We start from the raw sequence: 288358 nt of genomic DNA, 5'->3' as shown, positions 1-288358 counted from the left end.
TCTTTTTTTTTTTTAAAGGAAGGTTTTAACTTTTACATAGTAAAATTACATATAACAAAACAATTATCAAGCAAGAATTACAGTTACAATATTAAAGAAGATATCCTATCTATCTTATATTAGTGAGTCTAAGGTTTTATATCTAACTCATCTTTTATCATAACTGAGAAAATTATAACTATCTAGCCTTCAACCACATCAAAGACCTCAGAAGGATAAAATATTACCTGAGAACTGGGAGAAGAATGCGAGCATTTTTTTGGGAGTCTTGCAGGGTAGACAGAGACAGCTGGCAGCCTGGACAGTCACCTAATGTTCCTTTGTAAAGTTGGGGCATTTGTCTTCAGCCCACAGGGCTAGAGTCTCTCGGTCACTTCTTTCAATGTCCTGTAGAATGTCTGGCAGTTTCCCCTGTGAAGCAGGAACCTGAAAGATCATTTTGCCAAGCAAAGTTCAGTGGTCACCTTTTTAAGGGTCCTGCATGTCCAGTTGATCAAGCAGTACAGGCAAGAACAGTTTCTTGCCCAAATGGCTATTTTTGCCAAGGCGAAGATAAGATATGAAGTGTCTTCAATGCCCATCCTCCTCTCTGAAGTAAATCAGTACTTCCAGGAGCAGAGATGTCTCACTGTCCAGAAAGTCTAAATTTTAAAAGTATTTTAAATGCCATATTCTGTAGGTCTTTGAAGTGTTTGAAGATTACCTATCTATCTGAAATATCTCTATGTATATCTAGAAGACTTAACTAACATGGCTACAAGTATGATTATCATAGATGACTAATCATTAATCTATTTTTAATTATCCATTTCAATTTAAAATGAGCTATACAAACATAATACCTTAAACATGATTAGAAATATACACACAATGTAACAAAATTAACTTTAAGTTTGTATCAATAGACTAAAATCTATACCAATGTAGAACATTTTAAAGTAGTTGTTGCTCTTTTAGAAGTAATTCATTAATTTACCCTTTCATCCTATCATATCTATATCATATCCCCTTTTTATCTTTAGAAAGAGATTGCATTTATAACCAACCTGTTTTAAATAAAATAGTGGTTTTTCTCTGTCCCACACCAGAGGGCTCTTCTGATTTGGGACACAAGAAGCTCTTAACCTTTTCTTTTAACAATGTGCTTAGGTTTAGAGAAAGAGCGAGCCAATTCCATCTCCAAAGCCAGTTGGGAATTTAGGCATAGATTTTCTTACTACTTCCTGCTGGAGGGGGGGCGCTGTATCTTATGGGGACACAAAGAAAATTTTAGGATTATGGAGTAGTCCATTAGGGTGAACCTCTGAGCCAGTTGCCTTGAAACCATTCTGGATGTTGGATCATCTGGGCCATTGTGTCATCGGAGACCTTTCAGGTGGTCTTGGCTCGTCAAACCTGATGTATCTTAATCTGGAACAAATCCACAGCCTCTGGTTTCTGTGGAAACAAAAACAGAGACTCTTTTCCAAAGCAACATATCCTTATATCCAAATTTTGAAGTCAAGGTAACTTTAAAATTTACATAATTGTTTAACTCAACAGCTTTTACAATCAAATCTTTCTCTGCAGTTAAAAATCCCAAAGACTACACAAACCAGATTCTCTGTGTAATATCCATCTTTGTAAGACTGAAACTCGCTGTGGCTGCTGGCTCTGCCCACCTCAGCTTTCCAACATGGCGGTGATACAGGTTACCGCCAGCTCTGGGTCTGGAGCCATGTGTACCATCAACTATCAGAAGCAGTTCTATCAAAGTAGTGCATAGCCCAGAAACCTTTTTTTTTTTTTTTTTTTTTTTTTTAACTAGCAAAGGCTAAATCCACCATGAGCAGAGTAAAATGTCGCTTGTAAACTTGTCATTCCTGCCACATTTTAGGTCAGATGCACAGCCAGGAACCTGCCATAGTAGTTTAAACTGGCAGGCTGCTGATAACTTGAGAGAGACAACTAGGAAGCTGTTTTTAGCTCTGTTTTAGAATCTTTTTTCTCAGGTTTTGGTGGAAATTCTTGGCAACATGTTGGGCGCCATTTGTAGTTAGAGTTTTCCTGCCTGGCCCATAGTCAGGACAAATCTCTCTTACCTGCCAGTACCACAGTAGCTCAGACCCAAACAAGAAAGCACACAGAAACTTATATTGCTTACAAACTGTATGGCCATGGCAGGCTACTTGTTATATACTTCTTCTATCTTAAATTAACCCATTTCTGTTAATCTATACTTTGCCACATGGCTTGTGGCTTACCAGTGTCTTTACATGTTGCTTTCCATGGTGGTGACTGGCAGTGTCTCCTCCAACCTTCTACTTCCTAGAACTCTCTTCTCTTTGTCCCGCCTATACTTCCTGCCTGACCACTGGCCAATCAGAACTTTATTTACACAGAGCAATATCCACAGCAAAGGAGAAAGTAGGAGCCAGAATTTTTGGAGATGGTAGGTGGGTTGGATTGGTTCAGGAGAGTAGGAGAGGCAGGGACGAGCATGGATGGAGGATTGGAGGACGAAGATGAGGTCAAGAGCAAAGGAGCTTAGTTAAGACTAGGACAATGAGAGGACAGGAAGAAAAGAGACAAAGGGGACATGGATGTGAGAACAGATCTGAAGCTGTGTAGATAGAATCTTGACTCAGAAAAATAAAGTGAATGGACTATAGTGTTTTGTGTACATAGATTCATTTAATATCATCAAATATTACATTATCATCTGGTCATAGATTCTTCCCAGATCCTAAAAGTGGCTATCAAGGGGCTGGACCTTGCATAGACTCTGTTAGGGGAGTTACAGGGTGGTGGTGAATAAGTGAATAAGGTAGTGGTGAGTATATATGATTAAAATACATTGTACAAACGTATGAGATTTTTCAAAGAATAAAGAAACAAAGAAATGCTTACATGAGTGACAAGTCAACAATTTTCAGCTTTTCCTCTGTGAACCCCAGTAGTACAGAAGAGATTTTTAAGGCTTTGCTGACTTCTTGGGTCTTCTGTCCCTGGTAGCCTCAGAATAAAATATGAGTTCTTCAAGTCCACACAGCACTCGAGTCTTCTAGGGTCTAGAGTATTCAAACACTAGATGCAAAATACCTCATGGAATGTTCACTGAAATTCACAGCTTAAATATCATATAGATTTGTTTGGCATAGAACTATGGAAAGCTGATACGCAAGGCTTTCTCATAGGATGATTCTTTTCTTACTCAAGTCACTAAAAATTATGACCTCAAAACGTTAGAGTTTGGTGATGTTAGGCAGTGCTTAAAATACAGATTTCAGAGAAGGATAGATTTAAACATGAATAATGGTTCCATCTCTAATTAGGTGTGTAACTATGGGGTGCCTGTTTGATAGGTTGAGTCATGCACAAGTTAAGCAGCAAGTATAATTAAGCTTTATTGTTATGGCTATGCACTACATGGATTGTGCATCATGGCTAATTTGTCAGCTCTATGAAATGGTAAATCAGGTTCTTGGACCTGTAAGATTTGATAGGAGATATGAGACCCCAAGAAACCCTTTCAGACATGAACTACTCTCTCTAAACTATACAAGGTTTCACATTGTGGAAGATTTCCAGAATATAAAAGGAAGATGGAGACAAAGTCAACAAATACTTATGATCCTACCAAGACTGAAAATTCAAAGAAACAAAGAAAGTTGCAAATAAAACAAACCAAAATGGCACTCCAACTTATCATCATTCATGAAAGAATAAGCATTTAAGTATCAATGTGTAATCAACAAAAAACCTTGGAAAAAAAGTGTCTCTTGGAATAAAGTTAGCTTTCTGAAAAGGTCATTTAATTCACCCAAGGTTTCTTGCTGGATAATCATCAGTCAAAGTACTCTTCCATTCCTTTACCAGGTTCTCATCTACCCCAGAATGGCCTGAAACTTCCTTTGTGATAAGGCTGACCTTGAACTTCTGATTCTTCTGCTTCTTTCTCACAGCACTGGGATTACAGGCACTCCCCACTTGTGATACTTTCACCACTCTGTGGTGCTAGAGATGGAACCCAGGGCTTCAGGCACCCTAAGCAAGCACTCTATCAACAGTCATGTTGCAGCATCTTTCTCTTTCCATATACAGCTGGTAATTCCTGAGCAAGATACAGATGATTGACAGGATGTTTTCAGCTGAAACCCTAGAGAAGTGAGTCTCTGTTGGAGAGAAATGGGTAATAAACCTAGTGTAGCAAAGTAGAAGCTGGCCGATGGACACATTGAGAAAACAAGAGTCAAATATTGTACCAGGAAGATGGGCCCTGCTGATTATAGCCATCTGTAGCTTGGCTCAAGCTAATGATTCTAGTTCTTTTCATCAGATTTTCTGAATTTTCAGATTTTATTCAATCATCCAGTAGCACTTTGTATTGAAATATAGTTCTGCAGGGTGCTTACTTGAAGCACTGATGTTCAGTATCCTCTGGCCAGTTTCTCTTCCTGCAAGGAGCTTCAGACATGTTTACATATTAAAACTGGTCTTTTAATGAAATAGTTCTGCTACAATTATAATTATTTGAAAGTGACAGTTATTTAAAGATACCCTACTTGTCTTCATCAGTACAATAGTTTCAACACTATTATAGAATAGATTTTATGTTGGTCCAGGAAGCTGAAACAGTCCATAAGGTGCTTCCTATATAAGCTTTAGAACTGAGTTCAATACCCCAAACATATGTAAAAAAGCCAAGGATGGTGGCATGTGCTTGCAATTCTAGTGGTGGGAGGATGGAGACAAGAGGAAATCTGGGGATCACTGGCCAGCCAGACTAGCCTAACTAGTGAGCCCCATGTTTCATTGAGAGACCCTGTGTTAAGAAAAGCAAGGTAGGCAGCTTTTAGGAGGAACAACTCTGGAGGCTGACTTCTGGTTTATACATGTTCAAGCATGCATGCATGCACACCGGCACATGTGCACACACACATACACTCATGCACACACACACATGTGCACTCACACACAAGGACATGCATACACATATACACACTAATTTTATGTTATCAAGAGGATTAGTAAATCACAATGGGTAGGGTAATCTTAATAATTCCCCTAATGAATATACTATATATATTCAATTATATATATATATATATATATATATATAAAATTGGAAGTGATCGATTCACAGTGAGGTTTGCAAAGTTCTTAAAATTCTGTGTACACATCCTTAATGCCCACACTGTGATACATTCTAAAAGTAGTTCATTTTTGGAAGAGTGCTTTATGGGGTGGATAACACCTATCCTCTTACTCTATGCACAGACTCACTTTATTGTCATATGCAAGGGGATGATGTCCATTTATTGTCCATCCCTGGTTGTGTTTGGACTAGAGGTGGGCAGAAATAGCACATAAGAGCTATGATCATTAGTCTTAAGCCCATCAGAATTTTCTAGTGTTTTCACCTGAGTGAATGGGTAAGAGACTGTGTTCATGAGCAGGTTATGGGAAGTTCCCCAGCAAAATCTACATGTAAGCAGAGAGCAGAGAAAATGTATGGGCTAAAAGGTGGGGATATGGACAAAGGCAGAGTACATGAGACAGACATGCAAAGAGAAGCCGGGGCATGGGGAGAGGAGAGAGAGACTAGAAGAGAGAAGTGGCCGGAGGCACTGATTCTCTTTTCTCAGTGCTCCAATGTCTTCTCACCTACTTGTCTTTCTGCCTAGATGTTATCCATATCACATGTCCATTTATCTTTAACGTAATCACACAGGGCTGGGAATATATCCCAAATAGCCAGTAAAGTGCCACATAAGCATGAGGGCATGAGTTCAGTCCCTAGTACTTGTTCTACATGAAGAAAGATGCATGAATCGGTTTCAGATGGTTGTATTTATTGAGTATGTAGGAAGCGAAGTGGAAGGACAAATGCTAAGTAGCAGGTAGACAGAAAAAGCCAATAGTTAGCCACATATCCTCAAATCAAGTACTCAAATATCCAGCAAGATGACTGGAGTACCTTACCAAAGAAGCAAGCTAACACAGCATCATCAATTTGGGTACTTGTAACATCTATTGGAAATGGACTGGGGATGTCCTATTGAAATGGTTATGCTGGAGTTACTGTCTGAAATATTTCCTCTTAATGGATACATTTCATCCAGGAGGGATGGGGGCAGCTCATGATTCAGGAGGCAAACAAATGTCATGTCTCCAAAAACTAAAACTTGCAAGATTCTTGAAGGCGCTTCACCAGATTTATAGAAGCAATGAAGAAGTGAGGGACAGGGGAAGACTGATGTGCAGAGTTGAGAGAAGAGAGTCTCAGTCCTGTGGATCCACCTACAAGTTGTGCAGAGAGCCCCAGAGATGCAGCTTTCATTAGGTGAGACAAGTGCATTTGAATCATTTATGCTCTGGTAAGTGATCCCTCACTTATACATCTGTTAGTAACCCAAGTAAATATTCATTACTTCACCAAGTTAGACTTTGGTGCATCCATTACTTTGATCTGTCAAGGATTCTCTATCTGTGGTGATTTAGGTGTGTGTGTGTGTGTGTGTGTGTGTGTGTGTGTGTGTGTGTGTATGTGTTTGTGTGTGTATTCCCAGAAGTAGTTTCTCACAAACTAGGTATCCCTAGGCAGAAGTGATCATGAAGAGTTTCAGTGTGTGTCTGTTTGGATGGAAGCATGAGCGTGCTGCTGTGCTGGGTTTGAAGTGTGGGAATACAAGTAGAGCTGCAGACAGGGTCTCTGAGGAGTGAGAATGCTCAGGTAACAACAATGAGATGCAGATGTTTCTGAAAGCTCTGCTCAAGGAGAGTCCAAGTCAAGATGTGTCTAAAGCTTCTATGTGGGGATATTGAACAGATGATTGGAGACAGACAGACATTCCGAGGCAAGATACCCAGATAATGAATGAATTTTAACATCGACGCACTGATTAAATCATCAGGGAAAAGAGATGTCTCAGTCTGAGTCAGGTGGACTCAGAAATGAGCGTATAAATGTAATGGCCTGTGTAGTAGGAAGGAAGTCCAGAGATGGTATAATTACAGAATTCAAGAGAAGTAAACTGTCAAGAAGAGTGGTTAAATGAGTGAAGTGATTGCTTCATTAACACTAAGACCTGAGTTCAAGCCCTGAGGCCATTGTATTAATTATCCCTCTATTACTGTGATTAAACACCATGACTAAGGCAGCTTACAGAAGGAAGGGTTTATTTTGAGATTATGCTTCTAGAGGGGTAGAGTCCATGATGGTAAAGTAGAGGCAGCAGGCAACAGGTAATGGGAGCAGCAACTGACAACTTATACCTCAGACCATAAGCAGGAAACAGAGACAACAAATTAGGGATGGTTGCTTTTGCAACCTCAAAGTCCACTGCTAATGACACTTCCTTCAGCGAGGCCATGCCTTCTAATCCTCCCCAAACAGCCATCAACTAGGGACCAAGTACTCAAATGCCTGAGACTTATGGAGGAACATCTCATTCAAATGACCACAGCCATGTGCAAATACCAGCTGTGATGGCATGCACTTGCAAAGTGAGCACTGATGAGGGTCACCGTCTATTTACCTGGTTCACTCCAGGTGGGTCAGAAAACCAGAGATCCTTTCTTTAAAGGCAAGGTGGACAGCACCCAAATACACTAAGGTTAACCTCAGGTATCCTCTCTCTCTCTCTCTCTCTCTCTCTCTCTCTCTCTCTCTCTCTCTCAAGATTTAACAGTTGTGTTATCCTAGAAACTTGGGATCAGTGGTGACTGCAGAGGCAATGCACTCTCCTTAAAACAATTGGACACAGAAGTCAAAGGAATTCAGCTTAGAGGCACTTTCTGTAAGAAATGACCATGGCTAAATATCAAAAGCTCCAGGACCAACATGTCTGGTAGGTGCAAAATCAGGATGGAAGGTTGCTGTGGATATCACTCTGAATAAATAAAATGCTGACTGTCCAGTAGCCAGTCAGGAAGTATAGGTGGGACAAGCAGAGAAGAGAATTCTGGGAAGTGGAAGGTGGAGAGAGAGACACTGCCAGCTGCCACAAGACAAGTAACATGTAAAGACACTGGTAAGCCACAAGCCATGTGGCAAAGTATAGATTAATAGAAATGGGTTAATTTAAAATAGAAGAACTAGATAACAAGAAGCCTGCCATGGCCATACAGTTTCTAAACAATGTAAGTTTCTGTGTGTTTACTTGGTTGGTTCTGAGCATCTATGGGCCTGGCAGGTGAGAGAGATTTGTCCTGACTGTGAGCCAGGCAGGAAAACTCTAACTACAAATGGTGCCCAATGTGTTGGCAAGAGTTTCCACCTAAAACCTGACAAAAAAGATTCTAAAACTGAGCTAAAAACAGCTTCCTAGTTGTCTCTCTCAAGTTAGCGGCAGCCTGCCGGTTTGAGCTACTATGGTGGGTTTCTGGCATGTGTGTCTGACCTGCAGTGTGGCGGGAATGAGGAGTCTACAAGAAGCACGTTACTCTGCTGCATGGTGGATTTAGCCTTTGCTAGTTGAAAAAAAAAAAAAAAAGGTTTCTGGGCTATGTGCTGCTTTGATAGAATTGCTTCTCATAGTTGATGGTACACATGGCTCCAGACCCAGAGCTGGTGGCAAACTGTACCACTGCCATGTTGGGAAGCTGAGGTGGGTGGAGCCAGCAGCCACAGAGGCATTTAAGACTTACAAAGATGGATATTGCACAGAGAATCTGGTTTGTGTAGTCTTTGGGATTTTTAACTACAGAAAAAGATTTGATCATAAAAGCTCTTGAATTAAATAAATACGTAAATTTTAAAGGTACCTTGACTTCAAAATTTGAATATAAGGATATGTTGCTTTGGAAAAGAGTCTCTGCTTTTGTTTCCACAGAAAGCCAGAGGGTGTGGATTTGTTCCAGATTAAGATATGTCAGGTTTGATCAGCCAAGACCACCTGAAAGGTCTCCGATGACACAATGGCCCAGATGATCCAACATCCAGAATGGTTTCAAGACAACTGGCTCAGAGGTTTACCCTCACAGACTATTCTATAATCCTAAAATTTTCTTTGTGTCCCCATAAGATACAGCACCCCCATCCAGCAGGAAGTAGTAAGAGAAACTATGCCCACATTCCCAAAATTATCAAGCTGGTTTTGGAGATGGAATTGGCTCACTCCTTCTTTAAACCCAGACATACTGCTAAAAGAAAAGGTTAAGAGACTTTTGTATCCCAAATCAGAAGAGCTCTCTGGTGTGGGACAGAGAAAAAAACAATATTTTTTATTTAAATCAGGTTGATTATAAATATGATCTCTTTCTAAAATAAAAAAGGGCATATGATATAGATATAATAGGATGAAAGGGTAGATTAATGAGCTTACTTTTAAAGAACAACAACTTGTTTAAAATATCTTACATTGGTATAGATTTTAGCCTATTGATACAAACTTAAAGTTAATTTTGTTATACTGTATATATATTTCTACTCTCGTTTGAGGTATTATGTTTATTGAACTCATTTAGATTGTAATGGATAATTAAGAAATACAGATCAATTAGTCTTCTATGATAGTTAAACTTATAGTCATGTTAAGTTTTCTAGGTATATGTAGATATATTTCAGATAGACAGGTAATCTTCAAACACTTCAAAAGTCTACAGAATATGGCATTTAAAATACTTTTAAAATTTAGACTTTCTGGACAGTGAGACATCTCTGCTCCTGGCAGTACTGATTTACTTCAGAGAGGAGGATGGGCATTGAAGACACTTCATATGGAATTTATCTTCACCTTGGCAAAAATAGCCATTTGGGCAAGAAACTGTTCTTGCCTGTACTGCTTGATCAACTGGACATGTAGGACCCATAAAAAGGTGACCACTGAACTTTGCTTGGCAAAATGATCTTTCAGGTTCCTGCTTCACAGAGGAAACTGCCAGACATTCTAAAGGACACTGAGAGAAGTGATGGAGAGACTCTATCTCTGTGGGCTGAAGACAGATGCCCCAACTTTACAAAGGAACATTAGGTGACTGTCCAGGCTGCCAGCTGTCTCTGTCTACCCTGCAAGACTCCCAAAAGTTGCTTGCATCCTTCTCCCGGTTCTCAGGTAATATTATATCCTTCTGAGGTCTTTGATGTGGTTGAAGACTAGATAGTTATAATTTTCTCAGTTATGATAAAAGATAAGTTAGATATAAAACCTTAGACTCACAAATATAAGACATATAGGATATCTTCTTTAATATTGTAACTGTAATTCTTGCTTGATAATTGTTTTGTTATCTGTAATTTTACTGTGTGAAAGTTAACCTTCCTTTTTTAACAAAAAAGAAAAGGGAAAGTGCTGTGGATATCACTCTGAATAAATAAAATGCTGACTGGCCAGTAGCCAGGCAGGAAGTTTAGGCAGGACAAGCAGAGAAGAGAATTCTGGGAAGTGGAAGGTGGAGAGAGAGACACTGCCAGCCACCGCCATGAAAAGCAACATGTAAAGACACTGGTAAACCACAAGCCATGTGGCAAAGTATAGATGAATAGAAATGGGTTAATTTAAGATAGAAGAAGTAGATAACAAGAAGCCTGCCACGGCCATACAGTTTCTAAACAATGTAAGTTTCTGTGTGTTTACTTGGTTGCTTCTGAGCATCTATGGGCCTGGCAGGTGAGAGAGATTTGTCCTGACTGTGGGCCAGGCAGGAAAACTGTAACTACAGAAGGTGATGCCTCCACAGTTTGGAGTGAGTAGATAAAGCCTTAGCTCAAATAAGGCAACAATTAAGAATTTCCTGAGAAATTTCTTGGAGCTTGGTCTCCTGTTTTTGGATGATCATTGTAGTTCATGGGTGTGAGATTTGAATATCAGATCTGGGCTAGCTCACTGTATAAACTAAGTGTCTACTATAAAATATAACTGAGAGACAGTGCAGTAGATAAAATGTTTGCTAGGCAAGCACGAGGACATGAGTTCAATGCCTAGCATCTACTTTTAGCTGGGAGTGGTCTAATCACAGCACTAGGGAGTTGGAGTCTGACAGATTCCAGGTGCTCACTGTCCAGTAAGCCTAATTGAGAGCTTTAGGTTATTCAGAGACTCTGTCTCAAAAAGCAAGGTGGGTAGCATCCTGAGGCACTTTAGCCTCCCTCCAGGCTCGATATACACACATAACTACATATAAACACACACACACACACACACACACACACACACACACAGAGAAATGTATAATACACACATGCATAAACATATACACATGAGCACACACAAATGCATATATACATGTATACACACACACAAACACAAACACACGCAGGAACACACATACACAGAAAAGACAAGAAGAAAAAGAACATTTCCAACAAAGACAGTGGACTCAGTAGGCCTCACACCCATGAACCTGGCATGGTGGTGCAATGGCACAGCATATATTACCCAGATGGCTTTGAATCTGGGAAGCATGTCTAATGTAGGCTTACCTGTAACATGTCCCCACCTTACTTGTGTCTCTACTTCGTGGTGGTAAGATGCTGTGGTACTGAAGTTATCCTGTTTCATAGAGACCACTGCTTCCTCTTTCTGAAGACTTAAAGTAACTAGCTAATTCTTCATGCAATTCAGTAATCCAAAGTTATCTCCAACAATCTCGGTTCATTCTATAAATCAACTATTCTATCAAGTCCTTGAAATGAGAAGAATTATAAATTATCCCTTTCCTGTGTGCTAACTACATGAGCCTGACTTCATCTGGTTCAACTTCTGGTAAAACTGAGGTGTTAAATTTTTCAATCTCATGTCTAGGGATACAGCTCAGTTGGTAGAGTGCTTGCCTAGCATGCATAAAGTCTTGGATTCCATCCCCAGCACTGTATAAACCAGGAGTGTGCGAGCATACCTCCAACCCCAGCACTCAGGAAGTGGAGGTTTTGGAGGATCAGACATTCAAGGCCATCTTCAGCTATATGGTGATTTTTGAGGCCAGTATAGGCTGCATGAGATTCTATCTCAAAGAAAACAACAACAACAACAACAACTGTTAAATCATAGGGGTAAAACCTCATGACCTGAGTTGGATCCCAGGAACACACATTGTAAAAGAACTGACTCCCATAAGTTGTCTTCCATGTCTCACAGCACACACACACACACACACACACACACACACACACACACACACACAGTAATAAACATTCATAAACAAAAACTTAAATATTTTTGACTTGGAAATGGGGATGGCATAATTGAGTAGAGCAGAGTGGTCTAAAACAACAGCTGGATTGCTATAAAATGGCAGGATGGATGGAGATCTGTCCATAGTGCCTGAGAGGCTAATCCTGGGAACCAAGGCACGCATGTGGAAATTAGAGGACAACTTGAGGGAATCAGTTCTCTTCTTCCATCAGGTGCACTCAGGAACTGAACTCAGGTTGACAGCAATCTCTTCAGCCTAGAAATGATACTTTCTTTAAATCATGCTTTATGACTATCATGATAGATTTTAAAATCATGTAACTAGATTCTTCGTTAGAGAAGCCTTGTTTCAAGACCAAGGCTTTAAATGCAAACAGGCAACAGAGGTTGTCATTCCTCCATCCATGCTACTAGAATATGGACACAGGCTCTCATTTCTGCATCTTCTGTCCCTTCTTAGTGCCTCACCCTAGGAGACAGTTGACATCTGAGTATTGAAATAGTGTATTCTCATAGCAGCTTCATCTACCCCTCACTAACAATTTACACATGAAACGCACCTGTCATCAAGGCACAGAAAGTCCAGTGTACCTGTTTGTCATTTGTGAGTGTCTGTGGTATGTGTCAGGCAGTAAGTACCCCTGAAATGGAGCTGTTCTCCTGCATAGTCTGTAGCTGGTGACAACTCCTAACTTGCTAGAGAATAGCAGGAGCTGTTGGAAGAGGGGCATCAGAAGACTTATCATGCCGGATCAGTAGGGGACAGTATTGAGCCCATTTTGATCTAGAAACACAAAATCACATTTTCCCCTCTAAAGTTGGAGGCAGTCTTAGAGGTCATGACATAAAGCTTTAGTCTCTCCAGAGAAGTTAGATGAAACATTCTTTAAAATGACTGCAGCAGGCAGCATGAACAAAGACATTCTTTCATTTACTGCATTAAATAAATACCCCTTCCTTCAAAGAACAGTGATGGAACACCCATTTACATATCACAGGGATGTGTGTTCCAACTCTCCCACACTCACCAGTGTTAGCTTTCAGTTCTTGCTTTCTTTATCCTTCGCCAAAATGATACCTTCAGAATATTAGCTTCAACTTCACACTGGAGAAGTCCTGACTAATTTTCAAAATGACAACTAGAACAGGGTTTGCTGGTAAGCAGTTTATGCACTAAAAGATGTTCCAGTTCAGAAACAAAATACATTTTTATATTAATATGACATATACTATAGCAAATATATAAACAGATATATATTTAGAGATTTATTATCATTTATTTATTTGTATGTGTGTTTGTGTGTGTGTGTGTGTGTGTGTGTGTGTGTGTGTGTATACATCATGTGTGCAAGTACCCATAGAGGCCAGAAGAAGGCATTTGGATCCTTGGTTCTGGAATGACAGGTGGTTATGAGATGCCTGATGAGTGTGAGTGCTGAGAACTAAATCTTCATCATATATAAGAGCGGCCAGAGCTGTTAACCACTAACTATTTCTCAGGTTCAAGGTTATATTATTACATTAATTATATCATATTATATACATAATTTCATATATAAAATTTAAAATGGAAATGGGGGATGAATGCTGATAAAGACTATGGGAAGTCCATATATGCAGAGCTAACTGTCAGGTCTGGTAGAAAGTTCTGGTCCTGGTCAATAAGGTTTGCTTGGTTGGGGAAGAAAATGCTATTTGAGGAAGTAGTAGAGAAGGATCAAAGAAACATGTAATATGAGGCTACCTTGAGGACAGCACCAATTGGAAAAAAAATCACACACACACACACACACACACACACACACACACACACACACACACACATACACTTTCTTCACATCCTCCACTGGCTGGTGGATAAGAATTTTGTGCTATTTTGGAGGAATAAAATTGGGCAAATTGTAACTTTTGTAATTGTTGGAGCAACATTTCTCCATCTTTTGAGACTTTAGCAGGGAAGAAAGATTCTGATACTCTCAAGTGAAGAACTCACATGTGGCAGAGTGGGGCACAAATACAGTACTGGTGGGGTGTCTGAAGAACTGTGATGGAGTGTGGAAATATTGTTTCATGAGGGTCAGTGAGATGGCTCAGTGGGTAAAGGCATTGATACCTGTAAATTTACAGGAGTTAGTCATCTCTTTCCACATTATGGGTATAATGTATCAAACTCAGGTCATCATGTAGTAAGCATTTGTAAATGTTTTATTTAATTATCTATTTGTGTGTGTGTGTGTGTGTGTGTGTGTGTGTGTGTGTGTGTGCACATGATAGCCAGAAGAGGTCATTCAATCACTTACAGAGAAGATTACAGGCACTTGTGAGCCACCTGAGAGGGTGCTGTGATCTGAATTCCAGTACTCTTTACTGAGCAGCAAGTACTCTCACACAAATGGCATATATACACACAGACATGCACATGCATAATAACAATAAACATAAATTTGAAGGGAACATCTAATTCTCTAAAAAAATAACAAAAAGACAATGCCTAATGTAAAAATATAGAAAGAAAAATATTATTTTTTAAAGTGGACTGAGACTCATATATACAAAGCATGTACCACTGAGCTACATCCCCAGCATCTCTAAGTGGGGATAACTTTGGCTGGGTGGTGGTGGTGCACACCTTTAATCCCAGCCCTTGGGAGGCAGAAACAGGTGGATCTCTATGAGCTCGAGGCCAGCCTGGTCTACAGACTGAGTTCCAGGACAGCCACAGCTGTTACATAGAGAAACCCTGTTTTGGAGGGAAAAAAGTGGACTGAACTACAGACTCGACAAACTGACAACTAGGATAAGGGTATGTAGTAGCTGAGTCCCAGGAAGAAAGGCAAAGAAAACAGAAAAAGAAAATGTTTGGAAATTTCAAAGTTAATGGAAGATAGAAACACATTTAGTGAGCCCTGACAAAGATAAATACAAACAAAAATATTAGGAAATTCATACATAGGCCACTAAACTCTGAACATAATGATATCCTTGAACACAGTTAGAGAAAAATAACATTGGCAATACAAGGGGCAGCTGATATTTTATTAGAAACACAAGGGGGAAATGGACAAGAGTGTGCCTCCAGAATGCTAAAGGATGCACCCTGTCCCACAGAACTCTACAGTCAGGAAGGTGAACCTTTGGGTTAAGTGAGAGACTCTACCTCAATGTATAAGATGAACAGTGATAAAAGAAGACCCCCAACATCATCCTTGGGCCTCCACATGCTTGCACATAGGACATCCACATATATATGTTGCAAGTAAATCAAAAGTAAGGACATATGCTAAAGAAATGTGTTGCCTGTAGTTCTGTTCCACAAAAAGTGTTAAAAGAAACTCTTCAAGTTGAGACCTTGAGTCCTATGGTCACGTGCATCCACAATAGTCCAGTTCCTTGGGAGGACGAGTACCTTAACAAATATCTGTCACCATGCGCAACACATAAGTCCAAGTGGATCAAAGACCTCAACATAGATCCAGTTACTCTGAACCTGATAGAAGAGAAAGCAGGAAGTAGTTTTGAATGCATTGGCACTGGAGATCACTTCCTAATTATAACACCAGTAGCACAGACATTGAGAGAACCAATTAATCAATGGGACCTCTTGAAACGGAGAATCATTTGTAGGGTGAAGGACATGTTCAATAAGACATAAACAACAGCCTACAGAATGTGAAAAGATCTTCACTAACCCCACATCTGACAGAGGGCTGATAACCAGAATATATAAAGAACTCAAGAAATTAGACATTAAAATATCCAACAGTCCAATGGAAAAAAAAAATGAGCTATAGAGCTAAACAGAGAATTCTCAACAGAAGAAGCTCAAATGGCTGAAAGATATTTACAGAATTGCTCAACATCTTTTAATCAGGGAAATGCAAATCAAAATGACTCTGAGGTAACATCTTAAACCTGTCAGAATGGCTAAGATAAAAAACACTTAAGACAGCTTATGTTGGAGAGGATGTGGAGAAAGGGGAACTCTCCTCCACTGCTGGTGGGAGTGCAAGCTTGTACAGCCACTTTGGAAATCAATACGACATTTTCTTAGAAAATTGGGAATCAACCTCCCTCAAGACCCAATGATAAAACTCTTGGGCATATGCCCAAAGAATGCTCAATCATACCACAAGAATAAATGCTCAAATGTGTTCATAGCAGCATTATTTGTAATAGTCAGAACCTGGAAACAACATAGATACCCTTCAACTGAAGAATGGATGAAGAAAATGTGGTACATATACACAATGGAGTACTACTTAGCAGAGAAAAACAATGACATGATGAGGTTTGCAGGCAAATGGATGGAACTAGAAAAATCATTCTGAATGAGGTAACCCAGACTTAGAAAGACAAACATGGTATGTATTCACCCATAAGTGGAATACTAGATGTAAAACAAAGGATAACCAGACTGCAACTCACAACTCCAGGGAGGCTACCTAATAAAGAGGACTCTGAGAAAGACAGGGATTGCCAAAGAGAAATGGATGAGATCTACATGAACAAACTAGAGGTGGTGGGGTAATGAAGGGCAAGGGTTGGAGGAAAGAGAGCTTAGGGCAGTGGGAGGTACCAGCTAGCTCAGGAGCAGAGCAAGAGAATGGGGAGGGATAACATGATGAATGAAGGCCCCAGGGTAATAGGAAGAAGCAGAGTGCTAGAGAGTTCTCCAGAATCCACAAAGATACCTCCACTTCAGACTACTGGCAATGGTTGAGAGAGTGCCTGAGCTGACCTGCTCTGGTGATCAGATGGCCGAACACCCTGGCTGTCATGATAGAACTCTCATCCAGTGTCTGATGGAAGTAGATGCAGAGATCCATGGCCAAGCCCCAGGTGGAGCTCCAGGAATCCAATCAGTGAGAGAGAGGAGGGATTCTAAGTGAGAGATATTGAGACCATGATTAGGACAAATAGCCAAACTAGTGGAAATGCATGAACTGTGAACCAATGGCTGAGGAGCCCCTGTGGAACTGGACCAGGTCCTCTGGAGAGTGGGACAGCTGATTAACTTGAACTGTTTGAAAGGCCCTCAGGCAGTGGAGCTGGGACCTGTCCTTGGTGCATGGGCTGGTTTTTTGGAGCCCGGGCCCTAGGCTGGGACATTTTGCTCAGTGTAGGAAGGAGGGGACTGAACCTGCCTTGGATGAGTCTATGAGGCTGGTATGACTTCCCAGGGGAGACTTTGCCTTGGAGGAGGTGGGAATAGGGGGTGGGTTGGGGAGAAGGGCTGGAGGATGAGGGAATCTGTGGCTGATATGTGAAATCAAGTTAATTATAAAATAAAAATATACATTGTATATATGTGCAACATTCAAGCTGGAACAGGGACCGGAGTGAGAGAACAGGGAAGAAGATACCATGATAGATGAGGACATCATGGGGATAGAAAGAGGCAGTGTGCTGTGGAGGCTTTCAGAAATCCACAAGGATGACCCCACCTTGGTCGGCTGGCAGTGGTGCAGAGGGTGTCTGGACTGGTCTACTCTAGTGACCAGTCTAGAGAATAACCTAGCTGTCATCATAGAGCCTTTGTCCAGTGACTGATGGAGGCAGATGCAGAGATCCATGGCCAGACACCAGGCTGAGCTCCAGGAATCCAATTAATGAAAGAGAGGAGAGATTCTGAAGGTGAGGGACGTGGAGATCATGATAGGAGGATGTGCAGTGATGACATCCCATGATGAAGCCCATGAACTGTGGTCTGGTGGCTGTGGAACCCTCAATGGGACTGGACTAGGCCCTCTGGATACTGAAGACAGTTGTTTGGCTCGAACTGTTTGGGGGGCACGCAGGCAGGGGGATTAGAATCTTTCCGTAGTCTATAGGCAGTCTTCTGGGAATCCAATGTCTGTGGTGTGATGCCTTTGTGCAGTGGGCAAGAGCTTGGACCTGCCTAGGCTCAGTGTATTTGGCTCTGCTGATTCCCAATGGGAGACCTCAATTTGAGGAATGTGGGGATGCAGGGTAGCTTGGGAGAAAGGGCTGGGGGGTGGGAGAAGGGAGGAGGGGGGATCTGTGGATGGTATGTGGAGTGAGTAGAAATTTTCTTAATAAAGAAAAATGAAAAATTATATCAAAATGAAAAAAGATAAAATAAAAATACATAAAAATTTTTAAAAATTAAAAAATAAAATTTTGTTTGCCAAAGTTTTAAAAAAAAATGAAAGCACCAACATCCAGCTCCTGTCTGCCCAGGAACTCCCATCTGGACCAGAGGTGAGTGCCTGGGGTTATAGTCAGAGAGGCAACTGACCCTGGGTCCCACAGGTGGACATGGGCCATCCCGGAAGGAACTGCCCAACTTGGCCCCAGTTTCCAGCCAATCAGCAGGCCCTGGGGGAAGGCTCCCCTTTTCCAAGATTGCAGGCAGACCCTGCAGTCTCCACACCCTGCCCCCACACCCATCTGACAGAGACTCCAGCCACTTCCTGAGAATCAGAGACCAGCCCCCAGCTTCCATCCTGCCCTGGAACTCCCATCTGGACCAGATACCAGAGGAAATCCCATCTGGACAAGAGGAGCTCCCATCTGGACAAAATAAGGAGACATCAGGGACTTCCCAAGACTCAGAGTCCAGCCCCCCAGCTCCTATCCAGCCAGCATTCTCATCTGGAACAGCGCTCCCATCTGACCCAGAGCTTCCATCTGGACCAGAGAGAGGCTCCCTAAATCTGTCAGCTCTCTCTGGACCAAGTAGACTGATAAGACCAAGAATGAACCCAAGAGGAGATGGGCAGACATCAAGGCAGAAGTACATACAACAAAATAAATAGCAATACAGCATCACCAGAACCTCTCCAACAGCTAGACCTGAACATCATGGAATGGAAGAAGAAGAAAACAACCTTATAAATAACATCATGAAGAGGCTAGAAGAAATCAAAAATAAAGTAGAGGAACAGACAAACAAAAAATGGGAAGAACACTATAAAAAACTAGAGGAAAGGACAATTAAAGCAGAAGAAAACAAGTAGTCCTTGAAAGAAAATCATGAAAAAGCAAGGGAGACAGTCCAAGACCTGAAGAGGGAAATAGAAAAAATGAAGAAGACACTAGCAGAAGGAATGCTGGAAATAGAAAATCTGAGTAAACAAACAGGAACTTCAAATGCAAGTATAACCAACAGAATGCAAGAGATGGAAGTGAGGATCTCTGGTGTTGAAGATACGGTAGAAGAAAGAGATTCATCAGTCAAAGAAAACACTAAAACCAACAAAGTCAAGACCCAAAATGTCCTAGAAATTTAGGACACCATGAAAAGACCAAACCTACGAATCATAGGGATAGAGGAAGGAGAAGAATACCAACTCAAAGGCACAGAAAATATATTTAACAAGATCATAGAAGAAAAATTTCCCACCTTAAAGAAGGAAATACCTATAAAGATACAAGAAGCCTATAGAACACCAAACAGACTAGACCCCCCCCAAAAATCCCCTTGTAACATAATAATTAAACAACTAAACGTACAGAATAAAGAAAGAATATTAAGAGCAGCAAAGGAAAAAGGGCAAGTGAATTATAAAGGCAAACCCATCAGAATAACACCCGATTTCTCAATGGAGACTTTGAAAGCCAGAAGGACCTGGACAGATATAATGCAGACACTAAGAGACCATGGATGCCAGCCTAGACTACTATACCCAGCAAAATTTTCAATCATCATAGATGGAGTGAACAAGACCTTCCAAGATAAAACCAGATTTAAACAATACTTATCGACAAACGCAGCACTACAGAAAGCACTAGAAGGAAAATTCCAACCTAAGGAAGGCAGATACACCCATGAAAACACAGGCAATAGATAACACCACAGCAGTAAACACCAAAGAAGAGAAGTACACACACACTACCACCAAAAAATAAAAATAAAAACAGGAATGAACAGTCACTGGTCATTAATATACCTTAATATCAATGGACTTAATTCACCTATAAAAAGACACAGACTAAGAGAATGTATATGAAAACAGGACTCATCTTCCTGGTGCATACAAGAAACACACCTCAAATTCAAAGATACAAACCTCCTAAGAATAAAAGGCTTGGAAAAGACTTTCCAATCAAATGGTCTTAAGAAGCAAGCTGGTGTAGCCATCCTAATATCCAGCAAAATAGACTTAAAACTAAAATCAATCAAAAGAGATGATGAAGGACATTATATACTCATTACAGGAAAGATCCACTAAGATGAAGTCTCAATTCTGAACATTTATGCCCCAAACACAAGGGCACCCACATATGTAAAAGAAATATTTCTAAAGCTTAAATCACATATAAAACCCCACACATTAATGGTGGGAGACGTCAACACCACACTTTCTCCTCTGGACAGATGGGCCAAATTGAAACTTAACAGAGGCATAATGGATTTAACTGATGTTATGGCTCAAATGGACTTAATCAATATCTACAGAACATTCCACCCAAACAAAAAAGAATATAGCTTCTTCTCAGCACCCCAGGGAACCTTCTCTAAAATTGACCACATACTTGGCCACAAAGCAAATCTCAACAAATACAAAACAATTGGAATAACTTTCTGTGTTCTATCAGAACACCATAGTTTAAAGTTAGATTTCAACAACAGAAAAAAACTTCAGAAATCCTACAATCTCATGGAAACTGAATAATGTTCAACAGAATCACCAATGGGTTAAGGAAAAAAATAAGAAAGAAAATAAACACTTCTAGAGATCAATGAAAATGAATACACCACATACCCAAACTTATGGGATACTGTGAAAGCAGTGCTAAGAGGGAAATTCATAGCACTGAATGCCCACATAAAGAAGATGGAGAAATCTCACGCTAATGACTTGACAGCACACCTGAAAGCCCTTGAACAGGAAGAAGCAAAGTCTCCAAGGAGGAACAGATGTTAGGAAATTATCAAAGAAAGAGCTGAAACCAATAAAATAGAAATAAAGAGACCAATACAAAGGATTAATGAAACAAAGAGTTGATTCTTTGAGAAGATCAATGATACAAGCCCTTATCCAAACTAACCAAAAGACAGAGAGAGAGCATCCTAATTAACAAAATCAGAAATGAAAAGGGGGACATAACAACAGACAATGAGGAAATCCAGAAAATCATCAGGTCATAGTTCAAAAATCTCCACTCCATAAATCTGGAAAATCTAAAAGAAATGGATAATTTTCTGGATAGGCACCACATACCTAATTTAAATCAAGAACAGATAAACCATTTAAATAGTCCTAAGGAAATAAAATCAGTCATTAAAAGTTTCCCAACCAAAAAAAGCCCCGGACCAGATGGTTTCACTGCAGAATTTTACCAGATCTTCAAAGAAAACTTAATACCAATACTCTTTAAATTGTTCCACACATTAGAAGCAGAAGGTATATTACCAAACTCCTTCTATGAGGCTACAATTACCCTGATTCCTAAACCAAACAAAGATGCAACAAAGAAAGAGAACTACAGACTGATCTCCCTCATGAACATTGATGCAAAAATACTCAATAAAATTCTGGCAAACAGACTCCAAGAACACATCAAAAGAATTATCCACCATGATCAAGTAGGCTTCATCCCAGGGATGCAAGGGTGGTTCAACATACAAAAGTCCATCAATGTAATACACCATATAAACAAACTCAAAGAAAAATGATCATCTCACTAGATGCAGAAAAGGCATTTGACAAAATCCAACACCTCTTCATGATAAAGTTCTTGGAGCGATCAGGAATACAGGGAACATACCTAAACATAATAAAGGCAATCTACAGCAAGCCAACAGCCAACATCAAATTCAATGGAGAAAAACTCAAAGCAATACCACTAAAATCAGGAACAAGGCAAGGCTTCCCCTCTCCACATACTTATTCAATATAGTACTTGAAGTTCTGGCCAGAGCTATAAGACAAATCAGAGAGATTAAGGGGATACAAATTGGAAAGGAAGAAATCAAGCTCTCCCTATTTGCAGATGACATGATAATATTCATGAGTGACCTCAGAAATTCAACCAAGGAACTGATACAGCTAATAAAATCCTTCAGCAACTTAGCACGATACAAGATCAACTCAAAAAAAAAATATATATAGCCCTCCTATATACAATAGACAAACAGGCTGAGAACGAAATCAGAGATACATCGCCCTTTACAATAGCCACAAATGATATAAAATACCCTGGGGTTACTCTAATTAAGCATGTGAAGGACCAATATGACAAGAACTTTAAGTCCCTGAAAAAAGAAATTGAAGAAGATATCAGAAAATGGAAAGATCTCTCATGCTCATGGATAGGCAGAATTAACATAGTAAAAATGGCGATCTTACCAAAAGCAATCTACAGATTCAATGCAATTCCCATCAAACTACCAACACAATTCTTCACAGATCTGGAAAGAATAATACTCAACTTCATATGGAAAAACAAAAAACTCAGGATAGCCAAAAGAATCCTGTACAATAAAACAACCTCTGGAGGCATCACAATCCCTGACCTCAAGCTCTACTATAGAGCTACCATAATAAAAACAGCTTGGTACTGGCATAAAAACCAACATGTGGACCAATGGAATTGAATTGAAGAGTCTGCCATTAACCCGCACAACTATGAACATATAAATTTAACAAAGAAGCCAAAACTGTACAATGGAAAAAGGAAAGCATCTTCAACAAATGGTGCTGGCATAACTGGATGTCAATGTGTAGAAGGCTGCAAATAGATCCATATCTGTCACCATGAACAAAACTTAAGTCCAAGTGGATCAAAGACCTCAACATAAATCCAGTTACTCTGAACCTGATAGAAGAGAAAGTAGGAAGTACTCTTGAACTCATTGGCACTGGAGATCACTTTCTAAATATAACACCAGTAGCACAGACACTGAGAGAAACAATCAATCAATGGGACCTGTTGAAACTGAGTAGCTTTTGTAGAGCAAAGGAAATGGTCAACAAGACAAAACAACAGCCTACAGAATGGGAAAATGTCTTCACCAACCCCACATCTGACAGAGGGCTGATATCCAGAATATATAAAGAACTCAAGAAATTAGACCTCAAAATGCCCAACAGTACAATTAAGAAGTGGGCTATAGATCTAAACATAGAATTCTCCACAGAGGAAGTTCAAATGGCTGAAAGATATTGAAGGAATTGCTCAGCATCCCTAATTATCTGGGAAAGGCAAATCAAAATGACTCTGTGATACCACCTTACACCTGTCAGAATGGCTAAGATCAAAAACACAGAAGACAGCTTATGCTGGAGAGGATGTGGAGCAAGGGGAACTCTCCTCCATGCTAGTGGGAATGCAAGCTTGTACAGCCACTTTGGAAATTAATATGGCGCTTCCTTAAAAAATTGGGAATCCATCTTCCCCAAGACCCAGCTGTAGCACTCTTGGGCATATACCCAAGGAATGCTCAATCATACCACAAGGGCATTTGCTCAGCTATGTTCATATCAGCATTGTTTGTAATAGCCAGAACCTGGAAACAACTTAGATGTCCTTCAACTGAAGAATGGATAAAGAAAATATGGTACATATACACAATGGAGTACTACTCAGCAGAGAAATACAATGACATCATGAGGTTTGCAGGAAAATGGATGGATCTAGAAAAAATCATCCTGAGCGAGGTAACCCAGACTCAGAAGGACAAACATGGTATGTACTCTCTCATAGTAGGATACTAGATGTAAAACAAAGATGACTAGACTGCTACACATCTCCAGGGAGGCTACCTAGAAAACCGGACCCCAGGAAAGACCCAGGGATTACCCAATGACAGAGAAATGGATGAGATCTACATGAACAACCTGAATGACAGTGGGAGTAATGAAGTGCAAGATTTGAGGGAAAGAAAGCTTAGGGGAGCAGGAGATCCCAGCTGGATCAAGAACAGAAATTGAGAACAAGGAATAACAGACCATGATTAATGAAGACCACATGAGAACAGGAACAGGCAGAGTGCTCAAGAGGTCCCCAGAAATCCACAGTGATATATCCTCTGTAGACTGCTGGCAGTGGTCAAGGGAGGGCCTGATCTTACCTAGTCTGGTGGTCAGATGACTAAACACCCTAGCAGTCATCTTGGAACTCTCATCCAATAACTGATGGAAGTTGATGCAGAGATCCTCAGCCAGGCCCCAGGTAGAGCTCCAGGTGTCCATCTGTCGAGAAGGAGGAGGGACTGCAAGAGTGTGAATTGTTGAATCCCAGATAGCAAAAAGCACAGGGACAAATAGCCAATCCAATGGAAGCACATGAATTATGAACCAAAGGCTGTGGAGCCCCCAGCTGGCTCAGGCCCTCTGGATAAGTGAGACAATTGAATAGCTTGATCTGTCTAGGAGGCTCCCAGGCTGTGGGACCAGGATATGTCCTTGGTGCGTGGCCTGGCTGTTTGGAACCTTGGGCTTACCCAGGGACACATGCTCAGCCTGGGAGGAGGGGACTGGACCTGCCTGTACTGAATCCACCAGGTTTAAATGAGTCCCCACGGGTGTCTTGGTCCTGGAGGACATAGGACTGGGGGGAGGGGCTGCGGGGAAGGTAGGAGTGGGTGAGGGAGGGGGGAGGACAGGGGAACCCATGGCGGATGTATCAAATTAAAACACATAATAATAATAAAAAAATGAAAGCAAATATATATGATCTTTGAGAGCTTCAATTTTAACAGCAGAAACTGTAACCCTACAGCATGGGGCTTATAAGGTTTTTAGGTATGGGATACAGGATATTTAAAACACAAAGAATGATGCTACTATATTAAAAGGTTTCTACAAGTTTTTCATGAAGTGGTAGGATATCAAGCCCATATAGATTGTCTTCTGTTACAATATGCTTTGTAATCAGATGAAATCACTGAAAAACAATGAGAAAGAAAAGTGCCTGTGGAATGCCCAACTAATAATATTACCATGAATAATATACAATTCATAAAATAGCATCTGCAAATCAATAAGTAACACACTGAACCTGCAATCAACCATGGATTAAGAAGCATAAAATTAATCCACCAACCAAGAAGATGAAATGGTTCCCACAAATGCAATGGGGCAATTTATGAAGGATAGGTTCTGAAAAACTTTCTGAAATTATTCAAGTTGTGTTGTTTGGAAGAGCAGTAAGAAATCACTCTGGGAAATATTTTCAAAATTTTTCTGTGAAGAGTGATGTTTGATCTTCAAATTTAATATTTTTCTTGACTTAGGCTGTAAATCCATATTTGACTATAATAAAGTTTATTATGCTCAAGAATCTTGTGTTAGTTCTGTTAGAGAAATGTAATAATTTGCAGTATTTTTTCTCCTATTTTTTCTAACTTTTCTCTAACTGCAACCACTATTCCCTTTTCTTTTAAAAGATACATGCACGTGGCTGCATGTGGGTTTGCATATCTGTAAGTGCAAGGATCTTCAGAATCTGGAAGAGGATGTTAGTTCCTCTGAAACACAACTTAGGGGCAGGTATGGGAAGCCTTACGTGGGTTCTGGGAGCATAACTAGGGTCCTCTGCAAGAGCAGTATGTGTCTTAATCACTAAGCTATCTCTCCCACTCTAAGTTTGACTATTAGACATAACTCTAGACAAGTGTTCTACTCTGTGTCCAACATAGCGCTGTGTGTTTGCTGTGTATTTTATTTTGTAATCTTGATTCACATCTATTTTAAGGATGAGAAAATATGGAGACTTTGGTAGTTCAAGATGGAACTAACTCCTGATCACACGACTGGTGAGACCAGGATGGGTGAGCTGAATTCTGCCTCTGATGTTGAGGCCAATAGGCAGTATGATGTGGCTCTGTTGAAGGAGGAAAGATAGGGATAATATATGTAAAGCAGACTCAGTGGAGAGTGGAGTAGCTTCTCAGAAGTCATGGAGCAGTTACTAGCTATTTATAAGAAAGAAAATGCCTGTGAACAGGAAGATGCTTGAATGTCTAGGCAGAGTTAAGTTTGCATTTGTTACATGGGGATTTACTATTAACAGGGATAGAATGAAGCTCAGTTGGTTGTAGTTAGAGTTTTCCTGCCTGGCCCACAGTCAGGACAAATCTCTCTCACCCGCCAGACGCTCAGACCCAACCAATTAAACACACAGAAACTTATATTGCTTACAAACTGTATGGCCGTGGCATATCGCTCTATATAAATAAAATGCTGATTGGCCAGTAGCCAGGCAGGAAGTATAGGCAGGAGAAGCAGAGAAGAGAATTCTGAGAACAGGAAGGCAGAGGCAAAGATATTGCAAGCCACCGCCATGAGAAGCGAGATATAAGGTACTGGTAAGCCACGAGCCACATGGCAACTTATAGACTAACAGAAATGGGTTAACTTAAGATATAAGAACTAGATAGCAAGAAGCCTGCAATGGCCATATAGTCTGTAAGCAATATAAGTTTCTGTGTGTTTACTTGGTTGGGTCTGAGCATCTGGCAGGTGAGAGAGATTTGTCCTGACTGTGGGCCAGGCAGGAAAACTCTAACTACAGTTGGTAGTGTCTGCTTAGCATGCAGGAAGTACTGGGTTCACTCTCCTGTACCTCATTAAACAAGCATGATGACACTCACCTGTAATCATAGCACTTGGGAGGTACAGGAAGGAAGATCAGAAGTTCAAGGGCATCCTTGGCTATATAGCTAGTTCAAGGCTAGCTTAGGTTATAGAAGATCCTGTCTAAAAAGCAAAAATAATAGTGGCTAATGAAAATTTGAAAAAACAAATTGGGATAAAAATTGAAAGTGTCTACAAATATCATAAATAAGCATATATTTCATTTACCTATATAAAAATAATGTGGATATCTAAATTTAGGTATTAATATATCTGAATAGCAAGAGTTATCTGTGTGTTTAGACAGACAGATCACATTGATCTCTATATTCTTTATACGTTTCAAGTGTTAATTTTCATCTTTTTACGTGCATTATTTTCATTAATAGAAAGTATTTCCAAAATGAGGAAGTGAAAGTACCACCATTTCAACTGCTCAAGGAAGAAATGCGAAGAAATAATCATAATTCCATCTATATTTGAGCTGTATCTTTCATGACAACTTCTCTGAGGATCTGGTATCTTCTCAGAGGGAGACTGCTCATTAAGCACATTTCAATAATGTAGCACAGAAATATGGCAAAGTTACTAAAGAGTGATGGGTCTCTCAGGTACACTTTCCACAGGGACCATAGATTCTCCTTGAATACATTCTCATTCAATTACTGTTCCTGCAGACTGGAGTCATATCATCATGCCTAGGTCTGATAATCCCCTTTTAATAGGGGTCATCCTTCTTGCCTCTAAGCTGGCTTATTTTATGACTTGGAATCTCTGAGAGGCCTTTATGTTCTTTTGAGAATTGCATACAGTTTGGGTTTTGCCAACTCAGAGGGTATGGTTTGCATGTGATGACTGTAGAGGCGTTTTAACATCTCCCCTTTTCAAGGTTTGCTGACAGTACCTGAGACTGTGTGCTTGCTGATTACAGGAATTATAGAGAGGGCTTAAATATGAGGCACATAGAAATGGTCTTGCATACCAACGGAAGCATACCAGAGTATAAATGGTCATGTCAATTACTTGACCTTTTCATCTATTACATGGTATCATTAATATCAACTATCTATCTAGTATGTATCTACTTATCATGTGTCTATTTTCTATAATCTATTATCAATAATATCAATCTATCATGTAAGTATCTATCACCTATCAATCTATCCACTACCTGTCTATCTTTGAAGCAATTACTGTTGGTGAGAATTTCAGGAAGCCATGGGTCTCAGAACTAAAGATACATTTTGTTGTTTTGTGTTGTGTTGTGGTATGATAAGGATTAATCAATTCTTATAGTTTTAGGACAAAGTACATCTTTCTTGGGGGAGAGAAGGCTTGTAAAGTAAAGTTACGGTGGCCTAACATCTTGTAGATGTTCAATAGATATTTATTCAATCTAACTTGGACAAGGGTAAGGTACACCAGGTGAACTAACTCAAATAATTAGCTACTGACTTCAAATTCTAACCACCAATTTATTTGCTGCTGGAAGAGATGTCTCCTTTCTTCCTTTACACTAGAGAAGTTCTACCCTTTGAGTAAGATTCTTCCATCTTTTATGCTTTGAATACTACTTCCCACTTCCCTTAAGTCCTTACATGCCATACTCTCTGCCTCTTGGTCTCCAAATAATATGAAATTGGAATTTGGGATGAGTTTATGAATCTTGGACGCCTGGGATTACAGCTCACATATTTGGTTCACTGCAGAGATTCAAGAAAAGTCTTTCATTTTGTTGTGTGCTGACTTCCTCACCTGCAGGAGAAGAAACTTCATTAAAGACACCTTGAGGATTGTAAGGAGCTGTTTTAATGTCCTGTGAGACATTAAATGCATGGGTGCAAACAGTAGTTCTGTGTAATTCCTAGCTCCTGTCCCCAAACTCTAATACTGTGGAAGCACAGACTATTGCTGAATTCTTATGCATGTGTGTATTTATGTGTACACATACATCAGTGTTTATGTGTGCTGCTGGGTGTGACATATCCATGTGGAGACCAGACAAGTATAGCAAGCTTTATTTTCAGATTGTCTTTGGATTGCCAGCCCACAAATAAAAACAAGATGACTTCTTAATAAATAAGGAAGCTTAGCCTTTAGCTTAGGATCGCCCCCAGCTAGCTCTTGTAACTCAAATTAACCAGCTTTTGTTAATCTGCCACATGGCTTTTCACCTTTCCTCAGTACAGTATGTCTGATTTGCTTGAGTCTGCTGGCGAAATCCTCGCTCCTAGATTCCTCCTCCTTTTCTTCTCTCTCCCTGGAAATCCCGCTTATCCTCTCTTGCCTAGCTCCTGGCTATGTAGCTCTTCATGAAACCAATCAGAAAGCAGAGACACATCTTTACAGTGTCAACAAATATTTCTCAACAGACTAGCCTAAGTGACATTTCTCAGGCACTTCCCACAATTTCTTTGGACAGAATCTCTCACTCTTACTAGCTTAGCCTGGATTAGCTGGCCAGGGAGCCCCAAGAATGGATCTCCCCCATAAGACTGGGCTGGCTGGTCAGGGAGCCCCAAGAATGGATCTCCCCCATGAGACTGGGATGGCTGGCTAGGGAGCCCCAAGGATCCCCCTATCTTTACCTCCCTTGTTCTGGAATCACAAGCAGACACTACCAAGCCAGACTTTTCAAAAGTGGCTTCTGAGAATAAAACTCTCATCCTCATGTTTCATACTCTCAGACATGTCAAACAACGACAATTACACCCTTAAGAAACCAGCATGTCAGTAGTGGACTGCGTGGCTAAGAATAAATATCGATTTCAAACATGTAGCCACAGGCAATAGCTCTCTTCTTTGGCCTCTGGTTTATGTAACTTACAGATACTTCAATGGTTCACATATCAGTGTGCTTGTATTCAGACAGTTGCTGATCTAGAAAACATGGCATTTTGAAATATCGATCTGTTAAATGCCAGAAAATAGGGGATATTAGTGCAGCTGGGATTCCATTTGTAACTGCAGGATTCGAGTTAGGGAAGTGGAAAATTGGAATAGACCAAAACTCATGTGAAATGGAAAGTCCAGTTGGCAGTGGGGCTAAAGAGGGAGAATAAGAAATAAAGGGAAGCATTATTTTAAAAGCTGCCTCATCAAGCAGAAAAGGAGCAGGCAAAGACAAGCTGTGGCTGCCTCAGCCCCTGGTACCTCCAGGTTGATTTTGAAGTCTTAAGTTCAGCACAAGAGCTGGGAAGGGAAGAACTGGGTTAATTCTGGAAAGATGGCACCCCTGTGGGCTCCTGGCTTTTCTGTGAAGCATGGAAGAGGGGAGATGAGTTCTGATGGGAGACAGCTGTGCTCAGGAAAGATTGAAAAAGGGGACAAAATCAAGAACATCCTCCGAAGGTTTGGAATTTTACCTAAAGTGGACATTATACATTTCTGATCAATATCATATGTATTAAGAGATCCATCCTTTTTATGTTCAGCTGGTGAATTGATTTTTCATTTCATTGCTTCACTCTTTGGAAAATTGTATAGTACCTTGCATAACTGCCTTCACCAGTTGCCTCAACCTTGGACAATAATCAGTTTCCATATGGGAATCCACAAAGGAGTGAGTTCCTTGCATACTAGCTGTCAGTCAAGAGGGAATCTAAAGAATTTTTTCCTATGTATTAGGGTGTGTGTTGTTCCTCAGGCACTGTGTACTTTTTCCCCTTTCTTTCTTTTTCTTTCTTTCTTTCTTTCTTTCTTTCTTTCTTTCCTTCCTTCCTTCTTTTTTCTTTCCTTCCTTCCTTCCTTCCTTCCTTCCTTCCTTCCTTCCTTCCTTCCTTCCTTCCTTCCTTCCTTCCTTCTTTCTTTCTTTCTTTCTTTCTTTCTTTCTTTCTTTCTTTCTTTCTTCTTTCTTTTTTTTTGAGACAGGGCTTCTCAGTGGCTTAGAACCTACCAAGCAGGCTGGGTTGGCTGCTCACTGAGTCCTAGGGATCTGTCAGTCCCCAGATCTTCAGGACCAGCATCACAAGTGCACAGTTCTTTATGTGGTCTTGGAGGAAATCAAATAAAGGTACCCTTGTTTCTACAATAATCACTTTCTCAACTGTCTTATCTCCCCATCCCCTGTAACTGAGTGACCGAGGAGTCATCTAGAAGAGTGTTAGGAACATTTAGTTCATAGCCTACCCATTGGACCCTTGAAGAATGTCTATCCAAGGTTTTACTCCCCATTTCCATTTGGAGCAGATTTCTAATTCACTGAAGGAAAACCTAAAACTCCAAAAGCATCATTTCTGAGAAACAGGGGATAAGCTGGGTAAGAGAGAGAGAAACCAAATTGTGTTCTTCATTTAGCCAATAAGATAGACAAGAAATACTTTACATAATGCTTGTAAAGTCAAGGGAGGTTTTCTGACTAGGGTTTTCTTCATTTTAGAATTTTTGAACAGATTGTAGTCTACCATGCCCCTGAGATCAAGCTATAGAAACCCTCTAGGAGATTCTTGGACAGATTTTCACACTCTGGTAGCTAGTGGTAGCTGGTCCACTTCCTCTCCTGTATTTCAGACATCTGCCATGTAGAGAGGGAGGACCACACAGCTTCCTCAGGGCAGTGCACCTGTGGGAGGGCCCCCATCTCTCTATCACATGGAGACCATGAAAGCTCTTTGAGGGGCTGTCCTTCTGTTTTAGTTTCATTTCTGATACTGTGACTAACATTCCAAGTACAAGGAGCTGAGAGGAGCACAGGTTTACTCAGGTTACAACTCCAGGTAAGAGCCAATAATTGCAGGACAGTCAAGGTAGACACTTCATACCTCATGCCCACAGGCAGGAGAAGGGAGCACAGAAGCATGGATCCCTGCTGCTTGATCCTGTTTGACTTTCTCATGTCTAGTACAGGCCCTCTGTCTATGGATATAGGTTTTTCCACATCAACTAACAATCAAGACAACTTCCCACAGATGTGCACACAGGCCAACCTGATCCTCAACTCCTCAACCAGGCCTTTCTTCCCACTGCATTCCAGGCTGAGGCAAATGGACGGTTTAAAACTAACAGCACACACTATTCATTCCCTTTCTCTGTTGAGTAACAGAAACTGCATGTTACAGACGCTGTCCTAATAAAATGGGGAGCTTCCCTTAGCCCAGGGCTTTGAGTATAACTGTGTTCCCTGCAGCCCCTGGGACACCAACATGGGAGAGCTATGCATGTGTGCTGAGTAACAGTAGTCCCCAAGCTGTTGCTGCTGGCAACAGAGCCAAGGCCACTCCACTGACACCCTCGCCAGGTACTGTGGCATTTCTCTTCTGTTGGTGCTTTCAACCGTTTCTTTCGTGTGTGTGTGTGTGTGTGTGTGTGTGTGTGTGTGTGTGTGTGTTTGTATATGTATGTGTGCAGGTGTTCCTCTCTCTCTCTTTTTCTTTCTCTCTCTCTCTCTCTCTGTGTAGTGTATGTGGCAATCAGTTTTCTATTTCCACTACTGAAAAGTGATGAGCCCTGGGGAATTGAATTTCAGTCTTAGAAGAAAGTGCCTTTACTCTGTGAACCAAGTGAAATGTTGTAGACCCTCAGATATAATTTTTTTAAAGATTTCTGAATACACACATTTTTGGCACATTTCTCAAGAGCAGGCTGGTAATGAAGCTTGAATATGCTGTTGTCTTCCGAAGCAGACATGCTAATTCAAAGTTATTTCTTCCTCTGACATTCCTGGCTCTTCTGGGCCTCAAATATTGGGTATCTTAGTAGACCTGGTGCTGAACAAAGTGACCACATACCTGTTTCAAGTATTTTCCTTGTACTTATTGGATATTCTCATGTTGAGTGAGGGGGAAGACAGAACACACATGCTGATTTCTAAAAGTACACAATAAATCCCTTTCTAGTTTTGAGGATGAAAACTACTGAAACAGTTATAGCAATAATGGTAGAAAGCAGAGAAGTCCCAAGTGAAAGCTTGTCTGAGTGTACACGGCCCACAGGAACCTGTGCACACAGCACAGGCAGGCTCTGTGTTCTTGTCTCCTTCACTCACTAGGACAGTCCTCTAGTTGCTGTTTTTTTTTTTTTTTCTCTTTCTCTTACGAGCTTCAAATGCAGAGTTCAGAGGAGATTAGAGGCAGTTCCTCAGGAGGCTGTGACTGTGACCCAGTACTTTGAAGAACATAGTGAAAAATGAGGATGCTGCCTGGGTTGCTGGAAGCAGCACAGAGGTCTTGGGTGTGGTGGCTCTCATGTTCTTTTATTAGAATATGTCTCTGGCATTGGGGATATAGTTATATTGGTGACATTCTTGCTGTTCAAGCTTGAGGACTAACTTTGAGGAACTCATGTAAAATAGCCACACATCCTGGTGCACTGGATGTGGAGATAAGTAGGTCCCATGGGCTTGCTGGCCAGCCAACCTAGATGAATCAATGAACTCCAGTACAACGAGACACACTGTCTTAAAAAATGAGATGGAAAGCAACTGGGGAAGATACTTGAAACTAACCTCTGGCCCCCATCTGCATACACACATATGTGTGCCCATATGCATATGTACACATATGGTGACGACCTATCTATCATGACTGGGCAGCCATATTGTTGCTTGTTCCATTTTGTACATCATCCTGACCAGTTTTTAAGTTTCTGAGTGACAAAATGTGAGAGTGTTTCCATTTTTTTTCAATTAGGATACCTGTGTTTTAGTCCTTTAGGAACCCATATGAAGCCATAAACTCATTTCCTAAGTCACTTTACCTTTGTCTATCTGCAGCATTCTTTCCCCGAAGGTTGCTGTAAAAGTAATGGAAGGTATCCCACTATGGTTGTTGGTAATTTTGTGATGCTCACTTCCCTAAGCCCTGTGTTATGAAGATGACATATCCAGCCCCATGCTGAACCTTTGCCGTCTGTGAATTAGAGACAGCCTCTTTGTAAGCACATGCAGTGGGCTGCTTATCAGCTAGATCACATAGAACTTCCTTTTTGCCTCTGAAGTCTGTAAAAGGAGACCCCTGCTTAACATCAGTGGCCTGAACTCCTTTCAGATTTCCCCCCCATATTGTCTTCCCCTGAAATTAATAACTCCCTTAATAAATAAACCTCTTACCAAAATGGACACTCTCAGTGTCCCTCTTGAGCCTGCAAATCTGAGACCTTACAGTCTCTGTTTCTCTTTCTTTAATTGTTAGCATCAGACAGCTACTCGGGCTGAGGGGTAGTAGGATGTTCCCAGGATGATGGCACACATTCTCAATGCAGACAGCCATAAGTAGGTGTTTATCCTCTCACATCTTTATCTATCCTTCTGCTGTGGCCCGAGTGTTAACTGGGTGCTGGGAACAGTGCCAACTGTGAGGATATAAAGAGCATATTCAGAGCTCTCACAGGAGAATGGATGTGTAACAGCCTGTAACATACAGGGATGATCATAACAGAGTTATAGCCAAGAAACAGTAGTTGACATCACTCTTGAGAGCTGATGTCCAAATCTACCCAGAATTTCTTGTGACAACTGTTATCTACCAGGGATTTGGCTCCACTAAAATACTGTGTTTTGGGTGTATGTGATCTTCCTGCCTAAAAATGGACTCAACATATGCTTCTAGGGGAGCTTAAATCAGTCTCTCATGCTTTAGAATAAGATTTGATGCACAGTAACTCAAAAGTGATTGTAGCATATTGTTAACAAAAAGAAAAGTATGTAAAGAGCTACAAACAGCAAGTATATGGTTGCCTGTGGTGAGCCTGTGTCAACCCAATTCTTAAACTCCATGGAGGAGGCTTCTCAAGGGGACAGATCTGGACTGGAAGTGGCCAGATCTAGAAGAAAAGCCAGTGCATGTGGGTGTGCCCTCCTCTCCAATGCTTTGTGTCCCAGAAGACAAACTTCCTCAGTTATCTTAGCTAGCTTTTCCCCACAAATTCTAGTCAGAAGATAGAGGGGTTGGTGAGCTGCTGATTCTCCTTCCGGACTGGGAAGGAACCAGGTGTGTCTCTCCAGTAGATAGTCTCCTGTCCTGAGCTCCACTCCTAAAACTACAACTTTTGTTATGTTAATGTTTATTATCCTTATGGACGTCTGGTTAGATATTTGCTTAGGTACAAAGGGGCTCCTTATAGTTGCTGACCTTAAGGAAATACCCTGTTGGTGTTCCTTGTCTTCATATCATTTGAGTGCTTGAGATATTATTCTGCTGAAATGAGGTCTGTCTTTGCTAGGTCCCCTAGAGCAGGGTGGATCACAGGTGTTGGGGTGAATTAAGATACCCCAAGAACACAGAAGCAGACCACTGGCTCAAGAAGAGGATTCTCAGCTAGCTTGTGAATCACATTGCAGAGTAGGCAGCACTGACAGCTGAGTGAGGAAAGGGCTGATGGCCAAGGTGGCTCCTGTGCTCCCCATCTACAGTGCTAAACATGCTTCACTGGAGCTGCAGGAACCACTTCTTACTGTGGAGTCAGTCAAACCAAGAAGTGAGATGAGACACAGTACTGAGGGACTGGGGAAGCAGCTCTTGTGGGATTGTGGATTAGAGTCATCAGGGTTAGTTCAAAATCACATCTGATGGCAAGACTACCACTTACAAAGCATTTAGTGTGTGTGTGTGTTCCTGTGTGTGTGCATGGGAATGGGAATGTTCATGCACATATGTGCTCATGTTTGTAGAGGCCAGAGGACAATTTGGGGACATCATTACTAGGTGCTTCCACTCTAAAAAAAAAAAAAATTAAGACATAGAGATTTTCATTGTCCTGGAATTTGTACTTATGAAGTAGATAAGAGTAGGTGTCTAGCAAGTCCAAAGGACCCATTTATATCCACCCCTGACTCCAGTGCTTGAATTACACTTGACCAAGGCAACTAGTAGAAGAAAGAGTTTATTTGGAGCTTATTTTCAGTTTTAGAGCATGAGTCCTTGACCATCCTGGTGGGGATGCTGACAGCAGACAGTCATGTATGGCCCCATAGCAGTAGCTGAGAACTTATAGCTGATCTACAAGCACAAGGAAAAGAAAGAAAGACATAGACAGAGACAAAAAGAGACAGATACAAACAGACAGGATCTTTTGAAATCCTAAAGCCTACCATAAGTGACATACTTCCTCCAATAGGGCCACACCTCCTAATCCTTTTCAAATAGTTCCACTACCTTGGGACCAAGAATTCAAATATATGAACCAGTTTGGACCATTTTCACTCAAACCACCACATCCACCATTCCTGGGGTCTAAACTCAGGTCCTCTTGGTTATAAGACAAACTCTTTACCTGCAGTACCACTACCCCAGCCTAGTTATAAAATTGTTAACTAAGCATTAGTTGTTCTGTAGCTACTGCATTTCATTTCATCACAATAACTTTTGTCTCCTTGTCTAAAGGCTGGATGTGGTAATATTCTCCTATGCATGAGACCTAAGTGTGTAGTATTCTGTGTGAATCACTACCGTGATAGGGATGTGTTGATAGATTTTGAAGTACAAAATCTCAAATCTTCAACTAGACTTCTCTTCTCTGCCACATGGCTCAAGTTTGAATTCTTATTTTTTAGGACAGTTTCAAAAGGTAGTTAACTAGTACATAGATGGCCTTGGTGCAGAGAGATCCAAATTATGGTCAAAGTCTTTCTTGGACTTTTGGGCTAACCCAAGTGGCAAAGGGGTTCATTAAAAGTCTCTTCCCTGTAAATATTTAGCAAACCCAAAGGGAATCATTTATTAGGTGTGGCAGACATTGTTAGAAATGTTCTACCTGGAGTGTCCAATCAGAGGTTCATGAACAACTATGGATTGTGGCCATAGGATAACTTTGGTTGTGGCCAAGCACAAAATCTTAAGCCTTCTTGAAATGTTATGAGAGCTACACTAATTTATAGTGGAGAGATACTAATTTAGAAAGATGCTTGATATTATGTTTATTTTGCAAAATAATAATAGTGGACTCACCCCTAGGGTCTGTGAACTCCCAAACCATAATTTATTGGACAGATTTGCAGTATCAGGCATGTGTTTCTTCCTCTGGAATGGATCTTAAATTCAATCAGAACCAGTTGGTTATTGCCATGGGCACTGATTGTCATGCTGATCATTACTGCAGTTTACCAGATTCAGTTCTGTCGAAGAGTCAATTTTGTTAAAGGGTATGCTCCAATAGATGGCTCCACATCCAGAAGTATATCAATATCACAAACTGAAATCTATGGGTCATTGAATAATAATAACAGAAAAAGAGGACACAGAGTTAGGAGGTAGAAAGTTGGGACTAGGTCTGTGGAGTTAAGAAGAGGAATTGGAGACATATATGAATAAAATAAAATGTATGACATTCTCAAAGCGTTAATAAAAATTTTTTTAAGTATGAAACTTTTCTCTGTGCATTTAAAAAATTTTATTGTACAACTCTCTTTTGTTTATTTTGTTTTGCGAGACAGGGCTTCCCTCTGTAGCTTTGGAGCCGGTCCTGGAATTCCATATATGGTCGAGGCTGGCCTCGAACTCACAGAGATCTGCCTGCCTCTGCATACCGAGTCCTGAGATTATCACACCACTCAGTTTTGATTGCATAACTCTTGAGCATGAACTTCATAAATGACAATGTCCTGTCACAATGTCAAAAGGTTTGGCATGACTATTTCTAGCCACAACAAGGCCATCAGAACCATTAACCCCTTGGTACCTTCACCAAATTTCCCTTATTGTGTTAACTAGCCAGAATTACTTTTTGTGTTACAAAGGAAGTATGACTAAAAGTCCAAGGAATCAACCCACTTATTTGAAAATTTGGTATTACGGCTTTTTTTAATTGTTTTTTATTTTCATTTTTTTTTCTTGACAATTTCATCTCTGTATATTATACATTCTTGCCATCACCATCCTTCTTCCCTTCCCTATCCCTCTAATAACCCATCAAACTTCCACTTCCTTCCACCAAGGGCCCAATCCATTTCCACATCTTTTTGTCTTGCCTTATGACCCATTAAGTTTAACCAGGGCTGCTAGAACAGACATGGCTGTGGAGCTGTCCACAGGAGCATGAGTAATTTACCAAAGGCTACCACAGAGAATATAGAGACATCCTCTTCTCCAGCAGCCTGGACTTGTCATTATCTTCCCTGGCTGAAGCCCCATAAATCTGTCTCCCATCTATGACCAAATGTTGAAGGGCTCAGTTTGTGTAGAATCTATGAGACAGCCATAGCTGCTAAGAGTTCATGAATGTCATGCCTGTGTGGTAGCATTTCACAGGCCTCATCTGCATCACCAAGAGCTTATATTCTTTGTTTGTTTGTTTTTGTTTTTGTTTTCTTGACAGGGTGTCTTTGTGCAGCTTTGGAGCCTATCCTGGAACTCATTCTGTAGACCAGGCTTGCCTTGTACACACATAAATCTACCGGCCTCTGCCTCCCAAGTGCTGGAATTAAAGGCGAGTGCCACCACTGCCAAGCAAGAGCTTACATTCTTACTACCACCTCTTATAGGATGATCCCTGGGCCTTGGAGGGGGGTCATATATGTGTCCTATTTTAGGCTGAGCACTGAACAATCAGTTGTTTTAATGCCTTGACTAGCCATGAATCTTGGCCTGGTGCTATCCTCAGCCTTGATCAAAGAAGCTTCTCTTCCCTGTGACTGATTTTGGCATTTCTCTCAAGTTTTGTTTCCTCTCAGAGAATCTATTTAAATGATATTATATACAAAATTACTTGTAGTAAAGGATTTTACTGGAAATATTCTAGCCAATGCTACTTCTATAAAGACTAAAAGGCTTATAAAATATGAATTTGTGTACCTATAATATCAGTTACAGAATCATGTACCATAAATACTAAGAATGTTAAAATGAGAATGGAAAACTCCATAGAACACCATTATTAAGAATGTAGGTCAGCATTGAAATACAGTCTATGGCAACACAAACAAGCTAAATATTTCCTCCCTGGTTCAGCCACATTTTTCCATTAGTTCTGACCAGAACTGGAATTCTGAATTCCCATCATTTGTAATTTTATGGAAATTACAATTCACCTATATGATTTTAAAACAATGACTATGTATTTTAGGTTTTTTTTTTTGTTGTTGTTGTTCCCTTAGCTGTGACAAAGCACTCTGAAAAAGGCAACTCCATGGGAAACAGACCCATGTGACTTATAGTTAAAGGAACAGTGCCCTGAGGTGAGGAAGTCAAGGTCATGGAGGTTGAAGCAGCTGGTCATATCAAATCAACCATCAAAAAGTAAAAAGTAATAAACACATGAATGCCTATATTCAATTCACTTTAATCATTTTTTATAATCCAGTATCCACACCCAGGGAATGATCCTGTCCATAGTTAAGATGGGTCTTCTCTCATTAATTAATCTAATAACATAATGCCTTATAGGCATCCCCATAGACATGATTCTCATATGATCCTAGATTCTGACAAGTTGGCAACACTGCTATCATACTATATATTTGGGTAGTAGACTAAATTATTATATAACAGAGCAGATATTTGCCTAAAATAATTATTTCAGTCAGATGACTTATTAAATTTTAGCAAGAATTTGCAATAGGTAGTGTGAAGTTAATATGAAAGTGACTGTACCCCCTTTATTATAGCCTGCTCCCTTATGACATCTGTGTTTAATCAAGATCTAAAACTGTAGAGCAGGTTGCCTCAGGATCCTTAAAACTTTAAGATAAGTCAAATAACATGTTTGTAAGATCTGTATCCTTTGCTGACATTCTGTGTGTAGGAAAGTGTTATAGGAGAGGGGGTATAAGAAGAGGGAGACAGGAGGAAGCAGACACACAACACATATATGTTGATTCGGTGACTCTCAAACTTCTCTCTCTCACATTTTCTCTTCTTCATATAGATCTAGGCTGAAAAAATATGGAAATATATATTGTATTTGTTAAATTTATAAAAAGTGAGACATGCTAGAAATGAAGGGAAAATGCAGGCATTTTTGAAAGAGAAAGCGGTACTTACTTGAATTTTCTCATCTGAGAAAGGAGAATTTTGGTACAACGAAAAAACTTGCTATCGAGACAATGCAGAGGTGATACTCTTTTTTATAAAGATATTTCAAGTATGAATGTTAAAGTAACAATGAATTTAACTTCTCTCATTCCCAAGCTGTAAATTTGTAATGTTTTTCCAATCTCTCAAACAAGATTATGAACTTGTTTTATAGTCAAGACACATGTCTAACTCCCTTGTAACCCATCACAGAAAGGGTGCTTTTCACCTTTATGACCTATGATTTTATTTTGTCAGCCTATTATGTCCAGTGATCTCATTTTCTGGAAAAAATCAATAAAAATTCCTTAAAATCCCCCATGAAGCCACCCAAATAATACAGATAGCTATTGTTAAGATGCTTAAGTCAAAATCAAAAGTCTTAAGGGTAGGAGAGATGGCTCAACACTCCACTATACTTTCTTTTCTTCCAGAGGAAATGAATTTAGCTCCCAGCACCCATATAGGGCAACTCACAACAACTTGCTATTCCAATTTCATGAGCTCTGACAGATTCTTCTAGTCTTTATAGGCCTCCATATATGTGAGCATATATACCCACACAGATGTACACCATACACAAGTAAAATAAAGAAGAATCTTGGCTTGATTGAAGGGAGGTGTCACAGATGCCTTAGACAGCATCTTGGGATGTCTCTTGATCTCCATTGTCATTGACCAAAGAACCCAATAGAAATTAATTTTGGGATTTTGAGTGATCTAACCTTATTTGCCTAAGAACTTTGTGAGCTCTGGCTTTTTAAGAATTCTTTGAGACATTGACTACAGTGAAGACAAGACCTTGTCACTTTACTGGTCGATTTAAGGACAGACTGGCTGAAGACATGGAGGTACAAAAATCAATACAAATAAGTGCTGAGGATCCTGTCACAGATACATAGGGAGAACAGAGTGCCCAGAAGGAAGGTAGGGTGACTGTGTCAACATAAAATGTGCAGCTCAGCCGGGCAGTGGTGGCGTACGCCTTTAATCCCAGCACTTGGGAGGCAGAGCCAGGTGGATCTCTGTGAGTTTGAGGACAGCCTGAGATACAGAGTGTGATCCAGGAAAGGTGCAAGGCTACACAGAGAAACCCTGTCTCAAAAAAAACAAAAAAAAATGTGCATCTCTCAAAGAGCCAAATATGGGTGATCATGGCTACAAACACAGATTGAATTTAACCTGACTATCAACATGTAACAGTTTCATGAAGGTTTCCTAGTAACCTCCATTTGTAAATATGCTATACTATTCAGTACAAAATTCTAGGCTCCTAATTCACACCTTTGGGGTTATTTTTCATTCAACTATTAAACGTAAGTTTATTATGTAATAATCCATAAGTTCTGTTGAATGCAAGACACTGAAAAGCAAATTAGAGCTTGGGAGATAGTTCAGTTTGTGAACTGCTTGCTATGCAAGCCCAAGGACCAGAGTTTGAGCTCTAGAATCTACATAAAGGCTAAGCATGGAAGCACATGTCTGTTATTGCAGGACTAGGGTTAAAGAGACAGTATGATTACTGGGGCTTGTTTTCCAGCTCATCTAGCCTAATTGTCAAGCTCCATGTTCAGTGAAAAACCCTGTCTCAAAAAGTAACATGGAGAGTGATTGAAAAATACATTTAACATTGAGCTCTGTCCTCTACACACATGAACAAAACGTACATACACAGCTTCACATACATATACATACTACAAAAATATTCATGCATTTGTGTGTGCATGTATGTACATACACACACCACCATAAATATTTTTGAGCTGTCCTTGGTTGGTAGAGGGTCTCTTGTGCATCCTCTGGGGACTTATAGTAGCCAGTATTCTCTTCTGTATTAATGTTCAATATTCTGAGCCAGACCAATCTGGTTTCTCCTGTATATCTTTCTTCAAAGTTATGCTGAGGTAGTCAGGGATCATTTTCTCAATTCATTTCATTTCAACAAACATATGGAGAGTCTAGGAGTAGGTGTTATTTTAGGCTCTGGTGCTAAGTGTTTATATAAGATTTAGTTGGAATCAGACAGAGAGGCAGGGAAAGCAACCACATAACTAGCTGCTATTCAGAACTCTCATGGGTTATGCGTGGAGCCCACAGAAATTCTGAGGAGACATACTGGACCATCTTTATTCTAAGAGAGGGAAGGACTTGGGCAGGTTTCCTGTGGAAATTGACTTCTAGGGAAGGGCTTTAACATGTAGATTTTACTAGTTATTCTTCAAGGATGATAAAGTCAACAGACCAAGCCATTTTTACAAACAAAGAGTCTATAGCACCACGTGGCCACTCAAGGAGTAAGTCAAGAAACAGAGGAAGTGAGAACAAAGTCTGGAGCTTTTATACTTGGCATGGTGGGAGACAGCTGGGAGACTGAGATAGGGTTCAGAAGTTCAGATTAGTTTATATGTTAGCAGATTTGGGGTTATGGGCTGTCCATCTTTGTCTAGTACCAGGGTGTGGGATGAGTGAGTCAGAGAGGTAGTTGCATATGAGAACCTCATAACAGAGGTTGTTCCATATGGACTCTGGGAAGTTGATTTGCATATGAAAGATGTACATGCTTATGTCACTCCTATTCTCCAGGAACTGGTTTAGCCCTGAGCAGGAGGGTCCTTAAAATTCAGTAAATCCTCAGACATCAGTCAGCACAGCTGACACATCAGAATGCACAAAGTAAAAGAGACATGGTTAATGCAGTCATCTTGGGCAATATAAAAGAATAAGTGTAGGGCCCTGCCCCTGTTGCCTTGCTGGCCGACCTTGACCTTGATGTCCTCCCTATGCTGATTCCTTGCAGGTTTCCACCCTCCTGAATGCTTAAGAGAAATTCCTTGTTTGTGTATCCTGCATATTAGGAGTTAACAGCTTAGATGCAAGATTGTAAACATCAGTAGTGAACTTCTGCTCTCCAGGGGTTCTCCCATTGTGCTGTAAGCCTGTATTTAAGGTTTCCTCCCTCTTTCAATAAACTTTCTGCTGACGCAAATGTCCCGCTGTCTTTTGTCTCTGTTTTTCTATGCACAGCCCCTCACTGCAACAAATAAGCCAATCAAATTCAAGTAGATCAAAACTTTAATAGATAATATACACTAAACAGTACAGCATAATGTAAATACATTGTCTGGGCTCAGTGGAACCAGAAAGGAAGAATGGTAGGGAATAAAATTGAAATAAAATGGAGGGGGAAGTTTGGAGGAACTAGGATGGCTTCCAGGAAGTCATGGATTCTGGAAAAATAATAATAATTGCATACAGAAAGATTTCCTTATGTTATGAGGATCAAAAACTGGTCCTGGCATACCTAGTAAATAAGGCTTGGCTCCTGCTCCTCACTTGTTCAATAGCAAGTAATGGTGGAAATCAGATTTCAATTTGGCCATATTAGAAAGAATGACAAAGGGCTTCAGTGAACCCTACATCCATCTTTAGGGAACTTACATGAGATCGAAGTTTAAAAGAGGACAAAAGGAATACACAGGAAAGCATTCCTGGCTAAGGTGTGGTCCTGTCCATCACTGACCCATCATTCAAAGCATTCCTGGCTTAGGTGTGGTCCTGTCCATCACTGACCCATCATTCAAAGCATTCCTGGCTAAGGTGTTGTCCTGTACATCACTGACACATCATCCACTCAGCTCCAGGTTGTCTGCAAGGTGTTCCAATAAATTGTGAGAAATGTGTGAAATCTCTTTCTGGATGACTGGTTCCCCTCTGGCTGGCCCTTCCTTGGCCTCTTCCTTGCCAGCATGAGATTCTGGGGAAATTTCAATTTCTCAGGGACTATGTACTAATTCAATAGTCTGACAGTTAAAGGAAGGGACACAAGTGTCTCTTGAAAACATCTTCATTTATTTCAAGATGGCTACAGAAAAGGTATGAAATAAATAGGAGACTATTGTCACCAGTGTAAGTAAGAGAAGAGGGAGGTGTTGATAGAGAAAAACAGGGGTTCATAGTGAGAGAAGGAGAAGCAGGCTGTGCTAGGAACTAACTTTTAAGGGCTGCATTCACTCTGTGTTCTGTGCCTGGTCTTCCCATGCACATGTACTCTGGTCATGTTTTAAAGTGACCCATTTCTGCATAAAAATATATTATTCCCCCAATATTTACCTAATCCTACTTTATTTATCAGAAATACTAGCCCTAAGGATTTGTGGTGAAATTTACATGTTTTTTTGAATGGCCAAATTTCCTACAATAATAGTGTTTGTTCTCTCTTCAAAGAATGAGAAGAGTCTTGGCCTATGCCCGCTGCAAGGAATCCTCATAATACATGGGCAGCATTAAACAAAGCTCCTCTCTTGCAGAATTAGAGATGATTTGCCTAGTTGACCTGCACCAGATCCAGCAGCATGAGAACTGTAGACTTCACAGTTAATTGATTGTATGGCAAGATTTCCTCTAGAAACATTGTCTTAGTTACTATTCTTCTTTAACTGGAGCCTGCTTTCTATAGTTTTAGAGGGTTATCCATGAACATCATTGCAGAATGCAACCTATAGCTGAGAGATTTGCAATCTGATCCAGAGGTAACAGAAGAGAGCAAGAGACTGAGGTTTTAAAACCTCAAAGTCCACTTCCACTGACCTCTTATACTTCTTCCAACCAGACCACACCTCCAAATCCTTCCCAAACAGTTCTACTCCATAGTGATTAATTATTCATTTATGCAAGCTATGGGGGGCATTCTCATTCAAACCAACACAAATGTCTTTTGTCAGTTTTTATTTTGCCATTTTACTTTCACCAATTGTTTAACAAAGTAAATATGCAATTGAAATATCTAATTACTGTACTAGGTCCAGATAGAAAATACTAAAACCTTACTATTGGACAAAAGTCTATAGTACCCATGTATGCCTGTCACTGGCCATGCTGTTTTTTGTTTGGTGATTGGCATTACTGGATAAGGTTAATGCCATTAGTATGGGAGAGATTGCTGACTTGATGTCTAACTTTCTGGCTGTGTGCTTTTGGCAAAAAACAAAGGCATTAGGGATGGAGGCACAACTCAGTAGTAGGGTGCTTACAGCAGGCACAAGGCCCTTAGGTCAAGCCCCAGCAGCACAAAAGGAAAAACAACAAAAAAGATGATATATTTTTGATATATAAAATGTCTTAGTGCAATTTCAGTGAAGTCTCTTCTGATATAACATAAAACATAACTATATAGGAAGAGAACATGTAGCATGTAAGGATCTTATGAAGGCTGCTTTGTTAAACTCTACAACAGCCCCCGAGGGAAAGTACTGTAGAAGGACTTGATGGAAAGGCAATTATCATGTTTTAGAGAGGGAATAAGGTGTGCCTCAAAAATAAGAAGCTGTGTGTAGTGCAGGCTTTTGTGTAGTCGAGTTGTCCATGTGTGTGTGTGCAGAAGGCAGAGGAAAGCATTCTGTGCCTTTCTGTATTTCTCTAGACCTTATTTCCTTGAGTCAGGGTCACTGACTAAACCTGGGCTCATTGGCTTGTGGCTGGACTGGTCTGCCACTAAGTCTGCATCCCACAGCACTGGGATTACAGCTGTGTGAAGCCATGTCCAATTTTGTGGGTTCAAGGGATCCAAACTCAGATCCTTATGCTCAAGTAGTAAGCACACTTACACACCAAGCCCTCTTTCCAGCCCTAAACCAAAATAGTTTCCCTCAAGTTCATGTAATTACCATAGTAGTTATTATTTTTATTACTGTCACAATCATCACATCATTTTATTAGTATTATCAAAATCACAGTTACTTATTGTTGAAAATTCTAAAGAAAGATAAAACTTGACTTTATAATTTATTATAAACATATTAGCTGATTTTCTTAGTCCTTTTTTCAAACACATTTTTCTATTTTTACATTTCTATGAATACACTGCATAAATTTCTATCATTTGGGAAGATTTTTAAATCTTTTTGCAGGATAGAGTAAAAGAAATTCAAATGATATGAGACAGGCTAAAATAGGAGGAAACATAAGCTAGACAAGTGGAAAGAGATATTAAGAATTAAGAAACTGCAAACCTAAGAGCCTGTCAATCATTCTAACTTATGTTGATCCATGTTGATTTTTTTTTGCAGTCTAAAAGGCAGTATGTCCTATCGCTGCCAGAACCTATACTTAGAAGACACCATGCAGCCAGATTCCAGAAAGTAAGTCAATTTCAATTAATTTCCCTGCCCTCTTTATGACTTGCATACAACACTCATTTAGTTATTAAGGTAGATTTTTTTCTCTTTAAATTAAGAAACAGTCACTGATGAGTGAAGTCATGTGGGCTGTCTGTAGGGGACTCTAATTAATTATGAGAGCTTGTTAAGATTGTTCAGTGATGAAACTACAGTAAAAGCAGGGGCATGGATCCTATGACCTGTTCACAGAAATTCTTTCCAGCTAGAAGTTTTTGGTGGTGATCAGGAGCCAACCAAGCCCTGGTGACTGATAAATTTGAATGAAGGTTAAATAATTATTTTCAAGGAGTTAATTGTTATAATCTAGTGCTTAGCTTCATTGTCTTAATAAGTAGATCACCTTACTGCAGCCATGCAAATTAGCATGTACTCTGGAACCCAGCCAAGGGAGGCTTTAAGACTTCCGGGAGCAAGTGAGGTGATTCATGCCTTTCCAACCAATTAACTCCTTTATGGCTGCTTTCCTGGTGCAAGGTTTGTCTGTAGAGTTACATGTTTGCTTGTATGAAGGTGCATGTGCATGTGTGAGGATATATATGTGGAATCTAGAGTAGAACTCCCAATGTCCTGACTCAGGAGCTGTTCATCTTGTAGCTCTCCAAGTAGGTTATGCTGGCTGGTGAGGGAGTTCTGGGGATCTGCCAGTCTCTGCTTCCCCAGCAGTAAGATTACAAGCTCAAATATAATGCCTGTCTTTGTTTACATGTGTGTTGTGGATTAAACTCAAGTCTTCACATTTGCAAGGCAAGTATTTGGCAGGTTGAGTCATCTCATCAGCAAGATATAAAGTGTTGTGATTGTTTAGCAATATAAGTCAATATTATGTGTGATGTGTGTGCGTGTATGTGTGTGTGTGTGTGTGCGTGTGTGTGTGTGTGTGTGTGCATATATGGTAGGTGTTATGCGTGTCTGTGTTGTGTGTGTAGTATTCAGTACTAAGGTGTGGTGGTGTGTGTGTTTGTATCTCTGTGTATGTGTGTGTATATAAGGTAGTATGTGCTTGTTTTTCTTTATGGTGTTTAAGTGGGAGGTTGGTTTAGATGAATGGTCTTATAAATAAGAAACACAGAGCCAATTGCAGAGTTAAAAGACCAAGAGTTCAGAGCAGAAGCTGAGAGCTGAGACTTAAAACCACCTTTCTTACCCTTAGCTGCCACTGTCGTCCTTCCCCTCAGAAAGAGGCCTATTTCCTGTGTGTCTGTCCTTTTATTGACTTTCTGTTCCGCCTTCTCATTGGTTGTAAACCAACCACATGACCTCCTCATCACTGCCTGTCTATACAGACCTCCAGGTCTTCTAAGGTTGGTATTGAGATTAAAGGTGTGTGTCTCCATGTTGGCTGTTTCCTTGAACACACAGAGATCCACCTAGCTCTGGGATTAAAGGTGTGTGCCACTGCCACCCAGCTTTTGCTATCACTATTAGCTCTGACCCCCAGGCAACTTTATTTATTAATATACAAATAAAATCACATTTCAGTACAAATAAAATATCACAATTATTCCCCTTTTTTATTTAATAAAAAGGAAAAATGAAAAAAGTTATAACTAATATAAGAAAAACTATATACAAAAGTACAATAACTATGCCGGGTGGTGGTGGTGCATGCCTTTGCCACATACCTTGTGGCTTACCGGTGTCTTTACACATTGCTTCTCATGGCAGCAGCTGTCAGTATCTCTCTCCCAGCCTTCCACTTCCCAGAATTCTCTTCTCTCTTGTCCCGCCTATACTTCCTGTCTGGGTACTGGCCAAACAGCATTTTATTTATACAGAGTGATATCCACAGCACTTCCCCTTTTCTTTTTTTTTTTTTTTTTATAGGAAGGTTTTAACTTTAAAATAATAAAATTACATATAACAAAACAATTATCAAGCAAGAATTATAGTTATAATATCTAGTCTATTTGTTTTGGCAAAATTAAACAAAATATTTTATTTATTTTATATTTGTGAGTCTAAGGTTTTATATCTAACATATCTTTTATCATAACTGAGGAAATTATAACTACCTATTCTTCAACCACATCAAAGACCTCAGAAGGATATATTATTACCTGAGAAACAGGAGAAGGATGCAAATAATTTTTGAGAGTCTTGCAGGGTAGATAGACACAGCTGGCAACCTGAACAGTCACCTAATGTTCCTTTGTAAAGTTGGGGCATTTGTCTTTAGCACACAGGGCTAGAGTCTCTTGGTCACTTCTCAGTGTCCTGTAGAATTTCTGGCAGTTTCCTCTGTGAAGCAGGTACCTGAAGGACCATTTTGTCAAACAAAGTTTAGTGGTTACCTTTTTATGGGTCCTGCATGTCCAGTCATCAAACAGTCCAGGCAAGAACAGTTTCTTGCCCAAATGGCTATTTTTGCCAAGGCGAAGATAAGATATGAAGTGTCTTCAATGCCCATCCTCCTATCTGAAGTAAATCGGTGTTGTCAGGAGCAGACATGTCTCATTGTCCAGAATGTCTAAATTTTAAAAATATTTTAAATGTCATATTCTGTAGGTCTTTGAAGTATTTGAAGATTACCTATTTATCTGAAATATTTCTATGTATACCTAGAAGACTTAACTAACATGACTACGAGTATGATTATCATACATGATTAATTATTAATATAATTTTAATTATCGATTACAATTTTAAATGAGCGATATAAACATAATACCTTAAACAAGAGTAGAAATACACATACAGTATAACAAAATTAACTTTTAAGTTTGTATCAATAGACTAAAATCTCTACCAATGTAAAGCGTTTTAAACAATTGCTATACTTCCTGTTTAGCCACTGGCCAAACAGCATTTTATTTATACAGAGCGATATCCACAGCAATAACTAACCAATCTTCAACTCCCTCAGAGACCCAAGAAGGAAATAATACCTACCTAAAAATAATAATAATAAAAACAGGAACTGCATGCAACCAGCTTCCAAAAAAATGTGAGTTGATAGAAACAACCAGCTGCCAGACAGTCATCTGAGGTTTCTCCAAAGTGTTGGGGCATCATCTTCAGCCGATAGGCTTAGCATATCTGACAGACTCATTTGGGAAGTAGGATGTATACAGGGTTAACAGTTCAACTCACATTTGGTGAGAGCAGTCCATGTACCAAAAGCACCTGAATTCTCTAGTGTCATGTCATGATTCAGGATTTTAAATTCTGGAAATTGTTGATTTTTTTTTTTTAATTCAGCTGTCCATTCTTCTTGGCTGTGTGTGTATGGCTTCATCTTGGCATCCCATTCTTCTCCACATCTCTCTATTAAATGCCAGTCTACCATTGAGAGGTTTGACTCTATCAGCTTAGTTACTCTTCAAGAACAAATGTTTCAGCTGCTGTTCCACTGCACATCAGAAGCCATCAGTCCACTGCCTGTTCAGCTGCCTTTGAAGAAAAGGGCATTGTATCTTTTCCGGATTGCAAAGGCTACTTCAGGGATCATGCCATATTGTTCTGGCCTCAGAAGATGCATTTTGTTAAAGCCACAACCACAGTTGTATTGTCAAGAAATGATAGTCCCTTGTTTCATGTCCTGTTTGTTAGCAGTTGATTCGAGGATATGTTGTTGTCCAGTGGCTATCTTTTGCCACAATGAAATTTAACTCCTTTTGCAGTTTCTTCAATGCCCATATTTTTTCTGAAGTACATTGGTAGTGACAGGAGCCAACATGTCTCATAGTCATAACAAAAAAGAAAAAAAAATGAAGTTATTAAAATATTTTAATATCATATTCTGAAGATCTCTGAAGGGTTTGAAAATGACCTATCTAAAATATATCTGCTCAATCTTGAAAACACAAATAATGTGACTACAAGTTCAATTGTAATATCTAACTACTAACTTTCATTTTTTTCATATCCTAATAATTGGTAATAATAACACTCAAGGATCAGCAAATTGCATTATGTTGTTAAATGAACACTATAAGTACAATATCTTGAACAAGATTAGAAATATATGTATAGCATATTCTAACAATATCTATCTATCTATCTATCTATCTATCTATATAGTTTGTATACAACATAAAATAATCCAATCCAATTTAAAGTATTTAAAACTAGTAATTGTCTTTTTTTTTTTTAAACAAGAACCTTAAATCTAATCTCCTTTGCATAGCTCTTTTCCTAACCCTTGACAATTGTAAACAACCCTCCTAAACAATGAAAATTACTCTAGACCCAAAACCCATTAAAAAGCCAAAAAACCAACAGCCCCACACCACTTCTTTGGGAATGTGGGCATCGTATTTTTAAAATTGCTTCCTGCTGAATATGGGCGAAGGTATCTTTATTCTGAAAAGAAAATTTTTGGGTTGATCGTCAAATTCTAGGAAAGGTAGCTATATCCTTTGTTAGCTAGTCTGTGCATAATGCCAAAATTCAGGGTTTATCTCAAGTCCTTATTCAAATAGTCTTTGAAACTGGATCATCTCAGTTAGCCCTCTCAAAATTGCTCTGAGCACTTTGTAGTCCAAAGCTGATCAGTAGATAAAGTTTGTCAGCTTAGTGATATTATTATTGTCCATGTGAAATTGTTGTTGTTGTGGGGCACCATCTTCTTCCTGGAGACTTCAGTTGTTGTTAGGCCTGTTTGTGATTACATGCAAAAAAACTGATAAGAGACTTGAACACAAAGAAATGTACAGACATGTAATTGAAGCCTTTTTTTCTAGTATTAGTACTCTATATGACCATTAATATCTTAACAAAGTTTAAAATGTATATATTAATCTTGTAAATTTTGATATAAAATTCATACTTTAAGAAAAGTTTAAAGAATCAGAATACTTTCTCAGTCGAGTTACAACTCTCATCCAATAACTGATACAGGTGGATGCAGAGATCCTCAGCCAGGCCCCAGGTGGAGCTCTAGGTGTCCAATAGTTGAGAAAGAGGAGAGACTGTAAGAGCGTGAATTGTTGAGCCCAAGACTGGAAAAAGTACAGGGACAAATAGCCAAACGAATGGAAGCACATGAATTATGAACCAAAGGCTGTGGAGCCCACAGCTGGAGCAGGCCCTCTGGATAAGTGAGACAATTGAATAGCTTGAACTGTTTGGGAGGCATCCAGGCTGTGGGACTGGGACCTGTCCTTAGTGCATGAGCTGGCTGTTTGGAACCTTGGGCTTACACAGGGACACTTTGCTCAGCTTGGAAGGAGGGGACTGGACCTGCCTGTTCTGAATCCACCAGGTTTAAATGAATCCCCAGGGGAGTCTTGGCCCTGGAGGAGATGGGAATGGAGGGGATGGGATGGGGGAAAGATGGGGGGGGGGGCGGGAGGGGGGAGGACAGGGGAATCCATGGCTGATGTGTAAAAAATAAAAAAAAAATGGAAAAAAAGAATCAGAATATAATCAAAGAATTAAGGTTAGTAATAGAATAGTCCCTTAATTAATTTGGTATTCCTCCTACCTCATGTCAGAAGATGCCTCTTTCTTCTGGCATGATACAGGGAGTTTGTATTTTTCTTTTAACAACATGCTTGAGTTTACAGAAGGAGAGAGCCATTATCCAACTCCAAAGTCAGCTTTAAATTTTAATTGAACTGGGACTACAAGAAGACCAATAGTGTTAAATTTCTTTAGAGAAGAGCAGAAATAAATATTTAGGAAGAATTATGAAATTTTATAGATATACCAATAGGCCATTTTACTCTTTTTCCTTGGACAGATAATTTGTCCTATTTCTTCAGTTGTCTCATTTTTCCAGCATTCTTCAGATTCCTTAGCCTTCATTCTCCTAAAAGACAAAAAACAAAAACCTTTCACCAAGACAAATTTTGAGGAGGTACCCTTTCAGCAAGTTATTATCTGATTAAATGAAAAGGCATGTGTTACTGGTATAAATTAGTTTAAACTGGATGGCCATGCTGGTTGATGAACGATCACCTCTTCTAATTAAAAGGTTTCTCTTGTTCATATCGAACCTTTATCTAATTTGATTCTTATCCTTTCCTGTAGAAACAAAAGCAAAAGCTCATCTCAAACATAAAACATATTCTGGTTTCCATTGTCAGCACATCCTTAAAGTATATAGGCTAATTTAATTCTGTAGTTTTTTTCTATTATCCAATGTCTCTCTGCAGCTGTTTTTCCTTTCTCATTAGCACTGAGAAAATTCAAAGTTAATAGAGCATTAGGCAGTCTCTTTCTGGGGTTTTTTGTTGCCCCTTTCTGTTTATGTAGCATATCCTTTAGAGTCCTGTTTGATCTTTGTATAACTGCTTGGCCTATAGGATTATGTGGTGTACCTGTAATATGCTTTATATTGTAATAAGCAAAAAACTGTTTCATTTTAACAGAGACATATGCTGGAGTGTTGTCAGTTTTAATTTGTGCAGGTATACCCATGATGGCCATAGCTTCTATCAAATGAGTGATTACAGAATCAGCTTTTTCAGAACTCAAAGCAGTCACCCATTAAAATCCTGAATAAATATCAATAGTATGGTGTAAATATTTCAATTTTCCAAATTCTCTTTACTGCCGAAGTCAGTCTTTGGGCATTCATGGCAAATGCCTTTAATCTCAGCACTCAGGAGGCAGAGACAGGTGGATCTCTGTGAGTTTGAGACCAGCCTGGGCTACAGAGTGAGTTCCAGGAAAGGTGCAAAGCTACACAGAGAAAGCTTGTCTTGAAAAACCAAAAACAAAAAAAAAAAGAAATCTGTGAAAGATTCTTTTGGACCCTGTATAACCTGTGCAAATGACTCATTTTTCTTTCCTGGTTCCTCAACTCTGTCCCATGCATTCAAGGCTGCCATTCAACATAGAATTAGGGTTTGGATATCATATAAACATTGTTTTTGTATTGCAGCATATTGGCCTTCTCCAACAAGCTGATCCTGGAAGATTTGTATACTTTTATTTGTATACCATTGTTTTTCTATGGTTTTAACTTCCTCTTTACACCACATTTGCCACTGCAGCTGTGCTCTGGGTTCCAGAACAGCACATACCAGCTCTTGCCAATCCTGTGGTATAATCTTATTATAAGTTGACCAAGAGTTTAACATTTGCTTTTCATGTGTTGAATGCATGCTATAAGATACTATTACCTCCTTAAACCTTTGTAAATCTAACATTGCAACTGGAGTCCAAATATTTTATATTCACTTGACCAGGTAGCTGCTGTTTGGTTACCAGATAAATTAAGTGTCATTGTGTGAAAACAGGCTTTCTCTCTATAACCTTACAATCCAATCCTGAAACAATTTCACTGTTAATTTCTTCTGTCTGAATCTGAATTTCTCTATAATTCATTTTAACAGGTTTTTTCTAAAACTTTTATCCTGACAATAAATTGACTATCTTTTTAAATAGTAAAATAAGGATAAGAAAAGTAATAATGTGCACAATCCCATCAACGTTAATCTTCTCATATAGTTGTTCCATTTTCAGACTGCCTAAATGTTATCAAACAAAGCCCAATTTTCTTCCAATGTATACATAAAACCCATTTTTTTTAATGTGGAAAAAAATCTCTTTTAAATAGTTTTTTCCTTTAAAATATCTTAATTGACTTATCAAGTCTGCATAGAACAGGAGAAATCCAAGGGGATTTCAAAACAGCTAACTAGCCTCCAAATCCAGAGAGAGAGAGAGAGAGACAGACAGAGAGACAGAGAGACAGAGAAAGAGAAAGCAAGAAAGAGTAGCCACAAGTTCTGGCTAAAAGCTTAAACACAGTCATGTGTTCCTGCTTGAGCCAAGTTGAGCCTGGGCTCAGGCTTCCTTAAGCTCTGACCACATGTTGGTGTTTTGGCCAAAGGCAGCTGTATCGAATGTAGCTGACATGTTTATGACATGTGTGTGCATGTGTTAGGTAATATGTAAGGGTGCATGTGTTCTATAGGTGGTGCATGTGATATGCATGTTCATATACTGCATATTGCAAGTGAATGGTTATATTAGAAATGATTAGATTTGGTCATGACAACATCATAATTGTAGAAAAGCAGACATGAGAATGAGACTGGTGCACATGGCTAACTATTAATCTAAAGAGTAAATTAGCTCTTCTGTAAAACTTAATTCACCCCTCTCTGGTGTTCTTTAGGCAGTCAATGGTTGCTGGAGAAGAAAGAGACACTTTCTTAAGTTTGCAGCCACTGGTAAATTGTTCACAGTCCTGTACATACCTCTCATACACACACGGAAAGAGAGCTAGTTAGAAAGAGGAAGAAGTCTGCAGAAGTGGGAAGAAGACAAGACGTGAGAAGGCCATAGAAGTAATAGGGAATGGATGTGATAAAAGTGCATCATGTAATTCTGAAAAAGAAATGATGAAACATTATTATTCAGAACTAATGTGTGCCAGCGGAAACCTCTGAAAGCCACTCGCTTCTCCAGACTTTCTTGCAATCCATCATTTTCCCCACTACATAGGCTCGGAGTTGGGGGTAGGCAAGACCTGGCTCATTGCTTGCACAGTGTGCCTCTGTCCTGCTAACACTGCTCTCCTCACTGCCATGCTATCCCTACTACATGGAAGGTGGCCAAGAACACCTGATAACCTCTAGGTCATCTAAGTCACCACTATTACTCTCTTCACATAAGATGAATCTGGGAAAGCCTAAAAATGCTGTGGAAAATGAAGAATATGGTGTGTGTGTGTGTGTGTGTGTGTGTGTGTGTGTGTGTGTGTGAAGGAAAGTTATTTTTCAGTTTGAGAGGATACAGCTGTCTTGGTGGGGCAGGTATAGCAGCAGGAGAGGGAGACAGCTGACCACATTGAGTCTGCAGCCAGGAAATGGGAATGAACAGGAGTTGCAGCTGAGCTAATTCAAGGCCTTCCTCCAATGACACATTTTCTCCAGTGATGTTCTGCCTCCTGAAAAATTTCAATAACCTTCTGAAACAGTGTCAGCATCCAGAGATCATGTGTTCAAACAGGAGACAGTTCCAATTCAAACTACCACAGCTTTTAGTGGAAGTTTGAGATCCAAAGAATATGTATTTCACAGAAGCTTCAGGAGACCTGACAGCGGCCCACACATCTGTTTCCCCTTTAGGTAACAGAGTCCAGTTTTTTAAGCTGGGCATGTGGACTAAGTAGCAGGTGGACTGTGTCAGTGTGACTGGCTTCTGACAGAGCTAAGTGCATCTTTTTCAGTGACAAGGATACAGCAGAGGGGCGGGCACTTAGCCAGTAACCTGGGATGGCAAGACAAAAGGCATCTTCTCAAGTGACTGAAAAGTAGAGATACGTGCTCTTCAAGAGGGCATCAAGCTTCTCTGTTTGGGGTTCCACCACATGGAGAGAGGAAAGGGAACAATCAGGGCTCAACCTCACTTGTCATCATTACCTTGTCTTCTGATACAGACTAACCCAAGCCAACAAGTCCAGGCATCCTTAACATGTTCTACAACAGACACTCGGATATTTCTCTTGCAAATGTAAGATATTTTGGCATCTTTTTTTGGGGGGGGGTTCAAGACAAAATTTCTCTGTGTGGTCCTGGCTGTCTTGGAACTTGCTCTGTAGACCAGGCTGGCCTTGAACTAAAAGATCTGTGCCTCTGCGTTCCAAATGCTGGGATTAAAGGTATGCACCACCACAGCTTGGTTATTTTTCAAGGACTTTGCTTGGGTGACATAGAATAAAGGCATTATTTATTATTCATTATTTATGTAATCAAGTTTTATAATACAAACAGTTTTTCAAAGTTTTATTGTCTTGTACACACACACACACACACATTTTGTTTTCTTTTTTAATGATAGTAAAATATTTTTTTAAAATTAGGCATATGGACTTGAACAATAAGCCATTTTAAATCTTGAGTCATTTGAAAGAGCAAAATGGAAGAAAAATCTGTACTCTATGTTATTTAATTTACTTATTAATTAATAAAAATACAATACAGAGGTGAATGATAATTGAAATGGTACTGAAATTCTTCTTCCTATTATGAATCCCCAGACTGCGGAATCCCTCCTCTCTTATTCCCAGAGCTCAACCTGGTGCCTGGCTCTGGATCTCTGCATCTGCCTCCATCAGTCACTGGACAAAGGCTCTATGATGGTGCCTAGGGTATTCATTAGATAGGTCACCAGAACAGACCAGTCAGGCAACCTCTAGATCATGCCAGCACTCTCAGGTGGGACATCCTTGTGGATTCCTGAGAGCCTTGCTGGCATCCTGCCTCTTCCTATTCTCATAATGTCCTCATGTATCATGGTATCTTCCTCCTTCCCCTCCCACTCTGTCCCTGTTCCAGCTTGACACTCCCATTTCCCTATGTTCTCATCCTCCACTCCTCGCCCTCCACCACCCCTCCCCCACTCCCAGTCCATTCATGTAGATCTCATCCAATTCTCCTTTGCTGGGCCATCCATGTGTCCCTCCTAGGGTCTTTCCCTGTTAGCTAGCTTCTCTGGAGCTGAGGGTTGCAGTCTCTTCATCCCTTCCCTTACATCTAGTATCCACTTATGAGCACATACTATGTTTGTCCATCTGAGTCTGGGTTACCTCACTCAGTATGATATTTTCTAGTTCCATCCATTTGCCTGCAAATTTCATGATATCATTGTGTTTTCCTGCTGAGTAGTACTCTATTGATACACACACATTTTGAAGACCCAGAATCATTTCAAATGTTTGATCAACAATGTGAGGCATGAGGAATTAAATCAGCAGTTAAGAGCAATCACTGCTCTTGCTGAGAACCTGAGTTTGGTACTAGCACTCATGTCAGACAACTGCATGTAACTCCTGGAGGATGTAATGCCTGTGACTTCCATGGGCACTGCACCACATGTGTGTGTATACACACACACACACACACACACACACACACACACACACACACATCCGCACCCCCTCACACACACAGCTAAAAATAAAACAAAATCTTTAAGAAGAATGATTAAAATGGATATGTAGAATTCTGCAAGATGGCTCAGTGGTAAAAGCATTTGCTGATCACTGTGAGGACCTGGTTTCATCACTGGAACTTATGTGGTAGAAGGAAAAACTGACTTCCTAAACTTGTCCTATGACCAAGTTTATGCAATGGCACATGCATGTCCTACATTCACACAATATAAGTGAATAACATTTAAAAATACTGGAAAATATATGTCATATTTACCACTTAAATATGTGATTAAAATTTTTGATCATGTGTTTAGTGTTGCCAATAAGTCTCTAGTTTAGATACAAATTCCCTTTGAAGACCATACTCCATTTGTCTCTGGTTAGTTAATGTAATGATAAGTTAATGAATGCACTGTGTCTGCTGGAGTTAGACATCCAGTGCTTTGAGGGTCATGTATTACTTAAAATAATGTTCAGGACTGGAGAGAGAGCTCAGTGGTCATATTTGCCTTGCAGATGTGATGGCAAGAGGGAACTTGTAATCCCAGCAGAGACAGAAGGGTCCCTGGAGCTCATTATAGTCCAGCTAACCTACATGGTGAGCTCCAGTGAAAGACCTTGTCAAGAAAACAACAAACATCAAACCAAGGATGCTCAACCCTTAAGATCACTTACTGTTTTCACAGAGGACTTGAGTTCAGTTCCCAAGAGCCAAGAGAGGTGGCCCATGTGTGTCAAAGACCCCTGCTCTGTGGGATCCAATATTCTCTTCTAGCCTCTACAGGCATTTGTATACATAGACAAGTTCTCTGTCTTTCTGTCTCTGTCTCTCTCTGTCTCTGTCTCTCTCTGTCTCTGTCTCTGTCTCTCTCTGTCTCTCTCTCTCTCTGTCTCTCTCTCTCCCTTTCTCTCTCACACACACACACACACACACACTTATCTCACTAGACATTTCCTTAAAGCTCTAGCCCTTGCCTCTCTATTCCTGCAAGCAGCAAAAATATGGGACAAAAGGTGGAACCCATTTCTTAGAGTCACCATGCATGTTTGCAGAGATGAGTTAAAGATGAACCTTTTCACCCCACTGCAGCTTTTGACATTTGCCCCTTATTGATGCTGATGTCTTAGCACAGTAAATATGACATTTCTTTGTGCATGTATGTATATCTGTGAGGGTGTATTTGATATAGGTTTGTAGCATATGTGTGGTTTCTGTACACATGTACAGGCAGGAACATGCCTCTATGTGGCATGGGCAGAGGTTGGAGGTTTGAGGGAGGGTAATGTGAGATATCCTAGTCTATCACTCTCCAACTTAGTTCCTTGAGAGAAAGCCTCATTGACCCTATAGCTAGGTTGGCAGCCAGCAAAGCTCAGTCACCTTCTTGCTCCCCTCAATACTATAGAGATGTGTGTGTGTGTGTGTGTGTGTGTGTGTGTGTGTGTGTGTGTGTGTGTGTGTATGGCTTTTATGTTGGTTCTGGAGACTCAAAGTCTTGCTCAGAAAGCAGTCTGATCCACTTATTCATTTCTTCTGTCCACAATACAGTGTTTCTTTGGAGAATAACATTGATTTTCCTTAGAACTTTTCTATTTTCTTTCTTAAAAGCAGCAGTTTTGCAAAGCATGTTACTGTGTGACATAGAAATGTTCCCCCTGTCATTGATTAAGTGGATTAAGGTGTTGGCATCATTGAGATTTGAGGTAGACTTATTTGATGTGGAATCAGACTTTGATCATTGTGTTATAATGAAGCCAGAGATGAGCAATCCAGCCATGACTAAGCTTCAGCATTAATAAAGGGAAATACCAGGGGGAGAAGAGATGCTTGCAATAATTAGCTCCTTTCCCCTCATCCAGGTGTTGAACTCTGTTCTTTGAGCTTCCTCTCTGCAGGAGTGGAAAGCTTGCTATCAATAGAGGCAGAAAGAGGTCTTATCCCACTGAGAGACACTTGTACCACTTAGAGATGAGAAGCTGTGCTAATGAAGGTGGGCATTTTTGCTGTGTGTATGTTTGTATGTGGCTAAATATATCCCACATCTGCACCAGCCCTAGAGAATCTCCCAGCATGCCTCTGTCACAGTCTTTGTAAGACTTTCTCATGAGAGTTGTGTCTTCATCTTGACACAAAGGTGAAAGTGTGGGTTGAAGATAGTTTACAAAAAAGGAAGTACTTTTATTTATGTCATTTAATTATTTATTTATTTTTACATTTGTATAAAAGCAGTAAATCCATTTTTGGAGATTTTGAAATTCTAGTTAGGAAATGTTGACATAGTTTCATAAACTCCACAGAGTGATTTTTGGATTTTAGATAGACAATGTTGACCAAGAGGGGTAGGCTAAGTGGATGAACTAGGGTAAGCAAGCTCAATAATGAAAATACTTTCTGTACAAACTTTGGGGCTTGAATCAGATCCACAGAGTCATGTAAATCCAGTTGTGGAATTGTGCATCTGCTACCCTAGCACTCCTCCAGTAAGATGGGAAATAAAAATGCAGAGGTAAACAAGAAACTCTGTCTTGAGCAAGGTGTACAGTGAAGACTGATACTTAAGGCTGTCCTCTGACTTTCATATGTGTATTGTAGCACATGTGTACCTGCACTTACATCTGAATATATACAAACATTCATTCACTGCTGTGGGATGTTCTCTATGCTGTGGATATGTTGCTCTGATTGGTTAATAAAGTGCTGATTGGCCAGTAGCCATTCAGGAACTATAGGTGGGACAAAGAGGGAGGAGAATTCTGGGAGGAAGAAGGCTGAGAGAGGAGACGCTGGCAGCCGCTGCCATGAGTAACAACTTGTAAAATACTGGTAAGCCATGAGCCATATGGCAAGGTATAAATTTATAGAAATGGGTTAAGATAGAAGAACTAGATCACAGGAAGCCTGCCATGGTGATACAGTTTGTAAGCAATATAAATCTCTGTGTGCTTACTTGGTTGGGTCTGAGCAGCTGTGGGACTGGTGGGTGAGAGAGATTTGTTATGACTGTGGGTCAGGCAGGACTGGAGAAAACTTCAGCTACAATTCACACTCATACATGCAGACACACACACACACACACACACACACACACACACACACACACACACACACACACCAATGTAAAAAGAAAGAAAGAAAGATAGGAAGGAAGGGAGGGAGAAAGGAAGGAAGGAAGAAAGAAAGGTTGATAGCACCCAAGAAATGACATCTAAAGCTCTCCATATGCATATACACAAGCACTCATATAACTGCACACATTTGTGTCCCCCCAAATGAAAATGCACATTGGCATGCATACACAAATATAAATACATACATACATACATACATACATACATACATACATAATACTTACATACTACAGAATACTGAATAATCATAGTCATTTTAAGCAAAGGGCTGTTCTAAGTCCTCAGGGCTCGACAAAGAACAGAAAACATTAAGTCTAAAGACATAGTAATCTACAGCATAAGAAGACTAGGAATCAAGACAACAGTGTGATAAGCATCATTAACCAGGCCATCAGTGCATGAGACACCTGATTCCTACCTTGAAGGGTGCGGAGAATGGAAGGATGCATGGTTTAAAGAGAAGTATAGCAGTTAGTGAAGCCTACCTCCAGCGTCCAGTGGAAGAGGTTAAAAGAGGTTGGAAACTACTGACTAGACATAGAGTCAGCTTCAGGTATTGTGAAGTGAGGAAGAGAGAGAAAGGATGCCCAGAAAGCTGGAAACACCTACTTCTGTATTTATCTATGAGAGTGTTGCTAGAAATGATCAGCATTTGAGTAAGCAGACTGAGTAAAGGTCGACTGTCAGCAGTTGAGTATGTGACTGAGAATCATCCAACCAACCGAGGGTGCATCCGCCTATTCAGAGACAAGAAAAGGGAAATTTTCTATCCCAGATGCCCATCTTCTTCTGCTGTAGGATATATGAATTGCTCATTCTTGTTTTATTGCTAAGATTTTTATTGGCTGAATTGTGTTTATTTTTAAATATTTTTTATTTAATTATTAGAGAACCTTTTTTTTTATTTGCAGTGGACATTGGTTACTTCAGAGACTCATACTCATAGAAACGCTGAGGATTCGTGTGTGGGGAATGTTCAAATCATCCAAGGTTCAGGAAACATCACAGAAGACAGGGAAGAGATAATACAGGAGCTGGGGAAATGTGTAGAGTGTTGTGGAATACTATCTTCTAGGTATAATGTGCACAGTGTGCCTTTGGATTCACAGCAAGGTGATTACTTGTATAAGACTGTATTGTTTACACTCCATCATGGAGGATGGGGCTTGAGAGACCATTCACCCATTGAGAAACTACACATAGTTAATAGCTGCTTAAAAAAGACATTTTCTTTATCTGTGTAATAACTGATAATTTGCCTATGTGCCTATAAATAACCCCTTACATATGCTCCTACATGTAACCCCAATTAAACTATTTGGTTCACACACAAAAATAAAATATATGAAAGTAGATGAGACTAGTTGAGAAAGGGAGGATATCAGCAGGTGTGGGAGGGGGACAAGAGGTTGGTGGAGGTTTGATGTCATCAAAATATACTATAAACCTATTATTATATAACATTAATATGTGTGTTATATTACTGACAAGTTAAGGAAGATATACTCACTAATACAAGATTGGTATGACTATCATAGGTATGAACAACCACTTTCTGGTTAGATTTCTTCATTCTGACATAAGAGAGTGTTCCTGGATCTTCAGCGTTTGGGTTCTGCCACTGGTAACAACACCTATAGACAAATTTCAGCCTTTGGATTCAGGCTATGTTATGCTACAAACTTTCTTTGTTCTCAAGCTTGCAAGTATCATTTCATAAGAGTTCTTGGCCTTCACAAATCATAGACACCAATTCCCATGATAAATACCCTCTTATTTGTTGTGAGCATTCTGGTGATTCTGTCCCTAGAAAATTATGGCTGATAGAAGCCCTGGCTTCACATCAACATTCTTGAGCCTTAACGTCATTATCTTAAGTTTTTATGGCATTTAACTTCTAAAGTTTTAAGTATGAAGAAGAATGATACATGAAAAAAAAATTTATTCACTAAGTTTGGGAACCAATTTCTGTTTGACTTGAAGTTGCTTCTTGAAGTGTTTACAGGAGAAAGACAGGCACCCTATAAACAGCTGTCAGCCCTACACATCACCACAGCAGTTCCTTGAAAGAGTGTGGAGTCTCAAACCTATCTCTAAATGCCAGAACACTGGAGTGCCTACTCATCTAGCTTCTCTCTGAGGCAGCATCAGGTAATGAGTTTTCAACACCTGCTGTGCATAGACTTGGAAACTTCAGGAACTCCCATCCAAACGAGAGGCAAAGCATCACTGGATGAGCATCTGGAGGAGCAGCAGGATGGGGTGGGCATTTCTAATCTGAGAAGAAACACTTTGGGGTGCCTGACACTGTGGCAGCCTAATTCAATATTAATTAGAATTTAATGATTTTCTAAGAGCATCCAAAAGTTTCAGCTGCCTATACTCCCGAAGTGCTCATTCAATGGACATATTTGTCTCTAGAATTTGCCTTTTAGTTTTTTCTTTCCCCAAGACTCTCTTCAATGTCTAACATGATCCTTTACCCCATCATGTCAATATCAGTCTTTAAGTAGGTATATCCAAATTTCTAAATGGTCCTATTAAATAAAAACCCAAGAGGCAGGTATTGGAGTAAATTCAGAAAGATCAGAGAAGCAGAATAAGCCACAGCCAACCTCACTTCACCAACTTCTCAGCAGATTCTGTTTCCTCAAACTGGAAGCCTCTGAGTCCTCATCCAAATGGATCTCAGCTGAACTACTGCTAAAAGCCTAAAAGCTAAAAAGCCCCTAGATCCTGGTTCTCACACCTTATATACCTTTCTGCTTCCTGCCATCACCTCCTGGAATTAAAGGCATGTGTCTTTCCCAAGCAAGACATGAAATCTTAAGTGCTGGGATTAAAAGTGTATGTCACCTTGCCTCTCTATTTCCAGTGTGGCCTTGAACTCACAGAGATCCAGATGGATCGCTGCCTCTGGAAGGCTAGGATTAAAGGCGTGTGCTACCACTGCCTCACCTCTATGTTTACTACAGTGGCTGTTCTCTTCTCTGACCCCCAGATAAGTTTATTGGGGTGCACAATATATCAACCACAAGTAGGCATTGATAGTTTTAAGACACTGAAGCAAATTTAAAGTTTAAACTTGAATGTAGGAGTTCCCATGTCATTGGGCCTTAGTCATTAGGCTATATCCACAGAAAATATATTTTATTCTTGTGAAAACCAGATTTATTTGTATTTAACTCTTAATTCATATTTTTTAAAGAATGTACATATTCCTCTTTCCTTAATTTGATGATTTAAAAAAATGTAGGCAATGTAAATTTTAGATGTCTTATTCATTAAAAACAATGGTTTTATTATTGATATATTGACATATTTACTCATTCACTCAACAGGCATTTACTTATGCAAGTCTCATCTGGATTAAAGAGGCCAATAAAAACCAGGTGTATGAGTAGCTTGAAAGAATGGCAGGGATGAGACAAAGAGCCCAGAGGGCATCTGACTGAATGCTTGTCTTCTATTAAGGTTTATGTAATAATGAATAATATAGGACTATTTGAGCTAGGTGCTGGTGGTGCACACCTTTAATCCTGGCACTTAGAGTCAGAGACAGGCAGGATTCTGAGTTTGAGGCCAGCCTGGCCAACATAGTGAGTTCTATGACAGCCAGGACAACACAACCCTGTCACAAACAAACAAACATTTGACAATTAGATCCTGGGTAGGAGCCCTTACATGTGGGCTTATTGCCTTTATGGAGGAATGTAGATGCTTGTGAGAGAGGCCTTGTGAAGACACAGTGCTAAGATGATGTGTGACAAAGCAGGTCTTCATCTTACACTGAATATGCTGGTGGACTGATTTTGTACTTCCCAGCTTCTAAATCTGGCATGAACAAAATCCTATTGTTTAGCAGCTCCTCGGTCTATAGTATTTGAAATAGCAGCTTAGCTAGAATAAGATGAGTGACTGCTTGGGTCCATGCATAGGAAATGAGATTGGAGAGGAGTCCTGAGAATGAGTGAGAGCTGTGGGTTCACAAGCACTAGTGGAATACATGGCAGGAAATGTCCATAGTTCATGCCATAGTCTGGGGGTGAGAATTTGCTTGGCATGTCAAAGACAAATGCCAGAAGAAATTAGTGAGAGCTGAAGTGAGGCAAGGTGAATGGTGGTGTCCCACTGGGAAGAGTCTTCAGATCTAGGCCCCAAGTTTCAACGTTTATCTCATGGGTAATAATGAGCTACTGACAGATGCAAAAAGCATAGAAAGAATTGTATCCATGGGGTTTTGCTTTAGTGGGAACATCCAGGATACAAGGGAGTGTTGTCATTGACACATCAACTAAGGAAGTCATTTTAAGGTTCATAAAATTAGTGTGGTCGATTCTTGAATCAAAGTTTGAAGGAATTCTGAGAGCATCTTTGTTCAAATATCTTTCTGAAGATAATTAAAATTCCTGTAGCACTTCTGTTTTTTTTTTTTTTTTTTAATTTGTTTGTTTATTTTTTTGTTGTTGTTTGTAAGTGAAAGTGTCTTTAAATAAGAGAAACACAGAGTGGGTTCTAAAGCTATCAGTCATTTATTCTTATCTTAATGTAAATTTGCCTCCCCAAACTCATAAAGGCTGTAGTTTGGTGGTATTTTGAGTTTCATTAGTGAAAGGATCAGGCTAGGATCACTTGGGAGCTGAGTCATAGAGAGAAGGACTTTTTAGAATCTGATTAACTGGGTATGTAACATTACAGTCACCCAGGCAGGAGATCTATAACCTAGAATATTGGAAAGAGTCAAGATTTTGACCAGATTTAACTCACTTAGCATTGCTTCATAGTCTTGGTCCCACTATATTGAAATGGCCTAGTAACAAGAATTTCATTGTTACTACGGATTTCATCTCTATTCTTAGAAGGCATCTCACTGAAGCTCAAATCAGGAATTATAGAATGTCCAGCTTTGATTTATTTATTTATTTATTTATTTTTTTGCCAGACCTAAGGACTGAACGCAGGGCCTTGCGCTTGCTAGGCAAGCGCTCTACCACTGAGCTAAATCCCCAACCCCTCAGCTTTGATTTTTGTGAGCCAATTTCTACATTAAATATCTTGTTATTTATATATGAGTATTCTGTTGGTTCTGTTTCTCTAAAGAACTATGACTGACACAAATCAGTTATCCAGAGTGGCTTATTCCTCCTACATGAGAAAAATCATGGGATGAGCAGGAGACAAGACAATAGGGATTGGGCACTTGTTAGAGATTTCCTCTGAGTTGAAGCATTTTCTCCAGGGAGGAAAGGGAGATTGATTCAGATTCAGGAAGTAAACAAAATTTACAAAGTTTAGGAAACTCCTGAAACTTATAAGAGTTACAGAATCCTAAAGATTGTATAAGTGCTAACCATTGCAGCAGAGAGGAGATTAATTTTTCACCACATCAGTAATGTATCATGGCTTTATTTACTTTATTTGTATATAAAAATAATGTACTGGGTGGAGCCAAATAAATGACAATGCCCCTGTGTCATAGTAGATATTTCTCTTATAGGCGTCAGAGGACTATCTCTTGGATAGGTTTATCTACAGATTCTCAAAAAGTTTAGTGTGGAAAATAATGAATGTTTTCCAGGAGCTTGTCTTATATCTACCACATGGGCAGGTGTCCCACAGCAAGTAGCTTTTCCCAATGAATAGTTTATGAATTCATACATTCAACCAGTGTCTACTTATCTGAACATGATATATATTGTTATTTAATGAAATGATCTGTTGGGTTTCAGTAGGTATTATTAGCAATCAGTTCACTCAATTGCTCACTTAATTTACACACACATTCCATGAATATTTTTGAGCTCTTTTTTGTGCTAGGAACTTAAGAAAAATATTAAAACCCATTTTTCTAAAGAATCATTTTATATTAATGAATTCATTTAGTTATATAACAATAATTTAAGGTTGTCTACTGTGAAAGGTATATGAGGACTCTTGGATCTTCCAGGCATGTGGTCCAGACATGATAATGTGAGAAGAAAACCAGTGTATAATGAGTGGAGGACCCAAGAGTGTGGGTGAAGGAAACACTGATTGTTTCTAAATGAAGAAACTGATACAGAGTATGCTGAAGGGCACTTCAAGAAACATGAAGATTGTCAATGTTGTACAAAGAAGGTTCTTGGTGAGAGGGCAGTAGGAGCAAAGACCTGAGAATGGAAAATAGAGTTTAGATAAGGGAACTGGTACATGTAGAGAAAGCAAGAAGAGGATGAATAAAAGGTAAGATGAAAAAAGTTCACTGTAAAGAATCCATGGAGATGTCTGTTCGGGTCCTGGAGAAGTCTCACAAAAGACCACCACCCACATATGTAATTAGCAAGAGCGTTTATTATTCCAGCAAGCTGGTGCCAACCATCCTACACAAAAGCAAATGGTGATGACCCTAAGAGAAGCTTGCAGGCTCTTTTAATCACAACTAAGGGGAGTTCTGAGGACAGTTAAGTCATCTCAGATATGATTGGCTTACATGTGTGGCAATCATAGTATGTTCTAATTGGCTAAGGGTTATCAGGAGTTGGTTGGTCAAGGCTACAGCTTTTCCATTTTGGGGCATACATGGACAAGTCCTAGGATTAGTCCTTATTTAGCTATTACCTTGAGTTGGTTTGGCTCAGGCCTGGTATATACAGTGCACATAAGCCACAATGACTCAGGTCATTGCTGTTGGCAGTGTTTGAGATTGATTCTTTCAGAAACTGCTTGCTTAGTCTCAGTAAACTGAAATTGAGGCCTGATCTCTGCTAGAAGACTGAGCAGCCTGTTATGGCATCTGTTCATTCCTTTCACTGTACTGTCTGTCTCTTTGTTTGGCTTTTGAAATAGTGCCTCACATTGTAATTCATCTAGCCTAGAATTCACTGTGGAGCCCAGGCTGCCCTCTAACACACAGCACCCTCTTGAAGCAGCCTCTCAAATGCTGACATTGCAGGCATGTGTTCCTTGCCAAGATCACAATAGAGACATTGAGCACCCAGTTCAAGTTCTGATGTGCTATGGTAGTTTCTATGAATTGAAATGGGTTGACTACATTTATATTTCATGAAATTGATCTGGAAGAAGACAATGGAAGCTTTGAGCCTGGGAGACCTGTATGTTGTAGTGTACTAGCACATATCTAACTTCTCAGCACTAGAAGTGGTAAAAGTTTCCAATCCATGGAATCTCTGAACTTTTATGTGTCTGGGGTTGTTCAATGATTCACCAGTTTAACTAGAGTTTTAATTTTGGTAATACAGAGGCTTTTTATTAAAAAGAAAACAAAACAAAAAGACAATAAAAAACTGATGATGAACAAATTCTTAGCACTAAGGAGATTTATTTGCCCCAGAGAGACAAAGAGCAGGGAATAAGAGACAAATACAGGAGACAGAAGACAAAAGAGAATAGAAAGGAGCAAAGGAGAGGAGGAAGGGATATTTGTCCCTGTGGTGGGGACTTAGGAATGATTCTAGATACAGGCAAGACAGATGTGATACATAGAAAAATGGCGGTTTAAAAAGGTAAAGGGGAAACCCTGTGTTAGAATGAGGTATTTAATTCTAATTGGGCATGTTAATTGTAGTAGCAAAAAGGGGCTTTAGATTGCTGGATTTCAATACTTTGATAGCTAGACCTTAGTGGTCAGCCTCATGGGGAGGAAGTAGTCAAATAAGGGAACAGACCTTGGTTGCTAGCTTTAGGAATGTAATCTAAGGATTAAGCAAGGCAGAGGGAACTGGGAAAGGACAAGGCCCTGCCTGTGTCATGTTTGCCATGCTTGGGCCTGTTAGAGCTCTTCAAAGACCAAACCAGAGAGTTCTCTGGGTGAGGTCTTGGCTATTGTTAGTCCATGGATTTTAAAGGCAAAAATTACAAAGCTTTAATTTTGGCTATTGTTAATCCAAGGATTTTAAAGGCAAAAATCACAAAGTTGTAATTTGGGGAAGCCAGGTTAACTCATACCCTATCTAGGTGCAGGCAAAGTCTGATTTTGTACCAGAAGTCTAGCAGTTGCCTCAGCCATCCAAACAAGTAAGCATTTCATTAAAAAAAAAAAAAAAAAAGAAAGAAAGAAAGAACAAAAATGAAATTTAGCAGTTAATCTGTTAATCTTGGTACCTATTACCTTGTAAAAACAGCTGAGGCTGTGAAAAATTTTACAACAGTCAGTAGTTTTTAAAACTAGCCCAACTGCACAGGGTAGTCATCCATCTTTGGCAAGTTAGCTAATAGGGTATGTTCAAGGTAGGAGAAACTTCCTCATTGCTTACAAGTTAGTACCAATTTTGATTTTACAAGTCTTTTCAACACAGTAAATTATCCTTTAGACATAATGTTCAACATTACATGGACATATGGGTAAGATGCCTCTTTGCTGTGCAGGACTGCTCTGTGTATTGTAGGATGTTACATACTTTCAGGTTCTTCCCTGGATGAGAACCTCTATCAGGAACGGAAATGCAAGTGGTGCCTGTGCAAAATTCAGTCCCATTAGCAAGAACTCACAAGTGACCAAACATGTTTTAGTACATATAGATGCCAGGATTCAAAACTGGACCCTTAGAAATGTCCTTTTCTATAGATTAGCACTGTGGCTAAAATAGCACCCCATTCTCAACATGTGTAGATGTGCACATATACATATCTGCCAAGCACACAGATAACTCCACACAGGAACACTTATGAACACAGATAAAACCTAGGTGAAACTGAAGCTTCCAGAATACCAAGGAACTAAGTGGTGGTAAGTGTGGGTCTGAAGCACAAAGCTGGGAAGGGGAGCCACAGTGCAGGGTGGGGCTCTGATTTTTTTTTTTTTTAACTAAGTCTTAAGCCCTGGTCAATGAGGAAGAGGATGATGGCTTTACATTGTCAACAATAGGATTATCAAGAAGGTTAGGTTCCAGGCCCTGTAGGATCAGGGCTAACCAGGAGTGATCTGTTCTACTTTCATGATATGTGTTCTTAGGTAGTCTTGGCTATAGGCTCACTGATGCCAGAAAGAGACACTGGATATCATCAGGAGTCTGGGAATCTGCGTTCTCACCTTTCCAGTTTCTAGGTCTCTGACACCAGCCAACAGCTTTAGTTCATATTCTTTCTGCTTTTGTTTACTTGTTTGTTAAATAAGGGAAGTAAAATTGTTTTCATTGGTGAGTTAGGCTGTTATGAAGGGCATCATAGCCTCTCACAGTGGGGGAGCATGCTAAATATTTATTTTACTATCCTTGTTACAAGTTTAAATGATGCAGTCCCTTTACATCTCAGATCACAAACAGCAAGCAGTCTGGGCTTTCTCCAAATGGGGGACTCAGATCATTGTAAAGTTCATGCACCCATGCATCTCTTTATTAGATTTTATTTAATATAGTTCATGTACATTTATGTATATGTGTATATGTGAGTGTGCAAATACATGTGTATTTGTGTTTATGCACATGTGGGTTCATGTGCACAACAATAAATACATGTGTGTATAAAGACCACAGGACAACATTGGTTGTTGTTCCATGGGTACAGTTCACTTTATTTTTCTTTTTCTATAGAAATTATTTATATGCATGTTTGTGCATTTGAGTGCAGGTATCCAAGGAGGCCAGAGGAATCAGGTACCATGGAGCTGGAGTTATAGATGGCTCCAAGACAACTGGTGTGAGTGCTGAGAACTGAACCTCAGTCCCCTGAAAGACCAGCAAGTGCTTTAACTACTGAATCATCTCTCCAGACCCCACCTCCTTTCTTGAGATAGGACCTTTCACTTCTACCCAGAGCTCTTCAAGAAGGCAAGTATGGCTGGCAAGTTCCAGGCATTCACCTGTCTGCCTCTCTAGCTCTGGGGTTATGAGCATGAACCACTAAGCCTGGCTTTTTAAAATGCTTTATTCAACTTTTGAGATTTATAACATAATTACATCATGGCTTCTGTCCCTTTATTCCTTCCACAACCTCCCATATATTCCTCCTTTTTCTTTTTTAAATCCATGGCTTCTTTTTACACTAATTTTTGTTACACACACAAACACACATGTTGTGGAATATTAGTTGAAGATGTGTTATATTTATTTATGGTGTGGAATATTTGTTTAATGATGCAAGGATGTGTTGCATTCTATTATGTTGTATTTGTTTAACTCTGTGAAGCTGTGTTACTTTGTCTGTCTAAAACATCTTATTGGTCTAATAAAAAGCTAAATGTCCCTTAGCTAGGCAGGAGAGAGGAACAAGCAGGGCTGCCAGGCAGAGAATAAGAGGGAGGAGAAATCTAGGCAAGAAGAAGAAGAAGAAGAAGAAGAAGAAGAAGAAGAAGAAGAAGAAGAAGAAGAAGAGGGAGAGGGAGAGGGAGAGGGAGAGGGAGAGGGAGAGGGAGAGGGAGAGGGAGAGGGAGAAGAAGAGAAGAGAATGAAGGAGAATGAGAGGGAGATGCCCAGGGCCAGCCAGTCACCAGCCAACAGGCATAGAGTAGGACATGCAGAAAGAAAGGGGCAAATCCCCAAGACAAAATGTAGATAAAGAGAAGTAGGCTAATTTAAGTTAAAAGAGCTAGCCAGGAAAGAACCTAGGCTCGGCTGGGCATCCATAACTAGTGAGAAGTCTCCGTCATGATTTGGGGGCTGGTTGGTGGTCCGAAAGAAAAGGGCTGCTACATTACAGGTATTTTTAGGTAGTTACTGAGTTTTTAGATATCCTTACTGTTATTTCACTTCCTCCCTCCTTCTTCTCTATTATTTTTCTCCATCACCCTTAATTGGAGCCCCCATTTCCCCATTAGATCAAGTGTACCCTACTGTTCCCCTTTCTACTGCATCCCCCAACTCTATCAAAGGTCACTTTTACTTTCCACATTTCTGCAATTACTCCAGGCTATGTGCTCACACCTGAAGATTCGGAGCTAAGATCCTCAGATGAGAGAGAACCTGTGATGTTTATCCTTCTGAGTCTGGGTTATCCCACGCTGTATGATCTTATCTGGTTCCCTCCATTTACCTGAAATTTTCATTTTATTTTTCTTTACAGTCAAACAGTATTCTGTAGTATACATGTACTACATTTTTATTATCCATTCTTCAGGCCAAGACAGGTACTTACTCAGCCATGCTCATTGCTGCTCTATTCATAATAGCTGTGTTTTACCAACTGAGCCATCTTCCCAACCTGATGGCTTGCATTTTGTTTTGAGTGTCAGATTTCTACTGCCGAGAAGACTCATGTCATAAGTCACATTGTATTAATTTCTAAGTATCAATGTTATTAGTGAAAATCTTACATTAGATTGGTCAAACTGAATAACTCAGTAATACCTTTGTAATATTAGTGACCCTTTAATATCTTTAAACTGATCTGATTAAGTACCAGAAATATTAATTGAATGAAATTCCTTTTTTGTTATTTATTATATTTGTGTTTTAATTTTACACATCAGCCATGGGTTCCCCTGTCCCTGTCCTCCCCATTCCTGCCCCCACCTTCCCCCCAGCCCCTCCGCTCCATTCCCATGTCCTCCAGGACCAAGTCTCCCCTGGGGATTCATTTAAACCTGGTGGATTCAGTACAGGCAGGACCAGTGCCCTCCTTCCAGGCTGAGCAAAGTGTCCCTGTGTAAGCCCAAGGTTCCAAACAGCCAGCTCATGCACTAAGGACAGGTCCTGGTCCCACAGCCTAGATGCCTCCCAAACAGATCAAGCTATTCAGTTGTCTCACTTATCCAGAGGGCCTGCTCCAGCTGGGGGCTCCACAGCCTTTGGTTCATAATTCATGTGCTTCCATTCATTTGGCTATTTGTCCCTGTGCTTTTCCAATCCTGGTCTCAACAATTCACACTTTTACAGTCCCTCCTCTTTCTTGACAATTGGACTCCTGGAGCTCCAAGCCTGATCTGACCTAGTCTGGTGATCAGATGGCCAAACACCCTAACATTTGTGCTGGATCTCTTATCCAATAACTGATGGAAGTGGATACAGAGGTCCTCAGCCAGGCCCCAGGTGGAGGTCCAGGAGTCCAGTTGAATAAAATTCTTTATGAGCATTGATAAATCAAAATCTTATGTTTCAATACACTCAAATATGGGGTTTGTGCTGGTATGATGAGGTATTTCCCATACCTTGAACATCTGAACATGGATTCCCAGCTAGTGGTGCTGTTTGGGAGGTGAGACCTGGATGGCAGAAGTACTTCACTGCGAGTAGGATTTGAAGATTTGAAAGTGTGAATCCTCAGCTTCCTGCCCTTGTTGCCAGGCCTTTATTCCACCATCATGGGCTCTAAACACATGGGACTGGTACACCCCATAAACTCTGTCTTCTATAGGTCTCTAAACATGTGGAACTGGGACACCCCATAAACTCTGTCTTCTATATGTCTGTAAACATGCGGAACTGGGACACCCCATAAACTGTCTTCTATAGGTCTCTAAACATGCACAACTGGAGCAGCCCATAAACTCTGTCTTGCACTGGTCATGTGTGTTAAAGCAATAGAGAAGTAACCAATAAAGGCTTATGTTCAGTTTTGTGTAATCTACATATGCATGCACACATGCACACACAGACATGAGCATTTGTCATTGCCTGTGCCTCACCCGCTTACCCTGATATCTTATCCATATTGTGGGCTTGTTCAGCACCAACAGTTCAACAAAATCCAGCATGTTTTGCTGTTCCTTGCCTCATGCAAGCCAAAAGACAATCTGCTATTTCCATACATCATTTCTTCAAGAACTTCATTTAGGCATTTTGCATGTTAACTGCTGTATCTGATTTGCCTGGGTTGATTTATAAGGTGATGAGAATTTAAAGGCATTTCCTGCAAGGCGCTTATTTTCTCTGACATTGTTTTGTTGCTAGACTTTAGGGTTTAACTACCTAAGGCAATGGCCATTTCTGGGCTTATTAATTAGACATGCTCAGGAATTCATTTTGAGTAAATATTGTTAACTTTATGATATCATGCAGCATGCATGTTTCTTGCAGGTCATTTTGGAGATTACCATCTTATCTAAGCAATTAAGATAAGAAAGTATATTAAAAATTAAGCCACAAACAAAGATTTCAGAGCCATTAATGTGTAATGGAATAATTGCTTACCAAAAATACCAGTGACTTGCTATTGTTCCCTCTTTCTTTCATCTCCCTTCCTCTCCCCTTCTGTCCTTCTCTTCTGCGAGTACTAGCAACTGACCATAGGAACTCATGCATATTATTCCCTGTTCCCTCAGCTACAGCAGACAGCCACCTTCCCCTCATTTATACAGAAGCATGTTCATTATGACCTTGACATCACCCCTAAAAGCAAACCTTAATATTGCTCATATTCTAAGTACTCCCCTTCTGAGTACTTTGGCAGAAGCAAAGAAACAAATTTCATTAGTAATATTTTCACTGAAAGAGCTTTGGAGTTAGATACGCTTGCATTTCATCCTGGCTTCATTGTGATTGGTGTGGACCTGAAAGATCACACAGTGTTTGCAAATCCCATGTCCCTTTTCCATATAGAATAAAGACAGTAATATCCCCTCTATCCAGTGTCTTCTGTAGTGTAGGACATCCCTGCAGAAAAGCACACAAAGGTGCTTTTTGATCAGACTTCCCTGAGAGATCCCAAATTCAAATGGTTTCCGTCTCTTGTTACATTTTTTCTCTTCCTCTTTTTAGTGTGTGTGTGTGTGTGTGTGTGTGTGTGTGTGTGTGTGTGTGTGTGCAAGTACAGGTGTGAGCGTTCATGAGTGTTTGTGTATGCACATGCATGTTGAGACCAAAGGTCAACCTTGAGTGTAATTCCTCAGCAGCCAGCTGTCTTTTCTGTCTCTGGAAACTGGGGCTCACCTGGCTGATTCATGAGCCCCAAAGATCTGCTTGTCACTGTGTCCCCAGCAGTGATATCACAAGCATACACCACTGTGTTAAGCTTTTTGTTTGTCTGGTCCTTGTCCTTTCATGAGCTGGTATACTTTGCACTTTACCAACAGAACGATCTCCCTTGCTGGTCTCAGAAAGTGCTTCTCTAACACTTTTAGTATTCTTTTCTTATTTCCACCTTCAGAGCTAGCCCAACAGCCAAGTGGGAAAATACCCCACCTCTGCATTGGGAAGTCCCTCTCCTCCTCCCCTCTCTGCTATTGCACCAGCTTGTGCATTCAGGATCTCTGAGCTTCTCACAGTAGGCTGGTATTCTGAGTTGCAGGTCAACATCTCTGTGGTGGTCAGGCTCATGGTTTCCTTTGGTACTTGGGGTCTCAGCTCTGGCAGCTTCTCCTCTTTGTCTTCATTTCTCATTCATGCATCACTATCATAAATGTGAAAAAAGCTCGAGTATGACATAGTTGGAATAAAATGTGCAGTGACTCAATTATCCTCTTCCAGCTCTTTCCTGTGCTTCTCGTCAGTGACCTCCTCAAGCCTCGACTTCCCTCTCTGCTCTTCTCTCTTAAGTGCTCTTTTTTTTTTTTTAATATTTTCTTTGGCTTCTGTGCTCTCTGTTATTCCCTAACTTTGACTAAACTTCCTTCTGGCTAAATCTTGGGTTTTTCTTTTATTTATTATTATTGTATGTGTGTGTGTGTGTGTGTGTGTGTGTGTGTGTGTGTGTGTGTGTGTGTGTATGATGAGCATGTGTGCCTGGTGCCAGTTGGTCAGAGACAACTTTTGTGAGTAAATTCTCTCCTTCCAACCTCATGTGGAGCTGGGGTGAACTCCGGGATTCAGGCTTTGTGCACTAAGAGCCTTATCACTGAGCTGTCATCATCCTGGCCTACAGTGGCTGTTGTGTGCCTTTCTTTTTCATCCATGACCTCTCAGAAGAATTTTGCCTAGTTAATCACTTCATCTCTCTTGTGACAGTAGCTGCTCTCCAAGTTTTCTTTATGTTGTACTGAACTACCTGCCCTCATTATGTACTGGAGTTCAAGTTATTCCTTGGTCTTTGCTGCCAAGCTCCTTCTCACCCCCCCCCCCCCCCCCCCCCCCCCCCGCCAATTTCTTGAGTATCAGAATGCCCAAGGTCACCAGAATGCCAGAGTAAATTCTAAGAATCATTCTTGACTTCTGACTTTTTTTACTACCCCGAGAAAGTCATTCCCTAATTCAGAAAATTCTAGATGATGTTTCTGGCATCTGTCTGCTTTTATACATGTCTAAATACCACCAACTCTTGGTGTACATAGCATGATGTACAGACCCTAAGGAATTCCTCTTCATTAGCTTCCTTGAAACTGATTCTGCATACAACAGCCCTATGAGTAAAAACAGAACAAGACCCAAACTGTAAGTCAGTATTTCATCCCATTATCCAATTCTGTCTATACATTTTTATTAGCCCCCAAATAGCACTCACTTTCCTAAACATGGTCTCTCCACTTTATTTCTCCTTCTATCATATATTTTTCAATCCTTACCCATTAGTTTTTCAATTTCATTGAAATTTTAAAAAGATACATTTTATTTTTATTTGTATGTGTGTGTGTGTGTGTGTGTGTGTGTGTGTGTGTGTGTGTGTGTATGCATACCTGTGTGTAGGTACCTGTGGATGACCAAGAGAGCATTGGACTTTTGGGAGTTGGAGTTACAGATGGTTCTGAGCCATCTGATGGGAAATGAAATGGGGTTCTGTGCAAGAGAAGTATATAGTCTTAACTACTGAACCATCTCTCTTGCCCAAAACTCATTAAGTTTTACCCATAGATTAGGAATTCTGTGTCTTTATTAATAATTAAATACAACCATCTTCCTATTTTGAAGTGTAACTTGGATTGCGTTTTTAAGGTACTGATGAGAAATTGGCACTCCGTTTCACTCATGTCGAATTCATTTTGTTGGAAGCCTTTTGGTATTCTACAGCTTAGATCTTGAAAGCTTGAATGATGCAGTAGATAGAGTGAAAAACAGTCTAGGAATAATAGAGTAGAAATGGAATGTTAAAAGCATAATTTGAAGGTAATTCAACAAGATCCTTTTGCTAAAGGAGAGACTTTATAGATAAAATTATCAAAAGATATGAAACCATTCTATACTTAGAGTTTCAAAAACCCATTATGAGAGGCTTTCTAACTTTTGTGGGCCATGGAAGAGCAATATGAAGGTTCCCTAAATTCATTTCAATTCAATTATTCAGTGCTTTAATATTTTGTAATCAAGCAAATAAGTCATTTAAAATCATTTTCTTAATTTTTAGAAAACATTTTTATATCTTATAGTTTTTGCTCTGAACTTTCAATTTTCTCTAGAAACATATCATGGGCAACTTTTCAGGTTAATATATGAAGATATCACTCTTGATTTTTATATCTGAGGAACATTTAGTAAGGTGGTTGTTCTACAATTTGCCCATGATTTTCATATTCATGTGTCATTCCTGTAATTTCTAGTACTTTGCTGTTTTTACTATTACAAACAGTGTTACATTAAAGAAAAATCCAGATACCTACCTTATGTGACTAAGGAAGTTATTTTCATTATATAATTGCTATTAAATTTGTTGTTTGAAAATTTCAAAAAGGTGTACAATGTGTTATGGTTCCTCTCATTCACCTTCCTCCTCATTTCCACCCTACCCAATCACCTTCTCCTCTTCCCTTCAAATTACTTTTCCATATTCACATATTTTTGTTTTGTTTTGTCATCCACTAAGTTTAAGCAGGACTATTTGTGTGACCTGGGCTTGGGACTATACATTGGAGACTAGAGGGCTCTTTGGTGGATACATAACTGAAGACTATAGCTTGGTATCATTAGCCAGACATTCCACAGGGAGGTATGGAGCCTCATCAGCCCTTTCTGATCTCTGATCCACTGTTGAGAGGACCAGTCTTTTGCAGACTCATTGCGGTGAGATCATGAGAGCAAGAGCTGTGTCCTGTCAAGGAGATCAAATTTCATAGTCCTTCTCTGCCTTCGGACTTTTTCATTCTTCCCATCTTTTCCTCAATGTTCTGAGGCTCAGAAGGGGTAGTGTAGATTCCCTATTTAGAGGTGAGAACTCAACCATCACATATTTTCAGCACCTAATCAGCCCCAGTTTCTGCATTTACCTCTCTTCATTATAAAGAGAAGGTTCACTGATTAATGCTGAAAGTAGGATTGTCTAGGGCTATGAAAACAAATATTTAGAAAGCATTTGGTGTCATGGCCATTTATTTAGACAACTTCAGTGAGTTCCTTTCATGGGAATAAATTCCTCAAAGGTAGACTGCTGAGTCTTTGGTTACCACACTATTCATCTCTAACACCGTTTTATTTTGCAATCTTGATTTGCAATAGCTGGATCACCAAAAATTTGTATTTTCACAGTTATTTATGGGGCTTAGCATTATCCATCCCACAGTCTTCTGTGTACCAAGCTGTATGGTGGGACAAGGTTATACCTGCTCTCCATACCTGATAGTATGTAACGCTCTTGAACTCCGTATTCAGTGCATGATTCATGTGGTGAAGCACAACTAATCAAAACACTCTCGAAGGGGAGGCCAGAGTGTCAGAATTCAAAGTCAGGTTGTGCTATATAGCAAGTTCAGGCCTGTTGTGAAATATTATTCTAAGATGTGTTACATTTGTTTATGCTGTGGATCATGTGTTTTAATGATGCAAAGATGTGTTGCATTATTATATGTTGTATTTGTTTGACTCTGTGAAGTTGTATTACTTTGTCTGTCTAAAACACCTCATGATCTAATAAAGAGCTGAGTGGTCAATAGCAAGGCAGGAGAAAGAATAGGCAGGGCTGGCAGACAGAGAGAATAAATAGGAGAAATCTGGGAAGAAGAAGATCTAGGAGTGAAAGAAGGAATAAGAACAAGGAGAGGAGGATGCTAGGGGCCAGCCAGCCAGCCAGCCTTGGAGCAGGAATGAAAGTACGATACACTGAAGTAAGAAAGGAAAAAGCCTAGAGGCAAAAGGTGGATGGCATAATTTAAGAAAAGCTAACAAGAAATAAGCCAAGCTAAGGCTGAGCATTCATACGAAAGAATAAGCCTCCATGTGTATTTATTTGGAAGCTGGGTGGCAGGCCCCTAAAGGAGCAAAAGAGTAAAAACAACCAGCAACACAGGCCAGATTACATTATGTGAAACCTTGTCTCAAACAAACAAGTGAACAATTGCATAGTTAAAATTCCTGCTGTCATTGATCTCATACTCTTTCATGGTCTAGAGACAGACATGGGTAAAAATAAAGGAACTACTGTGGAGAAAAGAACAAGTGGAGAGGAATTGGAGGAATGTTTTGGTATATATATATATTGCATGTGGGATATGTGTGTGTGTGTGTGTGTGTGTGTGTGTGTATTGTGTTGTATTCATGTTAACTATGTGTGCTAGCAGTTAATATAGTCAGAAGTGAGTCTCTCAAATGTCAGTCCTTGGGCAGGCTTGAAGGAAGCAAGGGGAAAGTTGTGAGATCACTCAGGGAGTATGGAGCACCATTACAAATCTCCAGTTAGGATACTTTGTGTTTCCAAGGTAGAGTAAGATGGGCATAATGGCTAGGAAGGAAGGAGAAGAGGTAGACTGAGAGACATATAACCTGTAGGCACTGGAAGATTTCTGCATCCCACTCTGAATAGACCAGGAGCTGAAGCCAATATTGTGGACTGAATATCATATGCCCTTGACATCTATGGGTGACTAAGTTGATTTCTTGGGAGGTGACTAGATCATGAGGGTGAGGTCCTTTTGAATGGAATTAATATTCCCTATATAACTCTCTAATCTTTTTTATTTTTCTTTATTATTATGTGTTTTAAATTTTATACATCAGCCATGGGTTCCCCTGTCCCTCCCCCTCCTGGCCCCACCCCTACCCTCCCCCAGCCCCTCACCTCCATTCCCATGACCTCCAGGATCAAGGCACTCCTGGGGATTCATTTAAACCTGGTGGATTCAGTATAGGCAGGTCCTGTCACCTCCTTCCAGACTGAGCAAAGTGTCCCTGTGTAAGCCCAAGGTTTCAAATAGCCAGCTCATTCACTAAGGACAGATCCTGGTCCCACAGACTGGGTGCCTCCCAAACAGAACAAGCTATTCAATTGTCTCACTTATCCAGAGGGCCTAAACTCTAATCTTTATTCTAGCATTTGAGGATGCATTAAGAAATCAGTAATCTGATAGCAAGAAGAGACCCTCTGCAGGAATCAACCTTGATAACACCAGATGTTGGACTTTCACCTCCATAACTGGGAGACATCAATATCAGCCGTTTGGATGCACCCAGTACACAGCCTTTGTTACTGCACCTTTATGGAGGTAAGGCAACCAATATTTTATTTCTACTTTTGAAAATTGTCTGCTTATATTCCTTATAGATATAGCACCTGGTTCTATTTATCTTTACTTAATGTATAGAACTCTATATTATGTATAGTTATCCATTTCCTGCTTTGTGCTCGTATGAATTTTTAAAGATTCATTTATTTTAATTCAATTTAATGTATTTGTGTGTGTGTGTGTGTGTGTGTGTGTGTGTGTGTGTGTGTGTGTTTGCATGTGAGTTCAGGTGGCCAACAAAGGCCAGTGGGGGGGTGTCAGATGCCCTGGACTAGAGTTCCACGTGGTTGTGAGCCACAGGACTTGGGTGCTGGCAACAGAACTCTAGTCTGCTGGATGAGCAGCAAGCATTCAACTGCTAAGTCATCTCTCCAGTCCACAAATATTTTATCTTAGACTATAGTTTGCCTTTAGAATTTATGATTTCTCTTGCTCTGTTTTTCCATATGAACAAATACACAAGTCATTAGTTTTGATATTTAGGCTGCTAATACATTCAAGTAGACCTCTTTATTCTTAAATTGTAAACTTTTTTGTATTGTTATGTTTAGTGCTTTTTTCATTGTTTACAATATGATTTTAAAGCTATATGTAACTTAATTCTGTTACATAAAGAATCCATTTAAATTTAACTTTGGTCAGAGAAGTTGGAAAGCTATGGCTTATAAACCAAATTTGGCTTGCTATACATTTTTAAAATAAGGTTTTGTTGTAATATATTTGCTTCCATACCTTCTATAAATGCAATATTTATAAAAGTCCTTGGGGCTTTCAAAATTAAAAATACTTACTACCTAGGTAGTGACAGAAAAAAAAATTGTTTAGTTCATGAATAGGAAATTATTTCAATGTCATCATTAAAAATTTAATTTAAAACATACCTTTTTCACATACTAATCATGACCTTCATGTTTTGATTTGTATCAAGATGATTTGTTTTATTGTCTCATCTATTTACATGCACCAATACTACCATTTTAATTCTGTGTGAACATTTAAAATTGCAACAGACAATTACATTTCATTGTTTGTTAAGAAAATCCCAATTACTCATTATTCTACATATATTTTTGAAAAACTGCATTGTGGCTGTGTGTGTGTGTGTGTGTGTGTGTGTGTGTGTGTGTGTGTGTGTGTATCTGTATTTTTGTGTGTATACATGTGTATGCATGTTTATTATTTCTGTGTATGTGTTTATATATGCATGTGTCTATATATGTGCATGTGTGTCTGTATGGGTATGTGTGCTATGAAACCTGAAATGGGACCAGGAGCGGGGAGGAAGAGATCTGACGAAGGGAGGAGGAGTGAAAACAGAGGGTAGTGGAATGCATGTGATCTGAAAGCGATGGGGTGTTTTAGAATGGAAGGAAGCCAGAAAGAGAGACTAAGAATGCCACAATTAGATTTTGTCAACTTTATACAAACCTAGACACATGAGAAAGAATTAATCTCAATTTAGGAACTACCTCCATCAGATTAGTTTGTAGGATGCCAGTGGGCCATTTACTTGATTGCTAATTTACACAGAAGGGCCCACCCCATTGCAGGCCATTCCTGGGCAGGTGGGCCTGACCTATATAAGAAAGACAGCCTAGCAATCCAGGGGACCAGACAGTTAGCAGTGTTCCTCCAGTGTTCCTCTGCAGTGTCTGCCTCAGTTCCTGCCTTCACGTTCCTGTCATGAGCTGTTGCCCAACTTCCCTCAAAGGCAGACTAACTTGTGAGCCAAATAAACCCTTCCCTCCCCAGGTTGTTTTTGGATAATGTTTTAAAACAGCAACAGAGAAGCCAACTAGACCAGGAAGGGCAGTTTGGGAGCAGGGTGGTGAGTAAAAATGAGGCATAACAACATATATGAATTTATGAAAATGCCATAATGAAACCCACTGCTTTGTATGATGACTTAAAATGTAATAAAACAACTGAGTTCCTGATTTTAGTGTTCATCTCTCCAGTTTTACAATTCTTCTGAGTCTGTAAGATGGACCAGGAAGCAAAAGTGAGGTTATAATCATGTCCTCCCAAAGCCTGACCACTTCCTCCAGCAAGGCCCTGCCTCTTAAAGGTTTCACAACCCTAAACAGCAGCACCAGTTGAAGAAGAATTGTTCAAAACAGTGGCCTTGGGAGGTGGGAGGTATTGCACATTCAAATCATGCCCATTTGATTTTTGTTCAGGAATTCAGCTTTATTTTATTTAAAGAATGCCAATTTAACATTTCTTTCTGGCATCTACTTCTGATTTTCCTTATGGTTACTCTATAAACTTAACAACAACAAAGGTCAGATTACTGTCTGTTCTTCCACTTTCGCCCTGTTGGTAATTCAGGTGAAGAACCCGAAGGCACATGCCAGGGGAGGCAGGACTTTTTTTTTTTTTTTTTGAGTGCTGCACAGATGGCAAGATTGGCAACTTTTGTGATACCCTGTGAGGCCTATTGGATCCCAGGTGCTGAAGCCTTGTGATAGAATCCTATTGCATCACTGGTATCATGGTGATAGTGTGCACTCCAAGGGCTCCCTATAAGCCAGTGTCCTCAGGCTCTGGACACTTACCATGTCTTAACCCCAGGAGGTGGAACAATTATTAAAGCACCCATAGATGTTCAGGGTTCTGGGTCACTCTGTCTCAGGAGAGTTGCATATACTAATGTGTAATTCTCTAGAGTGGTAGGCAGCTAGAGGGCAGAGTTGGTCAGAAGAGAGAGCAGCTGAGGGGGATCAGACTCTTGGCCTTTTTTCCTAATGTTGGTTTTGGTCATTTAAACAGAGGGTTTCTACTTCTGTCTACTCTGATTGAACAACAGCTTCCCCTTCCTTCCCTCCTCCATTCCTTTCCCAAACCTTTTCTCACCCCTTAGCCCTCCTCTCTCCTCCTGCTTCCTTTCTTCCCCTCCCCTTCTTCTCTAGCCCTTCTCCTCCTCTCTTCTTCCCCTCTTTTCCAACATTGTCTTAATCAACTGATCCACTGTGATTTTATTATGTTTAATTAAGCTGCCTAGGCCACACTTAGAAGCAGTGTGACCTTGAGCTTGACACTGAACCCTTGGCTTCAGCAACCTTGTCTCTTTGTGTCTGGTTGTGAGAGTTGGCAGTAATATTTACCAAGTGGTTTGCAGGGTTCTTAATGAAGTGATTGATATTTCCAGGGTTATTATTAAGTACTTAGTCATTGCCTAGGCAGCTTACCTCTATTGGGGTATCTCTGTAATTGAATAAATTAGTAATGACCTTAGAGATGCTGTTGAGCATTGCAAGTTCAGTGTGTTGACTTAGGGGTAGGAGGACTTCCTGTCCACCAGCATAGCTCCAGTTCCTCAGCCCTGAGAAGAGAAGACCCATGGGAGATGCTGTCTATAGAGGTCATTTAGAAAGAACCACACAATATCATAATGGGTGTTATTTAAATTCTGGCTTGGCCAGTGTTGGAGTTATGGTGTTATTGTAGCAATTTTGGCAGGCCCGGGAGTACAAATAGTTGTAATTAAAGGCTTCCCGCAACAGCCCTGTCAGGTCCTTGTGTGGATCACACTTGGCACATGTTTCAAAGCCGAGAGCGATATTAAATAGACCATCTGTTGGTTTTCATTAGGTTTCCTCTCATCAGCAGCACTATTAAATATAACTGAACCCACTTTAAAAAATCACTGACATCTGTGCTTTCAATTGGAACATCGATCAATATTAATAACAATGAGATTTCACCTGAATTTATTATTGATGAAAAGTTAAATATCACATAAATATAAATGTTTGCCCTACAACACTTTTAATACTCCTTATCCAAACAAAGCCAGAGAAAGAGACCTGTCTCAGATGCAAAAGCCTAGGTACTGGTGCCCCAACAAACTGGTCACCAAATCACTGAGGCATCTGGCCAAGCAGTCCTTTCCAGCAAGCTGTCCCCTGCAAAATCCTCCTGCCCTTCAGAACCAGCTTAAGCAGAACCTCCACAGGGAAGCTGTCTTCATCCTTCTCAGGGTTAACTTCTCTCTCTCTCTCTCTCTCTCTCTCTCTCTCTCTCTCTCTCTCTCTCTCATTTCTTTGTGTGCTGTGTTGGATATTTTTATGTCAACTTGACCCAAGCTAAAGTCATCTGACGGGAGGAATTGTCAGTTAAGTAAATGCCTCCATAAAATCCAGCTGTAGGCAAACCTGTAGGGCATTTTCTTTTCTTTTCTTTTTTTAAGATGAAAAATGCAGGTTTTATTTAGAAATGAAAAGAAGTATTTTGACATTTATGGTATTTTCTTAATTAGTGATTGTTGTGGGAGGACCCAGACCTTTGTGGGTGGTCAACCCCTGGGCTTATGGTTCTGGGTTCTACAGGAAAGCAGACTGAGTGAGCCTTGATGAGAAATCATTAAGCAGCACTCCTCCATGGCCTCTGCATCAGCTCCTGCCTCTGGGTTCCTGCCCTGTTTGAGTTTCTGTCCTGACTTCTTTCAAAGATGGATTATAACATGGATTTTAAGTGAAATCAACCTTTTCCTCCCTAAGTTGATTTTGATCATGGTGTTTCATCATAGCAATAACAACCCTAACTAAGACATATGTCTTTACCAAATTTACCTAAAATCTTATTTCACATTTTCTTTATTAACCCTGCACCGTGTGTGTGTGTGTGTGTGTGTGTGTGTGTGTGTGTGTGTGTGTGTGTGAATACACAATTCACATGTGGAGATCAGAGGACTGTTTCTAGGAGATGGTTTCTTCCTTCTACCATGTGGGTTCTGGGATATGAACAGAGGTTCTCAAACTTGACAGCAAGTACCTGTACCATATTACCAAATACAAATTTACTTTTAATTTCCCCCCTTCACCAGGAAAAGCAGAATCATGTATTAGATGGACAATATGTATATATACAAAAAAATGACATACACATATAACAATTATAATGTAAATGCTACATGTGTACACACACACACACACACACACACACACACACACACACACACATATATATATACTGCATATATGTATATATAATATGCATAATGCTAAGCAGCATATCTTTTTTTGTTTGTTTGTTTTTCAAGGCAGGGTTTCTCTGTGTAGCTTTGCACCTTTCCTGGAACTCGCTTTGTAGACCAGGCTAGCCTCAAACTCGCAGAGATCCACCTGCCTCTGCCTCCCGAGTGCTGGGATTAAAGGTGTGTGCAACCATTAAATCATTGGATTTTAGGTGCTCAGATGACATTAACAAAATTAACAGATGAATGAATAAATACAATGGAATTCCACTACAGAAAAGAGAGAAAACATGACTGAACACAGTATTCATTGACTTTCAAGGCTCAGGGAACACCTTAGAAAAGGGAGTGGAGAGATAGTAAGAGCCAGAGGTCAGGAAGAACCAGAGGGACACAGAGTCTTTTGGATGTGGAGGATTGATTCATTCAGAGACCCATAGTAGCTGTGGTGGCTTGAGTAAGATCTACACAAAATCATTCTAATCAGCATTCTAGCACGGGGACAGGAAGGAGCACACTAAATCCTATTCCTGGCTGAGGAGCTGTTGACAGTTGATGGATTGATGGATACTAGGGGAGAGGGAGTCACTTTTTTTTTTTTGTCAGCATGTGGCTCCTGGTAGATCAGTTATTCTCTAGTGAGTGGACCTACACCCATCTGTTAAGTAAGTACTAATTAGACTCAGTGGGTTACAACAAACTAAAAAGATGGACTGGGGATTTAGCTCAGTGGTAGAATACTTGACTAGCAAGCACAAGGCCCTGGGTTTGATCATCAGCTCAAAAAAAAAAATATGAGCTGTAGAGTACATATTTATCAAAGCATTTATTACACAGCAGGCAGAGGCAGGTAGATCTCTGTGAGTTCATGGCCAGTCTGTTCTACACAGTGAATGCCAGGCTAGCCAGAACTACATAGTGAATTCCTATATCAAAAGAAGGCTTGTGTGTGTGTGTGTGTGTGTGTGTGTGTGTGTGTGTGTGTGAGAGAGAGAGAGAGAGAGAGAGAGAGAGAGAGAGAGAGAGAGAGAGAAACAAAAAGAAAAAAAGATTTGAACTTGGGATGTAGAAGGTTAAGAGTGAATCCAAGAGATGTTAGAGGTATGAATGGACAATGAAATGTATGTATTAAATTCCCAAAGAATTAATAAAAATCATTTAAAATATATGGTGAAAAATAACATCTTTCCTAGCACACTAACAAAGAGCTTGGCAAAGATGAAAGGGTTTCTAGGTGGGTCCTGATGGCACCTTTCTCTGAGAAGTCTCCCTTTATTCTGGTTTCTGTTCTTCCTTGCTTGCTGTGCACTCAAGTTCTACATGCAGACATAGCTCTTATCAGTTTCAAATATATTTTGGTTCATTGGAGAGAACACTGGGAAACATACACCCATGTTTTCTGTCTGCTTCAGTTCCAGAAAGCTCACCCAAGCTGAGAAGGTCAACTGCGTCAAAGCCAGCACTACTCTCCTGAACCACGAGAAGGACATTAAAGAGCATCAGCTACTGAGTTAGCCCCAGACACAGCTGCTTAGGGGAGTGCTTGGAACTTCAACTCTTACATGCATGATGAAAGGACTACTGCTAGAAGATCACTATTGTTTGCTTTTTGTCTTTTTGTTTTTGATGTGTGTGAGTGAGTGAGTGTGTGTGTGTGTGTGTGTGTGTGTGTGTGTGTGCGTGCGCGCGCGCGTGCGCGCGCACATGGGTATAGACCAGAGGATGATGTTAAGTGACTTCCTTTATTATTTGCTATCTAGTTTTTTTTGTTGTTGTTTTTGTTTTTATTTTGATACAGGGTCTCTCACTAAAACTCTAGCCCATTGACTTGCTAGACTGCTTAGCTCTCAGTCTCCAGAGATCCACTTGTATCTGCCTCTCAGCACAGGGATTACAGGTGCATGTTGCTACTCCTGGATTTTTCACTGGTCATGGGCATAGAACTAGGATATCGATGAGCATCTTCCCAGCCCCTGCCATTGCTGTTTTATTGTTCACTAACATCCATGATTACATAAACTATCTGAAGAAACACTGTCCAAGCAAGCTGAAAGCTCAAGATCTTATGAGCTAGTTGGGAATTTAAAGACTAGACTATGGAAAACCATCTGTCATGGAGGGAATACATTATATGATCAACACAGGGATTTTGTTTGTTTCTTTTTTTTTTTTTTGTCAGCTTAACCACAAACTGGAGTTACTTGGGAAGAAGAACCTTTGACTAAGTGCCTCCATCAAATTTCCTGTAGGTAAGTCTGTAGGTTATTTTCTTGATTAGTTATTGATGGGGGGGCACAGATTACTGTAGGTGTGTCATTTCAGTCATATGGTACTGAGGTATATAAGAGGGCAGGCAGAACAATCCATAAGGAGCAAGTCAGTAAGCAGCACTCCTGCATGGCCTCTGCTTCAGTTTCTGTGTCTAGATTCCTACCTTGAATTCCGGCCCTGACTTCCCTTCATGATAGACTGTGACTTGTAAGCTGATGGTGTTTTATGTCATCAATAAAGATCCTAACTAAGTCAAGGATAATATACAGAACATGCACAGAAAGCGAGTAATAATAGTTTCAAGAGCAGCAAGATGACTTGCACCTGAATAGTGAAGGAAGGATACATGGATTCAGCATTTATTCTGACTTGTTTAAAATCCTTTTTAGAAAAACAGTAGAAGGAAAAGAAAGGAAAGCATTCAAACTCCCAAATAAAAATGAGATTACTTCATATGGGAGACACAAATATTTGAGGGAAATTTGGAAACAAGGATACCAATAAAAAGGAAAGCCAAATAAGGAGGGTCATGTGCCTCTGGCCTTCATCCTAAAGACCAAGGTGCAAAGGTCAGATGGAGCTGCAAGGCTGAGGGTTGCTTTGTATCACTCAGTCAAGATCTCTCATTGAACAAGTGTCAGTACACAGAGGAGCAAAGAAGTGCTTTGGACCTAGTAAGGAGTGTTAACAGGGAAGCCATCAGCAGTCTCCAGCACTTACTAACTGGTAATGGAACACCATTTTTGTGTTGGACTCCAGAGTTAGTTTCCACTTACCCTATGACTATGCCATGCTTCAGTATTTGATGTGTTTTTCAGCAAGATTTAAAAATAGTTCTTTGGCATCTTAATGAGGCCACCAAGACACCTCTACAGTCAATATGAAATTCCCTGCTGATATCCAGCATTGATCAAAGTACCTCCTAAATGTTTTTGTGAACTTTGCTCAACTGAACACACAATCACAAATACCTATCCCATTTTATAAAAGGAATATGTTACATACTACCTAATAAACTTTCTCCTTCTTCTCTGAAGGAAATATTGATTGAAGTGAAAACTATTGACAGAACAGGAAAGTCATTTTTTTGTGTGTATGGCACTTTTTTCCCTTTTTTATTTATTATATTTGTGTTTTAATTTTACACATCAGCCATGGGTTCCCCAGTCCTCACCCCTCCCACCTCCACCCCCACCTTCCCCCAGCCCCTCCCCTCCATTCCCATCTCCTCCAGGGCCAAGACTCCCCTGGGGATTCATTTAAACCTGATGGAGTCAGTATAGGCAGGTTCAGTCCCCTCCTTCCAGGCTGAGCAAAGTGTCCCTGTGTAAGCCCAAGGTTCTGTCCTTAGTGCGTGAGCTGGCTGTTTGGCACTTTTTATGACATTTGAAACTATCTTGATTTTTGTTCTTATAACAGTAAAGGCAGATTCACTCTGGTAAAATATAATTTTTATTTAGGACTACAAAATAATATTTCTTAATTAACTATGCAGATAATTATAAAAACTTGGGATCTACTTATGGGTTTTCCTCTAATAGTGGCTAAATTCTAATCCTCTTTTTGGATGAAAAGGGAATTTACTCATATTCTAAAATATGTCTCTTTGACAAGTGGGCATGTATAGAACAATGAGTGGGTTGGGGCCCTGTGATTTGATAACTTAGAAAATTTCCAGGGCTGTAATGGGAGAATGGCCCACTTGATGGAGTAAGTACAAAAACTTTCCTTTGAGTAAAAATGTCCAGGCCTTTGACAAAGCTACTCATAGCCTGGTTCTCATAACAAAGATACCCACAACAGCTGTGCCCCCCCACACCAGAGGCCATCCATATTGTTTTTAAAGATGAAATATCTCATTGTCTTGTGGCTCATGATTTGGAAGCTGAATGGTTGTCAAACCCTAATGATCTGTGTGTCTTTACCTCTTCATTACTGGGGAGGACATTCAAATGTGGGTTTTGAGATTCTATGTTCATATTCTAATGATTGCTATGAGTGAGGGCTACCCACAGTTAGGTCTTAGTCAAACTCTGGCTGGAAATGATGCTATGAACTACTCAAGCAGGGAATATCCAATATTCTCTAATAGTTTCTACTCTAGGGGATTATCTTAAATACAAATATTTATGTATTAAGATGATTACCAAAGTTATTAGTAATAGTCGGAAAAGCATCCAGAAATCATGAGGGATCTTGTAAACAAGGGCTTTTTTTCTGTCCTGCCCTGTTCTGCAACTGTTTCCCAAACTATCACACAGAGGCTTATACTAATTATAAATGTTTGGCTCATGGCTCAGGCTGATTATCAGCTATTTACTCTATTTATAATTCTTTTTATTGCCATGTGCTCTGTGACTTACTAGTCCTTCAGCATCCTGCTTCTTGGGCTATTTACAGCATCTGTCCTGACTCCACCCTTCTTTGTCCCCTCCTTAGGTTGTTTTTTCTGCCTAACCTTATCTTGCCTAGCTATTGGTCAGTCATCTTCAGCCAATCAGATCATAATTTACTCAGTGTACAGGAATATGCTACAGCAGCATCTTTTGGTATAAGAGGTTGCTCTTGATGTGACATTGAGTGAGGTAACAAAAAAATATAAGATGCTCTGAACTATGACATGCATAGACCCACATATACACAGATGCATGTTCACAGTGTAAACTCACAGACACTCTGACACACATATTTGCAATTACAAACACACAACATCTCAAACCCACATGTGCACACAGACACCCACACTCACACATACTCATATACATGTTTACATACAATCTCTCACACATACTTTCACACACATACAGACATGCACATACTCATGTACACTCACATGCACACACCCACACACTCCCACATAATTTCACACATGTGTGCACACACATATACAAATGGAGAAAAGATAGGAAGGAGATAATTGAAATATTAAAGCGACATGGCCTCCCTCAAATTTGGCTTCTTCACTCTATCTAAACTAAATTCTCACATTTTCTTTCTATACAATCTTGGTATTTTTTATACTCATAAAAAAGTAGTTATTTTTCTCTTTGTAACATAGATCTTCCTTTCAAAAAAGTACAGGAGCTATTACAAATAAAGAATACTTCTGTTTTGTTAGAAGATAAAGTTACAATGACTCTAGTTTTGAGTTTAGATAGCAAATATCTCCACAAACTCCTGTATTAATGATTTAGTTCCCATCCCTATGACATTCAGAACTGCAGTCAGTCAGAGAGTACTGGATCATGATGCTTTGACCTCATCAGTGGGTCATAGCTTCCTGGGCTTGTGCTTTTCTGAATGGGCTTTGTACTGAAGTCTTGAATCAAAACATCATGACATAATCACAAGATGAGGCCTCTGAACATTCCCTTGTGGAAGGAGCCAGGAGTCTCATGGGATTCATGCATCTTCCTGGGATAGTCACAAGGTCCCTCTAATCCCTGAAGTTATAGAAGAAGTAAATAGTTGACTGGGTTGAGACTCTCTAGTATTGTAAATGCCCCAAAGCTGCCCTGGGAACACCTTCTGAGGTCTCATCCCACTTCTGTAGGATATTTTGGTGACCCAACTGCTTTTGAATAATCTATGCTCCTATAAGTAACCCCAACAAACTCATTGGTTTCCTAATCTAGATTTGGATGGAATAGTTTCTTTAGCCTTTTGGTGCATGACCTTGTATTTTAAATATTATGTCTCTCCTGGAAAAGTAACAGAACAATTTGTTATTTGAACTGAGATTCAACACAGCTGAATAGGAGTCTCAGTGTAGCAGTTGCATGGCCTCTGCTTTGAGTATAAAGCATGCAAATAAGCATCATCTGAAGGAGGGACATCATGGTGGAAATCCCCACACAGCTGTATTCCCATTATGTACTGTGAGATGCTGTCTCTTCTTAATATTGTCATAGTTCTGTGGTCCCTACTAAGGGTTGGAAGATATGTAGCTGAGACTAAGATGTTTGCCGAGAGGAAATTTGTGCTCATAAGAGACAACTTTAAAAGAACATATATAGGTGAAAGGGATCCTGCATATTTGCCTGTGATTTAGCAGATAAAGTGGGTCAGAGAAAGATGAAACCATAACAGGAACAGCAAGAAACCACTGAATACCACCATTCTCAGTGGGGAGACAAAACGGTTTGTTAAAAACTGCAGGCTAAGTCAGGTGTTGGTGGCACTCGCCTTTAATCCCAGCACTAGGGGGGCAGAGAGAGGCAAACCTTTGTGAGTTTGAAGCCAGCCTGGTCTTCAGAGTGAGATCCAGGACAGGCACCAAAACTACACCAAGAAACCCTGTCTCGAAAAACCAAAAACCAAACCAAAACAAAAAAACAGTTGGCTACCTTGGATAGCTGAGGACAGCACCCAGCTACAAAAAATGTGTTGCATATCATAGGGGTATATTATATGATGTTGGGGGAGCAGCTTAGACACTGACTGTTGGATGGTTACCATGGAGAATCTGTGAGACATAAGAGGTGCTGCCAGTTGAGGTCAGACCTGCTCAAGTGCTGCCAGCTGTGGTCAGGAGTGTTCAGGTGCCATTAAGGGCTTCTAAAAATGCTCTATGTTTCTGTTCTCCAGCAAAATCCAAGCTACGTGAGATACAGACCTAAAATATTGCCATCAGCACTGACATTTGGGGGTCTGATTTGCTACCTAACAGAAACTAATGTACTGCTTTATTGCTTCTTATGGTCTGGGTTGGAATAGGTCAAGAGGGAAAGTAGACAAAGGGGCCTATTGAGGTCACTTGAAAGAAAATGTGTCAAGCCAGAGCTCCCAGGAAACGAAATTGACAGAAAGTCACTGGAAGTCTTTAAAGTTTGAACAACAGCTGAATGAGATGTACAGGTGTTTTCACTCCCATTGATATGTAGAAGAAGGAGATCCTATGGGGTGGATCTATCTCAGCTGCCCCCTCCCCATTGAGAGCCATTTAGGGTAATAGGAGGCCCCATGTTGAATTGCAGATTTGTGGACAACCTGCTAAGGTGCAGAACATCTGGGATTTGTATGCTGGAACCAAGTGTATTTTAATTCATGGCACTTCCAAAAGCACCACCAGCAATGGGAAGAAGGGATAGATAGGGAGAGAGAATGGTAAAAGTGAAGAAAAGACTTGTCCCAGTGGTAGACAATTATCTCCCAGAGTCTACTTTGAACATTTCCCCCTTGAACAGAAGTATTTCTGGGGTTGGCTATCTGCTGGCACACCTGACACACCACCATTGGAGAGTCTTTTGCTTGATGGTACAGATTGTAGGAGTAGTCCCCTGTGGTCTTGTGACCCTATTCACCCAACTGAAAGGACTTTTGGCAGACAGAGGTGTGTGATAAAGAGGTCATATTGATCATGGGGAATGGTTGTGAGTTATAAAGAGTTAGATTAGGTAGTATTCTGCATCCATTCCACCATAACTAGCATTGCTTTTTGACAGAACAACTGATACAAGCTATGGGCTCTTTTTGCTATTTCAATGGACCTTGCTAATGTGTTTCCCCCTTGTTTTTCTTTAGCTATTGAATGTCAAGACCATTTTGCACTTTCTTTGAACAGAAAACAGTAAACCTCCAGAGATCTGCCCATTCTGCTTAAAAAAAAAGTTTCATTGCATAATGCTAAATTCTGTAGGTCCCACAAATTTGTAAAATAATCTAAAAAAAAAAAACCAAAATAAAAGTAGCATTTGGAGGGGTTACCACAAAAGGCACCTTGTGTGGGTGGAAGCAGGCACTCCCAGAAAATTTGAGGCTGTTCAGTCTAAATCCCAATGCCAGGTGTAGGCTGCCTCCATATGCTCTGTTATCCATGAGGAGTTGAGATCAAACACATAATCCAGGTTATGCTTCTGCTGTTGGTTCCATGCCAGAACTATATGATAAATTTCTGCCATTGTGGGACATGGAGAAATCAGGCTGGTATTCAACTGGAAACCCATACTTACTGACTGATGTTTGGAGTGCCAGAAGAATATATGCAGGCTGCTGGGAGAGAATTACCATCAATGGTCCTGTTTGGTTCTGTATGTTAGCTAGATATTACACTTTAAGCATTCCAGGCAAAATGCACTAGCTGTTACAATAATGGCATGGATGTTGTGGAGGTAAATGACTGTTTTATAAATATATGTAAGGATTCACAGGAAGGAACATGTGTTTGGTATTGTAAGCTAAGGCAAACCCTGAGGCTAGGAAAGTCACAGGCCACAGAGGAGGAGGCTGTATATACATATACATATACATATACATATACATATACATATACATATACACATACACATACACATACATATACACATACATATACACATATATACGTATATAAATACACACACACATCCACATATACATATACTTGGTTAGGTGAATATAATGTGCCAGCCAGCTTGCCTACTAAACATTTATGCTTATGACTGTAGATTATAGCTGATGTTAGCCACATTCAAAAGAAACTTCTTACAACAGCCTACAGCTACTGAAAAAGTTCAAAGTTGAGCTACTATAAATGAGTAGCTGAATCTTTGGCATAACATCCTAGTGATTGGCCCTGAATGAACACATTCATATATCCCACAGATGGCTCAGGGAATGTTGTAGATGAGGGAACAGGACAGAAAAATATTAAAGCAAGAGGAAGGAGTAGAGTATTTTGCAGTTATTTTCTTTTCTTCTGTATTGGATATGATTATTGTCCTCTTGAATAGCATAGTTGTGTTCATCAATGAAGACCTTGTAAGATTGGGCTTATCAATATTTGTCTATGGAGTGAGAGGTGTTCCCAGGGTTCACAAAGCTCATGAAGGTCATGAATCTTCACGAAGGCCTCATGACTCCCTCTTCTCCCTGACTTTAAACAAGATGTAAGAATTTGACTCAGGTCACTTTATTAATACAGCTTCCTGTGGATAGCTAGAGGACTCTTCAGTGTAGCATTTCATGAGTAACCCATGATGTGGGTGGCACTCTAATGAGGCTTCCATGAATCATAACCATTCTGGGATAAGGCCTTTATCTAATACAACTTTGGTTGAGTCATTATAATTCTTCTAACTTCTCATCGTGCTCCTATAAGTAACCCTAATGAAGATATGGGTCCACCAAGGACTTACTTTCATAAAACCATTTGCTTGGTCTTCCAGTGTTCTGTTGGTGGTGAATAGATGTTTCATTACATTTATCAGGGTTAAATAAAATAACACGGCTATTTGGAAGTAGGGCTAATAAGGGCATGACTTGGAAGGGCATATTTTGTCACTGGCTTTCTAGTTTTCTGTTTCAGGGCTGCTGTGATTTGAGTAGCTACTCTTCCATATGTTCCAGAAACCCAGTGAGAATAAGCTGAAACATCTAAAATTGTGGAGCAAATAATCCCTTTTCCTTTATGTTATTTGCCTTGGGCATTTTGCGGTGATGATAGGACGATGACTAACACAGTGGCCTTAATTGACTTTAGTAGAGATCCTAGAATTGGACAAGAGAAAGATTAAAATTGTTCAAAGTGTTGCTTCCTGTCACATGTGAAGCTTATATTTATGGCTGGAGAGAAGAAAATGACATTCATAAAGAACCTACCTGGAAATGTTTGTCACTTGCCTTGGCCGTATTTGGTAGATAATGATTGGCTGGAAATCCGCCCCTATGATTGTCTGAGACTCAGTTGTTTGGTCATAAGATATAGTTTGTTTATGTTTCAAGCTGTATTATAGTTCACTTTATTTATGGAGATGCCTTGGGCTTGAATTCATCATTTAATTGTGGCAGCAAATTTAGGCTAAACTTAGCTTAATTTCATAGCCTTATGTATTAGCCTTCACTTGATAGTTGATAAACAATGAGTTAAATGTTTCTGTATGCCAGCCCTTGATGCCTGCATTCTATATTCATTACATATTGTATGTATATAAATACACACTGCTATATTTTTCTAGCAAACTATACAAAGTCTATTTTCATAACTGAAATTTCAAATTTACTCTCTTTCCCTACTCTCCTACCTCAAGTTTTGACCAAATATCAGGTCCTTTGATAAACTCTAGGTGGGGGAGGTGACAGGTTCCATATCTAAGTCCAGGGACAGGGGGTGTAAAGGACCAAGAAATTAAAGAAGATGTACAGAGACACTGGGAGATGTGATGTACTTACTTATTCATTCTAAGTGAAGGTGCATACTGTTGACCTCAAGGGCATTTTACACAAAATCACACAAAAAGTGGTGTTTTGCAAGAGCTAACTATATAATGACTTATGTAATAGTCATCATTACTGTAAAGTTATTATTCCATAGATAAACAGTTGCTGTCATATTAACTGAGTTATTCTGTATAGCCACATGGGTACCATGTTTTCTAAACCCTTATTTGAAACTTGTGGCCTTTGTTCCCTTCACTAGGGCAGTGCATTTCCTGTTACTCATACCTCAATAGATGCTATTTCCTAGTAACTGTCTCTCTTCATGACTGGTATTAAGCCATTAAGTAACCACTGTGGGCACGCAGAGAATAGATCATAAGAGATGCCTAGTTTTTTCAATGGGTGCAGAAATGGAAGGACCCTATGAACCGCAGCCAACAGCCCTGAGAGGCCAGAGGGCAAGGGGGAAAGCAGACATTGTCTCTCTCATGTGAGAATGAACAACCATGCTGGGTGTTGGTGAAAGAGGCAGTGGCAGATTGGATGTGTGGAGGTGGCAGAAGAACCTAATATCAGTATCTGCCACAAAAATGTGCTGCTGGGCTAAGGAAATGGCTCAGGGGTTAAAGCGGCTGTCACAGAACCACAGGGACCCAAATCCAAGCCCCCAGTTCCCAGCAAAAGTCAAATGTGATGGTATACCTGTAATTACAACATGGGGAGGCAGCAAAGGAGGATCTCTGTGGGTCATTGGCCAGCCAGTATAGCCAAATCCGTGATCTCTGTAAGAGACCTTGTCTCAAAAGTAAGATAGAGAAATAAAGAGGAACTACAGAGTACAGAGGAAGACACCTGAGGCTAACCCCTGACCTCCTCATGTGCATGCATGCACAAGTGCACATACCCACATGTGTATGTATACACACAGTACCACAACACACACACACACACACACACACACACTCACACACACACTGTGCTACAGTAAGTATATTCCTACTTATTACACCTTAGTCAAAAACTACCGTTTGGCTAATATTTTCTCTTTTTATTCCCCTCAAATCTGATCAAAATTTTATTTTCATAGTTTTGGCCAAAGGAAAAAAAATGTCTATCCAGCTTAGTTCAACTCTATCTCATGATAGTCTTCTGACCTATTTCCAGAAGTCCAGTGCAAAGGGCTCACTCTGAGTTCCCATTGGTTTGGTTCTCAGCTTATGATTCCTAAAGAAACACAGGGTCAGTGTGTGTGGATGAATTTCACTTGGCACCTTCTCTCCTTCATTTCCTTTCTCTCTGTTTCATTCTTTCTTGTTTTCCTTTAAATTCTCTGTCAGTAGTGAAGATTTATGTAGAAGCAGATGAGCAAAACAGATTAGATGAATTAACCTTGAAGCTATCTTGCCTTCAGTTTTGGGTGTGAATGACTCTTGATTTCTACACTGAGAAAAGCTGTGATGTTTTGAAAATTAGATGGATATTATAACTCTCTAAAGCCCGCAGGGGGCTCTGTTAATTACATTTCTTGGACAAATATTTCATGGAGCAGAATCAACACATTGAGAAATATTGATTTGAAGCCTTCCCAGCACGCTAATGTTGATGCTTAGAGTCTGCTTTGCTACTTTGAAGAGAGAACTCAGTCTTAATTAGGCTGGACCACAGAGCTGAATCTGCTCTGCTCTGCCACAGGACAAGGCAGGTCTCTTGACAGAGAGGGAAAACTTTGTTATTCCCCACTGCTCCTTGCCTTATTGTGTCTGCGGTTTGCATATTGTGAGAGTATTTGGAGATTTGGTCATCAGAGTGGGAGATGGGGAGAAGGTATTTGTATAGAAATTGCCCTCCAGGAGGAAATGACATGGCTAGGAAAGATGAACCTTGCAAGGTTCACTAGGATCCCTGCCTAGGGTTACAGCAGCATAAACATTTGCTGGAAGAGGAGATTGAGCAGCAGGAAGGAAGTTTCTCCAAAGTGTTGAATGGCCTGAAGTGGTGGCGATGATTCAAGGGATGCAGCTTTTGAGGGCCATCACCTGTGCTGGGGTGGCTTGTCTGTGATGCACCTGTTGATGGATGAGTCATCTCTAATCCTGGAGTAACCCCTCACCTGCACTCCTCTAAATAATGCTGATATACTCAATGGCTCCCCAAGCTTGACTTTCATGCATTTGCTACTTTGGTCTGTGGGTTCCCTTACCACAGTGAGTAGATACCATCCATCTTCCCAGAAAGTCTCTCAGGCACCAGAGCCTCTCCATTAAGAAGACAGTGAAGCAGTTCTTGAGAGAGGGTTATTATAAACAGGGAAAGTATGGCTCAGTACAACTTTTCTCATCCTGGTTCAAGATGGGATGCTTCCTCTCTGACACTCTCTGCCATTTATCACATGGCCATAACCAGAGGCTATACCATGCAGTTTGTAATTTCAGCCTCTAAAAGTGTGGGCTAAACAAACCTTTTTGCTTCACAAAGTTAGACTATATCAGCTATTTTGTGACTCTCAAGAAAACCTTACATTCTATGTGACCCACAGTTTATATTCTGATCTTAGGATTTCTTTTTTTTTCCCTTTTTTTAAAAAATTATATTTGTGTGTTAATTTTACATATCAGCCATGGGTTCTTAATAATATCCATTTCTGATAGTATTTTTTAAATCTCATCTAGTAGCTGTGAAAATTTCCTAACAGGTGCCCTTCTTTCTCATTGCTTTGCTTGCTTTGGAATAGCCCTAATTTTGCCTACAGTCTTGGCTTAATTATTAAAATTATTCACATTTGTGCTCAGCCATGACTTTATTTAGGTGATAATTGTACAGTTATTATATTAATTAGTTTTGTTATTGCTATGACCAAGAGCCTAAGAAAGCAACTTTAGGAAGAAGATTTATTTTGGCTAATGTTCAAAGATATAGTCTAGCATCCCCCGTGACCTCATTGGCTCCCTAGTGTAGCATGAATCTTAAAAGTTCTTATTAATAAAAATAAACCTGGACAGGTATTGGGGTAAATACTGGAAGATCAGAGAAGCAGAACAAGCCACACCCTCCTCACTTCACCAATTCCTCAGCTGATCCTGTTATCTCAGGCTGGAAGCCTCTGACTCCTCATCCAGAATAGATCTCAGCTGAACTGTGCTGTTCAAAAGCCTAAAAACTTAGTCAGGTTTGTTCCTGGTCCTCATACCTTATATACCTTTCTGCTTGCTGCCATCACCTCCTGGGATTAAAGGTGTGAGTTACCATGCCTGGCTGTTTCCAGTGTGGCTTAAAACTCACAGAGATCTGGATGGATCTCTGCCTCCCAAGTGGTAGGGTTAAAGGTGTGTGTGCCACCATTTTCTGGCTTGTATATCTAGTGGTTGTTCTGTTGTCTGACCCCAGTTAAGTTTATTGTGGTGCACAATATTTTGGGAAACACAATATCACCACATTTGCCAGTTCTGATTGGACCAAGATGTGAGTGAATATTTTCCCAGCTGGACAGCTCAGTCTCTACGTCCTAGGTCATATGGAACACCCAATAAAACACATGCTTAAAATTATCCACTATGATCAAGTAGGCTTCATTCCAGAGATGCAGGGATGTTTCAACATATGAAATTCTATCAATGTAATCCATCATATAAACAAAGTGGGAAAAAAAAAACCACATGATCATCTCATTAGATGCTGAAAAAGCCTTCAACAAAGTCCAATACTCCTTCATGGTAAAGGTCTTGGAGAGATCAGGAATACAAGGAACATACCTAAACATAATGAGGGCAATTTATAGCAAGCCCACAGACAATGTCAAATTAAATGGAGAGAAATTCAAAGCAGTTCCACTAAAATCAGGAACAAGAGAAGGCTCTCCAGTCTCTTCATATCTATCCATTATACTACTCAAAGTTGTAGCTAGAGCAATAAGACAACAAAAGGATATCAAGGGGATTCAACTTGGAAAGGAAAAAATCAAATTTTCACTATTTGCAGATGATATGATAGTATACATAAGTGATCCACAAAATTCTACCAGGGAACTCCAACAGCTGATAAACATCTTAAGTAATACAGTAATGTAACAGGATACAAACTTAACTAAAAAAAAAAAAAATCAGTAGCTCTCCTATATACAAGAGATAAATGGGCTTAGAAAGAAATCAGAGAAATATCACCCTTTATAATAGCCACAAATAGTGTAAAATATCTTGGAGTAACTCTAACCAAACAAATGAAAGACCTGTATGACAAGAACTTTAAATATTTGAAGAAGATATCAGAAAATGCAAAGATCTCCCATGATAGGTAGTATCAACATGGTAAAATGTCAATCTTACCAAAAGCAATCCACAGATTCAGTGCAATCCCCATCAAAATTACAATACAATTCTTCACAGACCTCTAAAGAATAATACTCAACTTCATATGAAAAAACAAAACAAAACACAGGATAGCTAAAATAATCCTCTACAATGAAGGAACTTCTGGAGGCATTACCATCTCTGACTTCAAGTTCTACTATAGATCTATAGTAATAAAACCAGCTTGGTAGTGGCATAAAAACAGACACATGGACCAATGGAACTGAATTGAAGACTGACATTATCCACATACCTATGACATTATCCACATACCTATGAACACCTGATATTGGACAAAGAAGATAAAACTGTACAGTGGAAAAAAAGAAAGCATCTTCAACAAATGGTGCTGGTATAACTGCTTGTGGACATGTAAAAGATTGCAAATAGATCCATATCTATCACCATGCACAAAACTTAAATCCAAGTGGATCAAAGACCTCAACATAAATCTAGTTACCCTAAACCTGATAGAAGAGAAAGTGAGAAGTAGCCTTGAATGCATTGGCACAGGAGAGCACTTTCTAAATGTAACACTAGTAGCACAGACACCAAGAACAACTGTTGTGGTACAGCCTTCTTGTTATACTCTGTTTCGCTTTCCACTTCATGCTGATAGTTTGAGATATGAGCTCTCTATATTGTCTCACCTCTGCCACCCTGTTTTTGTCTAAAATTTAAAAAAAAGTTTATAACTAATACAGGAAAAACTATCCAATAAGAATATACAGTCAAGAATAATTACATTAACAATGTCTAGTCCATTAACATTTGACAGATTCAGATAAACAACTCCATTAATATATAACAATGTCCAGTCCAGTAACATTTGATAAACTCAGGCAAATAATATTTTAATTACTTATCCTATTTAAAACAAGTAGTTCCTTTTTAAATGTAGATTCAATCATTGACCTTTTCATCTGATCATATACATATTCTCTCTTTTTTCTTTTCATAATAGCTTCAGTAATCTACCTTTTGTCATTTTTATAGTTTTCCCTTTTTCTTTTTAGTGTAGATTCAGTGATCTACCCATTCATCCTATTATTTCTTTATCTTTTTTTCTCAGGGTAGATTCAGTGATCTACCTCCTATCTGTAAGCAACAATCAATAAATTGTACCTCCTGAAATTGAAAAGCTTCTTTAAGGCAAATGACACAGTAAATAAGACAGAACAACAGCCTACAGAAAGGGAAAGATCTTCACCAACTCCACATCTGAGAGAGGGCTGATCTCCACAATGTAGAAAGAACTCAAGAAACTAGACATCAAAATAACAAATAATTCAGTTTAAAAAAAATGAGCTACAGAGCTAAACAGAATTCTCAACAAAAGAATATCAAATGGCTGAAAGACATTTAAGGAATTGCTCAACATCCTCAGTCATCAGAGAAATGCAAATCAAAATGACTCTGAGATGCCATCCTACACCTATCAGAATGGATAAGATCACAAACACTGTGTTCAGCCTATGTTGGAGAAGATATGGAATAATGGGAACACTCCTCCCCTGTTGGTAGGAACGCAAACTTGTACAGCCACTTTGGAAATCAGTATAGTGACTTCTCAGAAAATTTTGAATCAGTCTACCTCAAGACACAATGATACCACTCTTGGGCATATCCTCAAGGAATGCTCAATTATACCACAAGGATGCTTGTTCAACTATGGTCATAGCAGCATTATTCATAATAGCCAGAACCTGGAAACAACCTTGATGCCACTCAACCAAAGAATGGCTAAAGAAAATGTGGTACTTTTACACAATGGATTACTACTCAACAGTAAAAAAACAATGACATCATGAAATTTGTAGGCAAATGGATGGAACTAGAAAATACTATGCTGAATAAGGAAACCCAGACTCAGAAAAACAAACATGGTATATACTCACTCATAAGTGGATACCAGCTATAAAGCCAAGGATAACCAGACTACAACCCCCACAGCTCCATAAAAACTAGGTAATGAGGAGGACCCTAGGAGATACGCATGATCACCCAGGGATGGAAAATAGATAAGATCTCTGGAGTTCACTGAGGGAGGGGGTGTGGTAGAGTGTAGAGGTTGGGAAATGAGAATATGAGGGAATGGAATGGTCCAGCTGGCAGAGGGACAAAGTGGGAGAGCAAAGAAAGAGATATCTTGATAGAGGGACCCATTATCTACTTAGGGAGAAACCTGGTGCTAGGGAAATTCCCAGGAATACACAAGGATGACCCCAGCTAAGACTACTAGCAGTTTTGGAGAGGGTGCCTGAACTGGCCTTCCCCTGTAATCAGATTGGTGAATACCCTGTCATCATAGAGCCTGTATCCAGTAACTGATGGAAGTAGATGCAGAGATCTACAGCCAAACAGGAGGTGGAGCTCTGGGAGTCCAGTTAAGAAGATGGAGGGGGGGGGCTATATGAGCAAGGTGGTAGGGTCAAGATCATGATGAGAAAAATCTACAGAGACAACTGAATCAAGTTCATAGGAATTCAGGAACTCTAGACTGATAGCTGTGGAACTAACCTGGGACCTAATTAGGCACTCTGCATGTAGAAGGCAGTTGAGTAGCTTGATCTGAGTGAGGGTTTCCCTAGCAGTGGGATCAGACTCTATCCCTGGTGCACAAGCTGATTTTTTGGGGCCCATCCCTATGGTGGGATACATTGCTCAGCCTTGATGCAAGGGGAAATGGATTAGTACTGTGTCAACTGAATGTACAAGGCCTTTTTGACTCCCCATGGGAGGCCTTACCCGTTTGGAGGAGTAGTGGGTCAGGAGGGAAGTGAGGGGCCAGTGAGTGGAGGGATGGGAGGGGGAACTGTGGCTGGTATGCAAATTAAAAATGTTTTAAATAAATAGAAAGAGACAAATTAAAGAAAAAAACAAAAAACAAAACAAAAACAAAAGACAAAGATATTGTCTATTGTGGTGGCAAAGGCCTGAGGCTATAGCAACAAGAGTATGAGGCTCATGTCTGAGCAATCAGGAAGGAGAGATGCACAGGAAAATGGACCATCTTACACACTCAAGCTCCCCCTCCACAGTCACCCACCTCCTCTAGTTTAAGTCTGCCTTCATGAAGGTTCCACAGCCTTAAGACCATGCTACCACCTGAGGACTAGGTTTTGAAACACATGAGCTTGTGCAGGGCAAAACAGTGAGACTTATATATTCATATCTGGATATACTTTCCTAAGATTTGGAAAAGATTGTAGAGACTGGCATGCTAATGCTTGCTTAGTTCAGTTTTCATAGATTGTAAAGAAAATATTCAGTGACTAGAAATGATCAATTTTTTCAATCATTTTTTCATTCAGAAAACATGTATTGAACATCCTTCATGTTACAATGGATAGTGATATGCTATGGACACCACTTGGGGGGAAACCAGAGAGAAAGCAATAGAACAGTCCAAAAGAGAAACACAGGACTGTGAAGGAAAAATAAATAGTAATTTAATTAAACATTAAGAGAGATAACTTTGGGGATGGTGGATATAAGATCCCATAATTTTGGAGGGGAGTTCTGAGGAGGTTGATGTTGTGTTGCAAACTAATTTGAGAAAGAGTCAGAAGGGCAGTAAAGAAGGGAAGATATCTGAACAAGGGAGCAGAGTTGCCCTGGCCAGTGGGGTTTCAACAAGGGCAACCCACCTGTGGGAGAGAATGAAAGGACAGGGCGACACAAGAGACAGCAACAAGACAGTATTCTGATCAAGCCACCAAACTTTATTTCTCTCCACATGGCTTATATAGCATGAGAGGGGAAGGGGCAGGAAGGAGGGAAAGGGAAAAGGGGCGTGTAGAACATGGAAGGGGTGCAAGACGTGTGAGGCAGATAGTGCAACTGTGAGATGTCGGCTAAGGTCGCTGGTCAGGGGCAGTTTATTCTGTTGCTAGGCTACCTGACCCTGGAATGCTCTTTATGTTCAGTTGTCATGGCACCTGACTGTGGGATGTTCTCTTATCTTTGGAGGCCTCTGGTTACTGCTCTGGGAAGGGGCTTATGACTTGTTCTCTGGTCTAGCTAGTACTTTACTTGGTTCCTGACATCTTGGTCCCTAACACAGAGTGAATTAGGACTTTGACTATGACTGAAAATCAAAGAAAAACCCACAAGGAGAAGACAGTCATGACAGGAAGAAGAACAAACTTGAGAGTCATGGATAGATATTTGGGGGCAGCAGATGACCAATTTGGGGCACTGCTAAGTCATGTTTTCTATTTTGAAGATCACTCTGAATTGTACTGTGGATGATGGGTTTTTATCTATTTCCTATGTGTCCTTCTCTGTTTCTCTCTCTCTCTCTCTCTCTCTCTCTCTCTCTCTCTCTCTCTCTCTCCACACACACACACACACACACACACACACACACACACACACACAAATATTTTTAACAAGTCTCTATCATTCTATTTTATCAATAAAGACATAGGAGCCAGATGCTGGGGTGAAAAACTGTTACCTCAGCGAGGCAGAGACAGCACCCAGTTGTTTCCTCCTCAGCCATCATACCAGAAAGACAGTTTCTGCTATGCCAACTGAAATAGAAAAAACTTTCCCCACTGGATGTCCCTCCCTTCTACTTCCTGTGCATCTTTCTCTCCATCTTCCTGACATCCTCATACTCTTTATGGTTTTTCCTGTCAACTGGAATAAAGACTCAGAAGGTAGATGCTGGGGTGAAAGCCTGCTAGCTCATTGTGGCAGAGAAAACACCCAACTGACCTTATTCCTGCACTGACATCCAACAAAAAGAGCTTTTTCCTATGCCATCTCAAACAAAACTCCTCCAACCAAATGTCCCTCCCTTCTACTTCCTGTGCCTCTCTCTCTTCATCCTCCTGCCTTCCTCTTACTCTCAATGTTTTTTTCCTATCAAATGGTTGCTCACTCTACCTCTTGATCTATGATTGATTTTATTGAATCCTGTTTACAGTATTCAAGTAGAAAGCCACTGGATTAAAGCTATGTGCTAAGGCTGAGTTACACCACAGCTGTAAGCAGGGTTTTTCCGTAAATAATGAAATCTTGGGGTTCACAGTGTGATCAAATATCCTAGTATACATATGCACATATACATACACAGTATCTGTTCCCCTATCAGCCCAGGTTAGTTGATTTTGTGGGATTTCTTGTGGTGTTTTTGGGCCTGTGGCTCCTGCAGTCCTTCTCCCTTCTTCCACAGGATTCCCAGAACTCCACCTTTTGTTTGGTTATGGGTCTCTGCATCTGTTTACATCAGTTGCTAGTTGAAGCCTCTCTGATGACAATTGGGCTAGGCAATGATAATCTATGGATATAGAAGGATATCTTTAGGAATTGTTTCATTGACTTTTGTTTTGCTAGTCATGTTTGGTTCTATGCTAGGTCTCTGAGCTGTTCAGCCTTTGGATCCTAGCCTTCCAGGCAGTGTCAGAGATGTGTTCCCTCTCATGGCATGGATCTCAAGTTGAACCAGTCATTGGTTTGCCACCTCTGTATTTTCTGCACCACCTTTATCATAGCAGATTTTGTAGGCAGGGAAAATTGTAGATCAGAGGTCATGTGACTAGTTTGGAGTCCCAGTCTCTCCACTGGAAATCTTGCCTGGCTTTAGGAGATGGCTGGTTCAGGCTCCATATCTCCTATTGCTAGGGTTGCCTCATAGATTCCTGGGAGTTTCTATTGCTCTAGGTTTCTAGCTCATCCCAGAGATGCCTCCAGACTCCAGTTGTCTTTTCCAGTACTCTCTTCCTCCACCCTCCCCCAACTTGACCCCCCCTGTTCACATGTCCATCCCCAATCCATCCCCCTTCTTCCATCCCATGCAGTGTCTATTCTATTTCCAATTATTTACCTAATCTCCCCACATAAGACTTCCTCATTACTTAGCTTCTTTGGGTCTGTCAATTGTAGCATGGTTATCTTTTATTTTACAGCTAATAGCCACCTGTAAGTGAATACATACCATATTTTTCTCAACAATTAATGCATGGGACCACATGAAACTGAAAATCTTTTGTAAGGCAAATGGTGAAATATCGTCATCAATCCCACATCCATTTAACAGAAAGCTGATGTCCAATATATTTAAAGAACTCAAGAAACTACGCATCAAAAAAACCAAATAATCCAATTTATAAATGGGATACATATCTCAACAGAGGATTCTCAACAGAGGAATCTGAAATGGCTGAAAAGCACTTAAAAAATATCCAACATCCCTAGCCATCAGGGAAATGCAAATCAGAAGGACTCTGAGATTCCATTTTACACCTGTCAGGATAGCTAAAAACAAAACACAAGTGACAGCTCATGTTGGTGAGGATGTGGAGCAAGGGAAACACTCCTCCATTGCTAGTGGGAGTGCAAACTTTACAGCCACTTTGGAAATCAATATGGTGATTTCTCAGAAAATTAGGAATCAATGTACCTTAAGACCCAGCTATAACACTCCTGGCATATACCCAAAGGACACTCCACCATATCACAGGGGCACTTGCTCAACTATATTCATAGTAGCTTTATTTATAGTATCCAGAAGCTGTAAACAACCAGATGTCCCTCAACCAAAAAATGGATAAAGAACATGTGATACATTTACTCAATGAAATAACTCAGCTGTAAAAACAATGACATTGTGAAATTCAAAGGCAAATGGATGGAACTTGAAAAAAATCATCCTGAGTAAGGTAAACCAGACCCAGGAAGACAAACATGGTATGTACTCACTGATAGGTGAATATTACCTATAAAGTAAAGGATAACCATGCTACAACCCACAGACTCAGAGTGGCTAAGTAACAAAGAGAGACCAAGGGGGACACTTCAATCTCCCTGGGAGGGGGGAATAGAATAGATGTCTCAAGTGGACTGAGAGCTGATGGGGATGAGAACAGGAGGGATTCAGTCAGGGATGGGGAGAATACTGAAAGAGTTAGCTGGAAAATGGAGGCATTCGGGGGTGAGGTAGAAATCTAGTGCAATGGAAACTCCCAGGAATCTACAAGGTGACCCTAGCTAAGATTCCTAGCAATATGAGATAAGCAGCTTGCACTGGCCATCTCCTTAACCAGGCAAGACTCCCAGAAGAGGGATTGCGAGGCCAACCCAGGCACATAACCTTCAACCTGCAATTTGTCCTACCTACAAGATGTGGCACAGAAATTGTGAGAGTGGCCAACCAATGGCTGGTCCAGCCTGAGACCCATGCCATGAGAGAGAACCCATCCCTGATACTTCCTGGGTAGCCAGGAACCAGAGGCTCGGTAGCCCAGAGACCTAGATTAGAACCAAACATGACTAGAAAACAAACAAATAAACAAGTAAATAGTCAATGTAATGATGCATCATGATATTCAGCTATGCTCATAGATTCGTGCCTATCCCAATTGCCATCACAGAGGCTTCACCCATCAAATGATAGAAACAGATTCAGGGACCCACAGCCAAACATTAGGAGAAGCTCTTAGGAGTCTTGTAGAAGTAAGGAAGAAGGAGTCACCAGGGTCAAAGACATTACAAGAAAACCTACAGAATCAACTAACCTGGGCTCACAGGTGCTCACAGACACTGAACTGACAACCAGGGAGCCTACATGGTCTAGGCCCTTGGCATATATGCTACAGTTGTGTAGCTTGGTCTTCTTGTGGGATTCCTAACAGTGGGAACAGGGACTGTCTGACTCTGTTGCCTGCTTTTAGGATGCTTTTCCTCATATTTGGTTCCCTTGTACAACCTTAATAAAAGGGGAGGTGTCTAGTCTTATAGCAACTTGATTCCCTGTGTTTGGTTGATATCCATAGGAAGCCTGTACTTTTCTGAAGAGAAATGGAGTGGATGTGGTGAGGAGGAGGGACTGGGAGGAGAGGAGGAAGGGGAAATTGTGGTAGGTATATAATAATAATAAAATCATTTTAAAAGATTTATTTTATGTCTATGAATGTTTGCATGCTATATGCATGTTCACCAAGTGCATGCCTGCTACTCTAGGAGACTAGAAAATAGCATTGGATTTCCTGGAACTGGAGTTACAGGCAGTAGTGAGCCACTGTGTGGGTGCTGGGAACCAAACCTAGTCCTCTGCATGAGAAGTAAGTGCTCTCAATAGCTGAGCATCTCTCCAGCCCCGAACTTCTTATTTCTGTTCTGGTACTGATTTCTGTTTGTTAGCCTTCACAAATGGTTCTTTCTGCAAGTCTGGTGTTGTTCTTCATGAGTTTTCTCAACTCAAAAAGAAGATAGGTGACCCCTTATCTTACTTCACACAACCCCAGAAACCTCATGTTCACACAACATCTTAAAATTAGAGAAAATTTGTACTTGTTAATAGGGGAGCTTATTAACCTTTGCAAGCATTCTATGATACCTAATGCTGCCTGCATTATACTTGGGGGCCTGGGGAGTAAGTGAAGGAAAGTATACCTGCTCCTTGGGTGAGGGCAGAATTTTTGTTTTCAGTTAGCTCATTTTAGCTCTGCTGTGATACACACAAAGTGCCTGATACTGGTTCCTCTATCTTCTGCTCACGCCCTGTCCCTGTCCTGCACCCTACAGGACCAAGGACATTTAAGAGCTTTGTAATTTTGTGCTGCTGCATCCCAAATTGGCTTATTGGTTTTAATATAATTGTTGTTGATGATGCTTTCTTGTTATTAATCCCATTAATCTATGTTGAAACTTTATTGTGGATTCTGTTTCTTTTCCCTGAGGGAAGTTTAGATTGGGTAAGAACTTTTTTCTTCTCTGATTCTTATCTTGAAGTACATTATAATGCTAATGGTTTGTGTTACAGTTTTCCTATCCATATTGTGAGAAGCTTTTATATGAGGAACAAAATAGCTAAATTCCTTTCCATAGAAGAAAGGGCCCCTGCTTCAAACATTTGGATTATTTAATATGTCATTGTTTGAAAGACCTGCTTCGAAATAGTTTTAATATATCACACCTATTCATTCATTTGCAAACCGTTGTGCATGAGGTTTTGTGAGCTCACATGGAAGAACTATAATACAATAGTTTATGTAATTCAAAATGCTATAAATTCAAATTTTAATAACCTTGTAAATAATACATATGTACTATAAGAGTGTACTACATAAATAACCTGTAATAGTGCTTATGACTCTAATACAAGAGCAAAAGTGACGGCTTTGTTTATTTTTGGGTTCTGGAAATCTCCTTATTGTTTAGGGTGTGTCCTACTTTGATTTCCATTGCTTTGATAAACCACCTTGACCAAAAATTACTTAGATGAGGAAATATTTATTTGTCTTGCAATTCCAGGTCACAGCCCATCATTGAGGGCAATCAGAGCAGAAACTTGAGCAGACAATTCTTGATGGCTTGTTTTTGCACATTCTTGACTAGTCTCCCTAAATATTCAAGGACCACCTACCTACCCAGGGATGGTGCTACTCACAGTAGGCTGGGCTCCCTTGAATTAATTAACAATCCAGACCGTCTCCACATGCATGTCCACTGGTCAATCTGATCTAGGCAATCTGTTGTTTGAGTCTCTCTTCTCAGATGTTTCTAGACTGTGTCAAGGTGAGAGGGAAAACTAATTAGGATAGAGGCCGTAGTGGACATTGCTTCATTCTTCTGTCTTCTCCCTAAAGGGGATATTTCAAAATTTTAGAAGAATTATTAAAGAGTTTTTCACTCAAATCTTTAAAACTCTTTCTCTGAATACTGAACCTTGCTCAAGGGAGAAAAACTAGATAAGGGATGAATTTCTGGTACCAGGGAAGGGAAAGACCTAGATTCATGCACCATCCTCCATTGCCATAGAGAAGCATGCATTTAGACATATTATTCACATTGGAGGATGAAACAATGGGACCCTAAGTTGCTGTTTGCTCTGATAGGAGGAAACATCTCTACCCAAGTGTTGTTGCTAACATCCAGCCTCAGTCCCTCTACAGTTTTCTGCCCCTATTCAATCTCTAGCTAAAACAAGGGCCAAATAAGGTCACATTTACTATCAGAAATTATCCCTGTATTTCATTTATTGTAGAACATGAATTAAACCTCTTGTCTGAAGTCCATTCTCTTCACCTTCTTTTTTTAATGCAGCCTTATAACTCTTATTTCCACTACATTCATATGCTAGAACTTTACACTCGTACTGATGATATTAAAAGATGGGCCCTTTGAGAGATGATTAGGATAAAAATCAGTGTCCTTATAGAGAGGCTTCAAAACCTTGCTTGTGTACTTCTGCCCCATCTGTCATGTCAAATTCAGAGTGTGAGAGGTGCTGTACTGAATATCTCCTATCAGACACCATCTCTGCCAATGCCTTGGGCTTGAATTTCCAGATTACAGAATTATGAAAAAATGAACTTTTGCTGCCTGTAACTTGCCACTCTATGGTCTTTTGTTATAGCAAGAAGAATGGAGTGAGATGCTAACATGCTTTCTTCCTCATGTTCCCTTTTTCAGGGTGAACTAGCTACCCACTTGTTCTAAACATATTACTCATTCTCCACTCCTAGTATCTCTGTGCATAGTGTTTTTTCAACCTACAGGAAACATGAAGCTATTTCTGTCAGTCCTCTAAGGTAGTGGTTCTCAATCTGTGGGTCATGACCCCTTGATGACCATATATCTGATATTTACATTACAATTCAGAATAGTAGAAAATTACAGTTATGAAGTAGCAACTAAATAATTTTATGGTTTGTGGTCATCACCACAACATGAAGAACTATATTAAAGGGTTGCAGCATTAAGAAGGCTGAGAACCACTGCTCTATGGGTTATGAAATGGCTGCCTTATTTAAAATTCTCCAACAGTGACACAGATATCAATCTTCCTGTCATCTGTTCCTTTACCCATAGCTGGCCTGTTTATAGCAGAGTTGGCATGCTAAGGTAAGCTGCATGTCAGGCATATGGGGAAGAACTCAGCTTCATTGGCTCCACAGTCATCTGAGTACAGCACATAGACTTGAACAGAGGTCAACAAGAGAAGGATAGATTGCATTCAATGTGTAAGAACTGTAAGAATTCTCATCTTTGTATGAGCACATCTGGCACTGTTATAGGAACTAAATACCACAAAGAAAAAAGATACATATTAAAGTGGCCACATATACTGTATTAACTTTGCTTATTAAATTGTGTAAAATTTGGGTATATCAGCTATTTTCCTGGTTTCTATGACTAATACCAAATAAGATGCAACTAAAAGGAGCAGTTTTATTATGACCCATAGTTTGAGGGATAGAGTCCATCATGGTGGGAAATGGCTGTAGGAACATGAGATGGCAGGTCATGTTGTGTCTACAAGGAGGGAACAGAGAATAAACAGAAAGCAGAACAGACAACTGGACATCAAGAGCAGCCCAAAGTGACTCAGTCCCTATAGCAAAGCTTCAGCTTCTACAGGGTCTACAGTTCTATCAGCAGTATCATCTGGGTAACATGTGTTCAAACATATGAACTTAGGGTGGAATTTCACATTCGAACCACAACACTGAAAAAAAGTGAAACATTTGAGACTATAGAACATATCCCATTGTATGTTACAGGTACTGGACCTTGTCATCTTAGAAGTGAGACAATTAACATTAGTTTACTGACATTCAGCAGTCCTAAATATGTAACAGGAAGTGTTTGAGTTTGAGAAGTACACAGTGTTAGCTTAAAATCTTTTCTGTGCCCCTTAATTACTGTGTGAACTTGGAAGTATAATTTGACCCACTGGAGACACAATTTCCACTGCACTGAAATCAGGAAAATGATAACTAAACAGAGATCAAAGTGAGGTACACCAAGTCCTGTCACATAAGCATTTGCATATAAAAATTATTATTAGTAATTACAAACTTAGTAGTTAATACATACTTTTAAATTTTGCAAACCAAATTTTATTTTATACAATTTTTTTGTGTGTGTGTGTATACACACAAGAGTTTTACGGTGTCTTCCTCTGTAGCTCTCCACATTACTTTTTGAGACAAGGTCTCTCACTGTACTTGCACCTTACTGAGTTGGCTAGACTGGCTGGCTAGGAAGCTTCAGGGATCCTCCTTTCTCCCCTTCTTCAGCACAGGAGTTACAAACGGGAATCATGGTGCCTGGATTTTTACACGGGTGCAGAGGATCTGAAATCAGGTGCTTGCATAGCAAACACATTCTCACTGAGCTGTCTCCCCTAACCCAAATTGATACAAGGATTATTGAGTACTTGCAGTGCCCTTTAGCTCTGAGGTATGTTTTTCCAAGAGTCATGTAAAAGTCTCTCTGTCTCTTTCTCACACACACATAACACACACACACACACACACAAAGAGAGAGAGTGAGAGAGTAAAATCAATTAACTGTGCAGAGAAGCTCCATCATTTAGACATTTTTAGTGTCTATAAAGATTTAGTGAACAAGAAATATTGAAGAATTTAGCACTCTCCTGCCAACCTTGACCCCCAATATCCCTACCCTCCACACCAAACCACAATATGGCTTTAAGTATCTGCAGATTCAAATCAATGCATAATGATTATGCTCAGGAAATATGTAATCTAACTACCAATTTGTTTCATACTACTTATAGATGCTGATTGGTATTTATGATGATATTAATACAAACTTGAATAAACGCTAATAAACTGCCATCATAAACTTAAAATGTATATGAATCCAGACACATCCAAGCCTTGGCAGCAGCTAAGCTATACTAACTGAAACCTGGAAGGGAAATTACCCTTTTGTCATTTGACATTTTGAGATCCACTGACCTTTATCTCACTTGCAATAGTATTATGGTTTTATTTCATGTACTTTCTTGCTCCATTCCCAGCTGATTTTCCTTTTAGATTTCCAGGGACAGGACACACCTACCTCTGGGCATGCCACTGCTCCTTGCTCTTCTTGTCTTTAAGTGCAGCACAAACATTTATTCAGGAATTTGGGACAGTGTGCAGCAGGCTCCTGCCCTCCTGTAATTTTCTGTCAGTGTGACAACTGACACACAGGATTTTTAAGTGGACGGGAAAGAGTGGAATCAGGAGTCTACAGGGAGGAGAAATGGAGGGAGGACCACAGGAGATGAGAGGAGAGACTTGTTTAGGTGATGGCAGGGAAGGAACAGTGAAGTTGCAGAGGGACTGCCATATCAAAAATTGTAAAGTGAGGGGCATCACACTCTTCCTGGCTACCCCTACATCATGTCCCATGGAAACTACAGCTGTGAACTAATGCTCAGGTCTTCAGCCAGTGTATTGGTGGTACCTGTGTGTGTGTGTGTGTGTGTGTGTGTGTGTGTGGTCATGTAGGTAGGAGTGCATATATTTGTGCAGATGTGTGTAAATATATGTGGAACTGCATGAGGAAGACAAAGGATACCATTGGTGTTGCTCCTCAGGCACCACCCTCTTCCCCTTCTGAGATGAGTTCCTCACTGGCCTGGAGATTGACAGGTTGACTAGGTTTGATTGACTAGCCAGCTTCAGGTAGCAGGCCATCTCCATCTCCCCAGCATTGCAATTACATACACACATCACCACACCTGACTCTGCAGACTATTTTCTTTTATAATTAGACCTCTTTTCTGTTTCTAAGACTGGGAATTGAACCCAGCACCTGGAAACTTTAGTGGCTTTAGGTCACTAAGCTATTGTTCATATGTCTGGCTTTTTTCATGGGTTCTGAGGACAGATTTCAGGTCCTCATATTTGTGAGGGAAGCACTTTCATATCACCTTAACCTTGTTTGATAAGATTTATTTATTTTTAATCCTAACTAATGGATATCTGCACCCAGGCAATGTGTCTTCTGCATTCTGCCTGCTGAGCGTTCTGCAGATCCCCAGGCTCTGGGGATGGGTGCAAGGTGCTTAGCTGGGCTCCAGATGGTCAGGGATTCCTTACTGCCATTCTGTCCAAACCCTTCCCCACTGTTTTCCCAGGTAGAACCTCTGTAACTTTAGCTGTAGCCTAGATGCCCACTGCTTCTTCCCATCTCTTATCCTCTTTCTAGAATTATTTTTCCTCTCTCATTGGCCTGGACAATGAATACCCTTTCCAATTACAAGTCTTCTGTCTCTTTCTCCTCTAAACTTACCTCACATGGTTCCCCTGTGAGAAGTGCTCAGGGTCTGGTTTTCCTGGTCAGATGCAGCTATTCTGTTCCTTAACATCGTGGCAAGCTCAGTGCTTAAGCTCCATTTCAAACTTCAATTCTGCTAAATTGAAGGGTTTTCTCCAAGCTTTCTAACCCACAATGGGGGAGAATGCAGTTCTGTTTCTGATATAAAAGAATGGTTGATGTTTCATATAAGAAGTTACCTGAGGAGCCTGGAGACATGATTCAGTTGGTAAAATGCCTATCATATAAGCATAAGGTCCAGAGTGTAGATGCCCAGGACCCAAGCCAAGTATGACAGTGTACATCTGTCATCTTAGTATTGGTCTCTCTCTCTCTCTCTCTCTCTCTCTCTCTCTCTCTCTCTCTCTCACTCTGTCTGTGTGTGTGTGTGTGTGTGTGTGTGTGTGTGTGTGTGTGTGGGCTGTGTGTTTTGCATCACCTCAGGAAAAGTCTGTCCACAGAACAATATGTAAATGTTGTCTAGAGAGCACTGGCATATGGTGCCTTACATGGATTAGTCTGGTCTTTGGTTTGAGGAGAGCACTGTGGAGAAGCACACCAGATGCCTAGGAACAATTTCTCTTGCTATCCACCACACCTGTCTAAAGCAGTCCCATTTTTGCACGTTTTCCTGTCAGATAAAACACTGGTAGGCCAATGATCACACTCCATCTCCGGTGCTTTATGATTGGATTTAACCTTTATACTCATATTATACATATTATGCTGGGATAAAATGTGTTATAGCAACAATTCCCTTAGAACTTATTCCAGAACTGAATTTTACATTTTTTTAACCCAAAGTAAAACATTAGGGGGCAGTCAAGGGAAACAAATGAGACTCTCCAGCACTTCAGAACGGCAGGGCAGAGGGTTCGGGGGCTGAAGAAGAAACAAAGTGGGCAGATTTGTGCTTATATTCCCAGTGTCTCAATTTCAGCAAGCTTTGTCCCCTCAGCTCCAATGTTCTCACTGTGGTGTGTGTGTGTGTGTGGCTGTGTGTTGTGCTGTGTGTGTGTGTTGGTGTGTGTGTTTAGGTTGTTTTCCACATATTGCCATGCATGTCCCGATTACATGTGGAATTTGTACCACCTGCTTCAGGGGATAATTTACATAATAAGAAAACAATTTTGATACCATAGTTCAATGCTTACCAGATGAAATAAGGCAGACTTACAGAACTGACTACTCCATGGTGGGAGAGGAAATTACAGTTTCTCATAAAACTCACTACTTGTCTTCCCAAAGTTGAGTTGCCTGGACTTTCATAACCATGACCAACTGGTCTGTATTAAGTCCCTTGGTCACTTATTTTATGAGCCTATGTGTACGTGTGTGTGTGTGTATGAGAGAGAGAGAGAGAGAGAGAGAGAGAGACAGAAGAGACAGAGAGACAGAGAGCGATGAGCGAGAGAGAGACAAGAGAACAGAACAGACAGAGAGAGACAGACAGACAGACAGAGACAGATGGAGACAGAGAGAATATATGATCATGTGGAGGCAAGAAGAAAACCTCTGATGTCCTTTATCAGGTGTCATTTGAGAAAGTCTCACACCAGCCTTGAAGTCACCAAGTTGGCTAGCCTGGATGTCCAGTGAGCCCCAGGAACTTGATTTTCACCTCTGCATAGCTCTGAGATCACAAGTTTGTTTCCACAACTGGCTTTTCATGTGAGTTCTGGGGATTGAATTTATGTCCTCGTGCTTGCAAAGTGTACTAATTATTTTTTTGCGAACATGACACAAGCTTAGACTCATCTAGAAAAGAGAGAACCTCAATTGAGCAAAAAGCCTCCACCAGACTGGCCTGTAAACAGCTCTGTGGGGCATTTTCTTGATTAATGATTGATGTAAGAGGGCTCAGTCTGCTCTGGGTTGTTCCACCTCTGGGTAGATAGTCCTAGTGTATATAAAAATAGGTTGGGCAAGCCATGGACAATATGCCAGTGAGCAGTATTCCTCTATGTCTCTGCTTCAGTGCATGCTTCCAGATCCCTGCTATGGGTTATAGCCTTGGCTTCCCTCAGGGATGGACTCCCACCTATAAGATGTAACAATCTTTACTCCCCAAGTTCCTTTTGGACCTAGTCATTACTTCATCAACAGAAAGAAAACAAGAGTACAGAAGAAGCCCCTTACTATGAAAGCCATCTCCCCAGCATATTAGTCCTGATTAAGTGAGCAGTGGAACTCATCTACCCTCAAAAAGCTCAAATAGTTTCTAAGGAACACAAGTCCTTATTGAGCGATCATTTATTAAGCACTGAGAAAATTAGATCTGAGGTTTTATTTATTTATTTTTTTAAAGATTTATTTACTTATTATGTATACAGTATTCTGCCTGCATGTGTCTCTGCAGGCCAGAAGAGGGCACCAGTTCTCATTACAATTGGTTGTGAGCTACCATGTCATTGCTGGGAATTGAACTCAGGACCTCTGGAAGAGCAGTCAGTGCTCTTAACCACTGAGCCATCTCTCCAGCCCATGATTTGAGTTTTTCCATGATTTGAGTTTTTTAAGGGTACTCTAGGGAACACTATTTAGGGCTTTCTAGAGGAGGAGGGGATGGGGTGACTCTATACTTTTCAGTGCACCTTAGAATAGTAAGTGCTTCTCAGACATGATCAAAGGGGAGGCAGTTTGAAGATTTCTCTTTTCCCAGAACTGTTTGTGGCTTAGCTAGGGTTACTGTTTCTGTGATAAAACACAATGAAGAAAGCAACTTGGAAAGGGTTTATTTGGCTTTCACTTCCATATCACTGTTCATTATCGAAGGAAGTCAGAGCAGGAACTTAAACAGGACAGGAGCGTGGAGGCAGAACCTGATTCAGAACCCATGAAGGGGTGCTGCTTGCTGATTTATTCCCCATGGCTTGCTTTGCCTGATTTCTTATAGAATCAAGAACAAGCAGCCCACAGGTGGTGCCACCCAATGAAAGGGCCAGATGAATATCATGAAAGCCTGTTCTAATAACACAATTAAAAACTAGGTCTTGATCCCTGCTTTTTGTGAATGAGCAGGAAGTTTCTGAGGAAGCCATGAACAAAGGATCATCAATATTCAATGTCCCTAATAGCAGGGAAGAGGGAGATAACACATACCAGGCCTGAGCTAGCCCCCACGGTCAATAGCTCTAGGTAATAACCAAATGAAGACAAAATTTGGGACTGTCAAAAAAATGGGAAAGCTGTAGCCTTAACCAGCCCCTGACTAGCTCTAACCAAATAGAATGTATTAATATGATTGCCATTTGCTTAAGCTAATAATCTCTGAGATGACCTAACTGCCGTGGGAACCTGCAGTCTTTTCTTGGGGTCATTGCCATTTTGCCTTTTTGTAGGATGGGCAGCCTCAGCATGCTGGAATAATAAATGCTCTTGCTGATTGCATATATAGATGGTGGTCTCTTCTTGGACTTCTCCAGGACGGTAACACCACAATGGGCAGGGTCCTCCTGCATCAGTCACTAATTAATAAAATGCCTGTAAGCCTGCCTACAGCCTGATCTTATGGAGACATATTCTCAATTGAGGTTTCTTCTTCTCAGATGACTCTAGCTTGTTTCAAGTTGACATAAAACTTACCTGCACAGTAAGGAGTGTGTGTGTGTGTGTGTGTGTGTGTGAGAGAGAGAGAGAGAGAGAGAGAGAGAGAGAGAGAGAGAGAGAACATATGAATTTATTCTTTGAAGTATGCATAGAGGCAAGAGGACACTCACTGGTGTTTGTTCTCACCTTCTATCTTGCTTGAGACAGAATTCCCTGCTGCATACCTCACTCTAGCTGGCCTGTGTGGTTTAGAGGACCCTCCTGTCTCTAAAGATGTTTATGAGAATATACTAATGATACATAATAATAGGCTTCCTGATGATATTTCACATATATGATGCATACAATGTATTTTGATCATTTACTCCAGTTCCCTACTCTTACTACCCTTCCTAAGTAACCTTCTACTTCTATGTTTTGTGTGTGTGTGTGTGTGTGTGTGTGTGTGTGTGTGTGTGTGTGTGTATTTAACCCCTAGTTTCATTATAGGAAGTAATGTGAAGAACTGATGTCATTCAGGAAGCATTAGTCCTGACTTGATAAAACTGTTGCTGAGACTACAGATTAAGCGATTGAATGTATTCATAACCCATTTTTCAAAGAACAAGCTTTTAGTCATGGGGCATTTGTACTAGCAGAAGAATGAAAAGATCATTCCTTAAACTAAGTGCCTAATACAGCCTGAGAAGAGATTTGGAAGGTGGAAGAGAAGTTTTTATTCTGATCAGCACAGACCTGTGTGCATGGGTGTGTATATTTGTGCATATGTGTGTCCACATTTGGTGTGTGTGTGTGTGTGTGTGTGTGTGTGTGTGTTTCTTTGTGTCTACATGCATGCATGTATGCATGTGATGTGTATATGTGTTTGCAATGTGTGTATGTGCATGTGTACCCCTATGTTTGTTCACATGGTATGCTTATGTGCATGTGTATGTAGTGTGTGTTTTTGTATGTTCATATATGATGTGTATGTCTGTGCATGCATGAATGTGATTCTCAGTCACTGCAGTTATTTTTTATAACAAAGTCTCTCACCATTTCTTTGGTTTTGATAATTTGATGACTTAGATGGCCAGTCAGTCCCAGAGCTTCTTCTGTCTCCACATTCCCCCATACTGGAGTTATAGCTATGTGCCAATACATCAAGTCATTTTTTTATGAGTACTGAGGATCCAAACTCAGGGCCTTGTGCTGTGTAGCAAGTAGACCATCTCTACAACCTCACACACTAGCTGTCTTCCAGAGCACAGCCACCAAGATGTGTGTACAAATGCCATGTGCAAGAGTGTGTTCTCCTATACCTGTTTTTTATTTCAGTTCAGGGCACCAATTCCTTCTTATGTTGCAACCACTTTACCAGTGAAGGCATATTCATATTCCTAAATCTTTCATTCAAGATTTGCATTATTTTTCCAGAAGAAATTGCAAGTTCTTAGGGATAGCTTTTCTAATGGACAATGACTTTTCTATAAATGATTTTCTATGAATATTCTCATGTGAAGTTAAAAGCAGAAATAGGTAATTAAAGATTGTGATGATATATAACTTTAAAAATTTTAAGCACATTTATCTATGTGTCTACATATGTACATCTGTATGGCTGCACATGTGTCAGAACACATAGGTGGAAGTTAGAGGGAAACTTGTGGGAGTTGATGCTCTCTCTCTACCACATGGGTTCCAGAGATTGAACCAAGTCAAGGAGATAAACATCTCTGCCAACACAGACATCTCATTACCCCCTCATTGATCCCTTTAAGTGATTTAAATATTAGTTAACCTGACATTTGTATAGCCTCCTAGTTGGTGCCAGCCCTTTTCTGGTCCCTGTAGATGGATAAATGGCCATCAGCATCATATTATGTCTGCCTGATACTGACATCTATGATACTGACATCTTAGTCCACTGTGTGTACTTGTGGAAGATTAAAATCATTCAGTCTTTTCTGTCTGGTCTTTGGCCTCTGATTCACCCTCTGTGCTTCAGACAATGATTTCCAGTCTTCCCAGGCCTGTGTCAGAATGCTCACACCAGACTTCCCACATCAATGCTTTTCATTACAGTCATCCAGTTCTTCTCAATGTGTTCATTACTCCCAGGTTAGCCATTCTGAGACAGTGATTTACTGACTATTATGTCTAGTTAGAAATGCAGGTATATGTAAAATGACCACTTATAGAAACTGTCCAAGTTTCCTTTTTGTTGCTATGATAATACCCTGACAACAATCAACTTAGGGGAAGAAGGATTCATTGGGCTTACAATTCCAGGGTACAGTCAATCTTTTGGGGAGAAGTCAAAGCAGAAACTCAAACAGGTAGTCACCTCACATTCACAGTTAAAAGTAGAGAGAAATGGATGACCTGCTTGACTACAGTTAGCTTTCTTCACTCTTATACAGCTCAGGGCCCAGTTCAGGGAATGGTGCTACCCACAGTGGGCTGGATCTTTCTTCATCAATTAGCATTAAAGTCTGTCTTTCACTGACATGACCATAGGGTAACTATGTAGCAGGCTTTCTTTTGGGCAACCAACCAACTCCCAAATCATGACTTGGTGAATTATTATTAGTTATGAATGCTTAGCCTTAGCTTAGGCTCTTTTCTTGCTAGCTCTTATAAGTTAACCTGTTCCTGTTCATTTGTATTTTGCTTTGGAAACTTCTTTCTTTCTTTCTTTCTTTCTTTCTTTCTTTCTTTCTTTCTTTCCCTTACATCTTACTTTCCTGCTCCTATCTTACTGTCTCCTTACTTACTGTCTCCATGGCTGGCTGACTTCTGGTCTCTATCATGTCCCTCTCTTTCTCCCTTGTTCTCTTCTTCTTGTTCCTTGTCCTCCTCCTCCTTCTCCTCCTCCTTCTTCTCCTCCTCCTCTTATTCTTATTCTTATTCTCTCTCTCAAGCCTAGACTTCTCCTCTTACTTATTCTCTTTGTCTGCCAGCCCTGCCTATCCCTCTCCCATCTATCCATTGAATATTCAGCTTTTATTAGACAAATCAGGTGCCTTAGGCAGGCAAACTGAAGAAATGTAACATAGCTTTACATCATTGACAAAGGCAGCAGAAATGAGTGTAGCACACTTTCACATAAAGTAATATTCTGCAGCATAAACAAATGTAACACATCTTTACCAGGTTGAAATAATATTCTACAAAATAACCCAATAAAGAAAATTACTCTGTTGAGAGTCTTTTCCCAGGTAATTCTAAGTTGTGTTGAGTTGACAGTTAAAAGTAACCAGCACAGAAATTTTATCTTCATCTAGAAATAAATTTGTTAAAATCCAGAATTCATGTTATCAGAAGCCAGGTGAACAAAGTGTAAAATGGCACAAGTCTCCTGACTTTTCTGCAAGACAAATTGCTTGTCATCTCTGAGTACCAGTTCCTTTATCTCCAAGAACACTCTTTCAAAAATCACTTTAAGAGGAGAATGAAGGTAGGGTGTATGTTTATAGTTTTATGAGGAACAAAATAATTTGTTGTCAATGAAGTACAACTGATGAACTTTAAAAAAAATCTCTTCTTGGCTCAAGTACATATTCTCAGAAAAAAAAATCATTTGTATGCTTTTAATTTGAAATAATTGCCATTAGGCTAAAATGACTTTTGGATACTTGTAATCAAATCAACATAAAAGAAAACAAAACAAACAACAACAGCTTGTAAATGACTTTGGGATGAGGGTGAAATTTGCAACCACCTGGAGATTTTGTTTGTTTGTTGATTGTTTTAAGACAAAGTCTCCTGCATTTTGGGCTGGCCTTAAACTCACTAGGCAGCCAAGGATTGCTTTAAACTTGTGATTCTCCTGCCTCCCTTTGAGTGCATCACCATGCCCTGTTTATGCAGTGCTGGAGATGGTGCCAGGGCTTCTTACATGCCAGGCACTCTCTGCTAACTGAGCCACATCTATACCTTGGAAGTGTTCACCTTGAAGAAACAGTGACTGCAGTGAATTAAGTAACAGATATTTCTTCTTCTGTATTTTTTTTCTTCTTTGCTTTTAGAGACAGGGTTTCTCTGTGTATCCTTGGCTGTCCTGGAACTTGCTCTGTAGACCAGGCTGGTCTCCAATTCATAGAAATCCTCCTGCCTCTGCATCCAGAGTGCTGGGATCTACTACTTGGATAAAAAAAAAAAATATTTATTCCTATGTGCATTGGCGTTTTGCCTGCATATGGGTCTGTGTAAGGGTATCAGATCCCGTGGAGTTTCAGACAGCTGTGAGTGGTGGATGCTGGGAATTGAACCAGGGTCATCTAGAAGAGCAGCTGGTGCTCTTAACCACTAAGGCGTCTCATCAGCCCCTGCAGAGATTTTTTTTTTTTAATTTGGGATAATGCTGTTTTAATCTGTTTTTTTTTTAATTTTTTTTTATAATTAATTTACATACCAACCACAGATCCCCCTCTCATCCCTTCCCCCACTACCCCTGCCTCCCCCATCCTCCTTCCCTTCTCCAACAGGGTAAGGTCTCTCATGGGGGGAAACTTAAGCCTAGTACACTCAGTTGAGGCAGGACCAAGCCTCTCCCTGCTTTATCAGGAATAAGCAAGGTGTCTAACCATAGGTAATGGGATCCAGAAAGCCAGCTCATGCACCAGAGATAGATCCTGATCACACTGCCAGGGGCCCCTCAAACAGACCCAGCTACACAACTGTCTCCATTATGTATGCAGAAGGTCTAGTCTGGTCCCATGCAGGTACCACAGCTGTTGGTCTAGAGTCTGTGAGTTCCTTTGAGCTTGGTTCAGTTGTCTCTATAGATTTTTCCCATCATGATCTTGACCCCACTTGCTCTTATAATCCCTTTTCCCTCTCTTCAACTGAACTCTCAGAGCTCGGCCTAGTGCCTGACTGTGGATCTCTGCACCTGCTTCCATCAGTTATTCAATGAAGGTTCTATTATGACAGTTAGGGTATTCACCAGTCTGATTACCAGGTTAGACTAGTTTAGGTACCCTCTCCACTATTACTGGTAGTCTAATCTGGGGTTGTCCTTAAGATTCCTGGGAATTTCCCCAGATATTTCTTAAAAGCCTTCATTTAAAATCATGATATGTAGCCTTTATTCAGTTGCTAAGCATGAGTGATTTCCCTTTGCAAGTGTTTAAAAGTTCATCTATTATAGACAAGAAATTATATGCATCATGCATTTCCTGTGTGTCTATGTGTTTGTGTCTGTGGTGTATGTGTATGTAGTATATGTGTATTTGAGGCTCAAGCCTGGTGAATGGTTAGAGGCCAGGAAAGGATATCAGGTGTCCTAAATATTATTTATAACCCTTGCCTTTGAATCAGGGGCTCTCACTGTACCTAGAAGTAGGCTACTGTTCAGCAAACTCCAGAGAGCCTCCTATCTCTGACCTTCACAGCCCTGGGGTTTCAAGCCACTTCTAGCTTTTCATAGGCATGCTGGAGATTTGAACTTGGTTAAATGTGTTAGCACAGCACATATTTTTTACTCATGAAATCATCTCTTCAGACCCTAAACATGGATTTTATATCCCAACATTCATAAAATTATTCTGCTTTTTTTATCTTTTGAGGACATATTTTGGAATCATACTTGGAAAAGTTTTCTAACATAGAAACCTGCTTGCTCTGTTCCCCAAACCACATGGAGCTTTTTTTCAGCAGTGACCCCTGCCCCCACTCACTGAATCAAATGAGTCATTTATCTGGAATAGGAAATGAAGTTGGTCCAAAGTACCAAGTGCCAGCAGGTAGTTACAAAAGCAATGATCAGGATCTTGCCTTGGCTATTCAATGATAGAATAAACTCCATCCCCACAGTATTCAAGACTTTGAAAAATCAATTTCCTTAAATTTCTTTCTTCAGTACCAAGTACTATTCTGGTCTTCCTGCCTTTCATGAAGTAGATAAATCCATGAATCCATGATTCTGTAACTCCTTGTATGAAAGCCAACAGTCCATCACCAAAGGTTAATTAGTGAGACAGTCCAGAGGGTGACCAAATCCTACTAGGCTTGGGATGTCAAGAATTGGAGATGGAGACCTGAGAGAATCTGTGGAGTGTAGGCTGACATCTTGTAAGAGGTATATTCAGCAAAAGACAACATCCTAGAGCCCTCAAGATGGCTCAGAGAGAATAAGTTCTTGCTACCAAGCCCGATAATCTGGATTTGATCCCCAGGACCCATATGGTAGAAAGAGAGATCAGACTCCTCTAAGTTTTCCTCTGGCATCCACATGTGTGCCATCACAAGTGAATGCCCCTTGGTTCACATGTGCCCACATGATAAATAGATAAAAATGTTATAAACATTTAAAAACAGCTTCAAACATAGAAAGACTTCTGTAAATGCAGACTTAGAGGCATAATACGTCAATTCTTATTGGATTAAGATTATTCTTTAATTTACTGTTTTCCGGAGGCAAAATGCTTCCTCTCTGAGGAATAATAGCTCCATAGAAATACTTTTCATGCAAAAGGTCAGCCAGACTCCAGCCATTACTAAACTGCTTAGAAGCCACTGATGGAGGCACTGTTGTTTATATTAATACTGGTACTCTAGACCTACTAAAAATGAGTTCTGGAGAAGCAGAGGGGGCTCATTGGGTAACACCATTTGACCTGAATTCAAATTTCCCAATCCACATAAAAAGCTGGGTATGGCTGTGAGCATACCTGTAACTCCAACACTGTTTTAAGGGTAAGGAGGAGGATCTCTGGGGCTTGCTGGCTGCCAGGCTAACTCCAAACCATGTTGAGACTTTGGCAGAAAGGGCTAGAGAATGCAATTTGACATCTTCCTCTAGCCCCCATGCATGTGCATATTCTTATATGATGTGTGCAAACATCACATACACACTACAATCTACAACTCTTTCTTCCTCCCTCCTTCCCTCTCTCTCTCTCTCTCTGTCTCTCATTTTTTTCTTCCTCCCTCTCTCTCACACACACAGGAGGGTAATATTATACTTTGGAAAAAAAAATTACTACATATTCCATGAGACCAAGATTGGAAGAACACAGGGACAAATAGCCAAACGAATGGAAGCACAGGAATTATGAGCCAGGGACTGTGGAGCCCTCAGCTGGAGCAGGTCCTCTGGATAAGTGAGACAATTGAATAGCTTGAACTGTTTGGGAGGCACCCAGTCTGTGGGACCCGGACCTGTCCTTAGTGCATGAGCTGGCTGTTTGGAACCTGGGGCTTACACAGGGACACTTTGCTCAGCCTGGAAGGAGGGGACTGGACCTGCCTGTACTGAATCCACCAGGTTGAATTGAATCCCCAGGGGAGTCTTGGCCCTGGAGGAGTTGGGAATGGAGGGGAGGAGATGGGGGGAAGGTGAAGGTGGGGGTGGGAGGGGGGAGGACAGGGGAACCCATGGCTGATGTGTAAAACACAAATATAATAAATAAAAAAAGGAAAAAAATGATTTACAAAAAGAGACCAGAGACAAAGTAAATGAATTTGTCTCAAGTGGACTCAGTAAAAAACAAAAGGAAAAGCTTCAATAAAGATTATGCTAACAGGATTAACAATGATCAGATGCGTGTGATGAGTGGGTAGAGTGGAGCAGAACTACAGTAGATCAGTAGAAAATATACAATATAAATATAAAAGAAAAGGAGGAGGGATTGTGAGAGAGGATGAAGGAAGAGAGAGAGGAAGAGAAAGAGAGAGAGAGAAGTTGGTGCCTTAGGAGGAGAAAAGAAGTAATAACTGAGGATACAAAAGTTGTGTAATTTCTAAAACTACAAAAAATACCACACCATGAATTGAAGAATTTCTATGAACCTCAAGTTAGAAAAAAATTCATAGTGAAATTCACAAAGAAAGAGAAAAATCCCAAAAACAGTCCAAGAAAAGTGACACATGGCCTTTGAAAAAGGAACAATGAGAATGAGACATGCTTCTCAGGTAGAAAATGTTGTCAGAAGACTGTGGTGACAGCTTTCCAGTTAATTAACAATAACTGAAAAAGAAGATTTTAAGGTGAAATTCAAAGTAGACTTCATTTTCACTTTCCTGGTGACTAAAATATTGAACGTTTCTTTAAGTGTTTCTCAGCCATTTGAGTTTCTTCTTTTGAGAACTCTGTTTAGATCTGTCCCCCATTTTTTAATTTGTTTCCTTGATGCCTAGCTTTTTGAGTTCTTTGTATGTTTAAGATATTAGCCACCCAATATCAGATGGTAAAATCCTTTCCCCACTCTGTAGGCTGCCATTTTGTCTAAGTGATGTTGTCCTTTGCCATAAGAGGCTTTTGAGTTTCCTAAGGTTCCATTTATTAATTGTTCTTAATGCCTGTGCGTTGGTGTTCTGTTCAGAAAGTCTTTTTCAGTGTCAATGAATTCAATCTCATTTCTCACTTAGATTTCTTCTATTAGATTATTTGTCTTATGTTGAGAATTTTTTATCCATTTGGAGCTGAGTTTTCTGCAGGGTGATAATTATATTTGCATTCTTCTACATGCAGCCACACACTTTAAACAGTACCATTTGTTAAAGATGCTGTCATTTCTCCAAGTGCACATTTCTGGCTTCTTTATGGAAAAAAAAAATCAGGCCATGCAGTGGTGGTACACACCTTTAATCCCAGCATTCAGGAGGTAGAGCCAGGCAGATTTCTATGAGTTTGAAGCAAGCCTGGTCTATAGAGTGGGATCCAGGACAGGCATCAAAACTACACAGAGAAATACTGTCTCAAAAAACAAAAAATCAGGTATTTACAGGTATGTGGACTTATGTCTGGCTCTCTAGTTCAATTATATTGATTGATGTGACTATCTTTATGCCAGTTCCATGCTGTTTTTATTACTATTACTCTGTTGTACAATTTGAGATCTGGGATAATGATACTTCCAGCAGTTCTTTTATTTTTCAGTTTCATTGTTTTAGCTGATAAGTTTTGGTTTGAAGTCTACTTTGACAAATATTAGAACGACTATACTGCCATACTTGTTACATCCATTTGCTTGGAAAATCTTTTTCACATCCTTCTACCCTCAGCTGATATTGATTGTTGATATTGAGGTGCATTTCTTGGGCACAGCATAAGGATACATCCTTTTTCTAATCTATTATGTTTTTCTGTGTCTTTGTGGGGGGCATTGAGAGTTGTCAATGAGTGGTGTTTATGGATTACCATTATTTTGTTGTTAAGGTGTGGGTCCCCATTCCTTTATTTTGTTAGTTTATTATTCATTCCTTGAATTCTCTTGGGGGTTTTGTTAACCTCTCTTCTAATTTAAATTTTCCTTCTAGTGCCTTCTGTGGAAATAGATTTGTAGATAAGCACTGCTTAAATTTAGTTTTATTGTGGATTTTTTTTCCTTTTCCATCTGTTGTGTTTGTTGGGTATAGAGTCTGGGGTGGCATCTGTGATCTCTTAGAGTTTGTAGAACACTCGTGTAGGCTTTCTGGTTTTTAGAGTCTCCATTGAGATGTCAGCTGTTATGCTAATGTGTCTGTCTTCATATATTACTTGGTCTTTATTTCTTACAGTTTTCAATATTCTTTATTTGCTCTGTATAGTTAATGTTTTGATTATTATATGCTGTAGGGACTTTCTTTTCTGGTCCAGTGTACTTGGTGTTCTGTATGCTTCTTCTACCTTGATGAACATCTGGTTCTTTAAGCTAGGGCATTTTTTTCTATGATATTGTTGAAAATATTTTCTTTACATTGACCAGCATTTCTTCATTCTCTATTCCTATTATTTATAGATTTTTTTTGTGCACCAAATTTCCTTAATGTTCTGTGTTTGAATTTTTTAAGGTTTAACATTTTATTTGACTGAGCAATCCATTATATTTTGTCTTATATTTTGTCTTCAGTACCTGAGATTTCTCTCTTCTATCTCTTCTATTCTCTCAGTAAGTCTTACCTCTGAGATTTTTGTTTGATTTCCTAAATGTTTCATTTCCAGTTTTATTTCTTTTTGTGATTATATTTCTATTCTCATGTCTTCTGAACTGCTTTCTTCATTTCATTCCACTGTTTGTGTTTTCATAGATTTAATTAATGGTTTACTTGTATCCTCTTTAAGGTCTTTGAAGATATTCATAGCTATTTTGAAGACCTTGCCTTGTGCTTCAGCTATGTTGTAGTTCTCAGGTACTTCTGTAGTAGGGTTACTGGGTTCTGGTGCAGATATTTTGTCCTGGCTGACTTTGATTGTGGTTTTACACTTGTGTCTAGGCATATAGGTTTGGGATGATTGTACTAGGTGTGGATATCTGGTCTTATCTTAGTTGGTTGGATGTTCCTTTACTTGTTTTCTGTAGCCCTATCTGGATCTTAGTACAGTATGTTAGTGATGTATTGACTAGTAGGGAGTGCTTCTGAGTCCTTGTCACATGTGGCCACTGGTAGTCGTGTGTGGAACAGTTAGGGACTTACACTCGAAAGAGAGTTTGTGTGACTGAAAGGGTCCACATGAAGGAGGAAGGCTTGGTCTGCATGAGTATCTGATGGTTCCCCAGGCAGTGAAAGCAGAGGGAAGGCATGCTCATGTACATGGTCTCTTACATCATGAGGGATGTGACTGGGCAGTTGCAATGGAAGATAAAGAGCAGAGGGAAGATCACTTACCTGATTACCAGGCTGGTATGGCCAGTGTGTTCCCAGGAAGAGAATGCTCTGGATATTGGCAGCTAGCACAGATGATGGGGTAAATGAGGAAGGCTGGGTACCTTGAGGGTCATTGGAGTCCCTAATGCTATTGTTCCCTCTATTCCCTAGAGAATATTGGCAGAGAAGGAGGGCAGGCCTCTGCAGATGATCTGCCAAAGGGCTGGGGATGAGACTCATAAATTAATATTTTAATAAAGAACATATAACTGAAAAGTAAACATTGAGGGAATGCAATATTAAAAAATAGTTCAAAAGAAAAGATAAACAAACACAAGTATATATAGCAAAGTAGGTTAAATAGGAGCAATTACTGAAATTACATAAGTAAGCAGCAATGTATTAGAAGTTACACCAAATGCAAATAGACTTCTACTAAAGACAAAGTTTGTCAGAATGAATTAAAAATTGATGCTAGAAAAACTGAATGTTCTCCAGTTGATGAATGAAACTAGATCTGTATCTCTCACTCTTAAATTGCTACAATTAAACATGAGGAAATTCATCATGATGCATGTGTATGTGAAAAGAATAGTCTCATGGGAAATATTCCCAAGAACTGACAAAGGGAATCCACAAAGTGATAAAGCTTCCATAGAACAAGAAGAAGCAAGAAGACACCACCAGAGTGCAGGGGCTGCCTACAGAATGAGAAAAAAATATTCCAAACTATGCTTCAAACAAGGGATTAATATGAAGGATACCTATAGAACTACAAAAATTAAACATCAGCAAAACAAATAATTGAATCAGTAAGTGAGCTAATTAAAGAACATGGTTCTCCATGTAGACACACCAGTGTCTAACCCTAACTGAACAAGTGTTCACATCCTCAGTTATCAATGAAATTCAGATAGAGATTGTGATGAGACTGCATCTCACCCTGCTCAGATGGCTGTCATCAGGAGAACAAATGACAACAAATGGTGGTCAGGCTGGGAAGGTGAGGGATAGGACTCCTGTTCATGCCCTGTTAGGATGTAAGTGGGTCAGTCCACTCTGGAGATCAATGAGGGGTCTCAAAACCAAACAAAGAACAGAACTACAGTGTGATCCAGCTATACCACTTCTGGCCACACACACAAACTACTAAGTCAGTAGACAAAAAAGTTATGTTTGTGTGCATGTTTATTGTGGCACTGTTCATGATGACTAAAATATGGAGCCAGCCTAGATACACATCTAGTTGAATGATAAAGAAAATATGAGCAAAGACGAAATGGAATTTTATTCAACCACAAAGAAGTATGAAATCATATTGCTTCTGAGAAAATTACTTGAACTGGATAGTATAATTTTAATTGAAAGAAGCTAGATTCAGTAAGGAAAAATGTTACATTTTTCTCAAATTGGAATTGAGATTTAGATACATATATGAAAAGGCACATGTATGTTTTGTACATATGTGTAGCATGATGTGTGAAGGGGGCTGCCTGTGATGAGGGAGTAAGATGTCTGAAAAAGAAAGCTAACGGGAGGGGAAGAAAGGAAAGAAAAATCACCTGTTTTCTTTAATATGTGTGTTCTAACCTTTGTGTGCGCATGTGCATGTGTGTGTGTGTGTGTGGGCATGCGAGTGTGGGCATGCATGTGACATAAGGAGGAAGGAAACCAGTAAGGCGGGGGAGGAGCGATGATGAAAGATGCTGTAGTGGCAAAGATGAGCAAGGTGCATCCACACACGCTGCACGAAAATGGTGTAACAGCTGTTAACGGAATTTCTATTAATACTTCAAATTAAAACTCACTCAGGTCTACTTCAAAGAGACTTACCATTGCAAGGTTGAAAATAGAAAGATAAGATCTAAATATAGGCTTTAAATGCTAACTTAAGACTGCTAATTGGTATGGTGGTATGGACTTGTGATTCCAGCTTTTGCGAGGTCCCCACAGGAGGATTATGAATTCAAGGATAGATGTGGCTACACAGTAGGACCTTGTCTTTAAAAGGTTAGTGAAATCTTTTCATGTCAGATGCACCAGACTTTATGAAGAAAGTATTATGGGAGATAAAGATGACATACTATAATGATCAGGAATACATACAAGTTCTAAATTTGGATGTAATTGGTAACAAAATCCCTGAGAACCTAAAGCAGAGATTGACTTATCAATGGAAATGGATAAATTTAAAATCATAAGAGGGCATTTTTAACATAGCACCTCTCCTCATGTGATAAAACAAGAAGTCATATTTGAATTTATAGACACTTTGAGAAACTGCAAACTATATATTGCTGCCTTATATTTATAGAATATTAATCAAAATTGCACATATGTTGGGCCATAAAGCAATTTTAATAACTTTCAAAGATTGAAATATCCAGATTTTCTTCTCTGACAACAGAAGAACTAAAGTAAAAATGAGCAATAAAAAAATATATCTAAAATTCCCCAAGTTATGCAAATCAATAAAAGACTTTAAATTATAGAGTGACAGAAAAAAAATCAGTGTGTAAATAACTTCCAAAACATATGTGTTGCTTCAAGAGTTGAGTTTAAAAGGAAATTTATAGCATGTAAAAATGTACATCTGAAAATTCATGATTTAATCTATAATTCAAGGTAAAAGTTAGAGAAAGTAAAAGCAGAGCAAAATAAGTTAATATTAAATATAAGAAGTGATTTTTTTAAAGAAAGAAACAAGCACAAAACAAAATAAATTTACAAGTACAAGAGGGAACTGTGAAAAGATGCAGTTAGTAAAACCACCACAAAGCCGAGGGAATTACTAAGTGTAAAACCAGACAGAAAGAGCTTCTGTCCTGAACATGTAATTAAAATACTAAGAACAAATGAGCAAATGATGAAAATGTAGCTGGATGGCAATTAGCAAGGTCTGAGATAAGAGGGTGTAGTAAACCTGATGGTCCCAAATCTACATATGTGATTTAATCCAGCCAATGTTATTTCATCTGAGGTCTTCTAAACTATTAAATAAAATGGCTCCAACCAAGTATAATGTTTCCCAAGAAACCTTCTCCCAAAGGAAACACTTTCCAAATTTTTCTGAACTAGCATAAATATCTTTGAGCTTGTCCCAAATTTATCTGGCAAACTTTGTCTTCTGTACAGATGCAAAAATACTAGATAAAATAAGAAAAATGAATGGAGCTCCATTCTGTGCAATATAACATTCCATTGAAGAGGATAAACTAAAAACAAACACTTTGCATAACATAAATTAGTACTATACAATTCATCAAATGAATAAGTTTGAGAGAAAAAAACTACATGATTATTTCAAAAATTATAGTATAGTTTTTTTGGTAACATTAACACTACCCATCATCAACTGAAATAAAACAAAATAAAATAAAACTACAACAACAAACCCACTGAGAGAAGAGGAAGGGCCAGGGGATACTGTCTGTTACATGTTAACAACAATGGCCAGAACTCACCATCTAGATAGGCAAACAGATTGAATTGCAAAACAGAAGGGAATTAACTGTCAGGATTATTTAACTTTGTGCTAGAACTTTTAGAAAGACTGGTAAGGCAAGCAAAGTACATAAAAGCCATGATATTTAGAATATAGTACAAAAATAAAATGTTTATTATTCACACGTGGTGCAATTTTGCATATAGAAAACTCAAAAAAATCTTAACTGAATGAATAAACTGTATAGGTGTGTTTTAAAGTCTTACTGTACTTGAGAACCAGGCACAATAATAGTCACAGGCATCATGAGAATGAACAGAGAATAAATTTTTAATTTCATGTGTGTGTGTGTGTGTGTGTGTGTGTGTGTGTGTGTGTGACATGCACTATGGTGCATGTGTGAAGGTCAGAGGAAAACCTGTGGGAGTAAGTTCTTTCTTTCTACCATGTGGGACCTGGGGATTTCATTGAGGATTGTAGCCTCAGTGGCAATCACCTTTACTCACTGAGTCATCTCAATGGCCCCAGAGAATAATTTTAAATGGTATTTAGAATTTGTAAACATTGTTAAAAGTCACAGACTAGTAAAATATTCAAATGAAGGTGAGTATATGCCACATTTGTGGATTCCGTGCTTAAATAAATAAAGATGGCATTTTTTCCCTGAAATTCAACTTAATTAAATAAATAAATAAATAAATAAATAAATAAATAAAAAATCCAGCAGAGGTTCTTGTGGAAATTGACAGATTACGTCTAAGTTTCAGGTGGGATTATCTATGGCCAAAAGTAAAGAAGTTATACTCTTGAAGGATAGAGTCACCACCAGCTATTTTCTTATTTCAAATATCTACTAATTCAAAGTGTAATATTACTGAGGGGTTAGAAATTAGAAACTCCGCACATGCATTCAAACTGCTGTGTATGATACGGGAGACCTTCAGAATAGCGAATGACAGATAGATTTGAATAAGTTGTGCTGGGCTCAGGGACTATCATGATTTGAAGTGAATATTCACTCTCACCTCACACTTGACTCAAAAGATAGATTAACTGCATATCTACATTTAAAAGGTAAAGTAATAAAACTTCCAACGCATTATGTTTATAGCAATACAGTTTTGGGGAGTGCTGGAGAGATGGCTCAGCAATTGAGAGCACTTGCTGCTTTTGCAGGGGACCACAGTTCTGCTGAGAGCATCCATATCAGGCAATTATATCTGTGGGTAACACTGGCTCAGGGGTTCCAGTCTTCTGTCCTCCACAGACACCTGCACACATAGCATACATACCCACAGACACAAACACATACACATAAGTAAAATATAAATAAATCTTTAAAAGTTAACTGTAAGTTGTCAAAGATTTCTTAAGTAACCTGTTGATAGTTCTAATAACAAAGGGACATGTGTAGAAACTTATTGTGGGAACGTGAAAGACTTGTTTATCTCAGGAAGTAGAGTTATGATAGGCCAGTGGTGCCAGCAGTGCCATCTGAGCTCTTCTACAGCCTGAGCCAGGGAAACTCAAAGTAGAAGGCTTGCCTGGACTAAAGAGTGTGTTCAAGACCAAACTGAAGTACTTTGAGACTCCATTTAAGGTTAAAAGGCAGCTGGGGATATAGATGGAAGTGGTGGCCTTACTTGTGCAAGGTTCTGTGTTTGATTCCCAATGTTTGGCAGAAAAAAAAAAGTCATTAAATGTGAAAAATAAACATCTCAGTAAGAAAAGTGTTTTCAAAAGACTTCATCCATGGAATTTAGCCTCTGGGTATTGACTCTACAGATCAATGCAATTGATAGGAAAGCTAATTGAAGTCTTGATAGGGCACAGAATGTACTCAAGCAGCCAACATCAGTGAACAGATGCTAAATAGCATCAGTCATCAGAGAAGTGCAAATTTAAACAACATTGAATACATCCCTTAGTCTGTTAAAAAACAAAACACACACACACCATACACACACACATACACACACACACACACACACACACACACACACACACACACACACTCAAAAAACAAAAACCAACAAACAGAAACACCCACTGAGTATATGTTATGTGTTACTCTCACTAGGCTGGGCACCTACCACAGACAAAATAATGATTGCACCTTAGGGTACCAATGAGTTCATCCGGGTTGCTGACAGAGGTGTAGGCAAGGGGTTTCCTACAGGAACAGGGATGACTGAAAAGCAAGTGTATCATGGAAGAGTCTGCCCCACACAGATGAGGCTCAGGAAAGCTACATCCCTCTGAGCTACTCCTGACAGCTCCTCAGGCTGAAAGGCTCCCTCTGCATTCTGCTCTCGGGCCCCTTCCCCGATGGTGCTTCTGGCTGCTTTAACCCTGGAGAGTCCTGATGAATCCTGCAGGTCTCAGCTCTCTGAGGCTGAAGGAGTTCCTTTACCTTCTGAGGCCCAAGAGCTTTTCCTAGGACCTGAGGTTTCAATTCAGAAGAAACTGCTGTGTAACCAGATACCATATTATGGTTCAGCAAATTCTCTCATACAGTCTGGGGAGAACAATCTAGTGAAATCACTTTGGAAAATTACTGAGTATGTACAATCTCTCTGCAATAGTAATTGTTCTTCTGAATTAAGAAAAAGTGCATGCTTATTTACCTAAGATTTTAAAAATTTCTTTAAAAAGTATTCATGTATGTGTGTGGAGGTAGTTATGTGCACATGAGTACAGGGTCCTAAGGAGGTGAGAAGAGGGCTTCAGAACCCCTGTAGCTTGAGTTACAAAGGGTTGCCAATGTGGGTTCAAGAATCCAAATTTCATCCACAAGAGTACCTCCTGTTTTAGGGTGCTGAGCCACTGTTCCTTCCTCCCTCCCTCCCTCCCTCCCCCCCTTCCTCTCTCCTTCCCTCCTTTTCTCCTTCCTCCCCTCCTTTTCCCCTTCCTTCCTTCCTTCCTTCCTTCCTTCCTTCCTTCCTTCCTTCCTTCCTCCTTTCTCTTTCTTTCCTATGCGTATGATTATTAAAGGCATGTACAGTACCCTGCTATAGCTTTCTTTTCATTGTGATAAAAGACTGGCCAAAACCACCTTTCAGGAGGAATAGGTTTACTTGGTTCACAGGTTGTAGTCCATCATCAAGGGAAGCAGGGTATCTGCTCAAGACAGGAACCTGGAAACTGGAACCAAAGCAGAGGCCATGGAGGAAATCATGTTCAGCTGCCTTTGTAACATAGCTCAGGCCTGCCTTCCTAAAGGTGGTGCTGTCACCATGGACATAAATTAGCCTGTTACATAAATTAACACTCAAAAAAAATGTCCTACAGACATGCTCACAGATCAGTCTGATCAAGGAAACACCTCATGTGGAGCTTCCTTTTCCTAGACATCTCTTGATTATTTCAGGTTGACAATCAAACTAAGCAGTACATAGGGGTTTGCAAGATGGTTCAGCATGTAAAAGTGCTTGCCATGGAAGCATGATGACCAAAATCCACCTTTATAAACTATGTTAAACAAACAAAATAAACCTCTGGATCTGGTGGTAAGCATCTGTGATACCAGGAGTCCTATGCTGAGGTAGGAGGCACAGAGAGAAAGATGCCTAGGAGCTACTTGACCAGCTATCCTGGAGTGCACAGCACTGCATGAATAACAGAAAGCCCCCACCTTAGGAGGTGGGAGGAGAGATCTGACTCCCCAAATTGTCATTCAGTGTTGGAAGCACAAAGGTCCTTGCACTCACACATAACCAGGGAAATCAGGAATGTTAATCACACAAGGTTGTCTTTTCAAAGACAAAGCTGTAATAACCTGTTTCCTCACCAGAAGGCTGGTAGTGGATTTCATTAATTACTTGTGAGTTTTGCTACCTGTGGGTCCAGACCTCACCCACATCCCCCATACTGTTTTTCTTATCTTTGTTCTCAGTCAATATGACCCATCCTAGGTGATATGTCCCATGTACTTTATAGCCTCAATGACCTCTATGCTATCTGTATGACTGAGACCAAGCCAGATCCTCTCCTAAGCCCATAAGCTAATATATGTAGTCTATCTCTAGAATCCATCTTCTTCGAAGAAATGACATGTACTTTGAGTTGAGTTTCTATGTAATTATGACTCCCTGTGCACTGGGGATTGTATTACACCAGGAAATGTTTCCCAAAATTTTATTGTATTTCAATATGCTTACATTAAACCACCTGGTGTCAGACTCCAGAAGATTTGGCTGAGCACCAGCTGAGTCATGCTAAGCTGGGTTTCTTCTTGTTTTACACAGATCATTTCCCTGCCAGCTGTGACACTTGCAGGAACCCCCACAACTCAGTACTCTGATGAGATGCTCATAATGTTGTTGTCTTTATCTGAATGCTAGATACACAGGCATGCTCTCTTTGCATGAATTGTTTTGACTGTATATTCATGGTTATTATGCTTTTCTTTATGTAAATAATATTTAAAGAAAATATTTATTTTAAAGGTTGGCTGGAAGGTGTATATCCCCTTCTCAGGTGCAGGACATGCCAGTCAAAGAACAGAACTCTACCACTCTCTCATTTTGTTTTCTAAAAACCCAATCTGCTACTGCCAACCCTTCCTTTTCCACCACCCACCACTGCTGCTGTGTCCCCACCCCAACTTGGATGGATATCCCCTGCTCAGATGCAGGCCATACTATCAAGAAGAATAAGTAGGTAATCACAGGCAGAGACTCATTGTTGAACCAGAGGCCACACCAGCCTCTAGAACTGCAGATAGGCTGCCCAACCACATACATCCTCCACTCCATCAGTGCCCCTTTGACAATAACCACAATCTCCCCTCTCTTTCTCCTCACCATGTCTCAGCCCCCAACTCAAGCAGGGACACCCTGCTTAGCCAAAGGCTATGTGAGCAGCTAGAAGTCTATCCTTCAACTTGGGTGGAGACCATATGCTGGACCAGAGGCTATGCCAGCTGTCAGAACTCAGACCACACAGATCAGAAAACCAGAGAGAAAACAGAAACCCATCCAACAAAGACAAACTCAGAAATCAGCACCCATACGTGTTATCACTCAAACCCCAAAGGCCTAGACAGCAGCATAAGAACATAATCAAGAATAGGCAAGGTAATATGTCACCACCAGAGCCCAGCTACCCTATCAAAGCAAGTCCCAAATATTCCAACACAGTGGAAGCACAAGAAAAAGGCCTTAAAACCAACTATATGAAGATGATAGAGGTCCTCAAAGAAGAAATAAATAAATACCTTAAAGACATCAAGGAAAAGACAAACAATAAATTGGTGAAAATGGATAAATCCCTTAAAGAAAGCCATAAAAGATGATACAAACAGTTCAAGGAAACAAATTAATCTGTTCACCTGAAAATGGAAATAGAAGCAATAAGGAAAACACAACTTTGGGAATTCTGGAAATGGAAAAATCTAAATAGATGAACAGGAACTAAAGACACAAGTATTGCAGAATTTTGGGACATTATGAGAAGACCAAACCTAAGAATAACAGAAATAGAAGAAGGAGAATAATACCAGATCAAAGGCACAGAAAATACTTTCAATAAGATTATAAAAGAAAAAAAATTCTAACCTAAAGAAGGAGATGCCCATAAAGGTACAAGGTGCATACAGAATAAGAGTTAAATTGGTTCAGAAAAGAAGTCCACATAATAATCAAAACACTAAACAACTAACACAAATAAATAACACAAAACATAGACTAACACAATGGATATGAAAACAGAATTTACTCCTCTGCTACTTACAAGAAATACACTTCAGCATCAAAGATTGACATTGCCTCAAATTAATGGGCTGGAAAGAGTTTTCAGGCAAACAGACCTAAGAATCAAGCTGGCATAGTCATTCCAATATCAAACAAAGTAGACTTCAAACCAAAATCAATCAAAGTGATAAGTTCTGTGGGATGTTCTCTATGCTGTAAATGTGTTGCTCTGATTGGTTAATAAATAAAGTACTAATTTGTCAGTAGCCAGGTAGGAAGTATAGGTGGGACAAAGAGAGAGAAGAGGTCTGGTAAGTGGAATTCTGAGGCAGAGAAACACTGCCAGCCACCACCATGAGAAGAGATTAAGGTACCAGTAAGCCACAAGCCACATGGCAACTTATAGATTAATAGAGATGGGTTAATTTAAGATATAAGAACAGCTAGCTAGAAGCCTGAGCCATTATGCTAAACAGTTTAAACACTATAAGCATGTTTGTTTTATAAGTGGGCTGTGAAACTGTGGGGGCTTGGTGGGACCTGGAGAAAACTCTCCAGCTACAGATAAGTGAGTACACTTCATAGTCTTCAATGAAAAAGTCCACCAAAATGATATTTCAATTATTAACATCTATGCCCCAGTTCAAGGATACCCACATTTTAAAAATAAACATTGCTAAATCTTAAATCATGCATCCCCCCTTACATATTGAGACTTCAATATCCCACTTTCACCAATGGAAAGGTCATCCAGACAAAAACTAAAGGCAGAAATACTGGAGCTAACAGATGTTTTGAATAAACTGGACCTCACAGATATTATGGCCGTTTGAAAAAAAAAATGGACCCCAAAGAGAGTGACACTTTTAGAGGGTATGGCCTAGTTGGGGGAAGACTGTCACTGTGGAGGTGGGGTTTGAGGTCTAAGCCTCTGAAAATGTAAACCATGCCAATTAAATGTTCGTTTGTTTGTTTGTTTTTTTTTTTTTTCCTTTATAAGAGTTGCTGTGGTCATGGTGCCTTTTCACAATAATAAAAAAGAAGTTTGAATCAGAGACTGGTATTGCTGTGGTAGGCCTGATCATGCTTTTTTTTTTTTTTTTTTAATTTGGTAACATGGATCTTGAATTTGTAGATTAGAAAAGCAGTTGAACACTTTATGTGCTGCTTAATGGGTCATCTTAATACAGGCATGGTAGACAATGGTGCTGAATGTGATTTGAGCAGTGAGTGGGTGCTTGTATCAAGAGGTTTCAGAGGAGACAAAAAATGTTAGTATGAGGCCTAAAGACAGGTCTTACGATACTTTGGTGAAGAATGTGGCTACTTTTCCCCTTTGTCCAAAGAGTCTGCCTGAGGCTAAAGTGAAGAGTTTTGGAATAATTCCTTTGGCAGAGAAAAATCTCAAAAAGCCTAGGATTTACTCTTTTGTGTGGTTATTATTGGTCACTCTTCTAGATTTTTAATGAAAAGGAGCAAGAAAATATAAAACTTGTGGGGAAAAGGAGCAAAAGAAAGTGGAATGGGGCTAAATCCTGTGTTCAAGGAGAAAAACAGATTAAGAAATGGAATAAAGGGAGTGGTGACCTCAGAACAAGATTCCACCTAGCTAAGTTTCCAACTTGTAAAAGGAACTAAAGAAAAGCTTAGAGCCTTGTGTGGTGGTGCACTCCTTCAATCCCAGCACTAGGAAGGCAGACACTGATGGAGCTCTGAGTCTGGAACATATTAAGTTCCAGAATAGCCAAGCTTAGGCAGTGGAGGTAACAATTGGAAACAGAAAGTTGGTGAAGATGTAATTGTAAGATCTCTCAGTTCAAGGTTAGCCTAATCTATAGATCCAGTTCAGAATAGCCAAACTCTGGCAGTGAGGGAAACCACTGAAAATAAAAAGTTGGTAACATGCAATTGAATGAGGGGGCATGTTCCAGCCCCAGTAAGCAACAGAACTTGGCAGCTTCAACCAGGTGGTTTTGGCTTCAGAATTATGGATAGAATAAAAGGGTTATGGAATTTGCCTCTGAGACCAAAGAAAGCTGCTAAGGCCAGGCATGTCTCAGGAACATTCCTGAATGAAGACCTAGATAGGCCAATATGTGAAGCTGTGAAGTTGAAGTCTGGATTGCCTTGGAGGACTCAAGATGTTGGAGACCCCAGAGCCATGGGATACTTGCTGAGGAAAGATGCTATCAGGAAAGAGAAACAGCCCAAGAGAAAGAAGTGTGTTGCAGTCAACAAAGCTAGACAGAGTTGAAGATCTAAAGAGCACTTTGACAACAAACATGGAGATGGAGAGCTTTGATTTTGCCCAACTGGTTTCTGGTCCTGCTTTGGTCCAGGATTTCCTCACTATGCTCCCTTCTCTACATGTTAGAACATCACTATATATCCCATGCCACTGTATATTGGAAGTATGTGATCAGGTTTTTTTTTTTTTTTTTTTTTTTTTTACAGGAGATGCAATTAAGAGATTTCATAAATCTCAGAACAGATTCTGAACTTGTAAGCATAACTGAGACTTTAAGATACTATAGGGACTTTAGAAGTTGGACTGAATGCATTTTTGCATTATGAGATGGCTACAAGCCTTTGGAGGGCAGGGAGTGGAATGTGCTATTTGAAAGAAAATGATCTCCAAAGGGAGTAGCACTGTTAATGGTTGTGGCCTCACTGGAGGAAGTGTGTCACTGTAAAGGTAGGCTTGAGGTCTCATATAAGCTCAACCATGCCCAGTGTCTCAGACCACTTCCTGTTGCCTGTGAATCAAGCTGTAGGACTCTGAAACAAGCTGTTCAGAGACCTAGGATAGAACCAAACACAATTGGCAAAAGGAAAGAGTCAATGAAATGATTCCTAATGATATTCTACTATGCCTATAGTTCAGTGCCTAGCCTAATTACCATCAGACAGACCTCATCCAGCAACTATGGGAACAGATGCAGAAACCCACAGCCAAACAGTAGGCAGAGTGTGGGAAACCACATGGAAGAGGAGGAGTATAGATTGTAAGAGCCAGAGAGATCCAGGATTCAAGAAAAACATAGCCCACAAAATCAACTAAGCAGTACTCATAGGGCTTTACAGAAACTAAAGCCACAAACACAGACTAAGTTTGGGTCTGAGCTAGGTCATCTGCATATACCTTATGGTTATGTAGCTTGGTGTTCTCATGGGACTCTTAATAATGGGAGTATAGAATGTTTCTGGATTTTGTCTTCTTGGGACCTTTTTCTCGTGGGTTGCCTCAACCATTCTTTTTTTTTGTTTCTTTTTGTTTTTTGTTTTGTTTTGGTTTTTGGTTTTTTGAGACAGGGTTTCTCTGTGTACCTTTGCACCTTTCCTGGAACTCAATTGGCTTGCCTTGAACTCACAGAGATCCGCTTGGCTCTGCCTCCCAAGTGCTGGATTAAAGGTGTGCACCACCACCGCCCGGTGCCTCAACCATTCTTGATGTAAAGGTTTGTGCCCAGTCTTATTGTAACTTCTTATGCTGTGTTGATTTGATATTCCAGGGAGACCTGCTTTTTTTCTAAAGGAAAATTAAGAAGCAGTGGATCTGAGGGAGAAGGGAGGTGTGGAGGGAGAGGAAACTAATTGAGGTTGGGATGTAATATTTGAGAGAAAAATCTATTTTTAAAAAAATCAAGGGGTGGGGAGATTGCTCAACATTTTTAATAGACTTTAATTATGAGCATGTATGTGTATGGAGTTGATTATGTGCACATGAGTGTAGGTACTTGAGGAGACCAGAGAAAGGCTAGAGTCATAGCAATGTAGATGCTGGAAACTAAACTGGGTGAGCATAAGGATTTGTGTTCAAATCACCAATTTCTACATAAAAAGCTGACCATGAAAGGATAAATACATAAAGACAGATGTCTTATTTAGGATTTTTTGCTGTGAAGAGATACCATGACCATGCAACTCTTATAAACAAAACATTTCATTGGAGTGGCTCACTTACAGTTATAGAGGTTTAGTTTGTTATTATCATGATAGGGGCTGGTTTGTGACATGCAGGCAGTCATGGTCCTGGAGTTGAGAGTGCTACAACTTGCAGGCAGCTGTTGTAGGATATGTCATTGAAACTGGTTTAATAAAAAGCTGAATGGCCACCACTGCCTGGGGGAAAAAAAGCTGAATGGCCAATAACTAGGCAGGAGAGAATAGGCAGGACTTCCAGGGAGAGAGTGGAACTCTGGGAAGATGAGAAGAAGAGATTCATGAGGAGACATGGCAGAAGCAGGATGCGTGGTATGTGGCAGAATGTAGATGAATAAAAAAAGGTTAATTTAAGTTATAAGAGCTAGTTGGGAAAAAGCCAAAGCTAAGGCCAAGTTGTTATAATTAATAATAAGTTTCTGTGTCATTATTTGTGAGCTGGCAGCTAAAGGCAAGTCCAAATACAGGCAATAGGAAGCCAACTGAGACACTGAAAGCCCACCCTCATATTGATAGAATTCCTCCAAGAAGGCCATAACCACTCCAATGAAGAAACCTTTTAATAGTGCCACTCCCTATGAGATTATGAGGGGCAATTACATTCAAACTACCATATTCCACTCCCTGGCCCCATAAGCTTGTAACCATATCATAGTGCAAAATGCATTTAGTCCAACTTCAAAAGTCCGCATACTCTGTAACAGTCTCAAATTTATTTAAAAGCCTAAAGTTCAAAGTATCATCTGAGATTCATGTAATCTCTAAATTGTAATCCCCTGTAAAATCAAAATTAGAAAATGGAGCACATACCTTCAACATACTAATGGCACAGGATATACATCAGCATTCTAAAATACAGGGAAGAGAACATAGTGAGGAAATACTGGACCAAAGCAAGACTGAAAGACAGCTGGGCAAACTCCAAACTCTGCATCTTTATATCTGATATTGAAACACTTTTCAGATTTCTAACTCCTTTCAGCTTTGTTGCCTGCAACATACTTTTTTTTCTCTTGGGCTGATTCCACTTCATGTTATCAGCTCTCCTTGGCAGATATACCAAAACTCTGGCATCACTAACATTTTTGGTTCTCCAAGGCAATTAAACTTCAAATTCACAGTTTCACAAAATGGTCTCTGTACTAGGCCTCCATTCAGGAACACCCTTCACACATACCTGGTCTCAGCAGTTTTCTTTAGGCATAGAAGCAAATTCTGTAACTTGTTTCTTATATCCTTAATGCTAAAGCCATAACTACATAACTCCAGCTGACAGGTACTGATGCTGACTGGGTCTGGAACATGTAATTGAATGAAAAAATGTAATTGAATGGAGTCATCTTTTACCAGCTTTCTGTCCTTCACTGCCTAAGTTCAGCTGTCCTGAAACTGGATCTTTAGACCAGTTCTGCCAGCCTCTGCCTTTCCAGGGCTGAGATTAAAGGTGTGCCCCACCACACCTGGCTCTAATCTTTTCTTTGGTTTCTTTCTACAAGTTGGAAACTTAATAGGTGGGATCTTGCTCTGAGGTCACCACTACCTTTATTCCATTTTTTAATCCATTTATCTCCTTGAACACAGGACCTAGCTCCTGTCCACTTTCTGGTGCTCATTTTCTCCTTATAATTTGTATTTTGTATTTTTCTCCTCAAAATTTATAATTTACTAAGTGTAGCTTTCTCCTTTTCATTATAAATCTTTATAAACAAGAACATTTATAACCATATGACAGAGTCTATACTGGGATGTTTTGAGATTCTTTCTGCTAAAGGAATTAATGCAAAACTCTCCCCTGTAGCCTCAGGCAGACTCTTCATACAATGGCAAAAACTAAGCACTTTCTTCACCAAAATATCACAAGGATGATCTCTAGGCAGCATACTCAATATTTTTCTTCTATATTCTCTTGAGCAAGCTCCCTATATTTCAACAAGTCATATTCAACACTTTAACAGGCTTTCTTTTGGGCAACCAACCAGCTCCAAAATCATGATATGGAGACTTATTTTTAGTTAGAATGCTCAGCCATAGCTTATGCTTGTCCCACAAGATCTTAAAACTTAAATTAACCTGTTTCCATTCATTTATGCTTTGCCTTGGAGCTTTTTATCTTTTTTTTTTTGTAGGTCCTACTCTGTGTCTGGCTGGCAGATGCCTGAATAGCTGGCCCTGGGGGACTCTCTCTCTTTTTCCCTCATTCGTTCTCCTCTCATTCTCTCTAAAGCTGAGATATCACCTCCCACTTATTGTCTATGCCTGCCAGATCTACCTATCTACTGACTAGCTATTGGCCATTCAGCTTTTTATTAGATCAAGCAGGTGCCTTGGGCAGGCAAAGCAACACATCTTTACATTGTTAAACAAATGCAGCATTAAGAAATGCAATATGCCTTTACATAGTTAAAGTAATGTTCTGCAACACAAGGCCACTGTCTTCCATGTTCCTAGTGATATGGCCCATTAAGAAGCACTTAAAGCATTTAATTGCTTCTGTGATCCACCATCCCAAAGTTCATATTACTCCAAACAAAAACATAGTCAAACTTATCACAGCAACATCCCAGTCACTGATACCAACTTCTGTCATAGTTAGGGTTTTTATTGCTGCAAAGAGATACCATGACCACAGCAACTCTTATAAAGAAAACATTTAATTGGGATTTTTCATTTACAGTTTTAGAGGTTCAGTCCACTATTATCATGACAGGGAGCATGGTGCCATACAGGCAGACATGGTACTGGAGCTGAATATGCTACATCTTGCAGGCAACAGGAAGTCAACTGAGACACTGGGCAGTATATCTAGCATAGGAAATCTCAAAGCTTTGCCCCACGGTGACATACTTCCTTCAAAAAGGCTACACCCACTCCAAAAAAGTCATACCTCCTAATAGTGCCACTCCTCCATGAGATTATGAGCACCTATTACATTCAAATTACCACAACACATTTGCTAGTTAGAGTATAAAACCCAATTGAAATGCCATAGTTGCAGAAAAGCTAATCTATCTGTATAGAAGTTCACCAAGATTTATAGACTTGAAGTCTGGTTATGTTTCTGAGTGATATTTTTATTTGCAAATTCTTTAAAGCAAAGTTTTTAGTAAAATATCTAAAATGTCAGCTGATCATATTGCTGTGGAGAAAATGAAGGTATACAGTATTGGAGAGTGGTAGCTAAAATTTGTACAGTGTATTCACAGGACAGTCACCTTGAGGGTAGAATGCAACTTGAAATAGGTGAAGAATGAGATTTTAGGACATCAGAGGACAAGTTTCTTAGTAAGGAAAAGATGAGTACAGACTATCGGAGAGGGCTTTGGCTCAAAACATCTCAAGACTCCAAAGGGGAACCTAGTGCCTGAAGAAAGATGAGTGATGTAGAAAGTGGGAATTTATGAAGTTAGGTAAACAATGGGTTCAGGTCCAAGGGACTCACAGGCCAACATAAGGTTCTTGATCTTGATTGGTAATGAGCTTGGGAGTCTACCATAATGGAACTTGATCTGGAAAGGAGTAATGACTGACTTAGAAGTAACTCAATCACTTGGATTACTGTGGTACAGACAGGCTGTGTCAAGGATGAGAACAAATTGTCACAAGGGATAACTATGACAGTCCCAGTGCTATTTGTAAGAAGAGAACCCAGGAAAAAAGGGTAACTTGGGACATAAAGAAGTGATAGGATTCGATGGAAGCTTTGATAGATTTGGAGGAATATTTGACTTGATTCATCATCAGATAAAGTGAGGGATACTAGAAGAAATTAAGAAAAACTCCCAGGGCTGCTTTGAGTAATGGAAATGGAGCCCAGAGAGAATATGGGCTGTGGTAGTAGAAATTCTAGATAATGCGAATTGGAAATGCTTCTCAGATATTCAAGTGGAGATGCTGAGAAGGCAGTTGGGTGCGTTTGTCTGGGCTACCCACAAGCCCTAGAGTGGACATTCTAATTTTAGTCCATTTGCATATAGATTATATTTGAAGCCTGGAGACTTGGTGGAATAATACAGGAGATGACCTTAGGAAGGGTAAGATAATGGGTTTTGAGAATTTTCAAAGTACGATCTCCAGTCCTGACCTGTAAATCCAAGGACTACCCTTGATTTTAGTGATGTTGCCCTTAGGTAGGATGGGTAAAATTATAGGAATGTGGGGCAGAAAGCACAGTACAAAAAAGGGGCCTAACATACTAAGATCTGGTTTGTATTCCCTACATGGAAAAGTAGGAAGTTTCCAATACCACAGATAAAACCCAAATGCCCACCAAGACTATACTTCCTTAGGCCAAAATGGTTCATAACCTTGAGATCCCAGAAAGTCTATGTCAATGCTAAATTCAGTGTCCGTCACATATACACCATATAACTTTTTTACTAAAGAAAATCCCTTAACCTTTAAACCTTGTAATGAATCTTTAATCAATGTGGCTTACAAAGTCACATAAAATAAAAAGCAAAAACAATTGTACATATACACAAGTGCAACTCTTCTGTGGGAAGCCTATGCCCACATTTTGTTATGTTAATATTTCAACCACTCTCTTCCTATTCACACCTGAGTTAAGGTCTGCATTAATAAGTCTGGTTTTAATAAACCCAAATTCTCCTTTATACTGGCTCTTTCTGAAATTCCTCCCAGTATTGAAGCCACTAGTCTTGATTTTGCAGGAATGGTGGTCTCTTAGGAGAAAAGGACATCTTCAGTATGTTGGACAATGAGGAACTCTGCCTCTGTCCCTGTTGTGAAAGTCTCATCTGTTCTGCTCCTCCCCTTCTAGCATCCTCTTTTACAGATGTGTTTTCATGACAGTGGCTATAGCCTGTGTCCTTCCTCAGCCTCTTCCTTGCCTCTTACACATCTGAGCTACTTAATGACAGTTCTTGTGTCTTTTGTTCAATAATGTATTTAAGATTCCTTAAATAATGTCTAGGATTGGGCACTCAATAAATATTTGTGCTTAATGAAAAAAATAGTGGTTTTGTTAATTTCTCTCTTAAAGATCTTTTAGCCTTTAAAATTTTACTTTTAAAGGTTAAAAAAGTCAGGGAAAGACAAAACTCGCCAAGTTTTATGATAGTTGAGAGTCTGTATCTTTGATGACAGCTTTGAGCAGGGTCTCTCCCTGTCCCCCTTCTGTCTTTGACTCTTTGCCTCTGGGTGTGTCTGTGTGTATGTGTATATCTCTGTGTGTATGATTTCTATCTGTATGTGTGAGTCTATGTGAATGTGTGTCTCTAATGTTCTGTTGGGATCATAGCCATTGCAATAATATTCTTGCCAACAAAGAAGCAACACAACATCATAAGACGAGAGTCTAAACCTACCCAAAGTAGCTTCAACTTGAAGACTGGAAGTAGGTTTGTCAGTCACATGCATTTCCTAGATATTGTTTTTGTCACCTTGCTCTTGACTACTCATAATCCCATCTCATGCACATATGACTATCTGTCATCTCTATTATCTATCTATCTATCTATCTATCTATCTATCTATCTATCTATCTATTTATCTATCATCACATCTAATTACATCTGTATTTATGATTCAAAAGTCATATGGAAGGGGGTTATGGACAAATGACTTACTTGATAAAGTGCTTGCCTCACAAACATGGGGACCTGTGTTTGGTACCCAAAGTCCATATTTTAAATGTTTGGCATGGTGGAAAGTGCTTGAAATTTCATGTTGGGAGATGGAGCCAGGCAGATCTTTAGGCCTACTGGCCAGCCTGTCTAGCCTAGTTAGTGAGCCTCAATTCAAATACAGACCCTGTCTCAAAGGAGACAGTTTGTGTTCCTGGGGATGACCCACAAGGATGTCTTTTAGCTTCTAAAAGCATACACATACACATGCTAACTCACTCATACAAATACAAACATGTACATTTATACACATATGTACAAAAGCATACACATTCTTAAAAAAAAAAAAAAAGTAAACCTGTGCCCAGTCATTCATTGAATGTATATTTTATGTCACTCACCAGACACTGGAAGGCACAGCTTGAGTAACCCATGGGCACTGGTGTCAAAGACTCTGTGCTCTATAGCAGTGTCTCTCAGCTAAATGATATGACTACATTTTCCTGTCAGTAATAAATCCAATGAGAAATACAGGGTGCTGACTCGGGCTATGGAAGCATGGATCTTCTAGGTCTAGGGAAGAATTCAATCATTTCCACCCTTGAAAGGTTCTTGGGTAATGATATGCCACCTGCCTGTATACCTCTGTGAAAACCACTTATCTCTGAAGGAAGCAGACATCCAAGCAAGTCTGTGAGAACAAATGAGTTTAGGGATCGCATGACCTAGCAGCAGTCAAGGTTTGGGGGCAGTCCTATTTGAGATTTGTTGTGCACATTGTACAACACCATCTTTGCTCTATACCCCCAGAGATTCCTTTCTGATGAATTGCAGACTTCCTTAATAATGTGTTTTAGAGGGAAGTATCAAAACTGAGGAACCAGTGAATTCCACTTCCTGAAGTTTTCATGTTCACTGTCAATATTCTGAGTCTTAGATGCAAACACAGTATCTACAGTTTGATTGATTTCACTGAAAAAAATGAAACACATCTTTCACTGTGTATGAAGGCAATTGAAAGAGAGAATCAGACATTTTGTAAAATCCATTGATTACCAAAGGATTCAAAAATTTCCAGATCCAGAAGACATGACTTATTTGAGACCACAAATAAAACATTAAATGAATGGACCTTAAACTTATCAATATTGTTCTGTGGGTATCAAAGTATAAAAAAAACTTTCTTAGCTATCGATGTCTATGAAGCATGGAGTAACACAAGAGATGGCCCATGTCCTCAAATAGATTTCTGTGTGGTTAGGTGGATAGAAAGATCAAGTAATATTATTCATGAAGGCAAATATTGATTCTGCTTTTTCTATATAATAAGAACTATGTTTCATGCTGAGAATATGAACATAAAATACCATAATATGAACTTAAGTCTATGGAGAAATGTTCTAGTTTCTTTTCTTCTGCTATGATAGACACTCTGACCAAAAGAAACTTAAGGAAGAGGAGGATTTAATTAGCTTATACTTACATGTCACAGAATGTCATTCAGGGAAATTATGTCAGGAACCCAAGACAGATACCTGAAGCAGAAACCATGTTTGCTGGCTTCCTCCAAGGTGCATGCTTACCTATACTTCTTTTATAGCCTGGACCACCAGTTCAGGGAATGGCAGGACCACAGTGTACTGAACCCTCCTTCATCCCTAAAGAGTCGACACAACTCACCTCTACACATAAGCCAACAGACAAACATACACTGGGCAATCCCTCAAAGGAGATGTCTTCCTCAGATAATTCTAGGCTGTATAATATGGACAATTAACACTAATGAGGACAAGCATATGTTGTCTTCATTCTCATTGCACATACTCAGAAACTGAGGCAAAAACTAAGCATCATCCAGAGCCATGGAGTTAGTGAGTCCTGGAAACAGTATTTAAACCCAGGAAGTAGAGGCTTGTGATTCTTGTGTTAAGTAAGTCTCAGGATGAGACACAGAAACTAGTTAGGGAGATGAGCTCAAGCGTATAAGGGTTATTTGCTGGTGGAAGTGAAACAAGTATCTGAAGGAGTTCTTTTGTCTACTTGAATCCAGCCATATTTTGAAAGATGGTACATTAGTTCTAAGATGCTTTGTAATAAATTTTCCCAAACCAAGGATGCCAAATAACAGAGATAATCTCATATTTTCCATGGCTTGGGAATATGGACCTGACTGGGCTAAGTGCATCTGACCCATGCAAGTTCTTTCAGAATGCTGCAATCAAGGTTTTCATGGACACTGTGGACACCATGGCCTCACCCAAGAGCTGGATTTGAAGAAGACATAATTTTAAGTTCACTTAGGTGGTTATGGAAAGGAGTCATCTCATGTCTGCTTGTTTGGGAACCTTGGTTACCTTGAAGGTTTTTGGGTAACAGCCTTCAGTTCCTTAGCATAATGAGCTCTGCAATGATAGCTCACACATGGTTTCTCATCATGATGAAGGCTGGCAGAAAGGAGAAGAGATGTCTGCATCCTCTTTTGTGAAACTTTCATTTTATTTTTATTTTTTTCATTACTCATTCATCTGTTTTTTCATACTTTTTATTTTTTATATATTTCTGTTTTAATTTTACACATCAGCCATGGATTCCCCTGTCCTCCCTCCTCCCGCCCCCACATCCACCTTCCCCCCATCCCCTCCCCTCCATTCACATCTCCAGGGCCAAGACTCCCCTGGGAATTAATTTAAACCTGGTAGATTCAGAACAGGCAGGTCTAGTCCCCTCCTTCCAGGCTGAGCAAAGTGTCCCTGTGTAAGCCCAAGGTTCCAAACAGCCAGCTCATGCACTAAGGACAGGTCCTGGTCCCACAGCCTGAATGCCTCCCAAACAGTTCAAGCTATTCAATCGTCTCACTTATCCAGAGGGCCTGCCCCAGCTGGGGCCTCCATAGCCTTTGGTTCATAATTCATGTGGTTCCATTTGTTTGGCTATTTGTCCCTGTGCTTTTTACATTCTTGATCTCATCAATTCATGCTCTTACAGTCCCTCCTCTTTCTCAACAATTGGACTCCTGCAGCTACACCGGGGGCCTGGCTGAGTATCTCTGCATCCACCTCCATCAGTTATTGGATGAGAGTTCCAAGACGACTGTTAGGGTGTTTGGCCATCTAATCACCAGACTAGGTCAGATCAGGCTTTCTCTCGACCATGACCAGCAGTCTACAGAGGATGTATCATTGTGGATTCCTGGGGACCTCTCCAGCACTCTGCCTGTTCCTGTTCTCATGTGCTCATCATTTATCATGATCTGTTATTCCTTGTTCTCCCTTTCTGTTCTTGATCCAGCTGGGATCTCCTACTCCCCTAAGCTCTCTTTCCCTCGAACGTTGCCCTTCATTACTTCCACTGATGTCCAGGTTGTTCATGTAGATCTCATCCATTTCTCTGTCATTGGGAGATCCCTGTTTCTTTCCTAGGGTCCTGTTTTAGAAGAGAAATTTGGAAGTAGTCTTGAACACATTGGCACCAGAGATCACTTTCTAAATATAACACCAGTAGCACAGACACTGAGAGAAACAATCAATCAATGGGACCTGTTGAAACTGAGAAGCTTTTGTAGAGCAAAGGACACAGTCAACAAGACAAAGTGACAGCCTACAGAATGGGAAAAGGTCTTCACCAACCCCACCTCTGACAGAGGGCTGATATCCAGAATATATAAAGAACTCAAGAAATTAGACATCAAAATGCCCAACAGTCCAATTAAGAAATAGGCTATAGAACTAAACAGAGAATTCTCAACAGAGGAAGTTCAAATGGCTGAAAGACAGTTAAGGAACTGCTCAACATACCTAATTATCCAGGAAATGCAAATCAAAACGACTGTGAGATACCACCTTACACCTGTCAGAATGGCTAAGATCAAAAACACAGAAGACAGCTTATGCTGGAGAGGATGTGGAGCAAGGGGAACTCTCCTCCACTGCTGGTGGGAATGCAAGCTTGTACAGCCACTTTGGAAATCAAATATGGCGCTTCCTTAGAAAATTGGGAATCCAAGACCCAGCTGTAGCACTGTTGGGCATATACCCAACGAATGCTCAATCATACCACAAGGGCATTTGCTCAGCTATGTTCATATCAGCATTGTTTGTAATAGCCAGAACCTGGAAACAACCTAGATGCCCTTCAACTGAAGAATGGATAAAGAAATTATGGTACATATGCACAATGAGATACTACTCCACAGAGAAAAACAATGACATCATGAGGTTTGCAGGCAAATGGATGGATCTAGAAAAAAATCATCCTGAGTGAGGTAACCCAGACTCAGAAGTACATACATTGTATCTACTGACTCATAGGATACTAGATGTAAAACAAAGATGACTAGACTGCTGTACAACTCCAGGGATGCTACCGAGAAAACTGGACTCATTTTCTTTTTGGTTGTGTGCCTAGCTGTTAACGGCTGAGCCATCACTCCAGCCCTCATTTTCTTTTTAAAATTTGTGTGTGTGTGTGTGTGTGTGTGTGTGTGTGTGTGTGTAAGTTCTGTGTGTGAGTATGAGAGCATATCGGTTTCCAATTTCCACATTTGGTTGAGACAAGGACTTCCTGTGATTTACTGTATACACCAAGTTAGCTGGTCCACCAACTTTATGGGATGCTCCTGTTTGTCCATGTTATGTAATCCATAGAGGAACACTGTTTAATGGCTTTCTTCCCCTGTCTTACTCAGTAACTTTCTTATACACCCCAGGACCAGGGAAGTTCTATATCAATCATTAATCATGGAAATGCTCTACATGCTTGACTGACTACAGGCCAATGTAATGGAGGCTTTTTTCCTGCTGAAGTTCCCCCTTCTCAAATGACTGCAGCTTTGTGTCAAGTTGACAGAAAAACCAGCACACTGTGGTATATGTGATTTTTATGTATATCACATATATCTTGTAACATATGCTAGAAATAGTTAAATTCAGTCTTGCTTGACATTTCATCATATTTAATATTAGTCATTTCTATTTCATCATATTTTGTACAATATTTCACTAAAAACAATTCCTGAAATGTGTGTCCCATGGACTGCTACTCTCAGGCAGTCCTTGGTTTTGATGAAGAACTCAAACATGGAAGAGATTCCAACAGTAGGGAAGGGCCTCTGAGTCAGAATTAGACATGTGTGTTACAGTTCACACCCCAATACTGGCCTGTTTCCTTTGTACTACTGAACATCATTGTAGGAAGAAAATGACCCCGTTTTCATCTTCACAGTAATTTACCTATAGCTAAAAATTTAAGGAACATTTACAAGATATAAATATAGAGGCTGAGAAAATGGCACACTGGGAAAAGTTCCTGCTGTGCAAGCATAAAGACCTGAGTTCAGATCTCAAAACACATACATCTGGTAAGGTACCTACTGGAACACCAAGGTTGGAGAGGTGGAAAAGGTGGAACATGGAAGCTCACTAGCAGACCGCTGAGGCCTGCTGACCAGACTGCCTAGATAGTTGGTGAACTCCAAAGACAATAAAACAAAACCCTGTCTCAAAAGTGAGATTGAGAATGACAAAGGATGACACCTAACATTGACCTACAACCTTTACAAGTGCATGCACAGGTGTGTGCATTCACATCCACATCCACATACATATGCTTGTACACCTGCACACACACAATACAAATGTGTACAGAATAAGAAAAATAATGCAAAGTGTAATTTCCTGGTATTCTTCAGGGTAAATGTTCCAGGACCAAAATGACTCAAATAACATCTCACACACAGATTCAACAAGGAGGAAGACAAGGTCCCTCAGGTTTTCCAGAGAGCTGAATAGACATTGATGGATATGTCTTTCTTTCAGATTAAATTGAACTTCTGATGTGAAAAGAGTTTACAAGCCTCTGACCTTGAAAGCTACATTTTTCCTCATTAACTTAATTTATCATATTTAGATGTTTAAGCTCTCAAGAAATTGAAAAGTGCTGTATTGGTGTTGGAAAGATCTATACATTATTTAGAAAATGTGAAAAAATAATTTCTCTGGCAAATGCCCCCTTCCCTCTGGTGAAGTAGACTCACAAACAGATCATTCACTGGTCTTAAGAGTTTTCTCTGAGGCTTAGATGCCCCAAAATATAAAAGCAACTTTGCTGCAGGATTTCATAACTTGGTAAGATAAATGTTATTGGACAGAATGTGGATATTTGTGCAAATGAGGCCTGGCCTTTAAAGACAGAGAACATGCAGGGCTGTTGGGAGATGGCCATGCTAGATCTTAATTAGGTAATTTGCTTAAAGCTTGGTTTTCACTTAGATTTAATGGTCATAATCATTGCTTTAGGGTTAGCTGTTTCAGGAAAGATACAGTAATTTATAGTTTATGAAACATATTTTAATTTAAGGAATTGACAAATTAGCATATCTAGACAGACCAGAGACTCTTTAAATTATTGAATAAATAAATGCTGTCATTCATGTGTGATTACAGCCCTCTTAAGAGCAGTGTTGTACATTATTCAATTTTATTAATGCTTGCTTAGTTTCTAGAGTAGGGCAAGGAACCTAAACTTATACAGAGCTAGGATGAACTAGTGTTCCCTGGATAATCCCCATCTGTTAAATCAGTCAACAAAGCTGACTGATTAAAATTTCTGTGACTGAACAAAGTTAGAATGTTGTAGTTCTAGAGCAGAATTATCTTGGTCTATCCTTCATCCCTAAATAACAGTTTACTGCTCATCTCAGTATTTGATGTAATAACCTTGATACTGTCATGTGAAGCCTTGGAATATATAAACAGATTAGCTTCCACCAACCCAAAGGCTATAGATGCCATCCGACAACATGTAATGTCTGTAGCAGAGACTGCCTCATTTTCCTGTAACCCACATACCTGATGTTCCCACCCAAGTATTTGAAAAGTACTTGATTCATAACTTTTTTTAGTTTTGTTACAAATGAAACTGTGATGATATTGAAACACAGCATTGTGTTGTGATGCTTTGAAGGATACTGTCTCCATAAGCTCCTGTGTGTTTTTTTTTTTTTTTTTTTTTGTTTTTTGTTGTTGTTGTTGTTGTTGTTATTTGTTGGTTTTGCTTTTGCTTTTTCAAGACAGGGTTTCTCTGTGTAGTGCTGGAACTTACTTTGTAGACCAGGCTGGCCTTGAACTCAGAGATCTGCCTGCCTCTTCCTCCCAAATGCTTGGATTAAAAGTGTGTGGCACCACCACCCAGCTCCAGTATTTGGTAGAACTCTTTGGGGAAGATTAGGATATGCAGCATATCTGAGGAAATGTTTCACTTGGGGCAAGCTTTGAGGTTTGAAAAGACTCCACCATTCCCAGTTACCTCTCTTCTACCTTTTGCTCAGAGATCAAGATATGAGCTCTCAGCTCCTGTGGCTGGCATGCCTTTGTTCCATCCTCATGGACTCTGACCTTGTGAAATCTGAAGCCCAATTCAACATTCCTTTGCACATTATCTTAGCTATAGTATTCTGTCACAGCAATAAAAACAGATACTAATACAGGGGGACTGTCTAAATTCACCCCTTGAAGTGGGGTGGTTCCCATTTGATCCTATTATATAGTATATTTATTCCCTTGAGGAATAAAAGACAGCTATCTTTTCCCAAGACAGCTGTGTCTTGGCATAAGCACTGGGCAGTGTGATTTTAGAATAGGGCTACATGTTGATTCCTCCACCCAGCATCTGCTGTCCTGTGCTCAGTAGCATTTTGATCTCTATTCACCAAATATCAGTTGAAATCTCTACCTCTCATTCCAACACAATTAACCAAAGTCCAAAACCAACCAAATAAAACCTTCCATGTATTTCCAAATATTCCCTGGGGGAAAAATGAGTAATATAAAAAACACAGTAGACCATGAAAGTTATAATTAATTTATTTTATGTATGGTGGTATGTGTATATTTGATACTGTCCAGAGGTCATAGAAAGCTGCTGGGTATCATCTTCTCTCACTCCATTCTTTTTTCCATTCAAGTCAGGGTCTCTCCTTGAACCTGGTGCTCAAATGTTCAGCTAGGTTGTTGGGCTCAAAGTCCAAATTATCCCCTATCGTTTCCTATATGACATGCTTAAATCCCAGCTCAGGTTCTTCCACTTTCGCAGCAAGTGTTTTTACCTCCTGAGTTGTATCTCACAGCCCTTTCCTTTACTTTATTATCTAGAATCCAGCACCACTATTTTCCTCCTCCTGCTCCTTTTCATCTTTCTCCTCCTCTTTATGTACCAGGACCACCACCCTCAGCACCATTTGAGGGACACTGGACTCTGGATCTTGGCATGGAACTAATATTTGCAAAGAGTCCTGACTAGTTATATGTCAACATGACACAAGCTAAAGTCATCTGAAAAAAAAAAAACTTCTACTGAAAGAAAATGTGTTCATAAAATCCAGCTATAGGGCATTTTCTTATTACTGACTGATTGGGCATATCCCAGTCCATTGGCAGTGGTACTATTTCTGGGTTGGTGGTCCTTGGTTCTATTAAAAGGCAGGCTGAGCAAGCCATAATGAGCAAGCCAGTAAGCAGCACCTCTCTATAGCCTCTTTATCAACTCCTTTCAGGTTCCTGCCTTGTTTAAGTTCTGATTTCCTTTGATGAGAAATAGTGCTGTGGAAGTATAAGTCATATAAACCCTTTCTACCACAAGTTGCTTTGGTCATGGTGTTTTGTCACAGCAATAGATACCCTAAGACACCAAATATAGATTAAAGTTCTGAAAATATGCCAGTGAGTGATGGATGATAAGCTAAAGGAAGAAATGGAAGCAGGCCATACTACAGAGAGTTTCAAAGCAATATGCTTTTCAACACACATGGAACAAACACACTTTTAAGCATGTATGTATGTACAATAATGAATAAGGCAAGACCTCAACTTTACATGGAATTGTAACCTAATTGGGTGAATTATGTACTCATATGGAGATAAGCAATAAAAGGCAGACTATCCTATATATCAAAACAATGGCATTATAAATGAAGTGGAAAATACCTAAAAGACCACATTGCATCAAAAAAAAATAGACTTTACCACTTGAGTATATGAAGAGGCAAGTCAGGTAGTGGAATGGAACTGAAAAAAAAATATTATCTTTTCCTTTTTCATCCAGTGTATTGGGCATATTCGAAGGAAGCAGAAAACTGCCATACAACAGTAGGAGTCTTTTTATGATGACACACTTTCCCTCTGGGTTGTGCAGGTAGGAAATCCAGGTTAGATGGGCTGATTCTCTTGATAGGAGTTTCCTGAAGCTGAGGTCGACAATGGTTTGAAAAGAAATTGCTTTCCAAATTCACCCATGCTATGGTCATAATCCCATCCTTACCTCTGCAGGATGGCTGTTGCAGGGAGGAGAACAACTTCCTTGGGCTTCCAGAGTCTTTGTGGTCTGTATGGACATTCATGTGTCTGAGGCAACAGCCTGGATCACAGATTTCTCATGTTGAAATCTCTCAGACATCACATTCTGCCTCACGTCTTCTGCTTCCAGTTACAGCACAGCAATGCCAATCCTGTAGCCCCACAGTGAAGACACGCTGTGCCACCACAGGGTACTTCTGCCCCCATTCTCACATGGACAGCTCCCTCTTTTCTGTGGCTAATTTCAACAAATTCACAGTTTCAGTTTCCCAAAGTCAATTTCCTGATGGCAACATCACCAAATACCATTCACATGCTTTCTAGTTTACCTATGAACACTACTCAGCTGAACCAGACATCAGGATCTTTGAATGTTTGTTACCAAGCCCTGGCTAAAACCCTATCCTGTGAGAGAAGTCACTCTCTAACCTTCTCAGATAAGAGCCCTCAGGTGTGCCCGAGCTGCCTTTTTGCCTTGGTTTTCTTTTGTCCAGAGGAAATTTCCTACCTCACGTGGACTCCAAGCTTTAGGTTAGACCTCACTGCCATCTTTGGTTCTATGAGCGTTCATATGACTTGGGATAGTTTTTAAACATTGCACTGCACTCTGAAGTCACCACAGAGCCCTATTGTCACTCCAGCATCTAGTTCTCATTCCCAGTGCTCTTTGTGCTGTCACTGTGACCTGTTTTGTCATTAGTATGTTTGTGTACCTTTTTTCATCATGTGTCCTAATAACTAACCACTATGTACTACATACTATTAACTATCATGTAACCTAATAACTCACTACTGTTTCCTATTTGGCCAGTACTATGGCCGATTACACTATCATTGAGCCCTATTGTGCTATCATTGTGTCTTAGTGTTCTGTTACTATGCCCAGTTAAGTCAACATAGATCCCCATTGTGCAATGACTCTCTTCTATTGTCCCAGCACAATTCTCTATTATGCTATCACTATGTACAGTTGTGCTATCATGCAGATCTATGTAATAATTACAGTGACATTTAGTACCATCACAATTTCCTCTTGTTCCATTAATGTGTACTAGTATGCTATTATTGTGTTCTATTGTGTCACAACTGTGTCACATTGTATCACCATTATGCCCTACTGAGTCATCACAGAGCCCTACTGTATCATTATAATGCTGTCATATCACCAATGTGTCCTATTCTGCCATAACAAATCTCTAGTGTGCCATCACAATACTCTATTGTGCCATCACAGTGTCATGCTGTATCTTCAAGTTCATTGTTGTTTCTTCATTTTTGCCTATTTTGGCATCACTCTGACTTATTGAGTCACTGCATTAGTCTATTATACCATTACATTGTGTATTGTGTCGTTATTATGCCCTGTTGTGAAATTATTATGTCTTACGGTACTATCACTATGCTCTTTGTGCCAAAACTGTGTCTGATTGTGCTACCATTCTGCTCTATTCTGCTAGCACTGTCCTATTATGCTATTACTGGCGCTAGTACATCCTAAAACTTCTCTATTCTGTGTCAAATTGAGTTACCACAGTAGCCTATTGTATAGTGTCCTATTGGGTTGCCATGGTGGCATCTCTGTGCCAGATTTTGCAGTCACTCAGTCTTTGCCATCAGAGTCCTATCATACCAACGGTTTCCTACTGTGTCATCACTGTGGCCGATTGTACTACCACTATACTCTATTGTGCCATAACTCATGTGATCATTGTTCACTATCAAGTCATCACAATGCCTGTTTTTTCATTACAATGTCATACTGTTCCTTTCCAATGACCTGCTGGCCATTGTTATGCCCTATTTGTGAAAACTTTGTCATAGAAGGGTCACCAGAGTTCACTATTGTGCTATCATAGTGTCCCATAGTGTCATCACTGTGTTAAATTGTGCCAACACAGTATCTAATTTGCCATCACTGTGACTATTGTTAGTTTTCTCTTGTACCTTCACAGAAGGCTCTTGTCATCACTGTGCCCTAATAAATTATCACAGTCCTCTACTGTGCCATTACAATGTCCTACTGTGAAACCATTATTGTATCATAACTGTGTCTTATTGAATCATCAAAGACCCCCTATTGTGCCATTAAAATGTCCTATATTGCCATCATAATCTTATTTTGTGCCACTACATTGTTCTGTTGTGCCATCACTTTGTCTTAGTGTGCCATCATTGTGACCTACTGTGATATCAGTGTCCTATTGTTATATCATTGTGACTTACTGTGCCATAACTGTCTGATATTAAATCATCACAATTCCCTAATGTGTAATCACTGCTCTATTGTGTCTTATTGCACCATAACGGTGTCATTAGGATTTTTTAGTGCCTTAACTTTGGTCTATTGTGCCATCCCTTTGCCATATTGAGCCATCTTGTGTCTTATTGAGTCATCAAGTTAGCCTATTGTGCCATCACACTTTCCTATTGTGATACCAAAGTGTGCCACCACTGTGCCCTGCTAAGTCATCATGGTGCCCTGTTGTGCAATAATTTTGTCTTATTGTGCTATAACTGTGTCCTATGAGTCTTCTAGTGACCTCTGGTATTGTCATAATGTCCTATTGTGCCATTACTGTGCCCTATATGCCATCCTAACAAAAGTATCTTATTTTTCCATCACTAGGCCCCACTGTCCCATTATAACACCCACTCGTATCATCAATGTGTCCTTGTATACCATCACAGTGCTCTATTGTGTCACTACTGTGACCTATTGTGATATCACTGTGGTGCCCTATTGAGTCATCACACTGACATACTGTGCCATCATTGTGTCTTATTGTGCACTAATATGGGCTAATATGCTATCATGGTGCCAACTTGTGCTATCAGCTCCTAATTGTTACCTACAAGTGTCATTTTGTCCCATAACTTTGGCATACTATGCCTTCATTGTGCCTTATGAGTCATTACTGTGCCCTGTTGACTCATCACATTGCCTGGTTGTGCCAACACAGTGTCCTATTTTACCATCACACTGTCCTTTGTAACATCCATTTGTCCTTTTATATCACCATTATGCGCTTTCATATTCTCAGTGCCTTTTTGTGTCATTGTGGTATGCTATTAGGTCACCATTGTGTTAAATCTACATCCTATCATGACATCACTGTGCTTTATTGTGCTGTTGTTGAGATCCACTATAACATTTTTGTGCTACAACTGTGGCTTGTTCTGTGATTGCATACTATTGTCCTATCACTTGTTACAATTTTGCCATCACTGTACCCTATTTCAACATCACAGTGACCTAGTGTGTCATTACAATGTTCTACTATTTCTTCCCACTGACCTTTTGCCATCATTGTGTCACAATGAATCATCATATTATCCTGCTGTGCCATCATTGTAGCTACTGTCTCATCACTGTTTTCTATTACAACAACAAGACAACACAAGACATTATTATACCATTATTGTACCCTGTTTTGCCATTAGTATGCATAATTGTGCCCTAGTCAACATAGTGAACTATTGTGCAATCACTGTGCCTTCTTGTGCTATCACTGTGTCCTATCGAGCCACTGGTTCTACTGTATCATCACAGTGCCTTATTTTGCTTTCACTTTAGTCTTTTTTGCCAAAAATATATCCAGTTGATCAATTACAATGCCATATAATGTCACTACAGTGTCCTACCGAGCACACAATAATGACACAGCATATCAGTGTGCCTTATTGAGACCTCAGAGGTACTTATTGTGCCATCACTGTAGCCTAAAATGTCTTTATGGTGTGCTATTGTGTCATCACAGTGTTCTTTTGTGCCATCACTGCATCAAATTGTGCTACCACTGTGTTGTATTGTGCCAACCATGGCCTACTTTGCCATTACTCTGCCCTATTGTACCATCATTATATCTTAATATGACATTATCATGCCCTATTGTGTCATCAAAATGTTGTATTATGTCACCAATGTGTCCTATGATACCATCACTACACCCCATTGAGTATAATAGCTTCCTACTTAGTCATCACAATGACTTATTTTGCCACCACAGCATCCTATTGGATGATAAAAGCATCCTATTCTACGATCAAAATTTCTTGTTTCAAACATTTTTCCTTTATGTCTTTCCTGTGTCCTATAGTGTAATCACAGTATCTTTTGTGCCTTCACATTAGTCTATTATGCTATTACTCTGCCCAACTGGGTCATCACAGTGCTCTATGCTGTCATCCTAACATCCTCTTGCATCATCACTCTGGCCTATATTACCATCACTATGCCATACTATACTATCACAGTACTAAACTGGGCCATCATTATGCCCTACTGAGCCATCATTTTGCCCTAATGTCCCATCAAAATGCAAATTTGTTCCTCCACTGTTACCTAGTGTGTCTACTGTGCCTACTGTGCCATCATTTTTTTAAATAGACTGTGACCTATGGAGTCATTACATTGATATATTTTGCCTTGACAATGCTGGTTTTGTCATCAGTATTTTCTATTATGCCATCACTGTTGACTATTGTGGCACCAGAGTACACAATTATGCCATCATGGTTTGTAACTGTGCTCACACTTTGTTTTATTGTTTCATCACAGTGACCCAGTGTGCCATACTTTGGCCTATTGTATAATCATTATGCCCCATGAGTCTTCACTATGCCCATTTGAGTTACCACCATGCCCTCTCTGTCATTACAGTACCCCATTGTGCCATCAATGTGGCCTGTCATTGTCATTACAGTGGCCGATTGAGGTATCACAGTGCTCTCTTGTGCTAGCATTGTGCCTTATAATCACACTGCTGTGTCCTATTCCACAATCACTTTGCCCTGTTGAGCCATTCCTGTGTCCTACTGTGACATCATGGTATTTTATTTTGTCATCTCAGTGTCTTAGTATACAACCAGAATTACTTCTGTCAAAAGATTTTCCTTTGTGCTTACAACATGTCCCATAATTTTGTTCTGTTGTGGCATCACTGTGACCTATGTTGTCATCACAGTGTCCCAATGTGCTGTCATTATGTCCTATTGAGTCATTAATATGTTAGGCTATCAGAATGTTCTCTTGTCCCACACATTCTATTGTGTCCCCACTCGTTCATTGTGTCATCACAGTGTCCTATTTTACCATCACAATTCACAGTTTTTCCATAAGGGTGTTATACTGAGTAATCACTATGCTACACTGAGTCATGATATTAGCCTATTGTGCAATCACATTGTCCTTTGGTGACCACAGAGTGGCCTGTTGTTACATCACTGTACCAGTTAAGTCATCACAGTGCCCAGTAGGGTAGTAGGGTAATTATTTTGCCTTATTGTGTCATATGAGACTTCATTGTGCATACTGAGTCATTGCAGTGCTCTCTTGTATCATCAGTGTCTTATTTTGCTATTACTGTGTCTATTGTGTCATCACCGTGGCCTACTATACAATCATAGTCCCTTATTGTGCCATTATTGTATCCTATTTTATCATCACAGTATCCAATTGCATCATCAATGTCTCCTATTGTGTGATCACAGTCTATTACAGTGTAATCACAGTTTCTTATTGTGTCATCACTGCCCCCTATTGTGTCATCATTGTCACCTATTGTGTCATCACAATTTCCTACTGTGTCATCACAGTCTCCTATTGTGTCATCATTGTCACCTATTGTATCACCACAGTCTCCTATTGTGTCATGTGTTTTCTACTGTGCCATCAAGTCTCCTATAATGTCATCACTGCCTCATATAGTGTCATCACAGTTTCCTACTGTGTCATCACAGTCTATTTTTGTATGCACACAAAATCCTACTGTATCATCACAATCAACTCTGGTGTCATCACTGTCTCTCTCCTCTTGTGTTATCACTATCTCTTACTGTGTCATCACAGTCTCCTACTATGTATTCACAGTCTCCTATTGTGTCATCACTGTCTCCTATGGTGTTATCACAGTCTCCTACTGTGACATCACAGTTTACTTTTGTGTCATCACTGTATCATATTGTGCCACTGTGGTGACCATTTATGCTACTGCCATTTTTAATTTTACCCTCACAATGCCTTATTGTGACACAAATTAGTCCTAATGTGTCATCACAATCTCTTCCTTTGTCATCACAATATCCTCTCATGTCAGCAGAGTCTGTCTCTTATTGTGTCATCATCACTGTCTCCTACTGTGTCATCATAGTGTCCCATTGTGTCATATGTCTTCTAATGTGTCATTAAGTCTCCAATAATGTGATCAATGTCTCCAATTGTGTCATCACAGTTTTATACTGTATCATCAATATCTCCTACTGTGTCATCAGTTTCCTACTGTGTCATCATAGTCTATTTTGTATCCTCAGGAATCCTACTGTGTCATCACTGTCTCTTATTGTGTCATCACGGTCTCCTATGGTGTCATCACAGTCTAGTACTGTGTCACCACTGTCTCCTGTGTCATCACAGTTTCCTATTGTATCGACAATGTGGCCTCTTGTGTCATCACTGTCTCATATTTTGTCATCACAATCTGCCATTATGTCATCACTATCTCTTATTGTGTCATCACAGTCTCCTATTGTGTCATCACTGTATTCTCCTATATCAACAAAGTCTCCGATTTGTCATCTCTGTATCATATTTTGCCACTGTGGTGACCATTTATGCTACTGCCATTTTTAATTTTACCCTCACAATGCCCTATTGTGACACAAATTTGTCCTCATGTATCATCACAGTCTCCTCCTATGTCATCACAATATCCTCTCATGTCTTCAGTCTATTATTGTGTCATCACTGTCTCCAATTGTGTCATCACAGTTTTATACTGTATCATCAGTGTCTTCTGTGTCATCACAGTTTCCTACTGTTTCATCATAGTCTATTTTGTATTCTCAGAAATCCTACTGTGTCATCACTGTCTCTTATTATGTCATCAGGAATCTAATACTGTGTCACCATAGTTTTATATTGTGTCATCACTATCTCTTATTGTATCATCACAGTCTCCTATTGTGTCATCACAGCCTTCTACTGTGTCATCACTGTCTCCTGTGTCATCACAGATTCCTATTGTATCATCAATGTGTCCTCTTGTGTCATCACTGTCTCATATTTTGTCATCACAATCTGTTATTGTGTCATCACTATCTCTTATTGTATCATCACAGTCTCCTATTGTGTCATCACTGTTCTCCTGTATCAACAAAATCTCCTGTTTGTCATCACTGTATCATATTTTGCCAGGGTGGTGAGCATTTATGATAATGTATTTCTAATTTTACACTAACAATGCCCTTTTGTGCCACAAATTAGTCTTAATGTGTCATCAAAGTCTCTTATTATGTCATCACAATTTCCTCATATGTCATCACAGTCTCCTATTGTGTCATCACTGTCTCCTACTGTGTCATCACAGTCTCCTTGAATGTCATCACTGTACTCTCCTCTGTCACAACAGTCTCCTATTATGTTTTCACTGTAATATATTGTGCCACTATCTTGACAATTTATGCTATTGCTATTTTTAATTTTACCATCACAATGCCCTATTGTGCCAAAAATTAATCCAAATGTGTCATCACAGTATCCTACTATGTCATCTCAATATCCTCTTGTGTCATCTCAATCTCCTATTGTGTCATCACTGTCTCTTACTGTGTCATTCATGTGTCCTACTCTGTGATCACAGTTTCATATTCTGTCTTCAAAGTCTTCTACAGTGTCATCACAGTTTCCTACTGTGTCATCACAGTCACTTATTGTATCATCACTATCTCCTATTGTGTCATCATAATCTCCTTATTGTGTCATCACAGTCTCCTATTGTCTCCTCATTGAATTTTATTGTGTTATCACAGTCTCTTTTGTTTCAACACAGTCTCATACTGTGTCACCATAGTTTACTATTGTGTCATCACTGTCTCTTATAGTGTCATCCTGGTCTCCCACTGTGTCATCACAGTCTACTACTATGTCACCACTGTCTTCTGTGTCAACTCATTTTCCTATTGTGTCATCAATTTGTCCTCTTGTTTCATCACTGTCTCATATTGTGTCATCCAAGTCTGATATTGTGTCATCACTATCTCTTATAATGTCACCACAGTCCCCTACTATGTCATCTCAGTATCATATTGTGTAATCACTCTATCATATTGTGCTGCTGTGGTGATCATTTACGAAACTACCATTTCTAATTTTACCCTCACAATTACCTATTGTGCCACTAATTAGTCCTAATGTGTCATCAAAGTCTACTACTATGTCATCACAGTATCCTCTTATGTCATCTAATCTCCTATTGTGTCATCACTGGATCTAACTGTGTCATCACTGTCTCCTACTATGTGATCATTGTCTCCTATTTTGTAACCACTACATCCTATTGTGTCATCACTCTTGCCTACTGTGTCATCACAGTTTCCTATTGTGTCTTCAAAGTCAGCAACAGTGTTATCACTGTTGCCTCCTGTGTTATATCTGTCTCCTATTGTGACATCACAGTCCCCTACTGTGTAATCACAATCATCTACTGTGTCATTCTGTCCCTTACTGTGTCATCTCATTCTCCTATTGTGTAATCACAGTCTACTAATGTGACATCACTGTCTCCTGTGTCATCACATTGTCCTATTGTATCATCAATGTGTCCTCTTGTTTCATCACTGTCTCATATTGTGTCATCACAGTCTCCTACTATGTCATCACATCTCCTTTTGTGTCATCCCTGTCTATTATTGTATCATCACAGTCTCCAACTATGTACTCACAGTCTCCTATTGTATCATCACTGTCTCCACATGTGTCATCACAATATCCTCTTATGTCATCACTGGATCTAATTGTGTCATCATAGTCTCTTACTATGTCATCACTGTCGCCTTTTGTGACTTCACTGTCTATTATTATATCATCATAGTCTCAAACTATGTCCTCACAGTCTCTTACTTTGTCATCACAGTCTCCTACTGTGTCATCACTTTCTCTTATTGTATTATCACAGTCTCCCATTGTGTCATGTGTCTGCTACTGTTACCAGTATCTTACAATGTTATCATGTCTCCTATTGTGTCATCACAGTCTCCTACTCGGACATAGTCTCTTGTGTAATCTCACAGAATTCTACTGTGTCATTCAATCTCATTTTTGGTGGTTACTGTCTCCTATAGTGTCATCAGAGTCTCATACTGTGTCACCATAGTCTAATATAATAAGAGACAGTAAAAACTGTCTCTTATTGTGTCATCACTGTCTCCTATAGTGTCATCACAGTCTACTAGTATGTCATCACTGTCTACTGTGTTATCACTTATTCCTATTGTGTCATCACTGTCTCCTCTTCTGTCATCACTCTCTCTTCTTGTGTCATCACAGTCTCCTATTGTGCTATCACTGTTTCCTACTCTGTCATCACAGTTTCCTTGAGTGTCATCACTGAATTCTGCACTGTCACAACAGTCTCCTTTTATGTCATCACTGTAACATATTGTGCCACTATCTTGACAGTATCTGCTACTTCCATTTGTAATTTTATGCTCACAATGCCCTATTGAGCCACAAATTAATCCCAATGTAACATCACTGTCTGCTACTATGTCATCTCAATATCCTCTAGTGTCATCACATACTCCTATTGTGTGTTCACTGTCCCTTATTGTGTCATTCATGTATCCTACTCTGTGATCACAGTTTTCTATTGTGTCTTCAAAGTCTCCTACAGTGTCATCACAGTTTCCTACCATGTCATCACAGTATCCTATTGTGTTCACTGACTCCTTCTGTGTCAACACAGTCTCCTATTGTGTCATCACTCTTTCATATTGTGCCATTCTGGTGACCATTTATTATACTACCATTTCTAATTTTAAACTCAAATGCCCTATTGTGCCAAAAATTAGTCATAATGCATCATCTCAGTCTCCTAGTATGTCATCTCAATATCCACTTGAGTCATCACAGTCTCCAATAGAGGCTACACTGTCTCCTATGTGTCATCTCAGTCTCCTACTGTGTAATCACAATCACCTACTGTGTCATTACAGTCTCCTGCATTATCATAGTTTCCTATTGTGTCATCACAGACACTTATTGTATCATTTCAGTCTCCTATTGTTTCATCACAGTCTCCTATTTTATCATCATAGTCTCCCATTGTGCTGTGTGTCTGCTACTGTCATGAGTCTCCTATAATGTCATCATGTCTCCTATTGTGTCATCACAGTTTTTTTTCTGTATCATCAATGTCTCCTACTGTGTCATCACAGTCTACTGCTTTGTCATCACTGTCTCCTGTGTCATCACAGTTTCCTATTGTATCATCAATGTGTCCTCTTGTGTCATCACTATCTCTTATTGTGTCATCACAGTCTCCTACTATATCATCATAGTCTGCTATTGTGTCATCACTGTTGCTTATTGTATCATCACCATCTCATTTTATGCCTTAATCTTCTATTGTGTCATCAATATCATCTACTTTGTCATCACTGTTTCCATTGTGTCTTCAAAGTTCCCTACATTGTCATCAGTTTCCTACTGTGACATCACAGTCTCTTATTCTGTCATAACTATCTCCTATTATGTCATCACACTCTCCTACTCTGTGATCACAGGCTCCTACTGTGAAATCACAGTCTTCTACTGGTCATCACAGTCTCCTACTACATAATCACAATCATCTACTGTGTCATTACAGTCTCATACTGTGTCATTACAATCTTCTATTGTGTCATCACAGTCTACTTATGTGTCATCAGTGTCTCCTGTGTCATAATAGTATCCTATTGTACCATCAATGTGTCCTCTTGTTTCATCACTGTCACATATTGTGCCATCTCAGTCTGCTACTGCCTCATCACTATCTCTTATTGTGTATTCACAGTCTACTACAGTATCATCATTGTCTCCTACTGTGTCATCACAGTCTCCTACTGGGTCAGCACAGTCTATTGTGTAACCTCACAGAATTCTACTTTGTCATTACAATCTTCTTTTGTGTGGTCACTGTCTCCTACTGTGTCATCACAGTCTCCTACTGGTTCATCATAATCTCCTTTTGTGTGATCAGTGTCTCCTACAGTGTCAGCAAATTCTCATACTCTGTGACCATCATCTACTATTGTGTAATAACTGACACTTATTGTGTCATCAAGGTCTCCTACTATGTCATCACAGTCTACTACTATGTCATCACTGTCTCCTGTTTCATCACAGTTTCCTATTGTATCATCAGTGTGTCCTCCTGTGTCATCACTGTCTCACAGTGTGTCATCATAGTCTGCTTTTTTGTCATCACAGTCTCCTATTATATCAACACTATATCATATTCTGCCACTATCTTGATGATTTATGCTATTACCATTTTTAATTTTATACTCACAATGCCCTATTGTGCCCAAAATTAATCCTTATGTGTCATCACAGTCTCCTACTATGTCATCACAATATCCTCTTCTGTCATCACTGTCTCCTATTGTGTCATCACTGTCACTTATTCTGTCATTCCTGTATCCTACTCTGTGATCACAGTTTCCTATTGTGTCTTCAATGTCTCTGACAGTGTCATCACATTTTTCTACTATGTAACCACAGTCCACTATTGTGTCATCACTGTTTCATATAGTGCCACTGTGGTGACAATTTATGCTACTACTATTTCTAAATTAATCTCTTAATGCTCTATTGTGCTAAAAATTATTACTAATGTGTCATCACAGTCTCCTACTATGTCATCACAATATCATCTTATTTCATCAGTGTCACCTATTGTTTCATCAAGTATGTAATTGTGTCATCACTGTCTCCTTTGTGATCATTTCCTATTGTGTAGTCACATTATCCTCTTGTGTCATCACAGTTTCCTATTGTGTCTTCAAAGTCCCCTACATTGTCATCACTGTTACCTACTGTGTCATCACAGTCTCTTATTGTAACATCATAGTCTCCTACTACATTATCACAGTCTCCTATTGTGTCATAATTGTCTCCTACTGTGTCATCACAACATCCTCCTATGTCATCATCATAGTCTCCTCTTATGTCATCACAATCTCTATTGTGTCATCACAGTCTTCTATTGTGTCATCAGAGTCTCCTACTCTTTAATCACAATCACCTACTGTGTCATCCCTGTCTCCCACTGTGTCATCTCAGTCTATTGGGTAACCACAGAATTCTACTGTGTCATCACAATCTCCATTTGTATGATCACTGTCTCATTCTCCTAATGTGTCATTAATGTACCATATTGTGCCAATGTGTGCCCTTTTATGCTATTGCCGTTTCTAATTTTACCCTCACAATGCCCTATTGTGGCTCAAATTGGTCTAATGTGATATCACAGTCTCCTACTATGTCACCACAACCTCCTCATTTCATCACACTCTCCTATTGTTTGGTCACTGTCTCATATTGTGTTGTCACTGTCTCCTACTGTGTCATCACTGTCTCTTGTGTCATCACAGTTTCCTATTTTATCATTACTGTCTCCTCTTGTATCTTCAGTGTCCCTATTGTGTCATCACTCTCTCTTATTCTGTTGTCACAGTCTCCTCCCATGTAATCATAGTCTCTGATTGTGTCATCACTGTCTCAAATTGTGGCATCACTGTTTCCTTATGTGTCATCTGATTCACCTCTTCTCTCATCATCATCCCCTACTGTGTCATCACTGTCACCTCCTGTGACATCACAGTCTCCTATTATATCATCATGGTGTCCTATTGTGTCATCACAGTCTACTAATGTGTCGCCACAGTCTCCTGTGTCATCAGAGTTTCCTATTGTATCAACAATGTGTCCTCCTGTATCATCACTGTCTCATATTTTGTCATCACAGTCTGCTATAGTGTCATCACTATCTTTTATTGTGTCATCACAGATGCCTACTGTGTCACCACAGTCCACTATTGTGTCATCACTGTTTCATATTGTGCCACTGTGGTGACCATTTATGCTACTACCGTTTCTAATATTAACCTCTCAGTGCCCTATTGTGCCACAAATTATCCTTAATGTGTCATCATAGTCTCCTACTATGTCATCAAAATATACTCTTATGTCATCAGAGTCTCCTATTGTGTCAAGTATCTAATTGTGTCATCACTGTCTTCTACAGTGAGATCATTGTCACCTTTGGTATAGTCACAATATCCTATTGTGTCATCACTGTCTCCTACTGTTTCATCACTGTCTCTTATTGTAACAGCCTACTATGTCATCACAGTCTCCTACTGTGTCATCCCAGTCTCCTACTGTGTCATCACTGTATCATATTGGGCCACTGTGGTGACCATTTATGCTACTACCATTTCTAATTTTACCCTCACAATGCCATATTGTATCACAAATTGGTCCTAATGTGTCATCACAGTCTCCTCTTGTGTCATCAAAATCTCCTCTTGTGTCATCTCAGTCTCCTATTGTATCATCACAGTCTCCCATGTGTGTCATGTGTCTGCTACTGTCATCAGTCTCCTATAATGTCATCATTTCTCCTATTGTGTCATCACAGTTTTCTACTGAATCATCACTGTCTTCTACTGTGTCATCACAATCTCCTTTTGTGTGATCACTTTCTCCTATAGTGTCATCAGTCTCATATTGTGTCACTATAGAATACTATGGTATAATAACTCTTATTGTGTCATAAATATCTCCTATTGTGTCATCACAATCTCCTAATGTGTGATCACAGGCTCTGACTGTGAAACCACAGTCTCATATTGTGTCATCACTGTCTCCTACTCTGTCACCAGAGTCTCCTATTGTGTCATCACAGTAACATATTGTGCCACTGTGGTGACCATTTTTGCTTCTATCATTTCTAATTTTACCCTCACAATTCCCTATTGTGCCACAAATTACTCCTAATATGTCATCACTGCATCCTACTATGTCATCACAATTTCCTCTTATGTCATCACAGTCTCCTATTGTATCCTCACTGTCGCTAATTGTGTCATTACTGTCTGCTATTTTTCATCACTATCTCCTATTGTGTCTTTACAATCTCCTAATGTATCATATCAATCTCCTCTTATGTCATCATTGTATCCTATAATGTTATCAGAGTCTCCAACTGTGCCATCACTTTCTCCTATTATGTCATCACAGTCTACTACTGGGTCATCACTATCTCCTGTGTCATCACTGTCTCCTACTTTGTCATCACTGTCTCTTATTGTAACATCACTGTTTCCTTCTATGTCATCACAGTCTCCTATTGTATCATCACAGTCTCCCATTGTGTCATGTGTCTGCTACTGTTATCAGTTTCCTATAATGTAATTATGTCTCCTATTGTGTCATCACAGTTTTCTTCTATATCATCACTGTCTCCTACTGTGTCATCACAGTCTCCTACTGGGTCGTCATAGTCTATTTGGGTAATCAAACAGAATTCTACTGTGTCATCACAATCTCCTTTTGTGTGATCACTATCTCCTATAGTGTCATCACAGTCTTATACTGTATCACCATAATTTACTATTGTGTAATAACTGTCTCTTATTGTGGCATCACTGTTTCCTGTTGTTTCATCACTGTCTCCTCTTCTATCATCACTGTCCTTATTTTGTCATCACAGTCTCCTTCTGTGTCATAACTGTCTTTTATAGTGTCATCCCTGTCTCCTACTATGTGATCACAGTTTCCTATTGTGTTTTCAGAGTCCTATAGTATCATCACAGTTTCCAACTGTGTCATCACAGAGTCCTAATTGGTCATCACAGGCTCTTATTGTGTCATCACTATCTCCTATTGTGTCATCACATTCTCCTTTTGTGTCATCCATCTTCTACTGTGTCATCACAGTCTCATATTATATCATCACAGTCTAAATTTGTGTCACCACAGAATCCTTCTGTGTCATCACTGTCTTCTCTTTTGTCACTACAGTCTCCTATTTCATCATGATTTATGCTATTTCCATTTTTCACCCTTAGAATGTACTTTTGTGCCAAAAATTAATCCTAATGTGTCATTACAGTCTCCTACTATGTCATCTCAATATCCTCTTGTGTCATCACAGTCTCCAATTTTGTCATCACTGTCTCTTATTGTGTCATTCCTGCAGCCTACTCTGTGATTGCAGTTTCCTATTGTGTCTTCAAAATGTCCCACAGTGTCATCACAATTTCTGACTGTGTCATCATAGTGTCCTAGTTGTCATCATAGTCTCTTATTGTGTCATCACTGTCTTCTATTGTGTCATCTCTGTATCATATTGTGCCACTTGGTGACCATTTATGCTACTACCATTTCTAATTTTACCCTCGCAAGGCCCTAATGTGCCACAAATTAGTCCTAATATGTCATCACAGTCTCCTACTATATCATCACAATATGCTCTTATATAATCACAGTCTCCTCTTGTGTTATCACTGTCTCCTACTGTGTCTTCATATTTTGCTATTGTGCATTCATAGCCTCATTCTGTGTCATCACAGTTTGCTACTCTGTCAACCCAGTCTCCTACTGTTTCATCACAGTCTCCTATTGTGTCATCGCAGTCTCCTATTATGATATCACTGTCTACTATTGTGTCATCACAGCCTCCTGTTACTTTATTACAGTATCCTTTTGTGTCCTCTGTCTTCTACTGTGTCATCACAGTCTATTATTATGTCATCACTGTCTCTTATTTTATCATCACAGTCTCCTACTGTATCATCACAGTCTGCTATTGTGTCTTCACTCTATCTTATTGTGTCATCACAGTCTCCTATTATTTACCACAGTCTCCTATTGTGTCATCACTTTTTCTTATTGTATCATCACTTTCTCCTACTCATCACTTTTTCTTATTGTATCATCACTTTCTCCTACTATGTCATTATAGTCTCCTTTTTGTCATCAATGCATTCTCCTCTGTCACCACAGTCTCCTATTGTGTCATCACTGTATCATATTGTGCCACTGTGCTGACCCTTGATGCTACTACCATTTCTAATTTTACCCTCACAATGCCCTAATGTGCCACAAATTATTCCTAATGTGTCATCACAGTCTCCTACTATATCATCACAATAACCTCTTATGTCATTTCAGTCTCCTGTTGTGTTATCAATGTCTCCTACTGTGTCTTCACACTTTCCTATTGTGTCTTCAAAGCCTCATATTGTGTAATCACAGTTTGCTACTCTGTCAACCCAGTGTCTTATTGTGTCACCACTGTCTGCTATTGTGTCACCACAGTCTCCTATTTTGTCATTACAGCCTCCTGTTGTTTTATTACAGTCTCATTTTGTGTCCTCTGTCTTCTACTGTGTCATCACCATCTACTATAATGTCATCACTTTTTCCTATTGAGTCATCACAGATTTCAAATGTTTCATCACTTTCCTCTATAATGTCATCAGTCTTCTACTGTATCATCACATTCTCATTTTGTTTCATCACAGTCTATAATTGTGTCACCACAGAATCCTGCTGTGACATCACTGTCTCCTATAGTGTCATAACAATCCTCTATTGAGTCTTCACTGTCTCCTATTGTGTCATCACTGTCATGTTTTGTGTCTTCATAATCTATTAATATGTCTTCACAGTCTCATATTGTATTATCACTGTCTCCAATTATGTCATCATGGGCCTCCTCCTGTGTCATTACAGTGCATTATTGTGTCATCACAGTCTACTGTTGTGTCTATGTGGTCTCCTGTGTCATCATATTTTCCTATTGTGTCATCACTGTCTACTCTTGTATCATCACTGTCTCCTTGTGTCATCACAGTCTCCTACTGTCATTTCAGTCTCCTACTATGTCATCATTCTATCCTATTGTTTTATCACTGTCTCCTTCTTGGTCATCACAGTCTCCTATTCTATCATCACTCCCTCCTTCTGAGTCATCACAGTCTCTTACTGTGTCATCTCAGTCTGCTATTGTGTCATCACCATCTCTTCTTCTATGATCACAGTCTCCTACTATTTATCACAGTCTCCTATTGTGTTATCATTTTCTCTTATTTTATCATCACTGTCTCCTTCTATGTCATCATAGTTTCCAATTGTGTCATCGCTGTCTTCTACTGTGTCCTCACAGTCTCCTTTTGTGTCATCAATGTATTCTCCTCTGTCACCACAGTCTCTTATTGTGTCATCACTGTATCATATTGTGCCACTGTGCTGACCATTGATGCTACTACCATTTCTAATTTTACCCTCACAATGCCCTAATGTGCCACAAATTAGTACTAAATTGTCATCACATTCTCCAACTATATCATCACTATATCCTCTTTTATCATCATAGTTTCCTATTGTGTTATCAGTGTCTCCTACTGTGTCTTCACAGTTTGCTATTGTGTCTTCAAAACATCTTACAGTGTCATCAGTTTGCTACTCTGTCAACCCAGACTCCTATTGTGTCATTACAGTCTCCTATTATGTCATCACTGTCTACTATTGTGTCATCACAGTCTCCTATTGTATCATCACAGCCTCTTATTGTTTTATTATAGTCTCCTTTTGTGTGCTCTGTCTTCTACTGTGTCATCACAGTCTGTTATTATGTCATCACATTCTCTTATTGTGTCATAACTATCTCCTACTGTGTCATCGTAGTCTCCTATTGTGTCATCAAGGTCTCCTACTGTGCCATCACTGTCTCCTACTGTGTCATCACAGTTCCTTTTGTGTCATCAATGTATTCTCCTCTGTCACCATAGTCTCCACTGTGTCATCACTGTATCATATTGGGCCACTTTGCTGACCCTTGATGCTACTACCATTTCTAATTTTACCCTCACAATGCCCTAATGTGCCACATATTAGTCCTAATATGCCATCACAGTCTCCTACTATATCATCACTATATTGTCTCATGTCATCACAGTCTCCTATTTTGTTATCACTGTCTCCTACTGTGTCTTCACAGTTTGCTATGTGTCTTCAAAGCCTCATACTGTGTCATCACAGTTTGCTACTCTGTCAACCCAGTCTCCTATTATGTCATCACTGTCTACTATTGTGTCACCACAATGTCCTATTGTGTCATCAGTCTTTTATTGTGTCATCACTGTCTACTATTGTGTCATCACAGCTTCCAGGTTTTTTTTTTTTAAATTACAGTCTCCTTTTGTGTCCTCTGTCTTCTACTGTGTCATCACCATCTACTATAATGTCATCACTGTTTCCTTTAGTGTCATCACAGATTTCAACTCTTTCATCACTGTCTCCCATAATGTCATCAGTCTCCTACTGAGTCATCAAATTCTCATATTGTGTCATCACAGTCTATAATTGTGTCACCACAGAATCCAACTGTCATCACAGTCTCCTGTTGTCATTGCGGTCTCCTACTATATCATCACCAGCTCCTACTGTGTCATCACGGTCTGTTATTGTGTCATCATTGTCCCTTATTATATCATCACAGTCTCCTACTATGTGATACACAGTCTGCTATGGTGTCATCACTGTCTCTTATTGTATCATCACAGTCTCCTTCTATGTCATCACAGTCTCCTGCTTTGCTACCACACTCTCCTATTGTGTTATCACTCTATCATATTGTGACACTCTGGTGACCATTTATGCTACTACTGTTTCTAATTTTAGCCTCACAATGTCCTATTCATTGTTCCACAAATTAGTCCTAATGTATCTTGACAGTCTCGTACCATGTCATCACAATATCCTCATATGTCATCACAGTCTCCTATTGTGTCATCACTGTTTCAAATTGTGTCCTCGTTTTCTCCTACTGTGTAATCATTATGTCCTATGATGTAATCACAGTATCCTATTATGTCATCACTGTCTCTTATTGTATCATCACAGTTTCCTATTGTGTCAACACTGAATTTTATTGTGTCCTCACAGTCTCCTATTATGTCATTTCAGTCTCCTTTTGTGTCATTAGTCTTCTACTGTGTCATCACAGTCTCATATTTTGTCTTCAGACTAAATTTGTTTCACCACAGTATCCTACACTGTCTCCTATTGTATCAACACAGTCTCCTACTCTGTCCTCACACTCTCCTACTCTGTCCTCACACTCTCCTACTGAGTCATCACTGTCTATTTTTCCATCATCACAGTCTACTTCTTTTATATCCCTATCTCCTTGTCATCACTGTCTCCTATTTTGTCATCAGAGTCTACTATTCTACATCACTCTCTCCTGAGTCATCACTGTCTCCTATTGTGTCTTGACTGTTTCCTACTGTGTCATCACAGTCCCCTATTGGGTCATCACTGTATTCCCCTATGTCTTCACAGTCTCTTATTGTGTCATCACTGAATCATATTGTGCCGAAATGGTGCCCTTTTATGCTACTACCATTTCTAATTTTAAACTCACATTTCCCTAATGTGCCCAAAATTAATCCTAATGTGATATCACAGTCTTCTATTGTGTCATCACAATCTCTTCTTATGTAATCACAGTCTACTGCTTTGTCATCACTGTCTCCTATTGTGTCTTCACAGTCTCCTTTAGTGTCATCACTGTCTCCTCTGTCACCACAGTCTCCTATTATGTCATCACTGTATCATATAGTGCCACTATCTTGACAATTTATGCTATTCCCATTTCTAATTTTACCCTCAAAATGCCCTATTGTGCCACAAATTAGTCCTAATATGTCACCACAGTCTCCCACTAAGTCATCTCAGTATCCTATTGTGTCATCACAGTCTCCTATGGTGTCTACATTGTCTCTTATGTGTTATCACTGTCTCCTACTTCGTCATAATTATCTCCTATTGTGTAATCATAATATCCTATTGAGTGATCAGAATTTCCTATTGTGTTTTCACTGTCTCTTATTGTATCACCACATTCTCCTATTGTGTCATCACAATCTCCTTATTGTGGCATCACAATCTCCTAATTTGTCATCACAGTCTCGGTTTGTGTCATCACTGAATCGTATTTGGTCACCACATCTCCTATTGTGTCATCAATATCTCCTACTGTGTCATCATTATCTCACATTATATAATCACAGTATCCTATTGTGTCATCACTGTCTCTTATTGTATCATCACAGTCTCCTATTGTGTCATTACAGTCTCCTTTTAAAAAAAAATATTAAATTTTTTTCTTCTGTCCTCTCCCCTCCCTTCCCTGTCCCCACCTTCCCACCAGCCCCTCCCCTCCATTCCTCTCTCCCCCAGGGCCATGACTCCCCTGGGGTTTCAATTCAACCTGCTGGATTCATTACAGGCAGGTCCCTCCTTCCAGGCTGAGCAAAGTGTCTCTGTGTAAGCCCAAAGTTCCAAACAGCCAGCTCATGCACTAAGGATAGGTCTGGGTCCCACTGCCTGGGTGCTTCCCAAACAGTTCAAGCTATTCATTTGTCTTACTTATCCAGAGGGCCTGATCCAGTTGGGGGCTCCACAGCTTTTGGTTCATAATTCATGTGTTTCCATTCATTTGGCTATTTGCCCCTGTGCTTTTTCCAAGCTTGGTCTCAACAATTCACATTCTTACAGTCCCTCTTCGTTCTCGACAATTGGACTCCTGGAGCTCCAACTGGGACCTGGCTGAGGATCTCTGTATCCACTTCTCTCTGTCATTGGATCCAGCTGGGAACTCCTGCACCCCTAAGCTTTTTTTCCCTCCAACCTTGCCCTTCATTACTCTCTCTGTCATCCAGGTTGTTCATGTAGATCTCATCCATTTCTCTGTCATTGGAGGATCCCTGTCTCCTCCTGTGTCATCACTATCTCCTATTCTGTAAAAACAGTATCCTATTGTGTCATCACAATATGGTACTGTGTCATTGCAGTCTCCTACTTTGTCAGCACAGTATCCTAATGTGTCATCACTGACTCTTACTGTGTCATCACAGTCTCCTATTGTGTCATCACTGAATCTTATTGTGTCATCACAGTCTCCTTTTCTGTCATAAGTCTTCTACTATGTCATCATGGTATCTTATTGTGTCATCACAGTCTCCTTTTTTGTCATCTGGCTTCTACTCTGTGATTGCAGTCTCCTATTATTTCCTCACTGTCTCCTATTGGGTCGTCACAGTACCCTAATATGTCATCACAGTCTCCTACTGTGTCATGACAGTCTCTCCTATGTAATCACAGTCTCCTATGGTGTCATCACTGTCTCTAATTGTCACCACAGTCCCCTACTATGTTATCACAGTCTCCTATTGTGTCAACACAGTCTCCTACTGAGTCATCACTGTCTCTTATTGTGTCATCTCAGTCTACTACTGTTTCTTCCTTTTCTCCTGTGTCATCACTGTTTCCAATTGTGTCATCACAGCCTCATACTCTATCATTGCATTCTCCTTCTTTGTAATCACAGTCTCCTATTGTGTCATCTCTGTCTCCTACTGTGTCATGACTGTCTCCTACTCTGTCATCACAGTCTCCTACTGTGTCATCACTGTATTCCCCTGTGTCTTCACAGTCTCCTATTGTGTCATCACTGTATCATATTTTGCCAAAGTGGTGCCCTTTTATGCTATTACCATTTGTAATATTTATTTCACAATGCCCTATTGGGCACCAAATTTGTCCTTATGTGATATATCACAGTCTCCTACTATGTCATCCCAAGCTCTTCTTATGTCATCACACTCTCCTATTGTGTCATCACTTTCTGTTATTGTGTTATCATTGTCTCCTCCTGTGTCATTACTATTTCCTATTGAGTAATCACAGTATCCTCTTGTGTAATCACTGTCTCCCACTATGATCAGAGTTTCCTATTGTGTCTTCAAATTCCCCTACAGTGTCATCACAGTTACCTACTGTATCATCACTGACTCTAATTGTGTCATCACAGTCTCCTACTGTGTCATCACTGTATTCTACTGTGTAATCACAGTCTCCCATTGTGTCAACACTGTATCATATTATGCCAAATTGGTGCCCTGTTATGCTATTACCATTCCTAATTTTAAACTCACAATGCCCTATTGTGCCACAAATTAGTCTTATATGTCATCACAGTCTCCTACTATGTCATCACAATTTACTCTTATGTCATCACAGTCTCCTATTGTGTCATCACTGTCTCCTACTATGTGATCACAGTTTCCTATTGTGTCATCAAAGTCGCCTTCATTGTCATCACAGTTTCCTACTGTGTCATCACTGTCTCCTATTGTGTCAATACTGTGTCACTGTAGTATCCCACTGAGTCACCACAGTCTCTTATTGTGTCATAACAGTCTACTACTGTTATATACTTGTCTCCTGTGTCATCACTGTCCTCAATTGTGTCATCAGAGTCTACTACTCTGGCATCACCATCTCTGGTGTCATCACAGTATCCTATTGTGTCATCACTGTCTCTAACTGTGTCTTGACTGTCTCCTATATGTCATCACAGTCCCCTATTGTGTCATCACTGTCTTTTATTGTGTCATCTTTATCTCCTACTGTGTCATCATTATCTCCTATTGTGTCATCACTATCTCCTACAATGTAATCATTATCTCCTATTGAGTAATCACAGTATCCTATTGTGTCATCACTGTCTCCCACTATGTGATAACAGTTTCTTTTTAAGTCTTCAAATTCTCCTTCAGTGTCATCACAGTTATCTACTGTATCATCACTGGCTCTTATTGTGTCATCACAGTGTCCTAATGTGTCAATCAGTCCCCTACTATATCATCACTGTCTCCTACTGTGTCATCACAGTCTCATTTTGTGTCATCACTGTATTCTCCTCTGTCAACAATGTCTCCTATTTTGTCATCAGTCTATCATATTGTGCCACTGTGGTGACCATATATGCTACAACCATTTCTAATCTTACCCTCACAATGCCCTATTGTGCCACAAATTAGTCCTAATGTGTCATCACTATCTCCTACTCTGACATGACAATATCCTCTCATGTCATCACAGTCTGCTGTTGTGTCATCTGTCTCTAATTGTGTCATCACTGTTTCCTACTCTGTGATCATTTTCTCCTATTGTGTAATCACAGTATCCTATTGTGTCATCACTGTCTCCTACTGTGTCATTACAGTTTCCTATTGTGTCTTCCATGTCCTCTATGGTGTCATCTCTGTTGTCTACTGTGTCATCAGAGTCTCCAGTTTGACATCACCATCTCTTATTTTGTCATAACTATCTACTATTGTGTCATTACAAAATCCTACTGTGTGATCACAGGCTCCTATTCTGAAATCACAGTCTCCTATTTTGTCATCACAATCTCTTGTTGGGTCATCACTGTCTTCTATTGAGTCATCACAGTCTCCTACTATTTAATCATCATCATCTACTGTCATCACCTTCTCCTATTGTGTCATTACTATCTCCTATTGTATAATCACAGTATCCTAATGGGTCATCACTTTCTCCTACTGTGTGATCACAGTTTCCTATTGTCTTCAAAGTCTCCTGCAGTGTCATCTCAGTTTCCTACCATCATTGACTCTGTGTCATCAAAGTCTCCTATTGTGTCATCACTGTCTCTTTTTTGTCATCACTGTCTCCTCCTTTACCATTAGTATCTCCTATTGTGTAATCACAGTATCCTTTTGTGTCAGTACCATCTCCTACTGTGTAATCACAGTTTCTTTTTGTGTCTTCAAAATCTCCTGCAGTGTCCTCACAGATTCCTAATGTGTCATCACTGACTGTAATTGTTTCATCACAGTCTCCTATTGTGTAATCGCTATCTTTTATTGTGTCATCACAGTCTCCTATTGTATCATCACTATCTCCAACTGTGTCATCACATTCTCCTACTGTATCACCACATTCTCCTTCTGTGTCATCACAGTCTCCTATTGGGTCATCACAGTCTCCTATTGTGTCATCACTGTATCATTTTGCGCCACTGTGGTGACCATTGATGCTACTCCCATTTCTAATTTTAGCCTCACAATGCCCTATTGTACAACAAATTATTCCTAATGTGTCATCACAATCTCCTACTTTCATCTCAATAGCCTTTTATGACATCACAGTCTCCTATTGTGACATCACAGTCTCTTATTATGTCATAATTATCTACTATTGTGGCATCACAATCTCCTACTGTGTGATCACACATTCCTACTGTGAAATCACAGTCTCCATTGTGTCATCACAGTCTCTTTTTGTGTCATCAATATCTCCTATTGTGTCATCACATCTTTCTACTCTGTCATCACCGTCTCCTACTATTTAATCAAAATCACCTACTGTGTCATTACAGTCTGTTACTGTGTCATCATAGTCTCCTATTTTGTCATCACTGTTGCTTATTGTATCATCACAGCCTCCTATTAGGTCATGTGTCTGCTACTGTCATCAGTCTCCCATAATATCATCACATCTCCTATTGTGTCATCAGTTTTCTACTTGGTCATCACAGTCTATTTGTGTAACCTCACAAAATTCTACTGTATCATCACAATCTCCTTTTGTGTGACCACTGTCTCCTATAGTGTCATCATATTCTCATGCTGTGTCACAGTAGTCTACTACTGTGTAATAACCATCTCTTATTGTGTCATCTTTGTCTCTTTTTGTGTCATCACTCTATCATATTTTGCCCTGTGGTGACCATGTATGCTAATTCCATTTTAAATTTTACCCTCACAATGCCCTTTGTGCCACAAATTAGTCTAATGCGATATCACAGACTACTACTATGTCATCACCATCTCCTCTTATGTCATTACAGTCTCGTATTCTGTCATCATTGTCTCTTATTGTATCTTCACTGTCTCCTATTGTGTAATCACATTATCCTCTTGTGTCTTTACTGTATCCTAATGTGTCATCACATTTGCCTCTTGTCTCTTCTAAGTCTCCTACTGTGTCATCTCAAACTCCTATTGTGTCATCAATATCTCTTATTGAGTCCTCTCAGTATCCTCTTGTGTCTCCATGGTCTCTTATTGTTTCCTCACAGTGTCTTTTTGTGTCATAACAGACACCTGTTGGGTCATCTCAATCTGTTTTTGTGTCATCACAGTCTGCTATGATGTCATCACACTCTCTTATTGTGTCATCACTGTCACCTACTATGACATCACAGTGTCCTATTGTGTCATCACTGTCTCTTATTGTATCATCACAGTCTCCAATTATGTCATCACACTCTCCTATTGTGTCATCACACTCTCCTATTGTGTCATCAGTGTGTTCTCCTGTGTCAACACAGTCTCCTATTGTGTCATCTATCATATTGTGCCACTCTGATGAACATATATGTTAACAACATTTCTAATTTTACCCTCACAATGCCCTATTGTGCCACAAATTAGTCCTAATGTGTCATCACAGTCTCCTACTGTCATCTCAATAGCCTCTTATGACATCACAGTCTCCATTGTCTCATCACAGTCTCCTCTTGTGTCATCACTATCTCCTATTGTGTCATCATATCTTTCTACTCTGTCATCACAGTCTCCCACTATTTAATCAAAATCACCTACTGTGTCATCATAGTCTCCTATTTTGTCATCACTGTCGCTTATTGTATCATCACAGCCTCCTATTGTGTCATGTGTCTGCTACTGTCATCAGTCTCCCCTAATATCATCATGTCTCCTATTGTGTCATCACAGTTTTCTACTTGGTCATCACAGTCTATTTGTGTAAACTCATTGAATTCTATTGTGTCATCACAATCTCCTTTTGTGTGACCACTGTCTCCTATAGTGTCATCATATTCTCATGCTGTGTCACAGTAGTCTACTACTGTGTAATAACCATCTCTTATTGTGTCATCTTTGTCTCTTTTTGTGTCATCACTCTATCATATTGTGCCACTGTGGTGACCATATATGCTAATTCCATTTTTAATTTTGCCCTCACAATGCCCTATTGTGCCACAATTAGCTCTAAGTGTCATCACAGTCTCCAACTATGTCATCACACTATCCATTTATGTCATCACAGTCTCCTATTGTGTCATCACTGTCTCCTACAGTGTCATCATTGTCTCATATCATGTAACCCCAGTATCCTACTGTGTCATCACAGTTTCCTATTGTGTCATCACTGTCTTTTATTGTTTCATCACTTTCTCCTCCTGTGTCATTACTATTTCCTATTGTGTAATCACAGTATACTATTGTGTCATTACTGTCTCCTACTGTGTGATCAGAGTTTCCTATTGTGTCTTCAAAGTCTCCTACAGTGTCATCACAGTTATCTACTCTGTCATCACTGATTCTAATTATGTCATCACTGTCTCCTATTGTGTCATTGTTGTCTCTTACTGTGTCATCACAATCTCCTTCTGTGTCATCATTGTCTCTTCCTCTGTCATCACTGTCTCCTATTGTGTAATCACAGTATCCTATTGTTTCTTTACTGTCTCTTACTGAGTCATCACATTTGCCTCTAGTCTCTTCCTAGTCTCATACTATGTCATCACAAACTCCTATTGTGTCATCTCTATCAATATTGTGTCCTCACAGTCTCCTCTTGTCTTCACAGTCTCTTATTATTTCATCACAGTGTTTCATTGTGTCATAACAGATACCCATTGTGTCATCTCAATCTTTTATTGTGTCATCACAGTCTCCTGTTTTGTCATTCCATCCCCTATTGTGTCATCACTATCTCCTATTGTGTCATCACTGTATCCTACTATGTAATTACTGTCTCCTACTCTGTCATCACAGTCTCCTTTTGTGTTATCATTGTATTCTCCTCTGTCATCACAGTCTCCTATTGTGTAATCACTGTATTGTATTATGTCATCACTGTCTCCTACTGTGTTATTTCAGTTTCCTATTGTGTCTTCAATGTACCCTATGGTGTCATCTCTGTTGCCTTCAATGTCATCACAGTCTCTTATTTGACCTCACAGTCTCTTATTGTGTCATAACTATATCCTATTTTCTCATCACAATATTCTACTGTTTGATCACAGGCTCTTATTGTGAAATCACAGTCTCCTATTGTGTCATCACAGTCTTATATTGAGTCATCACATTCTCCTCCTATTTAATCATTATCACCTACTGTGTCATCACAGTCTCTTATTATGTCATCACTCTCTCCTCCTGTCATTACTCTCTCCTATTGTATAATCCTAGTATCCTACTCTGTCATCTCTGACTCTAATTGTGTCATCACAGACTCCTATTTTGTCATCACTGTATTCTCCTATGTCAATACCGTCTCCTACTGGGTCATTGCTATATCATTTTGTGCCACTCTGGTGACCATTTTTGCTACTAACATTTCTAATTTTACCCTCACAATTCTCTATTATGCTACAAATTAGTCCCAATGTGTCATCAAAGTCTCCTACAATGTCATTACAATATCTTCTTATGTGATCACAGTCTCATATTTTGTCATCACTCTATCTCATTGTGTCATCCCTGTCTCCTATTATGTCTTCAAAGTTTCCTATTGTGTCTTCAAAGTCCCCTAGAGTATCATCACAGTTATCTACTCTGTCATCACTGACTCTAATTGTGTCATCACATTCTCCTACTGTGTCAACACAGTCTCCTTTTGTGTCATCACTGTGTCTTATTGTAACGTCACAGTCTCCTAGTATGTCATCACAGTTTCCTACTGTGTCATCACAGTTTCCTACTATGTCATCACAGTTTCCTACTGTGTCATCACAGCCTCCGATTGTGTCATCACAATCTCCTAACATTTCATCACAGTCTCTTATGCATCATCTCAGTCCCCTATTGTGTCATCACCGTCTCCTCTTTTATCATCACAGTCTTCCATTGTGTTATGTGACTGCTACTGTCATCAGTCTCCTATATTGTCACCACGTCTCCTATTGTGTCATCACAGTTTTCTACTGTGTTATCACTCTCTCCTACTGTGTCATCACAATGTCTTACTGGGTCATTACAATCTATTGTATAACCTCACAGAATTCTACTGTGTCATCACTATCTCCTTTTTTTGGGATCACTCTCTCCTATATTGTCATCACAGTTTTCTACTGTATTATCACAGTCTCTTAGCCTATCATATCAGACTCCTGTTTGTCATCACTGTCTCTGATTGTGTCTTCACTGTTTCCTCTTGTGTCATCACATTCTCCTATTGTTTCATCACTATCTTCTATTTGTCATCACTCTATTTTATTGTGTCATCACTGTCTCCTATTGTGTCATAACCATCTCTTCTTGTGTCATCACTGTCTCCTATTTTATCATCACAGTCTCTTATTGTGTCATCACTGTCTCCTCTTGTGTCCTCACAGTTTTCTACTGTATCATCACTGTCTCCTACTTTGTCATCACAATCTCTTTTTCTGTCATCAGTCTCCTAGTGTTTCATCATAGTCTCCTACTGATTTATCACAGTCCATTTTTTCATCACCAAATACTACTCTGTCATCACAATCTCCTATTGTGTCATCACTGTCTCCTACTCTGTCATCACAGTCTACTAATGTGTCATCAGAGTCTCTGATTATGTCTTCACTGTCTCCTATTGTGTCATCAGTGTCTCCTATTGTGTTATTACTGTATTCTCCAGTGTTATCACAATCTCCTTCTGTGTCATCATTGTCTCCTATTGTGTCATCACTGTCCTCTATGATGTTGTCAGTCTTCTATTGTGTCATCAACATCTCCTGCTGTGTTATCACAGTTCATTTTTGTGTCATTACAGTCTAATACTGTGTCCTCACAATCTCCTACTGTGTCAATAGAGTCTCCTACTGTGTCATCACAATCTCCTATTGTGGCTTCATGGTCTCATGTTATTCACTACAGTCTCCTATTGTTTCATCACAGTCTCCTTTTGTGTTTTCACAGTCTCCTTTTGTGTTATCTGTCTTCTACTGTATCATCGAAGTCTCCTATTATGTCATCACTGTCTCCTATTGTGTCATCACAGTCTTCTCTTGTGTCATCACTGTTTCATATTGTGCCACTTTGGTGCCCTTTTCCGCTACTATTATTTCTAATTTTACCCTCACAATGCCATATTGTGCCACAAATTACTTCTAATGTGCTCTCACTATACATTGAGTCATCATTGTGCCCTGTTCATTCATCAGCTTGACTTATTATGACATTACAATTGTTCCATCACAGAGTCTTCTTGTGCCATAATTTTGCTCTTTTATAATATCATTGTACTCTTTTTCATCTCAGTATCTTTTTCTCACCATTTTCCTTCTCTATGTCCTAATTTGCCATTACTTTCTTTTATTGTGCCATCTTTGTACCCTATTTAGTCATTATAGTATCCGTTTGTGTTGTCAAGTTCACAATTGTTCCATAATTCTGGTAAATTTTCCCTTCATTGCTGCCTTTTGTGGCACAACTATGACCTAGTTTGCCTTCACAGTCTTATTTATTCATCACAGTTTCAGACTCTGCAATCTTTTTGGTCAATTCTCTTATCACTGTGTTCTATTGTTGCGTTACTTGGAAATTGTATGTAATCACTGAATCCTATTAATGATAATTATGTGTGTCCTGCTCCTCAATTGTCCTCTCCTATGGTCTTGGAAGAATCTATAACCAGTTCATAATTTAATATTTAATAATATTAAATAATCCATGTACACAAAACTCATTATTTCATACACTTTATTATTCTGAGTCAGTTCTCTCTCTACACAGCTTCTATTCTGCTCTCATGCCTACCTCCTTTCTTGCCTGATTTCTCTCTACATTTACCTGCTATCCCCTCCAAGTTCTAACTTAATTCTCTCATCTTAGTTCTGTTCCATCTAGGTTTTCTTCCATCTAGTTCCTTCCCATTTCAGCTCTTCTCCCATCTCTTTCTTTCTCATCTTGTTCTTCCTCTTCTTGTTCTTCTCCATCTGGCTCCTCCTTGTCTTCCATCTCATTCCTCTAGTTCTCTCTTCTATCCCTTCAATTTAGTTCTTCCCCAATCTAGTTAGTTTTTCTCCAGTTCTTACCAATCTAGTTCTTCTGTTTTCTTTCTCCTCTTCATCTCTCCCTCAAGTTGTCTCTTTAAAATCCTCCTCTAAATCTCCTTATACATCTCAACTCCATCATCTCTCAGGTATTCAGTTATAAAACCAAACAATACTAATCCTCTGGCCTGGAAAGATCACCTGGCTTGAATTCTTACAGGGTCATAAAGGCAGGTAAGAGTTTTCCTCAGGCAGTGACATCAGGCTTTCTTTTACAACCCCCCCAAAAAAGTGGTGAAGGAGGAGTTCAATTAAGAGCTAAAACTGGTTGATATATCAGAAAAAAAAGAATCTTTGCTCTCAAACTACATTTCTAGAAGTGCTTAGGTAAAAATGTTAGGAGTCTATAATGTTATTAAGGCTGTATAAGAAAGGAGGTTCTCAGCTAAAATTGTACAAGAAATAAAACTATCCACCTGACCTAGGAGACAGGCATTGTTTCCATAAACATGTTACCATAGTTCAGGACATCATTTGTCCTTGGGTAATTGATAGGTATTTTAGATTATGTTATGAGTTCATAGAAGCACATATAGCATACAAGAATATCATTGTAGATGTTATATCCTCTGTAGACTGCTGGCAATGGTCGAGAGAAAGCCTGGTCTGACCTAGTCTGGTGATCAGATGACTAAACACCTAACATTCATCTTGGAACTCTCACCCTATAACTGATGGAAGTGGATGCAGAGATCCTCAGCCAGGCCCCAGGTGGAGCTCCAGGTGTCCAACTGTTGAGAAAGAGGAGGGACTGCAAGAGTGTGAATTGTTGAATCCAATATTGCAAAAAGCACAGGGACAAATAGCCAATTGAATGGAAGCACATGAATTATGAATCAACGGCTATGAAGCCCCCAGCTAGATCAGGCCCTCTGGATAAGTGAGACCATTGAATAGCTTGATCTGTTTGGGAGGCACCCAGGCTGTGGGACCTGGACCTGTCCTTAGTGCATGAGCTGGCTGTTTGGAACCTTGGGCTTACACAGGGACACATTCTCAGCCTGGAAGGAGGTGACAGGACCTGCCTATACTGAATCCACCAGGTTTAAATAAATCCCCAGGGGTGTCTTGGTCCTGGGGGACATGGGAATGGAGGGGAGGGGCAGGGAGGAAGGTGGGGGTGGGGGCGGGAGAGGGGAGGACAGGGGCACCCATGGCTGATGTATAAAATTAAAACAAATAATAATAATAATAATAATAATAATAATAATATAAAATATCATTGTAGGAACCAGCTAATATACATTCAAAAGCTAAAATATCACCAAGACTTCTCAAGCCACAGCTTGACCTTTGGAAAGTATTAAGACTGTATAATATTGGGCCACCAGTACGTAATGTTCCATCACCATAACTTATGGAGACATCACAGTGACCTATTGTGGTACTACGGTCTTCAACTATTTCTCCTCAATATCTTTCTTCCATAACTGTGCCCCAGTGAGTCATCAGAGTTCACCATTACTCCATTACTGTGCTCTAATGTGTCATCAGTATTGGTTATTATAGCATCCCATTTTTCTATGTTGCTATCAATTATCCATTCCTATTGTGCCATCCTTATGGCCTTGGTTTACACCATGTTCTATTGTGACATCATTATGGGCTATTGTGTCATCTCTATGCCCTCTTAAATCATCACAGTATCACTTTGTGCATTGTACTGTAAATGTGCTTTCACTATGGCAAATTGTGCCATCTCTGTGTCCTACCATGCCGTCACTATCTTACTGAGACAACACAGTGCCTTGCTGTATCAATACAGCATCCTATTGTGTCATCACTAAGCTCTTGTGTTCCATCACCATCATATTGCCCCATCATTTTGTTCCATTGAGCCACTACATTGTCCTATTTTTCCATCACTGTATCTGATTATACCATCTCTAAAGCAAACTGAATCATTACTTTGACATGATGAGTTATCAGAACACCCTCTTATGCCATTTTTATCTCCCATTGTACTATCACTGTATCCAATTGTATCATTACAGTGCCCTATTTAGCCATAACATTTGACTATTGAGCCATAGCTGCTCTATTGAATATCACCATGTCCCATCATGTCATCACAGAGTACTGTTGTAACTGGTCTGTTTTACCATTAATGTGTCATATTGTGTCATCACTGTGCCATATTGGGTCATCACATTGTCCTTCTATACTATCACTATGTTCTATAGGGTCATTTCAGTGTCCTGCTGTGTTATTACTTTGTTCTTGTGTACCATCATTGTGTTCCCTTGCCATTGAAGTGATCTTTTGTGTCATTGCTTTGTTATATTGAACCCAAAGGTAAGACATATTATGCTAACTCTTTGCTTTTTTTGTGCCATTACTGTGACCTGGTCTGCTATCTCTATAACTTTTTTTTGAGTCAACACTGTGGACTAGTTTTCCATCCCTAAAGTCTATTGAGTTACCATTATTCCCTATTGGGTCATGGCAATTGCCCATTGTGTGATTATAGTGTCACATTGTGCTATCTCTCTGGTCTATTATGTGACACCTCATTGCACCATAACATTTTCTTACTATGCTATGACTGTGCCCTATTGTATCACACCCATGACATTATGCTATCACTATGGCACACTGGGCCATAACTGGGTTGCGTTGTATTTTACCATATTTATGGTCCATTATGCCATTAATGTGAATCATTAATGCTATTGTGCCATTGCAGTTCCTCGTGTGTCATCAATGTGTCCTATTGTGTCATCATTTTGTCCTCCCAGTGCTATAACAGTGTCCAATTGTGCCATAAAGTTATTGCATCATCACGTAGTTTACTGTGCTTCATCATGTCCTATTGTGCCATTGCTTTGGCCCATTGCATCCTCATTGTGACCTATTGCATCAGCACAGTGCCCTACACTAACATCATTGTGTCCTACTGAACCATTGCAGTGTACTGTTGTGTCTTAACATTTACCTATTATTCTACAATTTTGTACTATTTTATCATCCAAGTGCCCTACTTTAGCAATGCTGTACCCAAATGAGTCATCACAATATGCTATCATATCATCACAGTGTCCCATTGAGTCCTAAGCCTGGCCTGTTTATTCTTACTATATCATATTGTGCCATCAATATGCCATACTGAGTCATTATCATTACTTACATGCCACCACAATGTAATCTTGAGCAAATGTTGTGTTTTATTGTGTCACCAATGTGTCCCAATGTGCCATCACAAGATTCAATTGTGAAATTACATTCATCTAATGTGTCATCTCTGTGCCCTATTGACTCATCACATTGCCTGGCTGTGTCATCATTGTACAACCACTGTTGCCTATTTTGACATCACTGTGTCTTATTATGCCATCATAATATCCTATACTATGCTGCTAAAGTATCCTACTGTGCCATTACATGTTCTGTTGTGTACTCACTGTGTTCTATGCTGTTATCACTGTGAACTATTTGCCTTCACAGATTACTATTCTACCACTAGCTTCAGACTGTGACATCAATGTTGCCTATTGTAGTCTTACTATGTTATTGTGTGATCAAGTGGTAATATTATACCATCACAATGCCCTGGGGTGTCATTAAAGTGTTCTATAGTTATTTTCCATGGCCTGTTGTCATCACTCAATCCTATTGTCTTATGACTGTGACTTATAGCACAATCTCTGTGCCATATTGTCATCATAGTTGCCTATTGAGTCATAAAGTGTCCTATTTTGCCATCACACTACTCTGTTGTGTCATCATTGTGCCATATGAAGTAAACATTGTACTCTATTGTGCCTTACTGTGTGCTATTGAGCCCTCACAGTGCCCTAATGTGTAACCACTGCTGTATTGTGGTGTCACAGTGCCTTATTTAAATTACTATGTCCTACTAGGCCATCATTATGCTCCATTTAGTCATCCCAGTAATCTATGGTGTCATTTGGTTTACTATTTGTGCCAAAATTATGGACTACTATACCATCACTGTGTTCAATTAGGTCATTACTTTGCCCTGTTGAGTTATGACATTGACCTCTTGTGCAGTAACTTTGGGCTATTGCCCCATCATTGTGTCCTATGAATCTTCACTATGCCCTATAGATTTATCACAATGTCTTAATTTGCCATCATTGTGGCCTATTCTTCCAACAATGTGCCCTTTAAAGTCATTACAATATCCTACTGTGGCCTCTTGTACCATCTTTGTGGTATAAGAGACTTCAATGTGCCCTATTGAGTCATCTCAGGTCTGCTCTTATCACAGTGTCCTATGGTGCCACCACTATGTCTCCTTGTGCCATCCCTGTGATACCTTAAGTTGTCAAAATGTCTTTGTGTGCATCATTATACCATGTGCTTTCACTTTGTCTGATTTTGCCATCTCTATGTTCTACTGTACCATCATTCTGTCATAGTGAGTCACCACAATGCCCTGTGTCATCATAACAGTGTCATATTTGGGCAGCACTGCACCATATTGTGACTTCACTATTTTCTAATTTTCCATCACTGAGGCCTATTGTGTCATCATTAATCCCTACTGAGTCTAGACAGTTACCTATTGTGTCATTACAATGTCATTTTGTGCTACCCCAGCTGTGGTTTCACATCTGTGCCCCTTTCTTCAATCTCTGTGCCCTAATGTGCCATAACATTCTTTAGTTATGCTATGACTATAGCTGTTTTGGGTTCTGTGGTCTGCTGGTATTTGCTGTGAATGCTGTAGTGTGCTATCTGTTGGTCTGTTCATGCTCCTCTATAGTTATGAACTGACAGGTGAAGAGGAGTATTGCAGTGTCTCACCATAGTGTCCTATGGTGTTATCACATTCGCTGTTGTGCCATACCTTTGGTAAATTGTACAATAACTGTGCCTTATTAAATCTTCACTAAGTGCTATTGTGTCATGAAATGGGCCTATTGTGCCATCACTGTGCCCTATTACATTTTTGTGGATACATACTGAAGGATCATGTTGGACTATTATGCTGTCACTGTGTCCTAATATGACATCACAGTGTTCTACTGTGATGTCACTATGCCCTATTGTGTCACCATTGTACTCATTGTGCCCAATCTGTGTCATATTATGCCATCATTGTGCCATATTGACTCATAACACTACCAGATTTTGCCATCATTCTGGCCTATTGTGCATTAAATGTTCCCTATTGAGTCATGACAGCATTCTCTTTGTTATTACAGTATCTTATTGTACCATCACTGTGCCCTCCTTTGGCATCATAGAGTCATATTCTACCACCACAGGTTTTTTTATGCCTTCACTGCTGCCCATAGAACTATGACTATGTACTTTGTATCATCAGTCAGTATTATTGTGCCATCCCTGTGCCCTATGGAGACATTGCAATGACAGATTGTGTCATTACAATTTTCTATTATTTCTTCCTTATGGACTATTATCATCACTGTGTTTCAATGGGTCATCACAGTCCACCAGTATGTCATCACTGTGCCCCAACAAGTCATCATAGTAGCCAATTGTGCAATCTGATTTGCCAATTGTTCTACATTTTGATCTATTGTGCCATCCCTGTGGTCTCTTTGGCTCACACTATGTTCTGTTATGACATCACTCTGTCATACTCAGTCATCACAATTCCTTTTCATATCATTATCATGCTATTTTGTCATAGCTATGCCCCATTATGCCATCACTATATTCTAGGTTTCCATCATTGTGGCCTATTGTCCCATAATTTTGTCCTGTTATTTCTTTATTACACCCTATTGTTCCTTCACTGTGGGATTATTCCATCATTTTGTCCTGTTTTGCCATAATAATATTCTATTTTGCTATTATGGTATTCTGTTGTGCCATCACTGTGTCCTATTATGCCATCATTGTGCTCTATTAAGTCTATCATCATATTGGCCTGTTGTGATATCACAATGTTCTGTTGTGACACTGCTGTGATCTATCGTACCATCATAGTGCTATCATTTGCCATACTAGTGTCCTCTTATGTCATCACTATGTCATCTGTACCTCCACTGTGTCCAAATGTACCATGAATGTGTTTTATATGTGCCTTTACTATAACCTCTTTCACTATTACTGTGCCATATTATGTCATCATTGTGCCCCATTGTTCCATCACTGTGGACTACTGTTCCATCACTATGCCCTATTGACTCTTCACACTAGCCTATTGTATCTTTACAATGTCATCTAGTGACAATCCTGTGACATAGTATGTCATTTCTTTATTAATTGTGTCATCCCTAGTGTGGTTCCCTACTATATACTATCACAGTTCCCTATTTTACAATATTTCTGACTTTTTGAGCCATCCTTGTACCCAAGAAAGCCATTCCAGTGCCATATTGTTTCATTATTGTATTCTGTGGTGACATCTCGTGGATCTACTGTGCCATCAATGTGTCCTCTTATGTAACAACAGTGTCCTATTGAGCCATCTATTGAATTGTCACAGTGCTCTATTGTGCCATCACCATGCCCAGTTGTGCCATCATTATACCTTACTGTGTGACTTCATTGCCCTATTGTACAAACACAGTGTTCAGTTTTGCCACTACATTGCCATATTTTGATGGACAATGCCCTATTGTGCTATCACAATGTCATATGTTCCAATACAGTGTCAATTGTGTCATTTTAGTGTCCTACTATGCCATTGAAGTATCATTTTGTAACCATCTCAATACTGTATTGTGCTATTATAATCACTTATTGAACATCACAGTCCCATTGTGTCATCCTAGTGTCCTATTGTACCTTCATAGTGTCCTAATCTGCCAACAAAGTGCCCTGTTATAACATTGCAGTGCCCTATTGTACCATCATAGTGCCATGATTTGCCATTGTAGTGTCCTATAATTCCATCCACAAGTGTTGATTTATTCTGTTGCAGTGCTCTCTTTAAAAGTCATCACACAGTCCTACTCTGCCACAAAAGTGCACTATTCTGCCATTAGTGTCCTATTGTGCTACCACAATGGCATGCTACATCATCTTGGTTTCCTGCTCTGCCAAGGTAGTGTAAATCAGAGTTTCACAATGTCCCATTGTGTCATTTCCTTGCTCCATTGTGCTATTTATATGCCATATTGTACCATTTCAGTGCCAAAATGGCCTGTCATGATGTTTGATTGTGTCAATTCAGTGATATACTAGGTTATCACAGTGCCCTATTTTGCTATTACAGTGTACTCCAGTGCCATCCAAGTCTCCAGCTTTGCTGTCACTGTGTTGTATTGTTCCAACTTGGTTTTCCTTTGTGTCATCTTTGTGTTTTGTTTTGCCATCACAGTGTCCTGTTGTGGTAGGACAGCAATCTCTTGGGTCTTTCAAGTATCTTCCTGTGCTATCACTGTGCCCTACTGTGCCATCAGTACTTGATTGTACTGTTACTATGCCATATAGTGCCTTCACTGTGTTCTATTGTTATATCACACTGCCCTACTATATCATCATAATGTCTCACCAAGTCATCACAATGACCTACTGAGTCATCACATTCCTTGTTGTGATATCACAGTGCCAAATTGTGCCAACACAGTACTTTATTGTTCCATCACCATGACCAATTGAGCCACCCTTGGTATATGATCATATAGTCCTATTGTGCTATCACTGTATCCTACATTGACAACCCTGTGGTCTGTTGTGTGAAGACAGTGCTCAATTCCCCTACTACTGGGCACTGGTGTGTCATCCTCTTGTAACATCACTGTGCCCTAGCATGTCACCACAGTGCCCTATTGTGCCACCACAGTTTCCTATTATGCCATTTCTATGCCCTCATAAGTCATCACACTGTGCAATTATACAAACACTGTGCCCTATTGGTTCATCACAGTGACCACTTGTCCATCAATATATGCTATTACTTTACTTTCTTCTATTATTTCATTGCAGATCCCCATTGAATTATCACATTAGACTACTGTGTGGTCACTTTAGTCCTTTGAAACCTCACTGTAATTTATTATTACAGTATCCTATGGTGGTATCATTGTATCCTATTGTGTTATCATGGTACTCTATTGAGTCATCACAGTTCTCTATTTTGCTATCATGGTTTCTTCATATGTTGTCACAATTCACATTTTTGGCAAGAGTGTGCCATTGCTTTGTCCTATTGAGTCACTATAGTGGCCTATCGTGTTATCACTGTGTCCTTCTATATCATCATTCCTGGCTTATGTTTCCATCATGATGTTCTACTTGCCATCACAACATCCTATTATACCATTAAAATGTCATTACTGTGTCATAATGCTATCAATCTGTCCTATTGTGGCATCACTGTTTTCTACTGATTCATCCCAGTAACCTATTGTAGCAGGTCCCCAAACCTTAGTAGGCCGCTAGACCGCTAGACATTAGCACAACCAATGTCACAATGAAAGTACCATTTAGGCCTTGGAATCTAGCACATAGGCAACAACACCTGCCAAAATGAGAACAAAGACATACTTTATCAACTTCCATATTTCTGGGAAGTCCCTAAATGTAATAATCTTGTTTTGTTGGTTTCTGTAGTTCTGCTTATGGCTAATTGTTCATGATGTGGTGTTGATCCAGAGTGTGCTTTTTGTACTTATCCTGAGAAAGGCTCATGACTGAACTCAGGTACAGAACAGTCAGTGTAGTCTCTGGTTGTCTTATAAAGACTTTCTATTGGCTTGAACCCATGTTCAAATGGTCTTCTCTGGTGGATAAATTACAACATTACTGTTGTTATAGTGCCTTATTGTGTTACTGTTATGACATAAATTTGGAACTGTTTGCAATTACTCTTCCTTACTGAGTCACTGCATTGGACTCTTCTGCTGTCACATGGTCCTACTGTGCCATCATATATCCCTGTTGTGCCATCAGTATGCCCTATTTAGTAATCACTGCACCAAATCATAACATCATGCTATCCAAAGGCGCCAATCCTGTTATATATTGTGTCCTCACTGTGATCTAGTATGTTATCATTGAGCCCTGATTAGTCATAACACTTAACAATTGTGCCATCATGGTGTCCAATTGAGTCATCATACAAGACAATTTTGTCATTACAGTGTCCTAGTGTGCCATCCTGGTGCCCTATTGTGTCATCCCTATTTCCTCTTGCTCCATCAGTATCTCATTGTACTATCAATGTGCCTTGTTGAAACATCCACCATTCCTCATTTTTCCATCTTTGTGGCCAATTGTAATATAATTCTGTGCTATTGAGTTACTATAGTTCACTATTGTGTCATCCTTGTCTATGATTTATTGTTCATTCCCTTGGTCTTTTGTGCAATATCTGTTGTATTTGGCCATCACAATGTCCTATTGTACCATCATGTGCCCCAGTGACTCACCACTATTCCTGTTATGCCAACACAGCATGCTATTTTGCCATCACTAAGGAAATAGAATGTATACTTGTGAGACATATATATATATATATTCTATTAGTTCTGTTCCTCTAGAGAACCTTGACTAATATAGATTTGGGGCCAGAAGAGATTTTAGAGCAAGAAAACTATTAGGATAAAACTTTTAAGTATCTTGAATAGACTTTCCAATTTGCCAACACCTACAGATACTGAAGCTTCTCCAGTTGCCAAAGCCTTTCTTAGAAGTTAGGAGAATAAGGAAAGCCTGTGGTGTGAGCTATTTTACAAACTTGAGAGAAATACATTTGATTAATTTGATTTATTGATTGTGAGGAACAATTGATTTGGTGAGTTGTATATAAAACTTATGACTATTTGTGGAAAAATAAAGAAAATAATGATGCTGGTTGGTTACTCCTAGAATCTCTGGAGAGATAGGAAAGGGTAGGAGTGAGCTCCATGAGAAAATTAACCAACTTCTAGGATAATAATATTGTGAAAAACAACAATGATCTCAGTGATAAAATTGACTAGCTCCAGATTCACATAAACAGCCTAAAGGTTTATAAATGTGCACTGGAAGAGAATCTTTTCTCCAGCAGCCATAGAACTCATAGTGTGGAAAATTAAACTGAAGCCCTCATTATAATGCTGGCTTAATTATAGTGAAAAGTCAAATTCCAGCTTTGGAGGATATTGGCATTTAAAGTACAGGCATTAATGGATTAAAAAATGGGATCCTGGATCTATAGGTAGAGATCTGTGGAATGACTCTATTCTGAGACCCAAGCTGAGAACTTTGAACCTCAGATTCTCAAGATTTCTCACCCAAAGAGGTAGTCTCTCCACCCTCAGCAGATGAACTTCATGCCCACTCCCTGAAATATTGCCTTTTCTATCTTTGACTGAGGAAATTAATCCTTCATTGTCTGCTAAACCAGCAGTGACTTTATTTGAAGATGATGCCTGACAAGACAATAATATTCCTTAGTCCTCACCAATAGTTATTTCTGAACCTATAAGGAGACTTAAGGCTAAGCAGGCTCTCTGTGGGGAAGGGCAAAGCACATGCATAGCTTGGGGAATGAGTAAGGTGAGGGACCTGAAATTTCCAGAAACTGGAAACTCAGTGTATGTGGGATAAAAAGACAATGAATAATGTGTAAAATTATTCTAGAGAAAAAGCAGGGGACATATCCACATTGTAATCTATCACCGAAGCAGTAACTCAAACAAAGCAGAAACCCAGAAACAGAAGATGATACAGAGACTGTGAAGCGATAATGTTTATTGGACTGGCTTGTTCATCATGACTTGCTTATTCTGCTATCTTATATGACCCAAGGCTATCAGCCCAGGGATGTCATCACCACATGGGCTGCACCTCTAAAAAGTGCCCTACAGGCCTGCCCACATCTTGACCTTATGGTAGTATTTTCTCAATTGAGATTCCCCTATCTTCAATGACTCCAATTTGTCAGATGTTGACAGAAAATGAACCAACACAGAGAATGTCAGCAGCTAAGGTAAGGGCATTAATTAGGAAAGAAAGCAATCTTGTAACTTGGGATGGAGATACATGGGAGCACACTATTGAAGTTGAGAACTTTGAACCTTTAGCCTATTAAGGGTTTATCTCACTGGAGGAAGTAGTCTTTCCATGCTCAGCAGAAAAAGTACTCCACCCCCATTTTTCTGAAATATTGCCTTTTCTACCTTGACTGAGGAAATTAATCCCTTCTTGTCTGCTAAACCAGCAGTGATTTTATCTAAAGGAGATACTAGGCAAGAGAATACTGATGTCCCCCAGGGCCCACCATAGTCATCTCTAGACTTATAACTGGATCCCTAGGGAGGAAACCGAAAGTATAGTCCATGAGAAGGTGTGCTATGCTATTAAAGAGTTTAATGAGTTTGCTAATTCATTGAGGCAAAAGTGTGGGGAGTATGTATGGGAATGGATTTTGAGGGTGTGGAATAACAGTGGAAGGAACATAAAACTGGATCAGGCTAAATCTATTAATATAGGCCCTCTGCCTGGAGATAAAGCTTAAAATGGAAGATCCCACAGTCAATAAAAGGTTGTCAAAACTTTGTTTGAATGATTATCTGAAGCATTTGTCAAAAGATTGCCCAATGAAAAGGAATTGGCGATGTCTCATACCCCTTGGTTTAGTGTTGACAAAGGGATTTTTAAGACTCAGGGAAATTGCAGTGCTAGAGTATGCTATGTAAAACCTAATCATTTGAAGAACTTCATGGTCCTTTTCTTTGTTACATGCCTTAGTGGTGGATATACGGCTGCTCTGTTGGGTGAATTAAATGTAATGATTTTAATTGGGCCTCAAAGTAGCAGGGGCCAGGTGGCATCACTGAATCTCCAAAGGCAAGGTGATAGTAGCTATCATATTGGGTAGTATAGACCAAGCAGTGTCCATAATGGGCTAACTTGTAATGGTCAGCAGAGTCAAATTGAATTTTATGGTGACATCACTCTTAGGAACCTTTGGTACTGGCTAATCTATCATGGTTTTTCCAGGTGTGAAGTAGATAAGAAGCCCACTGCATTTTTGTTTGATCTCTATAAGCAAAAAAATTCTCCAACAAATGAGAGAAAGGCTACATTGGATCATGACAAAAGGGAATATTGGCCCATGAACCAATTTCTAGAGTTGAGTCAGTTTGATGACCCAGGACACCTTGAGTGAAGGGATGGCCAGGTTCCCCTGAGGAAGGAACTTGAAAAATTATTTAGTTTTAGTGTTAGCCTTTCTCTACTCCTTCCCCCAGAGGGACCTAAGGCCTTTTACAAGGATAACTGTACAGTGGGGGAAAGGAAACAATCAGACATTCTGGGGAGGGGAGTATCACTGTGGCTTATTGTGGACTCACTGTGCTTTACTATGCCATGATGCTTCAATTTTATTAAATCCCTGTATACTAACTACTGAGTCATCACAGTATGCTGTTTTGTCATTACAGTGTCCTATTGGTCCATCCCAGTAACCTGCTGTGCAATCACTCCACCATATTGTGAAATCACTGTGCCTAATGAGTCATCAGAGTCCATTGTTGTGAAAACCATTATCTTATAATGCCATCACAGTACCAAATTATTCTATCACTAAGTCCTGTTGTATTACTAGAGTGTTCTTTTGTACATTCCCTGTGGGCTATTGCCATCCCTGTGCTCTATTATGTCATCAATGTGCCTTAACGAATTATCAGAGTCCCAAACTGTGCCATTACTATGTCCTATCACCATTTTTTGTGCAATAACTGTGTCTTACTGAACCATCAAGTTTTCCTATTATGCCATCAAGGTGTCCGATATTGCCATCAAAGTGCAGTAACACTGTTCTATTGTGCTATTGCTGTGCCCTACTAAGATATCATAGAGTCCTATTGTGCATTCACTGTGCTCTATTGTGCTATCACTATGCCCTATTATTATATCATTGTATTCTAACATGCCATTATTGTGTCATATTGTGCCAACACTTTGCCCTATGATGCCATCACTGTACCCGATTGAGTCATCATGGTTCCCTATTTTGCAATCACAGCATCCTATTGGCCCATCACAACATCCTATTGCATGATCAGAATTTCCTTGTATGGGAAAACTTTTTATCCCTTGTTCCTCCTCTGTGTCCTCTAGTGGAATCACAGTTTCCTAATGTTCTTTTGTGTTAACCTATTGTACCATCATTATACATGACAGTGCTGTTGTGATGTTCCATTTCTGCTGCCACCTCATTGTGTTATAACTCAGAGATATTTTTGCCATTGTGGTGCCATATTATGCAACTACAGTTCCTATGGTGGTATCATTATATCCTACTGAGCCTTCACATATTTTCTAATGTCCCATCAAAACACCAACTTGTGATATCAGTGGTATATAGAGTGTCATCACAGTGCCCTATTGTGACATCACTGTCATATTTTTTGACATCCTGAGTCATTTCTATGTTCTATTGTGCAGCTGCTCTGGCTATTGTGCCATCACTGTGTCCTAGGATGCCTTCACTGTGCTCTATGGAGTCACCACATTTCCCTATTTTGACATCATAATGTCCTATTTTGCCAGCATAATGCCCTATTGTGCCATCACACTGTACTCTGAGTCATCATAGCTCCATCTTGTGTAATCACAGTGTCCAACTGTGTCATCACAGTGTTCTATTTTATAATGATGATATCCTATTGTACAACCACAATTATGTCTTCTGCCAAAGAGTTTTGCTTTGTGCCTTCACTGGGTCCTGTTGTGTCATGACAGTATACTAGTCTGTCATTGCATTGGCTTAAGGTGTCATCACTATTCCCTACTGAGTCATCACATTCATTTTATCTTGTCATCACAGTGTCCTACCATGCCATCATATCCTTCTGACCTATTTTGACATCACTGTGCCCTTTATGTCATCATTATGTCCTATTAGCCATCAATCTAACAATGTGTCCCATTATAAGGCCTGCTTATACTGTCAATGTTATCTAGTATGCCTTCACAATGCTCAATTGTGCCATTACTGTGTCATTCTTTGACAAGAAAGTGCTCTATTTGCCTTCACAGACTTTATTCTGTCATCATAGTTTCCTATGGTGATATTTTATTCGTGCTGAAATGTGATTTTATTTGCATGTTAATAAATACATTTGCCTGGTGGTCAGAGCTAATAGCAAGCCATAGCAGAAGTCTGGCAGTGGTATTGCACACCTTTAATCCAATCACATAGCAGGCATCCATGTGTGTTCAAGGTCCTAGCCATTTTGGAGACACATGCCTTTAATCTCAATACCAACCATAGAGACCTGGAGGACTGTATAGACAGGCAGTGAAAAGGAGGTCATGTAATTGGATTTAAAATCAATGAAAAGGCAGAACAGAAATTCAATAAAAAGATAGACACACAGGAAGTAGGTCTCTTTCTCAGAGGAAGGATGGCAGTGGCAATGAGGGGTAAGAAGGTGGTCTTGGTCTCAGCTCTTAGCTATTGCTCTCTGACCTCTGGGCCTTTTAACTCTGCATTTGGCTGTGTTTCTTATTTAATAAAACTGCTCAGAATTACATCTACAATTTTCTAATTATGCCATCACTATGGCCGGTTGTGCAAGCACTGTGCTCTATTTTGCCATCACAGTACCCTAACAAATCATCAAAATTCCCTGTTGTGCTATTACTTTGTGCTCTTGTGGCATTGGTGTATCATATCAGGCTAACATACTATCTAATGTGCAACCTCTGCTGTAATATGAAATCACAGTGCTTTACTGTGCCATCATTCTGTCCTATTTTGCCATCATTGTGCCCTATTTAGCGATCACAGTGTCCTTTGGAGTCACCAAGTTCACCATTAGGCCATAATTTTGACTTACTGTAACATCACTGTGACCATTAAAGCCACCACTGTTCTCTACTGAGTCATCACATTGAGCTACTGTACCATCACAGTGTTCTATTATAACATCACAATAACCTATTAGGTCATCACTGTGCTCTATGAACTCATAACTGTATCCTATTTTGCTATAATGAAGTTCTCATCTGCCATCAGTTTCTATGTCTTTGCTGTGGTTAATAATACTATGACTATGTACTATTGCAAAGTCACTCAGTAATGTTGTTCCATCATTGTGTTCTACTGAGACATCATGGTGCCCTATTTTGTCATTACACTCTTCTGTGTTTTTTCCCTGTGCCCTATTGTGACATAATTGTGCCCTAATGGCCCATGAGTCCTATAGTGACCTCACAGTGGCCTATGGTGCCATCACTGTAACCTATTAAGTCATCATATGTCCCTATTGTGCAATAACTTGGGCCCATTGTTCATTCTTTGTGCCACATGAGTCTTCACTGTTCCTTACTGAATCATCACAATGCTCTCTTGTATAATCACAGTGCTCTATTGTACCACAATTTTGTCCTATTATACCATAACTATATCCTATTATATCATTTCTATGGCCTATTGTGCTATCACAATCTCCTGTTGTGCCATCATGGTGCCCATTTGTGCCATCGTCATTTCTAAATTTTCCCTCTCAATGCCCTATTGTGCAATGAATTGGTCCTATTTTGTCATCATACACAGAGTCATTATTGTGCCCTATGGATTCATCAGCTTGTCTTATTATGCCATCACAGTGTCCTATTGTTCCATCATAATATATTTTTGTGCCACCATCTGGCCTTTTCATAACCTCATCATGCTCTTATGGTCATCTCAGTACCTTTACCTTTTTGTGTCATTATTATGCCTTGTTAATACCTTCACTATGTTTTAGTTTGCCAACAGTTTCTCCTATTGTACCACCTTATTTAGTCATTACAGTCATAGAATTTATGGTTGTGCCTTAATTTTGTATTTTTGTGCCATCACTATTGCCTATTGTACCATAACTGTACCCTATTGAATCATAACATGTCCCATTTTTGCCATCACTATGGCCAATTGTGCCATAGTTTGCCCAATTTGGCCAATGCTCTGCCCAATTGTACCATCATAGTGGACTAGTTTCCCTTCACAGTCTTATTGGTTATTACAGTTTTAGACTCTGCCATCAATATGGCTAATTACATTATCACTCTGCTCTATTATGCCATCACTTGGTAACAGTGTGAAATTACTGTGTCCTATTGGGACATTACAGTGACATTTTGTATCATAACAGTGTTCTATGGTTCTTACCCAATGGTCTATTGCCATCACTGTGTCCTATTGTACCATCACTGAATCTTATTGTACCATCACTGAATCCTTTTGTGCCATCACTGAATCCTATCATCCCATCACTGAATCATATTGTGCTATCACTGTGTCCTGTTGAGCCCTTGAACTGCCCTAATCTGCTATCACTGCCATAGCATATCATAGTTCCCTATTATCCCATCACTGAATCCTATTGTGTCATCATTATTTCCTATTTTGTTATTATAGTGTCCATTTGTAACACAAATCTTAAAAGGTCTTATTAATTAAAAAGAAAAACAGAGCCAGATATTGGGGTGAAAGCTGAAAGATCAGAGGAATACAACAAGCCAGCCACAAGTTCTTACTGCTAGGAAATCCTCAGCCGAAGAGATCTACTTCCTCTATACTGATGCCTTATATACCTTTCTGTGCCCTACCCTCTGACTTCCTCTTTCTGCCCAGCTCTATCACATCCTGTCTGTCTGTATGATCCTGTCCAGATCTCTATGGTTAACTAGTGCTGGGATTAAAGGTGTGTGCCACCACTCCTGGCTCTGTTCTCAGTGTGGTCTTGAACTCAGATATCTGGATGAATCTCTAGCTCCTAAATGCTAGGATTAAAGGCAAGTGTTACAACTGCCTGACCACTATGTTTAATATAGTGGCTGGATTTGTCCTCTGATCCCCAGGCAAGCTTTGTTAGAACACAAATAAAATATCACCACACCATTTGCTGTCATCACATTCACCATTGTGCCTTAATTTTGGCATATTGTAACATCATTGTGCTCTATTTAGGTAGCATTGTGCATTTTGTGCCATCATTGCCAAAGATGTGCCATCAAAGAGTCACCACAGCACATTATTATGCCATAACCATGCTGCAAGTCAATATCAATGCTATAATGTACCATTCAGTTTGACACTGGTGTTGTCACTTTCCCTACATTCTTATGGTATCTTTTGCTCACAGTGTTCCCTCTTATGCCACCACTGTGTCCTATTGTGTCATCTTTATGACATTTTAAGTTATCACAGTAACCTTTTGTGAATCCTTGTATCATAATGTGCTTTCTTTCACTATGCAAATTTTTTGCCATCTCTCTATTGTGCTATCACTCTGTTATACTGAGTAATCATAATGCCCCATTGAATCATTGTAGTGTTCTATTATGGCATCATTGTGGCCTATGTGTCATCATTGGGCCACATTGAGTCATCATCACACCCTGCGATGTTATTAAATGACTTTTTGTGCTATCACTATGAACTATTTTGGTACTACAGTCCTCTTTTGCCATCAGTTTCCATTTTTGCCATTACTGTGGCCCAAACTGCTATCAATGTATGCTATTGTGCCATCACACAGTAATATTATGCCATCATTTTGCCCTATTAAGTCATCGCCATGCCTGTTTTGCCATGATTATGTCCTACCATGTTATCATTGTACTGTTTGTGACAAACTTGTCTCTTGTTGTGCCTTCACAGTGTTCTAATATGCCATTACTATGACCTACTATGTTATTGTGACACTCTGAGTCCAAACACTTTCCTATTTTACCATAACTGTGACCTATTGTGCCATTACTGTACCCCACTGAGTCATCAAGGAGCCCTACTATGTCATGGCAGGGTCTTTTTTTGACTTACCTTCAGCCTTTTGTGCCATCACTGTGCCCTCTTTGGGCATCATAGAATCTTCTTCTGCCACCACAGTTTCCTTCTATGCCTGCACTGTGGCCCATGATTCTATGACTACTATGCTACCATTCAGTAATATTATGACATCATTGTGCCCTATTGAGAATTTCATGGTGACCTATTGTATCATTATAGTATTATGTCATTTATTATAAGTGCATATTGCCATCACTATTGCTCCAATAGGTAATCACTGTCCACTATTTTGCCATGACTGTTCAAATGAGCCATTGTCAATGTCTTATTTTGCCATTCCAGTTGCTTATGGTGCTGTCACTCTGCCCTGCTGTGCCACTCCTTTGACAGATGTTGCTCACATGTGCCCTATTGTGTTGTCACTGTGCCCTATTGTGCCATCATGTATCTTCTTAAGTCATCATTGTATTCCTTTGTGCATCCTTGTACTGTGATGTGTTTTCACTATGTCTGATATTTCCAGCTCTCTGTCCGATTATGCCATTATTCTGTCACATTGAGTCATCACTATTTTGTCATCACATTAGACTATTAAGGCATATGTGTTCTCTTGAGTCATCACTATGTCCCATCACATCATCACAGTTCACTGTTGTGCTACAGGTGGTCTATTTTACCATTAATGTGCTCTATTGAGTCATCACCATGTCCCACCATGACATCACAGTTCACTGTTGTGCTATAGGTAGTCTATTTTGTCAATTGTGCCCTGTTGAATCATCACTATGCCATATTGATTCATCACTGTACTGTATTGAGTCATAACATTGCCCCTCTATGCCATCACAATGTTCTATAGTGCCATCTCAGTGATGTGATATGTTATAACTTTGCCTTTTAGTACCAACATTGTGCTCTCTTTTGTCATCAAACTCCCTATTGTGTCATTGCTTATCTATTGAGCCAACACTATGCCCTATTATGCTACAGCTTTGCCCTTTGTGCCATCACTGTGGCCTAGTATGTGTCACGTCTATGCTCTAATGTACCATCACTATGACCTATTGTACTATCTCTGTGTCCTTTTGAGTCCACACTGTTCACTAGTTTTCTATCACTAAAGCCTATTGTGCCATCACTATTCTTTAATGAGTCTTGATAGTTGCCTTTTGCGCTATAGTTCATGTTGTGCTATCTCTGTGGCCTATTGTGTTGCATATGGGCCCCATTGTTCTAACTTTGTGCCACTATATGCCATAATATTTTCCTATTGTGCTATGGCTGTGCCCTATCATACCATCTCCATGGCTTCTGTGATATCATTATGATACATTGTGCTATAATTGGTCCATATTGTCCCATATATGTTGCCTCATATGCTATCAATGAACTCCATTGAGTAATAACAGTAACCTACTGTTCAATTGCAGTCCTTCCTGCATAATTTGTGTGTCCTGTTGTCTTCTCGTGTACATTGTCATCACCATGTCTAATTGTCCCATAAAAATTGTGCCTTGTTTTGCCATCATGTGTCTACTGTGCTATCACTGTGCCTTATTGTGCCATTACTTTTGGCCATTGTGTCATCATTATTGCATCAGCACAGTGCCCCACTAAACATTACTGTGCCCTATTAAGCCACCACAGTGTGCTCCCAGTGCCACATTGAGTCATAGGTCTGGCCTATTTTGCCATTAGTTTACCAGATTATGCCATCACTATGTCTTATTGTGTCTTCACAGTGTACTATTGTGCCATCACAGAGTCTTTTATACCACCATCATGCTCTATTGAGTCATTACAGTTATGTAATTTGACTTTTTAGTGTCATATCTTACCATCACATTATCCTATTTTGTTATTGTTATCTCTTTGTCCAGTGGTGCTATTACTATGCCTTGTTGTGCCATCACTGTAGCATATTGTGCCATCACAGTGACAAATTATGTCATAAAATTGTGTCATTTTACAATTACTAGACACTATTATATGCCATTACAATGCCCTATTGTGTCATCACTGTGCTCTACTTGACATTCATGTTCCTTATAAAGTTATCATAGTGACCTATTGAACCATCATTGTGCCCTTTTATGCCATTATTTTACCTGACATGACTGTCCTACTGTGGCATCAGTGTGCCCTATTCACCTCACTGTTGAATGCATATCATCACAGTGTAATCTTGAGCAAAAGTTGTATTTTATTGTGTCATCTCTGTGTCATCACAGAGCCCCATTGTGCCATCATATTAGGCTAAAGTGCTATCATTTTGCTTTATTGAATAGTGCTACATCTTGTCATTATAATGTTTTATTGTGCCATCACTATTTGCTATTTTACCACCACTGTGTCCTAATGTGCCACCACAGTGTCCTATTATTGTATTACAGTGACCCAATGTGCCATCACATGCCCTATTTTTAAATCACTATGTCCTATTGTGCCATCAATGTGTCCTACTTGCTCTCACAGGTTCTTATTCTTCCATCAAGTTTATATTCTTTCATCACTGTGGCCTATTATTCTATCCCTATTTTATGTTCTTCTGGAATTCCATAATATTGTGCTATCACTGTATCCTATTGAGGCATCACAGTGATCCATTCTGTCATTAAAGTGTTCTATGGTTTGTTCCCATTGGCCTGTTGCTATCATTGTGTCCTATTTTCCCATTACTGAATCCTACTCTGCAATCCCAGTGCCATATTGAGTCATCACAGTTGCCTATTGTGCTACAAAGTATCATTTTTGCCATCACATTGTTCTGTTGTGCTATTATTGTGTCCTACTTTGTCATCATTTTTGCCCTATGAAGTAAACACTATATCCTATTGTGCAATCACTGTGCACTATGGAGTTACTATAGTACACTAATGAGGCATCATTTTCCCATATTGTGCCATATTCTGTCCTTCCTAGTGTGCCTTTGCTGTATCCAACTGAGACCTCTCAGCTTGCTAATGTGCGACCACTGCCATATTGTGATATTACAGTGCTTTATTGTAAATCACTATCTTATTGTACTATCATTGTGCCCTATTTAGTCCCCACAGTATTCTATGGTATCATAAAATTCACTGCTATGCCATAACTATGGATGGTTGCATCATCACTGTGTCCAATTAAGTCATTACTTTGCCCTATTAAGTCATGACATTGGCCTGTTGTGCAATAACTTTGGCTCATTGCAGCATCAATGTGCTTTAGCCATCTTTATATGTTCTGTTGTGCTATCACAGTGCTCTATTGTGATAACCCAGTGGCCTGTTTTGTTGTCACTATGCCCTATTACCTCATCACTATTGCTTAAGTCATCATAGTGTCCTATGGTGTCATCAAGTTCATTTTTCTGCCATAACTTTATCCTGCCTTACTAAGTCATAACTGAGCCCTATTATGTCATGAAGTTGGCCCATTGTGCCATCACTATGCACTACTAAGTCATTGTTGTGCCTACTGTGCTATCACTATGTCATATTGTGCCACTGTTCTGCTTTTGTGCCAAATCTGCATGTTATTGTGCCATCACTGTGTTTTATTGACTCATAACACATCTCTATTTTGCCATCACCATGGCCTATTGTATTTCACCTGTGTTCTATTGAGTGAGTTATCACAGTGCACTACTGTGTCATACTGTGCCATCTCTATTCTTTATTGTGCCATCTCTGTGTCCAATTGTGCCAATACAGTATCCTCATGTAGGATTGCAGTTTCCTATTGTGTAATCAGTCTGTATTGGTGAAATTATTAAGGCCAATCCACATAGTTAAAAAGGAGGTTTATATTGTGGGGTAACTTACAAATGAAGGGATAGGTAGTTGCAGGGTCTGGGAAAGGTGTGGTGCAGTCCAACAGTGCTCTCTTGAGAACTCTGCTCAGTCTACCTCCAGCATCCAGGGTCCAGGAGCCAAGAGAGCCAGTGCATCCATATCTCATGTCTTCAGGGTCTTCTTTTGGCCCTGCCTTATAGGCATGACAGTTACCAAAGCCTCAATAGGGGTTGGAACTTCCAGATCAAAGCTGGAACGACTATCCACTACATCTCCCCCTTTTGTCTGAATAAGAAGGTTCTAACCCAATACAAGACTATATAAAGGAATGGTTATCCAATATTGTCCAGGAGTAATGAGAGATAATGACCTAGATAAGACAGAACTACAACCAATGTGAACAATATCAAGTAAGAAACACATACTAAAATGCAGAGAAGTCTAGAGCATTGGTAAATGGCATGTTACAAAGATCATTCCAAAAGGTGTCCTATACACACACACACACATATATATATAAATACATATATATATATATATATATATATATATATATATATATATATATATATATATATATGTATGTATATATACATACACTAAGCTGTAACTATAACTGCTAGTCTTCATTCCCATCAAAGACCTGAGAAGGAATGTAATGGTACCCGAGAAATGGAAGATGGATGCAAGCAACTTTCGGGAATCTTGCAAGGGTAGACAGAAACAGCTGTCAGACTGGATAGTCACCTAACGATTTTCAGCATTGTTGGTACATTCAAATTGGCTATAGGTCTAGAGTATCTGACAGACCATTTTCAGAAGCAGGAATTCTGAAAGACCAGCTTACCCTGTCTAGGCAGAGTTCAGAAGTCACTTTTCCTTGTGTCCCACTTGTCCAGATAGATAGCATTTGTATTGTCAGCAGTTGAGGCAAGGGCAGTTCTTTGCCCAATAGGCCATTTTGTGCCAAGAAGACAAACTTCCAAATGGAAATGTTTAGAAGCCCAATGTTCTCTCAGGATCAAATTGGTGCTGCCAGGAGCAATTGTGTCTCAGGTCAACAGAATTCTAAGTTATTTAAATGCCATATTCTTCAGGTCTACAAGGTGTTTGAAGATAACCTGTCCATTGGACCTATGTTTCTGTAAATCTGGATAACCTCACTAGCATAACTATAGAGATGACAAGCATAGGTGACTGTAAATCTGTAAGTCTTATCTACTGAAATAATCTAAGGACTTTATGTAAACAAGGTAAACAGTCTATAAGCAAATATACAGTAAAGGATGATGACTTCAAAACTGTGACAATACACAAGTTATTTATAACAGAGGTAGGAATGTATAGTGCAATATGCAATATGACAATAATCTTAAATATATATGTATATATACATATATATATATATATATATATATATATATATATATATATATATAATCCTAAACAGAAGTAGAACATAAATACAGTATGACAGATATAAATTTACATTTGTATATAACTATAGATATAGATAGATAGATAGATTTCTAATAAGAGTAGAAATATATGTACATTATAACAACTATAGTTCTGTATTTGTATCAATATACAAATTATCTTAAACAGGAATATAAAAATAGTTTACATTTGTATCAACATATAAGAATCCATTACAGTGTAAATTATCTAAGGCTGCTATTTTACTAACTTTATTTTCGAGTATATATACTAATCTACCATAATATCTTTTACCTATCCATTCCATTTCTTCTTTTCCCTTTTTTTTGAGACACTTTTTCTCCTCTTAAGGAGAATATTGAGTTTAATATTTTCTTCCACCCCCAACCCTAGACAGAAGGAAACCAATAAAAAGGGAACATTGTCTTCAAGATTCTAATTCTCTCCATGTTTACTCTTGATTTCTTGGAATCCGTTCTTACATGTCATGTCATCTTTAAATTCAAATTTCCATTTTGATAAAAAATAACTTTTACCAATAGCAATCTCTGAAGTCTCCAGAAGGAAGATGGGGCCACAACAACAACAACTCTATCCCATTCAGAATGTAACCATCATGCATAATCCTGAGAAATATGAAACTTTAGGGAGAAGGGGTGTCATTTTTTTAGAATTGCTTCCTGCTCTTTAGGGGGCAATGGTATCTCTGTTCAGTACTTTGAGAAAGGTCAGATAATGAAATCTCAGTTAGATTAACTGTAGATTCCCCAGAAAGTCTCAGAGTAATGGGTAAGATTGTCTGAAATTCTGGCAAGAAGTGTAGTATGATGATAATTACTAATGGCAACATTCTGGATTGGGTAGAGTTGTTGTTGTTGTGGCCCCATCTTCCTTCTGGAGACTTCAGAGATTGCTATTGGAAAAACTCATATTTTATCAAAATGGAAAGGTTGGATTTAAAGATGACATGACATGGAAGAAAGGATTCCAAGAAATCAAGAGTATGCATGGAGGGAATTAGAATCTTGAAAACAATCGTCCCTTTCTATTAGTTTCTTTCTGTCTTACACCAGAGGGCTCTTCTGATATGGGACTGAAGAATCTCTCAACCTTTTCTTTTATCAATATGTTTGGGTTTAGAGAAGGAGTGAGCCAATTCCAACTCCAACGAAAGCTTGGTTTATAATTTAATTGGAACCACAACTCGTCTAGATTGATAGAGACATAGATGTTAGACAGTGCGATTTTATTCGGTGTAGATTGGTACAAATAGATTCTTTTTTTTTCTGTTGTAAATATCTGGATATCCAAGGCCTTATGATTTCTGGGAGATCAGTATTTTCATTATCCTGGAAAGATAAAAACAGAAACCTACCCAAATCTTTAACTGTTATTTTTTTTCTTACAACTTGAAGAGATGTCACATTGGTGGATGATCTTTTACTTCCCCTCATCAAGGGTTTCTCCTGTTCTAATCGAATTTTTATTAATTTTGTTGGTATCCATAGCTTTTCTTCTCCTGCAGAAACAAAAGCAACACCCCTTCCCCAACATAGGGCATATACAGGTTTCCACTCCGAGGTCAACCCATCTTTGAAATAAACTGGTTGATTTAGCTCAGGACTTTTGTCTGTCATCCAATGTCTCTCCACAGCTGTTGTTCCTTTCTCATCAGCATTGAGAAAATTCAAGGTAAATAAAGCAATATACAATCTATTTCTAGGAATCATTGTTACCTGTTGCTCTTTATTTAGCATATCCTTTAAAGTTCGATTGGATCTTTCTATGACTGCTTGGCCTGTGGGATTGTGTGGTATACCTGTAACATGCTTTATATTGTAATAAGCAAAGAACTGTCTCATTTTATTGGATACATATGCTGGGGCATTGTCTGTCTTAATTTGTGCAGGTATTCCTATGATGGCCATAACTTCTAATAGGTGTGTAATCACAGAATCAGCCTTTTCAGAATTCATAGGAGTTACCCACTGAAATCCTGAACAGGTGTAAATGGTATGGTGTACATACGTTAATCTTCAAAATCCTGCAAAATGAAACACAACCATCTGCCAAATTTTACTTCTTTGTATACTTTTTAGATTGCTCCCTGCAGGTAATGGAGTTTGGTTATAGAAGGAATAAGTAGGACATTTTTTTTTTTCACAACATCCTTAGCTTGGTGCCAAGTGATGGAAAAATACTTCTTCAAACCTTTGCTATGTACATAGTGTTTCCTTTGAAATTCTGAGGCTTCTAACACATTACCTATTAGTAACTGATCAATCTCATCATTACCTTGTGCTATAGGTATCAGCAGACCTGTATGGGATCTGATATGTGATATGATATATATACATGGTGTTCCCTTTTTCTGGCAATTGTATGAATAATGAAGTTAATTTTGTATTATCAGGAATAAATTCAGCAGTTTCAATATGTAAAACAACTCTCTCTGCATATTGAGAGTCAGTGACTATATTGAGGGTTTCTGTGAACTCCATCAGTACCATAATAATGGTATACAGTTCTTCCTTTTGTACAGAGCTGTATGGACTTTGTACCACTTTATTTATGTCTCCTGATCTGTATCCTGCTTTCCCTGATTTATTTGCATCAGTATAGAATGTGAAGACTCCAGAAATTGGCTTTTGTCATACAATGTGAGGAAGGGCTTATTTAGTCTTATTGATGAATTCTATTCTCTTGCTTTTGGGATAATGGTTATTAATTTCTTCCAAAAAGTTACTGCAGGCTCTCTGCCAGTATTCATTATCTTTCCATAGTGATGAAATTTCCTCTTTAGTTAAAGGTACTACAATTTCTGCTGGGTCCATTCCTGTCAACTGGCAAAGTCTTATTTTAACTTTTTGAATCAAATCAGGGATCTTTTCTATGTAAGTCTTTAATTTCTTACTTGCTTTACATAGAAGGAATATCCATTCTAATATAATATATTCACACTGCATCAAAATACCTGTGGGGAATGTCTGAAGGGTAATATGAAAAGAATGCATTTAAGTTCTGGATCCACAGGATCTGCATGTGCCTCTCAAATTGCCTTTTCTACTAGAACTAATTACTTCTCAGCTTCAGCTGCTAATTCTCTTGGACTATTTAATTATTTGTCCCCTTCTAGAGTATTACCCAAGTTTTGTAGTCTATCTTTGGGTAGCCCCATGATACCCAGTAAATTGGAAACGTTTCCTTACAACTTTTGAAAATCATTAAGAGTCTTCAATGATCTTTCCTTAGTTGTACCTTTTGGGGTCTAATTTTTTATAGTTCTATGTTGTATCCTAAGTAATTAATAGAATCTCTTCTTTGTATTTTTTCAGGAGCAATTTACAATCAAGATGAGGGAAAACTTATTTTACTTCTTCAAACACACTTTCTAATGTGTCTAAATCTAGATCAGCAAATATGATATCATCCATATAGTGATAAATTATGGATTTTGGAAACTACACCAATTATCTCCAATGGTTTTTGCACGAAGTATTGGCACAAGGTAGGGCTGTTTAACATTCCCTGTGGAGGACCTTCCATTGCTATACCTTGACTGGATGGGAATTGTTATAATTAGGTACTGTGGCAGCAAATTTTTCTTTATTATTTTCTTGTAAGGGTATGGTAAAGAAACAGTCTTTTAAGTCAATAACTATTATAGGCCATTTTGTGGGGGTAGCAGAGAGAGCAAAGGTATCCCAGTCTACAGGGAGCCCATTGGCTGACTTACTTTAATCATAGATCTCAGATGTGGCAGCATTCTCCCATTACCAGACATTTAAATAACAACTACAGGAGAATTACAAGGGATGGTAGACAGGTTTATTAGTTAGTCATTTTAAAGATAAGGCAGTTGGTATTTCTGACAGTTCAACAGCAGTTGTGCTCTGTTTGTACACAGCCTGAATGGTTGGTGACTGTTTTTTATAGCATGTTATGATAATACACCTAAAAGCATACATTGATCTGTATTCATTTTCTGAGAGAATATGATTTTAATCTGGATATTCCACTGTTGTAACAGATCTCTGCCCCAAAGATTTACTGCTACATTTGCTAAATATGGATTCAGCATTCTTCTCTGTCCTTCTGGACCTATGCATTCTACCCATCTCAAAATCTTTTTTATCTGAGATAGGGTACCAATCCCTAGAAGCTGGACATCTACCTCTTAAAGAGGCCAATTTGTATGCCATGATTTTGGTGTAGTTATAGTCACATCCATATCTGTGTCTACCAGGCCTTCCAGAACCAGGCCATTAATTAAATTCTAACCTTTGGTCCTTGTTCATTTATGGAAGTCTGCCAAAATATTTATTTTATTGTATTCATTGGAAATTGTGATTCACCTATCAGAGCTTTTTATCATCCATTGTAGTATCAGTTTTTACATTAGGCAATGGTTAATTCAGTTGTCCTGCGGAGGAATGTCTTCCACAGTGGCTAGAAATGTTTGTACCACATTTGATTTTGGGGCCTGCAACAGGCCCTCTGAGGCATTTCCTGCCAGTCAAGGGTTGCCTCGTATATCTATTTTTGATCTGCACTCACTGATCCAATGTCAGCCTTTGCCACATCTTCTACATAATCCAGGAGGTTGGGGGCTCCTGTTTGGGCTAATTCTATAATTAATATTAGCACTAGAAGCACCCCATGTACAGTTTTTACTTATATGAGCTGGTGAACCACATTTAAAACATTTGATACTATGGGGCTTTCTTTCACCTCTGGGATTTGTCTTTCCTATTTGTCTCTCATTACTATAGTTAAGAGACTCAACACTGAGAGACCAGCCCCCAGCTCCCATCCTCCCCAGAACTCCCATCTGGACCAGAGGTGATTGCTGGGGTTATAGTCAGAGAGGCAACCACCCCTGGGTCCTACCCTTGGGCACCATCCTGGGAGGATCTACCCAACTTGGCCCCAGTTTCCTGCCAATTGGTGGTCCCTGGGGGAAGGCTCAACTTTTCCAAGACTGCAGGCAGACTGTGCAGTCTACACACCCTGCCTGCACACCCATTTGACCAAGACCCAGGACACTTCCTGAGACTCAGACACAAGCCCCCAGCTCCCATCCACCCCAGAACTCCCATCTAGACCAGAGGTGAGTGCCTGGGGTTATATTCAGAGAGGCAAATGCACCTGGGTCCCACCCCTGGCCACTATCCTGGGAGGACCTGCAAAACTTGGCCCCAGTTTCCTGCCAATTGGCTAGCCCTGTAGGAAGGCTCCCCTTTTTCAAGACTGCAGGCAGACCCTGCAATCTCCACACCCTGCCCCCACACTCATTTACCCAAGACACCAGCCATTTCCTGAGACTCAGAGACCAGCACCCAGCTCCATCAGCCATGGGACTCCCATCTGGACCAAAGCTCCCATCTGCCGCAGAACTCCCATCTGGACTGGAGACCAGAGAGACCCTCTGGTGGACACTACAACCTCAATGTCTTACCCCCACACCCATCTGCTGGAGACCCCAGCCACTTCGGGAGACTTAGAGACCGGTGTCCAGTATTCCATCATGTCCTGGATTGCCCATCTTGACCAGAGAGCGCCCAGCTACCATCTGCCCCGGAACTCCCATCAGGAAAAGAGAAGCTCCCATCTGGACAACATAAGGAGATCCCATGGACTTGCTGAGACTCAGAGTCCAGCCCTCCACCTCCTATCTGGCCAGCACTCTCATCTGGACCAGAGCTCCCATCCAGCCCAGAGCTTCCATCTAGACCAGAGAGAAGCACCCTAAATCTGTCAGCTCTGTCTGGACCAAGTACACTGATAGGACCAAGAATGAACCCACAAGGAGATGGGCAGACGCCAAGGCAGAAGTACATACAACAAAATAAAGAGCAATACAGCATCACCAGAACCTAGCGCTTCTCCAACAGCTAGACCTGAACATTACTTTTTTGTGGGTCTAGTCTGTTTGGTGTTCTACAGGCTTCTTGTATCTTCATAGGCAATTGTTCTTTTAAGTTGGGAAAGTTTTCTTCTATGATCTTTGTAAATATATTTTCATGGTGTCCCAATTTTCTTGGACATTTTGGGTCATGATTTTGTTGGTTTTAGTGTTTTCTTTGACTGATTAATCTCTTTCTTCTACTGTATCTTCAACACCAGAGATCCTCTCTTCCATTTCTTGCATTCTGTTGGTTATACTTGCATCTGAAGTTCCTGTTTGTTTACTCACATTTTCTATTTCTAGCAGTCTTTCTGCTAGTGTCTTCTTCATTTTTTCTATTTCCCTCTTCAGGTCTTGGATTCTTCCCCCCTTTTTTTTCCTGATTTTCTTTCAGGGACTTATTGTTTTCTTCTGCTTTAATTGTCCTTTCCTCTAGTTTTTTATAGCATTCTTCCCATTTTTTGTTTGTCTGTTCCTCCCCTTTATTTTTGATTTCTTCTATCTAAGGCTCTAGCCTCTTCATGATGTTACTTATAAGGTTGTTTTCTTCTTCTTCTTCCATTGTGTAATGTTCTATTGGAGAAGGACTAGGTTCTGGTGATGCTGTATTGCTCTTTATTTTGTTGTATGTGCTTCTGCCTTGATGTCTGCCCATCTCCTTGTGGGTTTGTTCTTGTTCTTATCAGTGTACTTGGTCCAGCCAGAGCTGACAGATTCAGGTAGCCTCTCTATCGTCCAGATGGAAGCTCTGGGCTGGATGGGAGCTCTGGTCCAGATGAGAGTGCTGGCCAGATATGAGCTGGGGGGGCTGGACTCTGAGTCTCAGGAAGTCCCTGGAGTCTCCTTATCTTGTCCAGAAGGGAGCTCCACTTGTCCTGATGGGAGTTCCAGGACAGGATGGAAGCTCTGGTCCAGATGGGAGTTTCAGGGCCGATGGGAGCTGGGGGCTGGTCTCTGAGTCTCAGGAAGTGGCTTCGGTCTCAGGCAAATGGGTGTGGGGGCAGGGTGTGGAGACTGCAGTGTCTGCCTCCAGTCTTGGAAAAGGGGAGCCTTCCTTCAGGGCCTGATGAATGGCCGGAAACATGGCCCAAGTTGGGCAGGTCCTCCTGGAAGGCTGGTGCCCAGGGGTGGGACCCAGAGGAGTTTGCCTCTCTTACTACAACCCCAGGCACTCACCTCTTGTCCAGATGGGAGTTATGGGGCAGGATGGAAGCTGGGGGCTGGTCTCTGAGTCTCAGGAAATGGCTGGGGTCTCGGGTAAATGGGTATGGAATCAGGGTGTGGAGACTGCAGGGTCTGCCTGCAGTCTTGGAAAAGGGGAGCCTTCCCACAGTGCATGAAGAATGGCCAGCAACTTGGGCCAATTTGGGCAGGTCCTCCCGGGATGGCTGGTTCCCAGGGGTGGGACCCAGAGGTGGTTGCCTCTCTGATTACAACCCCAGGCACTCACTTCTGGTACAGATGGTAGTTCTGGGGCAGGATGGAAGCTGGGGACTGGTTTCTAAGTCTCAGGAAGTGGCTGCGATCTCTAGCAGATCGGTGTGGGGGCAGGGCGTGGAGGTTGTAGGGTTCACCAGAGGGTCTTGGAGAGGGGGAACCTTCCAGTTGAGCAGGTCTTCCCCAGAGTGGCTGGTGACCCAGGTTGGGACCCAGGTGTGGGCCTCTCTGCGTATGGCCCCAAGCACTCACCTCTGGTCCCGTTGGGAGTTCCAGGGCAGGATGGAAGCTGGGGGCTAGTCTCTGATTCTCAGGGAGTGGCTGAGGTCTCAGGCAAATGGGTGTGGGGGCAGGGTGTGGAGACTGCAGGGTCTGCCTGCAGTTTTGGAAAAGTGGAGTCTTCCTGCATGGCCCACCGAATCTGTTCTTATTATTAAGCCAGTGTTTGAACACTGTGTGAATTATTACGATGAATGCCAAAGTGATACAGGCCATATATGCCTAAGGGAGGTTGTATATTTCCAGGATAATGTCATTCATCATACAGGCAAAAAGGTTTTTTTTTTTTAAATTCTTGTGAGGTAATGTTGTCAGCCATATTACAAGAATTACTCACAATTTGTTAGTCAGTTTTAAGGTGTTAAATTATCAAGTACTTTTACTTGAAATAAGATGCTTGTTTGCCTAGCTTACCTTTCCTTGCTTTTGGGGGATGTAGTAGCACTTTTCAGCAAGCAGGAGGCATTGGTATAGATCCAAAGCAGGTCCTGTTGAATGCTTTGGCTGGCAGCACAGTGAGCACAGACAGTAGGCCATTCTTCTAGTGACTCCTTAGAGCTTCAAGACATGGAGAGTTCCAGGCTACTCTAAGCCCCTCTCTGCCTCTACAGACAGGAGGTCTGCCAGCAGGCCATTGCTCCAAGCCCTCTCTGTGCCTCTATAGAGTGCTGTCACCAGAGACAGTGCTGAGTCTATTTTAACTAGGTGAAACTGTGGAAGCCTTGGGCTAGGGGGTGTCCAGGGTTCAGGCACCAAGAGAGCCCCAGCATCTTCAGTGTCCTCTCTCAGCCCTGCCTTGCAGGCATAACCATTATAGAAGCCTCAATGGGGGTTAGAACTTCCAGGACAAAGCTGGAATGGCTACCCACTACAAGTCTGGCCTATTTTGCTTTCATAGTTCCTAATAAAGTCATTTTAGTGCCAATTTGTGTTATAAATTTTATGTTGATATCCCTGTGGGCCTACTCTGCCATCACTGTGACCTATTACACCTCCATTGTACCCTACTGAGTCTTCACTGTGTCTATTGTTCCATCACTGTGGCCTAATGTTATCTTACTATGTTCTAATAAGTCTCCACAGTGGCATACTATGTCATTATTGCCATGTTGCACCATCCTTTTGGCATATAGTACCATCTGTGTTCCCTTTTGTGCCATCTCTGGGCCCAATTGTGCCAACATGTTTTCCTAGTTGGTCAAGACAGTTTCATATTGTTCTATCATTGTGGCCTATTGTGCTACTTACATGACCTATTTGGTTCCTTACTGTGTTCTATCACTGTGCCTCAATGAATCACTCAGACATCTTATTTTTTTCATTGTACTGTTCTATTGTGGTACCCATGAGCCTACTGGTCCATCACTGTGTCTTCTTTCTATCCTATTGTGCCATCACTATGGTCTATTAAATGATCATTGTTCCACTATAACTCTAACAGTGGCCTATTTTGTAATCACACATCTTGTTGCACTATTACAGTGTCCTCTTATACCATCACTGCACTATTGTGCCATTACTGTGTCCTAATGTATTATTACTGTTTATCGAGTTATTACAGAATCCTATTGTGCCATCACAATGGCCTCTTGTACCAGAAATTTATTTTATGGTGACAATAAGGTGACCTAATGAATAATCACAGCACCCTGTTGTCTTAGTTAGGTTTATCTTTGCTATGATGAAACGTCATGACCAAAAGCAAATTGAGGAGGGAGAAATTTATCTGGCTTACACTTTCACATCATAGTCTATTATTGAATAAAGTCAGGACAATAACTCAAACAGGGTAGGAATCTAGAGACAGGAGCTGACATAGAGGCCATGCAGAGGTGCTGCTTACTGGGTTACTCATTCTGGCTTGCTCAGTCTACTTTATTATAGAACCCAGGACCCCCAGCTTAGGGATGGTGCCATCCACAATGATGAGCCTCTCCCATCAATCACTTATTAAGAAAATGCCCTAGAGGATTGCCTAAAGCTGAATATATGGAGACACTTTCTTAATTGAGGTTCCCTCTTCTCACATGACACTAGCTTATGTCAAATTGACATAAAACTATCTGGCACACCTACCATGGTGTTGCATTATCCTATTTTGTCATCACTGAGGAATATTGTGTCACCACTGTGCCATAATTTGCCAACATTATGTCCTATCTTGTTTATCACAGTGTCCAATTTTGCCATCACTGTGCTCTATTGGTTTGGAACAGTTCCTTCTGTGCCATTGCTGTAGCCTATTATGTCATAACAAACTCATCTTGCACCTTCAGTATTCTATTGTGCCATCATGATGTCATATTGTCTTGTAATTTTTCTCATACTGAATCATCAAAGTGACGTCTTACACCATCAAGAAAGCATCTTATGCTTTCAGTGTGCCCTATTGTGTTATCATTGTGCCTTATTTTGTAATCAAAGTGCCCTAGTGAGCCTTATCTAGTCATTGCAGTTCTCCATTGTCTCAGCACAGTATCATATTTTGCCATTACTTTGGAATATTATACCATCATTTTTCTCTATCGAGTCATCCCACTTTCCTATTGTGCCCTTACTGTGCCATACTGTACTGTGATTTTCTCATATTGTGGCATCACAGTGACCTATTATGCCATCACCAAACATTGTATCCCTTTAGTGTGTTGTATTGTGCCACTATTTTGTCTTACTGTATCACCACAGCACCCTATTATTATGCAGTCACTTTAGCCTCTTGGCCCATCACTGTGTTCTATGAAATATAGTGCTCTCTTATCAAAGTGTCCTATGGTCACTGTACTATCACTCTGCTCACTCTGCTATATTATCATTGTGTATAATTTTGTTTTCACTGTGACCTCTTTGGCCATCACAGTGGCCTAATGTGCCACGACAATGGCATAGTTTACCAATGCCATTCTAGCACTGTGGCCATTTGTGATATCATGTTATCCTAGTTTGTGATCACCTGACCATATATCCTGCTTCCTGTTCTGACATCACTATTTCTTTTTCTGACATCACTGTGACCTATTAATTCATCACAGTGCCCATTGTGTTTGGCCCACCACTGTCTGCCACTGAGTCATCCAGGACCCTATTGTGATATCACAGTGACTTATTATACCATAACTGTGAACTATTATGACATTACAATGCTCTGTTGTACCATCAGTGAGTCCTATTGTGCCATCACATATCCTTTGTGACACCACTTTGCCTTATTGTGTCAGCATAGTTCTCCATCATCATTTCCTGGTGTCTTATTGTGCCATCATTTGGCCTATTGTGCTATCACTTTGCCATACTGAGTCATCTGAATGCCAAGAGTGATCTGCTATGCCACCACAAATCCACATAATGCCACCACTTTGTCTCAATGTCCTATTTATATACTCTAATGGGTCCTTACTATGTCCCATTATGTCATTATTATGTCATAGTGACTCATTCCAGCACCCTATTGTTTCATTATATAGTATTCTATCATGCCTTTCCTTGGGCCTATTTTGCCACCACTGTGAACAATTGTACCATCAATGTGTTCTAGTGTGTCATCATTTTGGTCTATTGAGTGATTCCTGATTTCACTATTTCCATAACAGTGGTTTCTTGTGCAACTATCCTATTGTGTCATCACTATGCATTATTGTGGGCTCACAGTGTGCTGTTGTGCTACCACTATGTGTTATTATATACCTTCACTGCAGCCTATTGTTTAATCACTATGTCCTATTGAATCACTACATCCACTATTGTGTAATTACAGTGACCTACTGTCCTATTACAGTTCCTTCTTGTGCTGTTGTGTGTCCTATTGTTCCAACCCTGTGGCATATTGTACCATCTTTGTGCCTTATTAAGCCAGTATGCTGCCTTCTTGTGCCATCACAATGTTCTCTTGTGACATTATTTTGTCATATTTTGCCATATCTGTGTCCTATTCATCTTCACAGTGCCCTGCTTTGCCACCACAACAATCTATTGTGTCATTTGTGTGCCCTGTTGAACCATCACGATGTTCTATGATGTCATGACAGTGTTGTGTGGTGCCATTCCCTTATTGTGCTATCAGTCTGCTCCATTGTGTCATCACAGTGTCCTATTATACAATTACAGTATACTCTTGAGTCATCACACTGCCCTAGTGGGTCATCACAGTGCCTTACTTTGTCACAAACTTGGCATTTTCATTTTCGCACAACGACTGTGCCTTATTGGATCATTGTTGTATGTTGTTGAGTCATAATATTGCCCCATTGTACCATCACTATGGCCTACCATGTCATTGCTGTGCTCTTTTGACATCTCAGTTCCCTATGGTGCCATCACTGTGGCCTATGGTGCCCTCACAGTTCCCTATGGTGGCATCACTGTGACATATGGTTTCATCACTATGTTCTTTTTTTCAGTGTCTTAATGTCCTGTTATGTCACCACTGTGTTCTATTGTGCCCTTACAGTTCCACAACATGCCACACTTTGTTCTGTTGTGCCATCCATCAGTGTGCCCTTTCGTACCATTTCAGTGTCTTACCCGTCACACACATAAAAATGGTCATAATCTGAAGTGTGATGCAGTAAAATAGATGTATGTGAGAGACAGATTAAGTTGAAAGTGGGAGGAAGGGATAGAAGAAAAGAAGGAAGTAGAGGAAAAGAGAAAAACAAGAGAGGTAGAGTTAGGCAATCTCAGGAGAACCTATCAATTTTCTGGGGGAAAAAAAGAGACTTGAAAGTTCAGCATGTAGAAGGCCACTGACAGTAGGTCAACAATAGGTCTATAAAGGGGGTAAGCTTGGGAGAGAACTTTAGTATTACTTTAGTTTCCAAAGATATATTTATTACCTGTAGGACCATCCAGGAAACCATTCTGAATACAGTATTGAATAACCTAGGGGAGGTCAAAGTTCATGAGATAGTTTGTTTCCAATGAAGTATTATTAAAATGTAGACATTACTTTAGCAGTTCCATATATGTCTGCTCCCTAACTACTGGAGGTTATTTAGGGAAAGTAATGTTCCAGGGCAATCCTTGCAGTCTTTTATTGCCAGAATGGAACTAAACTCAGGTCAGATATCAGACCCCTAAAGGGAACTAACCTGGGCCATTTGTCTGGTACAATCTGCACCTGACAGCTCACTGCTCTTCGGGGAAACGCAGGGCAGCTACTTCCTTAACGTTCACAGTTCAGCTCTTCTGGTGGAGCCACACTCTCTGCAGCTGCTCCTCTCTCACCTTCCCCAGTGGCCCTGTGAGATGAGTACTTTACTGGAAGCTGTGACTGACTTCTGGACTTTCAAGACTCAGAAGGGCAGGAGCTGTGCATAATATTTCTCCACATTTTTGCCAAGATCGTGGCATTGAAATGGAAACATAACAGATCACAGAATACAATGTGAAAGTCAGTCTATAGTTCAAAACCTTGCTATGTCATTTGCAGTTAATCAGTGTAGCACATTTCATAATCCTCTGGATTTGTTGTTTAAGGTACAGTAAAAATAATATATATATCTCAGAAAGATGTTGTAACTCTACAATTGCACTGAATTAAAACTTCTTGTTTGGAAATGGGACATAGATATTTGATAAAGTTTAAAAACAATAGCCACATACAGAGCACTTCCTAAGTATTAGACACTGACCTTTAGACATGACACAAGAGATTGTAGACTTTCAAATTCAATTACTCTTCACAAAAATTCAATGATAAATTGTTATTTTCATTTCATAAATCAGGAAACTGAGTTTACACATCTAAAATGACTTGCTCTCTCAATGTCTACAAATAACTGAGAAGGAAATAAAACTGAACAAACTGGACATTATAGATCTTTGCCATTAGGCACTATAATATGCCACTATTATCCATGTGTCTTGCAATAGTAATCAGTGATAGTTGTTGTGATTCTTAAAAGAGTTCAAATTACCCCAAATATCAGACAAGCCAAAAGTATCTATTATCTGTACATTTGCACACACTTTTAAGTTGCTCTAGTCAATACAAGAAGATTAATAAATGTAAGTGGCAAAATTATTTTTCTCAGGTGTTTTCTGTCTAATATAAAACCTAAAGATATTAAATATAAAGAGAAAACTCACTTTTTAGTAAAGTGCAAGTTCAGTTCAAATTTCCAATGTAGAAGTTGTACCAGGTGGGAATCCTGGGTGTTTGTGAGTTTTGCACAGACATTTAGAATAGGCTACGGCCTGTTGTCTAACAGCCAAGTAGAGCCTACCTGAGTACCTGCCCATACTGAGTCCAACAGAGCAGTTTAATGACTGAGACATCACTCAGGTTTCCATACCACATTCCCTTAACCCTTCAGCAAGAACCTCCTTAATGTCATCATGGTTTCACTGAGTCCCCAGAGTGTGCCCCCAACTTCTGCCCACTACCTCCTAAGTAGAAAGCACATACTATATACTTGGGTTCTAATTACAATAGCAGTCCTCTTCTGGTATCATTCTGTTATACTCCCAGATAACTAATGGCCACATATGTCACTGTGTATAATAGATACTTTGCTTTGTGAGATTCTATGTCTGCGGTGTGAGGAGGCCCTAGCAGAAAGGTCCTTGCTTATTTCTACTAGGAGGCTGCAGTCAGACCTCAGCAGGAAGGCGGTTACTTAAAGCATTAATTGGGTATGTATTTAAGAAGTGGTATATACATGGCCAGATGCCAATGTATTTAGGAAGTGGTATATACATGGCCAGGTGCCAGTTAGTAACCTAGCTATCATGTCATCTGAACTGCCCAGGTTGACTTCTTTACCAGTTATATCTCAATGTAACTTTACTTACAAAGTGGGTGACTTTACCTGTGGTAGCTGTCCAAGTTAATCAGTAGGAGGCTATATGACCATTTGCCAACTTCCCCATAGAAGACACAGTATTGTTCCTCCCCTGCTCTTTGCTTTAAAGAAGTCAGAAGCCACTATGATTTTAAGAAGCAAGACAGCTTCAATGTCTTGGTCTTGACAAGTAATTGAAGGATATATTTTACTTTACTATTGAAATTTATTTGCTTTTACTTATTAATGTGTATGTGAGTATGCCTGTGTGAATATATGCACATCACATGTGGGCAGGAGCCCGGAAAATAACCTTGGACACCCTGGAACTGGGGTTACAGGTGGTTGTGAATATCTGATGTGGAGCAGGATACCACATACCAGTCCACTTCAAGAGCAATAAGTACTCCTGTGCTCTGAGATGTCTCTCCAACCCCAGGACCTTGCTTTAAATTGCCATAAGTGTTTGTTTGCTGTCTGTTGCTGTGACAAAACACTGGCCATATCCAACTTGTGGAGGAAACACCACATTTGGTTTACATGTCTGTATCACTGGTGATTGTTGTGGGAAACCAAGGCAGGGACCTGGAGACAGAGACTGAAGCAGAGACCATAGAGGGCACTGTTTACTGGTCTTCTCTCCTATGTTTTCCTCAGCCTGTTTTCTCACACCACCTAGGTCCACTTACCCAGGGTTGGTACCACCCACAGTGGAAGTGAGGCCCTTCCACATCATTAATCAAGAAAATTCCCCACAGAGTTGCCTAAAGGGCAATCCAATGGAGGCATTTACTCAGTTGAGGTTCTCCCTTCCCAGATGATCCTAGCTTATATAAAATTTGAAAAAAACAGAAACAAACACAAAAATCAACCTAACCATATCCAATAATGAAAACTGTCTAACTTGGACTACTTTGTGAATGTTTTTGTCATCATCAGTACCAATGTAGGTTCAAAGTGTGGTGCTAAAAAATAAATATTTAAATTAGAGAATATTGTCTTATAAAAGAAAATCATAATTTGTTAGCCACATGTCCTTCTGTAGAAATTGGAAAGAAGAAAGTAAATGGATTCAGTGAAAATAAAGGGAAAGATATCATAAACATGATCATATATATTTATTATCAATGAAAGGAACACAGAGCAAATCAACAAATCTGAAGACTTCCTTAAAAAAAAATCAGCAAACTGCTTGGCCACTAGCAGTTTTGGTAAGATAAAGTGACATAGTAAGTCCGCAGCTGTTACTTGTGCTTTAGAAACTGGGCCCTGACAGATCCTCACAAGCCAGGGACTGCCACCATCTCAACAGGCCAACTAAAGAAACAAGGAATAGTGAATAGAGAAAGCAGATTCACTGCAACCACATTGGAAAGGGAGACATATGGGTCCAGTGATCCCCAAATCCATCTTTGTGTCCAAAAATGTGGTTTTAAGTTTAAATGAGATCAATAGGTGTGGATAGTTTAGCAGTCCTGGTCAAGGTGTGTCCCTGCCCATCATCGGCAGATCACTGTCTTGTTTCCAGCTCTCCTACAAGGTGGTCTTACAGGTTGTCAACACTATGTGAAATCTCTTCCTGGGAGACAAATTCCTTCTAACAGGCACTGGGCCACAGCCTTTGCCTTCTCCAAGCATGAGACTCCAGGGGAAATTTCATTTTGGGGCAGATCAGTTGTTTCAATTGTCTTACAGCCAAAAAAAAGGGGGGGCAGGCATGCCTCTTTAGAATATCTTCACTGTTTCCTGGATGGTTATAGAGAGAGGGATTGTGACAGAGATGAGAAATTAGGATTATAAGATATGACAATAAAGACAATAAATTTAAATCCTCAAAGATAACTTCAGATATTTTACTTGTTCTTGCAGTTCCTTGTGCACTTTCCTTTTGAACAACGGCCTTCACTGCCAAAGCCACCTTGGCCAAAGTCATATCCCCTTCTCAAAAGGTACATCTAATAGCAGGTTGATGCAGAGTAAACACATTTGTCTCCTTTGTCCAGAATGAGACAATTCTGAAGAATTCTCTGTCTCATTAGTGTCCAAAGGGTTGAATTTTCAAGGTCTTTGCTATGGCGTTTGTATTTTGGTTTCCCCTTCTGCTCAGGTCTATGTACTTTGATATTTGAACTTGAAAGCTGTCCTCAGCTCATTTTCCACACAGAAATCACTCCTCTTGAGGCTCAACCTATGACATTAACCTAGAGGCTCAGAATTGTGCTTAAAGTTATCTTCATGCCTTCTGAGAAGGGGTATTTTGAGAGAAGCAGTTGCACATGAGAGACAAGTCCAATTTTCTTTGATCTCTCATGACTCTGTAGTGTTGGGAATTATTGTACACCAGAAGAGGTGTGAAGAAGAATAGGTATGGTGTAAGTCAGTCCATGGTAATAAACCATGCCCCTATTAACACATACACAAATACTTTCACCTATATGAACATGAGTGTATCCTATTTGAAAACACACGTAAATACAATGGTGTATGTGTGAATATCTTATTAGTCTGCTTTTCTTGACTGATAATGGATCTTGTTGGAATTTAGTAGCTTTGATTTTTTTTCAGCCTCTGGCCTTGTCTGAGCAGACCGAATAAGGTAGGAAATTTAATCTCCTACTGAGTTCTTTTATCATCATTGTTAAAGCTTGAGCCACTCAGCTTTACTCCTGTATTCTGAACTGAAATTCTCTCTCTCTCTCTCTCTCTCTCTCTCTCTCTACCAGGTTGTTCTCATATCTGCCTTAGCCTCCAAAGGGTTGGCATCATACATATATACCACAATATCTGTCAAAGAATCTCTTTATATGTCTTAAAGAAGATTCTCTAGCTTTTGTCTTCGATATTAATCACCTTCAATATTCCCTTGTGCATTTACAACATGCACCCTCTTCAAAACAGGATACATCTAGTAATGAAGTTCTCATTCCTGGTGATAGTCAAATTCATCTGAAGTGTTACATAGATCAGTGTTTTCTCTTTCTCTGTGCTACCCCAGTCAATAACTAGGGTGTGTTGTAACAATTATCCTGTCACTATGTGCCAACGGCTATACACACACTTCTCCTGTCCATGTACAGGGTTCTCATTGTCTACCAGCCTCCAAGATGTATACAAAATTCAGCTCTGAACTATTTTTGGAATATTTTCTTCTGCTACTACCTGACATAGGTCGGGTTCCCTGAGAATCAGACAGTGAGGTAAATCTTTGTGAGATGGCTTTCAGGATCTGAGCTGTGGTTGAAGGCACTCAGTGGGTGGACAGAGATGCAGCAACATTAAATGCCTCAGTTGTTCCCATGTGGAATTTGAAGCAGGGTTAGCCCTTGAGAATTCTTGGAGATGAAGCAAATGGGCCCAGCACATTATTCTGCCTGTTAACCCAGGGGATGGACAAAAATGTAGGATAGGAAGGCTTCTTCTGATGAGGTTAAGTTTCATAGAGAAACTCTGGTTGTTAACACTACCATCTGTCTTAAGTCTCCTTGGAAGTGCTTTACTATACTCACTCCAGACTAGCATCAGTGCTTATTGCTATGGAAGTGATTTCTCAGGGTTAGAGTCAGTGTAAAATCACAAGGGTAATAAGTAAAGTGTACAATCACAAGGGCAGGGTGTATGCAGCTAAAACAGGTTTTTCCATAGCAGTATATGAGCAAAAAATAATAGCCAGTTGTAATGAAGAATTGGAAGTAAACTCACTCCTATCCACCACACCTGGGATGGACATGAAAACATCATCCAAGAACAATTCCATGTTTTTGTGGTAACTCGGGTAACAAGACTCTTGTTTGGGTTTCTTAGAGTTTTCTCACAAGAACTCAAAAATCTTGTCATACAGCTACATTCTTGGACTATCTTCCAATACAAGGACAGGTGGTTCTGGATGGAAATCACTGACTTGGTAGTCAAGCTGACTTGAAGAACTCCAGGTTCAGTGAAAGAATCTGTCTCCAATAATAAGCTAGAGAGCAACTGAAGAAGACAACTAACATGGACCTCTGGCCTTCACATGATGAACACACATTTGTGGGAACACACACACACACACACACACACACACACACACACTGTTTAGTTCAGTTTTTGTTACTGTGATAAAATATCTGATTAAATCAACTTAAGGGGAAGAGTTTATTTGTCTTGAAGTTGCAGAGGGAGACAATCCATCATGGCTGAGAAGATGGCAGCATGCAGGGCAGGCATGGTGGCTGGAGCAGGAAGCTGCCTGTCAACTTACATCTACATGCAGGAAGCAGAGAGTGAAGGGGGAGGAAGGCAAGGAAAATCTCTAGTGAGATTTTTCCTCTTACAGGTTCCAAAACCTTCCCAAACAGTGGCACCAGCTGGAACAAAGTGGTCAAACACATGAACCTATGGGGAATTATATAGCACACATGCTTACACATACATGTGCACAAGAGTGCACACATAGTTCATAAGAATATAATACCCTTGAACTTGAAGCTGACTGGTGTTCTCAAGTAGTGATAGTTACAAAGAAATATAACCTTTCCTCAGAAATATGTTTTCTAAAGAAATCCAAAGATCACCATGATTGTGTCTCTAGGAAATCAGCTTCCAATGTAGATATCTGGGTATATTGACTGACCAAGACACTGTTACCCTGTAAAGAACAGAGATGCTGTCATTCTTGTCAGGACTATATGCACATGCTGTATGAAAAGGACATCATATATGCTTTTCTTCCTACATTCAAGAATTTGGCACTCTTGTATTATTTTCCATTCTATAACCTGCATTTTTTAGATGGTGAAACTGATCATTTATTCTATTCACAGACCACAGAATATTGAAGTAATTTTTCAACAGGCACAGAGGTTTAAGTACATTTGTCTTGAGGATGAAAAGTACTCGTGATACAGAATCAGCATGGAGCTTCTGCTATTCACTTTGGTCTATGGCCCCCCGGGGAGTGTTGAGCATAATTGTAATTATGTATGGATACTTGTAACTTTTGATATGAAATCCAATGCTCAAGAAGAGGGATATACTGGTTATGTGCCTCACTGCATGACAAAATGACAGGCAAAAGTCATTTAAGGAAGGGTTTATTTTAACTCAAATTTAAGGATGTACCCCATCATGGCCTGCATTCAGAGTATCTGGTCACCTTGCATCCACAGTAAATAAGGAGGGAGAGGTAAGAGCTGGTGCTCAGTTAGACTTTCCAATTTTTATTCAGTCCAGAACTCCAGCTATTGGGATAATGCTGTGCATATTTAGGATGAGTCTTTGTTCCTCAGCAAACCTAATCTAGATAATTGCTGAGAAATATGGTCTGAGATTTCTCTCCATGGTGATTCTAAATCCCATCAAATTGACAAGGCAGATTAAGCATAACAAATTGTGTGTGGATTTTGGGGTCAATGAAAATGATTCAGGCTGTTTCTGTTTTTATGTATTTATTTTTTAGTCTGTCTAAGATGCTCTGTTTTTTGTACCCCACAGTCAGTGAGTTCTCCAAACCTCTTTGTAGCTTTTCAGATATGGGATTCAATTATAAGCCAAATCTAGACAGTCATGCTAGCTGGCTTCTTGTGTCAAGGTTAATATCATAGTTAGTATTAACTGTCACCTTGCCATAGCCTAGAGCCATCTGAGAAGGGAGTCTAAGTTGAAGGTTTCACCAGGTCAGACTAGCCTGAAGGCATATCTGCATACCTGTGAAGGATTGTCTTGATCTGTAATTGATGTGGAAGGGCTCAGCCTGCTGTAGGTAGCACCATCTCTTGGGCAGGTGGTTCTGGGCTCTATGAGAAACCTAGCTAAGCAGTAGTCTGAGAGTAAACTGATAGGCAGTGTTCCTCCATTGTGTCAGCCTCAGTTTCTGCTTGAGTTCCTGCCCTGACTTCCCTCAATGATGAACTGTGACCTGGAAATCTTTGCCAAATAAACCCTTCCCTCTTCCAACTTGTTTTTGGTCAGTGTTTTATCACAACAACACAAAGAGACTGGAACTTGTGTTCTAAACAACACATTAATGCTCTTCCCTGGAATTATTGTTTGAGCTCTGGATGTCAGGCACTATTTTTACTGAAGTTGGCAAAGCTGAACTGTGATGACATGAATGTAGGAATATGGGTGGCCTTCCTACATGCCTCATGGATGGTACTATGTGCCAGGGAGGGGAGACCAGTACAGAGAGCTGAAGTTAGATCTGGAGCAAAGGCACTGGCTACCATTTGGACAGCAGTTACGTTCCACTTGCAATCACTCCTAAGTCCAGGCTTTTTAGTCCCATTAACAGTTAGTTCAAGCTAGTTTGAAACTGCTTGTGTGTTTTTAAATTAATAAAGGAACTGAAAAGATCATCAATAGATCATTGTTTGTTCATGTGTGTCCATGTGTATGTGTGCGCCCTTAAGCACGTGAGTGTGTGTGTGTGTGTGTGTGTGTGTGTGTGTGTGTGTGTGTGTGTTTGTGTGTGTATACGGAGACCAGAAGTTGATTCACCAATTATTGACCAATTATTGTTTGATGAAAGGTCTCTCACTGAACCTAGAGCTCACCAATTTGGCTATATTGGCTGGTCAGTAAAGTCTAAGAACCCTCCTGTCTGCCTCTCCAGCACTGGGATTGCAAGTGCATGCTAGCACACCTGGCTTTGTTGTGTTGTTGTTGTTTGTTTGTTTAAAACAGGTTCTGGGGTGTACACTCAGGTCCTTATGCTTGAGCAGAAAGCACTTTACTAACTGAACCATCACCCAGCCCAAGTAGATATTCTTACTCCTGCCAATAACTTTCTATCAACTGTCATTTTGCCCAGTTCTTCTTGACACATCCCTAGAAAAGTTGATTCCTAGTTCTTGAAGTCCTTTCTGAGTTGATTATGTTAATATCTCTCTCCTCTCTCCTTTCTGGTCATATAAGAATAGGAACAACCATAAGTTGGCAATACATTCACAGGCAAGTCACTTTACTGCATATATAATTTGTGTGTGCATGTGTATGTATGTGTATGTGCGTGTGTCTGTGTTTGTGTGTATCTGAATCTGGGGGGTTAAGCATATGTATATTTGCATGCATTTGCATACATGTATGGATTCATGCAAGCCATGAAAGGACAGTTTGTAGTTGTCTGTCCCTCCATCCTCTATATGGTTCCTGGAGGTTGAATTCAGGTTGTCAGACTTGTTGGCAAGCACCTTTATCTGCTGAGCCATCTTGCCATCTACTCTTTTACTTTATTATATTTTTATTTCCTCATCCACAAAATGAAAAGTGGATTCACTGTTACCCATAAAATATGCCCCTCAACTGGAAAATCTTGTGATTTTATAACAAGAGGGAATAGTAAGAGAAACTGCAGCAAGAAGCTGCACAGACTTTAGCACATGCTTGATTCAAAGGCAAATGCACTCAGGTGAGATAATTTTTAATTTCCCCCTTTCCTCTTGGGTATGGTCATGATGCCCCACAGTAAGTGAGGTTTTATTTTCCAGAAAGAAAGGAGACCTTTTTCTTAAGAAGCGGCAAGCGTTCAATAATGCCATGTTATTGTTGCCTGGATTCCAATTACTGGGGAAGCATCTCCTGCTTTCCTGCACTTCATATTTTGACGTGTCGTCTTCTCTCAGTGGAACCAATTGCCTTTAAGCCATCATGAAGTCATATAGTTACCCTCGTCTTATCACTGAAAAGTATAATCATAAAAGTGTTAAGTACACATATTCATTTTCCTCTCTTTCAACCAAGCAAGTGCACCTCATCAGTGCTCAATGCTGAAGTGATGATTTGGTCTGTGCTGTGAAAGTGTTAGTGGAAAAATTAGACATACAACACACTCCTCAGAAGCAAAACATCTGATCCCATTTTTTTTTCATCCAACACCAAAACGCTCTGTGGCTTTGTTATATTTTTCCTTTCTCTTCTCTACTGAGGGAGTCTGGGATAGCACATTAGAAACAGAAGGGGATTATTATTCAGATACTCTGACTAAAACCAACAAATATTTCAATTTGCACAAAAGTTTTATCCTATATCTGAAAATATTTTTGTTTCTTTCTTTATTCCAAGTTAAATTAAATCTGACTCTAAGCTATTTGTCAAAGTTCAAGAGAAACTAATTCCTTCTGTGCTGGAGAAGTCTCACCCTCTTAGAATCACTTCAGAATTCCTAAAGCCTACAGTGATTGCAGCTTCAGTTCAGGACTTCTCATCTTCTGCCCACAGTGGTCGGCAGGAGGAGATCTGTCTAAATTAGAAGCTTCTTCATGTGAACAATGCTGTAATTGTCTGTATCAAAATCACACAGTGCAATTATCAGTAAAGTCAGGAGACAGGCTCAGGTAGCCCTGCTATATGAATGCTTGCCAGTTTTCTGAGGTGTAGAATTGGGAATAGAACAATTGACACTCTCACCTGTGGGGTCCCCTGTACATTTGAGCAGTATTTAAAGTCTTGATATCAATGATCAATATCTATGTATTGATATATGTGTCTCTATATGCATATATTTTACATGGTTTTATATATGTATATCCATGTATATATTCATTTCTATATGTTCATTGGTCTACACAGTTATTTAAATCTCTCTCTCTGTGTCTCTCTGTCTCTCTCTATATATACATATATATAAATCTATCTATCATCTATGTATGTATCTAGTTATCTGTGTATCATCTAGCTACTCTCTATATCTATTAATCATCTATCTATATTCTAGCTATATATCTATCATCTATCTATATCTACCTATCATCTATCTGTCTATCTATCTATCTATCTATCTATCTATCTATCTATTATCTAACTCTCCCTCCATTTTATTTTTATTTCTGTCTTTCACATCTCTCTCACCTCCATTTATCTATGTAACTTTGTCCACACCTAAGCTTTTAAGATTTCCTTCTCTGGCAAGTGAGAACAAAGAGCAGAGGTGACTGAGTTGGGGAATTCCTGACTTGAGCCCAAATGTAAAAATCAGTGACATCTTCAAACAAAGGCCTCTCCATTCTGTGGGGGGAAAAAAAACCTGTGACCCAATATCATCTCATACTGTTTAATGCAGTGTAGCAGGCAAGAAACAAAGACCTTCATATTCTTCAGGTTCCCAAACCTCCTTAGTTTAATTGTGTAACTCTGGGCTAATTACTTACTCATATTTTTTATGCACGTGTCCTTATTTGCAAACAAATGCTGTATTAGCAACTATTAGTTGCAATGAAGGGCTAAATGAGTTGTCATTTGGAGGGGCTAAGAAAGTTACCAGCTGTCAGTCACACTCTGTAGTAATGCTTCATATTTATTAGTCATATTCTAAACATGTCCTTGGAACTCAGCTCATTGCCTTATGGAGAATTGAGCAACATGTCTTCAGAATCAGAGGTTCCGATCTTGACTCTGTCAACTGCTGGACCATGAAGAAAGTCATATAATGTTTCAGCTTTGGTGTCCTTATCTGAGAAACAGGATGATGGATTTGAATGAATGTCTTTGAATTCTTTAGGAAACTCTTAGAAGATCTTAATCTTGAGCAACAGTGTAGGGTCTACTTCCTTCTCTCAGTTCATGCAGTCTGATTCTGTTATCACACTCTTGCCAAAGGGAACCTTGTTTCATCATTGTTGTGAATCTCTGATTGCTCATTTTCCTTATCTCAAGATATATGAGTTATTTCTCTAGTTGCCCAGACAAAATACCCAACAAAATAAACTTAAAGAATGAAGGTGTAAGGGTTCTGTCCTTAATTACGTCATCAGCCTAGGACACGGCCCAGCCTAAAAGGCGGGTGGGCCCTCTGTGTCCCTCCCCTTTTCTCTTTCTCCTCTCTTCTCCCCATGTGGTCTCTCTCTCTCTCTCTCTCTCTCTCTCTCTCTCTCTCTTTCCCTCTCTCCTAATAAAGCTCTAAAAAGGTAACCATGGCTTGTGATGATGTGATGGCTTGTGATTCTTCCGCCAACAACACTCCTCTGTTGGCACGGCCACCGTGGTGGTGGCCATCCATGAGCAGTGCCAATTTAACCAACAGAAGGAGCTTTATTTTGGCCCACAGTCTGAGGGTACAGTCCACCATGGTGGAGAAGTCAAGGCAGCAGGTGAGTGAAATGTCTAATCACATTGTATCCACAGTCAAGAAGCAGAGAGGCAGATGCTGTGGAGCAGCTGACTTCTTTTTATTTTATCTGGGTCCTCAGTCTATGGGATGAAACCACTCTCAGTTAGCATGGGACTTCCCACTTTAGGGAGCTCAGTCTAGAAACTGGATGTTTGTTTTCATGGTGATTCAAAATCTCATCAAGTTAATAATCAAGATCAGCCACCACACAACACTGGACACAAGGTAGACATATGACTATGTATAAAACCTTGTTGAATTTAGTTAACTCAGAAGCTAATCTAGATTACCCTTCAAATAGCTTCCCCTATCATTAGAAGAAGTACACCATCTGTAGGCCAGATCTGGCTATGGGATTCAGCCCCCAGCTACATCAATTTTTCATGAAATGAAGCCTCCCTAGGACATAGTACTTGCCATGATGCTCTGTTTCTAGCCAAGTGGCCAGGCTGTTTGAATAGAAGCAGATGCACCGCTCTTGGCCTAGAGGCATCATTAGAAAGGCCTCCAGGTTGCCTGGGAGGATGCATCTGGTGGCATTGTTGGGCCAAATTTAACACATGGGCCCGTTAGCAATATTAATGACTGTCCTCAAATGGGCTCAGCCAAATGTCATTTCTATTCAGAGGTCTTCCAACTCACTCTGTGTGGCCAGGCTGAGTGGGACAAGTGAGTGATGTGCTCTTGATAGATAAATTTACATGCTATGATGACACATGAAGGGCACAGCTCACATCCATTGAAATATATATATAATTTATCCATCTGTCATCTATCCATGTATATGCATCTATCAATCTACATGATAGGTTATATATCTATCAACATATTTTTGTATCATCTATCTATCTATATCTATCTGTCTGTCTGTCTATCTTTTGTGTATTGTCTATCAATCATCTTTTATTAGTCTATCTATAAATGATTTATATATCATTTATCAATCTATCCTCTGTCATCTACCTGTCTATCATCTATCTATCAATTTTAAGCCAGTGTTCAGCTGTCAAAGGCTTACAGACTGTGTGCTGTGTGTCCTGCCTTGGTCCATCCACTTTCTGGACCATCATAGAGAAGAATTGCTTAATTGGGTTCACAAGTTTAATAACATCATTTAACAATTGGTTACTAAAGAGTGTGTTGAGTAGCTATTTCTTCTAGTTAAAACAGGAGGGAGCCACCTGAGCTAACTCTGGAAGCCAAGGGAACTTAGGAAGATGAGGGAGCTCAGAGAGCTATAGGAGTCACATGATTCCCTGCCACATTTGGGGTTCACTTGGTAGATCCACCTACAGGTTATTAAGGTATTCCAGGCATTCAGCTTCAGTAAGTTGCCTCTTGTGCTGAGGTGGACTTTCTGCAATTGCTGTGCCTTTCTACCTGTGCTCTTGTTAGTAACTGCAATAAACTCACTAAATAGTTTATGTGTATATGAATAGAATTGAATTTATAGAATTAAATAGAATTTATATAGACTATGTATATTAATAGAATAGACAAGTGTTTGTTTGTATTTCCCCAGGTAAAATCATAGCAGAGTAAATATGTTCTTAACATTGATCTTTCAGTGGAATAGTCTTACCACCAGAAATAGTTGCATGATATTTCCCAGATGAGGGCAGGTTGCAAAAGCTAAGGCCTTTTCTGATGTGACGCCTTTATATTCACAGTTCACAAACACAAACATATATAAGCATCTTGTTGTTTCCAGAGGCTCTTTGAACCCAATTTTTGGTTCAGTACTTTTCACAATGTCTAACACTCCAATTTGAGTATAACAAGTATGTTTTCTTAATGTGTTACTGTTTGGAGTTGTGGTGTTACTTCTCCATTTGACATGATAGCTGACCATGTGTCTAACATTGACAAATGATATTTTATTAGAAGTATATTGTATGACCTCTAAATGGAAGTTTGACATCTAGTGTTTGATTCCCTATGATTCCTTCTCCTATTCTACAAGCTAAACTCCATTGGCCTGAAGGACTGCTCCTGGATGATCTGTGCTGGCATTTGTTTGAGGGTGAAATGCATGTTTCATGGAGGAACTTATTGAATCTTAGGGGATGCTTGTCACAGAAGCATAAACTTACCCACTCTGCCTGAATTTGGAAATGTAATACAAATATCAGGTATGATAAGGACCAGCGTAATGATGGAGAAAATGAATGGGTACTAGCCCCTGTGTTTGAGAGTCTCAGAATCTACATTCATAAAGACTCTGTAATTGCCTCTTCTGTATATCTTTAAAATCATGCCCTGTCAGATTATAAATTGATCTCCTCCAGGTGCTCATTAGGTAATCTCACTGGCTGCACTTGTGAGTTGAGTGTCTTTCTAGTCTAGTAACCACCTGCTACAGTCATAGACAATGTGACTCAACCTTTCTCCCTCAGCTCTCAATGTGAAGATGTGGATGGGAGCAACTGAAATTTTCCTTCATGAATCATATTTAAATCTTTCACCTGTTTTTGATTATTATTGATAAAATGACAAAGTCCATATACAATTATTTTATAGTCTTATCATGTGTATGATGTGCTGTGGGATAATGCTTTTGTGCATTGGTTTAATAAAATGCTGATTGGCCATTAGCCAGGCAGGAAGTATAGGCAGGATAACCAGACAAGGAGAATTCTGAGGAGAGGAAGGCTGAGTCAGGAGATGCCAGCCTGCCATCCAGGGAGCAGCATGTAATGGCAAACAGGTAAAGCCATAGAACATGTGGCAACATATAGATTAACAGAAATAGGCTGAGTTTAAATGTAAGAGCTAGTCAGTGGTAGGCGTGAACTAATGGCTGAACAGTTGTAATTAATATAAGTTTCTGAGTGATTATCTTATAAGCAGCTGTGGGATCAGTGGACTGGGCAGGACCAGAGAAAACTTCAGCTACAATGATGAGTTTGTATGTGTGTTCTTGTGTGTCAGTGTAGGTGTATTCATGCCATGGCATGAGTGTGGAGATCAGAAGACAACCTTGGATGTGGCCCTCATTTCTACCTTGTTTGAAAGGACCTTCTTGGGTTCACCACTGCATGTACCATGTTAGCTGGTCTTCGAGCTTCCTGTGACAGGAACTCGCCTGTCTTTTCTGCATATCATGCTGCAAGAACATACTGCCATATTGAGCATTTATGTCCATACCGGGAATTTTCGCTCAGGTCCTCTTGTTTGATCAGCAAACACCTTACCCACTGGGTCATCTGCACAGACCCCATATGTAATTATTTTAAAGACAGCTATTTATGTCTCATCATCCTCATGGTATCACAGGAAGAACAGGGGAGTATTTAGGCTTCCTGTGACTTGACTAAGTGTGAGACATTTGGGATTAGTCTTATTTCTGTTCCCTGGTTTGGACTCTTGCATATGTAGCCATGCAAGTGTCCTGGGAAGAGAAGTTAGACATGTAGGATTCAAATAGGAAATAAATCACCCTAGGAAACTACAGCATAGACAGACTAGAAAGAGCCCACATCAAATCCTCAAGAGCCTGAAGCTTCACTCCTGAAGTTGCAAGACATAAAATGAGAAAAAAAGGAGGAGACAGAAAGGATATGGGCATTCAAGGTTAAACAGAGTTTGAGACCTGGATAAAGAGAAGTCAGAGTGTGGTACAAGGAAAAAAGGGCTTGACTTGGTATCAGGTGAGAAGGAAGATGCCCACCTGTGCCCACAAACTTCCTTTTCCTGATGGAGAATGAAAACTGTCTACAGCCATCCAACTTCACTATTTGTCCCAGGAATTTCAGAAAGAGAGATGTATCCTAGTAAATGACACCCTTGCTGTTTAGGGAATTTATGTAAACTACTATGCAGGCCCAGGGTGGTAAAGCTGGATGGTAAAATTTTCCTCATCAGCTCATGCTGTTGAGCACTTGGGACCCAGCTGGTGGTACTGTTTCAGAAAGCTGGTGAACCTTTAAGAGGTGGCACCTCCCTGGAGAATATGAGTCACTGGGAGTGGAGCATTTGGTTAGGGTATATAGCCCAGCCCCACCCTTGTTAATATACTGCTTCTTGATTACAGACATCATGTGAACAGCTGCCTCAGGTCCCTGCTGCTGGGTTCTTTCTGTCATGCTTGGCTGTAACCCCTATTAAACTGTGAGCTGGAACAAACCCTTCCTCCCCTGAGTTTCTTCTGGGGTTTGATCATAACAAGAAGGAACCACTAGGGTCTCAACCTCAACTTTGTGTACACATCCTCTCAATTTTCTCTCTATGTCATACCACTATTCTTGTCTGGTTCCTGTTGTTAGAACAAATAGCACAGAAGAGGAAAGAGTTTTTTGTCCATATAACTCTCCATCAACAGGACAAAGTTAAGGCAGTAACTCAAGCAGCTACTCACATCATATCTACATTTAAGAGAAGAGAAGAGAATGCATCCATGCCACCACTTGCTTGCTTGCAGAGAATTTTCTTCACTCTTCCTCATCCCAGGACCAGCTGCTCATGCAATAGTTCTGCCCACCATGGGCTAGGTCTTCCTGTATCAACTACCAATCAAGACAATCTCCCCACAAATATACTTACATTTTCCCCTGGTGATTCTAGGTTGTATAAAGTTGACAATTAAACCTAAACAGCACACCTACTAAGTGTGGAGGTGATAGTATCCTTTATCCTCTTCAGACTTGGAAATATATATATATATTATTCAAATCATGTATCACCCCCTCCTTACTTAGGAATGAAAAAAAAAATCACTAAATATTTGCCTCAAACTGACAAAATTATTCTAAACAGTAAATCTATTTTCTCTTTTCATATTTGTCTGTGCTTGCTAATTAACTAGTCCAGCAGCAACTGCACAGGGATTCTGATTGTGTTGATGATGCATTCAAACAAATTACAAGAAAACAAATGTGTGTGTTTGGGCCAAGTTTGCCAAGTTTCAAATCTAGTCTGCATTGTGTAAGTTTCCCAGGGGATGTTGAAACATCTCTGTGAAAGGTGTCATGTGACTAGTGAGAACTCTGCAGTACTGTGTGCTGAGGCATTTGCTTAGGTGTCAGTTTCCAGAATCATCCATGTTGAAGACATTTTTACCTCACATGACAACCCCATTGTCACAAATTATAAAAATAAGTTGAGGAAATCTGTATTTTATTGTTGTTAAAGCACTGGCTATAACACAATTGTTTGCAAATGAAGATTCTGCTTTTCTGGACTTTGTCCATTCTCAAATTAATTAGCCGTTTATGATAACCATAGCTGGCACATCACATATTCTGACAGACGGCAAGGACACATTTCTGCTAACACCCACGTTGGGATGGTATCTGCAGATCACATCCTTTTCCAAGAGGCTGGGCACCAGTTTGGGCATTCTGCCATATAAACACATGAAGGAGGAAAATAAATCTCCCTCCCAACTCATCTTACAACAAAAATTGGAAGCTGAGAGTCCACCTTAGAGGTAGAATTTACTTCATAATTCCCCACAATAGCTCTATGAACTAGACCTTACAGACAGATCTCTATGAGTTCCAGGCCAGCCAGGCTATATATGTAAGACTTTATTCACATATCTACAAAAAGAATGAGTAGGAGGAGGAAGAGGAGGAGGGGGAAGAGGAAGAGATGAAAATGGACAAACAAATTGTTAGGTTTGGGGCTAGGGGCAGTTGAAGTCATGTTCATCTGCATCTACTGTCATTGTTGCTATAAAGTTGTTGCCAGGCCTCCCAACAAAAGCCTGACTGTGACTCTTTTGCTCTTACTGAAACTCTCTAAAGGATTAATTCAGGTGTCTGAATTCTAGGAGAATGATAAGCACTCTAATTTCAGTTCGCAAGGAAGTTTACAAGCCCAGCTTTCTGGTGGCACAGCCGCTATGCATATAGTGCCAAATGTGCTCCTTCTACTCACTTTCTCCCATCTTCTAACTCAAATAAAACAAAATTATTTATTCTCTTCTTCAAAATGCAAGTACTCCAATCCTCTAACCCGTATCTGAGACTTAGGGATATGCCACCAACAGGCACGGTAAACTTTAAGCAGGTAGTGTGAAACCCCACCTTTCCCTGAGACCTATAAGAAGGTTCCCAATATTCTGCCTCATGAGCTCCTTTTTAGAGATCTTACCATGCTGTGTGTTTATAGTGCTAGGGCCTGAATTCTTCTCAGAATCCTCCTCCTAATGTTGTTTTTCTATAGTATTAATAACTATTCCATTAACTCACTTACCAAAAAAAAATTCTCCCCTGAAATCTCTCTCAAGCTCCAACCAGAGTTGTTTGTTTGTTTGTTTTTGAGCTGAGGATCGAACTCAGGGACTTGTGCTTGCCAGGCAAGTGATCTACCACTGAGCTAAACCCCCAACCCCCAACCAGAGATCTTTAACAAATGGTTTTTGCTTTATTTTATATGATACAAAGGATGGTTCCTTCCAAATTAAGAGCTGTATGCCAAGAAAAGGTTGGAAGTCTCTGTACAAACTGGTGACATGAACACTAAAGTGGAAGGGTTTTTTTATGTTTGTTTGTTTGTTTTGTTTATTGTAGGTATGAGAGAGAGAACAGCCAGAGGTATTTGGAAGAATCCAGAGCAGAGACAGAAAGAAATCAACTGAACATGGCCAGCTGACTGAACTCGGTCATGAGAGGAGAGATGGAGGGGAAGAGTGAGAGATGAAGACAAAGAGAAAGAGAAAGCAGGTAAGAAAGAGCAGACCAAAAGTGATCAGACCTGAAATAGCAGGGTTATAAGGAGAATGTGAAGCTGGAGGTAGGGAAGCTCCTGAGCTGGAGGAAGTTTAGACTATGGGGGAAGTGAGAAGAACTGAGGAGAGCCAATATGGACTCTCAAATCTGTAACAGGCACCTATGATACTGAGGGAGCCTGGAGGCCAGCATATGCTTTGCTATGCTAATAGGCACCACAGAGGACCCTTTGTCCTTTCTGCCAGTGACAAGGGAAATGGTTCTTTTGGTCTAGGGAAACTAGCTTCACAAATTCCAGAGTATTTCTGGCTTTTTTCTAATGGCCATAACTTGGGGGAATGGAGTTTCCTTTGGACCTGACAATTTCCACAAAAAAGACTGGTATATCGGCTTCTTCACAACTCCTTGTGAACATGTGAACTATACCTTCAACCTCTTGGTTCCTGAAATCACCACTGAACTTGTCATTTTCTTCTCCTCAGGGCTGTTTGTCATCTGGCCTCTGAACAGGCCTTCTCTCAGGTTTTTGTGCACTCCAAACTTGCCATCTGTTGTCATATTGTGGAATGTTCTTTCCTTCTTCCTTCATTTTCTTCCTTCCTTCCTTCCTTCCTTCCTTCCTTTCTTTCTTTCTTTCCTCCTTCCGTCCGTCCTTCCTTCCTCCCTCCCTCCCTCCCTTATTCCCTTCCTTCATTTCTTCTTTTCATGTGCACATATATATAGTAGGCTAGAGTTCATGAAGATGTATGCACATGTGTGTGCATATGGAGGCCAGAGGTTGATATCTAAATCTTCCTCCACCATTTTTTACCTTTTGTTTTTAGATAGGCACCTCACTGAACCTAGCTCTAATGGACTGGCCTAGTCCAGCCAGCCAATCAGCTTCAGGATCTGCCTGTTCCAACCCTTCATCACCACCACAGTCCTTTCATATCTGGCTTTTTACATAATTTCTGGTGACTTGAACTCAGGTTCTCATGCTGTGCAGCTGTGCTTTACCCACTGAGCTACCTACCCAGGCTCATCTCTCTCTCTCTCTATGGCATCCTCCCACAAGAAAATGCTTTCTCTCTCTCTCTCTCTCTCTCTCTCTCTCTCTCTCTCTCTTTCTCTCTCTCCCAATTTCACCATCATACTGTTACTGGTTTTACTCATATTTATAATCCAGCTACCTCTGCATATGGTATAAGATTAATATGCCCCCTTTATGTGTACAATAAAAGTAAAGAAAGAGGTAATTAATTAGCCTTATGAGTGAGTTTGTTATGAAGAAGAAAACAGAAGGTTTTGGTGTTTTGTAAGTGATGTTGGCTTCTAACTGGCTCAGGTACACCAGGCAGCGGGGGGTTGTTTAATATGGACCTATTCAAGTTTCCCAACACATCACAATACATTTCATTCCCAACCTTCCCTCCCATCCCAAGTTAATTTGCAAAATGAAAAGATGCATGTTTCATCTATGGGTGAGTAGATCTGTTTAATTGGCAAGTTGTCATGATTTTTTGTAACGATGGTTTTTTAACTATGTGGAAAAAAGACAAATGGTAAATTATAGGAACATCATTTGTCATTGTGTAATGATGGCCTCTGAATTCTAAGTGCTGTGGGCAATAATGCAGCTGTTATTCTCTGTGACAAATAGGACGATCAAACCCACAAACAGATTACATTTTTTTCTCCCTGACAGGTTTATTTATTCCTTCTTCTTTGTTTAGGAAACCCACTCCTACTCATCAGCCTCAACTGGTACCCAAGGCAGACGTAGGACAGGGTACAAGTCAAATCTTGCTCTGAATGCAGGACAACTGCAGTCGTGATTAGAGCATGGGGTGTCTTTGCCAAAAATTGAAGCTGCTGGTGAGGATGCAGCAACTCCACACTAGGTATGTTTTATTTCTCCTTGTCATCCCAGAGAGAAGATGGCTGTTGGAGGAGGGTACCATGAGAGTGGCATTCAAACAAGGCTGTCAAAGAGTCTACAGACACACACTTGTTCATATGGGTTAATGTGAGGGTTTTTGAGTGTGTGTGTGTGTGTGTGTGTGTGTGTGTGTGTGTGTGTGTGTGTGTTTGAAGTGCATTGATAGTCCTTATTTATTTATGAAAGTATCAAACTGAGTAAAAGACTAGATGGTAATAGTCAATTCAATTGTTTCAGATTACAATGAAGGACACTTGAATTTACTATGTCCTGCATGTACTTTTAAAAAAGGGAGTGGGGAGGATGGCTCATAGGGTCACGTGATTGATACTTAAGCAGAAGGATCTGATTTTAAATCCCCAATTACCCATGTAGACACCGGAAGCCACAACACAAGTCTTTAACTCAGGGCTGGGTGGGGCAGAGCCAGGTGGATCCCTGGAATTCGCTGCTGGCCACTCTAGCCAAAGGAGTGAGCTCAAGCTTCAGTGGGAGAGAGTGGAGAGTGATAGAGAGGAAGATTCTCAGCTCTGACCTCTGGCTTTGATCTTAAGTATCTGCACATATCAGCACATTACACACACACACACACACACACACACATTATCCATATACATACAACTGAATACATGCACACACACAACTTCCATACACCACACACACTCCTGCATACACTACATACACACACCTGCATGCACTACCTACACACACACACACACACACACACACACACACACACACACACCTGCATGCACCACACACACACACATGCACCACACACACACACACACACACACACACACACACACACACACACACACAGACCTGCATGCACCACACACACACACACTCACACAAATAAATAAATATAATAAAAACAACTTTTAAAAAGAATGTTCTGCTGGAACAGATGAGAAACATCAAGAACCAGCCCCAGGAAAAGCCTTGTCTGACCCTTTCTCTACACTCTTAATTGCTTCTTCTTTTCAGGAAATCTGGCACAAGGACAGCTCCCTTCAAGAAGAGATAGCCTTTATTCCTGCAAGCAGCCCATCAGAGGACTGGCTGTTGAAGAGGTATCACATGTCTGAGACTCAAACTTAGTTGTGAGAAGTTCAGGGAGAGAAAGTAGACTGACAAACTTACTCTTAGGTTGCAAATGGAATTAGACTTCTGCTATGGAGAAAGTGTTCATCTGATAAACTGGCTTGGTGTTTGGATAGCTAATCTTCAATGTCAGCTTGATTTAATATGGAACCAACTGAGCAATGTGGGGCTGTGGGGGCATTTCCAGGGAGAAATGACTATCTCTTTCCCATATCTTGGAATGATTTACTTTCACAGACATTATTATATTTAAGGTATTCAATTTGCATTTTCAAAGAGATAAAGGCTTAGAGAATTAACTGACTAGATAAACTAATAGATTATTAATGAACTTGAAGCTTAGTAGAAAGGTAATGAAGAATTTATTCTGTGAAATAACCTATTCAGGATAGGTGCCCAGTGTGGGGCATGTACTCAGCCCATGATCATGAGCAGAACCTTCTCTGAAGTCTCCTCCTTCTGGATACCAGAAAATACAGAGTGGATCCACTGTCAGAGAGTACCTAGTCTCAGGGGAAGGTTGTTTTTAAGTCTATCTTGCTGTATTTATACCCAAGTGTCAAAGGAAAACTGCTATAACCTGTGGACTAATTCAGTCATATGCTACAGTTAAAACGTAGCCTCCAGGAAGAAGTCTGGCTGCTACAATCTATCAGAGTGTCAGCACACTGGCCACACCTTTCCATTTGTCTGCAACATGACAAATGCACCTCTGAGATCAGAAGACTTGCTTGGAATAGATGGGTCAGGCATGAAATAATCACAGGCTTGTTCTTTCTTTGAACTGTGCAACTAGGACTGCACAAAGGAAAGTTACTTTAATATGGGAAAGTAGTAGCTTGGCCAGCAAGACCATGATAAATACATGGTATATGAAAAGACCTTTGTCCAGGAAGAAGTTGCTGTGATAGGCTACGAAAAGGAGCTGCTGTGTGCATTCAGGGAAGCCAAGATGGATGAAAGGCCTGAGCATTGAGGGAAAGAAATTGGGAGATGATAGGATGGTCAGGTGATGATCAAAAAGAGTAACAGATGTGGAGTGGAGCTCGCCTGAGACTATGAGACAAGGTACATGCTGTGAATGGGGGAGCCAGAAATGGAGTTGCCCAAACCCTTTTTATCCCAATAGATCATGAGTAAGTCCTGGACATTGTGCTACAGGATTTGATTCACTGTTGGAATTTTGTTTTGTTTTGATCCAACTATAGCTGAACCGTGGTTTCTCCCTTTTGGAACAAGAGAGTGTGTAATTTATTTTGGATTTTTAGGAGCCAACAGTTAAGAGACTTTTGGATATTGTAAAGAGATTGGAATTTTAGCAGATTTGACCTTTTTTATTTTTAAAGAAAATTTGTATTACTTTTAAAATTACAGTCTGTTTTGTATTATAGTTTTAACATGAGATCTTGGGGATAAGCCAGAAAGGACAGTTAGGATTTAATCATAATGTGTTTGTGCATCAAACTGACAAGGGGTCAGTTGTGCTAGTTAGGTTTTGTCAGCTTGACACAAATTAGAATCATGTGGGAAGAGGGAATCTCAGTTGAAGAACTGACTCCGTCAGATTGACATCTGGGCTTGTCTACAGGATACTTTCTTGATTAATGATTTAAGTGGGGAGACTCAGCCTATTGTGGGCAGTGCCCACCCTGGGCAGATGGTCCTGGGTTGTATCAGAAAGCAGGCTCAAGTACCCAGGAACTCCCTGGTTCTTATATATTACCCATAATACCATTTTCTTTCCCTCTCCTCCAGCATGGCAAGATGTCTGAAGGAAAGAAGGCCAAGGGCAAGAAGGTGGTTCTTAACTCCCCTGTCATGAAGAAATAAGAGGCCAAAAATGTGGTGAATTATCTGTTTGTAAAAAGACCTTACAACTTTAGCACTGGACAGGACATCAGACCAAAAGGAACCTCTCTTACTTTGTAAAATGACCCCACCCTATAAGGCTGCAGTGACAAAGGGTCATCCTCTATAAGTGATTCCAAGTAACAACTGCCATTAACAAATTCCTCCAGGCCCTGGAATAACAATCAGCTACTCAGATGCCTAAGCATGACCAAAAGTATGGACCAGTGACAAGGAAAAGAAGCAAAGGCTGCTGGCCCATGCTGAGAAGGGGGCTGGTGGCAAAGAGGACATCATTAGTAAGAGAGCACATAACCTTGGAGCATGAGTCAATATAGTCACTGCTCTGATGGAGAACAAGAAGGCTCAGCCAGTGGAAATCACCCACCCCAAAGACACCATTGAGCAAGTGGTGTTGCCGCCTGCTATGTGTCTCAAGCTGGGATTGCCCCACTGCATCATCAAGGGAAGGCCAGGCTGGTATACAGGAAGACATGCACCACTCTTGTCTTTGGAAGCCAAAGGTGCTCCAGCTAAGCTGGTGGAAGCTATCAGGACCAACTACAATGACAGATATGATGAGATCTGCCATCATTGGAGAGGCAATGTCCTGGGTCAAAAATCTTAGGCTCTCATTGACAACTTGAAATGGCAAAGGCCAAAGAACTTGGTCAAAGTACACTGCTAAGTTTTCTGTACAGAAAGATAATTTTACAAAAGAAGAAAAGAAGGAAGAGAAGGAAGGAAGGAAGGAAGGAAGGAAGGAAGGAAGGAAGGAAGGAAGGAAGGAAATGAGGAAAGCATGCACTCAGAGGAGCCTCCAAGGTCCTGCCTCTGTTCTTTCTTGAATTCTTGCCCTATCTTCCATTAATTCTGGGTTCTTATTGGAGTGTATAAACCAAATAAACTTCTCCCCTGGTTGTTTTGTTGTTGTTTTATCACAGCAACAGACAGTGAAGTGTGATGCTTCTCTCTGGCAGTGATCCTCTTCATCCCTGTGGTTTTCAGGTATCCTTTCATTCCCTCGTTCTTTTCCAATCTCTTCCTCTTTTTGGAATCAACTGGATTATCCTTAGTAACTTGAATGAGAGGTGTTTCCCCAGGGTCAGGTATTTGATCACCTGGTTCCTGGTTGGTAGCACTGTTTAGGAGGCTGTAGAATCTTTAGGAGGTGGAGCCCTCCTGCTTGAGGAAGTTAGTCATTTATGGCAGGATTTGAGAGCTTTTAGCCTCTCCTCACTTCCACTTTGCTCTCTGCTTTGTGTTTGTGGTTGAAATTGTGATCTTTCACTCAAAAAGCTAGATATCAAAATATTGAACGATCCACTTAAAAAATGGGCTACAGAGCTTAATAGAGAAATCTCAATGGAAGAATCTCAAATGGCTGAAAGGCATATAAGGAATTGCTCAACATCCTTAGTCATCAGGGAAATGCAAATCAAAACAACTCTGAGATACCATCTTACACCTGTCAGAATGGCTAAGATAAAAAACACTGAAGACAGCTTATGTTAGAGAGGATGTGGAGTAAGGGGAACACTCCTCTACTATTGGTGGAAATGCAAACTTGTACAGCCACTCTGGAAATCAGTATGGCGGTTTCTCAGAAAATTGGGAATAAGTATTCCTCAAGACCCAGTTATACCACTCTTGGGCATATACCCAAGGAATGCTCAATCACACCACAAGGACACATGCTCAACTATGTTCATATCAGCATTAATCATAATAGCAAGAACCTGGAAACAACTTAGATGCCCTTCAACTGAAGAATGGATAAAGAAAATATGGCACATATACACAATGGAGTACTACTCAGCAGTAAAAAACAATGATATCATGAAATTTGCAAGCAAATGGTTGGATCTAGAAAATATCATCTTAAGTGAGGTGACCCAGACTCAAGCAGACAAACACAGCATGTACTCACTAAGTGGATACTAAATGGGAGGGAAGGGATGGCCAGACTACAACCCACAACTCCAGAGAGGCTAGCTAACAGGAAAAGACCCTAGGAGGGACACATGGATGATCCTGTGAAGGAGAAGTGAATGAGATCTACATGAGTGGATGGGGTGGGTGGCAGAGGGCAAGGAGTCGGGGATGAGAACATAGGGAAATGGGAGGGTCAAGCTGGAACAGAGACAGAGTGGAAGGGCAGGGAAGAAGATACCATGATAGATGAGGATATCATGGGAATAGGAAGAAGCAGGGTGCTGGGGAGGCTCGCAGGAATCCACAAAGTTGACCTCACCTTGGTCTGCTAGCAGTGGTCCAGAGGGTGCCTGGACTGGTCTATTCTGGTGTCCACCCTAGCAAATAACCTAGCTGTCATCATAGAGCCTTTGTCCAGTGACTGATGGAGGCAGATACAGAGATCCACGGCCAGGCACTGGGCTGAGCTCCAGGAATCCAATTGATGAGAGAGATGAGAGATACTGCCGGTGAGAGACATCAAGATCATGATGGGAGGACGTGCAGAGATGACCGGCCACACCAGTGGAAGCCCATGAACTGTGGATTGGTGGCTGTGGAGCCCCCATGGGACTGGACTAGGCCCTCTGGATATGGAAGATGGTTGATTGGCTCAAACTGTTTGGGGGGCACCCAGGCAGGGGGATTGGGATCTGTCCCTTGTCTGGGAGCAGGCTTCAGGAATCTGGTGCCTGTGATGTGACACCTTGCACAGCCTTAGTCAGTGGGAAGGGGCTTGGACCTGCCAAGGTGTGCTGGGCTCTGCTGACTCCCCATGGGAGACCTCAATTTGGGGGATGTGGGGATGCAGGGTGGTTTGGGAAAGAGGGCTGGGGGGGTGGGAGGAGGGAGGAGGGAGTTTCTGTGGATAGCATGTGGAGTGAGTAGAAAATTTCTTAATAAAACAAAAAAAAAAAAGAAATTGTGATCTTTCAGCTGCCTGTTCAAGCCACTTTGCTGGCTGTTTGCAGCTGTGTCTCTGCCATGGTAGACACTTAGTCCTCTGGAACAGTAAGTCCAAATCAAGTTTCTATAAATTACTTCTGTCATGGTGTTTTATCACAAAATAATAATAAATGGAGTAACTAATAGATCCTTTACCAGCTAACACAGAGGTGAGGTCACTTTCTTCACTTCCATTTGAAAGCTAGTGTTTCTTTTTAAAGATCTGTTTTATTTTTAGTTACACATATGCCTGTTTATGAGGGTAAGTACATAAAAGTGTGGTGCCTGAAGGGTCAAGAAGAGGGCATCCACTCCCATGGACCAGGAGTTACAGGAGGTTGTGGGCTTCCTGAACCTGGGTCCTCTGCAAAAGAAGCACTTGTTCTAAACTGCTAAGCTCCCTCTCCAGCTCTGGATTCCTTCCTGCATGTTAATTTTAGTAGCTAATTTTTCTTGATCTTATATGTTGACCAATGTTTAAAAGCATCTTGGTGTGCAGTCTGTTTACTTTTACTTCTAAAATACTTTATATATATATATGATAAAAATATAAAATGTATATATACACTATATATTATATATGCATATACATCTATATATATTTATATATATTTATATAGTTTTGTTTTTCGAGAAAGGGTTTCTCTGTGTAGCTTTGTGCCTTTCCTGGAACTCACTTTGTAGCCCAGGCTGGCCTCAAACTCTCAGAGATCCTCCTGGCTCTTCTTCCCAAGTACTGAGATTAAAGAAATGTGCAGCCGCCTCTGCCACTGCCACCGCCACCGCCACCTGGCACTAATACTTTTAATCATTGAATTATGATCTATAGGGTTTTGTATTTTTTTCTCTGTGTGTGTGTTTCCATGTCTTCCTGTGTCTACCTCTCTCTCTCTTTTAGGATCTTCTGAGTTGGTAATATCTCTCTCCCTCCCACCCTCCCCCTTTTTCCTCTCCTCCCCTCCCTCCCTCCCTCTCTCCCCTCTTACTGTTGCTGTTGTGGATTTAGGCCTGTCTTTCACCAGGTATTGGAGTCATGTTGTTTTATTCTCTAATTTAAGGATTTGTGATATCTTTCTTATTTTCTAATTTAAGTTCTTACTTGAGGTATATCAAGTTCTGTGACACAAGCACCTCTTCACCTAGTGCTTCCCATGCTTTCTGCCAAAGTACTCAGCACCACTGTTTCCCTCTCAGTATACATTCTGACATTGTAAAATCCACCTGCTCTTATTATGTCCAAATTCATACATTTTCTTGATTTCACCTTAAATCTGGGCTTAAGTGGCAACATGCTTTCACATTTTATAAACTTGACAATATTTAAAGCTATCTTGAATTATTTTTAAATAAGGTTTACTAATTATTTTCAAATTGTATCAACTTGAAAATATTTGTAGTTCTACTATATGTTAATTTTAAATTTTATCTGTGGTCACAGATAAGACTTATTTTGCTAGAAGTATATCTGTGATGTTGTCCACTGTTTTATATACTTTGGACAAAAATATGATTTTTTTAATTGAAAATAGATTTTTTTCATCTAACATTCTGAATGTAGTTTTCCATCCTCAACTCTTCTAGATTTTCCCTACCTCCCCACCCACCCAGATCTACCCTCTTTCTTGCTCTCTCTCACTAGAAAACAGAGATTAATAATTATTATAATTATAATAAAAACAAACAAACATGAATAGGAGAAAATAAATGGACAGTAAAAAAAGCCAAAGAAAAAGCACAAGAAACACATATAGACTTAGAGACACACACATTCAACTACACAGAAATCCCATAAACACTCAGAAAACATAATCTATAAAAAAAAATCAGAAAACATAATACATAAACAAAAGACCCATAGTGAGAAAACAAACAAAACAAAACAAAGCATTGCGAGGTATCCTCCCCCTCCCACTGCCACCAAATAACAGCCTCCAAAAAGTAATATTGAGTTGGTTTTGTGTTGGCCATCTACTGCTGAGTATGGGACCTGCAATTAAATGTAGTTTGTATACCCAGTGAGATTCCACTGGAGAAAATTAATTTTTCCTTTGTGGACAATTATCAATTGACAATAGCTTCTAGCTGGAAATAGCTTCTAGCTTAGCAATAGAGGCTTGTGTCCACTTCCCTTCTCAATGCTGGGGCCCCAGGTGGCTTAGGCCTGTGTAGACCCTGTGCATGTTGCTGCCATCTCTGTGAGTTCATATGTACATCAGCTCTGTTATGTCTAGAAGGCCATGATTCCTTGGTATCTCCCATGCTTAGTAGCTCTCCCAATCTCTCTGTCTACTGTTCTGCAAAATCTCCTGAACCCTAAGGGGAGGAGTTTGTAGGAAACATCCCATTTAGGACTGAATGCTTCAAGGTCTCTAATTCTCTGTCCTTGTCTAGTTGTGGGTCTCTGTATTTATTTCAATGTACTTCAGGCTCCTAGTGACATTCTGCTATACTTGTAGATCAGAGTCCTCCTCAGCCATCATCAAAAAATAGGTGTTATATTTTTGTTTGTTTGTTTGTTTTGTTTTGTTTTTGGACAGAGTTTTTCCGTGTAGTATTGGTGCCTGTCCTGGATTTCGTTCTGGAGACTAGGCTAGCCTCGAACTCACAGAAATCTGACTGGTTCTGCCTCCTGAGTGTTGGGATTAAAAGCATGCGCCACTGCTGCCTGACAGAAAAATAGAGTTTTAATAAATAGTAAAAAAACAATAAAGATATTCACTAGATTATACTTGCTGAGCTACATAAATCATGTATTCTGGCATAATGTTGAGAACAAGATATTTTGTGGTGTGTATATGTATGAATGTGTGGGAATTCCCATTGTTTCTGTGAATTACAGATTGTCTCAATCACATTGTCCTTTAATACATTACAGAATTTAGGACTACATAATCACAAAGTACATAGTTATTAGATCGGCTTGCCTTTGATTTTTTTCCCTACTGTTTTTCTTTGTTATACTTCCTTTGCATTGTTTTTGTTTTGTTTTGTTTTGTTTAGTGTTGAGGATTGAATCTAGGATCTCACACATTAGAAACGTGATTTACCACTGAACATTTGTCTCAACCCCATCAAGTTTCATTTAGAAACTATTTTTTCATAATAAGTATTATTACTTATTAATTCTGATATGTTAAAATGTAAGACTATATCTCTCTTTTAACCAGTTAACTCATTTAATATTATATCAAATAAAAATTTACTTCTTCTGACATTTCTTACATACTTGATAATCACATTTTACTTTTTACTTCATTTTCTTTCTAGTCAGTGTTTTATAATTATTCTTAGACTTTTATTTTTCTTATACAAAAATATTAGTTTGTTCCTTGACAATTTCATGTATACAATGTATTTTGATCATATCCTTCCCTCATTATTCCCTCTACCTCCTGTTCCTCCTCCTGTACATCTTCCTCTCCAATTCATCTTCTTTTATTATATTTTTTCATTTCTAGTCATTGTTGTTACAATCCACTGAGTCCAATTAGTACTGCCCAGATATGCAAGGTATGAGGCCCAAAGCAGAGTGGCCTTCCCTCCTGTAGCAGTCAACAAGAGTCAAAACGTCCTCCGCCCTGGTAGCCTCTCCCTTTGCTATGCTCCTTTTTTTAACTGGCTTGATCTTGAACAGTTCTTGTATAGGTAACCACAGCTGCTGGGAGTTCGTGTGTAACAGCCATGTCATATCCAGAAGACAGCATCTCACAAACTGTCACAACATTCCTCCCTAGGCTCTCGCTTTTATGTTCTTTCTGTCTCTCTTTTGTGATATTCCCTGAGCCTAGAGGAAGGGGGGAGATTGACATATGCCACTTGTTTGGAATTTATATGATAGACTGTTTTTTAATAGTAATACATAGTTCTTAAGCCCACATTTATATTTTCTTCAATTATTAAAGATTATTAATAAATATTTTTCTTGGGAGGCAAGCCATTGTTTTTATCATTGTTCATCACCGATACTTATAGTACCAATTTCTGTTCTATTTGCTTTCTGTTCCTGTGATAAACACATAACCAAAAGCAACTTAGAAGAAAAGAGTTTGTTTAAGCAGACAAATGCCACGGTAAGCAAAAGCAATAGCTTAGAGCAGGAATCCGGAGTCAGAAAATGAACCTGTGGTCATCAAGGCAAGCTACTCACTGGCTTGATTGCCTTTTCTTGCTAGTCTATCTATAGTGTATGCCCACTTAGCTAGGCCTTGCAATATCTACAGTGGATTGAGGTTTCCTACTTCAGCTAGCAATTAAGAAAATGCCCAATAGGAAGCCTGTAGGTTCATCTTACAGAGGCAGTTCCTTGAGGTATCTTCTTCCCAGAAGAGTCAAGCGGACAAAAAAGGTTGGCCACTGTCCTCCACCTTTTACATATCTTATCTATTAGGATGAGTTGAGCTTCTACTGTTATGGGAATTCATGATAAGTTGCTTTTAACTATCAAAAACATATTTTAAATTAGATTTCATTGGTTATAAGACAATTTTTCTAAAATATTTCTATTCATGAAATTACTGTTCATCTGAATAATAATGTGTAGGGGCTCATACTTTTAAAAACATTTTAGATTGATTTATTCAATTTTTATGGTTGTGAGTATTTTGTGTGTGTGTATGTTGATGTGCCATTTGAGTGTCTAATGCCCGCAGAAGTCATAGATGATACCCAAAAATGGAGTTACAAATGGTTGTGAGCTGCACCATGTAGGTGCTGGAAACCAATTCTTCTGCAAAAACAAATTGCAAAGAAAAGTCTCAGACATGTCCAGCTGCCTAGCAGAAGCCAAGACCAACCAAACTGTTTAGAAGGCTCTCAGTCAATCTTGACTGCCTACAAACGGCTTAGACAATAGGGCCCCCAGAAAAGGGTACCCTCTGACCTCTTGTGCTGTCAGCAGGCTGTGTGGAGCTTTTTTTGTGTGAGCTGTCACACATGCTGGGGTGGCCTTTGGTGGCTTTGACCCTTTCCTGCTCCTAAAAGTAAATTCTGACCCATATTCCTGTGAATAACCCCAACAAAACTCTTTGGTTCACTCAAATTGACTTTGGTCTATTATAAATTCCCTATCTGGGGTGAGTAGACATTTGTGTACATCTCCCCAGGAATAGTGTCCCACAACATCTCAACTCATTATTACCAGTATTAATATTGTATTTTGAAAATATAAGAAAACTCAGTTTCATCTTTAAAATTAAAGGGAGGGTAACAATAACTGTAAGGAAGCTCTAGTTAAAGCACACATGGTCCGATTTCAATCTTCATGGACAAACTTATGTTCAGACATTGTAGTGAAATAGTGGCTTTAAGCTTCACACTTCATCATCTGGAGTGATTTGGAAATATTTGTGCTCCACAAATAAAGAAATCTTAGTATTTTAGGTTCCATGCCTACAACATGTTTCCAGCTTTAGTCTGAGCATTGTAGATTACATGCCTACATAGATCAATCAGTGTTGCCAGGGATAGACACATGTTCATTAGTTCTCAAGGGCTGTGTGTGAATTATACAAGTTTCAATAGAAATCACAAGAACTGGGGATTTGGAAATGGTATGTTAGGATGTGTCCAGTCAGTATTCAAATATTCTTTTGAATATATTGTTTTTCATGTCTAAAATTTTCCCACTGCTTTTTAATCAGAACAATTGGTTCTCCATGTTTACAAGTACTTTATTTGTGTTTCTTACCATCATTTATTTACTAATTGGTGTGTGTAGGCATGTGCACTTGCATGTAGAAGTACATACGCTATGACATGAGTAGGAATGTCAGAGGATAACTTTTAGAAATTGGTTTTCTCCTTGCACTGTGGGTTCTGGGGTTTGAGTTTAGGTAATAGGTTTTGTGAAAGCTCCTTTATACACCAAGAAATCTCACAGCCCCTTATGTGCATTGTTATTGTGTTTCTTTCTTGAATTACTGTGGGTATAACCCAGGACTTTGCACAGATGCCACAAATATAGTTCCTGAGCTATAGACAATAGTGAAACTTCTGAAGTATAATAATGTTTTTTGCTGTTTTTGAGACAGATTCTCACTGTATAGTTCTGGCTGCCTAGAACTTGTAATGTAGACCAGGGTAGCCTCAAACTCACAGAAATCTGTCTTCTTCTGCCTTCTGTGAGATGTTCTGTATGTCAAATGTGTTGCTCTGAATGGTTAGTAAATAAAACACTGATTGGCCAGTAGCCAGGCAGGAAGTATAGGTGGGACAAGGAGAATTGGGGGAAGTGGAAAGCTGAGTAGAGATACTGCCAGCTGCTGCCATGACAAGGAAGATGTAAGGTACCAGTAAGCCATGAGCCACATGGCAAAGTATAGATTAATAAAAATGGGTTAATTTAAGATGGAAGAACTAGGTAGCTAGAAGCCTAAGCCATTAGGCCAGTTTAAATAATATAAGCATTGGTGTGTTTATTTTATAAGTGGGCTGTCAGACTGTGGGGGCTTGGTGGGACCCGGAAAAACTCTCCAGCTACATCTGCCACCTGAGTGTTGTGGTTGAAGACATGCACCCCACAGGCCCAGTCAATAATGCTTGCTTTAAATTCTCCCTCAGACTGCTGAACTGTACTCAGGAGATGGAGATAGAAGGGTCAGAGATTCAAAGTCATCCTGGGCTATATAGTGAGCTTGAGACGAGCCTGGGCTATGAATCTTGTCTCAAAATAAGTAAAATGGTTGAAACAAAAAGATGAAACCAACAAAATCATTTGAGTGGTATGTGTAGCTTTGAAATTGGGACTTATAGGCAGGGGTTTGAGTAATTCTTTTATACTAGCTTATGATAGCCAGGTGCATTCTAGCTAGAATGAATAACTATGTGAGAAACTATGCTAAGGTTTAAGCTAAGCGTCTTGTGAGAGATTTATCAACTATCAGTCATTTTATTGAAAATACAAAATACCTAAAAAAATGTTAGAGCACCAATAAATTATAAGAAAACAGTGGTGGAAAAAATACATAACTTAAGCATTTTTAATGCTCAGGAAGGTTCCAGACACTTTTCACATGGATTTACAAATTAATGTTCATTAAAAAACAAAACATACAGGAAAAATGTCTCAAAAATATAATGTAAAAAAAAATCATAGTTCCACTATTCACATGAAAACACTCTTCTGTTTATATTACTAAATATACAAAAGACACACAAATGAGGCATTTACAAACTGGAAAACAAGTTGCTCTAAGAAATAGTTTCAAAAATTTAGACATGAAAACTGATATTTTCAAAAGAACGACTGCGTAGCAGTTGGCCATTTTCCAGCATGCTATAAGCAAATTTCCTGTGGCCTGTGATTTCCACTAGGACAGGTATGATCTTGGAGGACTAATGAATATTTGTCATTTATCATCCATGTATCCACTATTATCTGTCTATTCATCCATCTACCCATTCTCACCTGTGTCTACTCATTATCTATCATATCTATCAACCTATCTATCTATCTATCTATCTATCTTCTATCATACCCTATATATTAGTTATTTTTTTAGTATTGTGATGAAACCACATGACCAAAAGCAACTTTCAGGAAAGTTAATTTTAACTTATGTTTCCAGAGAGTGTGTCCATAATGGTGGAGGAGGCATGGCAGCAAGTGGCTGGAGCAAGATGCTAAGAGATCACATCTCCGAATATTCACAAACCACAAGAGGTAAACTGGAAGTGAAGTGAGGCTATAAACTTTTCAAGCCTGCCCCAGTCCTGTACTTTCTCTAACAGGGCTCCACCTCTTCAAGGTTTCATAATCTCACAAACATCGCCACCAATCAAAGACCAAATGTTAAAATATTTTAGTCTGTAGGGGACATTTGTCATTCAAATCAGCACACCTAATCTGTTCAAAACGATTCTACATGTTGAGAAAGGTAGACGTGAAGAACTAGGATTTAATTTACAATTCAAATGAACAGATGCAGACATAAATGCAAGAGGGAGTTTGCAGAAGGTGAAATCATTTATATTCCTAGACAGGATTAACCAGTCCCTCCCACTGTACTTGCTAATTCATTTTTTCCCTTCTATCCAAAAATATCCAAAATCTCTTAACTGATTTGGTAGTGAGACCTGAGCCTGCATGATCTGATTTGGAAGCAAATACATCTGAACAGATGTGAAGCTATTTATTGACTCCAACACAGTCATTGTGAATATTCATATACTCCCTCAAGAATCTTCATTGTGTTTGAGTTTTTGATGCAGTCTTACACTAAGGACTTGATGCTTCATACACTCATTATCTTTTCTTACAACTGGAAAGTCCTGGGCCGAGAATCTGAATGAGTTGGTAGAGTGCTGGCTGAAAAAATCAGGAGAAGCTAAGATGAGACACACTGTAAAGAGCAGGGTGTGGCAAGCACATCTTTGGGACTCCCTAGACAGCCAATCTAGACAAATTGTTGAGCTCTCAAGACAGTGAGAAACCTTATTTCAAAAAATAAGGAAGGGTGAGGAGATAGCCCAGTGGTTAAGTGTTCCTGCTGAGTGGACATGAGGACCTGAGGTAAAATTCCTAGTACTCACTTAAAAATAAAAGTGTCTGCATGCCTTACTGTACCCCAGAGCGAGGGGGAGTAGAGCCAGGGAGATCACAGGTGCTTTCTGGCTGTCATGCTAGTTCCAGGTTCAGTGAGAGACTCTGCCTGAAGGACACAAAACCAAAAAGAGTTGGACAGGGCAACCAATGTCCTCTTCTACCCTTAGCAAGCAGGCTTGGTCATAGACATTACACACACACACACACACACACACACACACACACGTGCACATGTACCACGTATACACAGATGTACAATGCATACTCATACATTTGTATTTACATAATATTGAGAGTAATTGAAGACATCTAACATGTATACACACATGTGCCTGTGCATGTGCAAGTGGACTCTCTCTGCCTCTGTCTCTCTCTGTCTCTGTCTGTCTCTGTCTCTCTCTGTCTCTGTCTGTCTCTCTCTCTCTTACACACACACACACACACACACACACACACAAAGTTCTGAGTTCCAAAATCAATAAAACTTCAAGGTTCAAATCTGAGGCTATGGCCTACACTAGTCTACTTTGGCCCCATCTCAGGCCATCAGGCTTACAGGACAAAAACCTCTACCTGCTAAGCCATCTTGCAGGTTCCTCATTTTGTGTTGCCTTTCTCCTTAGTTCTTAATTCTGATTAGTGATTGTTCTAGTTTTATCCTCCTGACTAGCTTTTCTAAGTCATACAAATCTACATTTATTTGAGATCTATCCCTTACCCAACCCTAACTATTTAACAAATACTTTGTATTATGTTCCTTGGGCTAAATATGCTGAATTATCTTTATCTCTTCCTCATCATGATATCCGGGTGAAACTACTCTGAATGAACTATGCCTTTGCCATGAGTGAAGGCCATTAGGACCCCTTGAGATTTCATTTCAAACTCTAAGTGATGGCAAATTGATTTGCTCTGATTTCAGTGAACTATTACTGATCCACTGGAGTCATAATATCTGTTACCGCTGCTACCTCATCTGCTCTAGGTAGTAAGCAGTGTGGCTGGGAGGCAGAGGAGGAACTCCCTGAGTTCTCAACCTGAACTAGGTCAGAAGAGTAGTGCCAGGAGACAGAAGCATCTGGTTATCTAGTGAAAGGAACAATTTGACTGAGGCTTGGAGATTCCTCCCAGCCCGAGCTACAAGCAAAGGACAGAATTTGAAAGGGAAAATCCCTTGATCTCCAGCAGGGGAGAAGGTGAGTGTGTAAATAACCCGCAGAGGTTTTCACCATCTCCTGGTTGAATGGTATTATAGCTTCTAACCTTTCCCAGCTCTCTGATCACCTCCACACTTCAGAGATCCTTTCCTGCTTAACAAATTCCCCAATTTTTTACCACTCTCCATGTGACCCTGGGCTAATTCTTTGTTCTGGGATCAAAGAACCTAGGTTATATATATAGAAAATATAATACATAAATTTGGCATAGGGACTTAGAAAGATGTTGGGGTATCTTGGAGAATTGGAGGTAGATTGGGGAGTATTTATGAGTGTATTTATTTCACTATATACAAGTATGAAATTCTCAAATAATAATAATATATAAACATATTTATATATGTGTGTATAACACATACACACAGTTTTATATATATACATATATATATATATATGTAACATATATAAAATATATACATATATGTGACAGTTAACCTGTTTCACTATTAAAACTTAAAGGCATTCTAGCCCTTTTCTCCTAACTTTCTATAAATTCTAAGATGCCCACAGACAGGATTTAATCCGAGTGTAAATAAATCCATTTTCATTCACCAATTTCTGTTTCCCAATGTCTTTTGTAATACAAGGAAAGCAAGGCAGTGTGTTTACAGACTTAAGTGTTCTGTAGTTCTTTGGCAGCTGAGGAGTAAAAAGGAGGGTTGCTTGCTGGGATTCATACCTCTTTACAGGCTGCTTTTGTTCAGTGGGAGGTAAGTTATGTACAGTTTCATGCTCCAGATGCCAATGACTGAAGGAAACATCTTCTGCTCAGGTCCATCTTTAAACTCTGGTTCTAAACTACAAAAATCATTAGCAGAATGTGTAGAGATTTTTCCTGAAAGAAAATATAAGATCTCTGTTGGGCTCTAGATGTACTCAGTTAAAATATATAAAGGCAGAGTTTCATCTCTAGCAGCAAATTAACCAGTTTGGGGGGGACACATCTGTGCTTCAATCTCAAGGAAAGTGGAGACAGGAGGATCAGGAAGTCAAGGTCATTCTCTGCTTCCAAGGGGTTCAAGGTCAGTATTGGTTACATGAGATCATGTCTAAAAATCAAACAAAATATTAAAAAAGCAAAAACAAAAACAAAAAAACTTTAAACAAGTACTTGTAATTTAAGAAATTTTTATTTAGGTGTATCTAGACCTTAACCAATTTCAAATTTAGACACTATGATTTAATACTATTGCAGTACTTATTTTTTAAATGTTAATTTTTAATTATTTTATGGTGATTTCCTGCATGTATGTTTGTGTGAGGATGTCAGATCTCTGGAACTGAAGTTATAGGCAGTTGTGAGCTGCCATATGGGTGCTGAGAATTGAACCTGGGTCCCCTGGAAGAGCAGCCAGTGATCTCAACCACTGAACTGTCTTTCCAGCACCATAAGACTTAAATTGTTAATCACTCTGATCAATACAACACCTGTTTTCCCAGTTAAGTCATTTCCTGCTTTGGTTACCCAGGATCAGGTTACCTGAGCAACCTATTTTAATACAGCATCCATGTTGCACCTAAGTCAAAGTCTGAGTTTGATTATTGGTGTCTAATTTTATTTTTCTTGGTTGATAGTGAGGATCTCAAAGTCCTGTGTTTCCTTTGCTTTGAATTGCTGTTGACTAGCATAGTAATAGTATAGAAAGGGCCTCAGTTTAGGCTTGCCATAAATTATATTTTGCCTGACTTTGTTTCATTTGGTTAGATACAAACAAATCCTTGATCTGCTTGAGTAAAACCCAAACGGGCTTGCATTTCAAGGTAGACACTTGTTTTGTGGTTTGAGTGTGAATTGTCCCCTAACGGTTCATATATTTGAATTCTCGGCCCCTAGATGCTGGTGGTGCTGGTTAGGAAGGCTCTGGAATCTTTAGAAGGTAGAGTTTTGCTGGAGGAAGTGGTGTGTGTGTGTGTGTGTGTGTGTGTGTGTGTGTGTGTGTGTGTGTGTCCTGGGTATGGATATAATGTGAGCAGCTGCTGCATACTTATACTGCAATGCTTTCCCCCCACACTGGATGTATTCCCTGACACTATGACACAATAGATAAACTCTTTCTCCTTTAATTTTTTTCTTGTCAGGTAATTTTCACAGCAATAAGAAAAATAATGAATTCACTTGCCTGCTTTCCTCCAGTTAGTTTGCTTTTCTGGTTCTCTGTCTCTTAACTAGCAAACAGAGACAAGCACAGCACCAACCCCTGGAGCAATGGAGAGAGTGAATGAGAGTGTTATGTAGAGTGCTAAGTGCAGAACCTAAAAACGGGTCCACAGCACCCATTATTGCTCTTGTGGGTCATGCTCAAGATTACTTTTTAAAAGTCATTTTATTAGTTTTTAATGTTTGTCTGTGTGTGGGTCAGTACACTTGAATGCAGTGCTGGTTGGGGCCAGAAAATGTCATTGGAGCTCCAGTTCCAGGAGGTTGTGAGATGCCAGAGGTAGCTGCTGAAAACAGAACTCAGGTCCTTTGAGAGAGCAGCATGTGCTCCTAACCACTGAGCAATCTCTCCAGCCACACCCATGAGTCTTCTGTTTAATATACTTTTCTGTAATCCTTGATACAAATACAGATTTGTTGGAGTTTAAGATTTTCTCCTAGACTTCCTTGCTTGATCTATTCATCCTCTTTTCTTTCCCAGCTGTACCATCACCCCTCCCCCACCTTGTTGCTTCCCTCTTCCATGATGCTGCTATACAGATGTGAGAGTCAATAGCAATTCCCCAGGATATTTTTCTTACAATATGCAAAAGAGATCTTTGTTATACACTGTTTAGAAACACACATTTTATAGATGAGTAAGGACAGTTTTTTTTTCAATATCTGACAGCGAGTGGAGTCTATTTTTCTGCATAACGGCTTCTGGACAACTAACCCTTTGGGAACACTTGCTATTAGATAGTTTGTATTCTGCAGCGTGACCAGAGGTAATGACTCAAATTCAATAGAGGTCACAAGTTATGAGAAGCTATGGTTCCTTGGCAGCTCCTCACTCAATATTAAGCTGCTTTTGTAAATCTCTCCTTTACTCATGTGGCCAGATGCCACAGAACATGGGGAAAAAGTAAAACATAATGAAACAAAAACATCCCCCTTCTTCACACCTGCCACCTTGCTATCCACCCTAATTGGAAGTCACAACGAAAGAGATTTAAATGAGCTGAGGGGTCTTGCTGAGCTCTCCTGGGTTGGAGGTAGGGTGCGTTGGTTTACCTACTGAGCTTGCTTTGCTGAGTGCCAGGACCATAAATTACCCCAGAGAAAATCAGTTCATTATTCAAGACTTAAATGCTCCTGTTACAAAAGATCTAGTTCATGTACTGTTGCATTACTGATTCAATTATTCTTTTGTTATGCAAAATCCCTGATCTGTGTAAAAAGAGATGGGACAAGCTCTTCTAAGCTGGAAGTCTGGAAGGTGGTCCAGCAGCCCTTTGCTCTTGATGTCATGTCTTGGGAATTTTATGGAATATCTTTTAGGGAAGATGTCTGCCAAGGACAGCAATTGATGAGCACATTGTAAACATTAAGCAGCCTTTCACCAGTTGTAATGTATCTTTAACCTACCTTAATTAGCTGATAGCATTACCTACATTTTGAAGTAAGTTTAGAACTATAAGAGAGAACAAAGCCTACTTCTCAGAATCTACCACAGTAATACCCATTTTCCACTGGTTTTATTTATCATAGGGCACAGATACCAACTATACATAAACCAATAGCAATGTTTTGTTTTTGTTTTTTTACCCATGAAAACATAATGGCAGGTTCACAGAGAAGAAAGTGATTAAAAATACCCTTCAGAAGAGTATTATTTAGGAAAATTATAAGTTCATGGCAACAGGCAACCATGATGAATCCCTGACAAGGGAAAATATTAGGGTTCTGCAGGCTTAGGGCCATAGGCAACCATGATAAGGCTTTGAAGAGTTAGGTCATCAAACTATAGACAGTCCAGTGGGGTCTTGAAGGGAGGGAGGCCTTTCAGTTCCATAGGACAAAGAGAATTTCTGATTTATATAGATTTTCAGGGGCAGGGCAAGCTCCATCCTGAGCTAGAAGTTCTAATGCCTGGATAAGATTAAAGTTATAATTCAAAGTTGTTTTTAAGTTGCTCACAGCTATAAGGTGGGGTGGATTCTCAGGGCTCTGGACTGCTTTATCAATCCTCTGTGCAGGGAGAAGGCAGGTGTGAGCTGGTGGGGGCATGTCTGAAAGACAGAGAGGGGCAGCTAGAGGCTCATGATATAACATTTTTCAAGAAAATACTTTGAGGTTGATGGGCATCCTGAGAGCAAAACCAAAAGCATGGCTGACCAGAGTACCCTCAGTCGTTCTGACCTCATGGTGGCAAGAACCAATGATGATGATAGAGTAGATTATTTCAGTTTAGGGACTTCATTCAATGGTGCATTGCTGCATCATTCAGACAACAGACTATCTTAAGTCTGCAGCTTCACAGTGCTTCTACATAACTGTGAATGAGAAAACTAGGGCTCATCTGAAAATATCTCTTCCCCACTCCTACCTTCCTTTCCCTTTCTGTCCTCCCTGATGATTTTTGCTAAAGGGATACCCTTCCTTAGCTTCTGTGACAGGCATTTAGTTCATCCTTGCTCAAATCTGGAAGCACAGAGATAAGTCACTGTCCTGTACCTGCAGTGAATATAACTCCAAGTGTGCAGTGTGTTCCTGTTCATGTGTGTGCATACATGTGAACATGGAGGCCATAGGTTGACTTTAGACATCTTCCAGCCAACACTGCCCACCTTACTATTGAGACATATCTCATGTGGAACGTTGTGGATCTTACCCGCTTGACTATACTGGCTTATAAAATGCTCTGGTTATCCTCTTGTCTGTCTCCCCCAACTCAGATTACAGCATTATGCCCAGCTTCATACATGAGTCTAGAAATCCAAACTTAGGTCCCCATGCTTACTTTACAAACTGAGCCATCTTCTCAGCTTTCATGAGTAATTATTTTGTATTTATCAGTTATCTCATGAGTTACAATGGCAGTAACAAATTCTCTGGGCCACCTTGTAGAACCATAATGGAGCCAAGTTTCAATATGATCACTCTTTGCCAGAACTGTTTAATTACAATACCTCATGCCTCTGGCTCTGTTCCCTCCTCAACTTAAAGCGTGTATTAGTTCCTTAGAGATGAACTAGGGTCACTGAGTCCATTGATCTGCTCCTCTTGCTAATGCACAATGATTAAATCCTTTCCCTGATTTTTACCAGGGCTTGTCCCTTTAACCAGCATATTGGAATAGTAACCCAAAATATTGGGGCCAGCTGAGCTGGGACTTTAAATCCTGAAACTCCAGTTGCAGTTCTAGTTAACTAGCTGAAGGAGATGGGAGTCCATTTCACAGTTCCCACCTGTTATATACAAATTGGTAAAGTGTTGTGTGTTGTTTAATTTTATTAAAAGTGAACTTTAGGGGCTAACAGGGCACTCTTGTTCCCAGTTCCAGAATGCTTTTATATATGTGTGTGTGTGTGTGTATATATACACACATATATATATATACATATATATATATATATATATATATATATATATATATATGTATATATATTAAAATATATATAATTAAATATTTGATTTTTTTAAAATCTATTCTCTCATATATTACATCCTGACTACAGTTTGCCCTCTCCTATCTTCTCAGTCCCCCAGCTCTGGATGCTTATTTTAAATATATTCAAAAACTCCTTTTTCTGGGATAAAATGCCTCCCTAACACTTCCAGGGGGAAAGGAAAACAGAAAAAAAAAGAGCAAGCAGTTTGGATGTTCTTGAGAAGTTCTAGACTGTAAACTGTTTAGAGCAGATGTTGCTATTGCTTAGTCCGTGATATTAAAAACAAAACAAAACAAAAAACCTGCCAGATTACAGGAATTCAAGAGCTCATCCATTGAGGAAAACCTTAATTAGGAACTCCAGTTGACTGCCTCAACCTTCCAGTTAATTCCTGCTGGATGTTTGTAAGATCAAGATTTGAAGATGCCTTTGCAAGCTTTCAATAAGGCTGTTCTATTTGTCTCTGCTGCATGTTTTAAACTCCTTATTTGATGGTGGATTATTATCTGTTGATTCAATCTACCTGCTACTTTCTTTGCTCTTTTACTTTTGATATATTTAATAAACCCACTCATTGGAAACTGAAATTATGGCTATCACAGATCATTCTCTGGATCATGTGTACAGAATACCACCAGAGAAGAGGGTGAAGAAGATCTTGCCTAGAACCTGGACATCATACATGTTTCTCTGTACTGTTCGATGTCCTTTTTTTTTTTTTTTTTTTTTTAAATAGAAGCTCCATGTTTCCTGAGGATGTTCTGGGAATAAAGGCTAAGGACAAAGAATCTCTTCTAACTTCTCAGCAGGCTTTAAATGAACCTATCCCCTCCCACTAACATCTATATAACAGGATTTAATGTAGACTGTTAAGGCATATGTAGAGTTTGATTCTGACAACAACAATTGTCCATGCTATTATTGGTAAAGACAGATGGTAGTCAGGAACTGATGATGATGGTTGTGGTGGTGTTGGTGTGTGTTAACAATAATTGTTAATTTTATAGAACCTAGAATGTAAGAGACAGGCCTGTGAGGGGTTATCTTGATTTCATTAGTTGATGTGGCATGATCAGCATTAATTGTAGCTGGGGCCCATCCTCTGGGCAAAGGATCCTGGACAGTATAAAACATAGAATTCCAGTTGCACACTAGCCTGCTGACTGTGGATGTGAAGTAATTAGTTCCCCCAAGCTCCTAGTTCTGTGATTCTCTGTCATGATGGACCACATTCATGAACTATGAACTGAATTTTGTTTTTTCTCTGTTAAGTTGCTTTTACAGGTTATTTTATCACACCAAAAGGAAGAGACACCAAATCAACATAATTCCTGTACTTTCCATCTCCTGGAGTATCCCTCTCCCCAATATCTTTTTTAATAGAGCTAAGGCCTTTGTCAGGAACAAGTTAAAAAGGAGTAAGTCGACTTAGTTCTACAGAGGAACAACCTCTTTGCATCTTGATGTTGGATCATATTTGTGCAAGTTGACTCCTCAAACCATCCCATAAGTAATTATTTCTATTTTCTGGTTGAAGAAAAAGTCAGACCTATTAGTAACTTGTTAAAGATCTGTGTGTTTCCAAAAGGCCTCCTTAAAAACCCAAGCAATTTCTAATTCTACATACTTTTGTTCTTTCTAATAAGTGCCTATAATTAATAAAGGATGAATCCTGATTTTATGAGACTTGATTTATGAGATTTTAGAGACTGAAAATAAGTTTACTATTAGGTTTTCCTGGAGTTGTAAGGCAGAAGGTGGGCTCTGGGTTCCAATAGACCACAGCAGTCATCTATTTTCCAAAAGATCAAACAATAAAGGTTGTGTAAAGTGTGAAAGGAATTTAGTCAGTATGCCTCTATTGAAAAAGAAGCAAGGAACCATCATCCTCAGCCTTGTCTTCCAGGTGCTCCCAGGTAGATTGCACTCAAGCAGCCCTGAACAACTCAAGCAGCCCTGAACAGCTCGAGTCATCTTTATGTGGTGATATTTTGTTTGTGTTCTAACAAATAAAGCTTGCCTAAAGATCAGATGGAGGAGCTAGCCACTAGATAACAACTAGTGGCCAGGCAGTGGTGGCACACACCTTTAATCCCAGCACTTGGGAGGAGAAAACAGGAAGTGGCATGTCTGGGCAGGGAAAAGTGGTAAAGCAGGGTGGAGACAGGAGCTTGGCTCTTTCAGGCTAAGAATTCCTAAAGGTAAGACATCCTTCTACCGACTGGCTGCTCTGCTTCTCTAATCTTTCATGTTTTACCCTTATATCTGATTCTGGGTTTTTATTTTGAAGACCAGTGAAAATTAATGCTACGTCTTTACTTGTACGTTTTTGTTTTGTTTTGTTTTTGTTTTTTGAGACAGAGATTCTCTGTGTAGCTTTGGTGCCTATCCTGGATCTCACTCTGTAGGGCAGGCTGGCCTTGAACCACAAAGATCCACTGGGCTCAGCCTCCCAAGTTCTGGGATTAAAGGTGTGTTCCACCACCAGCTGGCTCCCTTACTTGTACTTCATAACAAATTTTTTTCTACCTGGGTTACATGAACAGCTTTATTATTGGCTCCTATTTTTAACTTTTAAGAAGTACATCATATTTTAAGAAACACATCATAGTCATTATAAAAGCCCCTGTGGTTCCCCTTTATGCTTCCCCAAATACACGTTCCCACTCCCTACATAACCTTATTCTAGACACAGAGTTCAACATTTCTGCAGGCTTAACTAAATATTGAGTTAGGTACATCCTGCTCTTGCAGCACTTATGTCAGTTGGCAGCTACATGTGGTTACAAAGTTAAAAAGTAATAGACATGGGTAGATGTAGATTGCTTTAAAGATAAGAATATTCAACCCCAAACAATTCTTGCATTCTGCAAGATATATTTTTATACAGTTCCTTTTTTTAAAAGAGGGTCCTATGTTTCAATCTCTCTATAAAAGGCAGATTTTGATAAGGCACTCTTCTTCCATCCCACCATACCATACTTCTTCCACCAATATAAGCTCCTGGCTATGGTAAAGTTGGATCTATGCATTCCATGTTTTGCATTGCATTTTTTTCCCGTTGGATCCTACCAGATCCTACCATTGACTCTACATGTGTGGTATCCAGGGAACTTAATCTCAACAGTTAGCACTATGTATATTCCTGAGAGGTTTTTTTTTTTTTTTCTTTTTTTTTTTTCTTTCCCTATTCTGTCTATGCATTTCTTACTTTCCTTTACAGGACATGGTTAGTGCTCCAAGTGTTGTTTTCTCATATGAACCTATTAGTTTGTGCCACTACCATTCTATGAGTCTCTTTCTCTAAAAGGTAGTTCTATCTACCTTTTATTAGGACAGTTATGAAATCAAGACTCATTAATTTTAACAGCCTCTAGTGAGTCAGAAAAGTTCCAAAGATTATTAGTTGTAGTTAGTAATTCCAGATAAGAAATCTGATGGCTGGACAGTGGTGGCACATGTCTTTAATCAAAGCACTTGGGAGGCAGAGGCAGGTGGATCTTTGTGAGTTTGAGGCCAGCCTGGGCTACAGCGTGAGGTCCAGAAAAGGCACAAAGCTACACATAGAAACCTTGTCTCCAACACCCCCCCCCCTAAAAAAAAGCAAGAAAGCAAGCAAGAAAGAAAGAAGTTTGAGACATGTTAGCCCCTGCTGATTTTAAGGGGGAAATATTTGAGAAAGAACAGAATTTCCAGGGAAAATTTCAGCTGTTTCATGTGTGACTAACAAAGTGAAACTAAAAACCCTCAAAGGAATCAACAATAAATTGAGGGAGAAAAGAGCCTGAAATCTGCATGAATTCAGCAAAGTCCTGCACTACTCAGTGGTCCACTGGTCCTTGCCAAGTGAGATACTGTCTCCACGTTCTTTGGGTCACAGAGACCTGTTGGACAGGCATTCATATGCTGATCCAAGACTAGGATGCATGGCTCCTGACACTCCTAGTAGTTCCAGGAAGAAAAGAAAGCTAGGGCCGGGACACACATAACAGCCACTGCTGCTCATGTGGTCTGGCTCATCATTACCTCATAATTATTTTTGCAAATCATATAACACATTTTGCAAAACCTTTCTGAGGGTCTGAAGAGATAAGAGTACTTCAAATATAACCAGTGCATGGATAAGAGTAAGATTGTCTCAGGAGTTATTTAGGCATGATAGAGTTGAACTAAAAGAGTAACAAAAAAATGAAATGAAATGTATCTCTTCTGATGCAGGAGTCATTTAAATGTGCAGGTTAATTGGATTTTGAGAAACACCCTTTCCCGCAATTAAGGAAAAAATCATTCACTTAATTTTAAGCACCTGGAACATTTGTCCTACTAATGGATTGTTTGGTCCAGGAGATTAAAGAAGAATGAAGGGAGGACAGGGGAGCAGCACCAAATGGGAAGGGAAATAAATAGAGAAGAGATGTGAAGAGTGAAAAGTTATTTGAATTAGCGCAACAAAAAAAGACACAAAAGGATGTTGAAAGACAACAAATGACAGGTAAATTATTGCATTTTACCTTCTACGTTATACAGGTCAAAAGGTAACAATGAAAGCATATAACAAAATATGAAATGTTTCAAATTGTATATTAGACAATAATTTATAAGGTGTTTGTCAGCTTCTGAGTGCTCTGCTAGATACTGACAATTCTAAGACTCAGTCCCTGGTCTGGGATCCCATACAGTTTAGCATCTCTTTAGGAGATGGCTAAGAAAATAAGGTAATGGAGAGCATCGTGCTAAATTATTAAGAAGATGCATGTAAAATGCAAATGCGACAGAAAAATTGTGGCTGTCAGTCTCACCAACTTTCTACTGAATCCTGATGATAACCTTAGAGATTCATTTCCAGATGAATTCCTGTACTTCCATATGAGTCAGCCTTCCTGAAAGAAATGCACATTGAGATAATGGAACACCATAGAATGTGGAATTTTTCCCCAGAGAAATGTAGACTCTTGCTCTCTGGAAGAATCCCAGGAAAGTGAAAATAAATTGGGTGCTGGGATCTGAACTCAGGTCCTCATGCTTACATAGCAAGGGCTGGGACCTACTGAGCCATCTACACAACCCTTAAAATGAATTTTTAATGTCAGATAATAAAAATTCTTCCATATGAAATACCCAGGGTTTCTGAACTCAATTAACTAATATCTCTTGAAGTTTCTCTCTGCTGTCAGTAACAGATCTACTTGCTCTCAGACTTTTTCTATTAGAGTTGCAATATTGCTGCAAAGCATCAGAGTTTTACATATAAATTCAGCAATGCCCAGTAGAGCATAAAAAAGGCATCTCTCCCTAAGCCTTGGTTAAAGAATGCAGAAACACTTGCCTGGAAGCCTCCCAGTGGCCTTTGCTGGCTTGTCATTTGCCTTCAGTGTCTTGCATGCCTGTGCCTGAATCAAGTGAACTGAAAACAGCTTATCCTGAAGCACAGATGAGGTCAGGTACATGAACAAACTCTTATCTTTGTTGGTAAAGAAAATGATGCAAACCAGATACTGGAAAAGAACAATAGTGTGCACAGTGCTTGATGAAGGTATCTCAGAATGGCACTTTTCTGGAATCTCATTTTCAAACACTTGAGTTTGTAGCTAGAGTTTAACTGCCTGGCACAAAGCCATGACAAAGCTCTCACCCACTAGTCCTGCAGCTGCTCAGACCCAACCAAGTAAAAACACAGAGACTTATATTGCTTACAAACTGTATGCCCATGGCAGGTTTCTTGCTAACTGTTATTATATCTTAAATTAACCCATTTCTATAAATCTATACCTTGACACGTGGCTCCTGGCTTACCAGTATCTTATGTGTTGGTACTCATGGCAGCAGCTGGCAGCATCTCCTGACTCAGCCTTCCTGTTCCCAGAATTCTCTTCTCTGCTTGTTCCACCTATACTTCCTGCCTGGCTACTGGCCAATCAGCATTTTATTTATACATAGCAATATCCACAGCATGAGGTGATTACTGCTGCTCATGGAGACCTGGACTTTGCTTGAATGTGTACTTCCCCCACTAGAAGCAGTTCTGTGATGGTGACACTCCCATGATGCTGGAGGCTTTGTCCCACACACAGTAGATCAGCATTTGAGAAAGAATACAAAACACAACAACCCAGCACTTGAGATTAACTGTGGGCACAGCTTGCAGTTTTGCCACTGCTCTAATGTGGGTGTGGAAGCTTCATGAGAGATGCTGATCCTCTGACTCCACCAAAGTCATAACTGACACTCTTAATGTTTTTTTTTTTTTTTTTTTTTTCTTTTCATGGCACATACTGTAGTCCCCTTCCCCTGCTACTGATGGGATATTTCAAAACCCTATAGTGGAATTCTGTAAATAGGAATGTTGCCAAATTCTATATTGTGGTTCATGTCTTAAGTGGATGAGAATGGGATGACTTGTGATTTTATGGCACTACTTACAGGAGTATGCTCTAGTTAGCTTTCACTATCAACTTGACTTTGACTCAACAGTGTAGACTCACCTGAGATAAGAGTCTCAGTTGAGGGAAACAGTCTCTATTGTTAAGTGATATAGGAAGACGGCCCACTATGGGTGGTACTATTCCCTGGAGAGACAGGACTGAAATGTATATAAAAGTTAGCTAGGCATGAGTGTAAGAGAGCCAGGAAGCAGCATTCATCCATGTTTTCTGCTTGAGTTTGTGCTTGAGTTCTTATCCCAACTTCCTTCAGTAATGGGCTGTGACCTGGAAGTGTCAGCCAGATAAATCATTTTTCTTCCTCCAAGTTGCTTTTGGTCAGAGTGTTGTTTTACATCGACAAAGGGTAAACAAAAACAGTGTTTAACTGGAAAACAACAACAATAAAACCTAAGAATTGTTTACTTTTGGAAATTTTTTCCCAATAGTTTTGGACAATGTTTGGCCTTAGGTATAGGCAATTGAAAAGCAAAACTGTAGCTATGTGGGTGCTACCATTGCTTTGCCAGGAACATGTAGCTAGCAGCCATGAGCCAGTATTGCAGCAAGAATGGGTTACCCAAGGCACCATGCTTGGCAGTGCTTCTTGGCTTAGGACTTCTCAAGTTCACCAGACACTTGGCAAGTTCAACATACAGCTGTGTCTCACTTGATTCTGAATCACCAGAAACAGTCAACCATGCATCAAATTTGATTGCCCATGGGGCTCAGCAGAGTTTCATAGCATCACTAACTGGTTGTTGGAGGCTGAGTTGTGTAGTTGGCCTCTACTCACTAGATACCAGTTGCAGTCACTGTTGTAACAACCAGGACTTTTTCCAGTTGTTACAAAATGCTTCTTAGAATCATACACAGATGAGAACCATGACATAGTTCACCTGCAAGCTTTTTCCTTAGAACATGGTTAAAGTCCTGACCCCTTGAGTAAGGCATGGCACAAGAGTGTTAATTTTCTTTTTCAGTGAAAAATGATCAAAGTTGTTTGGTGACTTCCTTGAGAAAGACTTAAAGCCAGTGTATTGGTCACTTGTCTTGCTGTGGAAAAACACTTGACAAATGTAACATAATGTGGGGTCCTGCCCTACTGGGAACTTAGGTCACCTGTGAAGAGGTGGCCTGGAACCTAGGAAAGGTAAGCACACCAATGGTCTGTTTCCCAGCCTTCCTCTTACCTGGAGACAATCAATACTATCAGACCCAGGGTGGAATCAAGTCAAGCAAGAACTCCTTTATTGTTAGGCAGTAAGCCTGTTTTAGAACAAAACCCTTAGAACCATAGGAGGGGGTGAAGGAACTGACCAATCATTTTAAGGGTCACCCTATAATCATTTTCTTGTTTAAGAGTTGGTTATGCCCTGACATCATCTCCTGATCTTTGTATCTCATCTCAGCATAAACAACTTGAGCTAACTTCCTTAGACACCATTTGTATCTAATCTCCATACAAACAACCCAAGCTAACTTCCTCTCAGCACCATCCTTGTGCCTACTCTTAGTGTAAACAATTTAAGCTAACTCCCTTTCTGCACCATCTTTGTAGCTTATGCATGCCCCACAACACAAAGAACAGTCTGCTCCATTTCAGAGTTCCAGGGGATTTAGTCCATTCCGGTAGGAATGGCATGGCTGCAGGAATGTGAGGCAGCTCGTCACATTGTCAATATTTGCTTTCAGGAAGCAGATGGTGGTGAGTACTGGTGCTTAGATCACTTTCCCCTTCGTAGTCAGTCCAGGGCAGGATCCCATGGCATGGTGCTGCCCATAGCTAGAGTGGCTCTTTCTACCCCAGTTAGCCTAATGTAAATAATCCCTCACAGATCTGCTAGTCTCCTTGGTAATTCTCAATCCCATGAACTAAGATTAATGGTGAGAGGCCACAGAAAATTCTTTAGGCTGTCTGTGCTGCCTAGAGTTTTTATGCACATGATGATACAGAGTGGACATTGAAAGACCCCTGACCCCTGGGATACTTTCATCTGCCAGAGGGCTCCCCCAGAAACCAAGATTCCAAACCAGCAGATGCAACATGCAAGAGGAATGTATTCAGCACTGGCGCAAGTGGGCTCTCTGCTCTGGTCAGTCAAAGAGCCCTGAGCAGTGGTTACAAGCATTTTTAAAGGCAGAAACTACAAAATTAGCATAAGATACCAGGTGCCCCAGGTTTGGACCAATTTAAAAATCATTATATATTTCAGCAATCATTTTGTTACACGGGAAATTTTGTAACATTAGTCATAAACTGGTTGGCTCAGGGGAGGTCTAGGGGGAGCAGTTACTCTGGAGGGGAGTTCGCATAGTTACAGGCTTGTGATTGGCTGACATTTGACCTAGTTTGCTGGACTCGCCAGATGGTCCTTATCTTGGGTCCCATTTGAGGAATTTTTTTAAACAGAGACTTATTATTATTTTAATCTATAATTGCAGACCTTGTCCCAAGGCTGATGGCTGGGCTCTGAAACTTTTTACTTATTTCCAGGAAGAGGATGGGTCAGTGTCTAACGCAAGCAAGTTTACAGAAGCAAAGTCAGCAATTTGCAATTGTAAAATGTATCCCTAATTTTTTTCCTCAGACATGAACTCTAAGCAATGGAGATTCTGTGACTGGAGGACAGTTACTTGAGTGCTTACTACACACTGACACAAGACAGATTTGCATAAATTTTGTGATTGTTGTATGTTGTTCAAATTTAGGAATTCTTTATTAGTCTATCAAAACCCAGTCTTACTAGAAAGGGACAGCCACCTCCAAAGTTAATAAAGTCACTGGTTTACACTGCTGTGGCATTCTCCAGCTGGTCTTCCAGGATGCATACTCTCCCTCAGTGCATTGATATTCAGGATAGGGAGATGGCTCTGTGTGTACATTGACTGCTGTGCAAGCATGAAGGTTTGAACTTAAATCTCCAAAACTCCAGTAAGGACATGTATGCGCATATACATCTGTAATGCTTCCGGAGATGAGAGGTAGAGGCAGGAAAATTCCCAGAGGCTTGAGGGCTGTGGTTAACAGCAATAAAGAGAACCTGTCTCAAATAAGGGGAAGGCAAGGACTAATTCCCAAGATTTTCTGATACATCAACATAAGCTCTGTGACATACACATCAGCATTCACATGTACAAATATGTGCACATGTACACACACACACACACACACCACAATGTAAATCTAATCACTCCATTCCTTAGTTAATAGCAGTTCACTTACCTCAGTAAATTACAGCTGAATTTAGGATTAAGCCTGAATTGCTAGCATAACCGGAGACCCTACTCTATCTGGTCCTCTGCTTTGCCTCTAGAACAATTTTATAAATTAGCCTCTATTTATTGATTCCACATATACTGAATTTCCAGTTCCTGGAATTTCAGACCCTCACCTTACTAGTTCCCTAAACTATGCACATGCTCTGCCTTTCCCTGCAGGAAACCAGTTTAGCCTTAAGTCTGGTTATAGGTGTAGAGGTAACTACTGGTGGACCCTGAGCAACATCAGTATTGTTTTGCCTGGCATCTCCTCCAACAAAAGTCACTGATGTTTTAGCAGACAATGAAGGGTTAATTTCCTCAAAGACAGAAAGGGTAATATTTCCATATGTGGAGCATGGGGTATATCTTCTGCTGAAGGCTGAGAGACTACTTCCTCTGGTGAGATAAACACTTGAGAATCTCAGGGGTTCAAAGTTCTCAGCTCCACAGGGAACAATGTCCTCCCACACATCACCACCCATAGTCATAGAATCTCCCCCAATACTTTTTTCAAACCAATTAATGCCCTTATTTAACTTCCTACACCCTCTGAGGCTAGAACTTGAATTTTTGTTATAATTCAGCCAAACATTGAAATGAGGGCTTCAGTTTGATTTTCTGCAACTTTAGCTCTGTGGCTGCTGGAAAGAACATTCTCTTTGGAGGCACACTTAGGAGCCTTTAGATTGTTTATGTATATCTGGAGCTGGTCAGTTTTATCACTGAGTTCATTGTTGCTCTTCACCATACTCTGAGATGCTAGAAGTTGGTTAATTTTATCATGAAGCTCATTCTTCCCCATTGTCAATTTATGCAGAGATGCTATAAACAACCAAACAGCATAATTTTCCTTATTTTTCCACAATCAAATGTTTTACATACAGTGTCACTAAATCTGTTAACTCCCACAATTGATGAATCAAGATAATCAAATACGTTTGTCTTCTTAAGTTTGTAATATAGTTCACACCATGGGCTTCCAGTATTCTTCCAGCTTCCAGAAAGAGGCTTCAGTAACTATAGATGTTGGCAACTTCAAAATTCTATTCCAGGTACTTAAAATAAAAAACAACAACAACAACAACAACAAAAAACCTTTTACTCTGTTGCTTTAGAATTACTTCTTGTACCAAAATGTGTATTATTCAAGGTTCTCTAGAGGAATATATATATATATATATATTCCTCCCCTAAGGATTTTCCTGTCTCTACCTCCTCATAGAAGCATAGGTAGATGATCCTGCTATTGTGTCCAGCTTTATGTTGATTCTGGAGTTTGGAACTCAGATCCTTATATTACATGACAAATGCTTTACTTACTGAGCATCTCCCCACCACAACTGTGGACATTTAATAGAGCAATCATCTGAAATAATTGACTGGAACAATGAAATTGATTTCTTTACAAGAAATGAATTGTGACTTTATTCTTAACCTATACACTATTATAACTAGAGTAAAGAATATAGCAACTTGGAGATGGATCTTTAATAATCATTACACATAGCTGGAAAGCAAAGGTCAGAAATAAATTACCAAGTCTTTTGTCTTTACTCATTTGTTCATTTGTTTTACTCAAGAACAACACTCCAGACTTGGGGAAGAGGGTGGGGGACGGTCGGGGGACGGGGGAGGGTGGGGGGAGGGTGGGTTCTGCTTTGCAACTTCTCCCAGTGTGAGCGCACATGGCCTCCCAGACCATAGGGGGAGGGGCTGCCGGCACGCGAGTCGTCCCCACCCCCAACACCTAGGGCTCACATTAATATTTGCCAATGGACTCCAAAGAATCCTTAGCTCCCCCTTTTAGAGAAGTCCCCAGCAGTTTACTTGTCCTGGAGAGGGGAAAAGCGATGGACTTTCATAAAAGCCTAAGGGGAGGAGCTACTGTGAAGGTTTCTGCGTCTTTGTCCTCACTGGCTGCTGCTTCTCAGACAGATTCCAAGCAGCAGCAGCAGCGGCAGCGGCAGAGGCTTGTCCTTGATTTTCCAAAAGGCCCAACAAGCAATGCGCAGCAGCCAGATTTATCCAAAGCTGTCTCACTGCCCATGGGCCTGTATATGGGGGAGACAGAAACAAAAGTGATGGGAAATGACTTGGGGTACCCACAGCAGGGCCAGATTAACCTTTCCTCTGGGGAAACAGACTTTCAGCTTCTGGAAGAAAGTATTGCAAACCTCAATAGGTCAACCAGTGTTCCAGAGAACCCCAAGAGTTCAACACCTGCTACTGGGTGTGCTGCCCCTCCAGAGAACGAGTTTCCCAAAACTCACTTTGATGCATCTTCAGAACAGCAAAATCTAAAGAGCCAGCCTGGCACCAATGGTGGCAATGTGAAGCTGTATACCACAGACCAAAACACCTTTAACATCTTACAGGATTTGGAGTTTTCTGCTGGGTCCCCAGGTAAAGATACAAATGAGAGTCCTTGGAGGTCAGACCTGACGATAGACGAAAACTTGCTTTCTCCTTTGGCTGGAGACAAAGATCCATTCCTTTTGCAAGGGGATGCAAATGAGAACTGTAGGCATTTTGTTTTACCAGAAACTAAACCTAAAATTAAGGATGCTGGAGATCCGATCTTACCAAGCACCAGCAATGTGACGCTGCCCCAAGTGAAAACAGAAAAAGATGATTTCATCGAACTTTTCACCCCCGGGGTAATTAAGCAAGAGAAACTGGGCCCAGTTTAATTGTCAGGCAAGCTTTTCTGGGACAAATATACTTGGTAATAAAATCTCTGCCATTTCTTTTCATGGCTTGAGTACCTCTGGAGGACAGATGTACCACTATGACATGAACGCAGCATCCCTTTCTGAACAGCAGGAACAGAAGCCTGTTTTTAATATCATTCCACCAATTCCTGTTGGTTCTGAAAAATGGAATATGTGCCAGGGATCTGGAGAGGATAACCTAGTTTCCTTGGGGACTATGAACTTCCCAGGTCGATCGGTGTTTTCTAATGGCTATTCAAGCCCTGGAATGAGACCAGATATAATCTCTCCTCTGTCTAGCTCCTCAACAGCAGTGGGACCGCCTCCCAAACTCTGCCTGGTGTGCTCTGATGAAGCTTCCAGATGTCATTATGGGGTGTTAACCTGTGGGAGTTGTAAAATATTCTTCAAAACAGCAGTGGAAGGACAGCACAATTGTCTCTGTGCTGGAAGAAATGATTGCATCATTGATAAAATTTGAAGAAAAAACTGCCCAGCACGTCACTATCGAAAATGTCTTCAAGCAGGAATGAACCTTGAAGCCCGAAAAACAAAGAAAAAAACAAAAGGGATTCAGCAAGCCACTACAGGAGTTTCACAAGACACTTCTGAAAATCCTAACAAAACAGTAGTTCCTGCAACATTACCACAACCACTACAGGAGTTTCACAAGACACTTCTGAAAATCCTAACAAAACAGTAGTTCCTGCAACATTACCACAACTTACCCCAACCCTGATATCACTGCTGGAGGTGATTGAACCTGAGGTGTTATATGCAGGATATGGCAGCTCTATTCCAGACTCAGCTTGGAGGATCATGTCTACACTCAACATGTTAGGTGGGCGCCAAGTGATTGCAGCAGTGAAATGGGCAAAGGCAATACCAGCATTCTGAAACTTACACCTGGATGACCAAATGACCCTCATGCAGTACTCATGGATGTTTCTCATGGAATTTGCCTTGGGTTGGAGATCATATAGACAAGCAAGTGCAAACCTGCTGTGTTCTGCTCCTGATCTGATCATTAATTAGTAGAGAATGGCTCTACCCTTCATGTATGACCAATGTAAACACATGCTGTATATCTCCTCTGAATTACAAAGATTGCAGGTATCCTATGAAGAGCATCTTTGTATGAAAACCTTACTGCTTCTCTCCTCAGTTCCTAAGGAAGGTCTGAAGAGTCAGGAGTTATTTGATGAGATTCGAATAACCGATATCAAAGAGCTTGGAAAAGCCATTGTCTAAAGAGAAGGAAACTCCAGTCAGAATTGGCAGTGGTTTTATCAACTGACAAAACTTTTGGACTCCATGCATGATGTGGTTGAGAATCTCCTTAGCTACTGCTTCCAAACATTTTTGGATAAGTCCATGAGTATTGAATTCCCAGAGATGTTAGCTGAAATCATCACTAATCAGATACCAAAATATACAAATGGAAACATCAAAAAGCTTCTGTTTCACCAGAAATGACTGCCTTACAAAGAAAGGTTGCCTTAAAGAAAGTTGAATTCATAGCTTTTACTGTACAAACTTATCAACTGGTCTTGTAGATGTTTTGTTGTTCATTTTGGTTTTGTCTTGTTTTGTTTTAAATACGCACTACATGTGGTTTATAGAGGGCCAAGACTTGGCAACAGAAGCAGTTGAGCCATCACTTGGAGGTGATGGGGAAACAGACAGTGAAGTGTAGTGGTTGGTGTATCACAGAAACTAAAACAGTTGTGTGGAGGCATGTCCACTATCTTCACTATCAGTGAAGGACTGCACCTAAACCACCAGTGCCCAAAGTCCATGTGATCAGCTGTCTGCTCATCCTTTCAGTTGGCTGGATAAAACTCCTAGACTTTCTGTTGTATTTTTCCCATGTATAGTTGAGATAGCATTTTTGATTTGTGCATGGAAACCTGAAAAAAGTTTACAAGTGTATATCAGAAAAGGGAAGTTGTGCCTTTTATAGCTATTACTGTCTGGTTTTAACAGTTTCCTTTCTATTCAGTGAACTATGCTTGCTCGTTTTTTCTTAAATAATTTTTGTATTCAAGTTATTGTACAGCTGTTTAAGATGGGCAGCTAGTTCATAGCTTTCCTAAACTCTAAACATTAATCTTCTATGTGAAAATGGGTTTGTGCTTCTACCCTGATGGCACTTAGCTATCAGAAGACCACACAAATTGACTCAGATCTCCAGTATTCCTGTCAAAAGCTACTCTTTTGTATATATCTGCTTCCATGGAGAATTAGATAGGTTGTGCAGATTACCGTCCTAACTGGTGTAGAGCACCTACCTAGTCAGTGACCCTCTGGGTAAACTGTGGATGACGGTCACAAAAGACGGACTGTAAGACAGTAACTACCAAAAGGCCAGGTTTGCACCTAATGCTTCCTCTCTACAATGGTGAGGTGGCAACAAGTTTATAATCAACTCTTTCAGGACCTTCTGGAGTGGTCTGTGTAACAGCTTCAAATTTATGATTCCAGATCATGTGACAAAGTGGAGAGATTTCTTTTAAATCAGCCCAAGTTACTTCTCTCATTAAACTTTACCCCCAAGCTAACCTCTAATACATCAAGAATGGCTAGACACCCATTTTCACATCCCCACCTGTCACCAATTGGTCTAGCTTTCCTGGTGGTACAGGAAATGAGCTACTGATTTTTGTTATTTAGAACTGAATGTCAGGCATCCATATTTGTCCATCTACACATCCCTCCATGTGCCATAGAATCTAACCAAGGTTTTGTGAACTTCTTCACATTGAGAATTCTCATTTTAAACAACAGAAGCTGTAGTAGCCTGTTCTGTGTGCACCTTACCAACTTTCTGTAAACTCAAAGCTGAACACACTTACTAAGCCACAAACAATTTGATTTCTACTTAAGGTGGCCAGATTATTTGTGTAATAGAAAACTGAAAATCTAACATTCAACATATGAAACTTCTAATATATTTTTATATTTAGTTATAGTTTCAGATATATATCATATTGGCATTCACTAATCTGGGAAGGGAAGGGCTACTGCAGCTTTACATGCAATTTATTAAAATTATTCTAAAATAGCTGTATAGTATAAAATAAGAATGATTTTTAGATGAGATTGTTTTATCATGACATGTTTTATATCTTTTGTAGGAGTCAAAACAATGTTGATGGATATCCTATATGATTTATTGTGTGTGAGAGCATCCATACAGGCTTCAGTGGTCTTGGAAGTCAAAACTGGTTTGCTCTAAGCTAGGAAGAAAGAGGTGGAGACTGGCACTGTGTGCAGTGGGGGTTGTTGAGGCTTTGACCCAATCAGATCCCGGGCTACTAATTCCCCACCTCCCATTCTAACCATCCTTATCCACCATGACCCTGCCTGTGCAGGGTTAGTTTACTAAATCCCCCCTTGCGCTAACATACATAAAGAGGACAAAAAGGTGGCGCTTATGTAGTGGTAGGCACCATCTATAACAGGGTATTTGCAGCCTCCCCACAGGTTACCAGAAACAGGCATTAGAAGTTTTGCAATAATGTGAATAGAAGTACCAGCAATATGTAAATACTACAGAATCCCATAGGTCACCAAAAATACACTAATCCTTTCCATCCTACAATAGTTTATTTCTAAGTAGAATGAGGACATGTTTGTTTTCTTTGAATACTTTTTGAATGTTGTTATTTTCAGTATTTTGCAGAAATTATTTAATAAAAAATGTAATCCTTTGTTTTTTAATTCTCTCTAAAAGGGAACGTTCACTTTATAATGATTTAAATTGGTCTCAAAGTACCTTAAGATAATTGTAACCCAGCTGGGTGTAAAATTTATGGTGCCTAAGAAATACCACTTGAATATTATCAACGATAGTATTAAGTTTCAAAATGAGATTTTCAAAAATAGATTATTGTACATTTATGGAATGTTATATGGTTAAAACCAGAAAGCGCATCAAACACAAAATAATCTACTTTCAGTCCCAACCAGCTTGGCTCTCAAAAAAATTACAGCTCCAAAAAAGAAAAAAAGGAAAAGAAAAAGATGTATGTGCTTTGTTATTAACAGAAGGCAACAGCCATTCATAAAACTACAACAGGAAGCTTTCTATTAAATGGATAAAGTGAGCCTTTACTATGTAGGAAAGAGAAAAGCGCTCCTCATTCTGATTGAGTAGATGTGAGAAAGCTATGGTACTGTGTGATTAGCTTCGATTTCTGTGTAGTTTCATACCATTCCAAACTATTTAGATTTATAATAACTTCAGTAAGTTGGTGAAATGTCTCCATGACTCACAACAGATCTTGAAAACTATCTTTAATTACTGGTAGGACAAAAAGGGACATTGTGGGTATTTTAGGCATTGACTTGGGATACTGTAGGAGCAGAAGTGAGAAGACAGGAAGCTTGGGGAAGGGAAGGGATTATAAGCCTTCTCTTAGGAAAGACAAAACAAGTGAGACCACCCCAAAGGACAAGGGACATGTTTAGTGTGTGCAGTCCTTGACAATGAGCACAGGGTGAACTCTGGTGAGCATGTTAAGAAGCCAGCCTCCCCAGAACTGCAGAGTAGGGCCAGGGCAGGGATGGGAGAGGACAAGCGACTCCAGTTGGTCATTGGTCTCAGTATTTGCTCTGTCTTCTGTACTGAGACCATATGACCATGGGATGAACTGAGGTATTATGCTTGGATCTGTCAACATTCAAGGATCATGGTAGCCTTCAGTGAGCTTTAGATCTTGGTTGGTCACCCCAACAATAAGCTGTAGTTGAATGTGTTTCTTATGTGCCTGGTTTCAGTGTTAGAAGGTGAAATAAAAGTGTGCAGGAGATACTGCAAACCACTTCAGATGGAAGTTTCATCACTTTCCAGAATTTCAGTCAGCCTGGTCCATCAGAATTGCTGACCAGGTTTTCAGGAAAGGGTTGGCTTCTGTCTAGAACATGCCTGAAAGGATTGTATTTTCTAATAAATGGCTGTATGAAAATACCCTTCTAAATAACCTGCTTAACTACATATAGATTTCAGTGTGTCAATATTCTATTTTGTATATTAAACAAATGCTATATATGGGGACAAATCTATATTATACTGTGTATGGCATTATTACGAAGCTTTTTCATTATTTTTATCACAGTAATTTTTAAATGTGTAAAAATTAAAAACCAGTAACTCTTCTTTAAAAATAAAAGTTGTAGTTTTTTATTCATGCTGAATAACCTGTAGTTTAAAAACTGTCTTTTTACTTATACAGTGAAATGTCAGACTGTAAATTTTGTGTGGAAATGTTTAACTTTTATTTTTCATTTAATTTTGCTGTTCTGGTATTACCAAACCACACATTTGTACTGAATTGGCAGCAAATGTTAGTCAGCCATTTACAGCAATGCCAACTATGGATAAACATCATAATAAAAATATCTGCTTTAAAAAAAAAGAAAGAAGAAGAACACCACAGTTCAGTGTAACTCCTTGAAATTATAAAATCATTTTCATTTCAGATGAACTTCAGAATGATCCTAATGGAGTTAGGACAGCAGGTGTGTCTCTGTTGTCCTGAGGAATGATGTTAGCTGAAAACTTAGTGATCTATGTAATTCAGCAGTCTGAGTGGAAGAGATAGGGGGTAGCCCAAGATTCTTGAACCACATCTTTGGTTTATAAGGTCACTCATGTGCTTGCAAATCTTTGTGGAAAGGAGTTTATGATTGACACAGCAGACAGGTGATGGATTCTGGAGATGAATTAATGAATACCCTGTGTAATGGTTAGTATTATTGACAGAATCAGTGAAGAGACAAATCTCTAGGCATGGGTGTGAGTATATTAGTCAGATTTCTTTAGAGGAGCAGAACAAATAGGATAAACATGCATAATAAACACACACACACACACACACACACACACACACACACACACACACATCCTTTGATTTTTGGGCAGTTTATCTTAAAATACCAGCAACAGCTGAATTTGCACCTGAGAACTTTGAACATGTTGATTCCTTGGTCCACAGTTTGGATGCCTCAGTAGTCCCAATCTGTCACCAAAGACCTGGAAGGTTCCTATGGGTCCTTAGTCCATGATGGAAGCCTGGAAAGTCTGGGCCTGACACTAGTGAAGGAAAAAGCAGTAAGAGCAACAGAGTAAAGCATCTATGCAGCAAGAGGAAGACAGAGCAACAGGAGGCATGATCTTCCTTCTACCATGTCTCTTGTTCTAGACTGCTTCCAGAGGGTGCCGCCCATGGCTGTGGTGGGGCTGCTGTCATCCATGAAGGCAATCTGGATTGTTCCTCAGCTAAGGCTCCTTACTCAGGTGATTTGATGTATGGCAAATTGACACCAAAACCAACTACAATAGTGAGAAAGTTCAGAGACTGGGTTAATTAAGATGGAAAGACTTGTCTTAATTGTGGGAGCATCATTTCATCATCTGGTATCTGGGCATATTAAAAAGGAGAAAGTGAGCTTTCATCTCTCCCTGCTTCCTGATTGTCGATGCAATGTGACCTGCTGCCTCATACTTCTGCCACCATGCCTACCCCACCATGATGTACTGTGCCCTTAAATACTTTCTTCTCATATTGCCTTTTTCAAGTATTTTATCATAGCAATAAGAAAAGTAACTAATACACACTGAAATTTATATTCAGCTTCCATTGACCAAGACAAAATACCATGTTTGGTAAAATTACTCAATATTACTCCAGAATAAGTAATGTTCACCCCAGAATTGATTTACATTTAACAAGTATTCATTACATGTTAATTTAGATATTGTGGTGGTTTGAATAAAAATGGCCCCCAAAGGCTCATAAGGGAGTGGCACTATTAGGAGGTGTGGTCTTATTGGAGGAGGTGTGTCACTGGGGTTAGACTTTGAGGTTTCAAAAGCTCAAGCCAGGACCAGTGCCTTATTCTCTCTGCTTGCTTTCTATGGTTCAGGATGTAGAAATCTTAGCTCCTCCTTCAGCACCATGTCTGCCTATGTACCACCATGCTTTATGAGCTAAACTTCTGAACTGTAAGCAAGCCTCAATTAAACACTTTCCTTTATAAGAACTGCCATGGTCATGGTGTCTCATCATAGCAATAAAACCCTAACTAAGATAGATATTGTCAGTATCATAATTTTGCCAAAACTTAAGTCTAAGAAATACTTTGAGGTGATCTGCACTGCTGTTTGAGTCATGTTTACACGCAATAATTTTGCATATATTGAGGGGGGAATGTGATGGAGTAAAAAGAATAGCTCTGAGCCAGGCGGTGGTGGCGCACACCTTTAATCCCAGCACTTGGGAGGCAGATCTTTGTGAGTTCGAGGCCAGCCTTGTCAACCTAGCAAGATCCAGGAAAGGTGCAAAGCTACAGAGAGAAACTCTGTCTTGAAAAAACCAAAAAAAAAAAAAAAAAAAAAAGAATAGCTCTCTGGTAGTTACTGATATTTAGGCAGGTTAGTCTATTGCTAAGTCTCATTGCTCTGTGGAAGTAGAGATCCTGAAGTGGTCTTCTCTTATGGAAAGACCAACTTTATAGTTTTTAATCAAAGTAATTTTAAGATGGTTAGATTTATATAAAAATAATGTAAGCTCTGACATAGAAAAGAGCTAACTGGAGTTAAAACATTGTGAATTTCGAACAAGAGAGCCTTGGTGCTGAGATGGGAGCCTTATTTATTCATGTTCTCTCTCCCTCTCTGTCTCTCTGTCTCTGTCTCTCTCTGTCTCTGTCTCTCTGTCTCCCCCCCCCTCTCTGCTGTTGTTTTTAAAGACAGAGGCTCTCACTGACCCTAAAACTTGCAGTTTGGTTAGACTGACTAGTCACCAAGGCATTGTGATCTTCCTCTCCCTCCCTCCCCGGTGTTGAGATTACAGGCCCACATCACACCTGCTTTTTACATGGGATTATGAAGTTTGAACTCCATTCCCTATGCTTGTATAGACACTGACTGAGCCATCTACTACTCCTAAGGAGGACCTGGATTCAATTCAGTGTGTTACAATAGTAATGGTTATATTCAGGTGAACCCCTGAGGTATTTGTGAGTTTATGAATTCATCTGTAAAGGAGTCAACATTGAGGACAAGTGTGATAAGAAAGAATATTTATATAAGGTGCCAATGCTCTACCTGGTGCATATTCACCTCTGTTCTGACTACTCTCTCATAGCTGCACTGTGGTGGCCTCAGTGACTACACAGAATGAAGGATGGATGATCAGAACATCCTCTGAAACATCTGATACCAAGGGTCTCTATCAAAACTTATGCTGCAGAAATGCACAAATAGCCACTTGTCTCCAGTCTAAAACAGGGAACCTCTTAAACACCTTCCTATCCTGGATGCCTTTTACCTGAAAGAGTGTTACATGGCCAGATATTTAAAAAGCTATTAAAGACAAATAAAACATGTACTAATGAGATATTTGCCCTTTCCTTTTCACATAAAAGAATAAATCTTGGCTTATATTTGATACTGAAAGAGGAAGCATCTTCAATGGTCTTCAAAGTTGTTTTATACTTTAATTATTTAATTGTCAGTGACAAGAAGAACATGGCTTCCATAAACATGCTTATAAAATGATGAAGATATATTTATGGCCTTTGCAGTAATTGTTGGAAATTATATCCTGACAATAAGTCAAAATTAATTAAACAATTTTATGAGACTTAAGGTAGGGACCTAGACAGCAAGTTTTAAAGATAAATGTTAACTCAACAGAAGCCAGAGAACAATTTGATACTTCCATGCAGAGGAGGGCAAATATTAAAACTTTATGCTTTTCATTATTAGATTATTATGTGTCCATAAGAGCAAAAAACTTGGTATGCCAATAAAAATACAATAACTTGGGTCCTTCTTTTTTATATTGTATGTGTGTGTGTGTGTGTGCATTTGTATGTGCACATGTATGTTCATTCTGCATGCAAAGAAGTCACAAGATAACCATTAGTGTCTATCCTTACCTTCCACTTTGTTTGAGGTAGGGGCTTTTTTCCCCCACTGTCCTCCAGACAAGTTAGCTTCTGACTATCCTCCTTTCTGTAACTCGAATCACACCATAGGATTACAGATGTTCTGTATTACATGTCTGACTTTGATTACCATACTTGTGTGGTACTTTAACCCACTACATCATAACCCTAGCTCTTGAATTGTTTTTAAGACAGTAGCTCATGTATCCCAGGCAGGTCTAAACTTGCTGTGTAACTGTGGATGACCTTATACTACTAATTATCCTGCCTCTGCCTCTGGGATTTAAAATACCCACTACTACTTCCACTTTAGGTGGTCCAGGGCATCCAACCAAGGGCTTCCTGCATCCTATGTAAGCACCTTTCCTACTGAGCCGTGTCCCTAGCCCCTTGTGTTCTTTCCTTATTCCTGGTTTCTGTCACAATATTCATGTAATTTATCCCACTTAATGAGCAGGACAATGGCAAGAGGATCCTAGATCCCTTTTTACAGCAAAGAAACAAGATCAAACTGAGGCAGCTATTAGTTTAGTTCATGCAGTTTTAATGAATATTAAGGTTTTAAATTTTATTTCATTTAATCTTCTCCAAGAAGATGTGGTAGTTGGTGAGAAGGCTCAACATGCAAGAGCACTTCCCATAGCAGTCTGATGACCTGAGTTCAACCATAGGCACTTCTTGAAAGTCTGTGTGGTAGCTGGACTCTATAATCCCAAAAGATTGCAGGGGAGGCAGAGACAGGAGAATCCACAGGAAGGGCATGTAAAAGTCCAGCTGCAAAAGCAGAGAGAGACCCTAGATCAAAGACAAAGGAGATGGAGAACCGACTGTCAAAAGTTGTTCTCTAACATCTGCATGCGTGCAAAAGCATCCATGCACCCAAATTCCCCTGACAAAATAAATGTCATTTAAAAATAAATAATTAAAAAATTAGAAGATAATGTTGCTTCTGATCCCAAACTTATTTAACTTTGATTTTATTTGTGGTGTGTATGTGTGTGTGTGTATGTGTGTGTGTGTGTGTGTGTGTGTGTGTGTGTGTGTGTGTGTGTGCATGTGTGTGTGTTTAACATACAGAGTAGAAGAATGAATAAGGGAAATGTGATTTATATATACAATGGACTTTTTCCAGTCCCAAACTTTTGTTTATGGAAGTAGGTATGTCAATGTCAACTGATGTTTTTATGTTTTAGATCTTGACTAGGAAACCATGTTGAGATTTCATGGCTACAACTTCCCTGTCATACAGGAAACACTATCTCACAGCTCTTTTCAATACCTCTCCTATGGTGTTCCCTAGGCCTTTGATGCTGGAGCTATATTGTAGATGCATCAGTTGGAGCTGGGTACCCCACAGTCACTTGATCACTGCAGTTTTACTCATTATGGCTTCTTGCAAAAGTCTCCTTCTGCTTCAGTAACAAGCTTCTTTGATGAGGGGTGAGAGATTCACCTGTGGACATAAGGATAAGTATTTAGAGAAGTTAGACTTTACACTGGAGGAAATCTCACAAAGCCCCACTCCTCAATGAAGAGTTACAGGTCATTAGTGACTGTTGAGAGAAGGAGAATCAGTATGAGCCCTCTGGTAGATGATGCAATCCAAAGTGGCCAGCTGTAAATACTATAATGAAGTAGTCAACCCTAAATACTAAATGAACTCAACAGGTTGCATTTATGAATATATGTTCATATATGAAACAATAATAAAGAATCAGAGTCCACAAATTTGAGGAGTGGAGAGTGAGACATGGGAGCATTTGGAAGGAGAAGAGGAGAGGAGGGAAATGATAGAAAATAGTACTCATATATGAAATTCTCAAAAGGTAAAGATTAAATATTTAAAAAAGAAAAAGGAATTTATGTCACTTTCAGGAAGTCATGTACAACTGGAGATAATTATATTAAGCAAATTAAGCCAATTGGATGTTTTACACACACACACATACACACACACACACACACACACACACACACACACACACACACACATCCCTGTTAATCCCTAAAACTGTTTAGGTGGGAATGGAGACCAACAGGAAGGAGAATGGAGTAGAAAAGGAGATTGGGAGGTACGAAGGGAAATATGATCAGCATATAATAAACACTGTAGAAAAAAACTTGAAAACTTATCTTTTTCATTATTGTAGGGCTGGATTAGAGAAAATTAGAACATTTCATTTAAAATTTAATTAACACATCTATTTGATTTTATATCACCTGAAAATAAGAACTTCATTTTTTCCTGGGGTACTTGGGAGCTGAATTCTTGTCCTCATGCTTCCTTGGTGAGCACTGTATCCATTGACTATTTCCCCTACCCCATTGTCAAACTCCAGGTATGAACAAATACAGCAACTTCCTGTTTTCAGAGATGACAAAAGTCAAAGTGAGAATTCTTACTCCTATTGAAATAACTCCACTTGCTAAAAATTGCATGGCCTAACAAAACTCATGGCATCTTGTAGTTATAGAGTTTTCCTGCCTGGCCCAGTCAGGACAAATCTCTCTTACCCGCCAGTCCCACAGTGGCTCAGACCCAACCAAGAAAGCACACAGAAACTTATATTGCTTATAAACTGTATGGCCGTGGCAGGCTGCTTGTTATCTACTTTGTCTATCTTAAATTAACCCATTTTTGTTAATCTGTACTTTGCCACATGGCTTGTGGCTTACCAGTGTCTTTACATGTTGCTTCTCATGGCGGCGGCTGGCGGTGTCTCTCTCCAGCCTTTTACTTCCCAGAATTCTCTCTTGTCCCGCCTATCCTTCCTGCCTGGCCACTGGCCAATCAGAACTTTATTTACACAGAGCAATATCCAGAGCAGCATATTCTTTCCAATTGCCTGGGATTCTGAGGTAAGGAGGGATCAGAAAAACAACAGAGCAAAGATTGATGCATTCAATCTTGCAGTCTCTAAGTGTTATTACATTTATTAATTTTATAATGACTTCTTCACATTTTCTTTATCCTCTTGTCCTTGTTTTGCTGAATTTAAACCTGAATTTCCAGTGAGAAGCAGATATCTGTCCACAGTAGAGCCATGTGCTTGGGAGAGGAGGGAGTTGCATGACAGAATGATGTCTTCCTGGATAGAGATTAAGAAACAAAGGTTCCTGGGCTTCCTGTTAACATCAGGGAAGAAAAGAATTTCAAAATTGAAAAAAAATAAAAATAAAAATAAACAATCAAAATTGAAGAAGGGTCAATTCTCCAAACTGGCTCCAGAGACTCTCCTTAGAGAAATTCTTCCCAATGCAGCAGAAATTAGAACTCTAACTGAGAAAACAGGCAAAAACAGCCATAATCCTCAAAGGGAAGCCATACCTGATCCACAAATCAAAGAGCAATATCAGGAAATACTACAATAATGAGAAAGAAATGGAGCAAGACAGCAGAAGGGGGCCAAGGGATGCTGTGTTTTTCTTGTGCTTGAACACACAAGCTGGGGAGTGTGTGCTTGGAAAACTTCCCAAGAGATCAAACAAGAAATTTTAGCCTGCAGAGCAATTGCTTGGGAAGAAATAAAGAGTGTGAGATGAACAGCAGAGGCTCTTGGGGTTGACTTTCAGTTTTAACCCTGCTCAGCCTACATCTGACAGCATCCTCCTGCAATAGAACCAACAATACAATTGTTGCACAGTCTATGTAGGGCAGTGCCCTGCCCAGTAAGTGCTATTCCTGATGGACAGTGATACTGGGAGAAGAGAAGGTTGCCCAGGAAGCAGAAGGCAGCAGAGCACAAAATGAAGATTCTCAACTCTCCAAACACACCATGTTTTTGTCTTCATTACTTCAACTAAAAAGTAATTAGTATACATTTAACTTTCCATATTCATGAGTCTTGTACCTGTGTGTTTGAATAACCATAGATTGAAATAGTTTTGTAACACAACTTACATATACTATCTAGTACCTACAGTGCTGTGTCTGGACTGAGAATGTAAAGGTATTTCTCAGGACATTATTTCCTAAGCAATTCAGAACAGCACTTACATTGTATTAGGCAACACAAGTTATTTAGAGATGAGCTAACACACGTGGTATGGTGTGTACAGATTCTATGCAAAGAGTACACCATTTTATATAAAGGACTTGAGGATCAATGGATTTTTTTGATTTTGTGGATTTAAAATAATTCCAAGTGGATACATACATACATATATGTGTGTGTGTGTGTGTGTGTGTGTATGTGTGTGTGTACATATATATGCATATTCCTGTATATGTAAATATATATGTGTGTGTATATATTATAGAGAGAGCAAGTGTGTATATCTACATGTTTATATATGTATATGTAAGTATTTATATGTAAGAATATATATATGCACTTGTGTCTCAGGGATGCAACATGATGAAATGACTGCTGTAGTCAATAACATTTTTTAAAAAGTTAATTAAGAAAGTTTTCTCAGAATCTCATGCATGAGTACTATACTTATATCATTTTCAAGCTTCCCTCCACCTTCATCTCTTCCCATCTCTCCCATACTTTCAAGTTCATGAACTCTTTTCTAATTACTGTTAAATATATATGCAAATGCATATGTAAATGCACCTAAAGAGTACATTTTGTGTTGCTCCTTGGACTTGGATTATTTATCAGGAGGCTTCTCCCTGGAGAAGATGATTCTTCCTTTCTCAGAAGCTATTACTTAGCTACCTGTAGCTTTTTCCCTATGGCAGAGGTTCTCAACTCGTTGGTTGCAAACTCTATGATAAACCTCTATCTCCCAAACTATTTGTATTGTGATTCATAAAAGTAGCAAAATTACAGTTATGAAGTAAGTACCAACAAATAAAATTTTATGATGGAGGTCTTCACAACATAAAGGTCATAGCACTAAGAAGGTTGAGAACCACTGATCTATGGGTAAGACATTGTGATCTATGGGTAAGACATTGTGATCTATGGGTAAGACCTTGTGATCTGTGGGTAAGACCTTGTGATCTATGGATAGGACCTTTCCACCCACACATTGGGATATCAATTGGTTTTTCTGCACATGCCTTGTTTAGACAACTGTTTTGAGATTTCATGTGATCAGTTTCCCTGTCATACACAAAAGATACTATCTCATAGCAGATATTCTTGTCCTATGGCTTTTATAATCTTTCTGCCCCCTCTTCCAAGATAGCCCCCGAACCTTTGGTGTAAAGATTGTGTTGTAGGTGTGT

The 288358-nt window shown here is 39.8% G+C and overlaps 1 pseudogene; it reads left to right on the top strand.

Annotated features, from left to right (window-relative positions):
* The first annotated feature begins 273279 nt into the window (after positions 1-273279).
* On the top strand, positions 273280-275694 carry LOC118593349 (annotated as a pseudogene).
* The last annotated feature ends 12664 nt before the right edge of the window (positions 275695-288358 follow it).

This window comes from Onychomys torridus, chromosome 11, assembly GCF_903995425.1.
Source record: "Onychomys torridus chromosome 11, mOncTor1.1, whole genome shotgun sequence".
Classification (NCBI taxonomy): Eukaryota; Metazoa; Chordata; class Mammalia; order Rodentia; family Cricetidae; genus Onychomys; species Onychomys torridus.
This window is presented reverse-complemented; position numbering and strand designations above follow the sequence as displayed.